Source organism: Bufo bufo, chromosome 9 (assembly GCF_905171765.1).
Source record: "Bufo bufo chromosome 9, aBufBuf1.1, whole genome shotgun sequence".
NCBI lineage: Eukaryota > Metazoa > Chordata > Amphibia > Anura > Bufonidae > Bufo > Bufo bufo.
The window spans coordinates 161,089,737-161,378,094 of NC_053397.1; the positions used below are offsets into that span (position 1 = coordinate 161,089,737).

At 43.5% G+C, this 288,358-nt stretch overlaps 2 protein-coding genes across 4 annotated transcripts; both read left to right on the plus strand.

The window, feature by feature from the left end:
* Window positions 1-25,528: 25,528 nt before the first annotated feature.
* On the plus strand, window positions 25,529-131,285 carry PLA2G6 (phospholipase A2 group VI). 2 transcript variants are annotated; one of them, XM_040406867.1, is made up of 19 exons: window positions 25,529-26,235; window positions 28,415-28,633; window positions 37,352-37,567; window positions 41,707-41,890; window positions 43,048-43,235; window positions 43,671-43,767; window positions 68,133-68,315; window positions 78,831-78,939; window positions 80,073-80,207; window positions 80,842-80,932; window positions 84,831-84,994; window positions 106,725-106,875; window positions 110,892-111,028; window positions 112,630-112,784; window positions 114,022-114,189; window positions 114,284-114,357; window positions 115,243-115,403; window positions 116,117-117,551; window positions 131,248-131,285. In XM_040406867.1, the coding sequence occupies exons 2-17, from the start codon at window positions 28,425-28,427 to the stop codon at window positions 115,385-115,387; spliced, it is 2,406 nt and encodes an 801-aa protein (XP_040262801.1). In that variant the 5' UTR covers window positions 25,529-26,235; window positions 28,415-28,424; the 3' UTR covers window positions 115,388-115,403; window positions 116,117-117,551; window positions 131,248-131,285. The 2 variants fall into 2 exon arrangements, with proteins under 2 accessions (XP_040262801.1, XP_040262802.1); XM_040406868.1 differs by lacking the exon at window positions 80,073-80,207.
* A 5,841-nt stretch (window positions 131,286-137,126) lies between these two features.
* Window positions 137,127-229,796, plus strand: BAIAP2L2 (BAR/IMD domain containing adaptor protein 2 like 2). 2 transcript variants are annotated; one of them, XM_040407411.1, is made up of 14 exons: window positions 137,127-137,378; window positions 138,441-138,516; window positions 148,295-148,381; window positions 162,607-162,668; window positions 169,131-169,202; window positions 175,415-175,531; window positions 179,980-180,126; window positions 194,809-194,943; window positions 197,718-197,829; window positions 197,916-198,141; window positions 224,806-224,856; window positions 224,997-225,153; window positions 226,959-226,996; window positions 229,386-229,796. In XM_040407411.1, the coding sequence occupies exons 1-14, from the start codon at window positions 137,328-137,330 to the stop codon at window positions 229,459-229,461; spliced, it is 1,407 nt and encodes a 468-aa protein (XP_040263345.1). In that variant the 5' UTR covers window positions 137,127-137,327; the 3' UTR covers window positions 229,462-229,796. The 2 variants fall into 2 exon arrangements, with proteins under 2 accessions (XP_040263345.1, XP_040263346.1); XM_040407412.1 differs by having other exon boundaries at window positions 226,962-226,996.
* Window positions 229,797-288,358: the final 58,562 nt, after the last annotated feature.

Sequence of the window (288,358 nt, forward strand, 5' to 3'; positions counted from 1 at the left end):
CCTATTTGTTTCAGCGTAGCGACCAGGAATGGCCATTCCATTGTATCGAATGCTTTCAATGCATCTATTGAAACAACCAGTCGCTGGCCACTATTTATTGGTTTCACCTGCATAATAAAAAAACATCTCCTAATATTATCCGATGTGGATTTCCCAGGCATAAGTCTGGTTTGATCCTCATGGATAAGTGTTGATATAACCCCTCTTAATCTAGTCGCCAACACCTTCGCTAATAATTTGTTATCTGTATTTATCAGGGATATAGGGCAATATGATTCTATTATTTTAGGATCTTTATCTGATTTTAATATTAATGTTATCAGAGCTTCACGTAAAGTATCAGGCAATATTTTGTTATTCTTAGAGGCATTCCACATTTCCAGCAGTTTAGGCGTTAATACCTTTCTAAAGATGTCATATACCTCAAAGGGGATACCATCCGACCAGGAGACCTATTCTTGGCAATAGAATTAAGTACCTTCTCTTTTTCTAATAGATTGATTGGAGCTTCCAACATTTCTTTCTGTTCTTTCGTTAGTTGTTGTATTTCTGTATGTTCCAGGAACCCATTTATTACATCTATTCCCTCCTTTGATCTACTTTTATATATATCTTCAAAATAACTCCTCAATAACTGTATCTTATCTGCTTGCTCTACTATTTCTTGCCCAGCTTCATTTTTCAACTGAAAGATATAATTAGTTTTCGTCTGTGCAGCTATTATAGATGCGAGCCTCTTTCCTGGTACATGTCCCAGAGTACGGTATATTGTTCTCTTGCGTAAGTTATCTTTTGTTGTTCAGCTATCACATATAATTCATCTTTATATTTCATTTGTCTCTCATACCATCTCTCATAATTATCTTCAGTAGGATTTTCAACGTATTCCATTTCTTTAATTTTCAAGTAAGTAATCACTTACTTAGTGTACTTTGCTGCCATCCAGTGGCCATTGCTATATTTGGTTTATATAAGTTATCTATACTGTAATTTCCATGGCATTCATCTTGTAACTCCTGCTTCCTTCAGTGTGTTCCTGTTTGTCAGAAAAGCATTGGTTGTATGTACGCAGTGCTTCCGTGGTGTTTCTTTCCGTTGTTCCACACCGCAAATAAATAGGACATGTCATATTTTTTTGCGGTGTGGACAGACCACGGACCCATTCAAGTTGAATGGGTCCGGCCTGCTGCGCGGATGTTGCCCGTGCATTGGGGACCGCAATTGCGATCCCCAATGCACGAAACGGCCGCGTGCATGAGGCCTTACTCTTTGTGTAGCACTGTGTCTAGGCACACACTACACTGTGACCTGACTTAGCACAGATAACCTATCCTCAGGATAAGTTATCATTATCACATCTGTAGGGGTTCAAGTCCCGGCATCCCCCCTAATCAGCCGGTTCATGGAGCCGCTGTGCTCACCGAAGCTCTGGTGAGCAATGCTAGCTCCTGGCAGCGCCGTATATCGTATAGTGGCAGAGCTTGGTATTGAAGCTCAGCTCCATTGACTTGAATAGGGCAGAGTTGCAACTAGGCCATGTTACCAATATACAGTGATGTCACTGGCCTAGGAAGAGGCATGCAAGGCCTCTTCTATCAGCTGATCAGCAGGGGTCCTGAGTGTTGCAGCCCCGCAGATCTGATACTGATGACCTATCCTGAGGATAAGTCATAAATATCTTTTCTTGGACAATCTCTTTAGGCTGTAGAAGACCAGGTAACGGTGCATAATTCCAGTGCTAGGACTAGGAACACCACACTCACCACTCCCTGGGTCCTGAATATAAAGCTATTTGTCCTCCTCCTGGGCTCCTTCCTGAGTTCAGGCCATGTAGCAGCCGCTTCCCCTGCTTCCATGGTAGCTACGCCGTGGTCATTATGATGCATGGAGTTTAGACACTACCGAAATGCATAACAGATCTGCAGAGAAGATTTTCCTTTGACATCTGTCATAATTTTTTAAGATACAATCCAATAAATCACCTAAACGCATATCCATTGCATCTCCCTCACTGGAATTTTACATGCATCTGGCGCTGCTAGGGAAATCATCATAGCAAGTTCACTATCTTCCATTGCTGGTACAAGAGAATGCACTGATACTAATCAAAGACTTCTCTCACATACATCGGTGGCAGAAAGAATAGACTTTGTGATCTTAGGGTGCATGTGTATATAAATCTCCACTGCGCCTGCTTTGTTACTTTGGCCATGCAATTGTAAAAGTGTACGATCACTGCAGAATTGTGTGTCATCAACAATTGGAAGTATTCTTTTATCAGATCATGCACCTGTTTTCCTCACTTACAAAATGACGATTCTTCCTGAAGGAGAGTTTAGGTGGAGATTGAATGAAACGCTGTTGAATAGCGCTAATATTCCCAAAATAGTGGAAAAGTTAGAAGAATACTTTCAATTGAATGATAGAGATAACATATCCCCAATACTTCTTTGGGATGCTCACGGTGATACGGGGACAGCTCGTAGCCCTGGGCTCTTATGTTAAAAAACAAAAGCAGGTTAAGATTGAAGAACTCACAGCAGAAATTGCCAAACTTGAAAAACAACATAAATCGCAATTAAAGGGGGACGTCTTGGCGCATCTGGACACCTTACGCTCAGAATTGAAAAATATATTAAATGCCAATACGGCTAAATTATTTATATCCACACAATGCAAATACTATGCCCATGGGAATAAAGCGTCAAAGTTATTACTGTCCCAGGTGAAAAAAAGGAAAATGATTTCTTTTATATCCCACATTAAATCTACGAATGCACAGACTGTTAGTAAAACAGACCTGATTGCTGAACAATTTTGCATGTTTTATAGCCAACTTTATAATTTAAGGGAGAAGCAATCCCCTGCACAGCATACAGAAAGAAGTCGTCTGATTGACGACTGGTTAAAAACCATAAATCTGCCGTCCCTCAGTAAGGAACAAGTTGCTGTCTTGAATTCTACTTTAACTCTTGACGAACTACAAAAGGCACTAAAAGACTCTCCTCTCCATAAAAACCCGGGACAAGATGGTTTACCAGTAGCCTACTATTTGAACTTTAGTGATACTCTGCTACCATATCTATTGAAAGTTTGCAACGCTGTAAGAAAAGGGGCAGAGTTTACAAGAGATATGCTATCGGCCCAGGTGACTATCATACCCAAGCCTGGGAAAGATCACTCGTTATGTGCCAGCTATAGGCCAATCTCATTACTCAATAATGATTTAAAATTATACGCTAAGTTACTAGCTAATAGGCTTAAAAAGTACTTATATCCCCTGAACAAGTAGGCTTCATACCCACTAGAGAAGGAAAGAATAACATTATTAGGATTATCCACCTTATGCAATGGGCGAAAACACAAAACATCCCCTTAGCGATTCTCAGTATGGACGCGGAGAAGGCGTTCGATAGGGTGGACTGGTTATTCATGACTAAAGCCTTGGCGAAATACGGCATCCCGGATTCCTTTATCGCCGCTGTCATGGCAATGTATAACTCGCCTACTGCTAGGATCCTGGTGAATAGTACGCTGTCTCCTATGTTCAGAATATCAAATGGCACAAGACAGGGTTGCCCTCTTTCTCCATTGTTGTTTGTACTAGTTATCGAAACCCTCTTGCAGTCCTTTCGACAGCATGAGGAGATAGCAGGACTATCAGTAGGATCCTCAGTTCATCAGACGGCAGCATTCGCTGACAACGTCCTGTTGTTGATATCCAACCCTATAATTGCCTTTCCAGCCATCATGTCGACGCTTGAAATATTTTCCGATTTGTCCAATTTTTCAGTGAATCTGACCAAATCTGTGGTGTTATATATGTCTGTGATGTCCAGTGATTTAGGAATTCTTAAGAAAACAACACCATTTCTATGGACGGCAAGCCACGTTACCTTTTTAGGGATAAAACTCACCCCGGATTTCTCCCGCTTATATTAAGAAAACTTTGTACCCCTCCCGAAACGCCTAGAAGATACTATTAGCTCATGGGACGTCCCGTATGTCTCATGGTTCGGGCGCAGGACTCTAATCAAAACTATTCTCCTGCCTATTATCCTGTACTACATCCAGACTCTCCCGATACCCATCCCCAAATCATTCTTTAAAAAAATACAGGATATTATGTTGAGATTCCTTTGGGGTGGGAGAAGGGCGCGTATACCTTTTAAACAAATTGCTCAGCATCCGACCAATGGTGGACTGGGCATCCCAGATGTATATCACTATCACAAGGCGGTGTTAAGCCTCAGGTGTCTAGAGTGGCTAAGACCACATTCCGATCGATTAGATTTAATAGTGGAACAAGACATGTCGATCATCCCATTACGCGCATTCCTATTCATGGATAACTCCCAAGCTTCCAAAAGTATCCGAACCCAGAGTTCAATTACTAAATACACACTAAGTATGTGGGCAAAGTCTAATTGGAGATCTACTTTGACACCTAATTACCCTGTGTTAATGCAAATTAGGGATGTCTTTTTTCAAGCATCCACTGATTTCCTGCAGACTCTTCCGGAGAAGGTGAAACAGTGTGTCTCTCCGCTATTAGCCATTTGCCCGGATAATGATATTCCGTCAGCAACGGACCTTTATAAACATCCATTGATGAAGGACTGTTCTCCATTCCATATTAACTATTGCATCCAGCATATAAGGAAGTATCTGACACGTTTACCCATCTTGGTAGTCCATTCCTCATTTGAAAAACTACCCATACAAATTAAAGACCCAAGAGGGAAAATCTCCAAATTGTATGAGATTTTAATGTCTCCATCTAAGGTAAGCAATCCAATCTTTCTACAACAATGGGAATCCGATCTGCGTATCGAGTTTTTCCCAGTGGAGAGGAGGCGCGCTTTGCTTTCCCCAACTAAGGTGTCCAGGTGCGTCAAGGTACAAGAAAACAGTTATAAAGTCCTAGCTAGGTGGTATTTTACACCTCAAAGGCTCCACCGTATGTTCCCTGCTACTACCAGCCCCTTGTGTTGGAGATGCAACAAGGAACTGGGCACTCATGCACACATTTGGTGGTACTGTGATAAAATAACACCTTTTTGGCAAGCAGTGTGTGGAGTTTTATCAAAAGTGAGCGGGGTACACATCCCTGTTACTCCGAAACTTTGCCTGTTTGGCTTGCATAATGATATAAGGGGTCCCAAGAACATAAAAATCTTGTGTGCGGCTTTGCTGGCCTCAGCTAGACTCCTCATTGCGACCATTGGAAACAACAAGTCATACCTCCAATCCTGAAATGGACTGTCAAATGTGACCAGATATGTAGGCTTGAGCAGATAGTGCATTGGGACTCTGGATCCCCGCTTAAATTTGGAACCCTTGGAGATCTTACCGACGATTTATTTTGGATTGATTGCATTATAATAAGCATATACTTAGTATACTTGAATAACAGCCTCCTACACAGTGTTGAGCGAGTCTGAGTGTATATGGATGAGACTTACAGACAGCAACTCCACGGCATCTGACTGTCCTTAACATGTTGATGTTATATGAATAAAGGGTGGGAACCTTATATACCACTTATTTACCCCCCCTCCCCTTTTTTCCTTATCTACCCCCCCCCCCTGCATTTTTGTATAATTTCAGTTTTTTCTGTGTTTAGTTATAAGTTCAATAACATGTGGAGATTGGCGCCACGTGACTGAATGTGTTCCGTAAAGATTGACTCTATCCGGAATGTTTGTTTACAAAAATATTTACAATGTCATAGAGATGTTCCTGATACACGTTATATCATCTTATGTCTGTATCTTATTTGATCTGAACGGATATGTAATTCTTGTATCAAACAGTCAGTATATTTGCTTTATTGGCTGAGAAAACAATAAAAAGAGTTTTAAAACAACAATTGTAAAAGTGGGTTATACTCCAAGTTATGTGGAGTACTGAGCTGGAACCAAAATGCAGACCATAAGGGTTGAGGGCACAGTGGTTTTGACATTTTATAAACAGGCAGCTGCTGGCCACCGTTGCCTGTGGTATTTCTGCCTCACAAGCTGGTTTTGTGCTTGTTACTCTGGACTGTTGATCTTTTCCCGTTTCTCGTCACTATATTCCGATTTTGTCTCTGACGTGACCTCCTAGTATTTTTTTTACCTTGCTTGATATTGTGATCTCACTTTTGCCTGCAGACTTTGTCCCTGACGTTATCTCCTGGTTTCACTCTGCTGTGTATTTGACTTAGGTTTAAGATTCTGATCTGGTCCTGGTGTTGACCTCTTTCTGTTTGACTACACTTTAGGTTTAGGCCTCTGTAGTTGGGCAAGTCAGAGACCGTCGCCAAGTTGTGGGCCGCCATATAGGGTGTATCATGCAAGTAGGTAGGGACAGTGGAGGGGATGGAGTACAGGACTGCACTGTTCTTTACCCCTCATGACACCTGTTTGAAATGGACTTCTGTATCACTATTTGTCGTAATATGAGATAACGACAGTGGTTGTCCTGGAGTGACACCACTAGGTGGAGCTCATTGCATACTGACTATTAAAGGGCTTCTGTCACCCCACTAAAGTCATATTTTTTTTTGGGCTAGTTAAATTACTTATATTGCGATATATGAAAATATAATGGTCTTACTTACTTTGATTCAGCAGTTTCTTCTAAAAACGAAGTTTTATAATATGTAAATTAGGTCTCTACCAGCAAGTAGGGCGGCTACTTGCTGGTAGCAGCTGCAGAAAACCGCCCCCTCGTCGTGTTGATTGACAGGGCCAGCCGGGATCTCCTCCTCCGGCCAGCCCTGTCGGCATTTCAAAAATCGCGCGCCTGTGTTCATTCGGCGCAGGCGCTCTGAGATGAGGAGGCTCTCCTTACTCAGAACTCCCTCAGTGCTCCTGCGCCGATGACATCACCGAAATAGAAGACGTCATCGGTGCAAAAAAAAATGACTTTAGTGGGGTGACAGAAGCCCTTTAAAGGGTTTCTGTCACCAGAATTAACCCTATTAAACTAGCTGACAATAGCGATGTGCTAATATCAGCTGAACCTAACTAGTCTATTCCTACTTTTATCTATGCCCCCGTTACTGCAGAAATATAACTTTTAGAATATGCTAATTAGCCTCTAGGTGCAGGGGGGCGTTGCCCCTGCTCCTAGAGGCTCCGTTCTCCCACCTCTGGCCACGCCCTGCTACACTAGATTGACAGGGCTAGGCAGCCTTCACCTCTAACTGCCGGCCCTGTGTGCTGGGGAAATCTCGCGCCGTTCAGTATTCGGCACAGGCGCAGTGAGGAAGCAGGCGAGCGCCCTTCACTCACTACGCCTGCGCCGAATACTGAAGGGGATGGCGCAGGCGCGAGATTTACACGACAGACAGGGCCGGCAGTAGGAGACCAACGCTGCCTGGCCCTGTCAATCTAGTGTAGCAGGATGTGGCCAGAGGTGGGAGAACGGAGCCTCTAGGAGCAGGGGCAACGCCCCCCCTACACCTAGTGGCTAATTAGCATATTATAAAGTTATATTTCTGGAGTAACGGGGGCATAGATAAAAGTAGGAATAGACTAGTTAGGTTCAGCTGACATTTAATAGGGTTCATTTTGGTGACAGAAATCCTTGAAGTTTAATATTTTTTTATTTATAGGGGTAATCCCATTTTATACATTTATAGCTTATCCACCTGCACCTATCTTCAGAACACATGTGAATGGAGAGACTCTCCTCCATACCTTCCAACCGTCCCGGACCTGGGGGGACAGTTCCTCAATTTTCCTGCTGTCCTGCAGTCACGAGATGTCAGTGGTAGGTCCCGATTTCATCTGTATCTGTGTTCTGAGGACGCAAGATGCAGTTGACTACAGTGCTGAAGCACGGGGTTATCAGCTCCCTGCTCCACCATTCACCAGCCTGTGAGCTCCTTGGAGGCATGATGCAGTGACGTCATCGGACCTACTGAGCTGAGCAGGTGTGGGCACAGGCCAGGGAATGATGTGCTGTCTTTGTTGGGGGAATGGGGCCAAGTGAGTATTAACTTGTTATTTTATTTAAACTACAGGGACTTCACTAATGTGAGGGGGCAGTAAAGGGTCAGCACTATTTTAAGGGGGGGGCATCAATAATGTGAGGCAACAGGACTACTGTAAGAAGGGCACCAAAGGGGTAGCTCTATTGTGAGGAGGCACTATGGGGCAGCACTATTGTGAGGGTAGCACCAAAGGGGCAGCAGTATTGTGAAGGAGCACTAAGGGGGCAGCAGTACTGTTAGATGCACTAAAACTGCAGCACTAAGGGGGCACCAAGGATCAGCAGTATTGTGAGGGGGTGTAATTACTTTGTGGGGGCACCTACAAGGCATTTTTACTATAAGGGGGCAGTAAGAGAGCATTCTGTGTGGGGCACAAAAAGGAGTTGTCCGGGTTCAGAGCTGAACTCGGACATACCCACAATTTCACCCAGGCAATCCCCTGTTATGAGCATCGGAGCATTTCATGCGCTAAAGCATCCACCTAGCAGTGTGTGGTTTAAACAAACAGCCCTTGCCCTGCGTGATCCAGTGCAGGTCAAGGGGGAGCATCAGGGCATGAAATGCTCTGATGCTAACATCAGGGGGGCTGCCTGGGTGAAAAAGTGGGTATGTCCGGGTTCAGCTCTGAACCCAGACAACCCCTTTAAGGAGCATTCGTTTGTGAAGGTGTACTGGGGCACATATTAATAGGCATTGAGTGGAGTTAGTGGAGTGGCTTCGTGCTGTGCTATCGTCACAGCTGAGCATGCATAACCAGGCAGGACGAGGAGCAGGGGACCCTAGCGTGGATATTTACGACGTACTGTATTGTGCCATAAATGATGGCACAATCTCTTTAACTGAATGGTTGTGTGAAGTGGAAGCTCTGGATTTGATAATACTTCTATTAAATACAATTATATATTATTGAGAGATCAGTTAAAGGGGTTGTCCCACAAATAATATTCTGCATTTTTCAGACCATCAGCTGGATCTAAGTACTTTTGTAAATGCATGTAATTAAAAATGTATTATAGCTACTGAGTTAGGCTACTTTCACACTAGCGGCACAGACCTCCGGCAGGCTGTTCTGTCGGGTGAACAGCCTGTCGGATCCATCCTGCCGCTAGTGACCATGTGCCCCCGGACTGCCGCTCCGTCCCCATTGACTATAATGGGGGCGGAGTTCCGGCGGAGGCACGGCAGCGCACGGCGAGAGGCTGCCGAAATAAATGTCGGACAAGTCGTAGTTTTATTTCGGCAGCCTCTCGATGTGCCTCCGCCCCCGCCATAGTCGATGGGGACGGAGCGGCTGTCCGGGGGCACACGGTCACTAGGACGGATCCGACAGGCTGTTCACGCGAGGTCCGTGCCGCTAGTGTGAAAGTAGCCTTATTTACTGAAATATATATATATGTATAGCAGCACCTGCTGTTTGCTCTTTTTCTCATTTCTCTGTCCTGCTCACTGAGATGGAAGCACATGCTCAATTCCATCCTTCAACTGACACCAGCTGCAGCAGACAGGACACGCCTTCTGAGAACGGACATGCCCCCTAATGCCTTATTTACAAGTCAGTGTTCGGTCAGTGATTTCCATCAGTGATTTTGAGCCAAAACCAGGTGCGGTTCTAAACACAGAACGGGTGAAGATCCCTCCCTTATACCTTATGTCTGTGCAGGCTCTAATCCTGGTTTTGGCTCACAATCACTGATGGAAATCACTGACCAAACACTGACGTGTGAATAAGGCCTCTTGTACACAAATGTGTGCTGTCCGTGGCCATGATGCGAACCGATGCGGGCCGCAATGCACGGGCACCGACCGTGGGACAGCCGCATGTGGATCACGACCCCATTCACTTGAATGAGGTCCGCCATCCGTCCGTTCCGCATAAAAATAGGACAAATTCTTTCTATGTTTTTTTCCATTTTTGTAAATTAATATTGAAGATATAAAAACTATTTAGGAATGTGTATGGAATTAAAATAAAAAATGAAAATTAAAATTTCTTAAAGGACACCTGTCAGCAAATTTGTACCTATGACACTGGCTGACCTGTTTCATGTGCGCTTGGCAGCTGAAGACATCTGTGTTGGTCCCAGGTTCATATGTGCCCGCATTGCTAAGGGAAATTATGTTTTAATATATGCAAATGATAATCTAGGAGCAATGGGGGCAGAGAGCGCTGGGCCCATTGCTCCTAGAGGCTCATTTGCATATATTAAAACATCATGGGACCAACACAGATGCCTCCATCTGCTAAGTGCACATGTGTAGTGTCCCACTAGGTAGGGGTGGGCACTACACAAGGGTCAATTGGGTCACGTGTTACTCCTACTCCTAAGGGACAGTAAATTTCTATTTGACCATATACTTTAATGTATTTTCTATGTGTTTTTACATGTATTGTTCCCCTGTGACATGCATAGCAGGCCTATTAGGGTGTAGTTAGGCATCCTAGACACTAGAGGGAGATAGGGAGCCCCTAGTATAAATGTTCAGGCCCAGACAGGGAGAGAGAAGTCTGTAGTCAGGAGTCTGTGGACACAGAAGTGAGAGGGCATCTTAGCCAGAGATATGCTGAGGGCCTCCTCCTGACATGTAGCTGGATAGTCCAGGCTTCTAGTTGCCACCAGGAGGCTAGTGAAGAATTATAGCCTGCGTGTTGATAAAGTGAGCCACAGTTAGCTCAGAAGATTACCCCAGAAGAAGAGATGTACCTCCTGGGAGAAACCTGCAGACACCCACCAACCAAGCAGTGCCAGTACAACCAGCTCAGATAAGTAAGCTGATGGGCAGAGGTACTATAAAGTGAGAGCAAGGGTCAATACGGGAGGAAGATTTATTTACCAAGGATTAAAGCCAGCATTTAGGCATCCGGGCCTTGGGATACAGCCAGCCAGAATAGCTGTGAGATAGTGCAGCCTGGTCTGTGAAGCATTAATTGTGTACCCTCCGAGTATCTTGCAAGATTATTACCTGCCATATTGTTGAGAATAAGCCTGCTTGTGGAACATTGAAATAAGGAACTGCATCATCAACTGTATGTACAAAGTTGGACTGTTTTAAGTAAAGCAACATTTGGTTCACTATACCACCTGTGTACCTCACTTATTGCTACTGGAAACCGATGTGCCACCGTTACAGGCACTGGCGTCACGATCCTTAAAGGGACCTTGCCCCAGGCACTCAAAACACCCGCAACATCCAGGGCACCTCATCCACCATCAGGCCTGGTCCCTACATACAGAGTGTGCCCCAGAGGAACTTTGTGTCAGCCTCTCCTTCACTGCCGCATTCCTGCCCAGGGTTCTCTTCACAACAGTGAGTAATCCTTGATTGCCCATAACCGTGACCTCACTTCGCAATACCCTGCAGGTCTGGCGTGCTGCACATGTAACAGGTCAGTCAGTGCCATAGGAACAGATCTGCTGACAGATGCTCTTTAAACAAACCAGATTGTGTTTTAGACCTCATGCACAGAACGTATGGTCATGTGCTCCCCGCACTTTTCTGTCCTGCACTATTGCAGAAATGCCTATACTCCGACAAGAATAGGATTTTTTTTTTTGCAGAGCTGCGGTACTTGTGCTGTCCGCATCTTTTGCCGCCCCATACAAATGAATAGGTCTACATCTGATCTGCAAAAAATGCACAAAATACAGTCGTGTGCATGAGAGCTTATATTTTATATTCTTCACAGTTGCTCCCTTTTTGCTTTAGATACTCTTGGCATTCTCCCAATCAGCTTCTTGAGGTAGTCACCTGAAATGGTTTTCATTTAAAGGGGTTGTCCCCTTCATACCCCCATCTTTCCCCACTCAGCCCCTCTGTCATGAGCATCGGAGCATTTCATGCTCCGTTGCTCTCCTTTGCGCTGTGCTGAATCGGAAGCTGCCGCCTAGTAGTGAGTCTGGTGACGTCACCGGCACTAATGTGCGGGCTTTAGCGCTGCCCTAGCCTGTAAAACGGCTAGGAAAGTACTAAAGTCCGCCCATCAGTGCCGGTGACGTCTTCGTATACACTGCGGGGCGGAAGCCTCCAAAAAGAAAATGCTCCGATGCTCATATCAGAGGGCCTGCCTAAGTGAAAACGGGATAGGTCCAGGTACAGCTCTAAACCCGGACAACCCCTTTAACAAGTATGCCTTGTCAAGAGTTAAAGGCAATATTCGGGAAATGGTATTGATGAGCTATCCTCGATCAGTTTTCTATGACACAATCTGGCACAATAGAAAACGGATCCGTCCTCCATTGACTTTCAATAGTGTTCCAGACGGATCTGTCTTGGCTATGTTAAAGATAATACAAACGGATCCGTTCTGAACGGATGCAGACAGTTGTATTATATGAACTGATCCGTCTGTGCAGATCCATGACGGATCCACACCAAACGCGAGTGTGAAAGTAGCCTATAAAAAAAACAACAGTGCATCATTAATTTAAAGATATGGAGGTCAGAAATTTCAACCATCAAACGCTATAATAAAAATTGGTCTCCTAAGGACTACCCCGGGAAAAAAGAACCAAGAGTTACCTCTGCTGCAGAGGATAAGTTCATTAGAGTTACCAGCCTCAGAAACCGCAAATTAACAGCACCTCAAATTAGGCCTGTATTAGGCCCCTTGCAGACGAGCGTGTCCGGATTAGGTCTGGATGAGTTGCGTTTGCGATCAGGAAAAATCGAGCGAGTAGGTACGCAATTGCAGTCAGTTTTGATATTCAGTTTTTAGCGCGCGGGTGCAATGCGTTTTGCATATGCGTGATAAAAAACTGACGGTGGTACCCAGACCCGAACCCGGACTTCTTCACAGAAGTTCAGGTTTGGGATCGGTGTTCTGTATATTTTATTATTTTCCCTTTATAGCATGGTTATAATGGAAAATAATAGCATTCTTTAATTCAGAATGCTAAGTAAAAGGTCCATTGTGGGGTTAAAAAAATTAATTAATTTAACTCACCGGGCTCGTCTTCTTTCTTCTTGCAGGACCTGGCTGGAAAAGGACCTTCGGTGACGTCATCGCGCTCACCACATGGTGAGCGCGGTGACGTTAACGCAGGTCCTGCTGAATGAAGATCCTTTTCCAGCCAGGTCCTGCAAGAACCATGCTATAATGGAAAATAATAAAGTAAATGGGGTCCCGGGTAACTCATCCCTCGTCTCCTTAGCAGCCATGCATAAAAATCTCAAATCGCATCCGCACTTGCTTGCGGATGCTTGCTATTTTCACGCATCCCCATTCATTTCTATGGGGCCTGCGTTGCGTGAAAAACGCAGAATATACACTCACCTAAAGAATTATTAGGAACACCATACTAATACGGTGTTGGACCCCCTTTTGCCTTCAGAACTGCCTTAATTCTACGTGGCATTGATTCCACAAGGTGCTGATAGCATTCTTTAGAAATGTTGGCCCATATTGATAGGATAGCATCTTGCAGTTGATGGAGATTTGAGGGATGCACATCCAGGGCACGAAGCTCCCGTTCCACCACATCCCAAAGATGCTCTATTGGGTTGAGATCTGGTGACTGTGGGGGCCATTTTAGTACAGTGAACTCATTGTCATGTTCAAGAAACCAATTTGAAAAGATTCAAGCTTTGTGACATGGTGCATTATCCCGCTGGAAGTAGCTATCAGAGGATGGATACATGTTCTCATTCTGTTTACGCCAAATTCGGACTCTACCATTTGAATGTCTCAACAGAAATCGAGACTCATCAGACCAGGCAACATTTTTCTAGTCTTCAACAGTCCAATGTTGGTGAGCTTGTGCAAATTGTAGCCTCTTTTTCCTATTTGTAGTGGAGATGAGTGGTACCCGGTGGGGTCTTCTGCTGTTGTACCCCATCCGCCTCAAGGTTGTGCGTGTTGTGGCTTCACAAATGCTTTGCTGCATACCTCGGTTGTAACGAGTGGTTATTTCAGTCAACGTTGCTCTTCTATCAGCTTGAATCAGTCGGCCCATTCTCCTCTGACCTCTAGCATCCACAAGGCATTTTTGCCCACAGGACTGTCACATACTGGATGTTTTTCCCTTTTCACACCATTCTTTGTAAACCCTAGAAATGGTTGTGCGTGAAAATCCCAGTAACTGAGCAGATTGTGAAATACTCAGACCGGCCCGTCTGGCACCAACAACCATGCCACGCTCAAAATTGGTTAAATCACCTTTCTTTCCCATTCTGACATTCAATTTGGAGTTCAGGAGATTGTCTTGACCAGGACCACCCCCCTAAATGCATTGAAGCAACTGCCATGTGATTGGTTGACTAGATAATTGCATTGAATGAGAAATAGAACAGGTGTTCCTAATAATTCTTTAGGTGAGTGTATATACCACAGGCAAATGGATGATGCAGAAAATATGAAATAAAACCATACTTGAATTGCAAAAACTTTCAACCTGAGTGCCTCAATATTGCATTACTTGGATAACGGCCTTACAGCCCTTGATTGGCACCGGTGACACCTTTTTGAACTGAGTGCGGTTCCTCAGTTTACTACAGACAACATTCAGTATGTTGTCCGCATCCGTGTTTCCGCATTTATTGTCTGTAAAAATATGAAGCTTGTACTAGCATTGTCCGCACAGATCGGTCCGCAGCCCCATTCAAGTCAATGGATCCGCAAATTGCGGGAACACATATTTCATATGTCATCTGTTTTTTGCGGATCTGTTTCCCTGTAATTGAAGTCCCTGCTCCCTGACCTTGGTGCAAAATATTCTGATATTACTATTGCAAAATGCGGACACACGGAACTGATGCGGAAAAACAACGGAAACAAATTATGGACACATGGTTCTGTTATTTGCAGACCGCAAAATGGAAAAGGATTACACACGGTCGTGTGAATGTACCCTAATGTGTACTTTATACATTTACATTCCTGCTCATTCTGGTCTTTGAAGTCCAGGAGCCGGTCCTATCAGTGACTGACAGCCTCCCCTCTATGACTGTGTATACAAAGAGAGCTGTCAGTCACTGATAGGACGTCTCCTTGTCTTCAAAGATGAGAATGAGCAGCAATGTAAATGAATGAAATACAAGTTATACTGAATCTTTTCCCATAAACCTATATAACAATCTGCTCAGCTCCTCCTGCTCTATAACATACTGCAGCTCAGACACCATGTTCACTATGACAGGTTCCCTTTAACCCCTTAAGGACCCAGGACGTACATGTACGTCATCTCTGGACGTGACTTAAGGACATGTACGTCATGGTGATCGGGCGGGTGCAGGAGATGCGCCCGCCCGATTAGCGGCAGGGGTCCGGCAGTCACTGATAGCCGGACCCCTGCTGTATGCGCCGGCATCAGTGAAATCACTGATGCTGGCGCATAAACCCCTACACGGCTGCGGTCAGCGCTGACCACGGCACGTGCGTGCTACAGACATGTGCGGGGTGGCTATCGGGTCCCCATCACATCAGCGCGGGAACCCGATGGCAGGGAAGGCAGCCCGATGCCTTCCTTAGGCATCGTGGCTGCCTTCCGGGAGAGCCTGTGAGATCCAGCCCCCTGGATCTCACAGGAAATCAGGCCGTAGGCGTATTACATTTAGTAATACACTTACAGCCAATGCATTACAATACAGAAGTATTGTAATGCATTGTAAAGGGGATCAGACCCCCAAAAGTTGAAGTCCCAGAGTGGGACAAAAAAAAAAGTTTGTCCTCCCTAGCATAGCACATGGCATACGCTGTCCTCCCTAGCATAGCACATGTCATACGCTGGCCTCCCTAGTATAGCACATGGCATACACTGTCCTCTCTAGTATAGCACATGTCATACGCTGTCCTCCCTAGTATAGCACATGGCATACACTGTCCTCTCTAGTATAGCACATGTCATACACTGTCCTCCCTAGTATAGCACATGTCATACGCTGTCCTCCCTAGTATAGCACATGTCATACGCTGTCCTCCCTAGTATAGCACATGGCATACGCTGTCCTCTCTAGTATAGCACATGTCATACGCTGTCCTCTGTAGTATTGTATTGTTTGGCAAATGTTCCTTTCTTGGATTTTTATTACAAAGTTGATGAAGTTAAGAACCGGTGGCGGAGCTTCCAATTCAGGAAGGAGATGATTCATCAAGGCCGCAGTGGGTCCACTGCGCTTCCAGGAAAAGGCCCTATATGTTTAGGGAACAGCTCATGTTCCTGCGTCCGATCATCGACCTGCGTCCGTAAGTTATTACTAAACAATGACGACTACATGTTTATCTATACACGCTGTATGTAGACTATGTGGGTAATGTAACGTTTAACAATGTGAAAATTAGAAATGTTATAATTGGCGAAAGCAACCAGGTCGAATTCTCCTTTAGTTTGCAAAAGTAGGTGAACAAACTTCCAAGGGGGTGGGTGGGGGACGGGTGGACCTCCACACATAAACATGGCAGCAGTGATTGTATCTAATGAGTCTGTGCAGGTACCCCCCCCCCCCCCAACCTGTTACCACCCCTCTCTACCCTTATTGAAGGCTAATAGCAAATCAATTATAACTTCTAGCAGGAATAATAAAGGAACGCCACTACATTGATTCATAAGAATAGATGCTCCTGAATTGTTATTAAATGGGGAATGCATGCAGCTATTCAGACAGGACTGTATTTGACCGATAATAGTAAGATGTGACGTGACTATTTTTTTTACTACATTGTGGTCATATATTAATGTTTTTATTTTTTTTAAAGAATGGAGGACAACCTTGAAGAGGAAGCTAATGAATCTCCACCACAGCACTTGACCACATGTGAGGAGGAGACTACCTCTGGCACACCTGCAGATTGCAGAGACCCACCACATCAGCAGCCGCACGTCCCGCGTCCTCGAGACAGGATTTCCCCCCCCCCCCACTTTGCCCATATCCAGCAGGCCAAGAAGACGGCCCTCGCCTCCTGCCGAGACTCTAGTTAATAGCCAGGTCCTGGAGTACTTCGCTAGAGTCCAGCAGGAGGACCACATTCTGACGCATCATTTGTCTGACGCATCATTTGAGGAGTGTGCCGCCAGAACGATTGCTGAGAATTCAAGCAGCTCTCGGCATCTTTCTGGAGGCAGCCACTCCACATGATCCGTCAGAAATATTTTTGGCCCTGGAAAATTGGTGCACCAATGGGCACATGTCTGGCCCCCTGCCAATTTCCCAGGTTCCACAGGGGCTGCCCCTAAACCCTACAATTAGGGAACATTATGGGCCACAAAGTAGGCCATACAGCCAACCGTATGGCGAGCCTTCATATGGCCAGCCTGGCCTCTTCTCCTCTTCCCAAGCTGCCCCATACCAGCACTGTCCCTCCTTCCCAAAGCACCTACCATGGGTCACATTTTCAGCCCCCGCCAGGCTCGAACAGCCGTTTTTTGAATCTTTAATTTTTTATTTCTATTTATTGTTTATGTTATTTTTTTTACAACTAAAATCCGTTGAGTACTCTGTGCCAAAATAAACGGTTTTGTTTTCATTGATTTGATTGTTTGCGGTCTTTATTTTACACAATAAATAATTATATTTATGTAGAACAAACACATAGAACACATTAATAATTGTACACGTTTCCTATAAATTAATAGAACCTAAATACACGTAACTATATAAACATTATTTATGATTCATTTACACACATACATATTAATTTAGTTAAAAACAATATTAACCAATTGAATGACTTTAGTCAAAATTTGGGAATTTTTTATACATATCTTCAAAACATATTAATGTACAGTACATTATGCACACGATAGTCTAGACCAGGGGTCAGCAACCTTCGGCACTCCAGCTGTTGTGAAACTACATCTCCCATCATGCACACTTGCTTGGCTGTTCTCTAAACTCCCACACAAGTGGAAAGAGCATGCTGAGAGTTGTAGTTTCACAACAGCTGGAGTGCCGAAGTCTGCTGATCCCTGGTCTAGACTATCGTGTGCATAATGTACTGTACATTAATATGTTTTGAAGATATGTATAAAAAATTCCCAAATTTTGACTAGTCATTCAATTGGTTTTTCCAGTAGCAAAGCAAGGGTTAACAGCCAAACAAAACTCAATATTTATTACCCTGATTCTGCGGTTTACAGAAACACCCCACATGTGATCGTAAACTGCTGTATGGGCACACGGCAGGGCGCAGAAGGAAAGGAACGCCATATGGTTTTTGGAAGGCAAATTTAGCTGAACTGGTTTTTAGATGCCATGTGCCATTTGAAGCCCCCCTAATGCACCCCTACAGTAGAAACTCCAAAAAGTGACCACATTTTGGAAACTACGGGATAAGGTGCCAGTTTTATTGGTACTATTTTGGGGTACATATGATTTTTTATTGCTCTATATTAAGTTTTTTGTGAGGCAAGGTAACAAAAAAAATTGATGTTTTGGCACCGTTTTTATTTTTTATTTTTACAGCGTTTAACCAAGGGATTAGGTCATGTGACTTTTTTATAGAGCAGATCGTTACGCACGTGGCAATGCCTAATATGTATACTTTTTTTTATTTTTTTCACTTTAGCACAATAATAGCAGTTTTGAAAAATAATCATATTTTAGTGTCTCATAGACTGAGAGCCATAGCTTTTTTATTTTTTACCGATTCTCTCAGATAGGGTCTCATTTTTTGCGGGATGAGGTGACGGTCTGATTGGTACTGTTTTGGGGGGCATACGCCTTTTTGATCACTTGCTGTTGCAATTTTTGTGATGTAATGTAACAAAAATGCCTTTTTTTACACAGTTTTTTTTATTTTTTACGGTGTTCACCTGAGTACCTGAGGGGTTAGGTCATGTGATATTTTTATAGAGCTGTTTGTTACGGATGTGGCGATACCTAATATGTATACTTTTTTTTTTTTTTTTTCACTTTAGCACAATAATAGCAGTTTTGACACAAAAAAAAATGATGTTTTAATGTCTCCATGTTCTGAGAGCTATAGTTTTTTTTATTTTTTGGGCGATTGTCTTAGGTAGGGGCTCATTTTTTGCGGGATGAGGTGACGGTTTTATTGATACCATTTTAGGTGGTATATGCCTTTTTGATCGCTGGGTGTTGCACTTTTTGGGATGTAAGGTGACAAAAAATGCTTTTTTTTTTTTACACTGTTCTCATTTTTATTTTTTTATGGTGTTTATCGGACAGGGTGGATCATGTGATATATTTATAGAGCCGGTCATTACGGACGCGTCAATACATAATATGTGTGGGTTTTGTTTTATTTTTCTGTTTTTTATTATAAAATAAGGGGAAAGGGGCGTTTTTTTTCTTTTTTACTTTATTAATTTTATTACTTTATTAATTTTATTAAAAACTTTTTTTTTTACTTTTTTACTTTACTTTATTTATGACATTCACTTTTGAGGGTCTGATCCCCTCTGCAATGCATTACCATACATCTGTATTGTAATGCATTGCCTGTTAGTCTATGACACTGAGTAATACACTAACAGGTTGCCTAGGAGACGGGCCTGAGGCTGGATCTCCTCGGCTCCCGTAGAAGGCAGTTCCCGATGCCGTACAAGGCATTGGGCAGCCTCTGCATGGCATCGGGCTGCCTTGTGTCGCATCGGGTCCCCGCCACAGCAGCGCGGGAACTCGATGCTCTCCCTCACCCGACACAAACCTCTTCTATGTCGCGGTACGCACGTACCGCAGCATAGAAGGGGTTAATCCGCCAGCATTGGCTTTTATAGCGATGCCGGCAGATACAGCAGGGGCCCGGCTACCACGGACCGCCGGGCCCCTGCAGTGATCGCGCGCGCACCGCTCCGGTGCCCGCAGGATCGCTATGACGTACTATCAAGTCAAATTGCGGGAACTCAGTGGTTCCCATGACGTAACAGTACGTCGGGAAGGGGTTAATCTATTTCATTTAATGTTTTTATGTGTCGTTAAAAGATATCAACACTATCCACTATAACAGTGACATCTACAGCACCCCGCCCCCAAAACAGTGACCTCCACAGCCCCCTACCCCTTAACACTGACCCCCCACAGTGCCCCGTCCCTTAAAATTGGACCTCTACAGCAGCCCACCCCCTTAACTTTGACCTTTACAGCAGCCTTCCCCTTTAACAGTGACTTTCACAGCATACCACCCCCTTGACAGTGACCTCCACAGGGGCCCGCCCCCTTAACAGTGGCCTTTACTGGATCGGGGGTGTGTCCTTTTGAACAGCTCACTCTAAGACAGCAGCACTGTGCTGTCTGAGTGTGATCTGCAGGGAGAAAGTCAACCTCCCTCCCACCTTTGCAGCTGACAGAAGTAGATTTTTACCTTCATTTTTAAAATCCCTGTCGGCTAAGGAGCGGAGGGGGCGTGGCTTAGCGGGACCTAGAAGTTGATTTTTAACTTCATTTTTTCAATCTCAGTCAGCTGAGGAGTGGGGGTGTGGCCTAACCGGATTGGGGGCGTGTCCTTTTGAAAAGCTCACTCTAAGGGTCCCTTCACATGTCCGTAGAATGGGTCCGCATCCATTACGCAATTATGCTGAACAGGTGCGGACCCATTCATTCTCTATGGGTCCGGAAGAGATGCGGAAAAGAATAGGCATTTCTATGGGGGTGCTGGATCAGGGGCGTGGCTTAGCGGGACCTGGGGGCGGGGTTTTAAGTCTTTTGAGGGTGGACACATTGTGGCAGGGGGCGTGTCTGGGCTCCTTCCTGGAAGAGTGACGCCCCTCTGGGCACCTTACTGGCTCATTTGCATACCAAATAAACTGGATTTTCAGAGGATAAAAACATCTATTGCTGGAACAAAGGCACTTCTTTAAATAAGGTACTAAGTGCTATTAGGCCATGGCTTTACTTCAATAGCCATTATACTGGTGACAGATTTCCTTTAAAACTCATCTATAGCAGTGAAGATAAATGGCTGGGTTGTTATGGAAACCTGAAGTAAAACTGTATGTGGAGGCTGGAGGAATATCTCGGAAACGGTACGTCCTAGAGAGCTGAGACCTTCTCTAAAACCTTCCCGGACACCTGATGTACCTGTGTGCCAAATTTCGTGATTGTAAATTCGACGGTGCGGATTCCTTTAGCGGATATACACATACACACACATACACTCAGCTTTATATATTAGATGCTAGGGGTTTTGATATATGTTGGCATTAAAGGTGAATCTAGAGAATTTAGATTTTTTTTTCACGCTTGTTAAAAAACGCATGCAATCGCATACAAAACGGACAGCAGTCGCAAGCAAAATCGCACGATTTTCCCTGAATGCATCCGGACTAGAGATGAGCGAACTTCTGTTTTAAGTTCGGCGTCTAAAGTTCGGCTTCCGGTTAGCGGAGGATCCCGATATGGATTCCGAATTCCATTGTGGTCCGTGGTAGCGGAATCAATAATGACCATTATTGATTCCGCTACCACGGACCACAACGGAATTCGGAATCCATATCGGGATCCTCCGCTAACCGGAAGCCGAACTTTAGACGCCGAACTTAAAACAGAAGTTCGCTCATCTCTAATCCGGACCTAATCCGTGACGCTTGTGTGAAAGAGGCCTTAGGGTACTTTCACACTAGCGTTATTCTTTTCCGGCATTTTGAGTTCCGTTCTAGGGGCTCAATACCGGTAAGGCTACTTTCACACTAGCGTTCGGAGCGGGTCCGTCTGATGTTTCATCAGACGGATCCGCTCCTATAATGCAGACGTTTGCATCCGTTCAGAACGGATCCGTCTGCATTATAACTTAGAAAAATTTCTAAGTGTGAAAGTTGTCTGAGCGGATCCGTTCAGACTTTACATTGTAAGTCAATGGGGGACGGATCCGTTTGAAGATTGAGCCATATTGTGTCATCTTCAAACGGATCCGTCCCCATTGACTTACATTGTAAGTCTGGACGGATCCGCTCCCCTCCGCACGGCCAGGCGGACACACGAACGCTGCAAGCAGCGTTCAGGTGTCCGCTCGCTGAGCGGAGGCTGAACGCTGGCAGACTGATGCATTCTCAGCGGATCCGCGTCCACTCAGAATGCATTAGGGCTGGACGGCTGCGTTCGGGGCCGCTTGTGAGCCCCTTCAAACGGAGCTCACGAGCGGACACCTGAACGCAGGTGTAAAAAGTAGCCTAAAGAACTGATCAGTTTTATCCTAATGCATTCTGAATGGAGAGCAATCCGTTCAGGATGCATCAGGATGTCTTCAGTTCAGTCTTTTTGACTTTTCAGGACGGAGATAATACCGCAGCATGCTGTGGTTTTATGTCCGGCCAAAATTCCGGAACACTTGGCGGAATGCCGGATTCAGCATTTTTTTTCCATTGAAATGCATTAATGCCGGGGCGGCCCCGAGTGTTCCGGCAAAACGGATCCGGCATTGCGGTCTGCGCATGCTCAGACCGCAAAAAATGTGAAAAAAAATAAATGCTGGATCCGTCTTTCCGGATGACACCGGAGAGACGGATCCGGCATTTCAATGCATTTGTCAGACGGATCCGGATCCTGATATAATAAAGTGAAAAAAAAAGTTGAAAAAATAAAGTTTCCACCCAATTTTTTTTTAAAGTTTTAAGTAAAAATAAACAAAAACTTCATTTTCCCCAAATAAAGTAAAAAATTGGTTAAAAAATAGGGCAAAAAAAAAAGTTAACAAATTAGGTATCGCCGCGTCCGTATCGACCGGCTCTATAAACATATCACATGAACTAACCCCTCAGGTTTCGCTAAATAAACCATTTTTTTGTCACCTTACATCACAAAAAGTACAACAGGAAGCGATCAAAAAGGCGTTTACCCACCAAAATAGTAACAATCTAACCGTCACCTCATCCCGCAAAAAATGAGCCCCTTACCTGAGACAATCGCCCAAAAAATAAAAAAACTATGGCTTCGAATATGGAGACACTAAAACATAATTTTTTTTGTTTTAGAAAAGCTGTTAGGCCCCTTTCACACGGGCGAGTATTCCGCGCGGATGCGATGCGTGAGGTGAACGCATTGCACCCGCACTGAATACCGACCCATTCATTTCTATGGGGCTGTTCACATGAGCGGTGATTTTCACGCATCACTTGTGCGTTGCGTGAAAATCGCAGCATGCTCTATATTCTGCGTTTTTCACGCAACGCAGGCCCCATAGAAGTGAATGGGGTTGCGTGAAAATCGCAAGCATCCGCAAGCAAGTGCGGATGCGGTGCGATTTTCACGCACGGTTGCTAGGAGATGATCGGGATGGAGACCCGATCATTATTATTTTCCCTTATAACATGGTTATAAGGGAAAATAATAGCATTCTGAATACAGAATGCATAGTAAAACAGCGCTGGAGGGGTTAAAAAAGAATAAAAAATAATTTAACTCACCTTAGTCCACTTGATCGCGTAGCCCGGCATCTCCTTCTGTCTCCTTTGTTGAGGACCTGTGGTGAGCATTCTTTACAGGTCAAGGACCTTTGATGACGTCACTCCGGTCATCACATGATCTTTTACCATGGTGATGGATCATGTGATGACCGGAGTGACGTCATCAAAGGTCCTTGACCTGTAATGGACGCTCACCACAGGTCCTGTTCAGCAAAGGAGACAGAAGGAGATGCCGGCATTGCGATCAAGTGGATTAAAGTGAGTTAAATTATTATTAGTTTTTTTTTAACCCCTCCAGCGCTGTTTTACTAAGCATTCTGTATTCAGAATGCTATTATTTTCCCTTATAACCATGTTATAAGGGAAAATAATACAATCTACAGAACACCGATCCCAAGCCCGAACTTCTGTGAAGAAGTTCGGGTTTGGGTACCAAACATGCGCTAATTTTCTCACGCGAGTGCAAAACGCATTACAATGTTTTGCACTCGCGCTGAAAAATCGCGGGTGTTCCCGCACATTTTCTCACAACGCCCGTGTGAAAGAGGCCTTATAGTTTCTTAGATGGGGTCACTTTTATGCAGTTTCTACTGCATAAAATTTGAAATTGTATCTCTATTTTCCATTAATTCTTGTGGAACACCTGAAGGGTTAACGACGTTTGTAAAATCAGTTTTAAATACCTTGAGGGGTGTAGTTTCTTAGATGGGGTCACTTTTATGGAGTTTCTACTCTAGGGGTGCAATAGGGGGGCTTCAAATGGGACATGGTGTAAAAAAAAAACAGTCCAGCAAAATCTGCCTTCCAAAAACCGTCTGGCATTCCTTTCCTTCTGTGCCCTACTGTGTGCCCGTACAGCAGTTTACGACCACATAATGGGGTGTTTCTGTAAACTACAGAATCAGGGCCATAAATAGTGAGTTTGGTTTGGCTGTTAGCCTTTGCTTTGTAACTGGAAAAAAAATATTAAAATGGAAAATCTGCCAAAAAAGTGAAATTTTTTAATTATATCTCTATTTTCCATTAATTCTTGTGGAACACCTAAAGGGTTAACGACGTTTGTAAAAATCAGTATTAAATACCTTGAGGGGTGTAGTTTCTATAATGGGGTCATTTTTGGGTGGTTTCTATTATGTAAGCCTCACAAAGTGACTTCAGACCTGAACAGTTTTCTGAAAAATTTCAAGATTTGCTTCTAAACTTCTAAGCCTTGTAACATCCCCAAAAAATAAAATGTCATTCCCAAAATGATCAAACATGAAGTAGACATATGGTGAATGTAAAGTAATAACTCTTTTTGGAGGTATTACTATGTATTATAGAAGTAGAGAAATTGAAACTTGGAAATTTGCAATTTTTTACAGATTTTTGGTAAATTTGGTATTTTTTTAATAAATAAAAATGATTTTTTTTTAACTTAATTTTACCAGTGTCATGAAGCTTAGCCCCGCTCACGCTAGTTGATACTAGTCGTGACGTCAGTGGGCCGGCGGTAAACAGTGAGAAGGCCGCGGCGCTCTGGTGCCTCTGCCCATAATGGGGAATGAAGTGCGCAGGCATGGCGCTGGATTTCTCACTAAGAGGAGGACGTAATCAGAAGATCCTAGGGCGGGCCAGAGGGGTGAAAGGGGAGGGTTTTGTATGAAAAGCAATGAGGGGCCCGGGCAATGGCCGCATAAACACCGCCCCAGGGCACCTTCAGAAGCTAATTAACATATTGAATAAAAGTGTTTTTCGGAGAAAATCGGCGATGGACAGCAATACTGAAGCATTCTAATATGGGGAATGTAATGGAGATCCTGATGTTAGTGCTCTATAATGGAGATTTTAGGTGAAAAACTCGGGATCCTTGGATCAATGCCCAAATGGTGATACCTTGAATGCATGGGTCTTTCCTTCCTGGTCCTGTGGAGCAGTGAGTGCATGGGGTGTGTGGGGGTTGGGTACATATTGTGTATTGTTAGTGTTATTTTACCAATTTCTTTCTGTTGTGGTATTTGCAGTGATAATGTCCTGCTGTCCCAATACGTTGTCTGTATAGTGTAACTAGTGTGATCTCCTGTGTAATTGTAACCATCGAGCCTTGTGTGCCACTGTTTTAACCAACATGTTATTTTTCTTGAAGGGGAACCCTCTTATCCACAGATCCATGTACTTTCTGGATCCATTTACAACAATGTCTCTTCTGGCAGTTGTGGTAAAATCACACCATACAGCACAACATACTAATAATTAGATTTCCATCCTGCAGACCTGGATGCGCTTCTACAGAACTCCTGCCGCTGGGGGCAGCTATTCCAGTAATGGGATTGTTACTTCAGCAACTCCCTCACATTCACACCTGCTTTTCATTCCTCCTCAGAGATGGACAATATAATGCTTCCATTCTGTATGTTTTTAATAACTGAGCGGTGTGGTGAAAACTAGCGACACCTTCCTTCATTCCCCTTGTAGGAAAAGCTTAGTTGTGCCCACAGTAAAGATGGCGTCCGTCGTTTTCCCTACGTCTTCCACAAGATGGCTGCTCTTACACTGCTTCCCACCCACCACCTGTCAATATGGCTTCTCTTCTTCCAATGTAATATTTCTAAACCGAACATCTAGAAAAAGTCCAACAGCTCCCAAACAACACCTACCTCAGACTCACATGACCTCGTCATGTGACCTAAACCTCTCAGGCGCCCGTACATTCTAGGCTTTACCCTAACATTACAACCAATTGTGTCTGAACTGAAGTGTGTTGTCGCAGCAAACCTGGCGGCTACTGTGATGTCTCCGTCCATTGGCCCGCGCCTTGAAAAGATCCGCCCTCTCAGACCGCTGATTGGTTAGCACTGCAGTTGCCTGAAGCAGATACAGGAGAGCCAGGATTGGCTAAGACTCTTCTAACTGTGAATCTGCGCGGAAGCGTGTGACAGCCGGTGGTTTGTGGCGGCTTGTCGGGAAGGACAGCATCACGTGAGTGACTGCAGGGAATGGCGCCTGTGCCCAGTGTACATAGATGCTGGCGCTGCTGCGGGGCTTTTCTAGCTTATTCTGTGGTCATTATATAATACAGTTCTTTATTATACTCCATTGATGCTGAAGGGGCCAGAACTCAAATAAATAGTAAAATAAATTGGGCTTCACTGCTAGAGCGCAGTATGTCCATAGCAGGGAGGTAATGTGACCGGTATAAAATGTCTATATTTATAGCCTGCCTCTTAAAATATTGTTTACCCCCAAGGTAACATGCCAAGCTCAGTGCCCCACAATACATGCCAGTGACAGGACCTTATCAGAGGTGACAGCGGGCACTGGCGGCAGTCCCTGCGGTGTGTACCTGCGCATGCACACAAGACCTGACACCATAGACACCTGTGCATTCGGCATTTCTGGGGCCCCCAGCAATTTTATGTCTGGGGGCCCCTATTGCACTGCACTCTAAGCTTCACATCCATCACATTGCTGGTCACTTTTGCTCCTTTGAAGGACCCCCACATTCCGCCTGTGCAGACGATTCAGCTGCACAGGCGGTATGTCAGCGCCAAGCATTTACTCGGTGGTAAAGTCCGCCTTTGTACATTGCAGGGACAGACGCAGGTCCCCACCGCCGGCATTGAACCTGGTAGGATAGCCAACTCCTCTAGGAGTCCTGGTGGACTACCCCTTTTTTTGGTAATTTAAAGTGACCCTGGAAAAAAACTAAATGTGGCCCTTATGTTGTAGGTGGGTCCAGATTGACAGAAAGGCAACACAAGTACTCAGGGCCAATGTAGGTAGGTGGTGTCAGCAGTACCACAGTGCAGTACAAAATACCTTCCCAGCAGAACCAAATACACAGTGCGGCACATAATACCCCTGTGGGGGCCGTCAATAGCTGCCACATTGTGTCCTCCTCACTTGTCACTAATCCAGACACGAAGCAGAGATGCGGGCCACAGCGTCAACCAACACTACGTTCAGCATGCTGCCTGGACTTCCCAAAGTAATGACTCCTATTCTCCTAACCCCCTGTCGCGGTCTCCAGTGCAGACCACAGGTCTTTGGCAGTCTGAGACGCCTGTGTCCCTGCGCCATTTCCGCACTGCCTGATATAGTGGCCTGTGCGGGTGAACAGCAGGTAACCATGGGGTGCCATGCCCCTCCACAGTAGGTCTCTTGCTCACCACCGTATTTTCAGTCCACATTTTTTGTGGATGAGATATGGCCCCATTCATTTCAGTGGAGCTGCAAAAGATGTGGACAGCACACCATGTGCTATCTGCATCCGTATGTCCATTCCGCGGTCCCGCAAAAAAAAAAATAGACCCACCCTTTTTTGAAAAAATAAGCCCCTTTGGCTACTTTTTAAAATAATATCTCTATAAAATTTACACTGCTTAAAATATCTCAAGACCATCAAGAGTAATGCTTCTTGTATGTTTTCATCTGTTTGACCTGCTTCTTTGGACTCTGCAGTGCTTAAAAAGGATCTGTCACTTCAAAATTGAACGCAATCTGAAAGCACCATGTTATAGAGCAGGAGAAGCCGAGCAGATTAATATATATTTTTTTGTGAGAAGCTTCGGTAAAACCTGTAATTTTTACATTTATATCTTTGCATTTTCCACCTCCTGTGAACAGCTATTGGTACAGGGAGGAGGGGTTATCAGTGACTGATCAATCACTGATAACTCCTCCCTCCTGTACCAATAGCTGTTCATAAGTGACTGATCAATCACTGATAACTCCTCCCTCCTGTACCAATAGCTGTTCATCAGTGACTGATCAATCACTGATAACTCCTCCCTCCTGTACCAATAGCTGTTCACAGGAGGTGGAAAAATGCAAAGATATAAATGTAAAAATTCCGGGTTTTAGTGAAGCTTTTCACAAAAAAAAAAAAAATAATTATCTGCTCGGCTTCTTCTGCTCTATAACGGGGTGCTTTCAGATTGCGTTCAATTTTGTGGTGACAGGTCCTTTTTATTGTTAGTATCTGAGGGATTTGTCCTCAAAGTGTTATTGGGTGATGAACGCCATTTCAAATAAAACCACATGCTATGTGGAGGAGGGGAATGTCCTTATGGATGGGTTGAAATTGCCTCCTCTGACTATTTGAGGTGTGCCTCTCTTTTAGTATTAGCCACTTACCTCTGATGATGTTTCTTTTCAGTGACTTTTTCATGGACCTCTTTGGAAGAATCTTCAATACTGTGAGTGCTGTGAGCAACCTCTTTACCAATCCTTATCGTGTGCGGGAGGTGCCACTTTTGGACTATGCTGGCTGCCAAAGACTTAAGGAAGATGGGCGAATCTTACTTTACAAGAGCAAGACATCGAAATTGTGGGACTGTCTCCTAGTAAACCCAATGACACCACAAAATGCCTTTCGGTTAGTATCTGCTTGACCTTCTTCAGAGCAGCCAAAGAATGTGTAGAATAAGCCACGGCACTCCAAAGGGATCCAATCGATTTCTTTATTACACCTAGTGCAGCAACGTTTCAACCTAATGGTCTTTATCAAGCTCCCAATACACAGATAACAAAGTGAACTTTAAATACAATCCCATAACCCCGCATTGGTTATTGCTAAGTCCTACCCATTAACCCCCTCATTACTGCCTAAAAACATTCACATATTGCCAACTCCATTATCAATCCCTGATGACATACTTTTATCAGCCTCATCGCCATGCTGTAGGAGACTCCGTCAAGCCCTCATCACTTCAGGTGCATGCCGATGTTCTCCCGCTGTTCCATGAGGCCTCGGCGTCCCTAGATCCAATCTGCGCAGGCGCGACATCACTTCCGCCCTTTCAAGCGCACTTCCGCCAGGCTATGCCCTGCTTTCCGACCACATGACCCTGTCGCTCCAGTGACGCGGTGTCACATGATCATGCATCGCTATCTTCATGTCACTAGGTGCTGGGGCTCAGTTACATTAAGTATTTAAGCAAACCTATAGGCAGAGGCTCCTGATTGGATGATGTGGGCTGCCTGGTGCACACCATAGAAAAGAACTGATATTTTTAACCATTTATCAAGTCATTATAATACATAAGTTACTTCAGTGAAGTAGCTGCAACCATGGGGTCCTTCATTACATCCTTATTTACGGGTGCTTTCATCACAACTCGAGGAGCTACAGAGTGAATAACATGGCGTTTATTCAAAGGCTGTTCATGCAGGTTTTCCATCATTCATCCAGTGGCTGGTATATAGAGCAAGTGTTCCAGGGGTGATAAGCCCTCAGTCCACTAGCCCATCCGGCCCCATACTGACATTCATTCTACAGGGAGGTTGAAATGGGAATATGTGGAGTTACCCTCCATAAAGGAAGGTCTCCATCAACCTCTCACATTCACACAATTTTTATGGTTAATCCCGCTATATCATTATTCAGCTTCAACACCATTTCACTCTATTGTCCTTACAGATCAATAGATTCTCAAGTTATACAGAGTTTTTCTATTTATGCTTCTTCAGAGCAGGTCACTAAACTGTTAAGTTAAGGGGGGTTGTCTGGGACACAGATATTGATGACCCGTCCTGAGGATTGTTCTTCAATATCAGATCGATGTGGGTCCAACACTCAACCGTTTCGGATAGCGGAAACTATGCAGTGTACGGGGCTGGGAGCAGACGGCACCACACAGTGTGTAGTGGCCGTGCGGTGATACTGCAGCTCAGCTCCTATTCGGTTCAAAGGGAGCGAGCTGCAGTATTCTAGCGTCAGAAACTACACATTGTACAGAGTCTTCTGCTTCTGCTCCGTAAACGCTATTGTTTCTGGTGTCACGGCTGCTTGAAGCAGCTGATCATGGGGGCGCTGGTGTCGGACCCTCATCAATCTGATCTAGCTTGATTACAGTTGTATCCAGTCTAGGTAATCCTCTATGAGCTGTATTAATCAGCTGGAGCATAAATCTCTCCTATCCTGCTAGTTCACTATACTAATAATAATCTATAATATATGAATTAATATTATTTTTATTGCCAGGATATTTTGCAGTGCAAATCTAGGGATCGGAACAAATGACCAACCGGTGAGACAAAAGCAGAGAAGTGCCTGACCATGAGAGCTTACAGTCTAAACGATAGCGACACAATTGGTTCATGGTGCATACTTTGTCCAAGCCCCCTTGTATTGGCAGGGGGAACATAAATAAAATTGCACAAACCCATTACCAGCCTGTATTTGGGCCAAGGATAAAGTGCTGACAACGGCAGCTAACTGAGCACATTGGAGATATCTGTGACCAAGTCACATTGTGCACCGGTTATGAACTATGGTCATGGATTTAAGTCTCCTTGAAGAAATAAGTTTGGTAATGAGTGCCAAAGAATGGGCGCAGCATGTGAGAAGTCCTGGAGATGGGAGCGAGAGCATATACTACGGGAAGGGTCATATATCATTGGCTAAGCAAAGGGCAGCAACGAACACACACAATGGAGCAGCACAGCAAGTGTAAAGCTCCATGCAAGCTGAAGTTTATTCACCCAGAATCACAGAAGTAATGTTTCAGGTCCTCTTTGGAGCTTTTTTCAAGCAAAGTGTGACAGTGTCTATGCAATAATTATTATTATTATTATTATTTATTTTAGGCATATGCATTGTTATACTTCCGTTTATACATTGGCCTGATGCGAGGTACCAGTGTAGATAAAAGATCAGCCTGGAGTTCATCACATAGGATTGCTTAAAGAGACCTCCTGGGAGTAAAATATTGATAGACTATCCGTATTTGTAATGCTGCCGGCAGGTTACACTGCATTTGAGGTGGCAGGTTCTCTTTACATATTACTTTACTCTATTAGATCTTGGAAACAAAATTATTTTTCTCGTGCATGGCATTGGGGGACACAGCACCATGGGTATATGTCCAACTACCACTAGGAGGCGACACTAGACATAAAAAGTGTTGGCTCCTCCCCGTTGGGCTATACCCTCTCCACAGACACTAGGCAGCTCAGTTTTGTTCTAGTGTCCATAGGAGGCAGACCTGACCTGCTTTTTTGTGCAGGTCATCCTGCTACTTTTTTATTTTATTTTTTCTTTAATCATTTTTTCTTTCTCTGCAGGTTTCGGCCTGCGGCAGGGGTGGCTCCATCGTGTTCCACTTTAGTTGCCCCCCTGCGGGCGCGTACTCAGGTACCTGGCAGCCACCCAGTCCCCAAATCTGCTTCCGCAGTGGAATTCCGGTAGTCCCACGGTTCCCGTGTTGAGTCCGCCGAGGGGGTGGTTACTGCTGCGCCTGAAGACGTCTGAGGGTGAGTATGTTAGTTTAGGGTCTCCCCTCCCGGGCCTGGGTGCGTTCCCTCCTCTCCCCCTTTCCCCCATATTTGATACAGCTCCATTGCTGTGTGGGAGCCTTGCCTCTGATAAGTGCCTTACCTCTAATACAGCAGGTTGTAGGTTCAGGCCCCAACAGTCACTTTTAACTCTCTGCTGTATCCTGGCCCCAGAAGCCCCCTGGCTTTCCGTTTTTCTCTCTCTGGGGGTCGCTTCTTCTGTTCTCCCCCCCACCTGGCCCCCGTTCGTCGCGGCTTCTCTGGGGCACTATCGCGATCGCGGCCGTTTTTCGGGCCGCGCTCCACTAATTTAGTCCCCGGCTTTTCGGGCCTACTAGGCCGCAACTTCCCGCCCACTTTCTGACCTTCCCGGGCTAACTCTATCACCTCCCCTCCGTGGGGGGAGCCTGGGAGGGGCCTCTCCTGCCTGCCAGTCCAGCCCCAGGTTCCTTCTCTCTCTCTGAGGGACGTTTCTTCCTCCGGCTGTCGGCTCCTGCACTCTCCGGTCGCCATCTTCTGGTCTCCAGCTTGGGGTGCGCTGCACAGTTACTGGGGTCTGGTAGGCAGCCTCTGGCTGAATTTCCCCACAGGCTCTTTTCCTTCCCTCCCCTCTCTTTTGCTGCATTCTCCTGCAGCCCTTCCACTGCTCTATAGCTGCTGCAGCACCTCTTGGGGGACGTGACATCCGGGGTCAGATAGGACAGCCCTGCTGCTCTATGGGGCCTCCTCTCCCAGCCTCCCTATCGGATCGCCACGTATTTACGTGCGTCCGTTGTCTTCAGAGGTTTCCACGTGGTCGCCTTGTCCCCCCTCCCACCCTTTTGTGTGTAGGTCCCCCCTGAGTGGGCTTCCTCCATGTCGTTCCATGGGAACCTTGCCTGACTCGCCCAATCCCTGGCGGAGTCACTGGAGCGCTACCTACAAATTGCGGTCTCCTTCCCCCCCCCCCCTGAGCCACGCTCACGCTCAGATACTGGGTCACACAAGGAGTAGCCCATGGACCAACCTCGGGTGGTCTCAACTAGCTTCCACCCCTCCTCGGCATCCTCGGGCCCCCCAGGACAGGCCGGAGGCTGGTGACGAAGCCTTCTCTGTCAGTTGCCTCTGGGGACACCTCTGCACCGATTCCCTCGGAACAGAGCATCAGGCGGTCTTCCACTGTGCAGAATCCCTCTGCGTGGTCAAGTCAAACGTGCATGGTGGTACCTACCCTACCAGGTTTGGTGCCCCTCTAGTGGACTTTCGGATGGCGCTCTCCTGCCTGCACAGGTAATTATCGCACAGGTAAGGCAGCCGTCACCGTGCTTAGCAACTGGGACACCTACGCGGTGTCTCTGGTATGTACGCCCTCGTAGGCTGTGCACGACAGACCTTCCTGGTTCCCCTATCCAGGGGCTATGTTCTAGGCAAGCTGATAATTCAGGCAAACGCCACTTGTAGGGTTGGCTCCCCTTCTCGGCCTCTATAGGTTCTTTTGTAGTGCCTGTACCAGAGAATACAGGCCGGCTTCTATGCTGTGGCGATTACATCTGTCTGTTTCCAGCTGCCTTGTTACTTTCGCAGGTAGAGTTCCTGCTGACTGGTTAGATGTTCCATGCGGCACTATTTCCCCCTACCGGGCGAAATACACAGGCTGCCTTCAATTGCCATAGCAATTGCACCTGTCTGTTTCCAGCCACCTTGCTCCCTTCATGGGTAGAGTCCCTACACCATCTCCTGATGCTGTATCCAATATCCCTGGCGGGCTCTATTGTGTTCCGTGCGGCACTATTTCTCCCTTCTCGGCGAGATTTAGAGGCCACTCTCAATTGCTGTGCAATTGCCTCTGTTTGGTTCTAGTGGGCACCAGGCTGCCCCCTTGTGCCCTTCATTTTTATTTAACTTCTCTATCTCCAGGAGCTGTTGCCGTTGCTCCTGTCGGGCCTTATGGTGTTCCTTGCGGCACTTTTTCTCCCTTACTGGACGAGATATTGAGGCCACTTTGTAGTGCCGTTGCCACTGCAACCTCATCTAGTGTGCACCAAACAGCCATCTTACTCCCTTCTTAGGTGAGTTCCTGCACCGTCTCTGATGCTGCAGCCGTTACACCTGTCGGGCTCTATGGTGTGACATGCGGCCCTGTTTCCCTCTTTCAGGTGAAATAGAGGGCATTCTTCATTTGCCATTGCACTTACCTAGTTGTGGTGTGCACCTGTCGTTCCTTGTGGTACCGTGCGGCCCTATTTTTCCCGAGCGAAATATAGGTGCCATAGCTAACGTGGCAGCCGTTGCACTTCTCTGGTCCTAGGGTGCTCCATGTGGCCACATCGCTCTAATCTTAGACCTAGTACCTCTGCCATCTCCAGATGCTGTACCCATTGCACCTCGCTGGTCGTATCTCTTCACTACACAGCCTTTTTTCTACCTTACAGGTTGAGGACCTGTACCCTCCAAATGCGGTCGCATTCCTGGATGCTGTGGCTATGTTTCCACCCTCCTTAGTGTGCAACATGCAGCCACTTTACCTCGGTTTTGGGTGTGTATTTTTAGTCCCCACGTGCTGGGCCCTATGGTGCAATCTGTGGCCCATACGGTTTCTGTATTACTGGGTGCTTCCTTCCCCGGGCTCTACTCTGTGCTGCGGATGTTGGTTACTTCCCTTTTCGGCCATCCTGGTTCAGCACGAACATGGTAGCCATATCTGGCAGGGGTGGGCCAGCCCAACCTCCTCCTTGTCGGTCTATTACTGCTTCTGGTGTACCCAGTATATGACTGATCTGTTCTGATCTGGTGGGTGGTCCACATACAACCACGCTCCCTACACTATGGCCTGGTGGTTGTTGGTTTTTGTGCTAGGGTTGCTATTGCCATCCCTATCAAATACTACTTTTGGCTGCACTCCGCGTTCCCCATATTATAAAGGAGCACCGCGTTGTTTTCTATTACAGGGCGGACCATTCCTGGTGGAGTACAGTGATCTCCACTGGATCTTCTCCTTTTTGGGATACGTAGCTTGCTGAGCACCGGCCGCTGCAGCAGTTTTCGGCCATCACTGGATGTCCTCCGCCACACGGAATCCTCCTGGGGTCAGCGACATATCCTCGCTGGACGTCCTCCCTGATGAGTCAGGGACAGAACCACTGAGCGTCACACACCTGCCTGGTAGGTGAATTTTCTGCTGATTGCTCTGACATAGGACAGGGTTCCGTAGTTCCTTCTGGGTCCGGGTGTTCCCTTATATCTATGCTTAGTTGTACTATCTATCAGAGGGCAGTCCATCGGGACCTTGCTATTGTCTGCGCCCATCCGGTACTCTCTCCCCCTGGGAGCCTTCTGTATGTCGGTCGCAGCTGGTTTCTACATTTCGTGTAGTCACTCCCGCTTCTTTTATAGCGACTTCACCATTCCTTATGCATATGGGCGTCTGTTGTTTTAGTGGTACAACCCAAGCCGCTGTATTTGCCCTCCCCGGGACAATGTATGCTGATTGCTAGCCACTATTCTTTGAATGGCTAGTTGTCCATGGCCAATTCCTTCCCATAGGGTGGTTCTTTTCATTTTTTCTTGGATATTCTGGTTTTTGTTGTCCTCTGGTGGTTCGGTTCCTTGTGAGCCCATTGCGGGTACTCCTTTCTGGAGTCCCTGTCCCCGTTCATTTGACCACACAGATTCTGTAGGATAATCGTTGTTTGGGAGGGGCCTGGGTTGATTGTTCCCCTTGCGGGTTCCAATAGCCTTTTGGACCTCATGGGGTTCATGTCTGTCTTTCCATCCTCCCACTTCAAGTACCTGGTATTGAGTGGTTTAGTGCTACGGTTTGCATTTCCACCTTATGGTCTCCTTCGGGAGGGACTTCCTCCTGTTTGAAGAGCCTTCCTCCTTAGACTGTTGGGAGTACTTTCCTTCTCCTTCCATGTGTCTCAGTCCAGTGTGTCCCTGCTGAGATTTCCTGGGCCTGCATCTCCCTGATACTTCATTTGGCCGGAGTTTCTCCGGTCTTGCGCTTCTCAGCGATATTTTGTTTTCAGAGGCTCGTTCCTCATCTCCTGATTTTGGGATGCAGGTCTTCTCTTATTTTTTTCTTTTTACCTGGCCCTTACTTCCTACCTCCTCCCTTTCCAAAGGTTGGCGGTTTCCCTTAGCGCCTTTGGGGGTTTTCACTTTCCAATAGGACGTTTAACTTCATCACCTGCTTTGCAGTGGGGGGAGTCCTGCTCCCTTCATATGTGAGCCTTACTATGGCTTCCCTCACTCCAGTGTGCCCCTGCTGAGATTCCTGGGCTTGCATCTGGTTCCCTTCTTCCCTGATAATTAGTTTCGCCAGAGTTTCTCCGGTCTTGCGCTTCTCAGCGATATTTTGTTTTCAGAGGCTCGTTCCTCGTCTCCTGGTTGGGGATGCAGGTCTTGTCTTTTCTCTTTTCCTGGTTTTTACTTTCAACCCCCTCCCCTTCCAGGGGTTGGCGGTTTCCCTTAGCGCCTTTTAGGATTTTTTCCTTTCAATAGGGCGATTTAATTTTTTCACCTGCTTTGAGGTGAGAGGAGACCCGCTCCACTCACATGTGAGCCTTGCTATAGCTTCACTCTCTCGTTTGGCCTTCAGTGATTCCAATTTCCCTTGCTCCCCTGGCCCTTCAGGGGTTCTCCTCAGGGTGTCTGTGCTTTCGCCTGAGGCAATTGGGATGTTGGGTAGATCCGATACGCGACGCTGTCCTACTTTCCCTCCAGCCTTCGGCTGAGCTGGGTGTTCCTTTGCCTTCTTCTTGCATTTGGGACCTTCTCCCAGGCATTTGTCCTGGGGTGCTGGCAGTCGTCACTGTGGCCTCCGAGTTTCTCCCTTGTTATGAGGCTTCCTGCTTATTCCGTGCTTTTCTCCTGTTGGGTCACATGGTTCTCCCGCACCTGTATGCCCACAGGTGGCATGGTTGTTCTTCCCACCCTCGGGGACTGCTTTGGGACGTCCCATGGTGCTGTGTCCCCCAATGCCATGCACGAGAAAATTGGATTTTTTGTACTCACCGTAAAATCCTTTTCTCGTAGTAGGCATTGGGGGACACAGATCCCTCCCTATGTTGTTTTACTTCAGCTTCTCCGGGCTGGTCTCTTGATCTTTCCCGGTACGGGAGTTGTTGGTTCCTTGCCTTTCTTCTCTCTCCTACTGCTTTTGGTACAAACTGAGCTGCCTAGTGTCTGTGGAGAGGGTATAGCCCAACAGGGAGGAGCCAACACTTTTTATGTCTAGTGTCGCCTCCTAGTGGTAGTTGGACATATACCCATGGTGCTGTGTCCCCCAATGCCTACTACGAGAAAAGGATTTTACGGTGAGTACAAAAAATCCAATTTTTTTAAATTGTCATTGAAAAGAATGCCTCTAGGTCTAGATATTACTGTTAGATAGTTGTTATGGTGCCCCTGGTGTTCTTTTGATCCCTCTCATAATATCCATCCTGGTGGTCACATATGCTCAGTATTTCAATCCCACTGGCCAGCTCTCTTCTGTAGTGTCGTTCATACGTTAAGAATCTGCGCGCTAGAAGCAGCGACCTCCCACCAGCACTGGGCGTAGAAGTGACAATGTATCATAGCAATCATGTGCCATCACTTGTAACAGTGAGAATACCCCTTTAGGAGTGGCTCCCTCTTACAGACCCAGTGCATCGATATGTTATATGGATAACTGTTAATTTGAATAGCCAATATGTAATAAATAGTCTCTGCATCAGCTTCCTCCACAGATAAGGCTTCATTTTAAAGGGCATCTGTCTGCAGATTTGTTGGTTGTCATTATTTTATATATATTATATTTTTTCTGATTTAAAAAAAGATCCAAATCTCCTTTCAGTCTATTTCAGTTGGATTCAGAGGCAGAAGCATTGCATCAGTTCCAAGAATATGCAACCAAAATGCGTCCATTCTATGAGAGCTCCAGACAGGGTCTCCAGCTAACCACTGTCCAGCTACTTACAGACTGTCTGCGTGGGCACCCCAACTGGTCTTTGGCACACGTGGCAGTAGAGATGGGTCTTCGGGACAGTTTTAAACACAACGGTATTCTGAGGTGGGCAGAAGACAATGCACAGTGTGCTCAGTGACTGTGTTCACAAGTCATTTTTAGTATCGCTTATTAGTGAGTGTGTACAGAGATGGCATGAGACCATAGAGCTTTCTACATTGTGTACCTATTTCTTTCTAATTTAAAGAGAATCTGCGAGCTCCGAAGCACCTCCCAAACTAGAGTAAGTGATGCATAGCCTAAGTGACGCAGGTCTGGGTATGTCATTTTTATCCTGATACATTTTGATGCTGTGTCCCTCAAACCAAGAGAAAAATGCATTAAAGGGGGGTTATCTGACCCCTAAAATTCCCCCCCATATGCGCGGGCCCCTCACACACAATGTACTTGCCTAACTCCCCTGCACCCACGTCGCTCCTGGTCCCTGCACGGCTGCAGCTGCTTCTACCCGTGCGCGGATAAAAACATCCAGTGTCGGCGGGGGCAGCCAATGGCAGGCAGTGACTGGGATGGACCCCCTGCCCCCCCCCCCCCCCCCCCCATAGCGTCACCCGTGATGCTAGGGAGGCTCGTCACCGCCTGCCATTGGCTGCCTTACTCCACCCGACACCGGATGATTTCATCGGCACACGTGGAGAAGTGGCTGTGCAGGGACCAGGAGCGACACGGGAGCTAGGTAAGTACATTGTGTGTGAGGGGCTCGGGCATTTCATGGGGTCTGATAACCGCTTTAAGAGGACTCCTGTGCTAATGCACATAATGTAGAGGACTCAAAGAGGAGTCTTTGCAATGCATTTTTCTGTTGGTTTGTTAGAGCACAGTGTCAGAATGCAAGTGAGTATGAAGATAAAAATTACATAATCGGACTCAGCACCACGTACACTATACACTGCTAGTTTTGGAGCTGACAGATTCCCTTTAAAGGGATATGTGAGTAGCATAATATATAACTATTAGACCGGTGGGGATTGAGAGACCACTAATGATCACGAGAACAAGGGCCTCGTACTCCACAGGTCCCAAGAAATGAATAGAATAGCAGGACCAGCATGTGCACTGCCTCTCAGTGCAACCACTCCACTGTTTCCACCATTTCCATAAAGGTGAATGGAGTGACAGTGCTCATGCTCGACCTGCTGCACACCATTCATTTCAGTGATCCCTACATGGCTCCCGGTTTCCTGATTGGTGGGGGTCCCAGAAGTCGTATCCCCACCAGTCTAATAGTTTTCCCCTATCCTGGCGGTGCTTCACATTAGAGGTATCCTCTAACATGGAGTATGGAATAAGCATTTGTCAAATCTTCATTACATTTATTTTATATACTATATAGGGTGGGGAAATTTTAACCCTTTTATGTTTTATGACAATTTTCGTTTTTTTTTTCCTTCTTGCCGTTCAAGAGCCATAACTTTTTTGTTTGTTTAATTTTTGGTCGAGATAGCCGTATTAGGGCTTGCTCCTTGCGAGACTAGTTGTATTTTTTTAATGTTTGTTTTAAAGACCTCCAGAGCCTTGAATGTGATGATACTCACCTGGTCCCTTGTGACCCCCGGACTGGCACTCTCACTATCTTCTGCGCCCATATGAACTTCCGATGATGGGTGGAAACATGACTGTGTCATCCACTCACGAGCTGCGGCCGTGACCTGTCCCCCTTGCATCTCGTGTGACATTACACGTGCCATTGTGTTTTTCGGTTTAGTTTTTGAAAGATTCAGTTTTAGATAGGAGACATGATGTTGGAGGCAGCAGGCAGACAACCACCGTGAGGTAGAGCAGCGGGGGCAGTGATGTCAGACTGGGGAAGGTCCTTGTGGCAGGTAAAGAAGTTGAAGTTAGCAGTAAAAGAAGGTGGACCAGGGTTAGGAGAAAGATCCTGTGCAGCCAATATCAGGAGAGTAGAGAGATTACAGATGGACAACCGGTTTATGAGCCTGACTTTTGTGTTGCACCGTGGGAGGTGATGGTAGTTGAGATCTAGACTTCATGTAATCATACCTGTCTGTTGCCTCATCTAAAAGTCCTTTTACACTGGACAATGATTGTGAACAATCATCCAGAGCAAACACCTTTTATACAGCTGTAAAACTCATTCATTCCCCACACAATTTGCATTAGCTAGGGTAAAATTAAAGGGGTTTTCCGGTAATTTTATATTGAAGACCTATCCTGGGGATAAGCCATCAATATCATATCAGTGGGGGTCCGCCGGTAGAGACAGGTGTTCCGTTAGATATCCCTACCTCGTGAGATTTCCCTACCCTCGTCACTTCCGGCCGCACCAGACATGACGTGAGGAGGTGTGCCGCGATGCGCAGGCGCACAACGACGCGGTGGGGAAATTTCACAGCAGAGTTAGCTGGACACTGGCTGACACTGCGCATGCGCCGGGAGCCTCACCAGCGGTTAGGGTAGGGAAAAAGCACAAGCCTGTAGTTTTTCCCTACCCTAACCGCTGGTGAGGCTCCCGGCGCATGCGCAGTGTCAGCCGGTGTCCAGCTAACTCTGCTGTGAAATTTCCCTACCCCGTCGTTGTGCGCCTGCGCGGCGCGGCACACCTCCTCACGCCATTTCCGGTGCTGCCGGAAATGACGAGGGTAGGGAAATCTAACGGAACAGCAGCGCTCCATGAGCACTGTGGCAACTTCCTAGGCCATGTGACATCACTGTACATCGGTCACATGGCCTATGTGCAGCTCAGCCCCATTCAAATCCATGGGGGTGAGATGTAATATCAAGGATAGCCCCTTCAAACAATCGACTTTTTATGTCATTGATTGAAACTCATTATTATCCTTCATCAGGCTGGGTAAAAGGACCCTGCCATGTGTAACTGCGGTTACACTTCTTCCATACGACACTTAAAGGGGTTGTTTGAAAATGTTATGCTGATGGCCTGTCCCCAGGATACGTCATCAATATCTGGTCAGTGGGGGTCTAACTCCCTGCACCCCCATTGATCAGCTGTTTGAAGAGTTTCACAGCTCACCAAGCACAGCGCCGTGCATTGTATAGCGGCCATGTTTGGTATCACAGTCCAGCCACATTCACTTAAATGGGACTGAGCTGCGCTTGGGTCATGTGACCAATGAAAGTGACATCACTGGCTCAGAAAGAGGCTGCAGTGCTTACAGGAGCTTCTGTTTCTAATCAGCTAATCGGTGGGGGTGCCAGGAGTCGGACCCCTACCGATCAGATATTGATGACCTTTCCTGAAGATAAGCCATCAATATCAAATTGTTTAAAAACCTCTTCAAACTAGTTGACTTCTGCCTTTGTGCCACCCATGACATGAGTCACTATACACTTAAAGGGGTATTCCCATCTCAGACAATGGGGTCATATCGCTAGGATATGCCCCCATTGTCTGATAGGTGCGGGTCCCACCTCTGGGACCAACGCCTACACAGAGAATCGAGTGGGGAAGGTGGTGGCCGGAGGACTCTGGGTTTTCCGGGGTCCGGCCACCGCCAAGCGCTCTTTCCATAGAAGTTAATGGGAGCGCACCGTGTTTGCATGGCCACTGCTCCCATTCATTTCTACGGGGCCGACAGAAATAGCCAAGCCAGCGCTTGGCTATTTTCGGCGACCCCATAGAAATGAATGGAGGGCGGCTGTGCGTGCGTAGTGCGCCCTCCACAACCTTCAGGGATCCGTCCCAGCGATATGCCCCCATTGTCTGAGATGGGAATACCCCTTCAGGGCTGAACTCGGATATAAGCTCCCCTTCGCTCCTTTACAATGTACAAGTGATACCTGCCTCTAAAACTGCCCAGAACACTGCCCATTTGTGCCAATGACGGCACTGGGCTCCCTGCTAGGTGGAAGTCTCCGCCTAGCATAGAGATGTGAAGCCCGGTACATCACTGGTTCACAACAAACAGACCTTGCGTGATGCAGCACATGGAAAGCGGAGCATCTGAGCAAGGAAATGGTCTGATGCTGCACTCGTACATGGTAAAGGAGTGAAGGGGAACTTGTATTCGCATTCAGCCCTGAACACTGACAAGTCAACCCCTTTAATGGGCTTTATTTGCTGAAGCCAAAGGACTCCTTTAATAATTTACATTATGAATGGACAGTAGGTACACAGAAAATGTTGCCTTTCCAAGATTTTAAGTCAAAGGGTTTTGTTGGGAGCTCACTTATATGTAATACAAATATTTCTATGTGTTTTCTAGAAGTGTGAATAGTACAGAATGTGACTTGGGCTGTACCCCACTGCACCTGGCCTGCAAGAAAGGGGACATCGAATGCATTCAGGAGTTGGTAGAAGAGTGCCAGGCTCGGGCGGAAATTTCTGACTTCAATGGAGAGACCGTGTACCACTATGCTGCCCGTCAAAACAACCCTCGTGTTATTGAGGTTATTACTTTTGCACTGTATTGTCTTTCCTTTAGCACACATCATGAGTATATAAATGTGGCTACAGCAAACCTTTTGTAGGGTTCCTCATCATTAAGTTTTGCTCACACAGTGCAGATTTGGTGTGTTATTATAAAGTTTAAAGAAAATTATCAAATTACCCAATAATGGCTTTGGCTGAATCTGCACTGTGTGAACAAGGTTTTACACCTGTAAATGTATTGTAATATCTAATAAACTAATGCCAACCAAGGCAGTGAAAACCTATCTTGGCCCAGGTGTTACTTAAAACTTCACTTTTAATTACTAAATGTACTAAAAAGTATAATGAGTGAATAATTAACTTGCTTATCTTTATTAGTTTTCTAAAACTCAAAAACCTAAAAGTTAAAATTACAGTCTCCACTTCACAGAGAAGAGCTTGATGAGTGACCCAAAAGAGAGACGGGAGAGTGCACTAATAATTCAGTGTCGCCGTCTGCAGGACTGATCGTAGCTCTATACTGCTGATGGTGGCAGTGTAAAGCAGAGGGGACTGTTGCTGCGTCAGCCCTCTATAGGGGAGAACAGTTAGCTCCCATACATACAGCTAGTTGGCTAATTAGTGAACAGCCAAAAAGCGACACAGTTTAGGCAGACACTAATAGGAGTGTATCAGGATTGAATGGTTGGTAACTGTGCTGTTTGCTAGTCCTTTTGGACAACCACAGTTAATACACTATGAAGGAGGAAACCGCTCATTAAAACAAGGTACTGCACGGGGGGCCAAGATAGGTTTTCACTGCCTTGGTTGGCATTAGTTTATTAGATATTACAATACCTTACCCAGGTTTTGTCCTAAATACGTTTATTACACCTGTAAATGTACTGCAATTTACAAAAGAACCCCAATTCCTTCTTCTTGCATGGCCGCAATGAGGGAAATGAAGCGTAATTGGGCATGTGCAGCGGTGCTTCTCTATATAAAAGCTATAGAACAGCCACTCTAGGCCTGTTTCTCCTCACTGCTCGATCGAGGGACTTGGGACTAGCGGTCGGGCCCTCAGCTCCAATGTCAGTTATTAGAAAACTATTTTTTGTATGTATCAGCCTCTGTGTACATCCATGTATCATCATGTCTTACTGATGTACTGGTTTATGTATTTTTACGTGTCCAGATCCTGTGTTCTGTACCTTCTATTGGTATTGACCACCTGAGCAACTCTGGAGAGACTCCATTGCATGTGGCTTGTCGCATGGGCAAAACCGAGGCAGTTCTAGCCTTTTTGCGCTGTCATGCGCGCTGTGATATCCTTGGAAGGGATGGATACCCCATTCACACATGTATGAAATACTCAATGAAAGGGTGAGGCAGTCACAATTTTCTTCATATCGGTATAGAGGGTTGATTGTCCACAGTGTCACAAGCCCCATTCTGTTACATTTAAACTATTCACTGTTTTCATTGGTAAACCGGTCACTGCAAATTGGCCATTTTGGTTGCAAGCTTCTCGCAATATATAGTTGTATAAACCCCAAATTGTCTGTTATTACTATTTTGAGTCCCTTTTCTGAGTTATCTTGGATGCTGGATTTCTAAAAGTGACAACCACTGTTGAAGCTTGTAGACCACATTAGTCTTCATCCAGATAATCATACAGTATGGTATATAAAATAGTTTTACAAATTTTGAAACTGTAAAAATATATTTATCATAGAGCTTTTAAGAGCAGTCATAGCTTTACTGACATCAGACTGGAAGTAAAAAAATAAATAAACAATTTACTTGTTTTTTGCCTAGATGTGCTGAAGCAATACTGGATGTTTCTGCAAACCAGGTACATGTTGAAGATCCTAAATATCAGGCAATCCCTTTGCATTGGGCAAAGACCGCTGAGGTATGACATTATTGAACATTAAGAAATTAAAAAGGTTTTATATTATTTATCACTTTAGACATATCAGGCTAAGCGAAGATTGCATAATTATAGGAAGGGTGTGGAAATAGCTGTCTGCTGACAGCTATGTTGTGTGTATGGCTAGCTTAAAGGAGTTGTCCACTCCTTTTAATATTAATGGCTTAGGGGGCGTGGCCTAAGCAAGGGACTGGGCCGGACGTATGGTGGCAGAGCTCCTGGAGCTCTAAACTTGTTTCAACCCCTATTATCACAAACTGACCCTCAGAATTTCCGTATAGATTGCATACATAGAGCGCTGACTACGTCAAGAAACCCCTCATTGCCTCATGGCGTCATTCTCGAACTGCACTACCCTGAGGCTAGGGACATGCTCCTTGCTGCAGCACGGAATATCTCGCCTTTACCGGGAATTTGTTCAATTGTTTGCCGACCTTGCACCCTCCACGCTAGAGTGCAGGCTACAACTACGACCAGTCACGTTAGGCTACTTTCACACTAGCGGCAGGACGGATCCGACAGGCTGTTCACCCTGTCGGATCCGTCCTGCTGCTATTTCGCCGGACTGCCGCTCCGTCCCCATTGACTATAATGGGGACGGGGGCGGATCTCCGGCACAGCACGGCGAGAGGCCGCCGGGCTAAAATGTCAGACATGCAGTACTTTTAGTCCGGCGACCTCTCGCCGTGCTGCGCCGGAGCTCTGCCCGGTCCCCATTATAGTCAATGGGGACGGAGCGGCGGCACGCAAAATAGCGGTAGGACGGATCCGTCCTGCCGCTAGTGTGAAAGTACCCTTAGCCTTTCAGAAGACACAGATCCAGTATCAATGGGGCTCCCTATTCAGCTGTCATTTCAAGTTGAAGGCAAAGACCACAGTATTCGCTCCCTGGAAGAGGGACAAGAAGCACTGCGGCTAGCAAACATACTGATGGACTCTCATCCACAGTCCAGCTGACGAGCTCCACTTCCTCAACACCCTGCAAGACTCTGGGAGAACAACCGACAACCCCAGAGCCCAGCTTTTGCCAGACCAATGTTGGGGCAATTATGCCTTCCTCTATGATTATCAGGGTCCAAATCCAGTGAGGTTTTTCATGCACATGAGAAAATCCAGATGTTTCTTGTTGCATCAACTGTATACAATCATGAGGATCATTTTCAGCTAAATCAGTTAAAAGGCTACCTGTGCTACCCTCCCCCATTTCTGAATCTGTGATTGGTAACAAAGTAGCAGGATTCAGAATGGTAATTATTTTTTTTAAGAAATATTGTCTGGCATGAGAAGTGCACATTGGAGTCTGAGTTGTCTAGCCATAGAAATATGTTTTGGTTGCACCTGTGTGAGAATGCCTTGTATGTCATGGGTGGGTTTGTACAATCACCGGGTAGTCCAACACTATCTCTGAGGCTATTTCAATCATAGCCTGCACTGCCGCGACTGCTCTAACGCTGGAGGGGGCGCCCCGAGCAACAGGATCCAGTCTGGCTGAAAAGTATACCACTGGGCGTTGATGATCTCCATGTTTCTGAGTAAGCACAGCAGTACTGTGACCCTGCATTTTAAAACAGAACAAGTTAAATTCCTCATCACCCTTTGGAATGCCTAATGCAGGGGCTGACAGGTTACAGAGTTTGAGTGTATGAAAATTGTTCTTCTGTAAGATGGAATGGTTCAGATAACAAGCAATCATACAAAGGTTGAACAGAGAGGGCAATCGGTCACAAAGACCGTTATCGCCGAACAGTGTGCTGTCTTCCTGGCGCTAGAGTTTGACACATCGCGGATCGGGTTGATAGATTACTGGAAGGCGCTGGAGAAGATCCAGCGATCATGGTCCATATTGCAACCAATGACAAAGTTAGAGGTAGGTGGAGAGTCCTTAAAAATGATTTCAGGGATTTAGGTCAAAAGCTTAGGACCTCAAAGGTAGTATTTTCTGAAATACTGCCTGTACCAAGGGCCACACAAGAAAGGCAGCAGGAGATTAGGGAGATTAACAAGTGGCTCAAGAACTGGTGTAGGAAGGAGGGGTTTGGGTTCCTGGAGAACTGGGCCGACTTCTCTATTGGCTACTGGCTCTATCGTGGGGAAGGGGCAGCTGTGTTGTGGAGAAAGATGGCTAGAAGGTTGGACTAGTGTTTAAACTAGGGACTGGGGAGGAGGGAAATTACGTTATAGGATGAGAAGATAGTGCAGATAGAGACCGGGGGCAAGGTAGTGGGACTGGGGGAGGAATGGAAGGAGGGACTAGAACAGTTCATAAGGAAAGGTGTAGGGTAAAAAATATACATAAACCTCTCAAATGTATGTATACTAATGCCAGAAGCCTGACTAATAAAACTGGGGAGCTGGAATTAGTGATGTGTGAGGAGGACTATGACATAGTGGGAATAACTGATACATGGCTGGATGATGGCTATGACTGGGCAGTTAATGTACAAGGTTACAGACTGTTTAGAAAGGATCGTCAAAACCGGAGAGGGGGAGGGGTCTGCCTTTATGTAAAGTCTTGTCTAAAGACCACACTCCGGGAAGATATGTGAGGGACATGAACATGTGGCGTCACTGTGGGTAGAAATACATGGAGGCAAAAACAATAATGAATTACTAATAGGAGTTTACTATAAACCACCTAATATACCAGAGTCCACAGAAAATCTACTACTTAACGAGATAGACTTCAACTACCCAGATATAGACTGGGAAACTGAAACTTGTATATCTCATAAAAGAAACAGGTTCTTGGCAATAACCAAAGACCATTACCTCTCCCAAGTGGTTCAGGACCCAACTAGAGGGACGGCCATAATGGACTTAATATTAACCAATAGGCCTGACAGAACAACAGACGTGCAGGTTGGGGGACACCTGGGAAATAGTGACCATAAAGTAATAACCTTCTAATTATCATTCAAAAGAGCGTTTCTACAGGGAGGAACAAAAATACCAAACTTCAAAAAAGCGAAATTTAGCCATAGGCCTAACTAACTGGGACAAAGTCCTCAAAAATAAAAATACAGCCACAAAATGGGATATCTTTAAAAGCATCCTAAAATCTCATTGTTAGAGGTACATACCGTATGGGAATAAAAGGTTAAGGAACAAAAAGAAACCAATGTGGATAAACAGAACTGTAAAGAAAGCAATAAATGACAAAAAGAAAGCATATAAAACACTAAAACAGGAGGGTAGCACGGAAGCCCTGAAAAACTATAAGGGAAAAAAATAGAACATGTTAAAAACAAATAAAAGCAGGCAAACTAGAGACCGAGAGATTAATTGCCAAAGAGAGTAAAACTAACCCTAAAATGTTCTTCAATTACGGTATATAAATGGTAAGTATAAATCTGAAGGTGTCGGCCCTTTAAAGAGTAATGAGGGGGGAGTCGCAGAGAGCGACGAGGAGAAAGCCAAGCTGTTAGTTTATTTTCCTCAGTGAATACACTGGAGAAAAAAATATTTGTCAGATGACATGCAGAATGTAAAAATAAATTCCCCATTTAAAAGTGTCCTGTCTGAACCCAGGAAGAAGTACAACAGCGACTTAAAAAGATTAAAATAGACAAATCGCCAGGACTGGATGGCATACACCCCCGTATGCTAAGGGAATTAAGTAATGTCATAGCCAGACCCTTATTTCTGATATTTGCAGACTCTATACTGACAGGGAATGTCCCACAGGATTGGCGCATGGGAAATGTGGTGCCAATATTCAAAAAGGATCCAAAAACAGAGCCTGGAAACTATAGGCCGGTAAGTTTAACATCTGTTGTGGGTAAACTGTTTGAAGGTTTTCTAAGAGATGCTATCTTAGAGCATCTTAACGGAAATAAGCAAATAACGCCATATCAGCATGGCTTCATGAGGGATCGGTCATGCAAAACTAATTTAATCAGTTTCTATGAGGAGGTAAGTTCTAGACTTGACAGCGGCGAATCAATGGATGTCGTATATCTGGACTTCTCCAAAGAATTTGACACTGTACCACATAAAAGGTTAGTATATAAAATGAGAATGCTCGGACTGGGAGAAAACGTCTAAGTGGGTAAGTAACTGGCTGAGTGATAGAAAACAGAGGGTGGTTATTAACGGTACACACTCAGATTGGGTCATTGTCACTAGTGGAGTACCTCAGCGGTCAGTATTGGGCCCTATTCTCCAATATATTAATGATCTCGTAGAAGGCTTGCATAGTAAAGTATCAATTTTTGCAGATGACACTAAACTGTGTAAAGTAATTAACACTGAAGAGGACAGTATACTACTACAGAGGGGAGGGCTGGCAGCCTTAGTCCTGGGGGCAAATCCAGTCAAGTGGCCCATTTTAGCCCCACCCATTATTAAAAGCCCCTCCTACATATAATAGGCCACTCCCAACAAACACTGTACAGCTGACATTCTTTAGTTGCGGCCTGTCTCTACACATCATACGGAGAGGGGAGGGTCTGTCCTGGCTGCACTACCTGCTTCACATTATACAATAAACAGCAGCAGGCTACAGCCAGGAAGCTCCTCTGCTCTCCTCCCTCCCCAGATCCTGCTCAAGGCCTGTGGTTCCCCCACCACCATCTGCCACCCGCCCGTGGCCTGCTCCCCCCTTTCGCCGTCCTCACCCAGCTCTGAATCCTCCTTCTGCAAATGGCAGGGGGAGGAGCCGGAGCATCTCCTTTTCTACATAGCACCACATACCTCTTACATCCAGTGATGTCACCTTTGTTGTAGACGTTCTCTTTCTTGATCTTCTCCATTCAGACCAGACCGCCATGATGATTTTTCTGCTATCTCCCGTCTCTGCAGAGATTGAGAAACAGATATTAGTTTCCCACATTTCCATCATCTTCACATCTTCTGAACACCCTTTCCTGCCACCCCCAATACTATACTGCAGAAACAGTCCCTCTGGAAATACTACTACCACACAGATAGTGCCCCCTTAAACAATTATTGGCACACAGTGCTCTAAAAAATAACTGCGCCCAGACACTAATAGTATAAAGATAATGTCCCCCAAAAATAATTGTGCTAAGCTGATACTATGCCAGGGTGCCCCCAAAGTAAGTGCTCCCCAAAATCCACCAATAGAAATAGTTCTCTGCCAGAGCACACTTAGTAGTAATAATGCCCCTATAGTGCCCTAGTAATCATGTTCCTCATAGCCCCCCAGTAGTAGTAAAGCTCCCCATAATACCCCCTAGTAGTAATGATTCTCCCTATAATATGACAGTACATGAAATACCCCTATATAGTGCCCCAGTAAATGCCCCCATAGTGTCCCCCATAATATGCCAGTAAAAAAATGCCCCTTCTTAGTGCCCCCAGCAGATGCCCCTATAGTGCTCCACTCCCCCACAATGTGCCAGAAAAAAATGCCCCTTCTTAGTGCCACCATATGCCCCAATAGTGCTCCACTCCCCCATAGTGCCCCCAAATAATGCCCCATAGTGCCACTCTCCCCTATAGTGCCTCCCATAGTGTGCCAGTAAAAAATGCCCCCATAGTGCCCCCCATAATGTGCCAATAAAAAAGGCCCCTTTAGAGCCCCCACTTCCCCATAGTGCCCCCAAATAATGCCCCTATAGTGACACCAGATGCCCTGCCCCATAGTGCCGCTCTCCCCTATAATCCCCATAATGTGCCAATAATTAAAAAAGCACCTTTAGAGCCCCCAGATACCCCCATAGCGCCAGCTCCCCCCCATAGTGCCAGCTCCCCCCCATAGTGCCAGCTCCCCCATAGCGCCAGATCCCCCATAGCCATAGTGCCAGCTCCCCCCGCAAAGAAAAAAAAAAAACACTACTTACCTCCATCAGCAGCGATGCAGGCCTCTTCCGGCCTGTGTCCCTGCTGTGTGCTGCCCGGCTCAGGTGGCGCGATGGTGCGCTGCCTGAGCCGGCCTCTGATAGGCTGCAGGCATTAGTGCGGCCTATCAGAAGAACAGGGGAGGGACACGCCTCCCCCTCCCCTGCCTCAGCACAGCCATCTGTATCGCTGTCCTGAGGATGGCGATACAGACAAATATGGAGATGAGCGCTTCCACAATGGAAGCGCTCATCTCCTACCGCCCGCTGCAATTACATACAGGGCCGCGCCGCCTGTGGTGATCGGCGGTGCGGCCCTGAGGAATTAAAAAAAATATATATCATTTTTTTTTATTAAAGACGGCCCAGCGGCCGTTTTTTTTAGAGTGGCCTGGGGGGCAATTTCCTCCCGGCCCAGCCCGCCCCTGCTACTACAGAGGGATCTGGATAGATTGGAGGCTTGGGCAGATAAGTGGCAGATGAGGTTTAACACTGACAAATGTAAGGTTATGCACATGGGAAGGAATAATGAAAGTCACCCGTACATTCTAAATGGTAAAACACTTGGTAACACTGACATGGAAAAGGACCTAGGAATTTTAATAAACAGCAAACTAAGCTGCAAAAACCAGTGTCAGGCAGCTGCTGCCAAGGCCAATAAGATAATGGGTTGCATCAAAAGGGGCATAGATGCCAGTGATAAGAACATAGTCCTACCACTTTACAAATCGCTAGTCAGACCACACATGGATACTGTGTACAGTTCTGGGCTCCTGTAAACAAGGCAGACATAGCAGAGCTGGAGAAGGTTTAGAGGAGGGCAACTAAAGTAATAACTGGAATGGGGGAAATACAGTACCCTGAAAGATTATCAAAATTAGGGTTATTCACTTTAGAAAAAAGACGACTGAGGGGAGATCTAATTACTATGGGGTCAGTACAGAGATCTATCCCATCATCTATTTATCCCCAGGACTGTGACTGTGACGAGGGGACATCCTCTGCATCTGGAGGAAAGAAGGTTTGTACACAAACATAGAAAAGGGTTCTTTACGGTAAGAGCAGTGAGACTATGGAACTCTCTGCCTGAGGAGGTGGTGATGGTGAGTACAATAAAAGAGATCATGAGATGCCTGGATGTATTTCTGGACTTGTAATAATATTACAGGCTAGAGCTACTAGAGAGGGGTCGTTGATCCAGGGAATTATTCTGATTGTCGGGAAGGAACTTTTTATTCCCCTAAAGTGGGGAAAATTGGCTTCAACCTCAGTTTTTTTTTTTTTGCCTTCCTCTGGATCAACTTGCAGGATGACAGGCCGAACTGGATGGACAAATGTATTTTTTCCAGCCTTATGTACGATGTTACTATGTTATTAACAGAGGCATGTCTGATCCATGGGCAGCAATATGACACGACCCGAAAAAAGACACGCAACGACTGCTCCCTTGGGTACCTATATCCTTTCTACTGCGTCCTTTCTGGTGTTAAACGCCAGGCACCATGTTAGAGGCAGTGCCCTAAAAAGACAACCTTGTCCTTGGAAAATTGTAGTTTGTCTTTTAAGGCTTTGCAACCATTCTGATAAAGGAAAATCAACAGTGACAGTGAAGCCACCTTACAGATATTTAGATTCTCCGCACATAAGCAGATCATCTACATACTGAAGGAGTACTACCGATCCAGGAGGTGTCCAGTTAGTGAGAACAGATTGCAAAGCCTGCGTATACATGGTAGGGGAATTCTGTGCACCTTGGGGTAAAGCAGTCCAGGTATATTGGTTGCCTTTGAATGCGAATGTGAACAAATACAGGCAGTCGGGATGTAAAGGGACCTGTGACAGCAAAGTGTGTGGATTTGGGACTACAAGTGTCTGCAAGACTGTTACCTTGTTCACCTCTCGGAGGTCATAAACCATTCTGTAGCTAACAGGTTGTCTCTTTACTGGCTTCTTCTTAACTGGGAATAGGGGACTGTTGGCTGGAGACGCGGTTTTACTTAACTCTCCTGCCTGAAGAAATGCATCTATCTGACTAGCCACTGCCATCTCTTGTGCATGACTAAGAGGATACTGTTTAACCCGGGGAGGCTGGCAACCAGGCTTAAGGTGAACTGATACAGGGTCACTGGCATCCTCCCTATATCTGTTTTAGAAGTTGCCCACAGCTCCTGAGGGACTGCTTTGAATGCCTCTAGGTCTGGGGCATCATGCTCTGGAATCTGAGAGTCCTGTAGGAACACAGAAGCTATCAATGGACTTAGGATCTCTTCAGGAGTGTCAAAATCTACCCGAGTAGTACTATCGGTGTAGAAAGGTATGTGGGCCCCCAAGGCTTGAAGGACATCAGTCCCCAGGAGAGGTTCAGGCAAATCCTCTTTCACAAGGAGTTGCATAACCACTGTATTATCTTTAATTTCTAGTTTTACAGGTTCAGATTAACAAATGTTTATGGTTTGCCCGGTGAATCCCACTGCAGGTACATGCCAGGGGGACAATTGGTGAGGTTGAAGGAAAGATTGGTCTACCACTGTCTTGGCTGCCCCCATGTTGACCAAAAAGGGTACTGCTTTCTTATTCCCTACAGACACAGGCACATGTAGTTGAATTCCTACCTCTTTGGTTTTGGTATGCAGTATCGGCACGGGGTTGCCTATCTCCTAGCACGGTCAGTATCTGATTAGGCTGACTATCAGTTTCTCCAGGATTGATATTTTGTTGCCTTCTGGGGGCACGGCAATTTCTTTTTACATGTCCAGATTTACCACAATAATAGCACTTAAATTCCTTTTTATTTGGTCTGTAACTGGACTCCCGGCCAACAAATTTTACAGGGATTTTCTTCATGTCCAGCTTCAGACCCTTTGCAGCAGCTATTAACTGAGGTAATGGTGTGACCCTCCATTAAGGCTTGCATGCTTTTAGCTTAGCCTGGAGGGTGGGTTGCAGGCCTTCCATGAAGGCAGATGTCAACAGTTTCTCCCCCATGGGACCCGCTTGGTCCCAGCCCATATCGGTCCAAATGGTTCTCAGGCCGGCAGCATATGTCTCTACTGTCTCCTGTGGAACCAGAACCACATCCTTCAAACATCTTGCACTCTCATTCTCTTTATTTTGAGCCCAGTCTGTGAACTGATGGCAATATTCAAATCCAGACTGATGGGTCTTCTCCCAGTCATCTACTGCTAGACCATCTACTGTCTGACCACACTGAAGGATATGGCGCTGGTACGTGAAGGCTTGGTGGAATGTCAGCTGTTCTGTGAGTCACGTCAGTTTCGTCAGTCCTTTGTTTCTGCATATACAACAATCTTCCCTTAACAACTTCTCCTCTCCATCCCTCAGTGCAACTTTAATCCAAATATCAACTACTTCTTCACATCCATGATCCTTAATCCAACCACTGTCTTAAATTTCTTCCAGATTCAAGTTACCATGTTTCATACCTGCCTTTTCCAACACCTTATCAACATTCTTCAATCAATCTTTCCCTCCCCTTTCTTCAACCAAAGTCTTTGCCGTCTTGTAACTTTCTGGGACACTAAGGTTGTTCCCCATTGTTACTTTGTCAAAATAATATCAACAACAATGCCAGAAAATTAGTTCAGACTTCTATTTTCCCTTCAGTTTCCCTAGAGTTTCCTTACTATATCTACCTAGTGTACTCTAGACTGAAATGAATTTTATAATCAAAATTCAACACCCTAACATGGGGTTCCAAGGTTCTTGATTACCCTTCCTGACATTAACAGTAATTCTCCATAAGACATAACGAACAAAACAGACATATATCAGTACTCCAAGAGTTAAACCAACAACATTCCAATCGTCATGGACGTCCATTATGTCCTTACCCAATAATAAATATATATATATATATATATATATATATATATATATATAGCTCAAAAAAATAAAGGGAACTCAAAAATAACACATCCTAGATCTGAATTAATTAAATATTCTGTTCTTTACATAGTTGAATGTGCTGACCACAAAATCACACAAAAATAAAAAAATGGAAATCAAATTTTTCAACCCATGGAGGTCTGGATTTGGAGTCACACTGAAAATTAAAGTGGAAAAACACACTACAGGCTGATCCAACTTTGATGTAATGTCCTTAAAACAAGTCAAAATGAGGCTCAGTAGTGTGTGTGGCCTCCACGTGCCTGTATGACCTCCCTACAACGCCTGTGCATGCTCCTGATGAGGTGGCGGACGGTCTCCTGAGGGATCTCCTCCCAGACCTGGACTAAAGCATCTGCCAACTCCTGGACAGTCTGTGGTGCAACGTGACGTTGGTGGATAGAGCGAGACATGATGTCCCAGATGTGCTCAATTGGATTCAGGTCTGGGGAACGGGCGGGCCAGTCCATAGCATCAATGCCTTCGTCTTGCAGGAACTGCTGACACACTCCAGCCACATGAGGTCTAGCATTGTCTTGCATTAGGAGGAACCCAGGGCCAACCGCACCAGCATATAGTCTCACAAAGGGGTCTGAGGATCTCATCTCGGTACCTAATGGCAGTCAGGCTACCTCTGGCGAGCACATGGAGGGCTGTGCGGCCCTCCAAAGAAATGCCACCCCACACCATTAATGACCCAATGCCAAACCGGTCATGCTGGAGGATGTTGCAGGCAGCAGAACATTCTCCACGGCGTCTCCAGACTCTGTCACGTCTGTCACATGTGCTCAGTGTGAACCTGCTTTCATCTGTGAAGAGCACAGGGCGCCAGTGGCGAATTTGCCAATCTTGGTGTTCTCTGGCAAATGCCAAACGTCCTGCACGGTGTTGGGCTGTAAGCACAACCCCCACCTGTGGACGTCAGGCCCTCATATCACCCTCATGGAGTCTGTTTCTGACCGTTTGAGCAGACACATGCACATTTGTGGCCTGCTGGAGGTCATTTTGCAAGGCTCTGGCAGTGCTCCTCCTGTTCCTCCTTGCACAAAGGCGGAGCTAGCGGTCCTGCTGCTGGGTTGTTGGCCTCCTCCACGTCTCCTGATGTACTGGCCTGTCTCCTGATAGCGCCTTCATGCTCTGGACACTACGCTGACAGACACAGCAAACCTTCTTGCCACAGCTCTTGATGTGCCATCCTGGATAAGCTGCACTACCTGAGCCACTTGTGTGAGTTGTAGACTCCGTCTCATGCTACCACTAGAGTGAAAGCACCGCCAACATTCAAAAGTGACCAAAACATCAGCCAGGAAGCATAGGAACTGAGAAGTGGTCTGTGATCACCACCTGCAGAACCATTCCTTTATTGGGGGTGTCTTGCTAATTGCCTATAATTTCCACCTGTTGTCTATCCCATTTGCACAACAGCATGTGAAATTGATTGTCACTCAGTGTTGCTTCCTAAGTGGACAGTTTGATTTCACAGAAGTGTGATTGACTTGGAGTTACATTGTGTTGTTTAAGTGTTCCCTTTATTTTTTTGAGCAGTGTGTGTATATATATATATATATATATATATACAGTACAGACCAAAAGTTTGGACACACCTTCTCATTCAAAGAGTTTTCTCTATTTTCATGACTATGAAAATTGTAGATTCACACTGAAGGCATCAAAACTATGAATTAACACGTGGAATTATATACATAACAAACAAGTGTGAAACAACTGAAAATATGTCATATTCTAGGTTCTTCAAAGTAGCCACCTTTTGCTTTGATTACTGCTTTGTACACTTGGCATTCTCTTGATGAGCTTCAAGAGGTAGTCCCCTGAAATGGTTTTCACTTCACAGGTGTGCCCTGTCAGGTTTAATAAGTGGGATTTCTTGCCTTATAAATGGGGTTGGGACCATCAGTGGCGTTGAGGAGAAGTCAGGTGGATACACAGCTGATATTCCTACTGAATAGACTGTTACAATTTTGTATTATGGCAAGAAAAAAAGCAGCTAAGTAAAGAAAAACGAGTGGCCATCATTACTTTAAGAAATTAAGGTCAGTCAGTCAGCCGAAAAATTGGGAAAACTTTGAAAGTAAGGGCTATTTGACCATGAAGGAGAGTGATGGGGTGCTGCGCCAGATGACCTGGCCTCCACAGTCACCGGACCTGAACCCAATCGAGATGGTTTTGGGTGAGCTGGACTGCAGAGTAAAGGCAAAAGGGCCAACAAGTGCTAAGCATCTCTGGGAACTCCTTCAAGACTGTTGGAAGACCATTTCAGGGGACTACCTCTTGAAGCTCATCAAGAGAATGCCAAGAGTGTGCAAAGCAGTAATCAAAGCAAAAGGTGGCTACTTTGAAGAACCTAGAATATGACCTATTTTCAGTTGTTTCACACTTGTTTGTTATGTAGATAATTCCACATGTGTTAATTCATAGTTTTGATGCCTTCATGGTCATGAAAATAAAGAAAACTCTTTGAATGAGAAGGTGTGTCCAAACTTTTGGTCTGTACTGTGTGTGTGTGTGTATATGTGTGTGTATGTGTGTGTATATATATATATATATATATATATATATATATATATATATATTATATACACACACACACACACTGTACACACCCCTGTTAAAATGTCAGATTTCTGTGATGTCAAAAAAATGAGACAAAGATAAATCATTTCAGAATGTTTTCCACCTTTAATGTGACCTATAAACTGTACCACTCAATTGAAAAACAAACGAAAATCTTGTAGGTGGAGGGAAGAAAACAAAAAAAACTTATAACTGGGGATGTAGCTGTGTTCAGAATTAAGCAATCACATTCAATATCATGTTAAATTGGAGAGAGCATACACCTGCCATCATTTAAAGTGCCTTTGATTAACCCCAAATAAAGTTCAGCTGCTCTAGTTGGTCTTTCCTGAAATTTTCTTAGTCGCATCCCACAGCAAAAGCCATGGTCCACAGAGAGCTTCCATAGCATCAGAGGGATCTCATTGTTAAAAGGTATCAGTCAGAAGAAGGGTACAAAAGAATTTACGAGGCATTAGATATACCATGGAACACAGTGAAGACAGTCATCATCAAGTGGAGAAAATATGACACAACAGTGACATTACCAAGAACTGGACGTCCCTCCAAAATTGATGAAAAGACGAGGAGAAAACTGGTTTGGGAGGCTACCAAGAGGCCTACAGCAACATTAAAGGAGCTGCAGGAATATCTGGCAAGTACTGGCTGTGTGGTACATGTGACAACAATCTCCCGTATTCTTCATATGTCTGGGCTATGGGGTAGAGTGGCAAGACGAAAGCCTTTTCTTACGAAGAAATGCATCCAAGCCAGGCTACATTTTGCAAAAACACATCTGAAGTCTCCCAAACGCATGTGGGAAAAGGTGTTCTGGTCTGATGAAACCAAGGTTGAACTTTTTGGCCATAATTCAAAAGATATGTTTGGCGCAAAAACAACACTGCACATCACTAAAAGAACACCATGCCCACAGTAAAGCATGGTGGTGGCAGCATCATGCTTTGGGGCTGTTTTTCTTCAACTGGAACTGGGGAAGAGGGCTGTGCACTGGCAATCTGGCAGATTTGGAGTGTTTTTGCAAAGAAGAGTGGGCAAATCTTGCCTAGTCAAAATGTGCCATGCTCATAGACTCGTAACCAAAAAGACTTGAGTGCTGTAATAAAATCAAAAGGTGCTTCAACAAAGTATTAGTTTAAGGGTGTGCACACTTATGCAACCATATTATTATTATTATTATTATATTATTATTTTTATTCTTCCCTCTACCTAAAAGATTTCAGTTTGTTTATCAATTGAGTGGTACAGTTTATAGGTCACATTAAAGGTGGAAGAAAAATTCTAAAATGATTTATCTTTGTCTTATTTTTTTACATCACAGAAACTGACATTTTAACAGGGGTGTGTAGACTTTTTATATCCACTGTGTGTGTGTGTGTGTGACACTGAGTAAGGCACAGAGTGGAAGTAAGATAAAAGCTCTTACTTTGCAGCGCTGTCTTTGAAAGTCTGTACGTCCTCTTAGTGTTTTCCGGGTTTATCGGGACATTGATGAAGGGTCCATTAGTTGAGCCCCACGTTGGGCGCCAAGTTTTGTTGGGGCAATTATCCCTTCCTCTATGATTATCAGGGTCCAAATCCAGTGAGGTTTTATGTGCGCACAGAGAAAACTGACAGTCAAAATGACTGAATCAAGTAGTCTGTTTTATTGTTTCAAAACACACACTTCTTAAAGCTTGTGTACGTTGTCAGCAAAACCAAACTCAAGAAAAGTTATTATACAACGTCGTGAAACTGAAACAAAATGTTATTTTCAGGGAACAGGACACAGATAGTGGGAGCATGTGAGTGTCATGTCAGCATTCTGTATTTTTCCACCAAGACCCTTTGTACTCAGAGACAAAATGGATTCCCATCTCTCACACCAACTATCTGAAATCACTGGTCTGATAAGTATAATTTGCACTAAATGTTCACTAGGGCTGTTTATTTTTCTTGTACTTACACCTATCAAGAAAGGCTGCCTAGTGTAGTCGACGTGGGCGTCTAATGTGTGATTTCCACTCTTCCTTTTCAGAATGTTCTTTCTGCTGACATTCGTCTACACTTACTGTTTTATAATGTTAGAAATTCTGCTAGTTTTATAGGTTGCAACGTAACATACATTATATTAAGTATAACCTGGATGCAACCCTTAAAGGGGTTCTGCAGTTTGTTTTAATTGATGATCTATCCTCTGGATAGATCATCAGCATCTGATCGGCAGGGGTCCGACACTTGGGACCCCGTCGATCAGCTGTTTGAGAAGGCAGTGGCGCTCCAGCACTGCTGCGGCCTACTCACGGTTTACCGCTGGCCCAGTGACGTCACGACTAGTATCAACTGGCCTGGGTGAGGCTAAGCTCCATTCTCTTGAATGGAGCTTAGCCTCGCCCATGCCAGTTGATACTAGTCTTGACGTCACTGGGCCAGCGGTAAACAGTGAGAAGGCCGCGGGACTGCTGGAGCGCCACTGCCTTCTCAAACAGCTGATCGGCGGGAGTCCCAGGTGTCGGACCCCCGCCGGTCAGATGCTGCTGATCTATCCAGATGATAGATCATCAGTTAAAACAAACTGCAGGACCCTGTTAAGGGAGCGCTGCGGAGATTCCAGTCTGATTCAATATCAGGTTTTTAAGCTACATATTGCAGTCACTGTTTACCATGTTGCCTTATCTGGTTATAGATACTAGTTTGGGTATCAGAGGTCTCACTACGTTTTTTGCAGAAGAGTAAAAATAATCCTGACCATTTTTGAGGAGTATATTTTTACCCAAGGAGGAGTACGAACGTTGCGGTAGTTCAAATACATAATGCGGCCTACACTTGTTCAAATCTGCATTGGAGGCTCCGTTTGGAGCCTCGGTTGCAGATTCTGTCGAAAGACCAGACAAAAAAGCCTTTATATGTAGCACTTCTTTGTCCTGTAAAAAGACAGATCCTGAACAGAAACTGAACGGATCCCATCATAGTCGGCGGACTCTGTTCAGCTTCTTTCCTGTGGGGTGACAGGAGGAGGGGGGAGCAGGATCACTAGTGGGTAGACAGGAGGAGGGAGCAGCAAGGTCACTAGTGGGGTGGGGGGGGGGGGGGATACTATTAGATTTTGTGTCTCCCCCTTGTATTTCTGTAAGTCATGTCCTCTTCATAAGGCCTCTTTCCCACGACCGTATGCTCTCCGAGATATTTACGGCCCGTGAGCGTGCCATATGTCCCAGAGAGGCATTGATCGTGCGCACAGGAGTCTGGGACAATAGTCCTGTGGGTGGCTCGATGTCCACAGCATCATTGTAATCTATAATGCTGTGTGCTCCCATGCGCACGATCAATGCCTGTCCGGGTAATATGGCCGCTCACAGACCGTATATCTCGGAGGGCATACGGTCGTGGGCAAGAGGGCCTAACTATTCTGCACACCTAGCACCTAGAGACTACACTCCTCATTATCATGCAGCCGGAGGGGGGTGGTAGTTATTGGGTGATAGCAAGGTGGACAGAACAACAACTCTCCCACCCCCCAGCCCGCTCTACCTGGTGGCTGGAGGAAACACATGCCTGGGGCAGCTGTTCTCTCAGACCGGGGACCAGTCACATGAGTCCGCAGCTTCTTGCCTCTCCAGCGACCCTGTCATGTTTCCCGGGGTCCTCGGGAAGCGAGCCCCGCTCTCCTTACAACAGCCACCCCCGGAGCCGGCCCCTCCTCCTTCCAGCTCCCACCGGCTTCCCCTGCTGCAGGACCTGTATAGCTCCAGCGCACGCCTATACCAACCAATAACAAAGCTCCTTGCTCTAAGGAGCTTTGCTATTGGTTATTTCAAGCACAGGCAACATCGCTGCGCTGCCCGCGGCGTTCACAGTGCTCACTGCATTGATGAAAGTGGGGGAAAAGTCTAAGGCATATTGGTACGCCTTAGACTTTTTTCAGGGAGTAAAATGGCCTGAACAGACGTCTATGACGCTAGTACAGGCCGTTATTGCGACCTCTGTTAGCATATATGTATGTTTGTTTTTTACAATGGAACTCTATGGTGATGGATGCCACAGTATGGCATCTGTCTGAGGCATCCGTTAACATACAGGTTTTTTTTTTTTTTTGCATACATTGAACATTTGACAAAAATCCAACACTTCAATTATTTTCATTGTTCTGCTCATCTAACGGAGCAGAACATCAGCAATAAATAAATAGTGGGCCTGGGGGTGTGAATGGGGCCTAAGAGGTGGGTATGCAGGGAACTATTACTGGTCTAAATAACATGAAGCAATTATGGTGAAGTGAAAGTCCAGTCCAATATGGCGGATCTTCCCTGTACATTATCACTTGGCTATAATAGCCTGCTGTGCATTTACCACACATTGCAACACATACATCACACACCCTGCACTACATACATCAGTGTGATGTATCGCACACTGCACTACATACATTACACATATCGATACATTGCTGCACTTTCACCTTGTGGTGCAGGTCAGACTGGATGTCCGGACTCCCCTGCAGTTGTCCATTCCTCTTCAGCTCCACCCCATGTTTGCCGGCGCAGCGCTACCACTGCTCTCCTCATACATCGAGACTCGCCCCTCCTCCTTTCGACCCCTGTCGGCTTCCCCTGCTGCAGGGCGCTGTATCGCTTCGGCGACTGCCCAAACTAACCAATAGCAAACCTCCTTCTTGTATGGAACTTTGCTATTGGTTATTTCAGGCACAGGCATCATCGCTGCGATGCCTGTGCCGTTCACAGCGCTGCTGAATGTAGGGGAAAAGTCTAAGGCGTATTGGTGAGAGAGTAAAACAGCCTGAACATGTGTCTGACACTTCTACAGGCATTATTGCGACCTCTATTGGTCATAATTCTTGACTATCTATTATCTACAGGTCAGTTATGTTCTATTACTATCAGTTATATTGTTACCTTTTTTTATCATCTCCTTGGGAAAAATAAACCGACTCTTATTATTCCACATATTATGTAGACACTAACACCTATGCTAAATGCTCCTGTTTCTCAACCCTAGCATTTACCATCCTGACATTATTTGTAAGATTATAAGCCACAAATTTAGGGGGTTTAATTCGCCATCTAAAAGGAGGAAAGCCTTCATGGACTACAAGAAACATAAACTAGACATTATTTGTCTCCAAGAAGCTCATTTTACTGACGCTTCTCTCCCAAAATTCTTTAACCCAAGATATAGGGGGAATTACCACTCAGTGTTCCAAACTAAAAGCAGGGGAGTCTCCATATTTATCCGAAATTCCCTCGCATTTCAGGTTACTAAAACTATTACCGACACTCAGGGCCGCTATCTAATCCTACTGGGCAAACTATACAATGATAAGCTCTGTCTTGTCAATATGTATGCTCCCAATGTCAACCCAATAGAGTTTTTCCTAACCGTATGCGATAAATTACTCTCATTGGAATACACAAGACTAATCTAATGTGGTGATTTCAATTTTACATGTAACCCTTATATTGATTCGACATCCGCCCCTTCCCAGACCAGATCTGAAAGGCAGAAGAAAGACCTCTTGGAGGCATTTCAAACCCTCGCACCCTCCGATACATGGAGAGAATTTAACCCTTTAGCGAAGGGTTATACCGATGATTTTTTTTTTTTTTTTTGTGATCGCTATATGGTTTTATCCGAGCTTACCATGGGTCCCAACACTAAAATTCCTTATACATAGAGACTTAAAGGGGTTTTCACATCTCGGACAATGGGGGAATATCGCTAGGATATGCCCTCATTGTCTGATAGGTGCAGGTCCCACCGCTGGGATGCCCACCTACAATGAGAACGGAGCGGGGAAATGAACGGAGGGCGCACTGCCCATGCGCAGCCGCCCTCCATTCATTTCTATCTGCCTAAAATAGCCGAGCGCTGGCTAAGCTATTTCCGTCTGCCCCATAGAAATGAATGGGAGCAGGGGCCGTGCGTGTGCAGTGCGCTCCCATTCACTTCTATGGGAGCAGCGCTTGGTGGTGGACAGACCCCAGGAAATCCACGGTCCTCCAGCCATCCGTTCTCGTTGTAGGTGCGGGTCCCCCCGCTGGAACCCACACCTATCAGACAATGGGGGCATATCCTAGCGATATGCCCCCATTGTCTGAGATAGGAATACCCCTTTAATGAAGCATTACTGACGAATCCTGGGATAACTGCTAAAGCTCAAGAAACCCCAGAGGAATATTTCCAGCTAAACGTCTCCTCTCCCGTTACCCAGGATAACTATTGGCTCGCTCATAAATCGGTCATTAGGGGGGGGTTCTCATCTCGTAGGCCTCCAGGCTGAAGAAAGAGAGGTCCAAAGCACAAGATAATTTAGAATACAAGATATCGAAACTCGAATTGGCATACTACAGATACTTACCCCTCCAGATACTTACAAAAAACTATTAGAAACACCAGGCTTGAACTTGATGTTTTATTGACGCACAAACCGAACGAGCCATGGCGTGGACGCAAGCCACATATTTTTAACTAGCCAACAAACCTGACAAACTATTAGCACGTAAATTAAGGGAATGACAAACATTAAATACAGTCCACAAAATTCTGATCCGACCAGGACTCCCCTCCTCCAATCCTGATAAAATATATTCCTCCTTCCTCAAATATTGTCAAAATTTGTATAAAACCCAAGCAATGCACCTCGACTCCATCTCCCAGTCTTTCTTGGAAAACCTTCACCTACCAACCATATCAAGAGACGCGTACAATCAATTAAATGCTGAAATTACACGGTATGAGAGAGAATGGGCGATTAAACAGCTCAAACAGGGCAAAGCTTCAGGACCAGACGGGTTAAATGCCAAGTATTACAAGAAATTTGCGCACACTCTTCCCCCGCCCTCTCCATCTTCTCAAACTATACAAATACATTATGCAGGGGCATAGGGTCAACCCTGACTTCCTTACAGCCTTAATCACTACCATTCCAAAACCTGGTATGGATGCTACCCTGGTTACAAATTGCCATCCCATATCTCTTTTAAATATAGACTTGAAACGTCTCACCTTTATTCTAGCCTGTAGACTCAACTCCTTCCTTCCCTTGTTTACAGAGACCAAGTTGGTTTTATCCCAGGATGACAGGCCCCTGACAATGTACGTAAAATATTAAACGCTATTCACACAGTGAACAGATCCCATACTCCCCTATAAGTGCTGGTGTTGGACATAGAGAAAGCATTTGATAGCGTATCTTGGACATACCTGCAAGTGATACTCCAATAGATGGGGTTTGGAGGTTCCTTCCTTAAAACAATAGGCATCATATATTCTAACCCCACTGCTTACCTGAAAATCCCTTCTACTACGTTTTTACCTATACACATCAACAGGGGTACGAGACAGGGCTGTCCGCTGTCCCCCACCTTATTTGCTCTTGCTGTGGAACCCTTGGCATTAGCCATCCGGATATCAAAGGCCTTTCCATAGGTCACTCTCCTACCAAACTGAGCCTTTTCGCAGATGACCTGCTATTGACACTAACAAATCCCCTTACTTCTCTCTCTAACCTTATGAAAGTTTTGACTCAATTTGCTAGGATGTCAGGCCTCAGAATTAATGCGTCAATCTGATGTTCTCTTCTGTAACACCCCAGAAAATACCCAGAAACTCATCGCCACTGTATACCTTATCTTGGTATTAACCCCTTCCCGACCAGCGCTGTACTATTATTAATAGTACGGTAACAGAAAAACAAGAGAAATGGAGCTCAGAGTACCAAAGAATAAAAATGTATATTTTATTTGTTACAAAGACATGATTAAAAGTACATGGATATGATGCCATAAACAAAGTAAGAGCAGAGGAAAGAAAAGGGCACCACCCTGGGAAGAACACACAGGTCAATAATGCATCATTACATATAGATCATAGAGAAATACTCGGTACAATGACCAGCCTATGAACAAAGCACAAGCTGAAGTACATGGGTGAATGAATGGTCAGCAAGGGACCTATCACGGCAATGAAACATGGTATGTTAGAACAAATGTAAAGAATGAAAAATAAACAACAAACCACAATTAAATAAGGACCAGGTGTGTAACACCAAAGTCCAGGAACCGTGGAGGTAGTGACAGAGACCAAGGCTCACCTAAAACAGACCATGTGTAGAACAACCCAGGATGGCGCTACCCCAATGCGCGGATCGGCGTGCCTTCGTAATAGTACGGTGCAGCGGGACGTGACTTGCAGCCCAACGCCGTACTATTACGGCCTGGTGATCGAGCGGGTGCAGGTGCTGCGTCCGCCCGATCAGCTGCAGGGGAACGGCTGTTTCCGTTAGCCGGACACCTGCTGTATGTGCTGGCATCAGTGAAAACACAGATGGCGGCTCATTAACACCTTCTATGCCGCGGTCAGCACTGATTGCGACAGAAGGGGTTCAGCCACGCTGCTGTGGCAGGGACCCGATGGGTAAAAAGGCAGCCCGATGCCGTGCAGAGGCTGCCCAATGCCTTGCACGGCATTGGGACCTGCCTTCTACGGGTGCCCAGGAGATCCAGCCTCAGACTTGGTCTCCTAGGCAACCTGTTAGTGTATTACTCGGTGTAATAGACTAACAGGCAATGCATTACAATACAGATGTATTGTAATGCATTGCAGAGGGGATCAGACCCCCAAAAGTTAAAGTCAGAAATAAATAAATAAAAAAAAACTGTTTTTAATAAAAACAAAATAGTTTCAAGTGAAAAAAGAAAAACATTCCTTTTCCCCTGATTTTATAATAAAAAATAGAAAAAAAAAAAAAACATATTGGGTATCGCCGCGTCCGTAACGACCGGCTCTATAAATATATCACATGATCCACCCCTCCCGATAAACACCATAAAAAATAAAAACTGTGTAAAAAAAAAAAGCCATTTTTGTCACCTTGCATCACAAAAAGTGCGACACCAAGCGATCAAAAAGGCGTATGTCCCACAAAATTATACCAATAAAAATGTCACCTCATCCTGCAAAAAAATGAGACCAAAAAGTATACATATTAGGTATTGCCATGTCCGTAGCGATCTGCTCTATAAACATATCACATGACCTAACCCCTCAGGTGAACGCCGTAAAAATAAATAAATAAAAACTGCCAAAATTACACATTTTTTGGGTTACTTTTCCCCATAAAGTGTGATAATGAATGATAAAAAAATTCATATGTACCCAAAAATGGTAGCAATAAAAACGTCAACTCTTGCAAAAAACGAGCCCCTGCACAAGATGATCGGCAGAAAAATAAAGCAAATCTGACGTTCAGAAAATGGAGACACAAAAACATACTTTTTTTTTTTTTTTTTTTTAAATGCTTTATTATGTAAAACTGAAACAAAGAAAGTAGACATATTTGATATCTTGCGTCCGTAACAACTATAAAAATAGCACATGATCTACCCTGTCAGATGAATGTTGTAAAAAATAAAAACGGTGCCAAAACAGCAATTTTTTGATTACCTTGCCTCACAAAAAAATTTATATAGAGCAATTAGAAATCATATGTAACCCATAATATCTCAACCCAAAACTCAATAATGCTTCTTTTAAACTTCTACAACACATCCTCATGGCGATGGCATCCTGTATCTATATAGCACAGCAGTGGAGAAAATCAACCCTCTGCTTCGAAGCAGTCATTAGGCAGATTAATGAAATAATGCTCTATGAAAAACTTACAGCCATTCGTATGGATAGGGTAATGCACTTTGAAAAAATATGGTCTCCCTGGATATCGTACTGTGCCGTTCCAGATTTACACTATTGTTCAGCTGTGGTAAGGGTTGAAATCATACAAAGTCATTGGAATATGTCTTCTTTGTCTGACTATAATGCGATCTGTATATTTGACTAGATATTAGATCATCAGTACTAATCTTTATTGTTTGTTTTATCCTGTTTTTATCTTTTGTGTATATCCCCCCCCACCCTGTGTGGGGTGCATTGGCAGTATGTTGCCGACATTCATTGCTTTAAAATCCAATAAATACATTTTGAAACCTAATATTGATGGCCTAACCTCAGGATAGACCATCAATATGGTGGGAGTCCGACACCCCACACCCGCTTCTGATCAGTTGTTTTGGGGTAGCTCCTGCTCTGGAACTATACAGCTCGGTCCATTGTGTAGTAAACGGAGCTTGTAACTCTAGTGCTGCAGTAATCTGCTCCATCCACTACACAATGGACAGAGCTTTCTAGTTCTGGGGCCAACTTCAGGCACCAGAGCAACTGCAGTACAGCTGATCAACAGTGCGGGGTGAGACCCATGCTGATTAGACATTGATGGCCTATGCTGGTGATAGCCCATCAGTAGTAAAGGAGAGGGCAACCTCTAAGTCTCTAGGTGGGTAAATATACCATTAAAGGGTTATCCAGGTAAAGATAATGATGACCTATCCTCAAGATAGATCATCATTATTACATCGGTGGGGGTCCAAGTCCCGGCATCCCCGACAATCAGCTGTTTTAGGGAGTTGTTGCGCTCACCAGAGCTCTGGTGTGTGCAGCCGTCTCCCAGCAGCTTTCCAAAGACAGCGCCATACATTGTGCAGCAGCTGTGCTTGGTTTTTGCAGCTCATCCACATTCACTTCAATAAGGCTGAGGCTGCAACTTGGCCATATGACCGATTTACAGTGACACATGGCCTAGGAAGAGGCAGTGGCGCTCACGGAGCACCTGGCCTCTTCCAACAGCTGTTTGGCGGGGGTCCCGGGTATCAGACCCCTGCCAATCTGATATTGATGGCCTATTTAGAGGATGACACCCTGGACGTGTAACAAATGACCCCTGGTTTAGTGTGTACATGAGCTTACAAAGCTGCCTTAGGCCCCTTTCACACGGGCAAGTTTTCCGTGAGGTGAACACATTGCACCCGCACTGAATCCGGACCCATTTTTATTTTATTTTTTATGGGGCTGTGCACATGAGCGATGATTTTCACGCATCACTTGTACGTTGCGTGAAAATCGCAGCAAGCTCTATTTTGTGCGTTTTTCACGCAACGCAGGCCCCATAGAAGTTTTTCACGCACGGTTGCTAGGAGACGATCGGGATGGAGACCCGATCATTATTCTTTTCCCTTATAACATGGTTATAAGGGAAAAAATTAGCATTCTTAATACAGAATGCATAGTACAATAGGGCTGAAGGGGTTAAAAAAAAAAACTTAATCCGCTTGATCGCGCAGCCCGGCTTCTCTTCTGTCTTCATCTTTGCTGTGCACAGGAATAGGACCTGTGATGACGTCACTGTGCTCATCACATGGTCCGTCACATGATCTTTTACCATGGTGATGGATCATGTGATGAGTGTAGTGATGTCATCAAAGGTCCTATTTCTGTGCACAGCAAAGATGAAGACAGAAGAGAAGCCGGGCTGCGCGATTAAGGTGAGTTAAATTATTATTATTTTTTTAACCACTCCAACCCTATTGTACTATGCATTCTGTATTCAGAATGCTATTATTTTCCCTTTATAACTATGTTATAAGGGAAAATAATACAATCTACAGAACACCTAACCCAAACCCGAACTTCTGTGAAGTTCGGGTTTGGGTACCAAACATGCCGATTTTTCTCACGCGCATGCAAAACGCATTACAATGTTTTGCACTCACGCAAACTCACCTTCATCTTATCCGGGCAAAAAACATGCCGCCCGTGTGAAAGAGGCCTTATAAACATTGATGTACTGCATCTTTTGTGGGCCCCATTGAAATGAATGGGTCCGCACCCATTCTGCAAAATTGCAGTACGGATGCGGACTGAGAAATACGGTTGTGTGAATGAGCCCTAAGGGTGCCTGTACCACTTACAATAGTGTGCAGCAAAGAAAAAATACAGTAAAACTGCACATGGTTTTGTGGTGACTTTGCATAATTGTACAGGGGTAGTTCTGATAATGCAGCTCACCGCCACCAGGTGTACGGGGAGAAAGAAGTATGACAATAATACATAATCCTTAGGTCCTCCGTTGTATGTACAGTGATTGGTACAGGCTTATAGATTTCTATACTGTTATTAGCAAGCCCAATGATTTATTTTGGATCTCTGTTTTTTTGTCTGTAGATGTCTGTACTTTTGCTGGAGCGCGGTAGTAAAGTGAATGCTTTAAGTAGAACAGCAGAAACTCCTTTACACATTATGGTTAAGAAGGACAGATTTGACTGTGTCATGGTGCTCTTGACCCATGGAGCAAACCCAAACACAAAGGGTGAACATGGAAATTCGGCTTTGCACCTGGCTATGAAGGTAAAAATATTCTGGACACTGTTTTTCAACAAACTTTGCTTAAAGGGCATCTGTCGGCAGATCTGACCTATGAAACTGGCTGACCTGTTAAATGTGCGCTTGGCAGCTGAAGGCATCTGTGTTGGTCCCATGTTCATATGTGCCCGCATTGCTGAGAAAAATTATGTTTTAATACATGCAAATGAGCTTCTACGAGCAAAGAGGGTGTTGCCATTACACCTAGAGGCTCAGCTCTCTCTGCAACTGGCCTGATTGGCTGGGCAGTGAAAACATGATCACGCCTGGCCCTGTCAATCAAAGTGCAGAGGGCGCAGCAGTTGCAGAAAGAGCAGAGCCTCTAGGTGTAATGACAACGCCATTGTTGCTCCTAGAGGCTCATTTGCATATATTCATTTTTCTCAGCAATGCGAACACATATGAACATGGGACCAACACAGATGCCTTCAGTTGCCAAGCGCACATCCAACAGGTCAGCCAGTGTCATAGGTACAAATCTGCTGACAGATGCCCTTTGAATCAATACTACAAGCAAAGAAAAATGTCTTTCCACGCTTTTCAGCCATTTCTTCTGCTCTGCTCTCCCCTCCATCCAACGCTAATTAATCTCTCTCCATTCATTGGTGAAATCTGTCTTGAGAAAGGCAGAGAGTATTTCTTTTCTGCTTCTCCGAGTGATTAGGTTACAGCTGCTGCCCATGCAAGTCTATGGGGAGGAGGAAGTTGTTGAAGTGACTTCTTCCTTTCTTTCTTTCTTTCTTTCTTTTTCATTCGTTCAATTTCTTCTTCTTTTTTTTTTTTTTTTGTGTCATCATATTATGGGTTGATAGCTACTCTGCTTACTTTCTGTATAACACCCTCCATGCTACTTCTGTGTATGTGAAAGATAGAGATGGGCAAGCAGGATCTTCACTCCTCTGTGTGTGCTGTGCATTGGAGACATCATAACAGCCACCTTCCTGGCCCTGAGCTCAGAAAAAACTGACAATTTGAGATGGAGCCTGCAAAGTGGAAAACTGGTGATAAATCCAGGTTACAAGTCCTATAATGGTCAGATAAATTGTTATTCTTCATGTACATGACAGCTTATTCTGAAAAGGTATTATGAGACATTTATTAAGACTGGCATTCCCATACACCAGTCTTGATCCCTCTGCACCGGATTGAGATATTCCTAATTTATTAAGAGGCAGAGTCCTCTTAATAAATTATAGTCACATCTCTGGCAGTCTGTGCGCCAGACTTCAGCTATAAGTTACTCCAGGTTCTGGCGTATGTTAAAGTAAATCCAGCAGGCCATGCTAAGCAGCGCCCCCAGGTTAGCCCCTTCCTCTTTACCGCTACTTCAAAAAAGTGTTGAAAAGCTTGAAAAGTTGCATAATATGTGCAAATATGCTCTAATGATTCACTTTAGGCTAAAGTTAAATATGTCATTTTGTGCATTCGTTACGTAACTTGGAGGACAACTCCCTGAAACTGAAACTGCCTGTCTTGTCATTGTTTCTTGAGTTGTTTCTCAAGTCTATGAGATAGTATTTGGTCCCAGTGAGGCATCATTAGATGTATCCTCAGTGTTCCCCTAAGTGTTTTAGGGAATGTGATTGTAATGTAATGAATATTTTTGGTGGGAGCACGAGAAGGAGATGAGCAGGTTCTGCATTACAATGTGTAACGTTATTAATTCTTTAAAGGGGTTATCCAGGATTTTAAAGGGAACCTGTCACCTCCTAAAAACATCCCAAGCCGGCAGCAGTACCTTTTAGGGTAGCCAGCAGCATGTTTGTAACGATCCTTTTCTTCCTGCAGGTAGTTAAGCAGAAGCTGTAAAAACGATCTTTAACCTCTTAAGGACCGGGCCATTTTTTACCTTAACCCCTTAGGGACATACCGGTACGCCACGTTTGCAGAGTCCTTAAGGACTCAGGACGTACCGGTACGTCCTAAGTTTAAAAGTAGATTGCGGCGCGGCGGGGGTTAATTGTGACAGGATGCCCGCTGAAATCATTCAGCAGGCATCCTGTCACAACGCCGGGGTGGGGTCATGCGACCCCCCCCCCCCCCCCCCCCGTATCGGCAATCGCCGCAAACCGCAGGTCAGTTCAGAACTGCGGTTTGCGGCTTTTACCTGGTGCGGTGGCGGTGGTCGGCGGTGCCATCGGGTCCCCATGCGACTGTGGGGGGGACCCGATGGCATGGAAGGCAGCGCGCTGCCTTCCGGTGACGAGCCTGTGAGATCCAGCCCCCTCGATCTCACAGGCCGGAAGCTGTATAAGTAATACACACAATATTACTCATACAGCCAATGCATTCCAATACAGAAGTATTGGAATGCATTGTAAAGGATTAGATCCCCAAAAGTTCAAGTCCCAAAGTGGGACAAAAAATAAAGTGAAAAAAAAAAGTTGAAAAAAGAAAGTTTCCCCCCCAAAAAAATATGTTTCAAGTAAAAATAAACAAAAATATCATTTTCCCCAAATAAAGTTAAAAAAAATTTGGTAAAAAGTATACATATTAGGTATCGCCGCGTCCGTATCGACCAGCTCTATAAACATATCACATGACCTAACCCCTCAGATGAACACCATAAAAAATAAAAACTGTGCTAAATAAACCATTTTTTTCACCTTACATCACAAAAAGTACAACAGCAAGCGATCAAAAAGGTGTTTGCCCACCAAAATAGTACCAATCTAACCGTCACCTCATCCTGCAAAAAATGAGCCCCTACCTGAGACAATCGCCCAAAAAATAAAAAAAACTATGGCTCAGAATATGGAGACACTATAACATCTTTTTTTTTTGTTTTAAAAAAGCTGTTATTGTGTAAAACTTACATAAATAAAAAAAAAAGTATACATATTAGGTATCGCCGCATCCGTGACAACCTGGTCTATAAAAATATCACATGATCTAACCTGTCAGATGAATGTTGTAAATAACAAAAAAAAAACGGTGCCCAAACAGCTATTTCTTGTTATCTTGCCTCACAAAAAGTGTAATATAGAGCAAACAAAAATCATATGTACCCTAAACTAGTACCAACAATACTGCCACCCTATCCCGTAGTTTCTAAAATGGGGCCACTTTTTTGGAGTTTCTACTCTAGGGGTGCATCAGGGGGGCTTCAAATTGGGACATGGTGTCAAAAAAAAAACAGTCCAGCAAAATCTGCCTTCCAAAAACCGTATGGTATTCCTTTCCTTCTGCGCCCTGCCGTGTGCCTGTACAGTAGTTTACGACCACATATGGGCCATAAATATTGAGTTTGGTTTGGCTGTTAACCCTTGCTTTGTAACTGGAAAAAAATTATTAAAATGCAAAATCTGCCAAAAAAGTGAAATTTTTAAATTGTATCTCTATTTTCCATTAATTCTTGTGGAACACCTATAGGGTTAACAAAGTTTGTCAAATCAGTTTTGAGTACCTTGAGGGGTGTAGTTTCTAGAATGGGGTAATTTTTGGGAGGTTTCTATTATGTAAGCCTCGCAAAGTGACTTCAGACCTGAACTGGTCCCTAAAAATTGGGTTTTTGAAAATTTCAGAAAAAGTTCAAGATTTGCTTCTAAACTTCTAAGCCTTGTAACATCCCCAAAAAATAAAAAATATCATTCCCAAAATGATCCAAACATGAAGTAGACATATGGGGAATGTAAAGTAATAACTATTTTTGGAGGTATTACTATGTATTATAGAAGTAGAGAAATTAAAACTTGGAAATTTTAATTTTTTTACATATTCTTGGTGAATTTGGTATTTTTTTATAAATAAAAATACATTTTTTTGACTTCATTTTACTAGTGTCATGAAGTACAATATGTGATGAAAAAACAATCTCAGAATGGCCTGGATGAGTCAAAGCGTTTTAAAGTTATCAGCACTTAAAGTGACACTGGTCAGATTTGCAAAAAAGTCCTTAAGGTGAAATAGGGCCGAGGGGTTAAGTACCAGACAGATTTTTGCTAATCTGATGTGTCACTTTATGTGGTGATAACTTTAAAACGCTTTTACTTATCCAAGCCATTCTGAGATTGTCACATATTTTACGTCATGACAGTGATAAAATTGAGTAAAAAAATTTAATTTTTATTTATAAAAAATAACCAAATTTACCCAAAATTTTGAAAGATTTGCAACTTTCCAAATTTCAATTTCTCTGCTTTTAAAACAGATAGTGATACCTCATAAAATAGTTATTACTTTACATTCCCCATAGGTCTACTTCATGTTTGGATCATTTTGTGAATGCCATTATATTTTTTTGGGGCTGTTAGAAGGCTTCGAAGTTTAGAAGCAAATCTGGAAATTTTTCAGAAAATTTCCAAAACCCACTTTTTAAGAACTAGTTCAGGTCGGAAGTCACTTTGTGAGGCTTACATAATATAAACCACCCAAAAATGACCCCATTTTAGACACCACACCCCTCAAGGTATTCAAAACTGATTTTACAAACTTTGTTAACCCCTTTAGGTGTTCCACAAGAATTAATGGGAAATGGAGATGAAATTTCAGAATTTCACTTTTTTGGCAGATTTTCCATTTAAATCCATTTTTTCCAGTTACAAAGCAAGGGTTAACAGCCAAACAAAACTCAATATTTATTGCCCTGACTCTGTAGTTTACAGAAACACCCCATATGTGGTCAAAAACTGCTGTACGGGCACACGGCAGGGCGCAGAAGGAAAGGAACGCCAAATGGTTTTTGGAGGGCAGATTTCACTGGAATAATTTTAACTTGCCATGTCACATTTGAAGAACCCCTGATGCACCCCTAGAGTAGAAACTCCAAAAAAGTGACCCCATTTTGGAAACTACATGATAAGGTGGCAGTTTTGTTGGTACTATTTTAGGGTACAGATGATTTTGGTTGCTCTAAATTACACTTTTTGTGAGGCAAGGTAACAAAAAAATTGCTGTTTTGCCACTGTTTTTATTTTTTGTTATTTACAATGTTCATGTAAAAGGTTAGATCATGAGCAATTTTTATAGAGCAGCTTGTTACGGACGCGACAATACTAAATATGACTACTTTTTTTGGTTGGTTGTTTCAGTTTTACATAATAAAGCATTTTTGAAAAAAAAGGATTTTTTAGTGTCTCCATATTCTGAAAGCCATAGTTTTATTTTTTGGGCGAATGTCTTATGTAGGCGCTCATTTTTTTTCAGTATTGGATGACGGTTTCATTGGTACAATTTTGGGGTGCATATGACTTTGATGTAAGGTGACAAAATGGCTTTTTTACACAGTTTTTTTATATAGTTTTTTTTTATGGTGTTCATCTGAGGGGTTAAATCATGTGATATTTTTATAGAGAAGGTTGAGAAGTTTTATACACTAATATCATTTTTGAAACAAACAAAAAAAATCATGTTTTAATGTCACCATAGTCTGAGAGCCAGTGTTTTTTTGGGCGATTCTCTTAGGTAGGGTATAATTTTTTTTTTTTTGCAGGATGAGATGACTGATTGGTACAATTTTGGGGTGCGGATGACTTTTTGATCGCTTGCTATTACTTTTTTTTATTTTTTATTTATTTATTTTTTACGGTGTTCACCTGTGGGGTTAGGTCATGTGGTATTTTTATAGAGCAGGCTTTTATGGATGCGGCGATATCTAATATTTTTTTTAATTTTTTTTTTTACATTGTTTTAAAATTATTTTTATTAGTTTTTAACATAGAATATGAACATAAAGGTCGACAATGTTTCAACCTTTTGGAAGTAAACATATATCCTGAGCGTACATTACTCGAGAAAAATCATGTTTTAGTGTCTCCCCAGGTCCCTAGGGAAGGGGGCGTGGTTACCGTGACTTGAAGCAAGGAGGCCGCTGCCTTCATAACTTCAAGCCTGACTAGAGAAGCGTGACGGGCAGGGGATTAAAGAACGGTTTTACAGCTTCTGCTTAACTACCTGCAGGAAGAAAAGGATCGTTACAAACACGCTGCTGGCTACTCTAAGGTACTGCTGCCGGCTTGGGATGGTTTTTAGGAGGTGACAGGTTCCCTTTTTAACATTGATGACCTATCCTCAGGTCATCAATATCAGATCGACGGGGTCCGACATCCAGCACCCCCACCAATCAGCTGGTTGAAGAACAGGCCATGCTCCGTGCGAGCTCAGCCTTCTCTTCATTGTTTACCTGCTTGCCATCGACCTCACAGTGACGAGCAGGTGTAATTACAAGCTGTCCCATTCACGTCAATGGGACGGCTTTTTCCTAATCACTTGAATAGGAAGTAGCACTCCCATAGAAGTGAATGGGACGGCTTGTAATTACACCTGCTCGTCACTGTGATGTCGATGGCAAGCTTGCAAGCACATGTTTTTGACTTTAAGGCCCCTTTCACACGAGCAAGTTTTCCGCGCGGGTGCAATGAGTGACGTGAACGCATAGCACCCGCACCGAATCCTGACCCATTCATTTCAATGTGTCTGTGTACATGAGCGGTGTTTTTCACGCATCAGTTTTGAGTTGCGTGAAAAACGCAGCATGTTCTATACTCTGCGTTTTTCACGCAGCCCTGGCCCCATAGAAGTGATTGGGGCTTCAGTGAAAAACGCATTGTATACGCAAACAAGTGCGGGTGCGATGCGTTTTTCATTGATGGTTGCTAAGAGATGTTGTTTTTAAACCTTCAGTTTTTTATCATGCGCATGAAAAACGCGTCAAAACGCATTGCACCCGCGCAGTAAAAACTGAACGCAATCGCAGACAAAACTGACTGAACTTGCTTGCAAAATGGTGCGAGTTTCACTGAACGCACCCTGAACGCATCTGGAGCCAATCCGTCACGCTCGTGTGAAAGAGGCCTAAGGCTGGGTTCACACGGGCGAGATTTCCGCACAGGTGCAATGCGTGAGGTGAACGCATTGCACCCGCACTGAATCCAGACCCATTTATTTCTATGGGGCTGTGCACATGAGCGGTAATTTTCACGCAATGCAGGCCCCATAGAAGTGAATAGGGGTGCGTAAAAAATCACAAGCATCCGCAAGCAAGTGCGGATGCGATGCGATTTTCACGCATGGTTGCTGAGATGAAAGTATTCACTGTATTATTTTATAACCATGTTATAAGGGAAAATAATAGCATTCTTTAATACAGAATGCTTAGTAGAAGGTCAATTGAGGGTTAAAAAAAAAGAAACGAAAAAAATGAACTTGCCTCCTCCAATTGATCGCGTAGCTGCTGGTCTCCTGTTCTTTCTTCAGGACCTGTCAAAGGACCTGTGGTGACGTCACTGTGCTCATCACATGATCCATCACCATGGTAATGGACCATGTGATGAGCTCAGTGACGTCACCACAGGTCCTGAAGAAAGAATAGGAAACCGGCAGCTACGCGATCAATTGGAGGAGGTGAGTTCATTTATTTGACCAATTCTCAATTGAGCTCAATTGACCTTCTACTAAGCATTCTGTATTAAAGAATGCTATTATTTTCCCTTATAACCATGTTATAATGGAAAACAATAAAATTTACAGAATACTGAACCCAAACCCGAACTTCTGTGAAGAAGTCCGGGTTTGGGTCTGGGTACCAAACATGCCGATTTTTCTCACAAGCGTGCAAAATGCATTAAAACGCTTTGCACTCGCGGGGAAAAATCGCGCGTGTTCCCACAACGCCTGTGTGAACCCAGGCTAAGGCTTCCATGGGTGTTAAGTAGGGATCAGTGAACTTGTGTTTTCAAGTTCGGCGTACAATGTTTGGGTTATCTAAGAATTCCGTTATGGATTCCGCTACCACAGACCATAAGTTATTGTCCGTGGTAACGGAATCCATAACTGAATTCTTAGATAACCCAAACCTTGTACGCCGAACTTAAAAACACAAGTTCACGCAACACTAGTAATAAGCAATTTATGTTTTAGCAGCAAAAAATATGATTGCTAGATCCTGAAAGAGTCCTACTCTAAGTTTTGATTTATCAAAGGTGAAACTGTCTTGGATTATGATTAACGATATAAGATTTCCAGTATTCTTGGTTACAAACAAATTATATATTCTTGGCAGTTTAGGATCCTTTGATTAAATTTTCTCAATGTCCATGATACATTTGTGATTTTATAAGGCCCCTTTCACACGGGCGAGTTTTCCGCGCGGGTGCAATGCGTGAGGTGAACGCATTGCACCTGCACTGAATCCGGACCCATTCACATGAGCGGTGATTTTCACGAATCACTTGTGAGTTGCGTGAAAATCGCAGCATGCTCTATATTGTGCGTTTTCCACGCAACGCAGGCCCCATAGAAGTGAATGGGGCTGCGTGAAAATCGCAAGCATCCGCAAGCAAGTGCGGATGTGGTGCGATTTTCACGCATGGTTGCTAAGATGACAGTCTATTCACTGTATTATTTTCCCTTATAACATGGTTATAAGGGAAAATGATAGCATTCTTAATACAGAATGCTTAGTAGAAGGTTAATTGAGGGTTAAAAAAAAATAAAAAATTAACTCACCTCCTCCTCTCGATCGCATAGCAGCCGGTCTCTTCTTACTTCTTTAATCATGAGCTGCTGGCTAAAGGACCTGTGGTGATGTCACATCACATGGTCCAATCACCTGGTCCATCACCATCATCAAAATATTTTTAACCCTCAATTGACCTTGTACTAAGCATTCTGTATTAAAGAATGCTATTATTTTCCCTTATAACCATGTTATAATGGAAAATAATTAGATCTACACAACACCGATCCCAAACCCGAACTACAGTGAAGAAGTTCGAGTCTGGGTACCACATTCAGTTTTTTATCACGCGCGTGCAAAACGCATTGCACCGCGTGATAAAAATTGAACAACGGAACACAATCGCAGTCAAAACTGACTGCAATTGCGTACCTACTCGCGCGGGTTTGCCGCAATGCACCGGGATGCATCCGGACCTAATCCGGACACGCTCCTCTGCAAGGGGCCTAAGTGGTTGGTGGCAGCTGATATTCATTTCTTTTTATTTCCTCATTTTTATGTTTGCTCCTATCTACCACTCTATATTTTTGTGTAATATGGCTTTTTGGAATAGATTAGTTGCTGGGATCTGTTGATGGTAAATCATCATATTAGACAACATATATGATACAGGGGGTTTTGTTGTATTGGATTTCCAGGAGAGACATCGTGCTATATGCCAGCAATAACTGAGCAATCCTTGTATTTGTTTGTTTGATATATAACTCTGTATGTATTATTTTTTTATTTCATTGAAAAGCTTCTACAATTAAAATCTATTGAAAATAACCAGGTATACAAAGGATGTTATTAGGAAGGAAGGGATTTAACACAGACACATACAGCCTGGGATCTGATGTACATTTCCACACAAATAACTTTACAAAGAAAGCTGATAATGAAGGCGACATGTTGTGAATATTGCTCATGAACTATAGTTGTGATCGCACTTCTGCCTCTGGTCAGATACTTAAACAGCACCTGCCAACAAAACCTTTAAAATCAAACTAATATCCGCAGAACTTGTATTTCAAATCCACAATAGAAAAATCTCCAACTTGTGAATCTCCCCTATAGCTGACTGCACTGAATAGGAACACAGTTACCACAGAGAAAAGGATTCAGATTTTCTATGACGTATCAGGAAAATGAGTCTTTAAATGGTTGTCCGACTCCAAAACCAATTCTAGTTATGACCAGGAAAGTGTTTAGCATAAAGGATAAAAAGGCAGTTGTCTATTCAGCGACACTCTATTCCAGTGCGGAGTCTCCCATCCCCGCTGGTGTCTGGTGTCCTGGAAAAGAGACCTTCTGTCTATGCTCTTGTGCACTGCTGCAGTCATTCACTTGCCTTAGAGAAGACGTCCCTGGTGGCACATTTATTACACTAGTCTTAGTTATTTTGGTGCATGGTATGCCATCGTATTATTATTATTTTTTTTAAGAGAATTGGCTTCTTAATAATTTTGGCACATTTTTGGGAGGTTTGTGCACCTAAGACTGAAATGCATACCAGCAAGCAGCTGGTGTACATTTCTGGTGTCCGGTGTGCCAGTTATTAGGCTCACAGTAAATATGTCAGGCCCTGGAGATCCCACCTGCGACCTGCCCACTTTTTGTTAAAAAAAAATAAAAAAATTGAATTTTGGTGCAAAACGGGTCCAAAGCTCCTCCTGCTACCTCTGTCAGCTCCACTTTCTCTTTGATTGACAGGTCCAAGTGAGATACCATGCAGAAACCTTTAACATTCAGCTGAGATAGTCCTACAAGGCATTACCCCTGGTTTAACATGACATTTTCTGGTGACAGGTTAACCTTCTGTAGTAGTTACCACACGTTGTCCACTAGGTGGCATTGCTCTTTTACTTTTCTCCTTTAGTTGCTCTTATAACGGTAGTAGATCATTGCTAGGATGATGACCACAGATCTGAGATGAGCAAATGATGGCCATGGCCGGCATCCTAGCTAATAGTCTGACTTTTGAATGTAATTTTTGCTTTTGATTAACTCAACATTCAAGGTCAAACACTGTGCAAAGAATGATCATCCATTTGGTTTTTCAACAGAAAGATCACCTGGAGCTTATTAAAGCCCTTATGGTTTTTGGGGCTGATGTGGAGCAGGCTAATGATTTTGGTGAAACGCCAGGACTCCTTGCAGCCAGATCAAGCAAAGGTAATACATTTTATAACTTTAGCTGTAAGGTAAAAGTGAAAGGTATACAGTATTTGACCTCTAATACATGTTGTCTTCTGACCTAGTGGGCCCTATCTCTTCTCATATTAAAGGCTAGGAGCTGCATATTTAAAGGGCTTTTCCAAGATCTTTTTACTGGTGACCTATCCTCTGGATAAGTCATCAGTATTTGATCGGTGGGGGTCCGACTGCTGTTTGAGAAGGCACCGGTGTTCGCAGTAGTGCCACAGGCTTCTTTCTGTATTTCCTAGGCCATGTGACATCACGTTTGTTCATCGTTCACGTGGCCTAGGCGCAGCTCAGCCCTATAGAAGTGAATGGGGCTGAGCTGCAATACAAAGCACAGGCGGTGCTGTGCTTGGTGAGCAGAGAGAAGGCTGCGGTGCTACTGTGAGCACGGGTGCCTTCTCAAACAGCTGATCACCAGGTCGTCCCAGTTGTCGGACCCCCACCGATCAGATACTGGTGACCTATTCTGGGGATAGGTTATCAATAAAAAGTTTTCGGAAATCCCTTTTTAACGTAATTTTTCAATGATTAAAATAGATTCTTCAGTTATCTGCTCCTGGCAAAGCTGAGTAGCAGTCAATATGGCTGACATTACATCTTCTGTAGGGTTTGTAATACAGATTTTCCAGACCCCTGGATGCCGAAGCTGCCGAGCTATATAGTGATACACAGAAAAATGGCAGTGGAATGTATATGTAAGTACATTTGCCATTGAAAGCTCACTGACATCTGCACAGATAACATTCTCTCTTACGGTTTGTTACCTAGCTTTTGCTAATAAACTGAATAGAAATGTAATGTGACAGCAGAGGATAACTCGGATACCTCAAACTGGAAGCTTCCTCCGTGCATTTTCTTTTAGTACATTTCATACATGCTCATATACACTTTATTACTGAGCTTTAGTGCTAATATCCTTCTCTTTCTTTAGACCGGCTGTTCAGTTTCATTCAGTGCATTACTGTATTATTCATGTTTTATAACATATTTCTTTCCTTTCCACAATCCGCTCCGTTTCGTCTGTGACAGATTGTGTTTTCCGTTACCATTTCAAAAGTTGGATCCATCCATATGATGTTTTTCTTCCCCTCCCCCTTTTAAAGGGTCCAATCGCAAGGTGCTACTCGACATGCTTTGTAACATAGGAGCAGAGCGCTGTTTTCCCCCTGACACCCAGTTTCCACCAGCTGCATCCTCCCCCACCACAGCAGCCCCCGTGGACAGAACTAGCAGCATAGGTAACCTGCCTGTCTCCTGCACAGATCTTCCTATCCTCAACCACACCAGTACTGGCAACTCAGAACTTGCTTCTTCTATTCTTAATTTATGGTATTAACGTGAATCAAAATGTTGAATCGTTCCTGTGCTTCTGAGTTCCCAGTAATGGTGGTTCCGTGACCCTGTCCGGGTGTATCTTCGCCTATTCTGTTTCCTTCCTTTTATAAACCTCTGCTGCTCTTTCCATTTTCCAGGTGCTCTTTCTGTGTTTTTCACCCAGTGATGTTGGAATCCCTTCTCCTTTTTTTGCGTTATTATTGTTTCTTCTTTGCAAGCTTCCTTTTCAAGATCTGTAAATAACAAGTACAATCTCAGTATATATGTTATACACAAAAACCTTATTCTTTCCAATATATAATGTTCCCTGCTGTCTTGTGCACTCCGCTAAATAATTATTTCTGAAGCCATCATAGAATAGATGATTTTCAGTTTGTTTGTTTTTTACCACTTTTCTATCTGCTCTTTCTAATGTTTTCTTATTTATTTGCTTATTTGGTTTCATTTCTGTGGGGTATCCTTCCAGTGTCTAGATTTTTTTTATTTTATTTTTTTATTATTATTTGAATTATATCCCTAATTGTACTTGTTACCTAGGTTTCCAGGACTTGGTGTATGTCTCCACTGCTTTAGGCAGTATGCTGGCCTCACATGACTGTGTGGATTTTACAAGAGATGACCTAAGAACGTGAGTGACATTCCAGATGACGCACAGAACTCTCTTCCATTGCTTGGAGGAGCACCGCATGCCTCTGTTTCCCTTCTGTCATTTTTTTATTTTTTTATTCCTGTGGATAAATTCATAAACTACAGAGGGGTAACCTTAAAACCTAACCTTTAATAAATACTTATTAAGATAGGCCCGTTATATAATCATCACATAATAAAAACATGCATGCGTAAAGTGACCACGCATAGACAGAATGGTGCAAAGTACAGAAAAATATCCAGATATAATAAGAGGGGAAATTTGAGAGAAGTTGGGAGTACAGTTTCAGAGGGAGACAGATACTGGGTCTCTTCCCCTAAGTATCCTTGTATCTAACTCCAAATTCCAACCCTCTCTGAGTAACCCTAGTTGTCCCTCTTATAGTGGCGATGACTGCCCAGCTTCGTCAGGGGACACACAATACAAGGGTACACTCATATCATTTAAAATGCTTGTCCTGACGTGTTTCAATGGTGATTAGCCAAATCATCAGGGGACAGATGTATCCAAAAACAATAGTAGCCAAATACTTAATTACCCTGGTCACCTTTGGGCTTAGAAATCAATAAATAGGAGGTAATGAATTAGCGGTGATCAGACGCTGGGTACATAATACTTAGTATTATGTACCAAGCATCTGATCACCGCTAATTCATTACCTCCTATTTATTGATTTCTAAGCCCAAAGGTGACCAGGGTTATTGAGTATTCATTAATAACTTAGAGCAAATCTAGTTTTTTGTTTTCTATTGAACTAGACACCCTTTCATTTAATTTGTCTAAAAATAAGAACAGGTCATCTCAGAATGTAAACTGAATGAGGCCATGTCATTTCCAGATGTAAGCAAAAAAGCAGCTCAGTCATCGGGATCAACTCTATTAAACCAGACATACTGCCGGATAGGGCTCATCATGCTGATTAAAACAATACCTTTCTTTTGTCTGTATGCTAAACAGCTGCAGAGATATCTGCGTTTTTATTCATATACAAATGAGCAAATAGAGCACCAGGAGGCGGGGCTGAATATTCTGAGCGCTGCTATGCAACACCCCCTGTCCTCTACACACTCCCCCTTCCCCTCAATTGACAGGGCTAGACATGCTGTGTCCTAGCATCTACATATCATACACTCATGTACTATAGCATCACCACATTAAGATCTGCTCAGAAAGCTAATATACATATTACGTCTTTTTTTACAGGCACAATGTATGATTATAACGACACCAGTAATATATGTAAGCTTATAAGCATAGAAAAGGCATGCTTCTCTATGTGGTAATCCTATACCTTAGTGATACGTGGTCTGTCTTGTATGTAGAAATCTTAAAATCAAGTCCCAGGAGAGACTAACATTTCTTTTACTTTTACTTTTTTTCTCTTATTTTATTTTTTTCTCTCTCATTTAACTAATAGAATAGGCTATACTATAATATATAATCATATAACAATAAAAGGCCTTACTATATTGAGAATAGTGTTTTCTTGTTTTAGTTTTTTTGCTTAGAAATGTGAAACTTTTATTACTGGTTTATTCACAGGCACAATAAATGATTATAAACCAACCAGCATTATTTATTAGCTTTTATTAAGCCTAAAAACATTATTCTCAATATAATAAGCATATAGGGAGTCATTTACTAATCTGAAATACTCCTAAATTAGGCGTATTTCAGGAGCAGAAGGTGACGCAATGGGTAGTTGTTCCGCTATCTGTGACTTTTCCCCGCTAATGCCAGAGTCTAAAAAAGTGGGTGTGGAAGGGGACAGTCCGGCAGTCCCGTCTCATTTACCATTTTCTACTTCTGTTTTAGGTGTAGAAAATGGTCTAAATGGAAGACGGCAAGGGAGCTGCCTTACATTTAGAACTGCAACTGGATGCACCAAATTTATGTAGAGTCCGGCTCCTCTTCATAACTTCGGCGGAACCACCACCAGTTTAGGGGTTTATTAAGACTGGCGTCTAAAATGCCCCATAGACTTCTAAATGTGGAAGAAAAAAAATATCTGAAGAAAAAAACCTGGAAGCCTCTCCCAGGATTCAAACCTGGGATCTCCACATGCACTTACCACCAAGCTATAGCACTACCACATAGAGATGCATGTTTTTCTATGCTTATAAGCTAACATGTATTACTGGTGTCTTTATAATCCTATGTTGTTCTTGTAAATAAAGCAGTAATGTGTATATTAGCTTTCTGAGCAGATCTTAGTGGGGTGATGCTATAGTACACATAGTATATGATATGTAGATGCTAGCAGACAGCTCTGCCCTCAGTATGTCTAGCTCTGTCAGTTAGGCCTCTTTCACACGGGCGTCATATTTCTGGCCCGGATAAGAGGCGGGTGCGTTGCGGGAAAATGCGCGATTTTTCCGCGCGAGTGCAAAACATTGAAAAATCGCGCATGTTTGGTACCCAAACCCGAACTTCTTCACAGAAGTTCGGGCTTGGGATCGGTGTTCTGTAGATTGTATTATTTTCTCTTATAACATGGTTATACGGGAAAATAATAGCATTCTGAATACAGAATGCATAGTAAAATAGTGCTGGAGGGGTTAAACTAATAATAATAATAATAATAATTTAACTCGCCTTAATCCACTTGATCGCAGAGCCAGCATCTCCTTCTGTCTTCATCTTAGCTGTGTGGAGCAACAGGACCTGTGGTGACGTCACTCCGGTCATCACATGATCCATCACATGATCTTTTACCATGGTGATGGATCATGTGATGGACCATGTGATGAACGCAGTGATGTCATCAAAGGTCCTATTGCTCACAGCACAGATGAAGACAGAAGAGATGCCGGCTGCGGGAACAAGTGGATTAAGGTGAGTTAAATTTTTATTTTATTTTTTTAACCCCTCCAGCCCTATTTTACTTAGCATTCTGTATTCAGAATGCTATTATTTTCCCTTATAACCATGTTATAAGGGGAAATAATAATGATCGGGTCCCCATCCCGATCGTCACCTAGCAACCGTGCGTGAAAATCGCACCGCATCCGCACTTGCTTGCGGATGCTTGCGATTTTCACGCAACCCCATTCATTTCTATGGGGCCTGCGTTACGTGAAAAACACACAAAGAGGAGCATGCTGCGATTTTCACGCAACGCACAAGTGATGCGTGAAAATCACCGCTCATGTGCACAACCCCATAGAAATGAATGGGTCCGGATTCAGTGCGGGTGCAATGCGTTCACCTCACGCATTGCATCCGCGCAGAATACTCGCCCGTGTGAAAGGGGCCTTAAGGGGGGTATGCAGAGCACAGGGGTATTACAAAGCAGTGCTCAAAGGATTCAGCCCCGCCTCCTGCTGCTCCAATTGATTATTTGTATATGAATAAAAATGCAGATATCTGCAGTTGTTTAGGTATTGTTTTAATCAGCATGATGAGCCCTACCAGTCAGTATGTCTGGTTTAATAGGGTTGAAACTGGTGACAGAGCCACTTTATGCCAGCCATACACATTAGATAATTGTTGCCTGAACCCACCAAATTTTGTAGGACTAGTTGACAGTCTAGTGTGGATGGGATCCTCCCTGCTCTTCCCCAACAGCAGATGTTGGGTGACATGAAAATTGGGGCGTTTGATTTCAACTGCCCGATCCTTTTATTTCTAGGGAAGGAAGACCAGTGCCAGGGGTGCCTGGCAGCAGCTTTCTCACTGTTTAGGACACATGCATGCTTGGCAGAGCTGAACATGCATGTATATGGGGGAGTTGGGACCTCCAAAGCCTCAGCCTAGCTCTTCCCATAGCCACAGACAGGCGATTAAAGGTCAGTGATACCCCCAGGTATGTGTGTCTGTGATGAAAACATTAGATATTTTACACAGATAGGAGGTTAAAATGCATTTGTGCCTGCAGGCAGGATCGCCTTCTGTGCTTGGATGGTGGTGGAATTCGTGGACTGGTTCTTATTCAGCTGCTTATTGCCATAGAGAAAATTGCGGGCCGTCCAATAAAAGAGCTCTTTGACTGGGTTTCTGGCACCAGTACTGGTGGTATTTTAGCATTAGCCGTAGTACACGGTAAGTTGATCCTCATTTTGCCTTTCGTTTTGCAATAAAATAGTATTTTGTATTTGCTAGATTTGAAATTTTAGACTTGTTCTATGTCAATAAACTAGATTACTGTGGAGAGATAGATTGTCAGCCTCCTTGTGCAGTAATGTTCTGTGATATTTCTTTAAAGAGGTATTCCCATTTCAGACAATGGGGGCATATTGCTAGGATATGCCCCCATAGTCTGATAGGTGCAGGTCCCACATAGGATTGATTAGGAGCACGCTGCGCTTGTGCGGCCACCACTCAGCTATTTTCGGTGGCCCCATAGAAATAAATAGAGTGCTGCTCATGCCTCTGGGACCAGCACCTATTAGACAATGGGGGCATATCCTAGCGATATATCCCCATGGTCTGAGATGGGAATACCGCTTTAAGGGTATATTCACACTTGCGGCAGAGGATTCCGGCAGGCAGTTCCGTTCCGGACGCAAACTGATGGCATTTGTCAGACAGATCTGGATGCGGATCTGTCTGACAAATGCATTGCAATATCGGATCCGTCTCTCCGGTGTCGTCTGGAAAAACGGATCCGGTATCAATTTTTTTCGCATTTTTAAAGGTCTGAGCATGCGCAGACCAAAAAGCTGGATCCGTTTTGCTGAAACACCTAATGCCGGATCTGGCAGTCCGGCAAGTGTTCAGTATTTTTGGCCGGAGATAAAACTGCAGCATGCTGCGGTATTTTCTCCGTCCAAAAAACGTATAAGGGACTGAACTGATGCATCCTGAATGGATTGCTCTCCATTCAAAATGCATTATTATAAAACGGATCAGTTTTTTTCCTGTATTGAGCTCCTGTGACTTCAATACCTGAAAACAAAAACGCTAGTGTGAAAGTACCCTTAGTCAAAATGCAGACAAAAATGACTCCTAGGTTCCCTGATGTTCTAATGTCCTCTAGGGGGCAGCGCAAACCTATCAAATTGAGCTATGAAGCCATTCCAGATGCTGATCCTGCTTCTTACTTTGCATTTACATGTACATTTTTTTTAAACTCTGAAGTCGTATGATAAGTCCGAATTTGGAATTATTTTAAAGATATGTCAAACTGTTAGGAACCCTGGTCCAGTTTTTGTGATTTTACTGTTTCTCATTTATTTCTTCATAGAAATATCAATCCTTGTGTTCATTTTCTTCTGTATACTCCTCAGAAAGTACAGATTTGAGAAGTTGTATCTTTATCCATTTTACTTGGCTCTATCATTTTGTGGAATTTGTATTTAACTTTTTAAAAGCAGGATTTTCCCAGCATAGTAAATTATGGCATATTGCTACAATATGGCAGCATAGTCTGGTGAGATTCTGGGACCTTTCCTATGCTTAGAACAAAGAGGCCACAGCCGCATAGGATTTTTCTCCATGCATTGTCACTCCCAGCCATGTGCTGGGCAGAGAACAGAAACCCGGTTGTAAGTAGCGCCTTTGATATAAAAAAAAATCCAAAAAGGCAGCTGCTCTTTACCTCGCTGTGTGACCCCTTCATTTTAGGAATTGGGCTAAAAAAGTTATCTGAACGCCCGTTCATGCATCCAGGATTTGAGGAAGATCTTTGCACAGATTCACGCTGAAATCGACATGGAATCCAATATTCGACATCCAGTTCATAGAAATGAGTTTTTTGTAACTGGAAAACTTCCTGGCATATTTTTGTTCGTATAAGCTAAAATAGTGTATTGGGGGGGCTCTCACCGAGATGTACTGGGTAATGGAGGGTGCACTATCTACTGGGTCACCCAATTCCAGTAAATAAGGAAGTAAACGATAGTGGATATATGATGGGCACTCCTCTTTCTGGATTGTATGTTTAGCCCAATTAGTCCAAATATATACAAATTATCTAAAAAAAAAATTATGGTTATTTTTTGTTTTATTTTCTGATTTAATTATATGTAGCATGATTCAATTAAAAACATTACATAGTATTGGGGCCCCAAATCTATATTGCAGTATAATTTGATATTTTGCCACTGCAGTAATATGATACCTCAATCTAGCATAAATTGGTAGGACGGAACTCTATGCCGGAAAAGAAAAACACTAGTGTGAAAGTAGCCTAAATTGGGCTAAACATACAATTCAAAGCACGCTGTAGACAGGGTATACTATTAAAACATAACTTTTACTGAGACTATTAAAATATTATCAATAAAAAAGCGCTCTCCCAGTTCATTATAACTTGCGGTGGATAGGGGACCCTTCCCCACCCCCGGCACGGACCATTGTCACTAATCGTGCCCACATCCTCTACGCTACAAGGAATCGTCCTTGACTTTATAATCATATTTCCCTTCACTTCATAAAAGTCCCCTGATGAGTCCCATTGCTGGGACGAAATGTGGCATGTAGAGAATCCAAGTGAGGTGATCTGTAGGGAATAGGCCCCAAGTAGGGAAAGGTTCCGTATGGGGTCGCCCCTATCTGGGTGGCTTATTAGGTGCTAATTAGTTCCTTGGCCCTCCGGTAGTCAGGGCTTTACATTCAGAGCTAATTAGGAGACGGATTGCTCACTGCCATTGACACTTTGAGCCCCGGTCACCCGTGTCCTTTTGCCACCGAACACTAGGATATTTGCGTTCACTCACTGCAAATGTTAGTTTTTTATTAATGTTCTAAAAAGGGGATAAGCGAGCACTCACACTATGGCGTCAAAATAGAATTAATTTATTTATAAAAGCAATCGTGAATGTAGATATAAGATGTGGAATTGTATTAAAATAGTAGCAGCGTAGATAATAACAATAGCAGCATTAAATAATAGCAGCAATCTAGTGTCACAATAGTAGCAGCAATGGGAGGTCACATTAATACTCCTGGTAGGTTATAGCAAAATAGAGATTAAATAGGTTAATAGATATAACAAATATAACCAATAAAATAAAACCAGTGATAAAAGAGTAAAAATGGTGGAAAATTGTGAAAAAATTGAATAAAAATAGAAATAAAAGATAAAAAAATCCCACGAAATTCCAAAAATAAGTCTACAGTTTCCTTGGTGATAAATGTCGGCAATAATCCTGGTCACACATGATTAATATAAACAAAACTCAAGAGATATAGTAGGTGTCAGTCCACTTGCAAATATTTAGTGTCCAGTGCATTGATTATTCGTGTTGAGGTATATGGTCTCAAAGATGGTGGTTGCGTCTTAATGTTCCAAATCGCTATATTTAGGTTGCAATATTTAGTCTTTTTTTATAAAAAATTAATCATGTAATTCATTTGAATTCTGAACCAGTAGGTATAGTATGTCTTACCTCCTTCTGTATATTTCAGAATGGGCTGCAATCGAGTTGACCCGGGGGCGAGTGGTGCGGGAGGCGCTGTGGCGTCTTGCTTCGCGTGTCTCCAGCTGGCAACACCCGAGTCTCGCGATGGTTCAGGTGAGACTTTCGCTTTCTCTTTGCTGACGTAATCCCAGTGTTAGTAGGTAGCAAAGGTCTGATCGATTGAATTGGATATTCGTATCCTGCAAACTTAAAATCACTTGGCCGTGCTTTTTCGTTGTTTTAACGGAGGTATTACAAAGATATCCGATATGAATCTACCAGACGCGTTTTGGATGGTTCCACATCCCTTCCTCAGTGGTCATATCTGGATCTTTGAACCTCCTTCTTTTATATCCTCCTGGATCCTCCGTATGATATGGTAACTGGATTGAACTCCAGCTCTAACCTGCATCAGGTGGATGATGCGATTCTCATGCGGTAATGTTGCGGTTTTTCGTCGGTATATGCGTTTTTTGTAACATAGGTATATTTTGTTGCGGTAAGTAACTGTATGTAATAAAAATTCAATATGATATACAGAACTATATTAATTTAGTAACTATTCCCTAAAACAGATATAAAAAACCTTTTATTATATATAAAATATCACAAAAATTGCACTAAAGATTTATTAGATCCTAAAAATTATGTGTGATAATGACAATTGGGATTTATAGGCAGAGATAGATAGTGATATTGATAAATGGGATGTCTGCTAGAGGATATGTTCTTCTCATCCTATTATGAGGTATTCAATGATAGAATAGACAATGCATTTGTAATACGGTATTGTTACAATTGTTGTAAATATATAAGTTTTTTTGTCAAATAGGTATAGTTTGTTGCAATAAGTATCTGAGTCTGATAGAATTCGATATAATGTATAGAATTATCCTATTCTATATCTTTTTCCTATATCTTCTCTTAAAACAAATGCAATCTATTTATATATGTAGAATATCGCTAAAATATTATTCCATACTGAGGGGATAATGGCATTTTGGAATGTGTAGGGAGCAGATGCTACATAGATGGTATGTTCTTCTCATCGTGTGTCGAGGTAGATGAATACTTCTACGATTCATCTACCTCGACACACGATGAGGAAGGGATGTGGAACCATCCCGAAACGCGTCTGGTAGATTCATATCGGATATCTTTGTAATACCTCAGTTAAAACAACGAAAAAGCATGGCCGTGCGATTTTAAGTTTACAGGATCCGAATATCCAATTCAATCGATCAGACCTTTGCTACCTACTAACACTGGGATTACGTCAGCAAAGAGAAAGCGAAAGTCTCACCTGAACCATCGCGAGACTCGGGTGTTGCCAGCTGGAGACACGCGAAGCAAGACGCCACAGCGCCTCCCGCACCACTCGCCCCCGGGTCAACTCGATTGCAGCCCATTCTGAAATATACAGAAGGAGGTAAGACATACTATACCTACTGGTTCAGAATTCAAATGAATTACATGATTAACTTTTTATAAAAAAGACAAAATATTGCAACCTAAATATAGCAATTTGGAACATTAAGACGCAACCACCATCTTTGAGACCATATACCTCAACACGAATAATCAACGCACTGGACACTAAATATTTGCAAGTGGACTGACACCTACTATATCTCTTGAGATTTCTTTATATTAATCACGTGTGACCAGGATTATTGCCGACATTTATCACCAAGAAAACTGTAGACGTATTTTTGGAATTTTGGGGGATTTTTATCTTTTTATTTCTATTTTTATTCCATTTTTTTCACCATTTTCCACCATTTTTACTCTTTTATCACTTGTTTCATTTTATTTGTTATATCTATTAACCAATTTAATCTCTATTTTGCTATAACCTACCAGGAGTATTAATGTGACCTCCCATTGCTGCTACTATTGTGATACTAGATTGCTGCTATTATTTAAATCTGCCATTGTTATTATCTACGCTGCTACTATTTTAATACAATTCCACATCTTATATCTACATTCACGATTGCTTTTATAAATAAATAAATTCTATTTTGACGCCATAGTGTGAGTGCTCGCTTATCCCCTTTTTAGAAATATATACTTGCACTATTGAGGTAGGGTGTCCTCAAGTCTAGCTAGTAGCACCTCACCATAATCTGCTGGAAGTGAGCTACTCCTACAACTATTATTTATTTAGTTTTTTATTAAGAATATTTTAATATACTCAGTAAAAGCTATGTTTTAATAGTATACCCTGTCCACAGCGTGCTTTGATATATATTGGGGTGAGACAATATACCTCAATATACCTCTAGAATATACCTGAAAACAATGAGCATGTTCATTTTTCTTGCGGATGCTGCATGTAAAAAAGCTGAATGGGCATAATCCTTTTTCGGATCCACAGCACATCAACTGCACATCCGTATCGGAGTGTGAGCCTCGGTTTTTTACCATGGATCCTGTTGTACATACATGTCACATTTACCATAGGCAAATCAGGCATGTGTGAAGAAAGCCTTTGTCTATGGCCAGCTTTAGACTCACATGAGAGAATGATCACAACCTTATGTATTTTGCGATCAGCATAATACAGATACCGTCCGTGTTGCATCTGCATTTTTTTTGCAGACTCACAGATAGACTTCAATGGGTCAGTGGTCCACATTATGCGGCCAAGTATAGGTTGTGTCCTACCTTTTTGTGGAACAGACATACGGACGCTGAAAGCACATTCATCAGGGGGGCTCCATTGACATACTGTACAGTGGGGTCTGTTTGGGTTCTGTAGAGTTTTTCTTGGCAAATATAGTACTGTATTCTTGCCACCAAAAGTGTATAGAGCTACACAGAACAGCTCATCCACAGAGGTACGGGGTGTTGGACCCCTGCCGATCGGCTAGTGATGTCCTATCATCAGGATAGACAACAAAAAATGGTGCTAGTGTACAGGGCAACAGCCCTAGGAGTATGAGTGCCAAACTTTTCGGCTCCATTCACACGTCCGCAACGTATTTTGCGGATACACGGAGCCGCAAAACACGGAAAGCGGCAATGTGCGTTTCCGCATTTTGCGGACCGCACATTGCCGGCACTAATAGAATATGCCTGTTCTTGTCCGCAATTGCAGACAAGAATAGGACATGTTCTATTTTTTGGCGGAACGGAAGTGCGGACCCGCAATTCCGTGTCCGGGCTGCACATCATGCTGCCCCATAGGAATGAATGGGTCCCCAATTCGAGGAGTCTGATTTTGGCTTGAAGCCAATCTCCTGCACCACACTTTAAAGGCATAGTGCCATCGAACTTTCCTTTTATTCTATACAGAGGATAGACCATCACTTAAAAAACGCAGACAAGCCCTTTTAAGGCTCTTGGTGCATATATGAAGAGAGCCTTAGAAGATGCACTTTACAAACTGTACATGTGTTCATCTGGGGGATGAACTTCTTTATGGAGTATATGGAAAAAGAGCAACATGTATATGAATTGTATATATTCTGCTCCAAAACACATTTGCATTATATTATGCTTTGGTTAGTTTACAGTCAGTATTTTACATCTGTATGTGTACGCCAACCCATGAATGGCTCCAGAACATGGAGGATGGAAGAAGTATTTCCATTATATTTTTTCTCTATTTATCTTCAGTTTTTTCCCTCACAAACACTTATGTAAAATGCTGATCAAAAAAGTGGCTGTACTGTCTGAGTTCAGTACTGGCCTAGCCTAAGGCGGCATTTGTGAGAGATAAATGAAGACTTGAGGACTTTGTTCAAGGAGCCCAAGGGCTGAAGAAATTGATTATTAACTACAGTATATATGACTTTACATTGAATGTAGTTACAGTTTAAGCATGTCCTCTGAGAAATGATGCTCATCATTACATGGTAGCCATTATGAACGTCATGCAAGTGATCTCTCAAGATACAATGGCCTCAGGATACAATATAGTGGTCTTTGCTGACCCATCGTAACTTGAAAACAGACCTGACATACAATGTCTCAGCCTCAGATCCAACCAATCACTTCTTCAGATCCAACAGATCACTTCTTCAGATCCAACAGGTCACTTCTTATACCTGTATAAGTTGTTAGTTATCCGCTATTCCTGACTGTTATATGTAAAGACGTGTTTTGTCTTTCTTAGTTATCTGCTTATTTTTCTTACATTTTCATTTTCTCTTGTCTTGGATGACATTTTTGGGCGTTTTGAACCAATTACTCAACTAAACAATGGTTTCAACATACAATGGTCGTCCTGTAACCAATTAACATTGTTATTTGAGGGAGCACTGTACTGTGTTCTGATATGTCAGTTCTTGTCTTCTAGAGGGAAATAGGTTACTGCCAGAGGAGCCTGGCAGTGGTTTATTCCCCTCCACAACATACATGCTTTTCTGAGCCTGCATGTATATGGGGGAGTCAGGAGAAATAACTGTCAGTTAGCCGACATCTGTCTAAAGTGCATGCACACCTTTTGTGTTCTTGCTTTCCTTCAGATTCAGAAGCTGACTAATGATACTTTAATAAGGGGGTCGTTTATCTAGAAACACTGACTATTTTTAGTGGATTCACAGGTTGAGACTAATTGTAAACCTGTTAGGAGAAGATCATGTGTGCAAACTTCCCCTCACCCAACAGGACCTGTCGAGGAAAGCATACTTACCTGCTTCCTTCATGTTAGGTTCTAGCTCCATGGTCCACTGCTGTCTTCACTGCGCGTCAATCCTGCTTGCAAACGTCTGGCATGAACGGTGTCACGTGCTGCACTGCAGCAGTGACATGTCCCCAAGCAGCATGTGACGTGCCACTTGGGGACACACTGCTACGGTCAGTCATTTGCTGCAATGCAGCACGTGACACCGTCCATGCAGGAAGTTTGCCTGCAGGACTGAAGCGTGGTGAAGATAGCGGTGGACCTACAGAGTTGGAACCGAGCATCAACTAGCAGGTAAGAATGCTTCCCTCGACAGGTCCTGTTGAGTGAGGGGCTGTTTGAAAAATATATGAAGTATGAAGACCCTTTTTTTTTTTTTCAATCAAATCGTTTTTTATTGTTCAAATAAAATTGGTATATCACAATACATTTTGTATCACAATTTTCTTGGAGTTTTCTCCCCTCCGAATCACAAATATACACAATTATAAAAACATTATCATCTGTCCATATATTTGTTACATCTTCTACAATCATTGTACATAATGAATATACCAAGATATAGACAAATCATTTACAAAGTCATTTGACTGTTATAACCCCAACAGAAATTTGTCTAAAAGCAGAGTATACACCTGTGATATCAAACCTCTCTTTCCTCCAGCTGGGAGAACCAGTTTATGGACCACATCCACTTTTGCAATAGTGCATCCCTTCCTTATCGTGACCTCATATGCGTGTCTCAGTTGCAGATATTGATAGAACCACACTTTGGGAATGTTGAATTCCTGCTGTAGACCTTGAAATGATTTAAATACATTAGTCTCAATCAATTGACCTATCCTCATTACTCCATGGGATTCCCAATTTCGGACTCCTGATAGAGAAATGAATTCTGGCAACAGGTTATTGTTCCACAATGGGGAAAGCTCTCCTACCCCACCAACTCCCCTGATCAATTTCACCTTTGCCCACACTTTTTTCATAAGCTCAATAAGCGTCACTTTCTCTCTTCCCCCATGCATCCCTGCGCCCTCCAGAATACCCATAAGATCCCTACTACCCAACCAGTGTTGCAGTATCTTCCCCGTCACATCTGGTAGCTGAAATTCCATCCAACCCTTAAAGTGTTGACACTGAGAGGCTAAGAAATAAATCCAGGCGTTAGGGACAGCCAAGCCACCTTCAGACTTGGGATATTGCAGCGTCTCCAGCTTAATCCTAGCTTGACCATATTTCCAGATGAGATCTCCAAATATCGAATGTATTTTCCTAAATCTCTCCACTGGGATCCATACAGGTGCATTATTCAATATGTATAGTAACTGAGGCATCATTACCATTTTTAGGAGATTTACTCTACCCACTACTGACAAAAATAGTCTACCCCATGTCCTAGCCTTAAGCCTGAAGGTATTTAGCAAAGGGGTTAAATTAAGCTCTTCAAAATCTAGCAGTCTAGGTGTTATATATAGCCCCAAATATTTAAACTTGCCCACCCAAGGAATCAAACTATCGGCCTGCACACCAGAGAGTGCCTGTCCGTCAACCGGCATCAAGGCGGACTTCTGCCAATTTATCCGGAGCCCAGAGAAGCCACCAAATCTATCTATTAAAGCCATGGCCGCATCCAGAGAGCCCCCAGTGTCACCCAAAAATAACATAGTGTCATCAGCATACATCGCCACTTTGTTTTGCGTCTCACCATATCTAAACCCCACAATATGAGGTGACAGGCGAATAAGGGCCGCAAGTGGTTCAATTGCTAACGCAAACAACAAGGGTGACAATGGGCACCCCTGTCTGGTGCCCCTGGACAAAGAAAAGCTATCTGACAGCCCCCCATTAGCTCTGATCCGTGCTTTTGGGCTTGAATACAACACTTTCACCCACTGAATAAATCGAGTACCAAAGCCCATGACTCTCAATGTTTCCCATAGGTAGTTCCATTCAACACTGTCGAACGCCTTGGCGGCGTCTAACGCAAGTAAGGCCCTATCTCCTCCATTATCTGCTGGAATATTCAGACTAGCATATACTCTACGGATATTTATAGCAGTCGATTTCCCAGGCATAAAGCCAGTTTGATCCGGGTGCACTATAGTAAGTATTACTCTGGACAACCTGTTTGCCAACACCTTTGCCAGGAGCTTCACATCTGCTGTTAATAGCGAAATTGGTCTATAAGAATCAGGAACTTTGGGATCCTTCCCAGGCTTAGGAATAACTACTATGATAGCCTCCTGCATAGAATGTGGTAGCGAACCCGTCTCCAGAGAATATTCAAGAACCTTTAGTAATTCAGGGAGAAGTATCCCTTGCAATTTTTTATATACCTCCACTGGTATACCGTCTGCCCCCGGCGCCTTACCATTCGCCATCCCCCCAAGAGCTGCCTCCAACTCCTCCAGCGTGATCGGCTCTTCCAGTCTCTCTCTATCCTCCTCTGATAACACTGATAGCTGAGCCTCAGCCAGAAAGGCGGACAAGGCCTCCTCCGAGCTAGACGCCTTAGAAGCATAGAGAGAGACATAAAACCCTTTTAGAATATCTAATATCCCTTTTGTATCCTGGCTACTATTTCCGTTACCATCCATTAGCTCTTGTATACAAGAAGAACCCCTCTGTGCCTGAGAAACCACTGAGAGCAAATGCCCAACTTTCTCTCCCTCCTCAAAGGATCTTTGGCGGTAGAAACTACGCTTCCTATCCGCAGCCTGTAGTAGGTGACACCTCAGTTGTTCCTGAGCTACCTCCAGCGCCTCACTATTAAGTTTGGTGGGGATTCTACCAAACTCCCTTTCAGCCTCAGTCACTTGTACATGCGCTTTAACATCCGCCTCTCTGGATTTAGATTTATGCTTACTTATTTCTTTGATCAATACCCCTCTCAGAAACGCTTTCATGGCATCCCATACTCCGTGAATTGAAGCCGTCCCTCCATTAATAGAAAAGTACTCCCTGACCTCCCGAGTAATCTCAGACAGATCCCCCAGTACATTCAGCCAATGCGGGTTACATTTCCACAACCTCGGTCCCTGCCTAAGCACGCCCAGGCACAAATCAACCTGCACCAGGGAATGGTCAGACAACGACCGAGGGTGACAAATAACATCTCTTATCAATGGCAGCATAACATCATTAACCAAAGCCAGATCTATGCGTGATAGTGAATGATGCGTAGCAGATCTACATGAAAACACCCGCTTATCCGGGTTACGCAGCCTCCAAACATCAAGTAAGCCAGTTTCCCTCATAATATTCTTTAGAGCCACACTCCCCGGTGATCCACTGGCACCTTCTACCCGACATCTATCTATGGAGTCATTCAATGTACAATTGTAGTCCCCCACTAGCAGCCACGGCAGTCCAGGGAAGTCCGCCACAAAGGTCATAATATCCCTTATTAAAGGGGAAGCAAAAGGTGGAGGCACATACACTGACACCAACACCACCTGGATCCCATCAATCTTGCACACTACACACACATACCTGCCCTCAGCATCCACACATTGCTTCAGATGTTCATACCTTATACTTTTATGCACAATCATACTTACGCCCCTGGAGTGAGAGGAATGGATTGCATGTACCACATGTCCTACCCAGTTCTTGTTCAGCCACTGCACATTATCATTTGACAAATGCGTTTCCTGTAAGCAGCAGATAGCCGGCTGAAATCGACTCAAATATTGAAATATACATTGTCGTTTTCGTGCATCAGCCATTCCCCTCACATTCCAGCTCAACACTTTAATCACCTGTGTCATGATGAAAGATTACATCATGTTTGAATCTCACACTCCATACTAAAGTCACTCTCGCATAGTTCACGCCCCTCACCCATCTCTGACCCGTCCCCCTCCCCCACCCGTCCCTCCCCCTCCCCAGTGATCAGACTACTTTGAACAGTAACCCCAACCCCTCCCTCCCAAACATCCAACTCTAACTCAGGGCAATCTGCAAGCACCATGCCCAATGCTGAACAAAAATCATTTCTGATTCCAACACTCTCCCTCAGGTAGAGAATCCTCTCCACAACTGGGAAATACATTTCTTATCCCAACCTCCTACTCCTGCATCAGGATCTACCATGTGGTAGCAACACTCAATACACTTTATAACAGGTATAACGTTCAAGTGACATTAGGGTGCAATCCTATGCATATATAAAGTGAACACAAACTGCAAACTGTTTCCTTCAAGTGTCCAGGGCCCCACTTCTCAATTGCCTCTCGTGGACGTCCAGCCACTGTGTCGCTTCATCAGGGTCCTCAAAAAATCTGGTGGATCCCAATGCCACCACTCGCAATCTGGCCGGAAACAACATGGCGTATGGAACTTGTAGCACTCTGAGCCTTTTCTTTATATCTATAAATCTGCTCCTCCTCCGCTGTACCTCATTGGAATAATCCGGATAAATGGACACTCTGACCCCATTCATGACCATCTCATCATTATCCCTTGACTGGCGTAGGATAGTGTCCCGATCTTTAAAGTGTAAAATCTTCGCCAGTATGGGGCGAGGAGGCCTGCCTGGCCGGAGCGGCCGCGACGGGACTCTGTGCGCCCGCTCAACCGCGTACAGGGAGGATAGGCCCTTCTCATGGAATAACTGGTGCAGCCATTTCTCCACAAACTCTGTAGCATTGGCCCCTTCTGTTTTTTCTGGCATTCCAACAATTCTCAAATTATTCCTCCGCGATCTGTTCTCTAAATCATCCGCTTTGGCGTATAAGGCAGCTATATCTTTCCCATTCATTTTTAACGCCATTTGCAGGGGCTGAATAACATCTTCCAGTGAGGACACCCTCTTTTCCAGATCTGAAGTACGCTCAGAAATCTTATGCAGGTCATGCCTGATTATGGACACATCTGATCTCAGGCTGCCAACTTGTACTGCAAGCACTTTGAGGGTACTGTTGCAGCTTGCCACTGCCACCATTATATCTTTCAGTGTGGGCTCCCTTGTAGAATCAGCCCGCAGGCCTGCTGGAACTGTTTCAGGGACCGCAGAATTGGGCACCGGCTGACCGGAGAAAACCGGGTCATCGCCGTCCATGGATCCGTCCTCCTGGTCAGAGGAGGTAGGAATATCAGTCCCTTTATCACTGGCCGAATCGCCCACTCCACCATCCAATCTGGCATATCTACTAAGTTTAGCAGCCGCACTCTGGCTCACCAACTCCTGCCGCGCCGACCCCTCTCCACTTCCGGTGCCATCTTGGATTTTCTCCATGCGGTTTTGTTGCGCCAGTTTGGACGATTTCCTCGGCATTTTCAGGCTCCGATTTTGTCACTGCAGTCACCGGACACCTTCCTCTCCTTAGGTAAGTAGTTTCAGGCAGTTTTGAGTGCGCTTTCACTGTAAATGAGCAGGATCTTGGCAGGAGCAGTGAAACGTGCGTCTTACTCCATGCACTCACAAGCCACGCCCCATGAAGACCCTTTTAAAGGGATTCTGTCATGAGATTTGAGGCCTATAACCTAAACATATGGCCAGGTCCCTACTAATACCCTGAATCCGAAACTGACCTTATTAAATGTGCCTGTGGCTCTATTAGCATATAAAACAGGTTTTTATAACCTGTCACTCACGTACCAAATGTGTCCAAGGGGACGTCTCATCATATAGTAAGAGGTTACAGCCAGCTCACCTTCCGATCCTGTGTGATGGTGCACGGGGCGGACACAAGCCAGTCCAATAGTAGATGCACGATAAAAGAAATGCTCCAGCACCAGAAGGACGTAATGAAAAAATTCCCGGTCTTTATTCAAATCACCAGCATATCGGTGCATACAGCGACAGTGACACAATGACCCACTTGTCCCCACGATCTACGCGTTTCGGACGATGTTGTCCTTAGTCATGATCTATGGCGTCTGGCGTGTGCCGGGCTGAAATAGGTCTCACCTCTGGAGTGTCCGCCCACAGGGAGGGACATTGAAATCCAGGGCAGGTAAAATAATCAGTCCGGATCACGCAAGACACCTGTGCAAACATATTCACCTGTGACATATAAAGAGTTTTGACACCCCACAATACTTTAGAAAAACTCATCATGCAGGGTGCCCAGCTGCAGCCGGCTCTATTGAAAGGGAGGGCAGCGATTTCTAGTCGGAAGGCGGCTGCAGCCGGGCACCCTGCATGATGAGACGTCCCCTTGGACATATTTGGTACGTGAGTGACAGGTTATAAAAACCTGTTTTATATGCTAATAGAGCCACAGGCACATTTAATAAGGTCCGTTTCGGATTCAGGGTATTAGTAGGGACCTGGCCATATGTTTAGGTTATAGGTCTCAAATCTCATGACAGAATCCCTTTAAGATGTTCATAAACTTCAGACACCAGGGGGGCGTGGCGAGCCGTTATGGCTGGACGCATCTAAGAGCAGCTCCGGCTCCCATCATCAATCCTGAGCCATCCTGACCTTTATACTTGCCTAATTTCGACCTGAAAGGTGTCCCTGGGTCTACAAAAGTGCCAGATGAGAATCATGAGCCCCAGCAAAGCTCAGATGGCGGCAGAACGCCTTAAAGAATTCACCAGACAAGACTCCCAACATGGCGCTGCAGCTCCCTCACCAACACGTGCGAACAGCACCAGGAGCCAGGCGGCACAGCAGTCACACTCCGATGCAGAGCCTGAGCCGGAGTTTACCCTGCAAACCTCACACCAACAACTAATGGCGGCCATAACAGGGTGCCAGGTCTCCCTGACAGGGAAGATAGAAGAGGTTAGGGTGGACTTGGGTCTCTTGCGTCAGGATGTGCAACAACTGCGCGAGAGAGTTAAGCTTACCGAGACGCGAGTATCACACCTGGAGGACTTGACCTGGAGCCCCTTACCGGCAAGGCTTGCTGCCGTGGAGGCGTCTGTGGAAATGTACCGCCAAAAATGCGATGAAATCGCGCACGGCGCAACAATATGCGCATCATCGGCATGCCAGAGCGGGCGGAGGGCACAGACCCAGCAGCTTTCCTGGAAGGATGGTTTAAATCGTTGTTCCCTAATGCTGCTTTTTCATCCGCATATACAGTTGAAAGAGCGCACCGTGTTCCAGACAGACCACTTCCTCCTGGCGCCCCTTCTGGCCCGCATGCTAAACTGGCCCGACAGATCTTATTTTGGCGCAAGCTAGGGTCACACAAACCATCTCACTGAGTTCGGCGAACATATCTTTGTATCCAGATTTTTCAGCTGACCTGCAGAAGAAACGAGCCACATTCGTCTCCATTAAACGACGCCTCAGAGAGCTGAATTTCAAGTATTCAATGGCGTATCCGGCTTTTTTACGTGTCGTGGACGGCGACAAGTCACTCTTCTTCTCCAACCCTGCTGAGGCGGAGGACTGGCTATCTGGGAGACCCCGCTGTTCCCCTCCCAAGTGATCGAGCTTGAAGATAAGGCCTCCATGGGCATACAGTACATAAGGGAGATGAAAAGGTTCCTGCAAGGACTGCACTATAACCACTGATTTACGGCTACCTTGGTTCGTGGTTTGGTAACGTATTGCACTATATCTCTGTGTGGACTTGGGGACACCGAGGTTTACTTATTTGCCGTTCAATTTTGAATGTACCCATGAAAATGGCAAGTATCACTGTTATTGGGGGGAGCCAGCTTCTCCACCTGCACTGGAATTCCACCTCTCTACACCGTGCAGGTCCCCCATGCACATGGCCATTTTCTATTTTAGCAGTGTTGATGTTTTAACAGTTAACCCAATGTTTGAGAGTATATCTTATGTTACACGCTATTATTGAAATGTCTTGTAATCAAGTAATGAGTGTTCAAGATAACATGTACCTTCCTTGCCATGGTGAACCCCAGTGGCTGTGTGCCTATCCTTATTACTTTGCCTGGACTCCACTATGGCGGATCTTAGAGTGATGTCCTGGAATGTGAGGGGTTTGAGAGGGCCCAGAAAGCGAATGGCTGTGTTTACACATGTCCGTAGTTAGGCTGGTTTCACATGGGCGTTGCGGATTGGGGCCGGATGTGTTCAGAGTGCGTTCAGTTTTGTTTGCGGTTGCGTTTAGTTCAGTTTTTTCCGCGTGGGTGCAATGCGTTTTGATGCGTTTTTCACGCGCGTGATAAAAAACAGAATGTTTACAAACAACATCTCTTAGCAACCATCAGTGAAAAACGCATCGCACCCGCACTTGCTTGCGGATGCAATGCGTTTTTCACGCAGCTGCATTCACTTCTATGAGGCCAGGGCTGCGTGAAAAACACAGAATATAGAACATGCTGCGATTTTCGCGCAACGCAGAACTGATGCGTGAAAAACAACGCTCATGTACACAGACCCATTGAAATTAATGGGTCAGGATTCAGTGCGGGTGCTATGCGTTCACGTGACGCGCGGAAAACTCGCTCGTGTGAAAGGGACCTTATGCTCCACATATTCTAGTATCCCTGCGCTGATAAAGTCCGGTCACTGCGCGGGCCGCATGACACTGCTTCGCAGGCCGTAGGTTGGGCATCACTGCTCTAATTGATCGGGTACCTGACCAGCTTCATACCTTTCTTGCAATTAACTTAGCTGACAATGACCCGGCCTTACTGTGGGAGACATTGAATGCCTTCCTGCGAGGGTGCCTTAAATCTTCCATTTCTTATATCAAGAAATTCTCCCGTCGTTGGGAGGAGGATTTGGGCACACAGTGCAGGAATGCAGAACTTGCGTACATCACTAATCCTACAGAGGAGAACAGGTTAGACTGGATGCTGAAGGGCAGACATTACATGAACCACTTAAAGGGAACCTGTCACCGGGATTTTGTGTATAGAGCTGAGGACATGGGTTGCTAGATGGCCACTAGCACATCCGCAATACCCAGTCCCTATAGCTCGGTGTGCTTTCATTGTGTCAAAAAAACTATTTTATACATATGCAAATTAACCTGAGATGAGTCCTGTCCCTGACTCATCTCATGTACAGGACTCACTCAGGTTAATTTGCATATGTATCAAATCGTTTTTTTGACACAATAAAAGCACACAGAGCTATGGGGACTGGGTATTGCGGATGTGTTAGATGCTATTCTTGAGGAGATAAGGGAAGAACAGCGTCTGTTCGAAACGCGTTGGAGAAGAGATACCTGGTACCAGTGGTCATTGATGACCGCTGCAAGTGACGTCACTCACAGCTCCGAGCGAGCGCTAATCACTCTTTTGTATACACCTCTACCTGCGGCAGCAGCGCGCCACCGGCCGGGGCGCGAGGCAGCACGCCAAACTACATCATACCTGGACTGATCCTGATTTCCAGCATTAAGAAGGACCAAGTGCAGAAAAAGAAAAAACCTTCATACCAAGTATGGGAACGCGAGCAGAAGCGCACAAATAGAAGTCTTCATTGCAGGTACACTGGTTAAAGCCATCTAAACACCTGTACACTGACATACTTCCGTGTGCCAGATAGAGTATATCTGTAATACCTGTACACTAATATTAACTGTATTATGTCCTAAAGCGCAGTATCATAGTATTTATATAGATGCTATTCTTGCAGCAGCAGACCTTTGAGCAGGGTAGTAGAGTGGGTAGAGTATTGGTGCAGGTAGTATGTAGGAACAATATGGCTCCACCGATATTACGCATTGCGGACAATAGTGGGGTGGTGATATCTGAGCCTGAAGGCATATTAGACCGTTTTGGGGAATTTTATCAGGATTTATATAGCTCTCTGGTTCAGTACTCTACTCATACATTGGAGGAATACCTCCAGGAGGTTTCCTATCCGCAATTGTCTGCACCAGATAGAGAGCTGTTGGATGGAGAGATTACATTGGAGGAGGTAAACGAGGCGATAACGGGATTCAATTTGGGAAAGGCCCCGGGACCGGATGGGATCCCGTTGGAGGTGTATTCCAGATATGTGGACATTCTGGGACCGCAGCTCCTGCACATGTATAAGGCGTCTTTAGCTGGTGGTGCGCTCCCGGAATCACTGTATGAGGCTTCCATTGTAGTTCTGCTAAAGCCCGATAAGGACCCCTTGGAGTGCGGGTCATATCGCCCTATATCACTGTTAAACTTAGACTACAAAATTCTCACCAAATTATTAGCGAACAGAGCTTTGGCGGCGCTAGACACTGCCAAGGCGTTTGACTGGCCTTACTTGATACAGATCCTCAGGCACTTTGGCTTCGGTCCCACGTTCATCAGATGGGTTAATATCCTTTACAGTTCCACATCCGCGAATATTATGATTAATGGATCCCTGTCATCAACATTTAAACTATACAGAGGAACCAGGCAGGGTTGCCCTCTGTCTCCCCTTTTATTCGCTGTAGCTATTGAGCATCTGGCACTAAGGATCCATCAGGATGTTATTTTCAAAGGTATAGCTCTGGTAACTAGGGAGGATCGGTTAGGATTATATGCTGATGACCTCATTTTATACATGGATTCAGTGGAATCTACATTGCCTAGAGCAATAACCCTTATTGAGCAGTTTGGCTCTTTCTCTGGATTATGTATAAATTGGGCAAAATCGGCCATCATGCCTTTGTGGGTCTCGGACTGGCCGTCCGTATATTATATTTGATGGTAGTAGACAGATTTAAGTATTTAGGTGTTATTATTGCGAAAGACCCAGCTATCTCACATAAACTAAACACGATCCCCTCGGTGTCATATTTCGTGGATAAATTTGAATCTTGGAACACCTTACCGTTGTCCACCATGGGTCTGATAAACCTAATCAAAATGATTCTCCAACCTAAAGCTCTGTATCTGCTGGAACATACCTGTGTACCAATCCCACGTACACTTTTTTAAGATTACACTCAATCATGGCGACCTTCATATGGGGCAGGAACAGGCGGAAACTGGCCATTAAATCCCTACAGAGGAGCTAGGATAAAGGGGGGGCGGCCTTGCCAGACTTATTTTTGTATTTCCTCGCTGGTCAACTGCGATATTTGGTGCCATGGGTGACCCGGGATGTGCTTCCCAATTCTGAATATTATTTGCAGGAGTACTTGCGGCTCTCCACTCTATGGCCCGTTCTTGAAGGCCTTGCATCTGTATCAGGTTCGCTTTTACAGATCCATAGACTTGCACACCAGGTGTGGAGAGCTGCAAAGATGCAGCAATACAATGACCTACCGGATGATATTTTGAGACCACATTTCTTTAGATATTTGCAGTTGAGACATGCCCTCCAGGCCCAATTACGAGCTCTCAAGGGGCCGGTCTCGGCATATCCACTCATTGGGGTTTTTAGAACTCAGGGGCCAAGGGTATTGATATCTGCCCTTTATACACACCTGCTCAATCTCAAATTCTCAGCTTCTCCCTTAGGGGCGGAGTGCAAATGGAGGGGCAACATACCTACTTTGTCAGCTGAAGAATGGAGTGAGGCCTTAGAGGCTCCAGTAGTTGTATCACCGTCCCTCACTAATAGACTGACACAACTTTTTATACTACATAGATGTTACCTTACCCCGACTAGACTTCCTAAAATGAGTAGGAGGCCCCATAGGGGATGCCACAGGTGTGCGCAGTTAAATGCAGATTTCTGGCACCTTATATGGGACTGTAGTCACATTCGCCCATACTGGAGGGCTGTAATTGATGTCATATCCACCTTGATCCCAGATACTCTAGAGGTATGCCCCAATTCTTGAAGATGATTTGCGATCTCGCTATACACTCACTTTCATTAGGGAGGCTCTTTTCCTCGCCAGAAAGGCTATTGCTCTCAGATGGATGGCAGACAGACCCCCCACGGTTGGCCAATGGAAAGCCCTAGTCAATAACATAATTCCCTTTGAGAGGATTATCTATTCCCGCAGAGGATGTCCTCAAAAATTCCAAAAGATATGGGGACCGTGGTGTGCCTCTCCGTTGACTGTCACGACGGCCCACTTACACGCTATGGTGTAATAACCTTGTATATCTTCCCACTCAGTATTCCGGAATCTAGGAAGGTACTCATTTAAAGGAACCACAACACAATTTGGGACTGTTAACAAGGATGTTTAATTAAAGTACTGTACTATCGATGTATTTTTGCTCTTACTTGTCACGATGTTGTAGAATTCTGATCTGTATTATGAGATGTGTAACTCACCGCATACTTTTCTGAATGCTCTATAATGTACCTTGCTTGTTATTCTTCAATAAAGCGAGTTTAAAAAAAATAAACTTCAGACACTAAGCGGCCTAATGCTAGTTTGGCTGACAGCTATTCTTTCTGATTCCCCCCCCCCATACACATGCAAATTCAGCTTGGAGTATGTTTTTTTCAATGGGGAGAGGGGAATAGGTTACTGACATAGGGGAATAAACCTCTGACAACAGCTTATCTTCTCCTGGAAAAATGGGTTGGCATGTTGAAATCAAACACTACACCAAAACATCTGCCATTGAGGGAGAGGCGAAATACCCCAATGCACATGAAGTAGTAAACCGGTTCGGCCAACGTTCATCAGATGTGTATATTCACTTTTAGTCCACCTTCATACATTGCGGAATACTTGCGTTTATTCTCCAAGTATTCTCATGCAGAAAAAAACACAGCGTAGTACACTACCAGTAAAGTGTATGAAATTACACAAATCTCATGTACAGTTTGCAGATTGTTTCTGCACAGAAATTGCCCTACAGTGCGGATTTTCAAATCTGCCACATGTCAATTATATTTCTGGTTTTAGGGCTCTTTCACACTTGCGTTGTTTTGTTCCGGCATAGAGTTCCGTCGTCGAGGCTCTATGCTGGAAGAATCCTGATCAGGATTATCCCCATGCATTCTGAATGGAGATAAATCCGTTCAGGATGCATCAGGATGCCTTCAGTTCCGGAACGGAACGTTTTTTGGCCGGAGAAAATACCGCAGCATGCTGCGCTTTTTGCTCCGGCCAAAAATCCTGAACACTTGCCGCAAGGCCGGATCCCGAATTTTTGCCCATTGAAAGGCATTAATCCGGATCCGGCCTTAAGCTAAACGTTGTTTCGGCGCATTACCGGATCCGACGTTTAGCTTTTTCTGAATGGTTACCATGGCTTTCAGGACGCTAAAGTCCTGGTTGCCATGGCAAAGTGTACTGGGGAGCGGGGGAGCAGTATACTTACAGTCCGTGCAGCTTCCGGGGCGCTTCAGAGTGACGTCAGGGCGCCCCACGCTCATGGATGACGTGTCGCATGGATCACGTCATCCATGCGCATGGGGCGCCCTGACGTCATTCTGGAGCGCCCCGGGAGCCGCACGGACTGTAAGTATACTGCTCCCCCGCTCCCCACTACTACTATGGCAGCCAGGACTTTAATAGCGTCCTGGGTGCCATAGTAACACTGAACGCATTTTGAAGACGGATCCGTCTTCAAATGCTTTCAGTTCACTTGCGTTGTTACGGATCCGGCGGGCACCTCCGGCAGATGGAGTGCTCGACGGATCCGGACAACGCAAGTGTGAAAGAGCCCTTAGCTGCATTTTTCACCTTTTTCCAGTGAGAGTGAGATCTGCAGCAAAACCCTATCTAATCCACACCAAAACAAAAAAGATTGTGCGGATATGTTGCAGAAACGCACATAAATCTGCATTGAAATTCGTGTGGATCTTATGTGCGATCACCTGCATCGTGGGCTTCCACAGGACAGGGGTTTTATACTTTTAACCTTTTTAGATGTAATTTTATCTACTGACAAATAATAAACTGTTAAAAATACTGTCTGGAGTTTTGTTTATTAAGATCAGTTTTTTGGGGTTGGTGGAGCGGATTACTTTTGTAAAGCTCTGTGTATGATGTATACATGTTTACGGAATTTATTATGGCAGGAAAGTCCATGGAATACCTCCGCTGTTTGTACTTCCGCATGAAGAATGAGGTTTTTCGCGGCTCACGGCCATATGAGTCTGGGCCATTGGAGGATTTTTTAAAAAGGGAATTTGGGGAACAAACAAAGATGACAGATGTAAAGCACCCCAAGTGAGTTGAAGCCAAATGAAATGTCATAGTTTTATTTTTACTTCTCTTCTTGCTTTCTCACTCTGCCGTCGGTTATGCCAGTTTGTTTCTAATCAGCCTTGTGTGTTGTAGTGTTTTTTTTCTCATCCAGTTCTTAGTTTTACTTAAATTTTTTTATTGTAGTTTTTTTTGTTCCTTTTTCCCTATCTTTTTTTTTTTTAAACCGATTTCTCAGTTTTTCACCCATTGACACCAAATTTATGTTAATGAAAAACAAAGTCAAGTAATAACTTTTTTGAAATTAAAGGGAATCTGTCACCAGTTTAATGCTGGCTTATCTGAGCAGAACCCTGGGTCACTTACTTGAATTGGTGAAATCTGTATTGAGGAGCTCCAGTTCAAGCCAAGCACTCAGGTGTGCACACAACAAAGCGCACACTTGGGAGTCCTCATATACATGATCTCCCGGTTTTTCTCGCCCTCACTGATTGACAGTTGTATTCCTATTGCAGTCATCAATGGAGGTGGGAGAAGGTGAGATCTGGGAGCTTATGTATATGGGTACTACCAAGCTCACTCAGTGTATTGAGCAGACTTCAAGACAATGTATAATACGTTTCCCGCCGCTTAAAGTAAGAGTTCGGCCTCATGCACACGACAATTGTGTGCATCCGTGTCCGTTGTTCCGTTTACCATGATTTTCTGCGGACCCATTGACTTTCAATGGGTCCGTTGAAAACTCTCAAAAATGCACCGTTGTTCATCCGCGGCCGTGATCCGTGTTTCCTGTCCGTCCAAAAAATATGACCTGTCCTATTTTTTGGGCGGACAAACGACTCATTCATGTCAATGGGTCCGTGAAAAAACACGGATGCACACAAGATTGTCATCCGCGTCCGTGATCCGTGTCCGTATGCTACTTTCACACAGTCTGCATAAAAGCTTTTTCAGATCTGAGTTTTCACTTCGTGAAAACTCAGATCCGACAGTATATTCTAACACAGAGGCGTTCCCATAGTGATGGGGATGCTTCAAGTTGGAATATACTAAGAACTGTGTACATGACTCCCCTCTGCTGCCTGGCAGCACCCGATCTCTTACAGGGGGCTGTGATCCGCACAATTAACCCCTTAGGTGCTGCACCTGAGGGGTTAATTGTGCGTATCATAGCCCCTTGTAAGAGATCAGGTGCTGCCAGGCAGGAGGGGGCAGACCCCCCTCCCTCCCCAGTTTTAAATTCATTGGTGGCCAGTGCGGCCCCCCCTTCCTCCCCTGTATTACATTCATTGGTGGCCAGTGCGGCCCCCTTCCTCCCCTGTATTACATTAATTGGTGGCCAGTGCGGCCCCCCTCCCTCCCCTGTATTACATTAATTGGTGGCCAGTGCGGCCCCCCCTCCCTCCCCTGTATTACATTCATTGGTGGCCAGTGCGGCCTCCCTCCCCTGTATTAAATTCATTGGTGGCCACTGCGTCCTCCCTCCCTCCCCTGTATTAAATTCATTGGTGGCCAGTGCGGCCCCCCCTCCCTCCCTCCTAATTAAAATCTCTCCCCCCCCCCCCCCCCCCCCCCCATCATTGGTGGCAGCGGAGAGTTCCAATCGGAGTCCCAGTTTAATTGCTGGGACTCCGATCGGTAACCATGGCAACCAGGATGCTACTGCAGTCCTGGCTGCCATGGTTACTTAGCAATTTTAGAAGCATTATACTTACCTGCGCTGTCTGTGACCGGCCGGGCGCTCCTCCTACTGGTAAGCGACAGGTCTGTGCTATAAGGAATGCGCCGCACAGACCTTTCACTTACCAGTAGGAGGAGCAACCGGCCGGCCACAGACAGCGAAGGTAAGTATAATGCTTCTAAAATTGCTAAGTAACCATGGCAGCCAGGACTGCAGTAGCGTCCTGGTCGCTATGGTTATCGATCGGAGTCCCAGCTATTAAACTGGGACTCCGATCGGAACTCTCCGCTGCCATGGGGGGGGGGGGCCGCACTGGCCACCAATGAATGTAATACAGGGGAGGGAGGGGGGCCGCACTGGCCACCAATGAATTTTAAAACAGGGGAGGGAGGGAGGGGGGCCGCACTGGCCACCAATGAATTTAAAACTGAGGAGGGAGGGGGGTCTGCCTGGCAGCACCTGATCTCTTACAGGGGGTTATGATACGCACAATTAACCCCTCAGGTGCGGCACCTGAGGGGTTAATTGTGCGGATCACAGCCCCCTGTAAGAGATCGGGTGCTGCCAGGCAGCAGGGGGCAGTCATGTACACAGTTCTTAGTATATTCTAACTTGAAGCGTCCCCATCACTATGGGAACGCCTCTGTGTTAGAATATACTGTCTGATCTGAGTTTTCACGATCTAACTCAAATCCGATGGTATATTTTAACATAGAGGCGTTCCCATGGTGATGGGGACGCTTCAAGTTAAAATATACCATCGGATTGGAGAAAAATCCGATCCGATGGTATAATAGGGACTCCTGACTTTACATTGAAAGTCAATGGGGGACGGATCCGTTTGCAATTGCACCTTATTGTGTCAACGTCAAACGGATCCATCCCCATTGACTTGCAGGCCAGGCGGACACCAAAACGACAGTTTTTTTTACTTTCCTTCATGTCCGTGGATCCTCCAAAAATAAAGGAAGACCCACGGAAGAAAAAACGGACACGGAACTACGGAACCCGTTTTTGCGGACCGCAAAAAAAAAAACTGTCGTGTGCATGAGGCCTTACACAGTGATCAGGAGGAATTTTGGATCAGTCATCTAGGCAAATGTGTTTCAGTTCATCAAATTCCTTGCATGCACAGCCTTTCTCAGGTCATGCCAAAGCATCTAGAAGAGAAGGACTGTGACTTGGCCACTCAAAAACTATATTTTAACCATTCTTTTGATTTACTTGTGTGCTTTGGTCATTGTCTTCTTGAATCACTTAGCATCTCTTCAGATCATGACTGCTGCACTTATATTCTTCTGTAAAATATTATGAAACATTGCTCCCTCAACGATCAGAAGGCATCCAGATCCTGAGGCAGCAATGCCGCCCCAAACCACGATACTCCCTCCACCATGCTTCACAGTTTGGATGAGTTTTTTGTGTTTGTGTGCAGGGTACTTTTTCTACAAACATAGCGTTGGGGATTTGTGCATCAAAATTCCAATTTTGTCTTGATTGGCCATAGAAAAATTCTCCAGAAGCATTGTAGTCCCTCAGGCAAACTTTTTAAACTCATTTTATTGTAGGCTAATTGAAAGCAAACCGTATAACGTCCATACATTATGAAACAGCATGTCAGAATGTTAAATTTAGGGAGAGTGAACCAAAAAGCTGCATCCTTCTACATCCACGTTTCAGTAAGAATATTGTAACAGGGCAGCACTAGAGAACGGAGTGAGGGAGGAATCCCACCTTTTTCCCAGGACCCATAGAAATTTTTGAGGGCAACCTCTATTCTTATATACTAATTTCTCCTACGGAACTACATTGTTAAAGTATAACAATTATTTCATTTTTTTAATGTGTAGGGACAGTTGGTGTAAGCGTTTTTGTATTCGGGAAATATTTTTATGTAAAGTCTCCCTTTAGCAGCCCTCTGAGCATTGCTAAGGACAATCCATCTTCAGCCTTCTACTGAATGCTGAAGACGGTGGGTAACATAACTGTAAGACCAGAGACAGGCTCGGGTCCCTGAATGTGTAACAAGGCTTACCAAGACTCTGTCACTCTGCAGTTTATCTGCTTCCAGTGCTAATCACTAGCAGGAGGGATCCCCTCTATCTTCCCATACGTCTCTGGTTAGTGCTGGGAAGATGGGGAAAAGAGCGGGGCTGCAACATTCATAAGGATAGGTCACCAATATCAGATCTGGGATGGGGTCCGACACCACCACAGGTCAACTGTCCAACACTGCACCTGGTCGACATCAAACAGCTGATCGGCAGGGCTGCGATCTAGCCTTATGATAGGCCATCAATATCAAATATCAGCTGAGATTATATTTCTATATCTATTCTTGTGTCCCAATTATTTCTAGAGTAATGGTGACTAGTGCAATGTCAGATAGGCACCCGGCAGAACTTCATCTCTTCCGAAACTATGAACCCCCAAATGCAGGCCGAGAACCAACATTCAAGAGGCTTGCTTCATTCCGGCCAGTAACAAAACCAGAAGGTAAATTAAGAATGCAAATGTGTTTGGGGGGGTAAATATTATGCATTTTAGGTCTGTTTATATACCGTTGTTGAATGACAATAGTATTTACTGGCGTAGTAGGATAGTGACATTGTTTGTAAGTCTTTGGGGAGGTCGAAATTTATCACGCCCTTACCTCCCAGAATTGTGGCTTATGAAAGTTGCAAAATAAGACTTTTGCAACTTTTTGGGCTTATTTGCACAAAAATTGTTACTACTGCAAGTAGCTAGGAAAGTGTTTGTGGTTAGCTATGTTAATTAGTTTCACTCCAGATTTATCACTGGGAATTTTTTTTAAAGTTGCAAACTAACACTAATGGGGGGGTTGGGTTGTATGAAAAAACTGGAGTAGAATTTCTAGACAAAGGGTTGGTTAAATGTTATACATTCATCTAACATTAATTCTGCAATGTCCTGTATCCTTATAATAACATGTATCTGTCTTTCTATTCTGTACTACAATGCTTTCATGTTATTATGACGACAGCCTCATTATGCTGGAAAGACTCTAATGTATGGACTGACGAGATATTTGTTGTTGTATACAAAAATTTTATTGTGTTAATACCTTTATTAAAAATCAATAAAAACGATTTTGATAAAAAAAAAGAATTTCTAGACAAAAGTGTTAGGTTTACAGATTCATAAAATTTAACAAACGACTTGTGACATTTGATAAATTTAGCGCAAAAACACCACCCTAAACTGAAGTAAAACTGATTTCAAATATTGCCCTTTATGATAAATTTCCACCTATCTCACTTTCATTAAAGGGGATGAGCTCCGCGCCCTCTTCCTATGCTATGTGACTTTCACTGTATCAGTCACATAGTCTACTTGCAGCTCAGCCCCATTCAAGTCAATGGGGCTGTGCTGCAATACCAAGCACTGCCACTATAAGATGCACTGTAAAAGCGCCGCAGCTACCCGAAACAGCTGATCGGTGAGGGTGCCGGGACTCGAATCCTTTCTGATGTGATATTGATGACCTATCCTGAGGAATGCTCATCAATGTTATATCTCGGATAACTTCTTAAAAGAAGAGATGAATTGCTGAATGTAAAGAAAGTATCTTGGTTGTCTAGCCGTGGTCCCATCTCTTGGGGACCAAAATATTACACAGTCCATAAACTGGTAGTCCATACGGTACCCTGTTCAGTCTGCTTTACTTGTGTGTGACCCTAATAACTCTGTTAATAAGATGGATTGTTACTTTAGCCATATGTTCCATATCTCTGCTTGCTTACCACTTGTAGGTGAAGAGGAAGAAAGTTTAGAGCTGTCGTGGGAAGGTATGAGCAGTGTCTGCCAGCTACTATCAGCTATTTGCCCCACTCAGACACGCTCTAGCTGCTGATAGTCTGTGAGCAGTAGTATCACGATAGATCTAGGTCATTAAGATGCTTCATTAGCTGTAATTTAATACCCACATTTTAGTTCCTAAAATGTCCTTACAGTATGCTGAAGATCTTATTGGATTTCTGTCTGGTTTTGTTTATTTCTCCTATTCAGTACATTCTTAATCCTTTCTTTGCCTTCTTCTTTTGTGCTTTTGCTGTTTTCTGCTCTCCTGAACACAGATCAGTTGGTGTGGCGTGCCGCCCGCTCCAGTGGTGCTGCTCCCACCTACTTTCGCCCCATGGGCCGTTTCCTGGATGGCGGGCTGCTATCAAATAATCCCACCCTAGATGCCATGACTGAAATACATGATTATAACACCTGTATGAAACGTGAGGTGAGGAAAATTTTCTCCTAGAAAGGTATTAGTCAGACATGTACTATATTTAAAACATGCAGAAGATTAGGCTGCGGCATTGCAGGAGATTGCACTGGTATCAGATGAACCCGATGACTTGGGGCCTCACCTTAAATCAAATACACTACATAGAAAATGATGATTCATTGAGTTGGATTTTTTAACACCTTTTGAAGTTTTCACACTACGGATTTTGACAACAAATCTGCCTACAAAATTCAGCATGGAATCCGTCCATTTTTTTTTTTTTTGCACATCCTTTTGTGGTTTTTCTATGAATTTTTTCTTCTTAACCAGTGGGTGTTTTATTTTTATTTTCAGGTTGTGGTTTTTGCTACAGATTCTCACCAAAAACTGCACAGAAAACGTGCAAAAAGGCATATTTGTTTCACTCTTCCCATTTATTTCAATGGGAAATTCAGCACAGATTCTGTGCCAAGATAGGGCATGCTGTTGCTTTTTTGCATGTGAAAAAGGGCAGGGGCGGACACAGACAACAAGAAGTACAAAGAATGTGCCTGGCGTCCCCCTCCCCCTTTTCCTCAGTGCTTTGTGGCGAAAGGCAGGGGTGTCTCCCACCAGAAGAAAGCGTCAGGCATGTCCAACATGCCTGATCCTTCTTTCGGCTGACATCTGCAGTTGAGGAGAGCTGGGACACCCCCATACACAGTATATGGTACATTATCTACTGTGTGGGAGCACCTTATGTGTTAGTTCCTCACAATTCTACCTGTTGGTATGGAATTGGAAAACTGACTTTATTTTTATTTTTTGGGGGAAGTTTTATAGAAAGTTGCATAACTTTAAGGCCACCTGCACATGGGTGCACGGTTTCAACCAGAATTTAAAGTCTGATTTCTCTACGTTTCAGACCAAATCCACACCAAAATCTACATGGGTTACTTGCGGATTTTGATCGGGATTTGGCCCAATCTCACCCTTTGCATTGCATCCACAATTTTTTTTTGAAATGCTGAATCTTTATAGCAGGTGAATCTCCACATGGAAAAAATATGTAGTCTGTACATGTGATTTGTCATAACTCATTCACTTTGCTGTCATGCCACGACTTTTCCACACGAAAGCCCACTCTGAAAACCACACGTAAGCCGAAATGTCTGCAAGTAGCCTAAATCATACAATGAATATGCTTATTGGCATAAAACTGAAAAACCCCTTGAGTAATATTTTTTATGTCTCTATCTTTTCTATTCAGGGTAAAGGTGGGCAGGTAAAGAAATTAGGTGTGGTAGTATCACTTGGCACCGGGAAGCCTCCACAAATTCAAGTGAGCTCCGTTGATGTGTTTAGGCCATCTAACCCATGGGAGATGATGAAGACTGTGGTTGGAGCAAGAGAACTGGGCAAGATGGTTATAGACTGTGTATGTGTAGATCATCCGGAGCGTAGTACTGTCCAGTTTTTGTATTATTTTCAGTTTGTGTACACAGGTTTACTCTTGTAAGTTGTCTTTTCAGTGCACAGATTCAGATGGTCCAGCTGTAAATAGGGCCCAGGCATGGTGTGAAATGATAGATGTTCCATATTTCAGGTGAGCTATGTCACGTTCGGTATGTAGTCTGACCGGGGCCAGGGACTTGGTGGTATTCATAACTTCCATTTATCTTGCACAGCACTTGCAATTCTCCATTGATGATCACTACTGGCACTGGTGTATTCTCTGATGGACATGTCATGGAAGATAATTTTGAGACAACTCTATTAAACGGGTTCTCCATCTGTACATAGAATAGATAGTCATTATCAGATCGGCAGGGGTCCGGCACCTGCCACCCCCTCAGCTCAGCTGGTCAGAACCAATAATGGCCAGTTCGCAGTGTTCGCCGATGAACACATGCGATCTGCCATCTTCACTCCCAAGTCTGGCGGTGCAGAGGTAAGTCTTCATCGGGCTGTTCTTGGAACTGCCTGCTCCCGGTGACCGCATGTGTTTCAGAGCGGCTCGCGGCGCAGGCACAGGTAAGGACTTACCTCTGCATCGCCGGACTTGGGAGTGAAGATGGCATGTGTTCGTCGGCGGACACTGCGAACTGGCCATCACTGGTCAGGACTAGTTCTGGAAGTGAATAGTAGCAGTGCTGCAGTAAGGAGCTCTGTCCACTGCACATGTATAGTTTTGGCGCCTATTTCCACCACAAGGGCTACTTGTGCACAGCTGATTGGCGGGCTAGCACCTCCGATTTGATATTGATGATCTATCCTTGGGATAGTTTAGTAGTTGTTAAATCCTTTTAAGGAATGGGGGTCCAAAAACTATTCAACTATTCTTGTGTCTATATATGCTTTCCTTTAATCTTTCTGAAATATCACTTGGTTCTGATTGACATGTGGTCTAAAAATTGGCTCGTGTTGTCACTTTATTTCTGGTGATGTTTGGCTTTGCCGTTATTTCCCTTCTTTGATATCTTAACTGTAGGTTAAGCCCACAGCTGCAAACAGATGTCATGCTGGATGAAGTTAGTGACGCAGTGTTGATTAATATGCTTTGGGACACCCAGATCTACATCTACCAGCAGAGGGAGGAACTGCAAAGGTTGGCAAGGCTTCTCTTGACACTATGAAGACTGAATTCTAACAGTAAGTTCTGCGTCCTGTTCTCTACGCCCTGACACCACACTGTATTATGTGACTGGATTCAGGCTTTTATCATATTAGCTGGAAAATGGCCAGCTGCCCATATCCTTCTTTAGAGCTTTAAGCTGTATCCTAGCTGTGCATGTGCATTAAAGGGGTTACCCAACCCCCAAAATGCCTGGGCACCTCATACAGGTTATATTCACCCTGCTCCCTGGCACCCGCGTCGCTCCTGATGCCCACATGGCCGCCGCTGCATCTCCCTATTGCGTGGATTAAAACATCTGGCAACGAGGGGGGTGGTCAGTCAATACCAGGCCGCGACTGGGATGAGCCTCCCTAGCATCACGTCGCCATGTTGGGGAGGCTCATCCCTATCGCAGCCTGCTTTTGGCTAACATCCCCATGGCTGGATGTTTTGATCTGCACGACGGGGAGATGCAGCGGCGGCCTTGCGGGCATCAGGATTGACGTGGGTGTCGGGGAGCAGGTTAAGTATAACCTGTACGAGGTGTCCGGGCATTATATGGGTTGGATAACCCCTTTTATATTCTTCTGTCGTCATAGACGTATAAACCTTATTCTGTGGAGAACTATATCTATCTGCATTGAATTCTTCTCTAATTAATCTGTCAACTCTGTTTTAATAATCTATCCTAATAATACATACATTTAAGTTGAATGCCCTATAAAATGTTTTTGTTTTTTCTTGTCAGGTACAAAAGGTCTGCAGTGAAACGATTGAGGACTTGTATGGAAGCACAAGACATTGAAGAAACATCTCAACTCTAACAGCTTTCATCTAGCATTACTGCCTGTGGTTAATATTCTGTGTGGTTATTCACTATATGTTTACCTACAACGTAATGAACATTGTCTTCCCGATATATCATTTTGCTAAATAGAACTATACAGTGTGGACACTTCAGAGGCCTCTGTCCTGGAGGTTAGGATTGCCGGTGCACCTCCTAGCTGCTAACATAAGGCCTTTATCTTTACAACCTTTATTGACCATTTCTTGTTTGGTGTTTGAAAAGTTGCAGATATCTATAATATCTGGTTATCCTCATTAAATAACACAATTAAAGAGGCTTTCCTATGACCGATATTGATTACCTAGTAATAGGATATGCATCAGTATTAGTATCAGTAGAAATCTGACTGCTGGGACCTCTGCCAGTACCCAGATCAGCAACCTTTGGCACTCCGGCTGCTGTGAACCTACAACTCCCAGCATACACACTTTCTTGGATGTTCTTGTAACTGCCATAGAAGTAAAAGAAAGATTCTGGGAGTTTTAGTTTCAGAGTATCGGAGGTTGCTGATCCGTGACCTAGAATTTAGAGGTTGCAGCACTAGGTAATGTGTCCTCTCCATTAGCTTCCACCTTTGTTGGCACCATGATGGATATGGTAAATTCATTATGATCCATGATCTTTGATTAATGAATCGCATTGAATTGACCTTAAAATAAATTGGAATCTGATGATTCCTGGTTGTGCCTTAATGTAGTGTAAATAGCAGTTTGGATATGTCGTTTAGTAACAAACATGAATATATCAGGGATGCCTAAACAGCAATTAGCTAGCATTAGTATTGGAAATGCAGATAAGGCTTTATTCACATGTCAGGGATTTTCATCAGTTTTTTATATAAGGTCAGAGGGAAAGATCTGTATCTGTTCTGAGTTTAGACCCGCACCTGGTTTTGGCTCCTAATCACTGATGGAAATCACTGACCGAAAACTGTGTGAATAAGGCCTTATTCAGATGTCTGTAATGTGTAATGCTTGGCATCTGTATTACCGGCATAACCTTAGATTGGGAGCCCCATTGGGGACAGCGTGATGTTAATGTCTGTAAAGCGCTGCAGAATATAACAGCGCTACATAAGTAAGTATAATAAATAAAAAAAATGGACATTGCTCTAATGACCTGAATAAACTGTATTTTGGGGCTATGATGCGGTTAGTTCAGACCCGGGGCTTAGAACTGGATTTGCAGCCATCTGTTTGAGGCCTAAGGCCCCTTTCACACGAGCTAGTTTTCCGCGCAGGAGCAATGCGTGACGTTAAAGCATAGCACCTGCACTGAATCCTGACCCATTCATTTCAATAGGTCTGTGTACATGAGCGTTGTTTTTCACGCATCAGTGTTCTATATTCTGCATTTTTCACGCAGCCCTGGCCCCATAGAAGTGAATGGGGCTTCAGTGAAAAAAGCATTGCATATGGAAGCAAGTCCGGATGCAATGCGTTTTTTGCTGATAGTTGCTAAGAGATGTTTGTAAACCTTCCGTTTTTTTATCACATACGTGAAAAACGCCTCAAAACACATTGCACTCGCGCGGAAAAAACAACGCAATCACAAAAAAAACCGACTGAACTTGCTTGCAAAATGGTTTCACTGAATGCACCTGAACGCATCCAAAGCCAACCCGTATCGTTGGTGTGAAAGAGGCCTCATACACACACTCTCCGTAACATTGCAGTGTGCATTTGGCAACAGACTGCAAGCTACTAATCACAGTAGCCAATAGTCTGTCTTTGGACCACAAGCCATGTAAACACTTTGTAGAGGTGTCACTTTGGAGTTTGACACTTACCGCAGTTCTGAGTGTATATTATTGCAGTAAATCAGTTCCTGCCAAGGGCCTGCAATTCTGATACTGATATGATGCCGGAGAAGTGCGATTTTAGGTTATATGTTCATTTGGATTCGTGTACAGGTGAGGCTACTTTCACACTACTGTTCAGAGCAGGTCCGTCTGATGTCTGCCCAGACGGATCCACTCATATAATGCAGACTTGGGATCCGTTCAGAACGGATCCGTCTGCATTATATTGTAGAAAAAATTCTAAGTGTAAAAGTAGCTTCAGACGGATCCGTCCAGACTTTACATTAAAAGTCACAGGGGGACGGATCCGTTTGAAAATTGAGCCATACTGTGTCAACTTCAAATGGATCCGTCCCCATTGACTTACATTGTAAGTCTGGACGGATCCGCTTGCTGAGCGGAGCGGAGGCTGAACGCTGCCAGACTGATGCATTCTGAGCGGATCCGCGTCCACTCAGAATGCATTATGGCTGGACAGATGCGTTCGGGGCCGCTTGTGAGACCCTTCAAACGGAGCTCACAAGCGGACACCCGAATGCTAGTGTGAAAGTAGCCTGACTTTGCACTTGAAAATGATCATGAAGAAATACTGCATTTTTGTCTATAGAAAATTCATAGATAATACATTATAATCTTCACGGATCCGGCAGGCTGTTCCCCCGCCGGAGAAGGCTGCCGCTAGTGTGAAAGTACTGTATTCTAATACAGGATTATTGCTGCTCTTTTTTTCAACATGCACTGAAACATATTCAATGGTTTTGTTTTTTGTCTTATTCAATTGTGTACCAGAGTAAAAATGTATATCAAAAATACACGGACTGCTGTCTTCTGTTCCCATTTTTCATCCCCGAGTGGGAAAGTGATTATTTCCAACTTATATAGGAGTATATTGAAAAAAACTTTCTTTTGCTAAAGTTAAAGGGGTTTTCCAAGATTTTCAAGAGGCTCTGTCAGCATCGCACTCTGTGAAATGCGGATTTAATTTATTTTTATTCCAGGTGGTAAGTCCCTTTACCTTTTCTTAGGAAAGGATCGCTACCTCACTACTTTAGAATATGTTTTATGGGGGAGATTTATCTAACTGGTGTAAAGTAGAACTGGCTTAGTTGCCCATAGCAACCAATCAGATTCCACCTTTCATTTTTCACATCTCCTTTGGAAAATGAAAGATAGAATCTGATTGGTTGCTATGGGTAACTAAGCCAGTTCTACTTTACACCAGTTTCAGAAATCTCCCTCTACGTTCCTATGTATTCCCACACAGACTGTAGCTATTGTTATGGCTTCATTTTCAGTAATAATTTTCGAAAAATCTTCACTTTAACTTAGCAGGAATAATAGCGGAATGACACGACTTAGGCCGAATGCACACGGCCATGTTCCGCGGCCGAGAGCGGTCCATGGTATGCCGGGCTGGATTCCTGTTCAGAGCAGGAGTGCACGCCGTCATTGGTTGCTATGACGCTGCTGCACTACAGTAATACACTCTCAGCCGCGGAACACGGCCGTGTGCATTCGGCCTTAGTCATAAAAGTAAATTTTTCAGAATTGTTAATTCATATGGAATAGACTTATTTAAGTCTCTGCATACTTAATTGGCCTCCCTGTACTTTTAACAACCTATGGAATAAATGTATTTCATCAAGGTCAACATCGTAAAAAATAATGGTGAAATTGCTAAATGCATTTTAAAAAGGCATACATATTAGATGTTTACTCATCCATACCCTTAAGTGATACACAAAAAATTGTGCCAATAATCCCTCAAATTTTTATGTTCTTGCGGATTTTCCTGTCTCAATGATGTTAGCTAGGGATGAGCGAATTGACTTCGGATAAAACATCCCAAGTTGATTTGCATAAAACTAGCTAGCTAGCGCTCCGTACAGTATTAGAATGTATTGGCTCCGATGAGCCAATACACTTGGAACCGAACCCGAGTTCAGGAAATGTTTTTTTTACTGTATAAATAAATTTCTGAAGTTATTATGCGAAGTCTCGCGAGACTTGGCTAAGTAATAACTTTGGCTCATCGGAGCCAATGCATTCTAATACTGTATGGAGTGCTCGCTCCGTACAGTATTGATGCGAATCGACTTCAGGTGTTTCATCCGAAGTCGATTTGCTCATCCCTAATGTTAGCCAGTTTGTGGGGATAACATAAGTGTCCCTGTCTCACCTGTAAGCATAATTTATTTTTGTGTAGTTCCTGGGGAGTGCAGCTTAGCTTCCATTCACGGGAATGGGAACAGAGCTTGCAGTATGCCCCTGCTGGATACTACACCTTGGACAGAGCCTTCCACCCACTGAACTGTTTCTGGCACCAGTGGCTGCCCAAAAAACAGCTGATTGGTGTTGGTGCAGAGTGTCAGACCCTCGCCAATCGGATATTGAAGATCTTCAATATTGTTAACTCAGCAAACCCCTTTAACTGTGTTTTTTATAACTTTATCACCTATTACCCAGCTCCCTAGGTAGAAATATCAGAGCATATGAAGGACTGCCCTTGTCACAGTGATCACTCAACCATGTATTCGGGCAAAAATAAGGCCTGTTGGGGTGGATTCAGGGAAGCAGTACAGCCTTATCAATTCTTATCCATTTTTGACATGAGTCTGCCATATTACGGAATGTTTTTATCGTGTTATGCTCGTCATGTTGTGAATCAACAGATCAACAAATGATTACATTTTAGATCTACCAATAAAGGTTCATTGATAGTTGTCACCGTGGATACACTAGTTCAGTGTCTAAACCAGTGATACTAGCATAATATAAAGATAGATTACATCTATGTGAACAAAATAATATTAATACATTGATGTTGCAATAAGTTATTAAACAACAAAATGACAGATATGCAATTAAATTATATAGAAACCGTAAGCTTTCCTTAGAGGGGTCGTCCCACAAAACAATATTCTACAGTCTTAAAACCAGCTCCTGGATCTGAATACTTTTGTAATTGCATGTAATTAAACATTTAGCATAGCACTGAGTTATTAAATAAAATGTATCTGTATAGCGTCACCTGCTGTTTGTTCTTTTCCTTATTTCTTTGTCCTGCTCACTGAGATGGCCGCACATGCTCAGTTTCATCCTTCATCTGCCTCGTGAGTTGTGATAGGGAGACCATGGACACGCCCCCTGAGCTGCAGCAGAAAGGACACTCCTTTTGAGCTGTCAGTTTGATATAAATCTAGTAGAGCAATGAATGGGGAGATCTCTGGAACCATGTGAGGTACAGGGCTGGATCTAGCTTTGTAAGAAACAGATTGTCATGTCCTAGTATCTGATACTGCCTGACCCTGATCGAAGTGCAGAGAGCAAAGTCTCTAGGTCTAGGCTATATCTATAGGGTTTTTTTCATGTGTTTGTGCTTTATGGGTACCAGCTTGTTTTTTGCAGGATGAGTTGTAGTTTATATTGGTACATATCATTTAATGAATAATTTTTATATGCTTTATAAATAGTACATTACCTTCACTCTGTAGTTTTCTGCAGTGTCTATGTGTATTTTTCTTTTTACTCATTTTAAATTGTATTTATTCATGAAAAATGAAATTCGAAACTTTATTTTCCTTTTGTTTTTTAGTAAGTCCTACTAGGGTATTTGATATAGAAAATCAAATTGCAGCGCTCACCTGCGTATCATATCAGAGGCACGGATGTGGCCAGGACAAAGCCAATATAAACTGTGTAAAAAGTAGAAGAGTCCAGCCTCTGATAAAACGATATCCTTTATTCCATGCGGTAAAATCCATACAAAACAAGACAGATGCAAAATCGACGCGTTTCAGGTCTCAAGTTAACGATCCTTACTCATGATATAAAATGCCACCTGTGACTCTCCCATATAAATACACTTTCTCCAATCAATCACATGATAATCAGGTGTGGGCAAATCACAAAACATGGAATGACAAGTCCAACATGTGCAGGAAAAAAAAAACAACGTTCCAAATTCATTGATACTGTAAAATCAAGTCATGTTTTTTGTTCATACCTGTGGGGAAGCAGCTACCAAGTTTGAACATCCAATATGCCTCTCTACTAAGTAGTTTGCTTCTATGGTCACCCCCCCCCTAACTGGGAGCGTGACCCTCTCCACACCCTGAACTCTAAAACTTTTTGTGTTACCCCTATGTACAATGGCAAAGTGGCAGAAGAAACATTGTGTGTTTGATAGTGAGGTATGTCAGATAAATGTCTCCGTATTCTGGTTTTATTCTGTTTGGTGGTACATCCTATATATTGCATAGAGCATTCAACACATGTAATTAAGTAAACCGCAAACTCAGTTTTGCAGTTAATATATTGTTTTATGTTGTGACTTCTGCAATTCACTGTGGACGTGACTGTCTGACTAACAGACATATGTTCACAGTATGTGCATTTTCGGTGGCCGCATTTATAGCTACCCTGATACGAAAGCCACACTGGTTGACCCAAAGTAGGGGCCCTGCGCGCAGCACATCTGATGCCTGCTGAAATCACTTTACTCCACTCGGCATCATAGTTTACAAGTGTCAGTGTATTTCTCGCTATAACTGGTGGTAAAAGTAACTGATTCAATTTTTTCTTGGGTATTTCTTTTGGTGATAGACTAGTATTTTCTGGAGAACCTATTTCTATCTAATGTGAACACCCATTGTCTGGCTTCCCCAATAGATTGTGCAGTGTATAGCCTGGAGTGTAACCTAGAGCTGATAGCAGCAGCCTCTTCAGCAAATGATTCGTTGGTGGAGCAATTGCGTTGTGCTCTCACCATTTCTCCTTTTGGTATATTTTTCGTTACATGTGTAGGATGACATGAAGTTGCTAGCAATGTGGTGTTCCCCGCGGTTTCTTTTCTGTAAGTAACAGAGGAAACCTTTTGTTTTTGTACCATCTACATATAAACGCAGATCCAAAAATGCAATAGAAAATGGATCATGGTGTTCAATGAAACCAAGTTGCAATTAAGATAATCTCTACAAAGTGGTATGTCCGCCATATCACCTCACCATACAAAGAGCAGGTCATCGATATAACATCCATACCACCTTATGTTATGAAAGAAAGGAATATTAATATCAAACAAAAATTTGCTCTCCCACCATGCCATAAAGATGTTTGCTATGGAGGGCGAATATTTTGCCCCCATAGAAGCACTGGAGAAAATAACTGCAATCAAACATAAAAAAAATTGTGTTTCATTAAAAAATCTACTGAAATACAGATGAAATCTTGCAACTTCACAAAAAACATTTAAGGGCAGTATTTGTCAAATTATGAGGAATGTTCGTATATATATGATGAAGCCACATCAGATGTAATCCATGTAAAAGCATCACATCATGCAAAATTATGAAAGGATTGCAAAACTGTATGAATATCCTTAACCCCTTCCCGACTGCCATACGGCTATATACACTCACCTAAAGAATTATTAGGAACACCATACTAATACGGTGTTGGACCCCCTTTTGCCTTCAGAACTGCCTTAATTCTACGTGGCATTGATTCAACAAGGTGCTGATAGCATTCTTTAGAAATGTTGGCCCATATTGATAGGATAGCATCTTGCAGTTGATAGAGATTTGAGAGATGCACATCCAGGGCACGAAGCTCCCGTTCCACCACATCCCAAAGATGCTCTATTGGGTTGAGATCTGGTGACTGTTGGGGCCATTTTAGTACAGTGAACTCATTGTCATGTTCAAGAAACCAATTTGAAATGATTCGAGCTTTGTGACATGGTGCATTATCCTGCTGGAAGTAGCCATCAAAGGATGGATACATGTTCTCATTCTGTTTACGCCAAATTCGGACTCTACCATTTGAATGTCTCAACAGAAATCGAGACTCATCAGACCAGGCAACATTTTTCCAGTCTTCAACAGTCCAATTTTGGTGAGCTCGTGCAAATTGTAGCCTCTTTTTCCTATTTGTAGTGGAGATGAGTGGTACCCGGTGGGGTCTTCTGCTGTTGTAGCCCATCCGCCTCAAGGTTGTGCGTGTTGTGGCTTCACAAATGCTTTGCTGCATACCTCGGTTGTAACGAGTGGTTATTTCAGTCAACGTTACTCTTCTATCAGCTTAAATCAGTCGGCCCATTCTCCTCTGACCTCTAGCATCCACAAGGCATTTTTGCCCACAGGACTGCCGCATACTGGATGTTTTTCCCTTTTCACACCATTCTTTGTAAATCCTAGAAATGGTTGTGCGTGGAAATCCCAGTAACTGAGCAGATTGTGAAATACTCAGACCGGCCCGTATGGCACCAACAACCATGCCACACTCAAAATTGCTTAAATCACCTTTCTTTCCCATTCTGACATTCAGTTTGGAGTTCAGGAGATTGTCTTGACCAGGAGCACCCCCCTAAATGCATTGAAGCAACTGCCATGTGATTGGTTGACTAGATAATTGCATTAATGAGAAATAGAACAGGTGTTCCTAATAATTCTTTAGAAACATAGAATGTGTCGGCAGATAAGAACCATCTAGTCTGCCCAATATATCTGAATCCTATGAATAGTCCCTGGCCCTATCTTATATGAAGGATAGCCTTATGCCTATCCCATGCATGCTTAAACTCCTTCACTGTATTTGCAGCTACCACTTCTGCAGGAAGGCTATTCCATGCATCCACTACTCTCTCAGTAAAGTAATACTTCCTTATATTACTTTTAAACCTTTGCCCCTCTAATTTAAAACTGTGTCCTCTTGTGGTAGTTTTTCTTTTTTTAAATATGCTCTCCTCCTTTACCGAGTTGATTCCCTTTATGTATTTAAAAGTTTCTATCATATCCCCTCTGTCTCTTCTTTCTTCCAAGCTATACATATTAAGGTCCTTTAACCTTTCCTGGTAAGTTTTATCCTGCAATCCATGTACTAGTTTAGTAGCTCTTCTCTGAACTCTCTCTAGAGTATCTATATCCTTCTGGAGATATGGCCTCCAGTACTGCGCACAATACTCCAAGTGAGGTCTCACCAGTGTTCTGTACAGCGGCATAAGCACTTCACTCTTTCTACTGCTTATACCTCTCCCTATACATCCAAGCATTCTGCTGGCATTTTAGGTGAGTGTATGTGCTATCTGCACATGTCCCGTGCAGCTAGCTGGGATTAAAGCTCCTGTTCCTGCAATCTAGCAGGAGCAGGTCGGGTCCCGGCTGACAGACAAAGCAGGGACCCAAAGGAGAAGAGAGGAGAGGATCATTACCGCTTCTTTCTTCTCCTGTGCCTGCAGGAGAGCGATACCTGAGCACATCGTGGAGGGAGCAGGAAGCAGCAGTGCGGCTTCCTCTGTTAGTCCCGGCAGCTACATGACTGCCGGGGGGGGGGGGTCTGGAGCAGGAGCAGAGTTGCAGGATCAGCTCTGCCTGTGTGTAATGCCCCCTGTGGATGCCCCAGTTACAGTGGAAACAGTGGGAAAAAAAAGTTTGTGTTCTCCAGAGGTCTTTTAATGACCTCCTGGGGACATATTATGTGCCAAAAAGAATTTAAAATATAAGTAAAAATAAATAAATAAAAAAAGTAAAAAAATTTTAAAATGCAGTCGCTAAGGGCTCTTTCACACTTGTGTTGTTGGGTTCCGGCATAGAGTTCCGTCGTCAGGGCTCTATGCCAGAAGAATCCTGATCAGGATTATCCCCATGCATTCTGAATGGAGATAAATCCGTTCAGGATGCATCAGGATGCCTTCAGTTCCGGAACGGAACGTTTTTTGGCCGGAGAAAATACCGCAGCATGCTGCGCTTTTTGCTCCGGCCAAAAATCCTGAACACTTGCCGCAAGGCCGGATCAGGAATTAATGCCCATTGAAAGGCATTAATCCGGATCCGGCCTTAAGCTAAACGTCGTTTCGGCGCATTACCGGATCCGACGTTTAGCTTTTTCTGAATGGTTACCATGGCTTCCAGGACGCTAAAGTCCTGGTTGCCATGGTAAAGTGTAGTGGGGTCCGGGGGAGCAGTATACTTACCGTCCGTGCGGCTCCCGGGGCGCTTCAGAGTGACGTCAGGGCGCCCCACGCGCATGGATGACGTGTCGCATGGATCACGTCATCCATGCGCATGGGGCACTCTGACGTCATTCTGGAGCACCCCGGGAGCCACACAGACTGTAAGTATACTGCTCCCCCGCTCCCCACTACTACTATGGCAGCCAGGACTTTAATAGCGTCCTGGCTGCCATAGTAACACTGAACGCATTTTGATGACGGATCCGTCTTCAAATGCTTTCAGTTCACTTGCGTTGTTACGGATCCGGCGGGCACCTCCGGCAAATGGAGTGCACGCCGGATCCGGACAACGCAAGTGTGAAAGAGTCCTTAGAAACAGTCATTATAGTCGCCCCATTCTCTCCAACCTATACATGTTATATATGAAAACGATCGTCCCAAAATAGGGAACCCATTGCAATAATTAATTTTTGTCAGTTTTATGGACACAGCCATATTTCACCTTAAGGACCAGGCCATTTTTTGCAAATCTGACCAGTGTCACTTTAAGTGGTGATAGCTTTAAAACACTTTGACTTATCCAGGCCATTCTGAGATTGTTTTTTCGTCACATATTGACACTGGTAAAATGAAGTTAAAAAAAATACCAAATTTACCCAAAATTTGTAAAAAATTGCAAATTTCCAAGTTTCAATTTCTCTACTTCTATAATACATAGTAATACCTACAAAAATAGTTATTACTTTACATTCCCCATATGTCTACTTCATGTTTGGATCAATTTGGGAATGATATTTTATTTTTGGGGGATGTTACAAGGCTTAGAAGTTTAGAAGCAAATCTTGAAATTTTTCAGACATTTTTTAAAAAATCCACTTTTTAGGGACCAGTTCAGGTCTGAAGTCACTTTGTGAGGCTTACATAATAGAAACTACCCAAAAATGACCCCATTCTAGAAACTACACCCCTCAAGGTATTCAAAACTGATTTTACAAACGTTGTTAACCCTTTAGGTGTTCCACAAGAGTTAATGGCAAATGGTGATAAAATTTGAGAATTTCAATTTTTGGGCAAATTTTCCATTTTTTAATCCATTTTTTCCAGTAACAAAGCAAGGGTTAACAGCCAAACAAAATGCTATATTTATTGCCCCGATTCAGTCGTTTGCAGAAACACCCCATATGTGGTCGTAAACTACTGTACGGGCACACAGTAGGGCGTAGAGCGAAAGGTGCGCCGTATGTTTTTTGGAAGGCAGATTTTAATGAACAGTTTTTTTTTTACACCATGTCCCATTTGAAGCCCCCTGATGCACCCCTAGAGTAGAAACTCCATAAAAGTGACCCCATCTAAGAAACTACACCCCTCAAGGTATTCAAAACAGATTTTACTAACTTTGTTAACCCTTTAGGTGTTGCACAAGAGTTATTGGCAAATGGAGATGAAATTTGAGAATTTCTATTTTTTGTCAAATTTTCCATTTTAATCCATTTTTTCTAGTAACAAAGCAAGGGTTAACAGCCAAACAAAATGCTATATTTATTGCCCCGAATCTGTAGTTTGCAGAAACACCCCATATGTTGCCGTAAACTACTGTACGGGCACACAGTAGGGCGTAGAGCGAAAGGTGCGCCGTATGTTTTTTTGGAAGGCAGATTTTGCTGGACTGTTTTTTTTTTTCACACCATGTCCCATTTGAAGCCCCCCTGATGCACCCCTAGAGTAGAAACTCCATAAAAGTAACCCCATCTAAGAAACTACACCCCTCAAGGTATTCAAAACTGATTTTACAAACTTTGTTAACCCTTTAGGTGTTCCACAAGATTTAATGGAAACTAGAGATACAATTTCAAAATTTCACTTTTTTGGCAGATTTTCCATTTTAACTATTTTTTCCCAGTTGCAAAGCAAGGGTTAACAGCCAAACAGAACTCAATATTTATGGCTCTGATTCTGTCGTTTACAGAAACACCCCATATGTGGTCGTAAACTACTGTACGGGCACACAGTAGGGCGTAGAGCGAAAGGTGCGCCGTATGTTTTTTGGAAGGCAGATTTTAATGAACAGTTTTTTTTTTTACACCATGTCCCATTTGAAGCCCCCTGATGCACCCCTAGAGTAGAAACTCCATAAAAGTGACCCCATCTAAGAAACTACACCCCTCAAGGTATTCAAAACAGATTTTACTAACTTTGTTAACCCTTTAGGTGTTGCACAAGAGTTATTGGCAAATGGAGATGAAATTTGAGAATTTCTATTTTTTGTCAAATTTTCCATTTTAATCAATTTTTTCTAGTAACAAAGCAAGGGTTAACAGCCAAACAAAATGCTATATTTATTGCCCCGAATCTGTAGTTTGCAGAAACACCCCATATGTTGCCGTAAACTACTGTACGGGCACACAGTAGGGCGTAGAGCGAAAGGTGCGCCATATGTTTTTTTGGAAGGCAGATTTTGCTGGACTGTTTTTTTTTTCACACCATGTCCCATTTGAAGCCCCCCTGATGCACCCCTAGAGTAGAAACTCCATAAAAGTAACCCCATCTAAGAAACTACACCCCTCAAGGTATTCAAAACTGATTTTACAAACTTTGTTAACCCTTTAGGTGTTCCACAAGATTTAATGGAAACTAGAGATACAATTTCAAAATTTCACTTTTTTGGCAGATTTTCCATTTTAACTATTTTTTCCCAGTTGCAAAGCAAGGGTTAACAGCCAAACAGAACTCAATATTTATGGCTCTGATTCTGTCGTTTACAGAAACACCCCATATGTGGTCATAAACCGCTGTACAGGCACATGGTAGGGTGCAGAAGGAAAGGAATGCCATACGGTTTTGGAAGGCAGATTTTGCTGGACCGTTTTTTTTGACACCATGTCCCATTTGAACCCCCCCTGATGCACCCCTAGAGTAGAAACTCCAAAAAAGTGACCCCATTTTAGAAACTACGGGATAGGGTGGCAGTATTGTTGGTGCTAGTTTAGGGTACATATGATTTTTGGTTGCTCTATATTACACTTTTTGTGAGGCAAGGTAACAAGAAATAGCTGTTTTGGCAAAGTTTTTATATTTTGTTCTTTTCAATATTCATCTGACAGGTTAGATCATGTAATATTTTTATAGAGCAAGTTGTCACGGACGCGGAGATACCTAATATGTATACATTTTTTTTATTTATGTAAGTTTTACACAATGATTTCATTTATGAAACAAATAAATTCATGTTTTAGTGTCTCCATAGTCTGAGAGCCATAGTTTTTTCAGTTTTTGGGTGAATATCTTGGGTAGGGTATGATTTTTGCGGGATGAGATGACGGTTTGATTGGCACTATTTTGGGGTGCGTATGACTTTTTGATCGCTTGCTATTACACCGTTTTTTTTACAGTATTCACCTGAGGTATTAGGTCATGTGATATTTTTATAGAGCAGGTTATTATGGACGCGGCGATACTTAATATGTATACTTTTTTTTATTTATGGAAGTTTTACACAATTATTTTATTTTTGAAACAAAAACAAAAAAATCATGTTTTAGTGTCTCCATATTCTGAGAGCCATAGTTTTTTCAGTTTTTGGGCGATTATATTTAGGTAGGGCCCCTTTTTTTCGGGATGAGGTGACTGTTTGATTGGTACTATTTTGGCGTACATACGACTTTTTTGATCACTTTTATTACCTTTTTTGGGAAGTAAGGTGGGCAAAATTTCAATTTCATCATAGTTTTTTATTTTTATGGCGTTCACCGTTTGGGTAAAGTAACATGACCGTTTTATAGATCAGGTCGTTACGGACACGGTGATATCAAACATGTGTAGGGAATTTTTTTTTTTTTTTTTTTTTCCATTTTTAATCCGTGCTAAATGTGTTTTTTGATTTTTACTTTTTTTTTTCACTTTTTTTAGACCCAGACCCACTTGATTCTTGAAGATCCAGTGGGTCTGATGTCTGTATAATACAGTACAGTACACTATATAGTGTACTGTACTGTATTTTCACTTTACAAAGTCTGATTAGACTTCTGCCTTTAGCAGAAGTCTAATCAGCACCATGGACAGCCTCTGATCAGTACCATGGACAGCCGGACGCCTGTGAAGGCGTCCGGTTGCCATGGCAACTATAACTCACTGCCACAGCAGAGCAGTGGGTGATGGGGAGATAGGGGGGCACCCTCCCTCTCCCATCGGGGGCTGAAAAGGCACAGCAGCCTCCAATGGGAGAGGGAGGGAGCTCCCTCCCTTTTAACCTTTTACATACAGCGGTCCCTACGGACCGTGGCATAGAAGGGGTTAAACGCATGTCAGGCGTTTCTAGCAGAGTATCAGCAATGTGCTGACACTCTGCAAACTGCTCGGCTATCCTGAGAGAGGGGGCGGGCGGATGATCGCATGAAAGAGTTAAGGAAGCCTGGTATAAGCTGCACCAAGGGTTGAAGGAGAGTGTCCACCCATTCTGAGAGCCTTTCTGAATATGAGCCTATTCCTGCCACTATTGGTATCATAGGGAGCGGAAACTCTCCTTTATGTACCTTTGGCAGTGAATGGAATATCGATATTATGGGATGTTCCACATAAATATATTCCAATTCTTTCTTAGGCCTCATGCACACGACTGCTGTGTGTTATGCGGTCCGCAAATTGCAGATCTGCAAAACACAGATGGCTTCCATGTGCGTTCGGCACGGACAGCCATTAATATACCGGCCTATTCTTGTCCGCAAAACAGACAAGAATAGGACAGGTTATATTTTTTTGCGGACCAAGGAACGGAGCAACGGATGCGGACAGCACACGGAATGCTGTCCGCATCTTTTGCAGCCCCATTGAAGTGAATGGGTCCGCATCCAAGCTGCAAAAACTGCAGCTCGGATGCGGACCAAAACAACGTTCATGTGCATGAGGCCTTACTCAAAATACCACTTGGGAGGCCCTGTTGCAAGATCTTCATAACTTTCTGCTGAAAAAGGGGGAGGGGGTTACTTCTCAGAGGAGTATAGACTGTTATATCCTCCAACATTTTAAAAACCTGTGATTTATAAGATATACCTATCCAAAATAGCCACTGCTCCTCCTTTGTCAGCTTCTTTAATTATTATATCAGTTTTCCTCTCCAAGTCTCTCAATGCATTGCATTCTTCTGACGTGAGATTGCCTCTTTCACACGAGCAAGTTTTCCGCGCGGGTGCAATGCATGACGTGAATGCATAGCACCCACACTGAATCCTGACCCATTCATTTCAATAGGTCTTTGTACATGAGCATTTTTTTTTCACGCATCAGTTCTGCGTTGCGTGAAAAACGCAGCATGTTCTATATTCTGCGTTTTTCACGCAGCCCTGGCCCCATAGAAGTGAATGGGGCTTCAGTGAAAAACGCATTGTATCCACAAGCAAGTGCGGATGCAGTGCGTTTTTCACTGATGGTTGCTAAGAGATGTTGTTTGTAAACCTTCAATTTTTTATCAGGCACATGAAAAACGCATTGCACCAGCGCGGAAAAAAACTGAACAACTGAACACAATCGCAGACTGAACTTGCTTGCAAAATAGTGCGAGTTTATCACTGCTCGATGTAAATTGTTTCTGCTGATTGAATGGTGAATTAATTTTTATTTTTGTTTTTTCATGGAGTGCACACAGATCCCTTTCAACAAGATCCTGAAAGCGGTCAAGTGCAGGCGACCTAGTGTCATGGTCTCTCCCATGACAGGGGTCAGAAGATCTAAGAGACTGGCTGCACGTGATGTGATCTGGCAGCCTCTTTGGTTTTACTTGTTTCTGTGTTGTTGCTGGTTTTCACCACACCTCTTGTCTCAGGTGTAGCTTAAGTGGTCATTCCAACTCCTCTATTTAGTCTGGTCTCACCCATCATGCTATGCGGTTGATAGCTCCTTTCTGGTTGTGGAAGTGCTGGTGTTTGGTTCTCCTCTGAGTTCCTGCTCGTCCGCGTACTTCGGAGTTAAGTGTCTTTTCCCTATTTCTTGTTTGTTGTATTCCCCTATCTTTTTGTATTAGGCCTGAGGAAGTCTCCTCTTCCATCAGCTGGGAAGGAACAGGTCATCTTTAGTCCTGACACTATTTCCAGGGCCCTTTAGGGTCAGATAGGGCTCTAGGTTTCTGCGTATGAACATTCCTACCATCGAGGTCTGTTCATATTGATAGTAGTCAGGGCTCAATTTAGGGATTCACTAGGTGGTGACCTTTCCCTAGTTTCCAGGCCTAGTACCTTTTACCTTCCCTTTTGTGTTCGGTGTGGAGTTTACTAACCACACCACGCCGTGACACCTAGATTGTATGGAGTAAAAGTCTTTATTATGTGTTTTAAATGTGGCAGAAGAATTACATAATTCTACCACTTCCCGTTCTGATCGCATGTCCTGTAGAAGGAAAATGTGTGCTAACTCCTGAAAATCAAAATGACACAATGGGGCATTCAGGACCTTCATATCATCACCATGTGCTGTAATATGCGGGGAGCCCCCCCTCAAAAATGTCTTTTTAAAAAAGGCTTGCGAGCTAACCTATTCACATCTATAATCGTGTGATATAAATCAAAATGGCATGAAGGTGGGAAAGAGTCCCTTTTTCAATAAGTCCATCAGTGCCTGTGATAGAATAATAGAGGACAGATTGGTGACTGCCACTGCGTCGATTTTGCATCTGTCTTGTTTTGTATGTATTTTACCGCATTGAATAAAGGATATCGTTTTATCAGAAGCTGGACCATCCTGCTTTTTACTAGGGAACTTGCAGCTGTAATAATTTGCTACTATACTTAATGATTTGGCATACTTAACCCTTTCATGACCAAGGGTCATTGATGCCCCAGTGTCCAGGTCAAAATTTACAAATCTGACATGCCTCACTTTATGTGGTAATTGCTTTGGAACACTTTTATTTATCCAAGCCATTCTGAGATTGTTTTCTCGTGACATATTGTACTTCATGATAGTCATAAATTTGAGTCAATATATTTCACCTTTATTTATGAAAAAATCCAAAATTTACCAAAAATGTTGAAAAATTCACAATTTCTAAATTCCACTTTTTTGGCAGATTTTCCATTTTATAAAAAAAATTTCTTTAACACATTGAGGGTTAACAGCCAAACAAAACTCAATATTTATTACCCTGATTCTTCGGTTTACAGAAACACCCCACATGTGGTCGTAAACTGATGTAAGGGCGCACGGCAGGGCGCAGAAGGAAAGGAACGCCGTATGGTTTTTGGAAGGCAGATTTTGCTGGACTGGTTTTAAATGCCATGTCCCATTTAAAGCCCCCCTGATGCACCCATACAGTAGAAACTCCCAAAAAGTGACCCTATTTTGGAAACTAGGGGATTAGGTGCCAGTTTTATTGGTACTATTTTGGGGTATATATGATTTTTAATTGCTCTATATTAAGTTTTTTGTGAGGCAAGGGATTTTTTTTTATTTTTTTTTTACAAGATTCATCTGACAGGGTAGATCATGTGCTGTTTTTATAGAGCAGGTTGTTACGGACGCAATGATATCAAATATGTCTACTTTCTTTGTTTGTTTGTTTGTTTCAGTTTTACATAATAAAGCATTTTTGAAAAAGAAATTATGTTTTTGTGTGTCCATTTTCTGAACGCCATATGTTTTTTATTTTTCTGCCGATCGTCTTGTGCAGGGGCTCGTTTTTTGCAGAAAGAGTTGAGGTTTTTATTGGTACCATTTTTGGGTACATAGGATTTTTTAATCATTCATTATTACACTTTATGGGGCATGGTGACCAAAAAATTGGCTGTTTTGGAACAGTTTTTATTTATTTATTTTTACAGCGTTTATCTGAGGGGTTAGGTCATGTGACAGTTTTATAGAGCAGATAGTTACGGACGTGGCAATACCTAATATGTATACTTTTTCTTATTTTTTTAAGTTTTACACAATAGTAGCATTTCTGAAACCAAAAAAATGATGTTTTAGTGTCTCCATAGTCTGAGAGCCATAGCTTTTTTATTTTTTGGGCGATTGTCTTAATCAGGGTATCATTTTTTGCGCGATGAGGTGACGGTTTGATTGTTACTATTTTGGGGGTCATAGGCCTTTTTGATCGCTTGCTGTTGCACTTTTTGTGATGTAAGGTGACAAAACAATTTGGCTTTTTTGGCACTGTTTTTTTTTTTTTTTTTACTGTGTTCACCTGAGGGGTTAGGTCATGTGATATTTTTATAGAGCAGGTTATTACGGATGCGGCGATACCTAATATGTACACTTTTTTTTATTTATTTCACTTTAACACAATAATAGCATATTTGAAATAAAAAAAATATGTTTTAGTGTCTCAATGTTCTAAGAACTATATATTTTTTTTATTTTTTGAGCGATTTTCTTATGCACTGTCTCATTTTTTGCGGGATGAGGTGACGATTTTATTGGTACCATTTTGTTTGATATACACCTTTTTGATCGCTTGGTGTTGCACTTTTTGTGATGTAAGGTGACAAAAATGGCTTTTTTTACAGTTTTTATTTAATTTTTTTATGGTGTTTATCGGACGGGGTCTATCATGTGATATATTTATAGAGACGGTCGTTACGGACGCGGTGATACCTAATATGTGTATTTTTTTTCATTTTTTATAGGAAAAGGCAATTTAGTTTTTTAATTTTTATTTATTTATTTATTTATTTTTACTTTATAATTTTCATTTTTTTTTTATAAAGTCCCTCTTGGATCTTGAAGATCCAGTGGGGCTGATGGCTGTACTATACTTTTTGCTCTTGCATTGCAAAGTATAATACTATCAGATGCCCTGTAGGTGGCAACACTGGACACTTTTGCAAAGGCAGGGGGCAGCGCCGGGAAGGCGGGGGGGGGGGGGGGTACGGCCAGCATTGAGGGAGGCAGCACAAATGGGGGCAGGAGGAATGTATGGGGCGGGGAGGGGGCGGACCGCATCAGGGCAGGCTGCATGAATATGGAGTTGAGCGGGGGAAACTGCATCAGAGGCAGGCGGAGACAAGGGGGGGCTTGGAGGCGCACAGGAAGGGGGCACAGATCGGGGGGCATGAGGACACTACCTGATTTCCGGCTCTGATCTGCATTGCGCAGATCAGAGCCTGAAACCGGCATTTTTTCACTGCCGCGATCCGATTGCTTAGTCTGCATAGACTAACCAATCGGATCGATTGCCGGCAAGGGGCCACTCTGATTGGTCCCTTGCCGGCATTACTGAACTGTATGCTGTCCGTGACAGCAGCAGGACAGGGGCAGAAGCTTTAATCCAAGCGCTTTGTAGCGCTTGGATTAAAGAGTTGGCTTGACGTTTATACACGTGGTAGCTGCACGGGGCATGTGCAAATTTCACGTATATAAACGGATTGCAGTCGGGAAGGGGTTAACATTAAAAATGATTATAATATGTCAGTGTAAGGCCTCTTTCACACGAACGTATTTTATTTCCGTTCCGTTTTTGCGGTTTCCGTTTGCGGTCCATATGCGGAACCATTCATTTCAATGGTTCCGCAAAAAAAACGGAATGTACTCCGTGTGCATTCCGGTTGCCTATTTCCGTATATCCGTTCCGCTAAAAGATAGAACTTGTCCTATTATTGTCCGCATAACAGACAAGGAAAGGACTGTTCTATTAGGGGCCATCCGTAATTTTTGTTCTATTAGGGGCCATCCGTAATACATACGGTCGTGTGCAAGAGGTCTAAGGCCTCGTCCACATTTCTGTTTTTCACGTATGTGTGCTGTCCGCATTTTCAGCACATGTACCTGTTGATTTGAATGTGTCTATTCACACATCAGTAATTTTTTTTTACTGAGCATGGGTCAGTAAAAAAAAATCACAGAGACATGCACGTTTTTGTTCAGTGATGCAGACCAAACATGACCATTGAAGTCTATGGGTCTGTGATAATCATGGACATAACACAGATGGTATCCGTGTTGCGTCTGTTTTTCACTGAAGACTGATCCAGGATACGTGAATTATGGATGACACATGGAGAGTAAAAATGGACACATGGACCACTCACAGATCCTTCAAGAACATCTTCACAGATTAAACACAGACACTTTTTTTCACAGACTCCAAAATGACATGGAAATGTGGATGAGGCCTAATACTAACAGGCAACCAATTCTGCCACACCTCTGGCATGGCCTCATAGGCTGATGCCTATGGCAGATCTGGAGGCCGTTGTGAGGCCTTCGTTTGCCATGGTAATGCATCATCATTGGGGACTCCTTGCTCTATCAAGCTTCATACTGTAGATGCTGTGATTGCAGTTGACAGTGGCTTCAAAGGGGTTAAAAGGTCAGGATGGGAGATTTCTTGGATCATGGCCATTACAACACGTGTCTTGAAGGGGTTATTCGCTTTATTTATATTGATAAACTATCCTCAGAATAAGTCATCAATATCAGATTGGTGGGGGTCCAGCACCCGACACCCTCAACGATCAGCTGTTTGAAGAAAAGGCTGCGCTCGTACGAGTGCTGCCTTCTCTTCACTGTTTACCTGCTCGACATCGCAGGGGTGAGCAGGTGTAATTACAGATAAGCCATCCCATTTACTTCAGTGGGACAGTTCTGTAGTATTCAAGTGTATAGGAACGAGCTGTACCATAGAAGTCAATGGGACGGCTTGTAATTACACCTGCTCGTCACTGTGATGTCGACAGTGAGCAGGTAAACAATGAAGAGAAGGCCGTGCTCGTGCGAGTGCGGCCTTCTCCTTCAAACAGTGGATCAGTGGTAGTGCTGGGTGTCCTGAGGATAGGTAATCAATATAAATAAAGCGGACAACCCCTTTAATGTATGGAAATCCATGGCATACTATCAAAAAATTAGTGACAGAAGTCAACAAAATAAAAAAAAATATGCTTTATTAATTCATACAAAAAATAAAAAAAGATAAAAATAAGTCACACATGCAAAAGTGGAAACACCAAGGCATACGGTATATTAAAAGTGCTGAATCTCTACCCATACAGTTGTGTCTGGGATCCCGGGTGACATCATGGTCATTATGGAGTGTTAAGGGGTTAAAATTATGTATATGTCTATGAAAGTGGTTTAGTGACTCCTATGTTTCCCCCTCTGCTGTCAGTAGAGGTGCTGGGACCGGAGCTGGTTTCACGTCACCTACAGAGGGAGGAACAGACTCTGTGTCTCTGCCGGCTGCTCCTAGATTATCAAGTAGTGCACTCCTTACCAGAGCGCTTATTAAACTCTCAGGTGTTCTGTTACCTGCATGATCAGGTGTCATTGTACCTGGTGAATTATTAAACCATCCTCTATTCCCCTCTACCTATGGTCAACGTCCAAACTCCGCTGGCAAAAGTACCCTTCTTCTTCTATTTGCTGGCTCCAGGAGAGCAGCCATGACTCAAGAAATGGATTCGATTTATACCTCCACAATTGCATCATATAAGGTGAGATCACGGACCTCCTTTGATACTTTATAGACACACTCTTCTGCTTTATATCTTCATTCAAAATGATCATATTTAAGTGGGGGAAAAGAATTCTATGAACTTTTCCCGTTCTGTAATCAGAAGATGGATTCATAGGCGTTTTGCTAAACTAAAAAGCGGTGCAATTCACACCAATATCTATTTGTTATCGGTCCCACTCCCATCACAAGTGGGGACGATCTGATAATTGATCAGGAAAGTTACTGAGAAATCCCTGTCATCCTGACACATCATGTTTAATGAAAGCTGGAATCTACAGCTTCATAGACTTCATATTAGTCATAAATTATCCAGAACCAACAGGGAATTTGAACTCTCGGCATCCTGGACTTTATATGATGAGGGATATCAGTGGGATATCAGTAGGGAGAGAAAGCCGGAGTACCCAGAGGAAGCCCATACAAACACAGGGAGAACATACAAACTCCATGCTGACTTTGTCCTTGGTCAGGTTGTAATCCGGAACCCCTGCAAGGCAACAGTGAGCCCCCGTGGAGATGCACTGCTGCTCATGCAATTTCCTGATATAAGAGCATTGTCAATGACTAAATAGGCGCTACTTGTAAAGTTTTAAAACAACTTTCTGTTTTATGATGAGAAAGGACGTTACAGGATGAAGTCAATTACTTTTAGACCAAGGTGTGATGTATATGTTTTATTTGTAGCACAGTTTTATTGTTAGTTGCAATATATGAGATAGTTGTCATCCCGTTCAGCTATCTCTGCAAATCCTCCCATGCATATGCATGCTCATCTCAGCTAAGCATTCATAGGTAGATGGGAAGAGGAGAGAAAGCTCCTGAAAACAAAAGGATTGGGCAGTTAAAATCCAATGTGCCCAATCCTTATTTCAACCATGGGAGGGGAGTTGGGAGGCCACCATGCACATTGTCTGGCTGCACAGTTCTAATATGTATGGCTGCTGTAGTCTAGTATTCACTGGCAAGTAAAGAAACTACATGCTACAAGAATCACAGAATCTAGAGAAATTATATCAGTGTCATCTTTTTTTTTTTGCAGAAAATTTTAGGTCAATTCAACCCAGCTCTGGAAAACCTTGTATACCTAGGTAATAACTACCTCCGAGCATTGAATGGTGAGTATCTCTATTACTGTCTAATTGATGGAAAGATGTCCAGGCATAAGCTGCATATTTGATATTCTTGGATTGTAACCGGAGTAAACATTCATCTAGCATTCTTCTGGTTGCCTGTAGACTTGGTATTATAGTCTAGGGGTCCTGCTAGCCATGTATTGGATAGGTTGGTAGACAATGCCAGTGTCTGGCACTGTTATGGGGAAATCTTATGGCTGGCAGTGTTGTGTGGAGGCACTGTAGCTGTGACTGTTATGGGAGATCCATTAAAGCTGAGCATATCAACTGTATGAACCATGTCTGACAGGTCCTGTGTGTGTTACAGAAGACGATGTAGATCCACTGTGTCTACTAAACTGATTTGGCTTAGTGCAGCCCCTCATCTTCACCATTTAACCCCACTACAAGGATCTAGACTCTGCTGCAGCGGAACAAGCAGGCTGCTACCTCCTTAAGTAGTCTCTGTTCAGGGGCTGCTGAGCTGACCCATGAAGGTCAAGAGAACCCGGTGCCAAGCACCAAGGGGTCAGGCAAAATTATAGTCAGGGGCAAGTTAAGATCATGGCAGGCAGAGTTTGTGCATTCCAAAATCAGTCCAAGGGTCAGTGCACGAAACAGGCAGAGGTCAGGTCAGCCAACAACAGGTAAAATCCAAAGACAGGCAAGTCTCCAAATCTGCTGCAAAGCCATGTAATCGCATGATAAAATTCTATAGCTACCACTGAAACTTGCATACAATTTATACATTGAACACAATAAACCCTGTTCATTGTAGCATCAGGATAAGGGCTCTTTCACACTTGCGTTCTTTTCTTCCGGCATAGAGTTCCGTCGTCGGGGCTCTATGCCGGAAGAATCCTGATCAGTTTTATCCTAATGCATTCTGAATGGAGAGAAATCCGTTCAGGATGCATCAGGATGTCTTCAGTTCCGGACCGGAACGTTTTTTGGCCGGAGAAAATACCGCAGCATGCTGCGCTTTTTGCTCCAGCCAAAAATCCTGAACACTTGCCGCAAGGCCGGAATTAATGCCCATTTCGGTGACATCATCGGCGCAGGCGCACTGAGGGAGGGCTGAGGAGGCGAGCGTCCTTCTCTCAGAGCGCCTGCGCCGAATGAAGACAGGCACGGGATTTGAAATGCTGACAGGGCCAGCCAGAGGAGGAGAGCACTTGCTGGCCCTGTCAATAAAACAGGAGAAGGGGGCGTTTTTTTGCGGCAGCTACCAGCAAGTAGACGCCCTACTTGCTGGTAGTGAAGTCATTTGCATATTTTAAAAAATCGATTTTTAATGAAACGAAGCCACAGAACAAGGTAAGAGCCCTATATAGGGAATAGTCGTTCAATAAGGATTTTAACAAGCCCAAAAATGAAAAATGTGTTTTGGGGGTGACAGAAGCCCTTTAAATCTCATCTTTTTCTGGGCTTAGAAGTCCAATGGACAGTCCTGTCAGTGATTGACAGTAGGCTTGAGCGAATCGAGCTTCGGATCATAGATCTTCATTGGTAATGCTGTTGCCATACAGTATTAAAATGTGTGGGCTCTGTGTAGCCAAACTTTGTTTCGGCCGAAGTTGTGTGAGTCTTTGGAATTACTATGGTATTCCTATCTGCGTATTTAAACACATTTTAAAATAGCAATCCAAAGTGGGCTTTGGTAGTGGCTGGTACCATGGTACCAAACCTGACTTCGGATTGCTATTTTAGAATGTTTTTAAATCCGCAGATAGGAATACAGTGGTAATTCACTGAAGTCTCGCGCAACTTTGGCCGAGACGAAGTTTGGATACACAGAGCCAATACATTTTAATGCTGTACGGAAACAGCATTAACAACAACGTTTTTGAAAAATTAGACTCTGGATCTATGATCCGAAACGCGATTTGAAGAAGCATAATTGACAGCTATCTCTATATGCATGCTCATCTAGGAAGCCTGTTAATCTTTGAGTGAGACCACTGAATAAATGACAAATGGTCAATCAGCTCAGCTCCTCCTGCTCTATAATGTGATACCAGTACATTGCATTTTCATAATGGCAGGTTGTCTTGATGCAGAGATTAGGCAAGGCCAATAAGTTACAGTAGTTATCACTCGAAAGAATGAGTGATGAACTTTATTGGCCCACAAAGCTGAATGACTCAGTTCTGTGGACCATGTTTCAGCGTTTAGTCAAGTCGCTAAATGCTACATCAGTGAATAACTAGAGTTGTGCTGCTGTGCATATATATACATTATAAAATAAGGCAGCGATCACACAGCAGGACAGTATTTGCTGTATGTATCACTTAATGGGAATGTCCACTGGCCTAAAAAAATCCAAGTTCTGTATAGCCTTTCCAGAAATAATAGTAATGAGGGTAAAACTGAAGTCATGAAAGGGATCAGAGATATAGTGATTGCTGCCACGGGCCACATGTTGTGTTTTATGTGAGGAGACGTCACTTTCTATTCCTCTATAGAAATAAACCACAGTAACTTCAAACATAGCCAAATGCAAACATGAACAGTGATCATCATATGACATAGAACCTGGAACTATGCTGGGCTATAAACACCTCCTGTAATACACAGAAACAGTTGTAACTGGCAGACATCGACATGCAATGTCAAGCACTGGGAGAGGGAAATTTAAAGGATTATTCCTGTCTCAGCCTTTCATGGCTGAGATTGGAAAAACCCTCATAAGCAGTGGCCAGGGGTGGCTGGAGTTCTGGAAAGCCAAGCTGTGCTACGCTGGCCCCGTAGCCCCCATAGATGTGAAAAGGAGTGCGCCAATGCAGTGGTGATCCATTGCACTCCAATATGCAAATTCACTGTGTAGTTTTTATGTAACCATAAAATGGCGGATTTAGACGAGCAAATAATCGCTACAATTTGAGCACTAACATTGGACGATAATTGTGTATGAATGTATGTAGCGACTGAACGACTGTACTGAAAACGCTTGTAAAATCATTTATGATTTGTCGATATTGAATTGTAATGTAAAAGTACATTGTGTGATCTTTCAATGATGTGAGCGATGTAAGATGAGGCGTGTAAATAATTTCTGTCTAAATACAGTGAATGATCCGTGATTAAGAGAGTAAACGATCACATGCAAATTAATTTTCACACGATAATCTTTGCATGAAACTGCTGATCTTTCTTTGGCTTTAAATCTCTAAATGTGATCATCTTGTTAATCGCCTAAACGAATATCCACTTATCTAAATTCGCCATCAATACAAAAATGAGGAAAAATAGAAGTCTTCCCTTTAGGATCCACTCCTGGCTTTGGTAAAGAAAAGCAGATCGAAAATCTTCACCAAACTGTTCTGTGGGGTCAATTTTCATTAATTTATCATTTCTATCAATCCGGGAACAATCAACAAGCAGGATTAGCTGTGGCTGACAGATATACAATGGCAATGTCGGACTGACCCACCAGACTACCAGAGGATCCTCCGGGGGGCCCAGGCTCTGATACCATAGTGGACCCCAAAGGTCCAGGGGAAAAAAACATTTGAGCTGCCTTTGGAGCTAATAGCTTGCTACTATGGCCTATTTCTTTGAATTATACTAGTAAACAAACACAGTCAGCAGCCCTACATACCCTCCCATGGGGCAAACTTCCAATTCTTTCGGTACCAAAATCAATGGTCCAAATGTAGTGCTCGCAGATTGGGGTCCAGGCCAAGGGTCCCTTGATGCAATAGTAGTTTACAGAGATCCACAGCACTCTTTATGTGTCAAGCAGCATACAATTAAAGCAACGTTTCGACTTAAACAAGTCTTTATCAAGCAATGAAAAGGTGAAAAACATCATCCTTAAATAACCATAAGTGTAGTGTAATAGGTGCCTCCCCCAATCGGGGGGGGGGGGGGGGGGGTGCTTCCATAATTAATCCAAAATTAAAGACACCCTTGCTCTACATAAATCGTAATCATAGTAAACTCACATCAGGTGGCCATCCGTGTGCCCCCCAGGCATCCCCATCCTAGGCCAGAGATCCGCCATGTACGGTAGGCATCTGGTATGGCTGCGCCGACATCCTCACCTGGCGTCCCTCTGGTCTAGGATGGTGATCCCTGGGGAGCACACGGATGGCCACCTGGTGTAAGTTTACTATGATTACGATTTATGTGGAGCATGGGTGTTTTTAATTTTGGATTAATTATGGAAGCACACCCCCGATTGGGGGAGGCACCTATTACACTACACTTATGGTTATTTAAGGATGATGATGTTCACCTTTTCATTGCTTGATAAAGACTTTAATAGTATGCTGCTTGACACATAAAGAGTGCTGTGGATCTCTCTAAACTACTTTTGAATTATACTAGACATTATTGATGATGAGAGAGTTGGGTCTGAGAATAATTTCCTCTGGTGGTCCCAAGAAACCCCAGTCCGACACTGTAGAATGGTTATTTATATAGTTTGATTAACAAATTAACACTTAAAGGGGTTGTCCAGAAAGTCACATTGATGGCATATCCTTGTTTTTTCAAACTTAGTTTATTGGGTCCGTGCACTCAGCGCCTTTGTCTGGTACTGCAGCCCATCTCAATTTACTTGAATGGAGCTGAGCGGCAGATATAAAGGTGTTAATGAAACCCGCAGCCCTTTCACAGCAGTGCACTATTGTGTATTGCTAGAGATACATAGTAAGAATGTGCCCCTGAATAACAGCTTGCTGATGCTCTAAGGGCCCTTTCACATGGTGGAATTTGCCAACAGAATTTTGGCGCAACCAATTTCCAGCAGCAGCCACGTGGTGTCTGCCGCCCATTGTTTTCAGCGAGAGGCAGCTCTGCAGTTCACAGGCTAACAGTTTAAAGACCCGACCACTGAAAGAAGGGACATCTCTGCTTTATTATATTGACTTCCAGCACCCCTGCTAATCAGCTGTTTGAAGCAGGGGTGGACACAGACAGCAGAGGGCCCCATGTGCGAAGAATGTGCCTGGGCCCCCTCCGCTCCAAGCCAAGTTCTCAACATAACCAATTCCGTCCTAACATTACTTATAGCAATACAAAACATACAGGTTTAGGCCTCTTTCACACTACCGTATGGCTATTTCAGTGTTTTGTGGTCCGTTTTTCACGGATCCGTTGTTTCGTATTTTTGTTTCCGTTGTTTTTCCGTTCCGTTTTTCCGTATGGCATATACAGTATACAGTAATTACATAGAAAAAATTGGGCTGGGCATAACATTTTCAATAGATGGTTCAGAAAAAAACGGAACGGATACGGAAGACATACGGATGCATTTCCGTATGTGTTCAGTTTTTTTTGCGGACCCATTGACTTGAATGAAGCCACGGAACGTGATTTGCGGGCAATAATAGGACATGTTCTATCTTTCAACGGAATGAAAAAACGGAAATACGGAAACGGAATGCATACGGAGTACATTCCGTTTTTTTTGCGGACCCATTGAAATGAATGGTTCCGTATACGGACTGTATACGGAACGCAAAAAACGGCCAGTAAACGGGGAAAAAAAACGGTAGTGTGAAAGAGGCCTAAGGCTACTTTCACACCTGCAGCACTACGCTCCGGACACCTGATCCGGCAAAGAATGTAAGGAATTGGCCGGACACAAACTCAGGCATGCAGCGGTTTGTGTCCCGCTGATTCTCTGCATTTTTGCCAGATTGTGGCAGGATCTCTGCCAGACACCATTATAGTTAATGGGGCCGGCGGACATTCTGTCTGCATTCAGCATGTCTGCAGCATACCGGCAGGCTGTTCTCTGCTGGGAGAGCCTGCCAGAATCACTAACTTAGATGTGAAAGTAGCCTAATACAGGTCCACATACCTCTTACATCCAGTGACGTCTTCTTTGATGTAGATGTTCTCTGTCCTCTTCTTCTCCTTTCAGCCCACACCGCCATGATGATTTCTTTCAGTCATCTCTTCTCTCTGCAGGGTTTGACAGACAGACATCTTAGTTTCCTTGTTTTCCGTCATCCTCCCACCTAATCAACACCCCTCTAATATTGTGCCTGCTGTGCTCCCTATACTAGTTACACACAGATAGTTCCCCTTCGATAATTATTGGCACACAGTGTCCTAAAAAATAACTGCGCCCAGAAAACAGTGTCCCTGACACTAATAGTGTAAACAAAATGTTCCCCAAAAATAATTGTGCTAAGCTGATTCCGTGCCAGGGTACCCACCAAAGTAACAGTGCTCCCCAAAATCCCACTAATAAAAATAATTATCTACCAGACAACATGTAGTAGTAATAGTGCCCCTACAGTAATAATGTCCCCACTTTTCCCCAGAAGTAATAATGCTCCTATAGTGCTAATACTAGTATTTAAGTTCCTCATAGTCCCTCAACTGTAATAGAGCACACCATAATGACCCGGTAGTAATAATTCTCTTTATAACTCTTTGTGTAACAGTAGAAAAATGCCCCTTATAATGTGCGCCAGTACATAAAAGTGCCCTGTTGTGTGGCAGTATAAAAAATACCTCCTGTTAGTTTCCCTGTAGAGCCAATGTCCCCATAGTACCCTCATAATGTGTGCCAATGCCCCCTACTGTGTCCCCAAAACTCTTAGTGCCCCCAGTTGAGCCAAAGTATAAAATACTACTACCAAAAGTGCACCTCCCTTGTCCCTATGGTGACTGACAATGTGCCAGTATAAAATGCCAGTATAATGCCCCTATATAATGACCCCAATAGTGCTCCTTTTCCCCCATTCTCCATAGTGGTCCCCATGTGTGCCAGTACATGAAAGATAGGGTCCCCATAGTGTTCCTTCCCCTCCATAGTGAGCCCCATGTCTGCCAGTATATAAGATAGGGCTCCCCATAGTGTTCTTTCCACTATGTAGTGCCCCCATGTGTGCCAGTATATAAGATAGAGCACCCATATTGCTCCTCCCCCTCCATAGTGCCCCCCATAGTGCCCCCCATGTGTGCCAGTAAATAAGATAGGGCCCCCCCATAGTGCTCCTCCCCCTTCATAGTGCTCCCCATGTGTGCCAGTATATAAAATAGAGCCACAATAGTACTACCCCCTCCATGATGCCCCCCATGTGTGTCAATATTTAAAATAGGGCCCCCATAGTGCTCCTCCTCCTCCATAGTACCCCCCATGTGTGCCAGTACATAAGATAAGGCCCCAGTAGATGCCCCCATGAGTGCCAGATAGGGCCCCTAGAAAAGTGTAAATAAAATAAAAATAAACACATATACTTATTACTTACCTCCTTCCTGCTTTCAGCGATGCAGGCCTCTTCCAGCATGTGTCCCGCGCTGTACGGCTCAGACAGCACGATGATGTCATTGCTCCGCCTGTGCCGGCCTCTAATAGGCTATAGGCACTAGGCCTGCAACCTATGAGAGGACTGGGGAAGGGAGACACCTCTCTCTCCCCTGCCCCGCCACAGTATCCATCTTACCGCCGGTAAGAAGGGGCCCCCTCCTGCTCTGGGCCCCTGTGCAACGAACCAGCTGCACATGCGGTATGTCCGCCCCTGGTTTGAAGAGAACACAGCGCTCGTAGGAGTGCTGCCTTCTCTTCACTGTATAACTGATCGCTGTTGCAATGGCAGCGGTGAGCAGTGTAATTACATATCAGCCATCCCATTCACTTATGTGGGACGGCTCCTTCCTATTCAAGTGAACAGAGAAGGCAGCACTCGTACAAGCGCTGCATTCTCTTTAAACAGCTTATCGGTGGGGATGCCGGGTGCCATCTGATATTGATGGCCTATCCTGAGAAATGGTCATCAATATAAAAAATCCCAATTTATATTTTAGCTAAAATCACAGAGAGACACTTGGAAAACGAAAATGAGCACTATAGCTCTGAATGACTAATGAGCGCATTATTAGTATTCTGACAAAAGAAAAAAGCATAGCATGTGGCTGTAGGAGCCATACTTTTTTCCTTTTTGTCAGAATATTGCATTGCTACTTTATTTTTATTTTTTTCATTGTGTCCGCACTCCTTTCATTCGGCCCAGTTGTCGTTGACTAGCAGGAGACTGCATAAGGGCTAATTCTGAGGCCACATGGAGAGATCAGTTTTTGAAATCTGTTCACATGGGGCACCGCTGCATGGTGGCTATTGTTTCTGTGGTGCTGTGCCTGTGGGTTGGTGTGGCCCAGTGCCATGGGAGGCTATGACTGAGAGCAGTGGTGTTGTTAGGCTGCTGGCTTGTGGCGGCAGTGGTCGCCATGTGGCACGGTTTTAATTTAGAATATGGACCTGCTCATAAGAGGTCAACCTGATGTGATGAGTAGGCTTATGCATTTTGATCCAGAAATATAAAAAGTATCTGATGTACAGATTATAATTTATGCTGAGAAGCAATAGATGCATGTCATGTGGATGTACAAGCCATACTTTTTTCTTTTACGTTAGATCTAGGGATGAGCAACGCAAGCTTTGGATCCTAGATCCGAAGTTGCTTCACTCAAATCTTCGGTTTAATGCTGTACGGAGATCCGACGAGACAAAGTGAGTTATAACCGAAGTCTCGCTAGACTTTGGTAAATAACTTCGGTATTTGATTTTAAAGTGACAAACCATTTTGGATCTGAACTTTGCTTCGGTTCCAACTGGTACCCCGGAACCAAAGCCGAGTTTGGATCTAAGTTTAAAAATCAAATATCGAAGATATTCACCAAAGTCTTGCGAGACCTTGGGAATAACTCATTTCGCCTCGTCAGAGGCCATACATTCTAATGCTGTGCGGCGACGGATCTCTGTACAGCATTAAACCGAAGTTTTGAGTGAAGCGACTTCGGATCTGGGATCTGGAGCTCATTAGTGGTGTTCGTTCTGAACTATAGAATGATGATTATTACAATCACAATACGCGGTGCAAGCTCCAAATCCAAGAAGACATAAGTCTGTGGGGCCCATTACATCGGTTTTCTGGCAGCAGAGGAGTCACTGTTTATGGTGCAAACACCACATTCACAATTTTCTGGGGGTTGCACTGTGCTCATGAGGTGAGTCCTAGGCAGCCCCGAATATGTATTACATTTTAAGCCAGAAAACTGATGTAAATTATAGCTGAGAATAGATTTCAGTTCTTGCACACTGACGGCTTGTTAAGAAACATGCTAGGAGACCCCAGGTATATCTTTATGGACTGCACATGAATGTACAAATGGGTAGCAGTGTTGAAAACAGGAGAAAAAGGAAATATTGTGGAGATTTACTAATATTCAACAACCAATATTTAACAAAGGTGAAGCCTCATGTTAAGGGTCCATTCACACGTCCGTTGTTTCTTTCCTGATCTGTTCCGTTTTTTGCGGAACAGATCTGGACCAGTTCTGGACCCATTCATTTTCAATGGGTCCTGAAAAAAATCGGACAGCTCAATGTCAGATTTTTTTTCAGGACCCATTGAAAATGAATGGGTACAGAACTGGTCCAGATCTGTTCCGCAAAAAACGGAACAGATCAGGAAAGAAACAACGGACGTGTGAATGGACCCTAAGGTGACATCAAGTTTATTGTACATGAAACAAGCAATGTATATGTTCCTGCTATGTAATATACCCTGTGTGCTGGGGCTTCATGGGCTGGGCTGCTTATGGACACTTTACTGTACACGGACTGAATTTTTGGAGGCGTATATAAGCAGAACTGCCCATTTATCCACAGCCCATCATATTTCCATACATTGACCAAATCAATGCATGGCTTATTATTTACAATTGTTATATGGAGGTGCAGTAAATAACATGGATTTATTGTGAACATTAAATATACATATGGTAGGTGCTTTATATGGTTTTTTTCTATCCACAGCTCTTTCTGAAGTTGCTGAGTCTTATTATAATGCGATTAAGAAGATAGGTGAACAAGCGTTCCAGAACTCTGCATGTTATGGACTGGGTAAGCATGAAGCAATATAGCAGTAGAGGAGGCCTCTCCTGCACTTAGTTCTGTGCTACTCTGCAGGCAGGGGCGTAACTACCATACCGCTGCTATGGGGCCCAGGGCAAGAGGGGGCCCAGTCTTTGTTGGGAGTATCTCCTCTTCTATTGGAGGTGAAAACTTGGTCAGGACTCTAGAGTGGAAAAATGGCTCATGTGTCATTGAAAAGGGTTTAGGCAGAAACCCTTCTGTCCTGTGTGGGGGCCTGTTTGATCCTTGCTATGGGGCCCATACTTCTGTATGTACTCCACTGTCTGCAGGTACTATGGGGGGGCACTCTCCTGTGCTACTCCAACTGCCCACTTTTAATTGAGTCACTCTGATGGTGTTCTTAATGGAAGTGCTTTGGCTGTCATGGAAGTTTGAGGTATTTTAGATGAGTTTACTACATCATCCCGAGAAATTATTCCTAAAAGTAGGCAAGCATGGTTGACCAGCATTTCTAGGACCCCAGATTTTAAAAAGACATACAATAAAACATGAGCTGAACTGTTAAATGTAGAGGATTTACTAAAAAATAATCATAAAATGATCTAAATAATACTGTCTGTAGGGCTACGTGCACACGGCAGTGTTTTTTTGCGGCCTCCTTTCCGTTTTCTTTGCGGATCAGATGGTTTCCTATTCATTTCTATGGATCCGTTAAAAATGCGGTGGACTCATCCATTTCTTGTCCTCGTCTACTATCCATGTTTCCCATCCGCAAAAAAAGTATTGCATGTCCTATTCTTGTCCGCAATAAACGTTTTGCGGACCCATTGAAGTCAATGGGTCCGCAAAAAAAATGCGGATGACCAACGGAAGCCATCCGTATGTCATCCGCATCCGTTTTTTTTGCAGATGGTTGCTGGGAAACCTGTATATATAAAATTTCAAGAATTACAGCCTTCAAGTTTTTTTTGCGGACCGCAAAAAAAACCTGAAGACACACGGAAACACAACCTACAAAATTTGCGGACAAATGGAACGGATGTGGATGTAAAAAAAACAGGAACACGGATCCGCTATTTGCGGACCGCAAAAAACAACTGTTGTGTGCATGTAGCCTAAAAGGGATGATGTCACCATATATGACGGCATTTGACATCATTGGTCGGCACAATCCTAACTTTTGCATTTCAATTGTTTGAATTGAATTATGAAGTATAAGTGATGCTTGGGGGATACTGCAACAATAAATGAGAAAAAGTCCCTTTTTCTCATTTATACGAGGCCGTGAGCTGAACGTTTTCTGGGTGTGCTTCACAGGGACGGGCGTTTCTAGACTAGAGAATTCAACATACCAGGTATAGACCACCTAGCCTGAAATATGATGTTTAATACAGGCTGATAGATCTCAGGTTTATACATCTACAGTATATGTTCTAATTATGAAGAAAGAGACAAGGATAATTTGAGAAAAGAGAATGTGTCTAAGTATCAAAGCAGCAGTGAATATCGGCGCTCTAACACTAACACAATTACATAACTGAAATTAATCATGTCAGCATGATCAACCCTATTAAACCAGGCATATTGTCTGGTATGGTTGTTCATGATAAGTAAAATGGTACCTGTCTTTTGTCTCTAGAGCAAACTGCTGCCAAGATGTCTTCTTTTTACATTTCTATGCAAATTAGGGTCTTGCTGTAGCTCTTGGAGCACCGCTAAGGCTACGACACCGTGTTTTGCACACTCCCCCCTTCCCCTTTCATTGACATGGCTGAATCTGCGCTTCAGATTCAGAGTGCGCATGCGCCAACAATGTGGAGGATCATGAGGTGAGTATGCTCCCTTGTACAGAGCCTCTGCTGCTGCCAATAAGTCCTGCGACCCAGATCTTCACCACAGCACATTAGCAGAATCATGCACTCCCAGTGAAATGCATCCTTGTGCATTGACACCAATGACTGGGTATGCAATAGTAATAATTACACAATGCTGGACCACCAATGACTATTACATTAGTGAGCCACAGTGCAGGCACGAGAACACAGAGCTAGATGAGAGGTGTAGCCCTGACAGTCACAGGTGAAGGGAGAGTGTGCAGAGCCATAGTGGTGCTCCAAGTTCTACAGCCAGCTCCTTGGTGCTCGAAATTGCTAATTAGCATAAAAATAAAAAAACGTTATGTAGGCATAAGTTTACTTTAAGACAAAAGACAGGTATCATTTTTCTCAGCACGATTAATCTGATCAGGCAATGTGCCTGATTTAATAGGGCTAATCATGCCGAAAGATTTTCTTTAAATGACTTCCAATTGCTCAGATTTCAATCATTTGAGATTTCAGCGATAACCTTACAATAAATTGCAGTACATTGCTAACTTCTTTCCTCCATTACATATCCTCTTTATCTCATGAACATTGTACAGATTGGGATATGGGCTAAAAGGCAACTGCCACAAACAGCCAACCAACAAAGATAGTGTAAAAATGTATATACATCACACCCTCGGTAGTCCTATAGCTGCTGTATAGAATAGTGTAGTTGACTGCCAGGCGGTATACATTTTTGAACACTGCAGCCTATGCACAACATACGTCACAGTTTGTCTATATGTTAGAGCCTTCCATCAAAGGTATACAAAAGGATCAAATGCAATTTCAGCAGATTATTTATAATTAGGTAGTAGTGAATAAATAAACCACTGCAATGGGGTTAATACAATTTCGGTCAGAACCACTTGTCAAATCCCATGCAGATGAAGGAAGGATATAACTCCACTTTTTGGCTTTTTGATGAGACGATGGCCACATACACATCCTCTCTGTGTCTGCATCCATTGCCATACCACATTACCCAATAAAATATTTTCAGGTAAGTAAAAAATCTTTATTAGAAATAAAATATGGCTCATCATAAAAAGAGAAACAATTACACACAGATTTTATAGAATTGCCCAGGGAAAAGAATATTATGTAACTCAGTCCATAAGTAGGCAAATACAAAAATGAGTTAACATTGATAAGGACAGGTTGCCCAAGAGTAAGCCCAAATATTAGTCTCAAAATCAGTACGCCATAAAAAAGTTATTAATAACAACATCATCAACATCATATGCAGTTTTCATAATTCCTAAACAAATAATCAAATCAACACAAGATAAAAAGTTTAACTGCATAACAAATGCCTAAGACAATAAATTATACAAATGTTTACCTATTAACATTACCTTTATTCAATTTGAATGTGACTGTACTTGAATCACACAAGTAACAATTTGTAGTTTGTTTTCCTTAAACACAGATTTAAAAACAGACACAGACATATACAGGGAGTGCAGAATTATTAGGCAAATGAGTATTTTGATCACATCATCCTCTTTATGCATGTTGTCTTACTCCAAGCTGTATAGGCTCGAAAGCCTACTACCAATTAAGCATATTAGGTGATGTGCATCTCTGTAATGAGAAGGGGTGTGGTCTAATGACATCAACACCCTATATTAGGTGTGCATAATTATTAGGCAACTTCCTTTCCTTTGGCAAAATGGGTCAAAAGAAGGACTTGACAGGCTCAGAAAAGTCAAAAATAGTGAGATATCTTACAGAGGGATGCAGCACTCTTAAAATTGCAAAGCTTCTGAAGCGTGATCATCGAACAATCAAGCGTTTCATTCAAAATAGTCAACAGGGTCGCAAGAAGCATGTGGAAAAACCAAGGCGCAAAATAACTGCCCATGAACTGAGAAAAGTCAAGCGTGCAGCTGCCAAGATGCCACTTGCCACCAGTTTGGCCATATTTCAGAGCTGCAACATCACTGGAGTGCCCAAAAGCACAAGGTGTGCAATACTCAGAGACATGGCCAAGGTAAGAAAGGCTGAAAGACGACCACCACTGAACAAGACACACAAGCTGAAACGTCAAGACTGGGCCAAGAAATATCTCAAGACTGATTTTTCTAAGGTTTTATGGACTGATGAAATGAGAGTGAGTCTTGATGGGCCAGATGGATGGGCCCGTGGCTGGATTGGTAAAGGGCAGAGAGCTCCAGTCCGACTCAGACGCCAGCAAGGTGGAGGTGGAGTACTGGTTTGGGCTGGTATCATCAAAGATGAGCTTGTGGGGCCTTTTCGGGTTGAGGATGGAGTCAAGCTCAACTCCCAGTCCTACTGCCAGTTTCTGGAAGACACCTTCTTCAAGCAGTGGTACAGGAAGAAGTCTGCATTCTTCAAGAAAAACATGATTTTCATGCAGGACAATGCTCCATCACATGCGTCCAAGTACTCCACAGCGTGGCTGGCAAGAAAGGGTATAAAAGAAGAAAATCTAATGACATGGCCTCCTTGTTCACCTGATCTGAACCCCATTGAGAACCCCATTGAGGTCCATCATCAAATGTGAGATTTACAAGGAGGGAAAACAGTACACCTCTCTGAACAGTGTCTGGGAGGCTGTGGTTGCTGCTGCACGCAATGTTGATGGTGAACAGATCAAAACACTGACAGAATCCATGGATGGCAGGCTTTTGAGTGTCCTTGCAAAGAAAGGTGGCTATATTGGTCACTGATTTGTTTTTGTTTTGTTTTTGAATGTCAGAAATGTATATTTGTGAATGTTGAGATGTTATATTGGTTTCACTGGTAAAAATAAATAATTGAAATGGGCATATATTTGTTTTTTGTTAAGTTGCCTAATAATTATGCACAGTAATAGTCACCTGCACACACAGATATCCCCCTAAAATAGCTAAAACTAAAAACAAACTAAAAACTACTTCCAAAAATATTCAGCTTTGATATTAATAAGTTTTTTGGGTTCATTGAGAACATGGTTGTTGTTCAATAATAAAATTAATCCTCAAAAATACAACTTGCCTAATAATTCTGCACTCCCTGTATATACATATACAGTCAAGTCACATTATTATGACCACCATCTAATATCCAGAGTAACCACCATGTGCAGCACGGACAGCAGTCACTATACTTCCATGTAGGATGTCACAGGTATCTGGAGCCATGCTGACTGCAGAGCATCCTACAGCTGCTGGAGAGTCCGTGGTGCAGGATCTATAGAGCAAACACGATATTGAGGTGGTCCCACAAATGCTTAATTGGGTTCAAGTCTGTGGAATTAAGGGGCCAAGGTAGTCTTGGTCATGCTCTTCCAACAAATATTAGACATTTCTAGCCATGTGACATGTCGTATTGTCTTGCTGGAAGATCACATCCACCTCAGGGAAGACAATCAGCAGGTATGGGTGTACGTGATCGGTAAGGATGGATTTATATCCAAATTGGTTGACAGTGCCCTCCTCATGGATGAGTGGGCCACCACCAGCTTGTGTTCTTCCAGCAATGGTTGCAGGATGTTTGTTCTCTGATGTTTCTCGCCTGACACGCCAATGTCCGTCCATTCGATGAAACAGAAAACGTAATTCATCGGAGAAGGCAACCATTTGCCAATCAGCGGATGTCCAATTCTGATACTGCTGTGAAAATTGAAGCCTTTTATGCCGATGCAACTAAGTTAGCAGAGGAGCAGTGATCATCTGTCAGACCCCCATATACAGTAGAGTTCCTTGAACTGTTGTTTTTGACACACGTCTGGTAGTCCACTGGTTCACTGTAGAGTGTTGGTCTGCCCTTGCACATATTTGTAGCTGACGTTCACCTCTCACATCAATGGCACGTGGGGCTCCGCAGTTTCCAAATTGCTTATTCGCAATGCTTCTATTTGTCCACTCACGATACATTTTCGCCACAGCAGCACGAGAACAGTTCACGCATTACACAGTTTCATCAGAAATACTTTCACCCTTTGCCTTAAAGCTAATATTCATCCGGTTTTTACAACTGTAAAAAATTACCTTTTTAACCATGGCAGCAACAAGGCATACAGTTGCAAGAAAAAGTATGTGAACCCTTTGGAATGATATGGATTTCTGCACAAATTGGTCATAAAATGTGATCTGATCTTCATCTAAGTTACAACAATAGACAATCACAGTCTGCTTAAACTAATAACACACAAAGAATTAAATGTTACCATGTTTTTATTGAACACACCATGTAAACATTCACAGTGCAGGTGGAAAAAGTATGTGAACCCTTGGATTTAATAACTAGTTGAACCTCCTTTGGCAGAAATAACTTCAACCAAACGTTTCCTGTAGTTGCAGATCAGACGTGCACAACGGTCAGGAGTAATTCTTGACCATTCCTCTTTAAAGAACTGTTTCAGTTCAGCAATATTCTTGGGATGTCTGGTGTGAATCGCTTTCTTGAGGTCATGCCACAGCATCGCAATCCATGTCAGGACTCTGACTGGGCCACTCCAGAAGTCGTATTTTCTTCTGTTTAAGCCATTCTATTGTTGATTTACTTCTATGCTTTGGGTCGTTGTCCTGTTGCAACACCCATCTTCTGTTGAGCTTCAGCTGGTGGACAGATGGCCTTAAGTTCTCCTGCAAAATGTCTTGATAAACTTGGGAATTCATTTTTCCTTCGATGATAGCAATCCGTCCAGGCCCTGACACAGCAAAGCAGCCCCAAACCATGATGCCCCACACCTCACTCCAATTAGCTCTTGGAGATGTCATTAGTCTAGGGGTTCACATACTTTTTCCACCTGCACTGTGAATGTTTACATGGTGTGGTCAATAAAAACATGGTAACATTTAATTCTTTGTGTGTTATTAGTTTAAGCAGACTGTGATTGTCTATTATTGTGACTTAGATGAAGATCAGATCAAATCCATATCATTCCAAAGGGTTCACATACTTTTTCTTGCAACTGTATGTGTGCAGACAGCCTTTCACACACCTTATATACCAACCATGCCAGCTCACCACACGTGTTGTCCTTCATGAGCTATGTCCTGCCAATGTGAAAAGAAGGAAATGGTCATAATAATGTCACTTGACCGTGTATGCTATATATATTAGAAAATTTCTTGTGGCTGGACTATCAAATAACAATCAAGGGCATAGCTACCTTTGAGGCAACCCTGGCATCTATAAAGGAACTGGTCAAAGAGAGCTCCATCTCAGCCCACCTTCCCATTTTGATCGTGAACCTCTGGAGCCTGCCCTTTCTGAGTAGACACATTTGCAAATTAAGGAGAGTGACCTGAAGGTAATGCTGTCCTCCCCTCTCCAAAAATGTAGGGTAGGATCTCAACAGACATCAAGAAGGAGTTGTTTTTTTTCTCACCGCACTTGTCTTCTATAGACAAATTATAATTTGGCACAGTTGTAATGGTGATATGTTATCTGTGGTTTTGCCCCATATTTAAGATACCCAGTAACCTTTTTATATTCAGGTAGAACTAAGAATTGCTGGTGTGGATGTGGTATCCAAATAAATGTCCAGCAATCACATTATGGAGCATGGCATTCGGGAGGGATGGCTGAAAGGTGTCAGTGACGACTCAAAATGCGTGTCTCGTGGGAGTGTTTGTACTTTGAGCTCATTAACTAAATGATCAGTCGTATCCAGCATTCTTTATGTTACACAGTGTTAAAGGGGTTGTCTCACTTCAGCAAATGAAATTTATTATTTACACAAAGTTAATACAAGGCACTTACTAATGTATTGTGATTGTTCATATTGCCTCCTTTGCAGGCTGGATTCATTTTTCCATCACATTATACACTGCTCGTTTCTATGGTTACGACCAACTTTCAATCCACCAGCAGTGGTCATGCTTGCATAATATAGGAAAAGAAGCTGGCCTATGCTCACTCCTGCGGTCCCAGCCACCAGAGAGGCGAAACACATGTAATGCATGCAGTTTTGTTCCGTATTTTTGTTGCGATTTTTCTGCTGAATTTTCCAACCCTTATGACCCCAGCCTAAACCTCCTCCATAGTAGACATACTAGACTGAATGTGAAAGGGTGTGAAGGACTGAAGCTAATGTCAGGGTGAGCAGTTTGACATCTGTTTCAAGCGTATTCAAATTAATGGGTTCACTGCCGAACCCGAACTAGCAGTTGCTGCTTCGTTTTATGTGATGAACCTTATTTCCACCCACATTATATGTTACGCTGATGAGCCTTTCAAGAGCTAATGTTTTAAAGGGTTAAACTGAACTAGAGACACGTAGTGGAAAAATTCACAGAGGATTTCACAGCCGGCATCAAATTTTGAAATCTATGGTATATCTTCGGCAAAATTGACACTGTGGATTTGCTGTGAATTTTTCTGCAGATTTTACTGTTAACTATGTCCTTATTGCATGCACCACTGTTTAATGACGGTGACTTTAAAGAGAACCTGTCACCTGCATTTTGGGTACAGAGCTGAGGACATGGGTTGCTAGATGGCCGCTAGCGCATCCGCAATACTTAGTCCCCATAGCTCTGTGTGCTTTTATTGTGTAAAACAACTGATTTGATACATATGCAAATTAACATGAAAGAGTCATATCTTACTTGTGTGACCAGAGAAGAGTCATATTTTCAAGCTCTGACTCATCTCAGGTTAATTTGCATATGTATCAAATCGTTTTTTATACACAATAAAAGCACACAGAGCTATGGGGACTGGATATTGCGGATGTGCTAGCGGCCATCCAGCAACCCACGTCCTCAGCTCTATACACAAAATCCCGGTGACAGGTTCCCTTTAAGGCAGGCATGCTCAACCTGCGGCCCTCCAGCTGTTGTAAAACTAAAACTCCCATCATGCCCTGCTGTAGGCTGATAGCTGTAAGCTGTTCGGGCATGCTGGGAGATGTAGTTCTGCAACAGCTGGAGGGCCGCAGGTTGAGCATGCCTGCCTTAAAGGAGTGGAGATTGAAGATAGCCAGATGAGTTCTACATTGAACCTGACTGATTCAGAGCTATTTATCAGTGGACGACAAAGTGTTGGACACTCTGACTACGATAACCATGACTGTACAGATATCAGCTCTGTGAGTGATTGAACTGGGTGTGTATATGTAAGTAATTGATCTTTGCCAGTACAAGGTTCAACCATTTTATATGGTCCTGATGAAGTCGCAGAATGTAAAATGTCAACTTCACAATATTAGCAGAATATATATATATATATATATATATATATTTACGTTTTGGCAGCACTTGTTAAATATCTTACTCTATCTTGTGACTGGATAGTGCGAGTGTCCACGGTTGCACCAATGGATCCACTGATGTGCACCAATGGATCCACTGATGAGCTCAAGCTCTGACACAATAATAGGCCTCTAATGCAACATGGCTTCAAATCTCCAGAAGACAACCTTTTTGGAGCCAATCATCTTCTACTAGGGTCTACAGATAGAGCAATTGTAAACCTAAGCATGATATTACATCACAGTGCATTATCATGTCACAAAAGACATTCGGTGCCATTGGAGAACTCAATTAAAAGTCTCCATTGTTTACTTGTTGAAGGCCCCAGAATGCTGCTCAATTGAACAGACTATTGTCGGGAAGGAAGCGTTCCTTCCCGACAATCGCCCACTCATCAGTGGAGCGATCTCCTCCACAGTATGGGGAGCAGCGATCTCCAATGCCATTATTCGTCCCCATACAGAATCATTGTTTGACGGCAGCAGAGGCTCTTTAGACTGCACGATCTGCTGCCGGCAAAGAATGATTTAGATGACCGCACAAACGATCCTATTACCCGATGAACAAGCGTTTTGCTCGTTTATCAGGTAATCAGCAGCACCTTTACACTGGCAGATTATCAGTAATGAGGGTTCCTAGGAATGCTTGCTAGCAATGATCTGCCCGATGTTCGGACAGTGTAAAGGCCCCTTAAGAATCAAGATGACTATTTCTACATGTGTATTTCGTATGGGTTGATTGGCGAATTCCCAGTTAGACCTGCAGTGATAAAGTTTAGAGTACAATTACAAAAAGGCCATGTTCTTGTTCTATATGGATTCATTTTCATTCAGTGGTTAGACCAGCTCCGTCTTAGTGGAGCCAGCTCAAGATGTTGGGTTCTGCCAGTAGGAATCTAATGTTTTACGAATAATTCAAATGTACCAGTTTCCCATTTTGTGGTAAATATGAATGGCAAATATGTTGTAGCTATATAGGCAATAGGAAATAAATGATAAACTCATCCAACCAAATTGTATCTTCTTATTTATCACCTCTTACCTACAACCCAAATTTTAACATATCTGACTATTTTTGACTACTGGAGGTGACAGAGAATAAAAAAATAGAAAAATCAAGCGGCCTTGACAGTATTTTACATTAATAGAGAGTTCTGCCTCACTGGTGTAAAACAAATCTGTTCCAGGAAGAAACTATTGTAATCTTGTAAGTGCTTATCTTTTCTCTCTGAAGTGATTCACTCAAATGACAAAGGACTTTGATACTGGGAAAAAAAATAAAAAATGTCATAGTGGCCTTTTTCACACCCTATGACATCTTAAAGGCAGCCCCTGTCACCCGGAAATTCACGGATAAACCAGGCACAGTGTCTTGTAGGGCTGGCTCAGCTGAACCTTTCAAAGTGATCCATTGCTTCATTCTGGACAAAAAGTACTTTTAATCCATGTGCAAATGAGCAGTTAAGTGCACTGAAGGCAGGTTTGGCCATCCAGTCACCGCCTTGCTTCACCCGAGTCCTGGCCGGGGCCCTCAACATTGCCGCCATGTACACAATTGCATCTGCACTTCGATCCCCCACCCCACCCCCCGCCAGGACACAGATGCAATCTTTTTTTGTGATAGAGGGTGACAACAGTGACAACATTCTACAGGTGCAGGCCAGGCCAGAGAAGAGGCCAGGGCTGCATTGCTGGATGACAGCATGGGATCGGGGAGAGCATTTTTACATTATGGAGCACACAGCATGTTGGACTTAAAGCGTGTTGCACTATTTATAGGGGGCACAGAAAGTGGCACAATATGCAGGCAGCACAGAATGTGACACTATACAGGGGGCACAGAGCATGTGGCACTATATGCAGGGGGCACAGAGCATGTGACAGTATACAGTATTGCCCACACATTCACATTAGAAACCATTCCAGGAACAAATTCTAGAACAAGAATATTAGCTAGGAAATAAAAACCAGAATATGGGGAGCTGCCAGACCATCAAGAGGACAACATTTATTGCATACAAAAAGTAAAAAAAAAAAACATAAAATGTGTAACGTGTTTCCCCAATGGGCTGTTGGCTTCTTCAGACATGATAGTACAAAACTGGTAGTGGCCAGATATTTATACCCGACACAACCGGAAATTCAATGTGAATTTGGCACCAAAAATGTCAAATACATTATATTGATGTTTATTTTATGCACTTATATATTCCGCAGAGCTTTACAGACATTAACAGTTTATTAGAAAGTTGCAGAACTTGTAATCATACATTAAATAAGCTTGAATTGCATAAACTGGAAAGCCACATTAATTTGCATATAATACCGGTAACTCATTTGAAGTAGCAACATTTTTACTTATCTAGTATTTCTAGAACAAAGGGGGTGAACTTATGATCAGGGTAATATCTGAAGTCAGTTTCATTTATCAAATGGCGTACTTTGTTAAATTTGGTGCATCTTTACACCTGGCTCACGAGAAGGGATGCTTTAAAATGAAAACAAAAAATCTTTATTGAATTTCACAATTAAAAGTGGGGGAAAATACCTCAAAATGAACAGTGTAAAGAAAACAAAAGACAAAAAAAACACATTGACTGGATCCGCCTATGTGTCTCCACTAAATAGTGTAACCCCCGTAGAGAAGGAGCGGGGAACTCAGAGCCTGCGGTAGCTGAACAGTCAATTCTTGGAGACACCTCTATTTCTGTAACGTTCGAAACAGAGGATAAAACGTTTCGTTTGTCTCAAGTTGTAACTGGTAGATGGTAGGGAACTAGAGTTTGTTACATTGTGTGCTACCAACACTATGTGGCAAGCTACTTTCTCTCTTGCCTATATTGTTAAGATAGCAGTAAGGGTCCATTCACACATCCGCAATTTTGTTCTGCATTTTGTGGAACGGAATTGCGGACCCATTGATTTCTATGGGGCAGCACTATGTGCTGCCCGGACACGGAATTGCGGACCCGCACTTCCGGGTCTGCAATTCTGTTCCCGGAAAAAATAGAACATGTCCTATTGTCCGCAATTGCGGACAAGAATAGGCATATTCTATTAGTGCCGGCAATGTGCGGTCCACAAAATGCGGAACGCACATTGCCGCTGTCCGTGTTTTGCAGATCAGTAAAACACGTTGCGGACGTGTGAATGGACCCTAAAACTCTCGCTACGACCCTTCTACCTAGGATGAGTAATCTCAGCAACCAAAATGTGCCCCCTGAGAATAAATAATTCATATCATCATCATGTGGCCATATTTCCCACATGGACTCAATTGGCTAACAGTTGTGGCGCAACATGTTTCAGAACAAATTTAGTGCTTCATCAGGAGCGCTAAATTAGTATTTTAAGTCCTCAGCAGACAAGCAACATAGAGCGTGCCTGCGACCTCACAACATGTAGCAGCGCTCCGGCACTGTTGCGGCCGCCAATTCAAAGAATTTAAGCACTGAGGCTCCACCCACCTGACGGGCAGCAACCAATCATGCAGCGGAGGGACCGGAGGCAGGAGAAGCGAGAACACGCGAACTCCCTGGCTTCAATGCTGCAAGCTCCTTACAGGTACTACCCGTGACGGGGGGGGGGGGGCGATAGATGCGCTAGCCCCCCCCAAAAAGTTTATTAGGGACTACTAAGGCGGATTAAAATTATCATGGTGATTAAGTGGCTTGTAAGAAAATTAGCTCAAAAGTCCAGGCAGACACAGTGCAAGCAAATGATAAAGCTAAATTGATTGCAGGAACGTGGCACACATCTTTGGCCACACAATGACCTCGTATTACAATTGTTGAGGTTCATTCTGGACCACAACACGTTCCTGTTTAACCATAAGATTTACCACCAGATAAAGGGTGTTGCTATGGGAAGCCCCTGTGCCCCGACATATGCAAACATTTACCTGGGAGGCTGGGAACATGTTATTGTTTTTGGGGATCACATGGCTTAGGTTTATCGACGATGTCCTGATTCTATGGAAAGGGGACCCGGAATTGTTTACCGCATTTGTGCAATGTTTGAACATTAACAATTGGGGACTGTTCTTCTCTTCAGAGATTCACTCTTCATCAATCACATTTTTGGACCTGACCATCTACAAAGGAGCCAACAACATGATAGGTACTCACCTATTTAGGAAGAAGACTGCCACCAATAGTCTGCTAGAATGGGACAGTTACCATCCGGCAGTACTAAAACGGGGCATTCCTAAGGGCCAGTACCTTAGAGTGCGCCGCAATTGCTCCACCATGTGTGATTTTCACCATGCCTCTGATGATCTATGACAACGGTTTTGACAGAGGGGATATCCCACTGTTGTTCTTAATCAGGCATATCAGCATGCTTTGGAACAGCTGATCAGTGGGGGTGCCGGGATGTCAGACCCTCAACGTTTGCATATTAATCAATATCAGGAGCCTGAAAATCCCCTTTAAGTGGGGTGATGCAAGATGCACCAAAATTATTCTGAGGCACATACCACTTAATAATTCTGGCACAACTTGGCTGGTCCATGTGCCAGATATGAGAGCTATGCCAACTAGGAGCGAGGCCGCACCCTCTTTTAACAAACATGCCGAACATGGAGGAGAAGGAGCAAAAGTCACAAAAATTTCAGGTGCTGGGGGGGATAAATCTCCCTCCATAGTTTCTTATCTTGTAGGGTCCATTTACACGACCATGTCTATTTTGCTAATCCACAAAACATGGACACCAACTATGTGCAAACCACATTGTGTTGTGGACCCATTGACTTCAATGGGTCCGCAATCCGAAAGAAACTGCAAAAAATAGGACATGTCATTTGCGGTGCTGCAGCATGGACCCGGATGCACTTGGAAGGGCTTCAGTGTGTATATGGGCCCATGTAGCCATGCTGCAAAAGATAAGATATGTCCTATTCTATGCCAGAACTTGTGGATCCCGGATCCATTGCAGTTTATGGATCCACACCGCGATGCGGCGTGCACATGGCCGGTGTCCATGACAGGGTTGTGTGAATACACACTTAGTAAGTTGCTGTGCATCTGAAAAGTACCTATATTTAGCTAGGTACAACAAGAAGTGTGTATGGGGAGAGAAGTCAGGAGGATATGTCTGTAAATGGCTACCAGAAAAAAGGCATAACAGACACCGGCATAGTCCATTACATAACTGTGTTCTCCCTTTTAACATCACAGGTCAACTACTTATCCAGATGGCTGACAGCTGTAAGAATGCAAGCGCTGGGCTCAATTCATTGGTAAGGAAATGTTGATATATATGTATATACTTTTAGAGAAATATTGTTTTCTACTTCTCTATTACCAGTTGTACTATTTAAAGTGAATTTCCAGCTAAAACATAAAGCTTGCTATATATTAATAAAATAAAACTTAGAACTTTAGTCAAAGTTTGGTAACTATTTTTGTTTTACTTACAGATATTTCTATCTATCTAGCCATTTTTAGATACATGGCAATATAAAGTGCAGTTATATTGCTCTGTAAGGGGATGGTAGCTCCCACCTTACAGCTTAATATTGCTGTCAGTACTGCGTGTGCCATGTTTTAATGTTTGGCTGTATTTTATATTTTTCTTCCCTTTTTAGGATGGACAGTCTGATTTGGAAAGGGTTAATTTGATCAGCAAATCATTTATTTTATGATGGCAGTCCTGTCGGCGGCTGAAGCATATTAGCTTACTAATATATTATCTTTTTCACAATTTTTCTAAATGTCTACTTAAAGGGGTTGTCCGGGTTCAGAGCTGAACCCGGACATACCTCCATTTTCCCCCCCGGCAGCCCCCCTGACTTGAGCATCGGAGCAGTTCATGCTCCGATGCTCTCCTTTGCCCTGCGCTAAATCGCGCAGGGCAAAGACATTTTTTGGAAATCTGGTGATTTACCGGGTATCTCCATGGGGCTGCCAGGAAGCCCGGTGACGTCACCGGCGCTGATGGGCAGGATTTAGTGCTGCCCTAGCCAGTAAAACGGCTAGGACAGCGCTAAAGCCCGCCCATCAGAGCCGGTGACGTCACCGAAACTTCCGCCCAGCAGTGTGTTATTGAAAACAAAAGAGACCTAGCCTTGTGCGATTTAGCGCAGGGCAAGGGAGCGCATCAGAGCATGAGATGCTCCGATGCTAGCCTCAGGGCGGCTGCCTGGGTGAAAATAAGGATATGTCCGGGTTCAGCTCTGAACCCGGACAACCCCTTTGAAGTCTTCATCTTTTATAATTATAAGTCCAACTTGTGGCTAAAAATGTGCTGAACTTAGAAGAAGCCTTAAAGGGGTTGTCCAAGTTATATTTATTGATGACCTATCCTCAGGATAGGTCATCAATATCAGATCGGCTGGGGTTCGGCACCCGGCACCCTCGCCGATCAGCTGTTTGAAGAGAAGGCAGGCGCCGTGCCAGCGCTGTCTCCTCCTCACTGTTTACCTTCTAGCATCTGCAGCGGTGAGCAGGTGTAATTACACCCAAGCCGTCCCATTCATTTCTATGGGACGGCTCGTTCCTATACACTTGTATAGGAGCGATCCGTACCATTGAAATGAATGGGACGGTTAGGTGTAATTACACCTGCACACCGCTGCAGATGCAACGGCTAGAAGGTAAACAATAAAGAGGAGGCAGCGCTGGCACGGCGCCTGCCTTCTCTTCAAACAGTTGATCGGCGGGGGTGCCGGGTCCCGGACCCCAACCGATCTGATATTGATGACCTATCCTGAGGATAGGTAATCAATAAATATAACTTGGACAACCCCTTTAATGAAATCTACCTTTCATCTAGACTGGCAGGACACTGAGATACAATATCTAAAAGGGTTTTCTGAAATTCTTACACTGGTAATCCATCCTCCGGCTAGGTCATCAGTATCTGATCAGTGGGGGTCTGACACACGGGACCCTGGCCAAGATTCTGTGAGGCCTTCTCACAGCTTACCAAGCACATCTCTGTACATTGTATAGCGGCTGTGCTTGGTAATACCAGCCCAGCTACATTCACTTCTGTGGGGCTGAGATGCGCCTAGGCCATGTGATAGAGAAACGTGTCGTCACTGACCTGATTGGCGGGGATCCTGGATGTTGGACCCCCACCGATCAGATACTGATGACCTATCCTGACTTATCCATTTCTGAAGTGTAATAATATTACAGCTATATAGATATTAGATTTCTGGTGAAGGGTCGTTGATCCAGGGCATTATTCAGATCCAGGAGTTTTTTCCCCTAAAATTAGGAAAATTGGCTTCTACCTCACATTTTTTTTTTACCCTCCTCTGGATCAACTTGCAGGATAACAGGCTGAACTTGATGGACAGTTGTATTTTTTCAGCCTTACAAACTATGTTTACTATGTTACTATATACTAGTATCTACAGATGCACCTCGCTTTATACATACCATATACCACTATATTTTATTGGTGTTTTTTAATAGCATAAATGCAGAAGTATAGTTTTATAGGGTTTTTTGTAATTGTGAAAAAATGGTAATGGAAAAAAAAAATTCTGTATAGAAGGAGAACAATTAAAATAATGGAACACCAATTCATAGACCGCGCTGACTATAAAATGAACACCACCTGGCGGACAACACTGACTATAAAATAAATGCCTCCTGACAGACCACACTGACTATAAAATGAATGCCTCCTGACGGACCACACTGATTAGATTATACAGAGATCAGCGGTGCTGCATGTGTACCACTTATCCCTCTGGACATCTCGGCTGCTTTGGCTATGTTGTAGTTATATATGAGATCAATGTAGGGTAAGCAGCACTACAGGCCCAATTTGGGAGAAATATACCAATATTAAGAATAGTGATGATGGTGCTCGCAGATGGAGACCCTGGCTAGGGGTCCCTTCAAAGAGCAAATATGTAGAAATCCACAGCACTCACCAGTTGAATGAACAAAATCTGGTTACTTTATTTGTACCAGCTCTCTGTATGCTGCTGGTACAAATAAAGTAACCAGATTTTGTTCATTCAACTGGTGAGTGCTGTGGATTTCTACATATTTGTTATATATGAGGTGCATGATTTGCTTGAATGTGACTGCACCATGAATCTTGTAGTCTGCAGCCATGTGACAGCCTTTTATTATTTGGGGAATTTTTTTTAAATACTTGTACAAGCATCCTGTGTGCACCTATGTCAATGTCTGTTCAGCTTTACTGTTACTGTATAATCAACACGTTTGGAGATATAGAAATGCTGACAAATCGGCCTAGCTATGGCACTATTTAGGTGTGAAAACTAGGATTTATCTTGCTAGGTTTTTATATTCTGTAGTCTATTGCTGTTCCACATGGTTGTAACTTAGCTTTCCCAGGATCCTGAAAAGCCAGTCTGTCTAAGGTATGACAATATTTAGAATTGGGGAGTAGAATTTATTATGGTAGATTTAGCAGTCTGTATTAGAGCTCCACATGCTTTCCCAGGGCCCTGAAAGGCAAATCTGACTACCTATGGCACTGTTTAGGAACGGGCAGGGGGATTTATCTTGGTAGATTTAGTATTCTGCAATCTATTACAATACCACACTGTGGCATTCCAGCTTTCCCAGTACCCTGCCTAGCTATGGCACTATTTTGGAGTGAGGAGGGGGATCTGTCATGGTAGATTTAGCTTTCTGCAGTATATTACAGCTCAACATAATGTGTTACCCAGCTTTCCCAGGGCCCTGAATGACAAATCTGTTTAACTATGCTACAGTATGGAAGATTTGCCGCAAGGATTCTTACTCTAAAATCTAGCCAGGTATTCTGCAAAACCTAAATCCAGATGCCTCCTCCTAAATTTCCTGGCTAACATACACTGCAGAGGGATAGAGGAAGGAGGAGAAGAAATGGCTGCAGCCTGATAGGACATTGCACTGATTGTCTATTTTATTTTCTATGGTGTGCCACTGTGATATCTCATGAAACAAGAGCAAATAACAAAGACACATAAGGATTTGTTGGTTGTTATTTTTTTTGTATTTTAGTGGCCCTTTTCAGCGAACCTTTCATGTTATTTATGCAGCCCTATCTGCTGCTGCTCTCCTGATTACCCCACCCTCATATAGTGATAAACAGCTCTTCCTGTACCAGTATGTAGACAGAAGGTTTTCTATCAGTGTGTGTGGGCGGAGTAATCAGGACTCACCTAGGAGTCCTGTCAGGATTTACTCTGCTTTTTACTCAGAAAACCTGCTCCAAATTATATAAACCTATACATTACAGAGCAGAGCTTCTCTCCCTCTGTAATATTCTGCTCTCAGATAGGGCAGCAGAAGTTACTTGACAAGTTCTCTTTAAGAACCTCTACAGTGTTAGGGCTCATTCACTCTACCGTATCCGTTTTTGCAGACCACAAATTGTGGATCTCCCAAACACGGATATAGGCCGTGTGCGTTCCGCATTTTGTGGGTCGGAATGTCATTCTACATAATAAAAATGCCTATTCTTGTCTGCAAATATGGACAAGAATAGGACATGTTCTATCTTTTTTATCGGGGCCACGGTAATGAAGTGTGCTGACCGTAGACAGTGTGCTGTCCACATCTTTTGTGGCCCCATTGAAATTAAGGTCCGCATCCTATCCGCAAATTTGCAGAATGGATGTGGACAGAAAAATGCAGTCGTGTGGAGTATTATTTGCAGCTGGCAGGAGTCTCTGTGGGGGCGAACATCACGGTAGGTAAGATAAGGGAAGGAAACAGAACACGACAAGGCAAACAAAACAACTGACTAGGCCCCAAATGCTAGGGTCACCTCCTAGCAATTCCTAAAACACTTTCCCTAAGCTGCTATGCCCATGTGCATATCTCCATGGTAGATATGCACATGCCCACGTACCTAAGACTGTAACATACTGAACCAAACTCTCAGCTGTAGGGAAAAGGGAAAGAGACACCCAGTTCCTTCAACAACCGAAGGAGCTAGCGTCACCCTAGAGGCCTAGTAAAAACAGACACAGAAGAAAAAAGGGAAAAGGACTTATATAGAGATGTGTTGGAGCAGACGATCTACCAAACTTCCAGAGCTCACACAAGGCAGAACTATAACCCGCAAAGGCTATAGGGAGAGGGAGGAATAAATACCCTCACTAATTACCTAAAGAACAACACCTGGAAGGAGGTGGTATTCAGTTCAAACCCACAACAAAACAAGCTGTCAGATCGAGTCACGTGCAGCAACTCTGACAGATCTCCTCAGAACACCCACAGGGCAGGGCGAGACAGCGACATTTTCGTCTTCCCTAGCTAATATTTTAATGGCTTGGTGGGAAACACAGTTTTTATTTATGGAAGCTAATGCTTTTTTAGACAATATCAAGTGTATGGATGCTACATAGACGATCTGTTGATTATATGGGTCGGCGATGTGGCGGACATTCCAGCTTTAGCTGAATGCTTCAATGAGGAGAAAGATACAATCAAATTTAGCATTGAGGTATATTGGATGTTTGAATTAGGAAGTTGCTTTCCCACAGGTCTGAACAGAAAACACGTTCTGATTTTACAATATCGTTAAACAACTATTTTAATAGTTTTTCAGTATATACATGCTGTCTTTTCTTTTTGATGCATTGAGTGTTGGTTTTTGGTGCATTTGAGCATGTGATGCCGAAGTCTTGATTACCTGGTGCACCACATGTTAAAAGAGAGGTGAACATTCACTTTTGTGTATGTCATGAGTAAGGACCGAGATTGTGGAGTCTGAAACCCGTAGACATGGTGGATCTTGTATGTGATTCATGTTTGGATAACAGTTTTTTATTGTTATTGATAAAGCTGCAAGTTTTTATGGGAAGCTGGACCACAAAAGTTTTTTCTTTCCATTTTGTAGAACAGAACGCCCGGCCCATAATAGAACAGTCCTATCCTTGTTCGTAATGCGGACTAGAATAAGACATGTTTTATTTTGCACATACCACAGAACAGACATATGGATGCGGACAGCACACAGTGTATTTTTTGTGGCCCCATTGAGGTGAATGGGTCCGCATTCGACCCGCAAAAAATGCAGAACTGATTCTGACAAAAATTACGTTCGTGTGCATGAGCCCTTAGGCTGTTTTCACATGGCTGTGTCTGGTCTGAGAAACATGTGTGTGTGATGGCCATATTTTCCAGAATGACTGTGACTCATGCTAGATGAACTCACTATATCGTAGTGATCTATGATGCTTTGAGTTCCAGCCTCCCAACGGGTATACTGTCCTATACTCACAGTATCATTTCAGTACTGGACATTGGACCATCAGATTAGCTGGAACTCAGAGCATCATAGATCATTGTACTGTGGGTTTAGCTGACTTGAGCCACAGAAGATATGGCCATGACACGGAATGCATTTCACAGACCACACGGCCAAGTGAAAGCCTCCTAAGGAGCCAGGAGACAAAACTGGGTTAAATTTATCAAACTGGTGTAAAGTAGAACTGGCTTAGTTGCCCATAGAAACCAATCAGATTCCACCTTTCATTTTCCAAAGGAGCTGTGAAAAATGAAAGGTGGAATTTGATTGGTTGCTATGGGCAACTAAGCGAGTTCTACTTTACACCAGTTTGATAAATCAAATATTTTTTGCTCTGCAAGTTCACTCAACTGACTGAAAAACTGTAGACAAGTTAGTCATTTGTTTTTTAAACCATCATCCATTAATATCAATGATACAAGATTCCTTGTTGATATGAGCCAGAATAACAATGTCTGTTTTCTAGTTTCAGACATTACATGTTGAGATTATACAACAAATGGACAAGAACACAAAGCTGGACATGCAGTTTATACGAGTGAGTCTCATTTACAATACATATCCTGTTCTACACATCTGGTACATGTTCCCCTCTGATTCATCTTCTAATGTTGCTAAAGGTACAGTCGTGGCCAAAAGCTTTGAGAATGACACAAATATTAGTTTTCACAAAGTTTGCTGCTAAACTGCTTTTAGATCTTTGTTTCAGTTGTTTCTGTGATGTAGTGAAATATAATTACATGCACTTCATACGTTTCAAAGGCTTTTATCGACAATTACATGACATTTATGCAAAGAGTCAGTATTTGCAGTGTTGGCCCTTCTTTTTCAGGACTTCTGCAATTCGACTGGGCATGCTCTCAATCAACTTCTGGGCCAATTCCCGACAGATAGCAACCCATTCTTTCATAATCACTTCTTGGAGTTTGTCAAAATTAGTGGGTTTTTGTTTGTCCATCCGCCTCTTGAGGATTGACCACAATTTCTCAATGGGATTAAGATCTGGGGAGTTTCCAGGCCATGGACCCAAAATGTCAACGTTTTGGTCCCCGAGCCACTTTTGCCTTATGGTACGGTGCTCCATCGTGCTGGAAAATGCATTGTTCTTCACCAAACTGTTGTTGGATTGTTGGAAGAAGTTGCTGTTGGAGGGTGTTTTGGTACCATTCTTTATTCATGGCTGTGTTTTTGGGCAAAATTGTGAGTGAGCCCACTCCCTTGGATGAGAAGCAACCCCACACATGAATGGTCTCAGGATGCTTTACTGTTGGCATGGCACAGGACTGATGGTAGCGCTGACCTTTTCTTCTCTGGACAAGCCTTTTTCCAGATGCCCCAAACAATCGGAAAGAGGCTTCATCGGAGAATATGACTTTGCCCCAGTCCTCAGCAGTCCATTCACCATACTTTCTGCAGAAGACCAATCTGTCCCTGATGTTTTTTTTGGAGAGAAGTGGCTTCTTTGCTGCCCTTCTTGACACCAGGCCATCTTCCAAAAGTCTTTGCCTCACTGTGCGTGCAGATGCGCTCACACCTGCCTGCTGCCATTCCTGAGCAAGCTCTGCACTGGTGGCACTCTGATCCCGCAGCTGAATCCTCTTTAGGAGACGATCCTGGCGCTTGCTGGACTTTCTTGGACGCCCTGAAGCCTTCTTAACAAGAATTGAACCTCTTTCCTTGAAGTTCTTGATGATCCTATAAATTGTTGATTGAGGTGCAATCTTAGTAGCCGCAATATCCTTGCCTGTGAAGCCATTTTTATGCAACGCATTGATGGCTGCACGCGTTTCTTTGCAGGTCACCATGGTTAACAATGGAAGAACAATGATTTCAAGCATCACCCTCCTTTTAACATGTCAAGTCTGCCATTTTAACCCAATCAGACTGACATAATGATCTCCAGCCTTGTGCTCGTCAACATTCTCACCTGAGTTAACAAGACGATTACTGAAATGATCTCAGCAGGTCCTTTAATGACAGCAATGAAATGCAGTGGAAAGGTTTTTTGGGGATTAAGTTAATTTTCATGGCAAAGAAGGACTATGCAATTCATCTGATCACTCTTCATAACATTCTGGAGTATATGCAAATTGCTATTATAAAAACTTAAGCAGCAACTTTTCCAATTTCCAATATTTATGTCATTCTCAAAACTTTTGGCCATGACTGTACACTCTAGAAAGTAACAGGCAATTAACTAAATGAATAAAAAAATGCCTAAGATGGCGAACTATTTGGGCAGATGTGTGGTATAAAGACACTGGGGTAGATTTATAAAACTGTATTTGTTGCCCATAGCAACCAATCACAGCTCGGCTTTCATTTTTCAAAAGAAGAATACAAAATGAAAGTTGTGCTGTGATTGGTAGAGTTTTTATTTTAGTCAGTTTTATGACTCTTGTTCAAAGTGTTCTTAAGACTGCCACATTGCTACATTTTAAGGTGTTCTCCACTTGCTATAAAGGTCCCTTGACAAGACGCAGTTCACTATATCTTCTTGGTAGATCCCCAGAGATCCTCTGTAATCTGTGGGCAAACCTGGCAGTAAGAGTTAAACCCCTTAACAGTAATCACGTTGATGTAGGTCATAAGCGTTAAGGGGTTGTATGGAGGGGGCTTACACATGAGTTTGTTCCAAACATGGCGGATGCCGGCTGTATAATACAGATAACACTGGCCGGTTGTGAACGGGATAGGCAATGGTGCCGATCACGGTCATTTGACCACACAGATGCCGCTGTCCCTAGCGACTGCAGCATCTGTGGAGGTTAGAGAAGGGGAGGGGGTCTATCCTAGCAGACTGCCTGAAAAGTTTAAAACAAGTAAGGCTACTTTCACACTACCGTTCAGAGCGGGTCTGTCTGATGTCTGCACAGACGGATCCGCTCCTATAATGCAGACGTTTGGATCCGTTCAGAATGGATCCGTCTGCATTATAGTTTAAAAAAAATTCTAAGTGTGAAAGTAGCCTGAACGGATCCGTCCAGACTTTACATTGAAAGTTAATGGGGGACGGATCCGTTTGAAGATTGAGCCATATTGTGTCAACTTCAAACGGATCCGTCCCCATTGACGTACATTGTAAGTCTGGACGGATCCGCTTGCCTCCGCACGGCCAGGCGGATACCCGAACGCTGCAAGCAGCGTTCAGGTGTCCGCTTGCAGAGCGGAGCGGAGGCTGAACGCTGCCAGACTGACGCATTCTGAGCGGATCCGCATCCACTCAGAATGCATTAGGGCAGTACGGATGCATTCGGGGCCGCTTGTGAGCCCCTTCAAACGGAGCTCACAAGCGGACACCCGAACGCTAGTGTAAAAGTAGCCTAAAAAAACAAAAAAGTATAAAAAATTCAAATCACACTCTTTCCCAATTTTACATATGAAAATGAATAAACAATTAAAACATAAACATAACAGGTATTGCCACTGTAAAAATTAAGAAATGTTTTTCCTGCATGGTGAATGCCATTTTTCGGTCACATTGCATCCCCCACCCCATAAAAAGTTGAATAAAAACTGGTCAAAATGTTTATGTACCCCAATATGGTACCAATAAAAACTACAGTTTGCCCCACAAAAAACAAGCCCTCACACAGCTCTGTAGATGGAAATATAAGAGTTCTAGGTATCAGAAAATGGCAATGCTAAGAAAACACATTTTTTCAAAAGTTTGTATTTTTAAAAAATAGAAAAACTTGTCTCACTTCAGCAACTGGCATTTATCATGTAGAGAAAGTTAATACACTGCTCAAAAAAATAAAGGGAACACTTAAACAACACAATGTAACTCCAAGTCAATCACACTTCTGTGAAATCAAACTGTCCACTTAGGAAGCAACACTGAGTGACAATCAATTTCACATGCTGATGTGCAAATGGGATAGACAACAGGTGGAAATTATAGGCAATTAGCAAGACACCCCCAATAAAGGAGTGGTTCTGCAGGTGGTGAACACAGACCACTTCTCAGTTCCTATGCTTCCTGGCTGATGTTTTGGTCACTTTTGAATGCTGGCGGTGCTTTCACTCTAGTGGTAGCATGAGACGGAGTCTACAACTCACACAAGTGGCTCCGGTAGTGCTGCTTATCCAGGATGGCTCATCAATGCGAGCTGTGGCAAGAAGGTTTGCTGTGTCTGTCAGCGTAGTGTCCAGAGCATGGAGGCGCTACCAGGAGACAGGCCAGTACATCAGGAGACGTGGAGGAGGCCATAGGAGGGCAACAACCCACCAACAGGACCGCCATCTCCTCCTTTGTGCAAGGAGGAACAGGAGGAGCACTGCCAGAGCCCTGCAAAATGACCTCCAGCAGGCCACAAATGTGCATGTGTATGCTTAAACGGTCAGAAACAGACTCTATGAGGGTGATATGAGGGCCCGACGTCCACAGGTGGGGGTTGTGCTTACAGCCCAACACCGTGCAGGACGTTTGGCATTTGCCAGAGAACACCAAGATTGGCAAATTCGCCACTGGCGCCCTGTGCTCTTCACAGATGAAAGCAGGTTCACACTGACCACATGTGACAGACGTGACAGTCTTGAGACGCCGTGGAGAACGTTCTGCTACCTGCAACATCCTCCAGCATGACCGGTTTGGCATTGGGTCAGTAATGGTGTGGGGTGGCATTTCTTTGGAGGGCCGCACAGCCCTCCATGTGCTCGCCAGAGGTAGCCTGACTGCCATTAGGTACCGAGATGAGATCCTCAGACCCCTTGTGAGACCATATGCTGATGTGGTTGGCCCTGGGTTCCTCCTAATGCAAGACAATGCTAGACCTCATGTGGCTGGAGTGTGTCAGCAGTTCCTGCAATACGAAGGCATTGATGCTATGGACTGGCCCGCCCGTTCCCCAGGCCTGAATCCAATTGAGCACATCTGGGACATCATGTCTCGCTCTATCCACCAACGTCACGTTGCACCACAGACTGTCCAGGAGTTGGCAGATGCTTTAGTCCAGGTCTGGGAGGAGATCCCTCAGGAGTCCGTCCGCCACCTCATCAGGAGCATGCACAGGCGTTGTAGGGAGGTCATACAGGCACGTGGAGGCCACACACACTACTGAGCCTCATTTTGACTTGTTTTAAGGACATTACATCAAAGTTGGATCAGCCTGTAGTGTGTTTTTCCACTTTAATTTTGAGTGTGACTCCAAATCCAGACCTCCATGGGTTGAAAAATTTGATTTCCATTATTTTTTTGGTGTGATTTTGTTGTCAGCACATTCAACTATGTAAAGAACAAAGTATTTTAGAAGAATATTTAATTAATTCTGATCTAGGATGTGTTATTTTTGTGTTCCCTTTATTTTTTTGAGCAGTGTATAAGGCACTTACTAATGGATTGATATTGTCCTTGTTGCTTCCTTTGCTGGCCCGATTCATTTTTCGATTGCATTATACAATCCAGCAGTGGTTGCTGTGCTTGCATATTATAGCAAAAAGCGACAACCTCTCTGGTGGCTGGGGCACAAATACGAGGTGGCCGTAATCCCTGGATATGAGCCGTGTATAATGCAGTGGAAAAATAAATCAAGCCAGCAAAGGAGGCAATATGGACAATCACAATACATTAGTAAGTGTCTTGTATTAACTTTCTCTACCTGATCAATGCCACTTTCTGAAGTGAGACAACCCCTTTATTAAAAACTATACAAATTTGGTAACGCTGTAATTGTACTGACCCACTGATGAATGAGTGAATGCAGTAATAATAAAAAAAAATTAAAACATTGTGGAATTTCAGTTTTTCCCGTTTTCCAGTACAGGATATGGTAAATGGTGCCATTTAAAAATACAACTTGTCCCACAAAAAAAAGGCCCTCATATTGCTATGTGAATGAAAATGTGAAGAAAGGAAAAAATGAAAAGGCAAAAACTACAATTGTCCAGGTCCATTAAAATCAATGGGATGTCTGTGTAATGTAGGACAGGACAGGTCCTCCTGAACGAGAGGCACTCTTACATCGGCTCTCATTATGGCCAAGAGAAGAGGATTCTAAACATGGGATAGCCCTTTATTAAAGGGATTCTCTGGGCTTTACAGAAAAACCTGAAGTGTTCTGACCAGGTGGAGGAAAGATAGATTTGTCAGTACTTACCCCTCCATCGAGCTGCCACTGCTGCCATCTCCATAGGCTCAGACCAGCTAAGGGCTCTTGACCAGATGTGTTCCCGAGTCTTCCTGTTCGGCTACATATCCAGTATATATTGGGACCGGAGCAGTCTGAGTGCAGTTGAGACTACGTCATCTGCTGCCAGACGGAGGGGTAAGTAGAGCTTAAATTATCTTTCTTCCACAAGAAACAGAACACTCCAGGTTTTTCCCCAAAGTCTGGAGAATGACCTTAGCCCAGAAATCCTTAATGGGGTATATGAAAATGGGTTTTAAAAACTGGACAACCACTTTAAAGGGAAACATATACCGGTACTTGCATTATTTGCATTTTTTAAATATACTCCACTTACTCATTTTTCTTGATTTCTAACAATTGCGATATAGGAAAACATCTAATCCCTTGTACTTCCCCGGGTAGTTTCAGGTGTTTATGGGACTTATATGCTGTGTAAGTAGATAAAGAGATGGCAGAGGGACAATAACAATATTCTAATAGAGATCAACATCCATGATGTGCTAACAGTTTGGCAGTTTTGCTCCTACGTGTAAAGGGATAACCTTGTACAACATATTTATATAGCTTTATTGCTCACGTTGAACTTGGTTTTATTATTTTATCTTCTGCTATGACATAGGACAGCCAAAACCGTTATGAAATGGAATATCGCCAGAGAACAACTACCCTTGATAAGTGCAAGGCAGACGCCTGGAAAATGGAGAGACAAAGGGACCGTAACCTGCAAAGTATGAAAGTAAGAATGACATGCAAGCATTTATTCAAACACGGCCGTCACTGCAGAATGGGCACTGCTGTCTGTTCACTAATACTTGTCTGACTATGTCGAATGTTATGGAACTATCATGTAGAAGAAACCTGTTAGCACATTGATGTGGTCATTAATCTGTAGTATCAGCTCTGTGTGGTTATTGCATAGTCACCATTGCTCAGTGGGTACATTGACGTTATGTTTTGTCTGGAGCTAAACTCTTGATAGGTGGTATGTGAGAGTATAAAGAGATTTTTTTGTATTTATGTTGTATGTGCATGCAGGTATACTTGGTGCTATTTCACCCCCACTTTTTCTGGAAAGTCAGTCCACTAGATTTTGGACTATGGCTGAGGGGATTCCCATTCAATCAGCCACAGTCAGGTTTGGGAGCCGTATGTCAAGAGATAAAGCCTAATTTACAATCACCTGTCCTATTCATACCACATTTCATGACATAGAAGTCACGTAGATGGCCAGTCAACCCTCTACCATAGGGCCCTTTTCACAGGCCGATAAATGGCAACAGAATTCCATAGGAGCATACACCAAAAAAATCCTTAGTTACTATTAATACGACATAATGTTGTTTAAAATATTTTATTATTAAATATATAGATTACAGATAACAATATGATTTAATTACACAATGATCCAATAATTGAAAATGTATTAAAAATATATAGGTCCGTCAGTATTATTAAAATATCATGATTATGGTATCCTCATATTAATCTCTGCAAAATACCAAGATCTATAACTGTCCTATAGCTATTATATATGCAAATCAACTCTAAAGATTATATCAATATAAGCAAATGTGTAACAGTATAAAGTGCAAAAAAGTGAAAAAATGAAAGTGTCATTGCAGTCATCAACTAAGTACATACAGTGACTTGCAAAAAGTATTCACCCCCCTTGACTTTTTTCGTATTTTGTTACATTAAAGCATTAAGTTCAATGTTTTGTTAATCTGAATTTTATGTGATGAATCAGAACACAATAGTCTCAGTTGGTGAAGTGAAATGAGAAAAATATATAAATAAAACTATTGTTTAGAAATAGAAAACAGAAAATTGGCATGTGCGTATGTATTCACCCCCTTTGTTAGGAAGCCCATAAAAAGCTCTGGTGCAACCAATTACCCTGATGATGTCCACCTGTGTGTAATCTAAGTGTCACATGATCTGTCATTACATATACAAACCTTTTTTGAAAGGCCCCAGAGGCTGTAACACCTAAGCAAGAGGCATCACTAACCAAACACTGCCATGAAGACCAAGGAACTCTCCAAACAAGTAAGGGGAAATGTTGTTAAGAAGTAAAAGTCAGGGTTAGGTTATAAACTTTGATGATCCCCAGGAGCACCATCAAATCTATCATAACCAAATTGAAAGAACATGGCGCAACAGCAAACCTGCCAAGACACGGCTGCCCACCAAAACTCACAGACCGGGCAAGTAGGGCATTAATTAGAGAGGCAGCCCAGAGACTTAAGGTAACCCTGGAGGAGCTGCAGAGTTCCACAGCAGAGACTGGAGTATCTGTACATAGGACAACAATAAGCCGTACGCTTCATAGAGTTGGGCTTTATGGCAGAGTTGCCAGAAGAAAGACATTACTTTCAGCTAAAAACAAAAAGGCACGTTGTGAGTTTGGAAAAAGGCCTGTGGGAGACTCCCAAAATGTACTTTTCGGCCATCAAAGAAAACGCTATGCCTGGCGCTAACCCATCACATCACCCAAAGAACGCCATCCCCACAGTGAAACATGGTGGTGGCAGCATCATGCTGGGGGGATGTTTTTCAGCAGCCGGGACTGGGAAACTGGTCAGAGTTGAGGGAAAGATGGATGGTGCTAAATACAGGGATATTCTTGAGCAAAACCTGTACCACTCTGTGCGTGATTTGAGGATAGGACGGAGGTTCACCTTCCAGCAGGACAATGACCCCAAACACACTGCTAACGCAACACTTGAGTGATTTAAGGGGAAACATGTAAATGTGATGGAATGGCCTAGTCAAAGCCCAGATCTCAATCCAAAAGAAAATCTATGGTCAGACTTAAAGATTGCTGTTCACAAGCGCAAACCATCCAACCTGAAGGAGCTGGAGCAGTTTTGCAAGCAGGAATGGGCAAAAATCCCAGTAGTAAGATGTGGCAACTGCTCATAGAGACTTATCCAAAGCGACTTGGAGCTGTGATTGCCGCAAAAGGTGGCTCTACAAAGTATTGACTTTAGGGGGGTGAATAGTTATGCACATTGACTTTTTCTGTTATTTTATCCCATTTGTTGTTTGCTTCACAATAAAAAAAAAACATCTTCAGAGTTGTGGGCATGTTCTGTAAATTAAATTATGCAAATTCTCAAACAATCCATGTTAATTCTAGGGTGTGAGGCACCAAAACACGAAAAAAGTCAAGGGGGGTGAATACTTTTGCAAGGCACTGTAGGTGCAAATTAACAACTGGTGAGCAAAAGCTATACTGTTTCAGCTCTATGTAAAGTATGCTATAAGGCAGTTAATAATACCAACCAGGTTGAAACATATTCAGTATAATATGGAACTTTGGCCATAGGAACATTGTTTCAGCTGAAAATCAACCTGTCTTAAACCCCCCCCTTGATCAGCCGACTTGCTTGTTGACTGATTGGATTTTTATTGCAGCTTCAAAAATCATTGTTTTTCAGCAGCATGTCTCTCTGTGTCAACAGGATATCCTACAAACAAAATGCAAACTACTCTAAAGGCGCATTTATAGTCACTGATTGAGTAGGCAATTATCAGAAGAAATGTTATTTCCCAGTAATTGACTGCTTGTCGGTAGAGATGATGATCACCTCTACTGTATGGGGATGAGTGATGGTTATTGCTATTGCTCATCCTCATACAGATTCATTGTTTCTGGACAGCAGATCTCTGTTTATACAGCACGATCTGCTTCCCAGACACAATGACTTAACATGCTGCATAAACGATGAAAATGACCCGACGAACAGGCTGATCTGCGGCACATGGACCAATAATCAGCCCGATAATATTACAGTGTAAATGTGCCTTATTTCTACAAAACCATTTTATTTGTCCTGCTAAAATGCCTGGGGACAAAAACAAGAGACGCCACAGAGATGAGATCCGAAAAATCTTTTGTCCGTGCTTTGTATGCTGTAAAGCAGGGGTGCACAACCTTTTCTGGTCCGATGGCCTCACTGTCAGCTTAAACCAATCCCATGGGCAGCAGTAAAACATAAAGGGTTATAACCATCTGAGACATTTATGGCATATGGAAAGAAAATATGTCATAAGTGTCAAACACATGTAGTTAATGGTTCCACTTCCAAAACTTTAACCTAGCTAGAGAATATGGGGTACCCTTTCCCCTGTTTGCACTTTAGAAAGGAAGAGAACATGCATGCTCTTCTACAAAAGAGTAGACGAGGTGGAGAGGTGACTATGCATGTGTGCGGCTATCTACATTGTAGTTTGAGTTTCTAGAACAGCCGAGTGTTTCACTATTCCCATAAACTGACCTGAAGAAGACCACATGTATGCATGGCCTGGCCACCTCAATATGTCATCTAATTTAAGAGATGATCACACAGTGAACTATTAATACTTGCATACCCCTCTTATCTCTGACATGTGAGCAGCCACCAGACACAGACAAGTATGCAAGCATATGTATTACCAGATGGTTATGGGCTGCACATAATGGCATTACGGGCAGCAGGTTGTGCACCTCCATGAAAAATAGCTTCATACATTTCCCTCTCTCCTCCTCCATACTCTACAGGACTGTACATTCACTTATGAAGCATTTTTCCTAAGACCTCTTAAACCCAGGTTTGTCCTTCAGACTTTCAGATGATGAATCACAATGAATCAATCCAGGGGGGTAAGATCTCACTGACGCAGAGTCCAATGGCATTGTGCATGGCCTTGTGAAACTGTTCATCCAAGGAAACCCAAACTATGAAGTTTCTGATGAACAGTTGTAGAGCTGACCTTGCTCCCAGAAGCAGTTTACAACTGACTATTATAGCTGCAACCATAGACGCTCTACTTGTATTCCTTATATGCTCCTGGCCTAGCACATGAGTAGAAAATAGTTTTAAAGTCACTAGTGGATGTATCACTCTTGCTAATATAAATCTGCATTTCTGAGTTAACATTGTTGTGTATCTGTGTGACAGGATAGAGGCACAATACTTTCCAAATTCAAACACACACTACATGTGTACACTAGTAATCCTGGATTAGGCTTTGCTCCATCACAACCACCTTGAGGAGCAAGAGAGTTCAGGCCATGGAAGCATATGATTCATTTGGTGTCTGCTGACTCCACCTTACTTCTGTGGACTCCATAGTAGCTGCTGTGCCTGCTTCCCTAATAGTTACCCCCATGGTTATTTGTTCTTCCGTCTTCTGCAGGAAAAAGTGAACATGTTGCATTCAGACATGCTTTCATTTGTCAGAGATAGTCAGCGAGCAGCAGAGCTGGAGGAGAGGCGCAGATACCGATTTCTGGCAGAACGGCATTGGCTACTGTGCAGCTCCTTAGTGCAATACCACAACCGGGTAAGACGCTTCTCCATCCTCATAGCGCTGCCACAAAAATCCAAGATTGCTGAGTGTCAAGTTTAGAGAACTGCAGTGGGACAGGAATGTGATCTATCAGGCCACCTGCACTCGGATGCCCGTGATCCACACGAATTTCCATGCGGATTTATGTGCTTTTCTGCAGCATATCTGCACCAAAATCTGAAATTTCCAACAGCGTTTTTTGGTGCGGATTTGATGCCGTCTTACCGCAGACCTCATCCTTCCATTAAAAAGGGTGAAATCCGCAGCTGATACCACAAACATAATAGACGTGCTGCAGATTTTGAAATCAGCATGGCAGGTCAATTTGTGCACAGAAAAAATCTGCAAAGTGTACATGAGATTTGTGTAATCTCGTACACTTTGCTGGTACTGTAATACTCTGCGGTTTTTCTGCAAGGGAAATTTGCACAGAAAAAAATGCACAGATTCCGCAATGTGTGCAGGTGGCTTTATACTTTGAATGCATAAGTGTCAGAAAGCATAGGCTGAGGATTTGGTCAAACAGGCCAGGACAAACTGGCTTAGGGCTCATGCACATGAACGTTTGCCTCCCATTCCGTGCATTGGGGACATCAAATTGTGGTCCCCAATGTACGGGCACCTTCCTACTTGAATAGGTCCGTGATCCATCCGCACTGCAACAAAATAGAACAAGCGAATGGGTCCGCATCCGTGATATGGGCACCGACCAACAACTGTCATGTGCATGAGCCCTTAGCGTGAGTTCACATCACCCCATGTTATCTTTATTGTTCTGTTCCATACTTCAGTTATTTGATCAGTTATTTCCATCAGTTATTGTGAGCCAAAACCAGTAGTGAAGCATCCACAGAGACAGGGTATAATGGAAAGATCTGCACCTGTTCTGTGTTTTTATGTTTCAATTATTTGTATTGGATTTTTTAACATATTAATGGACAATGAAATGAACAGTGTGCCGTCCTGAAGCCACAGGTTATGCAGTTGAGTATTACAGTGTTTTCATGAAGGGTGTGTTATCCAAAGTTGCCATATTTTATCCACCTTGGTGTTATGAAATACACTATAAAAGAGTAGTTTTCATAAGTGTATGTGGTATTAAGTGTCTCCACCACCTCCCGTTAGTCCAGGGATTTAGGCTCTTTCCACTGCGAACCACCACCAATTTCGCAATCACTAAAACATGGTCCACTATAGTTCAGGCTGATACAGGAAAAGAGTCTATATCCCAATAAAAGGAGAGCTAATCCCAGAGAAGGTTCCACTCTGTAATGCATCAGATAGTAAAGAGAATACCACATTCAAGTAGGGAAGGAGGACGGGGCATGACCACAGGGTGTGGTATAGCGTTTCACTCTGACCACAGAGTCTCCAGCAATAAGGTAAGGAGTTTAGAAAGATAGTGTTTAGCCTTTTGGGCGTATAGTATCAGACCAAAAGAGTTTTCATAGCTGTCTCATAGTGGGTTGTACACCTAAATGTTCTGGAGGAAAAGAGAGTGGCTTTACTCCAGGTTTCAGCTGTAAACTCCTGACCCATCTCCTTTTCCCTAGTCATGATAGGAGCAGTTTTTACAAATGTTGTGGCCTGCATTAGAATATCATATATCGGTCTCAATATTTTAGCCCTAGTAGAGGTGATTTAAAAAAAAGCTATGATATCGGTATTGAAATGGGGGAGGAGTTTTATTTAAAGATGTGAGCAGATGTCTCATCCCCAAATACAGTTGCAAGAAAAAGTATGTGAACTGTCTGGAATGATATGGATTTCTGCATAAATTGGTCATAAAATGTGATCTGATCTTCTTCTAAGTCACAACAATAGACAATCACAGTCTGCTTATACTAATAACATACAAAGAATTAAATGTTACCATGTTTTTATTGAACACACCATGTAAACATTCACAGTGCAGGTGGAAAAAGTATGTGAACCCCTAGACTAATGACATTTCCAAGAGCTAATTGGAGTGAGGTGTCAGCCAACTGGAGTCCAATCAATGAGATGAGATTGGAGGTATTGGTTACAGCTGCCCTGCCCTATAAAAAACACACCAGTTCTGGGTTTGCTTTTCACAAGAAGCATTGCCTGATGTGAATGATGCATCGCACAAAAGAGATCAGAAGACCTACGATTAATAATTGTTGACCTGCATAAAGCTGGAAAGGGTTATAAAAGTATCTCCAAAAGCCTTGCTGTTCATCAGTCAACGGTAAGACAAATTGTCTATAAATGGAGAAAGTAAAGCACTGCTGCTACTCTCCCTAGGAGTGGCCATCCTGTAAAGATGACTGCAAGAGCACAGCGCAGACTGCTCAATGAGGTGAAGAAGAATCCTAGAGCGTCAGCTAAAGACTTACAAAAGTCTGTGACATATGCTAACATCCCTGTTAGTGAATCTACGATATGTAAAACACTAAACAAGAATGGATTTCATGGGAGGATACCAAAGAGGAAGCCACTGCTGTAAAAAAATAAATAATAATATTGCTGCACGTCTACAGTTTGCAAGAGAACACCTGGATGTTCCACAGCAGTACTGGCAAAATATTCTGTGGACAGATGAAACCAAAGTTGAGTTGTTTGGAAGAAACACACAACACTATGTGTGGAGAAAAAGAGGCACAGCACACCAACATCAAAACCTCATCCCAACTGTGAAGTATGGTGGTTGGGGCATCATGGTTTGGGGCTGCTTTGCTGCGTCAGGGCCTGGACGGATTTCTATCATCAAAGAAAAGAGGAATTCCCAAGTTTATCAAGCCATTTTGTAGGAGAACTTAAGGCCATCTGTCCACCAGCTGAAGCTCCACAGAAGATGGGTGTTGCAACAGGACAACGACCCAAAGCATAGAAGTAAATCAACAACAGATTGGCTTAAACAGAAGAAAATACGCCTTCTGGAGTGGCCTGACCTCAACCCAATTGAGATGCTGTGGCATGACCTCAAGAAAGTGATTCACACCAGATATCCCAAGAATATTGCTTAACTGAAACAGTTCTGTAAAGAGAAATGGTCAAGAATTACTCCTGACGGTTGTGCACATCTGATCTGCAACTACAGGAAACGTTTGGTTGAAGTTATTGCTGCCAAAGGAGGTTCAACCAGTTATTAAATCCAAGGGTTCACATACTTTTTCCACCTGCACTGTGAATGTTTACATGGTGTGTTCAATAAAAACATGGTAACATTTAATTATGTGTGTGTTATTAGTTTAAGCAGACTGTGATTGTCTATTGTTGTGACTTAGATGAAAATCAGATCACATTTTATGACCAATTTGTGCAGAAATCCATATCATTCCAAAGGATTCACATACTTTTTCTTGCAACTGTATTTGTAAAAGTCCCTGTGTGGAATTCCATAAGTCTCGTGCATATCCATAAAGGACCGCAGTGTACATTGAGAGTACAATTGCTGGACCAGACGTCTACCCCTCTGAGTGTCCAGTAGGATAAAGATTTGTTGTCCATTAATAGTTCCAAGGATTCCAAAGGGGCTACGGATATGCATTCCCAAGATGGTTTACTCACAGAAGAGTGGAATTTATGCCATAGGTCTATAGAAAGCTGTACTATGTGTGACCTACCATGGTTCATGTTTGGATCCAAGACAGAGCTAATCAGTAAGACTCTAAGATCTTGGGCTGGAGTTACGCTTTGTTCTATGTGAACCCAATGTTTATCTGTAGTTCTTGCCCACCAATCCCTCAAAATGGAGAGGTTGGTAGCTATATAGTAATGGCGGAGGGACAGTAGTCCCAGCCCTCCCCTTCCTCTCTTCCGGGTCATCAGGGTGTATGAGATTCTAGGTTTCTTGTTCCCCCAAATAAATTTATTGATAAGCTGTCTAGCTTTCTAAAAAAAAAAATGGTGGGTAGGAGCAAGGGAAGGGTACGGAAAATGTACAGCACTTTAGGCAAGGTAAACATTTGGAAGGTAGCTATTATGCCTGCCCAGGATATTTCATGTTTTGCAAAGGTGGATAAGTCTTGTTCAATTGTTTTCAGGAGTGGTTCGTAATTGTGGGAATATAGCATTGATCGGGTTTTAGTGAGTGCCTAGATATTGTATCTCAGTGTCCTGCCAGTCTAGATGAAAGGTAGATTTCATTAAAGGGGTTTTCCAAGTTATTTTTATTGATGACCTATCCTCAGGATAGGTCATCAATATCAGATCGGCGGGGGTCCAACACACAGCACCCCCGCCGATCAGCTGTTTGAAGAGAAGGCACACGCCGTGTCAGTGCTGCCTCCTCTTCATTGTTTACTTTCTCGCTGTCGCATCCACTGTAGTGAGCAGGTGTAATTACACCCAAGCCATCCCATTCATTTCAATGGGATGGATCTCTCCTATAGAAGTGTATAGGAACGAGCCATCCCATTGTAATGAATGGGACGGCTTGGGTGTAATTACACATGCTCACCACTGCGGATGCGACGGCGAGCAGGTAAACAATGAAGAGGAGGCAGTGCTGGCACAGCACGCGCCTTCTCTTTAATCAGCTGATCTTGAGGATAGGTCATCAATATGAATAGGCTGGACAACCCCTTTAAGTGAAAGGTCTCTTGAGGGATATTTAGGGGTAGTATCTGAGATTTGGATACATTGATCTTAGAATTTGATAGAGAACCATATTGAGAAATAACTTCTAAGGCACACTGTAGCGAGGTAGTTGGTTCAGTTAAAGTAAGGATGATATTGTCCGCGTACAATGAAATAAGGTGTTGTCTGCCCCCTATGTTGATGCCCTTGATGGTATCATCTAGACGCAGGTGTTGGGCCAGAGGTTCTATGATCAAAACAAAAATCAACGGGGATAAGGGGCACCCTTGCGCGTCCCATTACGAATCGGAAAAGGCTCCATTGGAGAAAACTCTGGCTGATAGACTGCTATATACATTTTGAATGGCAGAGAGTATTGTTCCCTTAAATCCCATGTGTTGTAATACCGGGAAGGTGAAGGACCAATTAATACGGTCAAACGCCTTCTCAGCGTCAAACATAACTGCCACCATCGGGACCCCAGCTTTCTCTGCATAATCCAGGACTTCCAGAACATGTCTGATGTTGTCAAAGGCCTGCCGTCCTGTGACAAATCCGATTTGATCAGGCTTTACCAAGAAAGGTATGATAGATGACAATATGAGGGCCAATAACTTAGCATATAGCTTGATATCGACGTTTAGAAGGAATATGGGCCTAAAGTTTTGGGGAGCATCCACCGGTTTCCCCAGCTTAGGCAGCGTGACTATTAGTGCAGATAGTATTTCGGGTGGGACGGTAGCACCTTGCATAGCCTGCTGGAACACTGATTCTAAACAAGGGGATATCAATGTAAAGAATTTTTTATAAAACTCACTTGAGATACCATCTGGGCCTGGGGATTTCCCAGAGGGCAGCAGTTTTATAGTGTTAAGAATCTCGGCTGTAGTGATAGGGGCACAAAGAGAAGCCAAATGGTCATCAGTCAGAACTGGTAGCTGTGCAGTAGCTAAAAAGTCTTGTATGGAGGCAGCAAGATTATCCAATGGGGGTTGTTGGTCCCCAATATTGTAAAGTGCATAGTAATATTCTTTAAACTGGGTTGCTATGTCTCTGGGGTCTGTTAGCTTAGCCCCAGTAGCAGAATTCTAGAGCGGGTATGCTTTGACTTTAGTTTGGAGGCTAAAAGTTTGCCGGCTTTATTACTCTGGGCATAGTATTTGGCTTTTGTTTTAAACTGATAGCTCTCACAATCATGTAAAAGAAAGGTTTGAAGTTGATTACGAATATTCAGTATGGATTGAGAGGTAGTAGGAGTGGTGTTTTGCTTATTCGTTCTCTCCATTTTGTTTAATTCGGACAACAGTGTACTTTGTTTTTGTTCCCTGGCTTTCCTGTCTCTATGACTAATCTTCATCAATGGGCCCCATATAAATGCTTGCCATTCAGAATATACGCTAGAAGCTGTTCCAGTGTTAAATCTGAAGAATTCTGTAGTGGCGTTTTCTATCTCTTTCCCATATATGGAGTGACCCAAGAGAAAGGTATTTTTCCTTCATATTGTCACGGCTGTATGTGAGCAACAAGAGCATGCACAGAAAATAGAGCTACTGACCGGACCCAAACTAGGGAGGATAAAGGGTGACCCCTGTCAGACCCTCAAAAGCTCTCCCTATGCTGCTAAGCCCCTGCCCGGATCCAAATGGTGGAAGGAGGCATGCCCGCGTACCTAAGACTGATGACCACTGTAACCCCTACAATAGTGGAAGGGGCACGGCCACCGGTGCCCTGCTCAGTATATGGAGGGAACCGTGGTCGCCTCGGATCCAGTCAGAAAACACACAGATACACAGCAATGTCTGCACACTTAGCTGAAGGGCTGCAGCCGCAGTGAAGACGGATCCAAAGACAGGCTGGCAATATCCGGAGTACTTGCTGCAGCAGAACACAGGTCCAGTGAAAGGATAGCATACAAGGGAAGATACTCAAGCAAGAGCTACAACCCAAATGAGAAATATAATCCACAACTACAATAGGAGGAGGGGGAATATAAAGGCAGGGAAATCAAACGGAGGAGGAACAGCTGGGAGGAAGGAAACAGAAAACTCCTCCCAGCTCTAGTAGTGACATCATCACAGGGGTGGAGAAACAGAGCTGTGAGAACGTCCCAAAGCTCTGGTAGTGACAGTACCCCCCCCTCTACGGGTGGACTCCGGACACCCAGGACCCACCTTCTCAGGATGAGCCCTATGAAATGCCCTGATGAGGCGAGTGGCTTTAATGTCCGACACCGGAACCCACATCCTCTCCTCAGGACCATAACCCTTCCAATGAACGAGGTACTGGAGAGAACTGCGGACAATGCGAGAGTCCACAATTCTGGAAACCTCAAACTCCAGATTGCCATCAACCAAAATCGGAGGAGGAGGCAAAGAGGAGGGTACCGTGGGCTGGACATATGGTTTTAAGAGAGATCTGTGAAATACATTATGTATCTTCCAAACCCGTGGAAGATCAAGACGGAAGGCAACAGGATTGATGACTGACAAGATTTTTTAAGGCCCAATAAACTTGGGACCCAATTTCCAGGAGGGAACCTTCAGTTTAATATTTCTTGTAGACAACCACACCAGATCACCCACACTCAGGTCCGGACCAGGCACACGTCTCTTATCAGCCACACGCTTATACTTCTCACTCATCTTTCTAAGATTACTCTGAATCTTTTGCCAAATGGTAGACAAAGACGAGGAAAATCTCTCCTCCTCAGGCAAACCAGAAAGAGCCCCTCCCGAGAATGTCCCAAACTGCGGATGGAACCCATATGCACCAAAGAATGGCGACTTATCAGAAGATTCCTGACGGCGGTTGTTCAGAGCAAACTCAGCAAGAGAAATGAACACCAATCCTCCTGGTTCTCTGCCACGAAACAGCGCAAATATGTCTCCAGATTCTGATTGAGGCGCTCAGTCTGACCATTCGACTGCGGGTGAAAAGCAGAAGAGAAGGACAGCCGAACCCCCAGGCGAGAACAGAAAGCCTTCCAGAACCTGGACACAAACTACGTGCCTCTATCGGAAACAATATCAGAGGGAATGCCATGCAATTTAACAATATGGTCGACAAAAGCTTGCGCCAACGTTTTAGCATTGGGTAAACCAGGGAAAGGTACGAAATGAGCCATCTTGCTAAAACGGTCCACCACCACCAGGATCACCGACTTCCCTGAGTAACGAGGAAGATCCGTGATAAAGTCCATGGACAGGTGTGTCCAAGGACGGGAAGGTATGGGTAACGGGAGAAGGGAACCTGAAGGCCGTGAACGAGGGACCTTAGCGCGAGCGCACGTCTCACAAGCAGCCACAAAACCCTCCACCGACTTACGAAGAGCCAGCCACCAAAATCTCCGAGCAATGAGATCTACCGTGGCTCTATTCCCGGGGTGACCAGCAAGAACAGTATCATGATGCTCCTTGAAGAGTTTGTGACGTAGTTCAGGAGGCACAAACAACTTCCCAGAAGGACAACGGGCAGGTGCCTCAGTCTGGGCAGCCTGGACCTCGGCCTCCAAATCCGAATATAGAGCAGAAACAACTACCCCCTCCGCCAAAATGGGACCCGGGTCCTCGGAGTTTCCTCCTCCCGGAAAACAGCGAGAGAGAGCATCAGCCTTCACATTTTTGATCCCAGGGCGGAATGTGACGACAAAATTGAATCTGGAGAAGAACAGAGACCATCTGGCCTGTCTCGAATTCATACGCCTGGCCGACTCCAAGTATGCCAGATTCTTATGGTCGGTAAAAACGGTGATAGGGTGCCTGGCCACCTCCAACCAATGGCGCCATTCCTCGAAAGCCAACTTGATGGCCAACAACTCCCTATCTCCCACATCATAGTTTTTCTCTGCCGGGGAGAGTTTTTTAGAGAAAAAGGCACAGGGTCGCCATTTGGCAGGAGAAGGGCCCTGGGACAAAACCGCACCCACACCCACCTCGGAAGCATCCACCTCAACAATAAAAGGTAAGGAAACATCGGGATGCACCAAGACGGGAGCAGATGCAAAACTCTCTTTAATCTTAGAAAAAGCTGCAAGCGCCTCCTCCGACCAAGAGAAAAAATACGCCCCCTTTTTTGTCATGTCAGTGAGGGGTTTGACCACAGAGGAATAATTCAAAATGAACTTTCTGTAATAGTTCGCAAAACCCAAAAAGCGCATCAATGCCTTCTGATTCTCAGGAAGCTCCCACTCAAGTACAGCACGGACCTTCTCCGGATCCATGCGAAAACCAGAAGCAGAGAGGAGAAAACCCAGAAATTGAATCTCCGATACCATAAAAACACATTTCTCCAGCTTGGCGTACAATTTATTTTCCCGCAGAATCTGCAGAACCTGAAAAAGATGATCCTGATGGGTCTGAACATCAGGGGAAAAAATCAAAATATCATCAAGATACACCAATACAAATTTCCCCATTAAATGGTAGAAAATACTGTTAACAAAATGCTGAAAGGCGGCCGGAGCATTCATCAGGCCGAAAGGCATAACGAGATTCTCGAAATGCCCGTTAGGGATCGCGAATCGTGATACGGTTCAGCTCCCTAAAATCTAGGCAAGGTCTCAGAGAGCCATCTTTTTTTTTAACAAAAAAAAACCCAGCGGCAACAGGTGATTTTGAGGGACGAATATGCCCCTTATCGAGACTCTCGGAGATATAGGTTTGCATTGCGATTCTTTCCTGTTGTGAGAGATTGCAGAGGCGAGCTTTTGGCAGCTTGGCGCCGGGAATGAGGTTAATGGGACAGTCAAACTCCCGGTGAGGAGGTAGCTCCTGAACACCGCTCTCGGAAAACACGTCCGAGAAATCACAGAGAAATGATGGCACAGTTTTTGTAGACACCTCTGCAAAAGTCGCTGTAAGACAATTCTCTCTACAAAAGTCACTCCACTCATTTATTTGCCTTCCTTGCCAATCAATAGTGGGGTTATGTCTAGTGAGCCAGGGTAACCCCAAAACTAGAGGAGAAGGCAATCCGTTAAGGACAAAACAAGATATATCCTCCACATGAGTGTCACCTACAGCTAACCGGATATTGTGAACAATGCCCTTCAGAGATCTCTGTGAGAGTGGAGCAGAGTCAATAGCAAAAACAGGTATATCCTTTTCTAATGTGCAAACCTGAAAACCATGCATGGCTACAAATTGAGTGTCAATAAGATTGACGGCCGCTCCACTATCAACAAAAATCTCACAAGAAATGACTTTGCTCTCTAGCGCCACCCTGGCAGACAGGAGAAAACGGGAACTGCAGGTCAGAGGAAAAGCATCAATTCCTACATCAACTTTGCCCAAAGTAGCAGATGAAGCAGAGTTTGATGATTTACCTTTTGAGGTTTTTCTCTTATTATCGCTCTTAGTACAGTTCAAGAATCTCCTAGACGGACAAACATTTGCCAAATGACCTATGCCCCCACAACAAAAACACACCATACTCTGAGGACTAAATCCTCTTTTATCAGGGGCAAGTCGACCTAGCTGCATGGGCTCCTCCTCAGAGGGGAGCGAGACAGGATGAGGCCCCTGCACACTGAATGAGTCCGCACCACTGCCCCTAGACTGACAATGGCTGGACAGAGAGGTCTCGTTTCTTTCTCTTAGATGCCTGTCAAGGCGTACCGCCAATGACATGGCAGACTCTAAGGACGTTGGTCTCTCATGGAAAGCAAACGCATCTTTCAATCTCTCTGAGAGACCATGACAGAACTGACTCCGGAGTGCAGCATCATTCCAACCTGAATCAGCTGCCCATCTCCGAAATTCAGAACAATAAAGCTCCGCAGACAGTTTGCTCTGGCATAAAAAACGTAAGTTAGATTCGGCCAGAGCAACACGATCCGGGTCATCATATATCTGCCCCAGGGCCACAAAAAATCCTTCCACGGATCGAAGGGAAGGATCCCCTGATGGCAGCGAAAAAGCCCAAGTCTGAGCATTACCCCTGAGCAGGGAGATGACAATCCTCACCCTCTGCTCCTGATTACCAGAGGAATGTGGACACAAGCAAAAATGGAGTTTGCATGCCTCTCTGAAGCGAACAAAACTCTCACTGCCCCCGGAGAACGATTCCGGAAGTGAGACCTTTGGCTCGCAACAGACTCCATGGGCCGGAGCAGAGCCCAATGCTTGAAGCTGAGTCATAGATTGACGGAGATCCGCTACCTCCAAAGAAAGACCCTGCATGCGGTCAACCAGGCCAGAAAGCGGATCCATGTCAAAAAAGACGGTTTTGGTGGATTATAATGTCACGGCTGTATGTGAGCAACAAGAGCATGCACAGAAAATAGAGCTACTGACCGGACCCAAACTAGGGAGGATAAAGGGTGACCCCTCTCAGACCCTCAAAAGCTCTCCCTATGCTGCTAAGCCCATGCCCGGATCCAAATGGTGGAAGGAGGCATGCCCGCGTACCTAAGACTGATGACCACTGTAACCCCTACAATAGTGGAAGGGGCACGGCCACCGGTGCCCTGCTCAGTATATGGAGGGAACCGTGGTCGCCTCGGATCCAGTCAGAAAACACACAGATACACAGCAATGTCTGCACACTTAGCTGAAGGGCTGCAGCCGCAGTGAAGACGGATCCAAAGACAGGCTGGCAATATCCGGAGTACTTGCTGCAGCAGAACACAGGTCCAGTGAAAGGATAGCATACAAGGGAAGATACTCAAGCAAGAGCTACAACCCAAATGAGAAATATAATCCACACCTACAATAGGAGGAGGGGGAATATAAAGGCAGTGAAATCAAACGGAGGAGGAACAGCTGGGAGGAAGGAAACAGAAAACTCCTCCCAGCTCTAGTAGTGACATCATCACAGGGGTGGAGAAACAGAGCTGTGAGAACGTCCCAAAGCTCTGGTAGTGACACATATTCTGTCTGGGTTATTATCAACACCCTCTTGAATAGCAAGCGTTATTGCTGCATGGTATAACCATTTAATTAAGTCAATACCAGATGCACAACTTCTGTACAGTAGTGCGCGATCTACTAGGAATAAGTCAATGCGGGAGTATGTCCCATGACGTTCTGAAAAGGTAAAATCCTTCTCTGTGCTGTGCCCTCCATACATATCGAACAGCTCCTCTGAATGTACAAGAGATGATAAGCCATTGTTGACTTGCCTAGTAGGATTGCTGGTGTCCATCGAGGAGTCTAGACTGCTATTAAAGTCGCTGCACAGTAGAAAGTGACCCTGCTTGACTTTGTTGACCTTTTTCAGTAGCTTATACAGAAATGAAATTTGTCTACGATTGGGTGCATACAAATTAACAATAGTATAAATTATATTATTCAGGGAACACACTGAAGTCACATAGCGACCTCGGATGTCAGTTATCTGCAAAACCTGTGTAAAAGCAACCGTGTTTCTAATGGCAATCAAAACACCCCTTGTCTTCCTTTCTGAGTATGATTGGAGAATGATCAGGAATAAATGGTGCTTCAATCTATGCGCATCTTTCTCAATAATGTGCGATTCTTGTGCATACAAGACATCAGCTTGATGTGATATCGCCTCCCTCCATAAATATGCTCTTTTCTGTGGACAATTAAGACCCTTCACATTAAGTGAAAATAAAGTGAAGCACCATTAGACTGGTGTGTAAATGCAGAACACCTCTGCTCAGGACGGCAAATGTAAAAGCAAATAAACATAAGGAACAGTATAAACAGTATAGTAAAAGGAATTATCATGTTAGAGAGTCCCAAAATGTAAAAAGAAAAAGGATACGAAGCACAGCTGTAGGCTGTTATTAGCAGTGTGGGGGTAGAGTCCTGGTGTAGTGCCAAAAGGAGGGTATACAACTTTCCTCTGCACTCGATGGTCCAAGTAGTGTAGTAGTGAAAAATCAGCCCAATGGATAGGGTGTAGCTGAGTTCCTCCGCTGTTCCACATCACTCCGAGGCAATTTCCGAGGCGGGGCCGACTCTATTGATGCTAGAGTCAAGTTCCATGAGAACAATAACTCTCTGCCCTCTTCCAGTGTTTTAATCGTATATGCAATGCCATCTTTGGTTATCAAGATCTTCACTGGGTACCCCCAGCGATACGGAATGTTGTTTTGTCTCAATGTGGTAGTAACAGGAGCCAACATTTTCCTTTGGCGGAGAGTTGTAGCAAAGAGATCAGTATAAAGCTTGACGGTTTGGAAAGGGTCTGGCAGGACTGGCATCTTCCGGGCAGCCGACAGTATGGCTTTTTCAACATGAAAGAAGTGCACTATAGCTAGCGTGTCTCTAGGCACTGTTTCCGCCAGATGCGTGGGTCTGGGAACCCGATGAGCTTGATCTATAATCACATCTTGAGCTCACAAATCAGGAAGCAGAGACCGAAACAGTTTTTGTATGTAGGAGGTGAAGCCAGATGGGGGGACTGTTTCTGGGATTCCCCATAGCTTAATATTGTTGCGCCGCGAGCGGTCCTCCAAGTCAGCAAGTTGAGATTTAATCCGCTCCAGCTCATCCGCCATATCATTATAGGAATCAATTATGGTATTTGGGACTCTGCATACTCACCCATTTTCGGTTCAATATGTATCACCCTAGCATCCAGAGCTTGTACAGATGCAGATATGGGCGTCAATAGTGTAGTAATGTCCTCATGGAGGGAGGATTTAAAAGCTAGTAGCATACGCTTGAGTGCTTGTTCAGACACTGGAGAGTGGGAGGCAGTAGTGCTGTTAAGGCATCTAGTATATCGCCAGTTGCCCCTTCGTCTGGAGAGAAGGTGTCCTCTGTGCTGATTGAGCCCTGAGGGCTCCCAGAGTGTCCCATGCCCTGTCCCGAGCTGTGGAGGTCAAGCTTAGATGATAGTGGCACGCCAGGCCCAGTATCATGGTGTGCCTCCTGCTCCAGTTCATTAGCTGTGGGGTCTGCACCTACTGATGATATGGAGGGAGTTGGTGTGACCCGGTGTACAAAAACATCGGTGGCTGCTCTCACCGGCGATGGCTGTGTGGGAGGCAAGGGGAAGTGCACCGGGTCCAGTGGAGTTGGAAAGGAGCGGAGTGAGGAGCATGCGGCGCCGCCATCTTTGCTGCGCTTTGGTTCAAAGAACTGCTTCAGGTCAGAGTCCGGCTTGTGCAGTGTCCTGTGAGTTTTCCCCATCTCAGCGGGATGCAGGTAGGCAGAGGGCTAAAGTGCTGCGTCTGTGTGCCCTAATCAAGGGTGTAAGCGCTGGGCTGGTGGCTTAAATCGTTGCTGGGTACAGTAGCGCTGAAATCATGCAGCCATCTTCCTCCCGTGCCTGGCCGTGCCCCCCCCCCGTTCTGTGTTTTTGACCCGCACCTTGTTTTGGCTCACAATAACTGATGGAAATAACTGATCAAATAACTGAAGTGTGAACTCAACCTAAGAGGAGCAGAACAACAGAAATAATCGCATGCCTGCAGGACTTTTTTGCCTGGTCCTTTTTTTTATATTTTATAGTTTTTATTAAAGTTTTTCAATTGTCCAGTCTTTTTGATGGAATCTGCATCAGAGGCCTTTAATGCAGATGTGAACACCAGTTCATTCAAGTTGCACTTATGTGTAAATAAGGATAGGTACAATGGTATTAAAGGAATATTCCAGTTGCAGCAAATAAAGGGTATTTTTTGTTTAGCAAAAGTTCTAAACTCTTCCACTATACTTTCTGCATCTGGTTTCAAGATCTCTGCCGTCATTCAGTAGGAGCCTTTCTTGTTTTCTTCCAGTGGATAAAATTCTGTCCTGGTCATATGATGGGCACACAAGTGTATGGCTCATAACACGATTAGTTCTGTTCATCTGAATGGGGTTGTTTTGACGTCAAGCACATGGATTCAGGTGAATAGAACTGATTTTCAGTCGTAGAAATTTTCTGCAACAAAATCTGCCAAGTGTGAAGGCTCTGTACTGTATCTGTAATGTACCAAGCACTTGTGTGTCCATAACAATCAGGACAGATTGTTAGCCAGGGGGTGTAAATGAGGAAATTGGCAGCAAGCAGAGATCTTGACAAATGTGAAAAACGACCCTTGATGCTCAGCTATGTTCTATTGGAAGCAGCATGCTCCTCCTAGAACAATCCGTCACATGCTTCGGTCCATCATGGAGACAATGCTATCGGTTGACACCCAATCCAATAATAAGTTTACCTTCTGTTTTGTGTTAGGCTCATGGTGTGCTCAATGTACGACTGTCCAGTTGGAAAGAACAGATTGATGCAAGCAGAGCTCAGACAACTCCATCTTCTCAAAATTATACATCTGGACGGCCGACAACTAGCCCAAGAGACTCAATGAATATGGTAATTGCTATTTTAACAATGGGCATTTATAATGTCCTATACTTGGTTATCTCTGAGAATCTAAATATCTGGTCTTCTGGTCTACTGCTCTTACTATCCATCTATGGTTGTAAAGCGTTGAGTAGGTGACTTCAGGGTCTCTGACCTTTCTTACTCCACTTTAAAGGGAACCTGTCACCGGGATTTGATGTATATAGCTGAGGACATGGGTTGCTAGATGGCCGCTAGCACATCTGCAATACCCAGTCCCCATAGCTCTGTGTGCTTTTATTGTGTAAAAAAAACTATTTGATCCATATGCAGATTAACCTGAGATGTGTCCTGTACGTGAGATGAGTCCAGCGTGAAGGAGCCCAGCACCGCCCCGCATCCTCAGAATCTCCTCCTTGCTCCCTGATGTCAGAAAGCCAGAGCGCCGTAATCTCTCGATGCGCGAGCTAGCGGATGCGCAGTGTCATCATAGTGTTCCTTCCCTGTGCTGGCATCAGTCTCAGGGAAGGAACTGCGCATGCGCTAGCTCGCGCATCGCGAGATTACGGCGCTCTGGCTTTCTGATGTCGGGGAGCAAGGAGGAGATTCTGAGAATTCGGGGCGATGCTGAGGTCCTTCACGCTGGACTCATCTCACGTACAGGACACATCTCAGGTTAATTTGCATATGGATCAAAACTTTTTTTTACACAATAAAAGCACACAGAGCTATGGGGACTGGGTATTGCAGATGTGCTAGCGACCATCTAGCAACCCATGTCCTCAGCTCTATACATCAAATCCCGGTGACAGGTTCCCTTTAAACAAAGATAAAACACTGTAGCATGCACAATGACATACATCATTAGTCAAATGGGTTCTTCAGGTGCCTTTTTTTGTTTTTCTGCTCCTATGACAGAACAAACATATAGGAATCTTCATGGAACTGTGAACAGAGCCTAAACTGGTATCCATCCCAAATAACATTAAGTGACAATTTCATGAATTAATAATTGACAGGACGGAGTAGAAATGTATTAAAGTACAGTATACACAGAACGAGCACTTTATTGGAGACACCTGCCCTTTCATGATTGGAGCTTGCCTGTGCGGAAATGTGACCCCTGACTGCAGCATAACATCAAGTGAGGGAGTTTTCCATGGATCAGTTCAGTGTCAATCTACATTAGAAAATGGAGAGATTTGGAACAAGGCATGGTAATGCTAGGCTAGCAAGGACCAGTATTTCAAAAACTGACAATCTTAAGAGATTTTCTCAAACATTGGTATCAAGAATATACCGAGAATGGTGTGATCGAGGAAAAGCATCTAGCTAAAGGGGGTATTGTGGACGTAAACAGCTCATCGATGTAAGGGGTTAGTGGAGGATTTCAAGAGTCGCACCACAGGCAATATACAGTCAAGCATATTGCAGCCGAATACAATGCATGTGCTCCAACTAACATGTCTGAGTGCACAGCTCATAGTTCCCTAGCACAGATCGGCTATAACATCAGATAACCAATTCCAGTACTACTGCTGTCTAAGGGAAACAGATAGGCGATACTTCAGTGGGCAAAATAGCACATACATTGGATTACTGAGCAGTGAAAAAACATTGCCTGGTCAGATGAATCCAAATTTTACTTGAACCATGCTGATGGGGCAGGGGTCAGAATTTAGCACAAGCATTTGAATCGTTAAGCCCTTCCTATCAGAAATTAACAGTTCTGGTTGGTGGAGGTGGAGTAATGGTGTGGAAAATGTTTTCTTGGCCCACCACGAGTCCTTTGATACATGTGGATGGACATTTGAGCAATAGGACTAATCTATGCATTGTGTCTGACCAAGTTGTTTACCCTGACCGTTGTTTACCCTGTAGCAGAAGGACACCTTCAGCTGGATAGTGCACCATGCTACAAGGGGTGCAGGCATGAATCGGATTCAGGAACATGCCAGTGAGCTTTCTTTGCTTGCCCGGCCTTCACAGTACCCTGATGTTAATCCTCTAGTGCTGTGATGGCTAACCTCCGGCACTCCAGCTGTGGTTAAACTACAACCCCCAAGATGCACACTTGCTTGGCTGTTCTCAGAACTCCACAAAAATGAATGGAGCATGCTGGGAGTCGTAGTTTCACCACAGCTGGAGTTCCAGAGGTTAGCCATCACTGTTCTAGAGCATCTGTGGAACAAGTTAGAATGGACTGTTCAGAGCTTGTCAGTGCTTCCATCTGCTTTGCGGCAACTTTGAGATGCTATCCTGTCTGCATGAGACAGTATTCCTGCAGAACGATTTCAACACCTAATGGAATCTGTGCAACGATAAATCACTGTGGTTCTTGAGGCCAAAAGAGGTTGTCTGGAATAAAATGGCCACTCAGTTGTATGTTTACTTGTGTGCACTTTATAAATATTAAAGGAAAATTGCTCGCATTTACTAATGCGATTCCACCTAGAATGTGGTGCAAATGCATCAAACTTTGGCACAAAATGTTGCATCAACGTTGCATCAAGACATACTTATGATGCAAATGCAGCAAAAGACTTACCCATTGCACCTTGTTCGACGAGTGGGCATGGCTTACCAAAAATTAACATGGCCTAAGAAACAAAATGTTGGCACAACAAATTTTGGCAAAGTAAGCCAGCCACTAAGTGGCACAAAGTTAGACAGGTTTTTTAAAAATACACCAAATTTATCATCCATCATGAGCCATTTAGACCTTTTTGGACTGCATTTTAGATAGGATTAGTAAATCTTCCCCAATATTCCTGAAGCAATGCCTATCTTCATGTATCATTTAGACACCAAGATCTGTGGCAGATGTTTTATCCATGGTAAATCGTCAAGAACAGAATAATGTGAGGGCTCCAATTCAAAATACGACAAGAGTTTTGCAAAAGACACCATCTAATGGTGAGTCAAACACTGTGATTTCTGACAGCATTGTTCTTGGCCTCATTTGAATATATTTAAGCAGATTTTTATTACCTCTCTTACAGCAACCTTAGCCAATGTTCGCTCTCGTTCTAATTCCTTTGGTGAAGTTGCAGTGGCTGCAGTCGCAGCAGCAGTAAATGTTGGAAACAGGAAGGTCCAGGCCATTGTAGACCACAAACCAGGAGGAAACCCTACCATGCTGCAATTTTCAAAAGGCAGTGTGATCACTGTTCTGGTGCCAGAAGCACGGAATGGTTGGCTATATGGAAGACTCGATGCTCTTAACATGTAAGTTAGGTTCAGACAACAATATGCATTAGTCAGTTTAATACCTCAGTATAATGAGTATTTTTATTATAACAGATAGTGGTATTTTATACTTACCTTATACTTTGTACTGCTTGGTAAAGTGGTAACTGTAGGTAGTTTTCGACACTGATTTTTTGAAGATGTGAATTGGTGGTCATGGAATTGGATGTTCAAAGCAGTTGTCAGGTTTTCTAAGCAACCATGCAGTTGAGGAGATACTGCTGTTGGTGGACAAGCTAGCACTTAATGCCTCTGGAAGCATTCGCATGAAGCGGACACTCTGCAGGTTTTCTTCCAAATGTTGCAGACAGAAAAAACCTAACATATTACAGTAGCAAGCAAATCTCATCCTCATTTGGTGGAAAAAAGAATCTGCCTGGAGATTTTAAATCCGCAGCATGTGAATTCATTCTGTGGATTTCAGCCTTTGCAAAGCATAGTGTCAAATCTACAGTATAGTTAGCAAAAACGCCGCATTTGACTCAAGCAGAATTTTCGGTGGAATTCTTACGAATTTTGCCATGCCTCATGTGGACGTACTAGCTCTTTTTCCAAGTGAAATCAATCATTTGGGGTCTTCTAGAGTGAGAGCTGTTTGGGTCCTAAGCCCCCTCAATTTCTTGAGAATTCCCTAATAAAGGGTTATGTCTGATGCCAAAACTAGTGTCTGGTTTATCCATTAGACATTTTTTTGAGATGCTGCTTCTCCCAGTGATTAAAACAATAGGCCTAATGGCTAACATAACATTAAAGCTGGCCATACACAACTAGCAGCTCTCGAGTCAGTTGTCCCCTTTACACGGGACAATTGACCAGACGATTCTCAGGAAGGAAGCGTTCCCAAACTCCACCAGGCATAAAAAAATATTACAATGGGAAGAGAGGAATAAGCTGCTGGCAAAATCCCTCTGGCAGTGACTTAATGCATCTCCTAAGAGAACAAAAAAACAGGTATGTTAACATCTAATATGCCAAATTCTCTCCCCAGACATCTGCAGTAAGGTGTTTGGTGACTCCCCCGTATAGATTAGATTGTTGTTCAATTGTGCAGAATTTGGCAATTTAGACAATGTTTATCTACGGTGTATAGCCAGCTTAAAGGGAATTATTTTTTAATTCCCCCTTCCACCCTACAGTACCAGTAAAGAAAGCTTTACCTATCTGCTCCCCACCACTCAGTTCATGCTTCTTAGCTTCCCGGCTGTCTTCACTTGACTTCCGGTTCCAGTCTATCAATTTCTGTACGGACAAGGTTATGTGCACCACTGCAGCCAATGACTGGCCTCAGAGGTGACATAACCTCAAGTGGCATGTGACCCAGCAGTGATGTGTCGTATAGGGGCATGCTGAGGCCAGTCATTGGCTGCAGAGGTGCACATGACCATGCAGACATTGACAGATAGAGACTGGAAGTCCAGTGAAGGGAGCCCGGGAGGTACTTAGCTAGAAGACAGTGGTGGAGAGCAGGGAAGTTTAGCTTTTTTCACAGGTACCGCTGGGGAAGGTGTGTGTACGGCTACCACACCTAAGCAAGGCAGCATGCGCACAAATTACCTATTAGGTATAATTAGGTGAGGGCCTGCAGGTGAGCTGACCCTGTGAAAGATTTTAGGTGCGGGCCTGCAGGTGAGTTGACCCTATAAAAGATTTTAGGTGCGGGCCTGCTGGTGAGCTAACCTTCTAAAAAATTATATGCGAGGGCCTGCTGGTGAGCTGAGCCTGTAAAACATTGTAGGTGAGTGCCTGCTGGTGAGCTGACCCTCTAAAAAAATTATATGCGTGGGCCTTCAGGTGAACTGACCCTGTAAAAGATTGTAGGTGAAGGCCTGCTGGTGAGCTGACCCTGTAAAACATTATATGCGAGGGCCAGCTGGTGAGCTGACCCTGTAGAAGATTTGAGGTGCAGGCCTGCTGGTGAGCTGACCCTGTAAAAAATTATATGCGAGGGCCTGCTGGTGAGTTGATGCTCTAAAAGATTGTAGGTGACGGCCTGCAGTTGAGCTGACCCTCTAAAACATTATATGCGAGGGCCTTCAAGTGAGCTGACCCTGTAAAAGATTGTAGGTGAAGGCCTGCTGGTGAGCTGACCCTGTAAAACATTATATGCGAGGGCCAGCTGGTGAGCTGACCCTGTAGAAGATTTGAGGTGCAGGCCTGCTTGTGAGCTGACCCTCTAAAAAATTATATGCGAGGGCCTGCTGGTGAGCTGACCCTGTATAACATTGCAGGTGAGGGCATGCAGGTGAGCTGACCCTCAAAAAAATTATATACGAGGGCCTGCAGCTGATCTGACCCTGTAAAACATTATATGCGAAGAGCATACTGTATATGCAAGGGCATTATATGCGACGAATAAGCATGTTGATATGATGGAAGAGGAGAAGGAGGATGAGAAAAGGATGTTTCAACCATATACCCTTGTTTGTGGTGGAAGGGGTGCATGGGATTACAGTGTATTCAGTACATTATAAACAACACATTTAAAGTGCCTTTATGTTCATCAGCTTTCCTCTGGTGGAGTCGAGAAGTCATGGTCAATCTAGTCCTTGTTCATTTTTATAAGGGCTAATTCAGACGGCCGTATGCTGTCCGCAAAAATGCGGATCCATTTTTTGCGGACAGTTCAGCATGTCTGCAAAAAACGATTGCATTCAGTTTTTTTGCTGATCCATAGACTTCAATAGGGCCATGTCCTGATTTTCACACAAGTATAGGACATGTTTAATTTTTTTGCTGAGCAATGGAAGAAAAGGCCCCATAGAAGTGAATGGGACAGCATCTAATCCGCAAAAAAACGGATCCGCATTTTGGCGGACAGCATACGGCCTTCCGAATGAGCCCTAAGAATTAACCTGTCAGCATTTTCAGTTGACAGGCGGATACGCTTATCTGTTATAATGCCACCAGCAGCACTAAATACCCACTCAGACAAAACGCTGGTGGCAGGTCAGGCCAGCACCTCCAAGGCGTAGAGCGCCAGTTCGTGCCACGTGTCCAGCTTGGACACCAGTAGTTGTAAGGCACTGAGGGATCATTGAGGACGCTGACACGGTCTGCTATGTACTCCTTCACCATCTTCCAAAAATGTTCCCTCCTTGTGACACTAGGTCGCGCATCAGGGTGAGGGTGCTGGCGGAGTGTCATTAAACTGTCCCAGGCTTTGGAGAGTGTTGCCCTGCCTTTGTTGGAACTGCTGTGTGTTCCCCTTGTCTCCCCTCCTCGGTTGGCCAAGAAACTACGGACTCTGCCGCCAGCGTTGTCAGATGAAAATTTTTTGAGCAATTTTTCAACAAGTATCTTCTGGTATTGCACCGTTTTGCTCGTCCTCTCCACCACAGGAATGAGAGATAAGTTCTCTTTGTAGCGGGGGTCGAGAAGGGTCAACAACCAGTAATCCGTGTTGTCTAAAATGCGTATAACGTGCGGGAAAGGCAGTCCAACATGAAGTCAGCCATGTGTGCCAGACTACCAACAGGCAAGACTTCGCTGTCGTCATCAGGAGGATCACTCTTAATCTCCTCATCCTCTTCTGCCCACCCACGCTGAACAGATGGAATTAAACTTCCATGGGTACTACCCTCTGTAGCGGAGGCAACCGTCTCCTTCTCCTCCTCCTCCTCATCATCATCCAATTTGCGCTGAGAGAACGAACTGAGGGTGGTCTGGCCATCACCCTGTGTAATGTCTTCCCCCATTTCCACCTCTTCCACATGCAAAGCGTCATCCTTAATTGTGAGCAGCGAGCGTTTGAGTAGACAGAGAAGTGGGATGGTTACGCTGATAATAGCGTTATCGCCGCTCACCATCTGTGTTTATGGTGTTGACAGACCGGATGAAGCTGTCGATGACTTGCGGAAATGTGCACACACGCGGCGCACCTTCACCAGTAGCTCAGGCAAATTGGGGAAGGTTTTGAGAAACCGCTGAACCACTAAGTTTAAGACGTGGGCTAGGCATGGGATGTGTCTGAGCTTGCCGAGCTCCAAAGCCGCCACCAAGTTGCGGCCATTATCAGACACAACTATGCCTGGTTCTAGGTTGAGTGGCGAGAGTCTGGTCTCTTATCCCCTGCCATAGCTCTGCGGTGGTGTGCTGTTTGTCCCCAAACATATCAGCTTCAGCACAGCCTGTTGCCGCTTCCCCACTGCAGTGCTACATTGCTATCAGCTACCGACTGATGATTGACTGGTGCTGCAAGGGGATAATACGGAGGTGGAAGTTGAGGAGGAGGCGGAGGAGAATTTGGGATTGAAGCCAATAACGTAGGTCTTGGCGGAAACCCCGATCGACGCAGGGTCTGCAATCTTGGCATCGGTAGCACCTGTGCCATCCCAGGGTACGACTCGCTCCCGGCCTCCACAACATGCACACAGTGTGCCGTCAGGGAAATGTAGTTTCCCTGGCCGAATGCACTTGTCCATGTGTCCATGGTTAAGTGGAACTTCCCAGTAACTTTCCAACGGGTCAGGGCACGTGTGATGTTACGGGACACATGTTTGTGTAGAGCGGGCACGGCACACCTTCAAAAATAGTGGCGGCTGGGGACTGCGTAAAGTGGGACGGCCGCTGGCATGAGGCTGCGGAAGGCCTCAGTGTCTACAAGCCTAAATGGCAACATTTCCAGGGCGGTAATTTGGAAAGCTGCGCATTTAGTGCTATGGCCTGTGGTTGGGTGGCTGTGTATTTGCGCTTGCGCTCAAATGCCTGGGGTAAGGACATTTGTACGCTGCACTGGGACACGGAAGTGGATGTGGTCACTGATGGTGCTTGCGAAGGTCCAGGTGCAGGGTGGGAGGCATCCGGGCCTGCGCCTTTGACAGGGGATTGGCCAGCACGTAACACAGGGGAAGAGGAGGCAGTGGTGTGACCCGCAGACACAGATTGTGGACCCAGGCGTTCGGCCCACCTATTACGGTGCTTTGATGTCATGTGGCGGATCATGCTGGTGGTGGTGAGGTTGCTAGTGTTCACGCCCCTGCTCATTTTTGTATGGCACAGTTTGCAAATTACCATTCTTTTGTCGTCTGCACTTTCCTCAAAAAAGCGCCAGACTGCGGAACACCTACCCCTTGGCAAGGGAGATTTCCGCAAGGGGGTGCTCCAGGGAACTGCCTTGTTTGGTGTGGCCTGCCTTCTCCCTTTTGCCACCCCACTGCCTCTTCCAGCCTGTTGCATTGCAGCAAATCTCTTCCCCTCTGTACTGCTGTCCTCGCTCGGCTTTCCACCTTCCCAGGTTGGGTCAGTGACTTCATCGTTCACCACTTCCTTACTCTGCTCATCCTCCTGACTTATTGACCTAACCACTACCTCAGTGATTGACAACTGTGTCTCATCCTCTTCATCAACCTCTTGAGACAGTAATTGCCGTTAAGTTATGGGCAACTGTGTCTCATCATCATCCACCTCATTAAACAGTAATTGCCATTCCCCACCGTCATCTTCTTGTGATTGTGGATGCTCAGGGCACAAGATCACTCTTCAAGCGTGCTTGGCGAGAGGAACAAATAAAAGAATGGTGTTGCCCACTTGTTTGCCCAGACTCTCCCTGGTGGGAGGAAGGAAGATCAGGGTGAGGATTGGGTTGAGCAGACTCTTGGCTACTGAGACTGGACTTGGTGGAAAACAGGGTGGTGCTTAAGTGACTGGAAGCATTATCTGTTGCAATCCAACCGACCACCTGGTCGCACTTGTCCGACTTCAAGAGTGGTGTCCTGCGCCGCCCTGCAAACTGGTACATGAAGCTAGGTATCGTGGATGATTGTTTTTCTTGTGCTTTGGTACAGGCACAGTTTCACCATGCCCAGGGCCACGGTCTCTGTGTGCACCATCAGCATCACGGCCACTGCCCTATCCCTTACTGCTCCCCTTCTTCATATTAAATGTTAGAAAACAAAAATAAAAATATTCCACGGCACTCCAAAGAAGTAAAATAATTGTGACTTTAATTCACCAACGCAACGTTTCGGTCCACACACTGGAACCTTCCTCAAGCAGTGACAAACATAGTGGGTATAGCAGCATATATATAAGATGATAAATTTACAACATAGTGACAGTGACAAACATTAGTGTAATTAAGTAAAAGCATAAAGAATAAAACTTTTAATTTAACATAATATCCATAAGTGTATCAAAGATTACAGTCATTTGTACAAATCAATCCAATTTCAACAAAGAAATGTGAATAAATACATAAAATACATAAAAATTCAATTCATACTTAGGTGAAAATATCCAATACATAATTAGTGCACAGGTGAATAATAACGTGATAATTAAAAACACATAGTTTATCGGGACCAGTAGTGATTACCTTAGTCAACATGAGGATCTCGGCATGGGCTCTGTGTATCTGCGCATGCGCGATGTGTGTTTCCAACTCAACTTGGAACGCACCGCTGGAACGCACACATCACTTCCTCCTCGGGACGTCATCTGACTCCCACGAAGTCAAGTCGCGTATGTGAATCGGCATATTCAGAGTCACATGCATGACATACAGTACAGACCAAAAGTTTGGACACACCTTCTCATTCAAAAGAGTTTTCTTTATTTTCATGACTATGAAGGCATCAAAACTATGAATTAACACATGTGGAATTATATACATAACAAACAAGTGCGAAACAACTGAAAATATGTCATATTCTAGGTTCTTCAAAGTAGCCACCTTTTGCTTTGATTACTGCTTTGCACACTCTTGGCATTCTCTTGATGAGCTTCAAGAGGTAGTCATCTGAAATGGTCTTCCAACAGTCTTGAAGGAGTTCCCAGAGATGCTTAGCACTTGTTGGCCCTTTTGCCTTCACTCTGCGGTCCAGCTCACCCCAAACCATCTCGATTGGGTTCAGGTCCGGTGACTGTGGAGGCCAGGTCATCTGGCGCAGCACCCCATCACTCTCCTTCATGGTCAAATAGCCCTTACTTTCAAAGTTTTCCCAATTTTTCGGCTGACTGACCTTAATTTCTTAAAGTAATGATGGCCACTCGTTTTTCTTTACTTAGCTGCTTTTTTCTTGCCATAATACAAATTCTAACAGTCGATTCAGTAGGACTATCAGCTGTGTATCCACCTGACTTCTCCTCAACGCAACTGATGGTCCCAACCCCATTTATAAGGCAAGAAATCCCACTTATTAAACCTGACAGGGCACACCTGTGAAGTGAAAACCATTTCAGGGGACTACCTGTTGAAGCTCATCAAGAGAATGCCAAGAGTGTGCAAAGCAATAATCAAAGCAAAAGGTGGCTACTTTGAAGAACCTAGAATATGACATATTTTCAGTTGTTTAACACTTGTTTGTTATGTATATAATTCCACATGTGTTAATTCATAGTTTTGATGCCTTCAGAGTGAATCTACAATTTTCATAGTCATGAAAATAAAGAAAACTCTTTGAATGAGAAGGTGTGTCCAAACTTTTGGTCTGTACTGTAAGTCATGTGACTGGAACCCATGTGATCCAACTCCTGGTGATCACCTGACTGCTTTCAGGCGATACAACTCAGGAACTAAAAACAAGGTCCAGCCACATGATCAGGTCAATGTAATCATATAAATGAATAACGGGTCCCAAGAACTTTTGTCTCTAATAGATACCCAATCTAACTGGACTATTATGATAATAAAAAACAGTGTCTAAATTATATATACAGTATAGTGAACGTGTAGAACGTTAAATCACAAACCAAAAATGTTCGGTACAATTTAGATTCTTATATATGAGAGTAGAGCCACCAGCGTTCAATCATATAATCAATGTGAGAGAACAGCCGGTGATGACAGTAATGGTTGCCCGACATCTGGTCTAGGAACAGGATCCACCACCATCCGTCAAACCACTGTCAAATATATATATATATCTCAGGACAATAAGGTGAGTATATAAAAAAATCCACTCATGTCAACAGAGTTATTGATATCAGGTCCCACTGCCAATGAGACCCAGATATCTCTGGGGGTGGCTCTGGTTGTCCAATATCTATGAATAGACAATGAACTCACCAATTGCCACCACACTCCATATCTGTATGGATGTATTAGATACAAGTAAATCGCCATTTATTACTAGATCTCCAAAAAAGGATCAAGAATAAGATTCCACAAAATCCCACATAGTTACCAGAAACAAAGCACAATAATGCATAATATGACTAAATACAGTCCTTATGGTAGAGGAGGCTAAATAGAAACAAAAAGGATATATAGGACTCAAAATATCTCATTTATTCAAAATAGTTCAATATTCAATGTATATCCTCATGTTTATCAAAGGTCACCACTTGTCTTCATTATTCTTCTGTTATTACAACAATATAAAATCTGCAGGAGATAATAAAAAACATGTTACAAAAGTTGCACCCACATACATCCACAAGATGATGATATATGACAGTTTCAAATGTCCCCAGAGAAGAATCCATACCTCCAATTACATACAGTCCTGATCAAAAGTTTAAGACCACTTGAAAAATGGCAAAAAATCTTATTTTACATTGTTGGATCTTACAAGGTTCCAAGTAGAGCTTCAACATGCAACAAGAAGAAATGAAAGTGAGACCAAAAAAATGTTGAGCATTCAATTAATTGAAAATAACGATTAAACTGAAACAGGCTGTTTTTCAGCTGATCCAAATTTTAGGACCACATGCCTTTAAAAGGCCAAATCTGTGCAAAGATGTGGATTCATTGTCATCTTCTGTCAGGTAGTCACACGTTGTGATGGCAAAGGCAAAAAAACTCTCCCTCTTTGAACGTGGTCGGGTTCTAGAACTGCATAAGAAGGGTCTCTCACAGCGCGCCATCGCTGCTGAGGTGGGACGCAGTAAGACAGTCATTTGGAATTTCTTAAATGATCCTGAGGGTTATGGAACAAAAAAGTCAAGTGGAAGACCCAAAAAAATTTCGTCAGCAGGATCCAATTGGCAGTGATGGCCAGTTCGCAGTGTTCGCCAACGAACACATGCGATCTGCCATCTTTATCCCCAAGCCCAGCGATGCAGAGGTAAGTCCTTATCTGTGCCTGCACCGCGAGCCGCTCTGAAACACATTCGGTCACCAGGAGCAGGCAGTTCCGAGAACAGCCCGTTGCTATCCTCCGAATCTCCTCCTTTCATCAACGATAGATTGCCGGAATTCTCGCGATGCGCGAGCTCTCGCGCATGCGCAGTTCTTTCCCTGAGGCTGATGCCAGCACAGTGAAGGAACACTATACCGGCACTGCGCATGCGCGAGCTCGCGCATCGCGAGATTACGGCAATCTATCGTTGATGAAAGGAGGAGATTCGGAGGACATAGGCGGTGCTGGGCTCCTTCACAGGCTGGCGTGGCTGGGCTCCAGGAAGGTTAGTACAGCCCCTTGGACACATACAAGACTAATTTACATATCTCTAAAATCCTTTTTTAAAGAAAATAAAAGCACACAGCCCTATAGGACAGGTGTATTGCGGACATGCTAGCGGCGATCTAGCCGTGCATGTCCACAGCTCTATAGCCCAAAACTTGGTGACAGAATCCCTTTAACCACCTCAGCCCCCAGTGCTTAAACACCCTGAAAGACCAGGCCACTTTTTACACTTCTGACCTACACTACTTTCACCATTTATTGCTCGGTCATGCAACTTACCACCCAAATGAATTTTACCTCCTTTTCTTCTCACTAATAGAGCTTTCATTTGGTGGTATTTCATTGCTGCTGACATTTTTACTTTTTTTGTTATTAATCGAAATTTAACGATTTTTTTTGCAAAAAAATGACATTTTTCACTTTCAGTTGTAAAATTTTGCAAAAAAAATGACATCCATATATAAATTTTGCTCTAAATTTATTGTTCTACATGTCTTTGATAAAAAAAAAAATGTTTGGGTAAAAAAAAAAATGGTTTGGGTAAAAGTTATAGCGTTTACAAACTATGGTACAAAAATGTGAATTTCCGCTTTTTGAAGCAGCTCTGACTTTCTGAGCACCTGTCATGTTTCCTGAGGTTCTACAATGCCCAGACAGTACAAACACCCCACAAATGACCCCATTTCGGAAAGTACGCACCCTAAGGTATTCGCTGATGGGGATAGTGAGTTCATAGAACTTTTTATTTTTTGTCACAAGTTAGCGGAAAATGATGATTTTTTTTTTTTTTTTTTTTTTCTTACAAAGTCTCATATTCCACTAACTTGTGACAAAAAATAAAAACTTCCATGAACTCACTATGCCCATCACGAAATACCTTGGGGTCTCTTCTTTCCAAAATGGGGTCACTTGTGGGGTAGTTATACTGCCCTGGCATTCTAGGGGCCCAAATGTGTGGTAAGGAGTTTGAAATCAAATTCTGTAAAAACTGACCAGTGAAATCCGAAAGGTGCTCTTTGGAATATGGGCCCCTTTGCCCACCTAGGCTGCAAAAAAGTGTCACACATCTGGTATCTCCGTATTCAGTAGAAGTTGGGGAATGTGTTTTGGGGTGTCATTTTACATATACCCATGCTGGGTGAGATAAATATCTTGGTCAAATGCCAACTTTGTATAAAAAAATGGGAAAAGTTGTCTTTTGCCAAGATATTTCTCTCACCCAGCATGGGTATATGTAAAAAGACACCCCAAAACACATTCCCCAACTTCTCCTGAATACGGAGATACCAGATGTGTGACACTTTTTTGCAGCCTAGGTGGGCAAAGGGGCCCATATTCCAAAGAGCACCTTTCGGATTTCACTCGTCATTTTTTACAGAATTTGATTTCAAACTCCTTACCACACATTTGGGCCCCTAGAATGCCAGGGCAGTATAACTACCCCACAAGTGACCCCATTTTGGAAAGAAGAGACCCCAAGGTATTCGCTGATGGGCATAGTGAGTTCATGGAAGTTTTTATTTTTTTGTCACAAGTTAGTGGAATATGAGACTTTGTATGAAAAAAAAAATATATAAAAAAAATCATCATTTTCCACTAACTTGTGACAAAAAATAAAAAATTCTAGGAACTCGCCATGCCCCTCACGGAATACCTTGGGGTGTCTTCTTTCCAAAATGGGGTCACTTGTGGGGTAGTTATACTGCCCTGGCATTTTCCAGGGGCCCTAATGTGTGGTAAGTAGGTAAATGACCAGTGAAATCCAAAAGGTGCTCTTTGGAATATGGGCCCCTTTGCCCACCTAGGCTGCAAAAAAGTGCCACACATGTGGTATCTCCGTACTCAGGAGAAGTTGGGGAATGTGTTTTGGGGTGTCTTTTTACATATACCCATGCTGGGTGAGAGAAATATCTTGGCAAAAGACAACTTTTCCCATTTTTTTATACAAAGTTGGCATTTGACCAAGATATTTATCTCACCCAGCATGGGTATATGTAAAATGACACCCCAAAACACATTCCCCACCTTCTCCTGAGTACGGAGATACCAGATGTGTGACACTTTTTTGCAGCCTAGGTGGGCAAAGGGGCCCATATTCCAAAGAGCACCTTTCGGATTTCACTGGTCATTTTTTACAGAATTTGATTTCAAACTCCTTACCACACATTTGGGCCCCTAAAATACCAGGGCATTATACCTACCCCACAAGTGACCCCATTTTGGAAAGAATAGACCCCAAGGTATTCGCTGATGGGCATAGTAAGTTCATGGAAGTTTTTATTTTTTGTCACAAGTTAGTGGAATATGAGACTTTGTATGAAAAAAAAAAAAAAAAAAAATCATCATTTTCCACTAACTTGTGACAAAAAATAAAAAATTCTAGGAACTCGCCATGCCCCTCACGGAATACCTTGGGGTGTCTTCTTTCCAAAATGGGGTCACTTGTGGGGTAGTTATACTGCCCTGGCATTTTCCAGGGGCCCTAATGTGTGGTAAGTAGGTAAATGACCAGTGAAATCCGAAAGGTGCTCTTTGGAATATGGGCCCCTTTGCCCACCTAGGCTGCAAAAAAGTGTCACACATCTGGTATCTCCGTACTCGGGAGAAGTTGGGGAATGTGTTTTGGGGTGTCTTTTTACATATACCCATGCTGGGTGAGAGAAATATCTTGGCAAAAGACAACTTTTCCCATTTTTTTATACAAAGTTGGCATTTGACCAAGATATTTATCTCACCCAGCATGGGTATATGTAAAAAGACACCCCAAAACACATTCCCCAACTTCTCCTGAGTACGGCGATACCAGATGTGTGACACTTTTTTGCAGCCTAGATGCGCAAAGGGGCCCAAATTCCTTTTAGGAGGGCATTTTTAGACATTTGGATACCAGACTTCTTCTCACGCTTTGGGGCCCCTAGAATGCCAGGGCAGTATAAATACCCCACATGTGACCCCATTTTGGAAAGAAGACACCCCAAGGTATTCAATGAGGGGCATGGCGAGTTCATAGAAATTTTTTTTTTTTGGCACAAGTTAGCGGAAATTTATATTTTTTATTTTTTTCTCACAAAGTCTCCCGTTCCGCTAACTTGGGACAAAAATTTCAATCTTTCATGGACTCAATATGCCCCTCACGGAATACCTGGGGGTGTCTTCTTTCCGAAATGGGGTCACATGTGGGGTATTTATACTGCCCTGGCATTCTAGGGGCCCTAAAGCGTGAGAAGAAGTCTGGAATATAAATGTCTAAAAAATTTTACGCATTTGGATTCCGTGAGGGGTATGGTGAGTTCATGTGAGATTTTATTTTTTGTCACAAGTTAGTGGAATATGAGACTTTGTAAGAAAAAAAAATAATAATTCCGCTAACTTGGGCCAAAAAAATGTCTGAATGGAGCCTTACAGGGGGGTGATCAATGACAGGGGGGTGATCAATGACAGGGGGGTTGATCAATGACAGGGGGTTGATCAATAACAGGGGGGTGATCAATGACAGGGGGGTGATCAATGACAGGGGGGTGATCAATGACAGGGGGGGTGATCAATGACAGGGGGGTGATCAATGACAGGGGGGTGATCAATGACAGGGGGGTGATCAATGACAGGGGGGTGATCAATGACAGGGGGGTGATCAATGACAGGGGTGGTGATCAATGACAGGGGTGGTGATCAATGACAGGGGTGGTGATCAATGACAGGGGGGTGATCAGGGAGTCTATATGGGGTGATCACCACAGTCATTGATCATGCCCCTGTAAGGCTTCATTCAGACGTCCGGATGCGTTTTGCGGATCCGATCCATCCATCAGTGGATCCGTAAAAATCATGCGGACGTCTGAATGGAGCTTTACAGGGGAGTGATCAATGACAGGGGGGTAATCAATGACAGGGGGGTGATCAGGGAGTCTATATGGGGTGATCACCACAGTCATTGATCATGCCCCTGTAAGGCTTCATTCAGACGTCCGGATGCGTTTTGCGGATCCGATCCATCTATCAGTGGATCCGTAAAAATCATGCGGACGTCTGAATGGAGCTTTACAGGGGGGTAATCAATGACAGGGGGGTGATCAGGGAGTCTATATGGGGTGATAACCACAGTCATTGATCATGCCCCTGTAAGGCTTCATTCAGACGTCCGGATGCGTTTTGCGGATCCGATCCATCTATCAGTGGATCCGTAAAAATCATGCGGACATCTGAATGGAGCTTTACAGGGGGGTGATCAGGGAGTCTATATGGGGTGATCACCACAGTCATTGATCATGCCCCTGTAAGGCTTCATTCAGACGTCCGGATGCGTTTTGCGGATCCGATCCATCTATCAGTGGATCCGTAAAAATCATGCGGACGTCTGAATGGAGCTTTACAGGGGGGTAATCAATGACAGGGGGGTGATCAATGACAGGGGGGTGATCAGGGAGTCTATATGGGGTGATAACCACAGTCATTGATCATGCCCCTGTAAGGCTTCATTCAGACGTCCGGATGCGTTTTGCGGATCCGATCCATCTATCAGTGGATCCGTAAAAATCATGCGGACATCTGAATGGAGCTTTACAGGGGGTTGATCAATGACAGGGGGGTAATCAATGACAGGGGGGTAATCAGGGAGTCTATATGGGGTGATCAGGGGTGATTAGGGGTGATCAGGGGCTAATAAGGGGTTAATAAGTGACGGGGGGGGGTGTAGTGTAGTGTAGTGGTGCTTGGTGGGACTTTACTGAGCTACCTGTGTCCTCTGGTGGTCGATCCAAACAAATGGGACCACCAGAGGACCAGGTAGCAGGTATATTAGACGCTGTTATCAAAACAGCGTCTAATATACCTGTTAGGGGTTAAAAAAAACACATCTCCAGCCTGCCAGCGAACGATCGCCGCTGGCAGGCTGGAGATCAACTCTCTTACCTTCCGTTCCTGTGAGCGCGCGCGACTGTGTGCGCGCGTTCACAGGAAATCTCGCGTCTCGCGAGAGGACGCGCCGGCGCGTCCAGGAGGAATGAATCAACCACCTCCAGGACGCGTCTGTGCGTACAGCGGTCCGGAGGTGGTTAAGATCCAGCCATGCTAAATATGATTTTTTGCCATTTTTCAAGTGATCTTAAACTTTTGATCAGGACTGTATCAGGACTGTAAATATCTGTATTTAAGCACAAATCCATGGTTTGAATTCTACGTTCAATCTATTTGGTTTTAATGTATTTAGTCTTACAATCCACTCTATTTCTCGTTTTTTAAGCGCCAAGATCCTATTTCCTCCTCTACGGGAGGTTGGAATATGATCAATAATCATACACTTGATATCTTTCTCACAGTGACCCGCTTCTGTGAAGTGTTGAGAGACTGGTAGGTCCATTTGTTTCTTACGGATTGTGTATCTATGTTGATTAAAGCATGTTTTTAGATCTAATGTGGTTTCCTCTACGCATAATAATTGGCATGGGCACCATAAAACATAGATAATGTATGTAGTATCACAGGTCAAGAACGAGTTGATTTTATATTCTCTTCTGGTCATCGGATGTGTAAAAGTAGTTCCTTTACATACATATTTGCAATTTATACAGTTCAAACATGGGCAACAGCCCATTTTTGGGGTTCTCAGAAAAGTCTGTCCTGTTTTCTTTTGAGGCCCTATATCTGCACGTACCAATTTATCGTTTAGGTTTGTAGGACATCTATAGGACATAAGAGGTACGTTTTTAAATCCTTCTACTTTATCTAAACCTTATTTTAAAATAGACCAATGTTTGTGCATAATATTATGGCTGTTATGTGTATAAGTAGTGATCAGTGAGATTCTGTTTATTATTTTTTTTATTATTTTGAAGTGTTATTCTGTATGAGTAGATCTTCCCTATTGTATTTATCTATCCTCTTCCTATGTATTTTCAAAATGGGTTTTGGGTACCCTCTCTCTTCAAAAGAATCCTGCATCCTATTTAGGGCATATTCAAGTTGTTCATGGCAGCAAACAATTAGTTTTGCTCTTACAAAATTGACTGAAGGGCAGAGATTTGATCATTAGTCTGGGATGAGCGCTCCCAAAATGTAATAATGTGTTTATATCTGTTGGCTTGACGTAAATATTTGTTTCCACCTTTCTCTCGCTCACTATCACTTTTGCATCCAAAAATTGGATTTCCTGTTTAGAGGATTGTATGGTAAACTTGATGTTCTCCTCTATATTGTTCAGAAAGGAGAAAAACAGCTCCAAGTCAATGTCAGTACCCGTCCATATGAAGAAGATGTCATCTATGTACACTGCGTGCAGAATTATTAGGCAAATGAGTATTTTGACCACATCATCCTCTTTATGCATGTTGTCTTACTCCAAGCTGTATAGGCTCGAAAGCCTACTACCAATTAAGCATATTAGGTGATGTGCATCTCTGTAATGAGAAGGGGTGTGGTCTAATGACATCAACACCCTGTATTAGGTGTGCATAATTATTAGGCAACTTCCTTTCCTTTGGCAAAATGGGTCAAAAGAAGGACTTGACAGGCTCAGAAAAGTCAAAAATAGTGAGATATCTTGCAGAGGGATGCAGCACTCTTAAAATTGCAAAGCTTCTGAAGCGTGATCATCGAACAATCAAGCGTTTCATTCAAAATAGTCAACAGGGTCGCAAGAAGCGTGTGGAAAAACCAAGGCGCAAAATAACTGCCCATGAACTGAGAAAAGTCAAGCGTGCAGCTGCCAAGATGCCACTTGCCACCAGTTTGGCCATATTTCAGAGCTGCAACATCACTGGAGTGCCCAAAAGCACAAGGTGTGCAATACTCAGAGACATGGCCAAGGTAAGAAAGGCTGAAAGACGACCACCACTGAACAAGACACACAAGCTGAAATGTCAAGACTGGGCCAAGAAATATCTCAAGACTGATTTTTCTAAGGTTTTATGGACTGATGAAATGAGAGTGAGTCTTGATGGGCCAGATGGATGGGCCCGTGGCTGGATTGGTAAAGGGCAGAGAGCTCCAGTCCGACTCAGACGCCAGCAAGGTGGAGGTGGAGTACTGGTTTGGGCTGGTATCATCAAAGATGAGCTTGTGGGGCCTTTTCGGGTTGAGGATGGAGTCAAGCTCAACTCCCAGTCCTACTGCCAGTTTCTGGAAGACACCTTCTTCAAGCAGTGGTACAGGAAGAAGTCTGCATCCTTCAAGAAAAACATGATTTTCATGCAGGACAATGCTCCATCACACGCGTCCAAGTACTCCACAGCGTGGCTGGCAAGAAAGGGTATAAAAGAAGAAAATCTAATGACATGGCCTCCTTGTTCACCTGATCTGAACCCCATTGAGAACCTGTGGTCCATCATCAAATGTGAGATTTACAAGGAGGGAAAACAGTACACCTCTCTGAACAGTGTCTGGGAGGCTGTGGTTGCTGCTGCACGCAATGTTGATGGGGAACAGATCAAAACACTGACAGAATCCATGGATGGCAGGCTTTTGAGTGTCCTTGCAAAGAAAGGTGGCTATATTGGTCACTGATTTGTTTTTGTTTTGTTTTTGAATGTCAGAAATGTATATTTGTGAATGTTGAGATGTTATATTGGTTTCACTGGTAAAAATAAATAATTGAAATCGATATTTGTTTTTTGTTAAGTTGCCTAATAATTATGCACAGTAATAGTCACCTGCACACACAGATATCCCCCTAAAATAGCTAAAACTAAAAACAAACTAAAAACTACTTCCAAAAATATTCAGCTTTGATATTAATGAGTTTTTTGGGTTCATTGAGAACATGGTTGTTGTTCAATAATAAAATTAATCCTCAAAAATACAACTTGCCTAATAATTCTGCACTCCCTGTATCTCCACCACTTCAGTACATGACCAAAGTGGTGGGACACATAGATGCACATCTCCTCCAGGAAGGCAACCGTCAAATTGACATATGTTGGTGCCACATTCAACCCCATTGCTGTTCCTCTCATTTGCATAAACAAATTGTCACCAAACAAAAAGTAATTGTTTGTAAGAACTGCATGTAGCAAACTAAGTAAAAAATCCTGACATTCTGGAGTGTATTCTGACTTCTGAAGAAAATATCCAACTGATTTAAGGCCAAGTTCATGTCTAATCAAGGTGTACAAACTCGTTATATCCAAAGACACTAAAGCCGCACCCTTAGGTATTTCGGTATCCCTAACCTTCAACAGAAAGTCAGAGGTATCTTTAATATATGATTTAGCTTTAACATATTAAATGTTATATATGATTGAAAGTCTGTCACACATACAGTAGTGTAGGATTTGGAAGAGTATGCGTTTAAAAAGGTATTTGGGATGTGGAAACGTCACACAGGAGATATCCCGCAGATAATGTCAATGCTGTCACCAGCGGCTAATGAAAAATTACAGGGAATGTCACAGGTATTTGGGATAGGGAAACGTTATACAGGAGAGGTACCACCGGTAATGTCACTGCCCGCAGCCTCTGCGCAAAAAAGTACACTGTATATCATAGATACATTTTTGAATGTGGCCCTGGTAATGTCACTGTCAGAAGCGGACACCGTCTATTGAAAAAGTACACTGTATGTCACAGATATTTTTGGGATGTGCACACTTTACACAGGAGATGTGGTGCAGCTAATTTAACTGTCCACAGCGGACACCGTCTACGGAAAAAGTACACTGGATGTCAGATATTTTTGGGATGCGCACACTTTACACTGGAGATGTGGCACAGCTAATGTCACTGTCCACAGCGGACATCGTCTATGGAAAAAGGACACTGTATGTCACAGATACATTTTTTTCAGCGCACACTTTACACGGGAGATGTGGACCTGGTATTGTCACTGTCAGAAGCGGACACCGTCTATTGAAAAAGTACACTGTATGTCACAGATACATTTTTTAAAGACACACTTTACACTGCAGATGTGGCACTGGTAATGTCACTGTCCGCAGCAGACACCGTTTACTGGAAAAAGTACACTGTATGTCACAGATACATTTTTTCAGCGCACATGTTATACTGCAGATGTGGCACTGGTTATGTCAGAAGCAGACACCGTCTATTGAAAAAGTACACTGTATGTCCCAGATATTTTTGGGATGCGCACACTTTACACAGGAGATGTGGCGCAGCTAATGTCACTGCCCCCAGTGGACACCGTCTATTGAAAAATTACACTGTATGTCACAGATATTTTTGGGATGCGCACACTTTACACAGGAGATGTGGCGCAGCTAATTTCACTGTGTGCAGCGGACACCGTCTATTGAAAAAGTACACTGGATGTCACAGATATTTTTTGGATGCGCAAACTTTACACTGGAGATGTGGTGCAGCTAATGTCGCTATCTGCAGAGGCCTAACTATTGTACGATTTTTAGCGCAGGATGCACTAAAAATAGATATTGCTGCCACACACAATAGTCCTTAGAAGGGCTTTTGGGTCTCGGAAAAGTTTTAGTGGTAATAATATTGTTAAATCACTCCGTACACTGTCTGTCCCTTCCTCAGCACAGCTCTGCCTGACTAAGAATGAGCCGAACATGCGTCATCGGGTGCTTTATAGCACCCGATGACGCGCTCCGGCCAGCCAATCACTGTAATGCCAGCAGCCAACATGGCTACGGCATTACAGTGAGGGCAGTACTTGCCTGCACTTTTATTGGCTGCGTAGAAATGTGCGGGGCGGAGACTAATACTGCTATGAGCATCGAGATACTCAAGCCGAACCACATGATATTATAGACATGCTGTGTAGAGATGTCCCGAATAGTTCGCCGGCGAATAGTTCCCGGCGAACATAGCTTGTTCGCGTTCGCCACGGCGGGCGATCATATGCGATGTTCGGTCCACCCCCTATACATCATCATTGAGTAAACTTTGACCCTGTACCTCACAGTCAGCAGACACATTCCAGCATTCTTTTTTTTTTATTTTTCTATTTATATATATATTGCAGTTGCCTGCCCATGTTATGTGAGAGGCTGCAGGCTCAGTCACAGACAGTACTGTGTGCACACCATTCATACAGGGTGTGACAGAAAATACCTTGCAGATAAAAAAAAATCAATTTATTATTTCTCTGTGATATAATAGCAGTTGCAAGCCAGTGAGTGACTGTCTGGCCTACAGACAGTACTGTGTGCACACCATTCATACAGGGTGTCACTCACACATACCTTTTAGATAAAAAAAAATCTATTTAATATTTTTCTGTGATATAATCCCAGTTGCAAGCCAGTGTGTGTCTAGCCCATAGACTGTACTGTGGCCACTGGCTAGCCCACCACTCATACCGTTACAGGGTGTCACTCACACACAAATACCTTTTAGATAAAAAATAATTCAATTTTATATTTTTCTGTGATATAATCCCAGTTGCAAGCCAGTGTGTGTCTGGCCCACAGACTGTACTGTGGCCACTGGCTACCCCACCACTCATACCGTTACAGGGTGTCACTCACAAATACCTTGCAGATAAAAAAAATTAAATTTAATATTTTTCTGTGATATAATCTCAGTTGCAAGCCAGTGTGTGTCTGGCCCACACAGACTGTACTGTGGCCACTGGCTAGGCCTCCACTCATACCGTTCCAGGGTGTCACTCATTCAAATACCTTTCAGATAAAAAAAATTATATTTAATATTTTTCTGTGATATAATCCTAGTTGCAAGCCAGTGTGTGTCTGGCCCACAGACTGTACTGTGGCCACTGGCTAGCCCACCACTCATACCATTACAGGGTGTCACTCACTCACAAATACCTTGCAGATAAAAAAGTCTATTTAATAATTTTCTGTGATATAATCCCAGTTGCAAGCCAGTGTGTGTCTGGCCCACAGACTGTACTGTGGCCACTGGCTAGCCCACCACTCATACCGTTACACGGTGTCACTCACTCACAAATATCTTGCAGATAAAAAAAAATCAATTTAATATTTTTCTGTGATATAATCCCAGTTGCAAGCCAGTGTGTGTCTGGCCCACAGACTGTACTGTGGCCACTGGCTAGCCCACCACTCATACCGTTACAGGGTGCCACTCACTCACAAATACCTTGCAGATAAAAAAATAATATTAATATTTTTCTGTGATATAATCCCAGTTGCAAGCCAGTGTGTGTCTGGCCCACACAGACTGTACTGTGCCCACTGCCCACCACTTATATAGGGTGGCACAGTACCTTGCACGCATAGTACCACTTATCTAAAAAAAAAATGACAGGCAGAGGCAGACCACCCCGCAGGGGCCGTCGTAGTCGTGGTGCTGTGATTTCCACTAGCCCTGGAATAATGCCCAGTGTTCAGAGGCCACGTACCCTGAACCCAAAAAATTCGGAGAAAATAGTTGACTGGCTTACACAGGACACCCAATCTTCAACAGCTTCCGCTAAGAACCTTGACGCACCATCCTCCTCCAGCTCAGCTTTGGTCACCTGCTTTTAAGTTACCACTCTCCCGGCCGCCGCCACCACCACCACCACCACCACCACTACCACCACAGCCACCACAGCCGCTTCAATGGATCCCTCAGAGGAGTTATTTACACATCAGTTGGATGAAATTAGTGATGCGCAACCATTATTGCCAGAGGATGTAGATAACAGGGATATGTCTCAGTCAGGCAGCATTACACACATGGACGTACAGTGTGATGATGATGATGTTGTACCCGCTGCTGCTTCCTTTGCTTAGGTGTCAGATACAAGTGAAGTGGTTGATGATGACGATGTGTCCGTGGATGCCACGTGGGTGCCTGCTCGAAGAGAAGAAGAAGAGGGGGAAAGTTCAGAAGGGGAGACAGAGAGAAGGAGGAGACTAGTTGGAAGCAGGTGGAGGTCGTCGCAAGGAGCTAGTGGCACAGTCAGACAGCATGTATCGGCACCCGGGGTCAGCCAGACAGCACGCCAATCAACGCATGCTTTGCTGTTGCCACCACCAGAATGCCGTCATTGCAAAGCTCAGCAGTGTGGCATTTTTTTTGTGTGTCTGCCTCTGATAACAGCAATGCCATTTGCAACCTGTGCCAAAAGAAACTGAGTCGTGGGAAGTCCAACACCCACCTCGGTACAACTGCTTTGCGAAGGCACATGATCGCACATCACAAACGCCTATGGGATCAACACATGAGTACAAGCAGCACACAAACTCAAAGCCACCATCCTCCTCCTGGTCCAGCATCTTCAGCCACGTCAACCACTGCTGTCCTCCTTACCCCCTCTCAACCACCCGCCACTTTTCAAAAAAGGCAATCCCAAACCTCTACTCAGTGATTGAAAAGGAAGTCATGGCATCTCTGGCATACAGTGTTGGGGCAAGGGTCCATCTGACCACTGATACCTGGTCTGCAAAGCACGGTCAGGGCAGGTATATCACGTACACTGCGCATTGGGTCAACCTGCTGATGGCTGCCAAGCATGGAATGCGTGGCTCTGCAGCGGAGTTGGTGACACCGCCACGACTTGCAGGCAGGCCTACTGCCACCTCCTCTACTCCTCCTACTCCATCCTCTTTGATAACCTCCTCGGCTGAGTCCTCTTCTGCTGCGGCGTCTGGCTGCACATCAACTGAATCCCCCCAGCTCCCCAGGGGCTATTCCACATCCCGGATACGACAGTGTCACGCTGTCTTGGGGTTGACTTGCCTGAAAGCAGAGAGCCACACCGGACCAGCACTCCTGTCCGCCCTGAACGCACAGGTGGATCAGTGGCTGACCCCGCACCAACTAGAGATCGGCAAAGTGGTGTGTGACAATGGAAGCAATTTGTTGGCGGCATTGAATTTGGGCAAGTTGTCACATGTGTCGTGCATGGCACATGTGTTGAATCTCATCGTACAACGCTTTGTGTCTAAGTACCCAGGCTTACAGGACGTCCTCAAGCAGGACAGGAAGGTGTGTAGCCATTTCAGGCGTTCCTACATGGCCATGGCGCACTTTTCAGACATTCAGCGCCGAAACAACATGCCAGTGAGGCGCTTGATTTGCGACAGCCCGACACGTTGGAATTCAACACTCCTAATGTTCGACCGCCTGCTCCAACAAGAAAAATCCGTCAACGAGTATTTGTATGACCGGGGTGCTAGGACAGCCTCTGCGGAGCTGGGAATTTTTTTGGCACGTTACTGGACGCTCATGCGCAATGCCTGTAGGCTCATGCGTCCTTTTGAGGAGGTGACAAACCTAGTCAGTCGCACCGAAGGCACCATCAGCGACCTCATCCCATTTGTTTTCTTCCTGGAGCGTGCCCTGCGAAGAGTGCTGGATCAGGCTGTAGATGAGCGTGAAGAGGAAGAGTTCTGGTCACCATCACCACCAGAAACAGCCTTGTCATCATTGCTTGCCGGACCTGCGGCAATGCTGCAAGAGGAGTATGAGGAAGAGGAGTCAGAGGAGGAATGTGGCTTTGAGGAGGAGGAAGACCAACTACAGCAAGCCTCCCAGGATGCTCGTTGTTGTCACCTATCTGGGACCCGTGGTGTTGTATGTGGCTGGGGGGAAGAACAGACCGTCAATGACATCAGTGAGGACGAGGAACGGGAAATAAGTAGCTCGGCATCCAACATTGTGCAAATGGGGTCTTTCATGCTGTCATGTCTGTTGAGGGACCCTCGTATAAAAAGGATGAAGGAGAACGACCTGTACTGGGTGGCCACGCTACTAGACCCCCGGTATAAGCAGAAAGTGGCGGAAATGTTACCAAATTACCGAGAATCAGAAAGGATGCAGCAGTTCAAAACCAAACTAAAAAATATGCTTTACACAGATTATAAGGGGGATGTCACAGCACAACGGGAATCTAACTGGGGAAGAGGTGAAAGTAATCCTCCTCCTACCACGACCATGGCGGCAAGGACAGGACGCTTTACAGATGTGTTGTTGATGGAGGACATGCAGAGCTTTTTCAGTCCTACACATTGCCACAGCCCTTCGGGATCCAGCCTTAGAGAACGACTCGACCGACAGGTAGCAGACTACCTCGCCTTAACTGCAGATATCGACACTCTGAGGAGCGATGAACCCCTTGATTACTGGCTGTGCAGACTTGACCTGTGGCCTGAGCTATCCCAGTTTGCGATAGAACTTCTGGCCTGCCCCGCTTCAAGTGTCCTGTCAGAAAGGACCTTCAGTGCAGCAGGAGGCATTGTCACTGACAAAAGAAGTCGCCTCGGTCAAAAAAGTGTTGATTACCTCACCTTCATTAAGATGAATGAGGCATGGATCCCGAAGGGACTGACAGTGGGGGATACGTTTGACTAACAAAAGGCCTGATGACATGCCTTGGCCTCAAAATGGTCCCCACGCTGCTGTATTTAATGTCTGCATACCGGATGACTTTAGTGAATTCTCCGCCACCAACTACGGTTCAAGCCACAATGTTTTAGTCACCTTTCTGCCTTGAAAACATAAATTTTTCTGGCCGCTGCTACAACAGCGGCTGCAACAATACCATTATTTTTCAGGCATGTGTACATGCCTAATTTTTCTGACCTCTGGTGCTGCACTGTGGCTGCAAAAAAAAAAGGCACATACAAGTTTCAATTCCCCTTCGTGATCGTTACCTTGTTGTGGTGAAGGGGCTTGCGTATCACAATGAAGTGATCATCACCTCTATGAGTGTGTTGGCAATGTTGCCACACCCCAGATGATAAGGCCGTTGCTTCATTAAAAACATAAAAAAAATTTTTTTTTAAGTTGTATGGGTTTTTAATACATAAAATAAAAAAATCATAATAAAGTCTCTTAATAGTTTATTAGAAATAATTCAGACAATTAAAAAAATCCCCATCAATTCCAATACAAAGCAAGTACAAAGCTCAGAACTAAATTATTGCAGGATGTCTTAATGGTTCGTTAATTCGACAATGGTTAATCAATTCTACACACGTCCCCGGATAGGGGACGTAACAGGGATTAAACTGATAGGAATAGTACTAGTTAAGACACCACTCATATAGGGTGTCACAGCACATTGCTCCGTGCACGCGCAGCGCCCCCAACTTGGGAGTAAGAGGACCGACCAAGCTGCTTTTTCCATCTCCCGGTTCCTAAAATCTATTCATTTTGGTGTATCAGAGTTTGGTCTGTCACTGTGAAGGCAGTCGAATGTACCTGGCCTAAATTTTTTTTCACAAAAGGCAATCCCTGATATGGGACGTAACAGGGATTAAACTGATGAGAATAGTACTACAGAAAATACCACTCATATCGGATGTGAGAGTAAATTGCACATCGCAGACGCAGTGACCGTGGCATGGATTCAAACAAAGGGGAGGGAGCCAGCGTTTTTTTAACCATCTCCCCGTTCAAAAAAATCTATTTAATAAATGGACCCCAGATTGGGGACGTAACAGGGATTAAACTGATGAGAAGAGAGAACTACAGAAAATACCACTCATATCGGGTGTGAGAGTAAATTGCACGGTGCAGACGCAGTGACCGTGGCGTGGATTCAAACAAAGGGGAGGGAGCCAGCGTTTTTTTAACCATCTCCCCGTTCAAAAAAATCTATTTAATAAATGGACCCCAGATTGGGGACGTAACAGGGATTAAACTGATGAGAAGAGAGAACTACAGAAAATACCACTCATATCGTGTGTGAGAGTAAATTGCACGGCGCAGACGCAGTGACCGTGGCGTGGATTCAAACAAAGGGGAGGGAGCCAGCGTTTTTTTAACCATCTCCCCGTTCGAAAAATCAATTTAATAAATGGACCCCTGATTGGGGATGTAACAGGGATTAAACTGATGAGAAGAGAGAACTACAGAAAATACCACTCATATCGGGTGTGAGAGTAAATTGCACGGCGCAGACGCAGTGACCGTGGATTCAAACAAAGGGGAGGGAGCCAGCGTTTTTTTAACCATCTCTCCGTTCGAAAAATCTTCACCTTTCAGGGACCCTTGGTGTTGTACGTGGCTGGGTGGAGGAAGAAACCTTCAATGACATCAACGGGACATGGCTAGCTTGGTATCCAACCTTGTGCAAATGGGGAGTTTGTGGTTGGGCAAATGGACTGTTTGCAGTTGTTTGCGGTGCATTAAAAGGGGAGTTTGGTCTGTCAATGTCTGTGAAGCGGGCGTAACCCTTACACTACCTGATCGATACAGCATCATACCTGATCGTATACACACAATGGATGTTTTAAACCACGTTGTTCAAAAAAAAATTGGATTGTTAGGTGATTTATGCCTTTTATGGATTAAAACCCAACTCTGGATCAACTATGTAATTTTCCATGGGAGTTTTGCCATGGATCCCCCTCCGGCATGCCACAGTCCAGGTGTTAGTCCCCTTGAAACAACTTTTCCATCACTACTGTGGCTAGAAAGAGTCCCTGTGGGTTTTAAAATTTGCCTGCCTATTGAAGTCTATGGCGGTTCGCCCGTTCGCGAACATTTGCAGAAAATCGCGTTCGCCGTTCGCGAACGGAAAATTTTATGTTTGCGACATCTCTAATGCTGTGTATGAACATATTATATAGAGGAATATCTGCTTTTATATACCGCAACATATGAATGTGGTTCCAAAAATTGTGTGAGCTCCACAATTGGAATTAAAAGAGGGATCGTGACTATAATTAGTTACAAATACTAATATACCACTACAGATATATGTTTTTATTCTTGTTTTATATGAAATTAATTTTTTTTATATTATATAATTGGTGTCTGGATTTCCATATAATTTGTTCTTTAAAATAAATGTTATATGAATTACTTAAAGCCGGCCATTGGTTGAACGGAATAAAATCTTTTAGTTCCCGTCATAGTTGGGCCCCTTCTGAATTTGGACCCCAAAGCAGCCGCTACCCCTGCTTCCCCAATAGCTACGGCCCTGAAAGTGAAGATTATGCCGCAGTGTGATATAACTAGAGATAGTAAAGAGGTTTTCTTTACCGCCACTCTGACATAGTCCTGAAAAGAGTACTAGAAGCAATAGATAATAGATGTAATAGGAAATATGATGCCTAATTGTCCTCCCCTTTGTCTGGTTTATTGCTTTCATTCAGAGAAACAAAATAAGATCTTACAGACATAATACCTTTTAATGGCTAAATAAAATAGAAGCAATGATGTTACATAGCAAGCTTTCGGGACAAGTCAGGTCTCTTCTTCATAATACCTGCTACCATGGCTAAGGAAGAGGCCTGAGTTGTCTCGAAAGCTTGCTATTTAACATCATTGCTTAAATTTTTTTTGCCATTAAAAGGTATTATACCTGTAAGATCTTATTTAGTTTCTCTTAATGAAAGCAATAAACCAGTTATATACTGGATAACACGGTACCAGACTTTTTTCTTTTTCCCTTTTGTCTTCACAGGACTGGCTGGTTTCCTGAGGCATATGTAAAATCTATGGATACAGATCCCAGGCAAGACATTATTCATAGTTTTTATGGATGGGTGGAATTTTTATTTATAGAGTGATCTGGATCCTATCACACTGCAGGAAGTATGGTTTTGTATACATGCTATGCACTTCTAGAATTACAGTATTGATCTGTCCATGCAGGTCCTCTGGGATGCGTAGTGCGCACAGTGCCAGTGATCTCCTGGATGTTTTAGACATGCCACAGCCGGACTACAAGCAGAGTACCGCAGATCAGAGGCCTATCACCAAAGCTTCCAATCCAGCTCCTCCACCACCTCCTATGAACAACAGCTTTAAAGTAAGAGCACCAGTCTGCACCTGCTTCACAACATGAACTCAAAGCATGTTTGTTATAAACGATGATTAGAGTGCGTCCACTAGCCATACTTTGCAATGAAGTGGGACACATACTCTACAGTACTATATGGATCATGGACCCAAAACTGCATCAAGTAGGAGAGAATGGCCATCTTCCCTGACAATAATTCTCTCAATGTAGAGACTGAGGAATATAGTCTAAGGAAAGAAAGTCAACTTAAAATCACCACTATTGGGCTATATGACGTATTCATAAATTGGAACATAGCACACAATAATCTCAGCAATCTACTTAAAAATGTCTGGAACTTGTAAGGCCACAGGGTATAGGGGCCCCCATTCTTGTTATTAGTGGGGGTCCTATTGCTGGGCCCCGTACTCTGTGGAGCCCCCCTGAAATGGACGGAATGGCTGGTTGCAAATGTGCGCTGCCACTCCATTCATTTCTATGGGAGCGCTGGAGGTAGCCAAGTGCTGTACTCTGGCGCTCCCATAGACACTAATGTAGTAGCATGGCGCTTTTCCAACCAGCCGCTCTATGCATTTCAGGGGCGCTGCACAGGGTACAGGGCTCCTTTTATCGTGACCGTGGGGGTCCCAAGGCTAGGACCCCCACTGATCTGATAGTTATCCCCTATCCTGTGGTCTTTTACGAAGGAACATGTATGATTTTGCTCCCTGTTAGAAGGCTTTGGTCAGTAGTAGTACTGTACATTATACACTGCACAGTATAGAACTGCATGTTTCTACAAATTAAATAGTAATAAATGGTCGATATGCACATATACTGTCAGTAAGTTTCCCCTCCTCTGGTATGTGACCAATAATTTTTTTTCTCCCCACACTTTAAAACCTCAGAGGGCGCATAGACTGAACCTCGTCTCTCTTCCCAGCAGGGTCCCTTTAGCTCCATCCTCACATCCATGACCCCTGAGCCACACTTCTGGTGGATACAGGATGACAGCTCTGACTGTTAAACGTATGATCGTTGTTGGCACTGCCAACCTTGCATGGTAGATTCCCACACTGTGCTAGAAGGGGGGAGTAGATGTATGCATATATAGGGGGCTACAGTGTGGGAGAAAGTCACTATAGGGTGTGGGGTGAGGTTGTGTGCTTGGCAGCTCTTTAGCTCAGTGATGTGAAGTAACTTGTCCTACTGTATGATTAGGACAGGTTTTGTGTGCACTAACAGGATGGCAGCCATCTTGTTTCCCCTGATGTTTGCTCCCTAGGCAAAACGAGACATTGTAACTAATGAAAAGTATTTGGGAATATATTTATAATAAAGTAATATTTAAGTATTTTCATTTTCTTAATTCCCGGAGAACGCCTTTAATTCCAAATATGTTTCATAGAGCTTCCCCAATCACAAGACACATAGTTATGTGATAAATATACCGTATTTCGTTGTCCCATCAATGCATGCAACCATCCCTCTTGTAAAGTCCATGCCATAGAGCCTGACTAGACAATGTTTTGCAGTGGCTATATTTTTGCACTTAGTTTTCACCATACGTATGTTCATCTGCATGTGCTTGTTATTAGTGTTGAGCGAACTTGTGTTTTAAGTTCGGCGTCTAAAGTTCGGGTTCGGGTTATCGAAGAATCGCATTATGGATTCCGCTACCACGAACCATAAGTTATGGTCCGTGGTAGCGGAATCCATAACGCGATTCTTCGATAACCCGAACTTTAGACGCCGAACTTAAAACACAAGTTCGCTCAACACTACTTGTTATGTATATGTCTATCTGTCTTTAACTGTGCTGTTTTTGATCACAGAAGTCTGGAGGAGGAGGTCGTGGAGATCTGTTTCCTAGGTAAGTCCACATAAACTGATGGGTCACAATAGTAATGGGAGGTCATAAGTTAATGCATGTTTGTCTTCACCCTATTTCTTTTGAGAACATTAACACAATCCGGTAATAAGAGATTTTAAAGCCATATACTTGTATCAAGTGTCTGGTTTGTGATATCAGAAGTGGAACATCTTCTCAGGAACAGATTTAGCTGAACTTCATTCAGCATTGACGTATTTCATATGGTTTGCTGGACTCTTTTTTTCCCCTCACATGTCCCCCGGTGTTCATTGTACTTTCTAGTGTGTTCATTTTAGAAATATTTTAATGGTGTCACATAACGATGCCATGAGGGTTAAGCTAGGGCTACTTAGTGATGTGACGCTTTCAGCTACCGCAGGGTCTCAAGCAGCCAGAGTGGGGAAGTCTCCTGAAAAAAGTTAGCGGATCTGCGCAATCTAGACAAGTGGTAAAGGTGAAACTGTGATATTTTATGTGATTTGATTAAGACAACGTTGTAAGTACAATAAAGTGCGACTATTTTTATCTATACGCAGTGAGCACTATGTATGCATCTTTTCTTAAGGCTGCAGCACTGGAATAATGGGCAGAAACGAGCATTGCGGTACCTGCATTCAGCACTGAAGTATATCGCCATAACAAGAGAAGTGTGAACACCCATGGTCTAAGAGACAGCACACAGACTTTGTTAGTTGTGTTGAGCATATACTGACAGACTGCACTTTTGATTTTCACCTTTACCGCTTGTCTAGTTTGCGCAGATCCGCTACCTTTTTTCTTTTGCTTTCTATATGGAGGACTGGGATAACTCTATATAGGATCTTGCAGCATACAATACACATGTGTATTAAGAAATCACCAATAATAATCTTTGTTTGGTCTTGTCTTTACCTGTCCGGCCACTATAAATCATGGGAAGTAAAGCAAGGCTACAGGGTCCTCATGTCTTGCAGTCTTCTTTCTAATCCCCTGTTTACAGGTGGATGTGATGTAGTAAATTGGCTGTGACTGTATCTCATGATGCGTAGTGATGGCATCTGTGTGGTCATCTAACACTAACTTCTGTCAAGGAGTTTTATGAATAAAGTATATATAACTAAGGGGTAAATGCTAGCCTGAGTTATTGAATTCTTTGCATTGTCTGGATACGGATAAATGACAAGTGGCAAACATTTCAGTTGTCAATGTGAATGCCTTACATTCCAAGTTATGGTTCCCCCATAACAAGGCCAATGCTACCTCCAATTTTCCCCCAGAGGAGGTCTAGCCTCTGTGTCCCTATAACAGAGCTGACCACTGTACCCTCACAACAGAGCCAGCCACAGTGGCCTTAAAGGGGTTGTCCAGGCTTTTACTATGGATGACCTATCCTTAGGATAGGTCCTCAATATCAGATCGGTGGGGGTCTGACACCTGGCACCCCTGACGATCAGCTGAATGAGGAGACGTCGCGCGCAGTGCGCATGTGCTGTCTCTCTCCCTGTCTGCTGCTGCTGTCTATGACAAAGACCAACAGGATAGAAAGAGAGAAGGGAGACAGCACCTGCGCACGCCATCAACTCATACAGCTGATCGGAGGGGGTGCCGGGTGTCAGACCCCCATCAATCTGATATTGATGACCTATCCTGAGAATAGGTCATTAATAGTAAAAGCCTAGACAACCCCTTTAAGGGTTGACCAGCGCGGAAGCAGTCTAGGATTGGCAGTCAGGCACGCTTGACACAAATGAAGGGGTGGTATGCTGGAAAGAGTAACTTTATTCTACTTGAAAAGCACAATTTACTTCAGCATTGCGCAAAGGGGTATAAGCTGCTGAGGAGCACCTTGTATATAATAAATTCGCTTGCCAATATATACATTTATCTAACGTGTATGACCATCTTTAGGGTCCATTCACATGACCATATTTTTCTGTCTGTGCGGATAGGATGCAGACCCATTCATTTCAATGGGGCAACAAAAGATGCAGACAGCACACCGTATGTCCGTTCTGTGACCCTGCAAAAAAGATAGAGCATGTCCTAATCTTGTCCGTATTTGTGGACAAGAATAGGCATTTCTGTCATGAAGAAGGATGTTCCGTTCCACAAAATACGGAAGGCACATGGCCGGTATCCGTGTTTTGCAGATCTGCAATTTTCGGTCCACCAAAACAGATATGGTCATGTGAATGAGCCCTAAGTCTGGTAGTCTGAGGTAGAACATCCCAAAGTACAGATGCAGCACAGGAGATGTCCTAAAGAAGTAGCTCATAAGGCTTATGTAGCAAAGTACATACAGGTGCTTTTGTAATATTCTCTACTTTCCAAAACGGAACGAAAATAATGCAGACTGAACATCCCAAACTTGTCCTCTGGAAATATTTGAACTCTTTTTCATTTCTACCAGGGGAACAAATCCATTTGCAACGGTGAAGCTTCGCCCTACTGTAACCAATGATCGATCTGCTCCTCTTATTCGGTGAGACAAGATCAAGAGACAGTGAATCATGCCACCCTTTATCGGACTCCAGGGGGTACAGCAATGAACGAAGCTCCTTGTAATCAGTCGTGGGCATCGGGATTCTGCTGTCACTGAAATATAGGCCGACTATAGTATTATATTGGTTGGAAACAGATCTTGCACATTCTGGACATTTTGCTCCAGTGATTGTATACAGAGTTTAACATGAATTTTTCTTGTGAATGATGTCATCTTTTTACCTCTGTAAAAATATCCATTTTGTGGTGTTTGCAGAAATTACATAGATTTGGTGACTTATAAACTTTGTAAATATATATTGGGAAGTGATCATGTCAAACAGTGTAAATAAACTAGATTAGAACATGAAAAACCTTTGTGCGACTTCTGAATTCTGTCCCTAATACCCAGAATTTTATTGCTGCTGTTTTCATACTTGAAATAAACCCATAATTGCGTTCAATAATGTGAGCACATAGGGGGTCACATTTTCCAAAGCATACTATATGTTAAAATATTTTATTACTGCTGCCAGTGGCTGTGGTAGAAGACCAGGAGAGAGACGAAGGTGAGACTGTAAAGATTTTGTTATACTGCCATCTAGTGAGCAATTAAGTTACTGTAGTTTAGTCAACACAGAAAGATATTCCTAAACATTTTTCCCAATTTACACATATATCACTAGGAGGTCTAGTCACCCTTTTCAGTGTTCTCAGTAATCCACTTCTTTAGATGCCATTATAGTCCATTTCTTCCATATGTTGGGCCTTATAGTCCATCATACAGTCGCTTTCACTGAAAACTGGAAATGTTTTTTTTTTGTTCATCTCGCGTGACCAAAAAGTTATATATATATATATATATATATATATATATCCATATCCATATCCATATCCATATCCATATGGAAAATCTGGCAGCACTCCCTGCAGCAGTATCACAGGGTGCAAGCGGTGGTCCCTCGATTCAGGACGGAAGATAAGAAAGAAGATCCGCAGCACTCCTTAAAAGATAAAATGTGCTCTTTATTCACACATATCAAATATTGACAACGTTTCGGTTCTCTCACAGAACCTTTCTCAAGTCAGGTGAAACATAAAGTGCAGTAGTGCCTGTATAAATACATCATCAGGTTGTTACCAATTAACTCATCAACCAATACAAATAAAGTGCACTCCCCTTTAATAGACATGTTACAATTCATTACTTGACGACATTTGTTCACATAAACATCAATGTGTCCACTGTTGTATCTATATACTGTGTATTTATAACCTCAATATCGCTTATAGTTTTCAGCAGTGATACATTAAAGTGCATATAACAAAGTGCATAGCGCTCTAAAAACATCTGATACCTTGCTGGAGGTTTTATGGAGTAGAAGGAGATGGCGTGTTGGCTTCTGTGAAAGCACGCCGTTCCTCCGCGTCTACTCTTGGTCAGTGCGCATGTGTCAGTCTCTTGCCCCTCCTGTTAGGTGGTACATAACCATTTTACGTCACTAGCTGGCGGAGACCATGCGTCATGACGTCCGGTTTACTGCGATCCGGCACGCAACACGCACATCACATGCCTGCACGCCCGAGATCCTAGTCACTGGCCCTTATATTATTTTATGGTATCTTCACCTCTCAAATGAAATTGGATAAAAGGTGATCAAAATGTCATACCTACCCCAAAATGGTATAAAGAAAACTATTGCTCTCTTCACAAAAATAGAGCCTCCGGCTGCGTAGACGGAAATTAAAAAGTTATCGTGTCAGAATATGGTGATGCAAAGTTTTTTTTTAAATTATTAAAACATAACAACAATTATAAATTTGGTATTGCTATAATTGTCCCGACCCACAGAATAAAAATGTGTCATGTTTACCGCACAGTGAATGGTGTAAAAAAGGAAACTGATAAAACAATTATACCCCAATAATTTTATAAATTCCACCTTCCCAATGCATCATATAGAATATTAAATAGTGGCATTACAAAGTCCAGCTTTGACCTACATGATAAATACTTTTATGTAGTTCTGACATTTTTGGAAGCAGTGATTATTTTTTGGCTCACTTGTATAGCACTGACATATTCCACAGCGCTTTACAGATATTAGCATCACAATGTCTCCAATGGGGCTCACACTCTAAGAGCAAAACAAGTCCTCGTATATCTATGTGAACAGGAAAAATAAAAAAAGTAACGGCTTTTGGAAGGCAGGAAAACTAAAATGCAAAAATTTAAAATGGCAGCGGCATGAAGCAGTTAAAAACTTGCAAGCACAGTGCAATTTCAATCCATAAAAACTGGAGTAATTGTTACACAAATGCGTTTTTCATAAAGATGCTACAAATGTATCAATTTTCCTGCAAATGGCTGCCTTTAAACAGTGAGAAGACCATGGGCCAGATTTATCAGTAGCTCAGGTCAGAATAATGGAGTGAAAAAGTCCCAAAAAAGTCCCAAACGCTAAAACTGCGCACAAATTTGCGACTTTTTTCTGCTCTGCACTATGCTCGCCAGTTTTCTGAAAGTGGGCGTGTTTTCTTATGTAAATGAATCTCTAGACAGATTTACTATTGGGACTATTTAAAAAGTCGCAAAAAAGTCGCAATTTCACTCCAGTGAGGACCATGCTTATCTTATGAGACTTTTTAATAGAACATGCGACTTTTTCATAAAAACGTGCGACTTTTTCATAAAAACGTGCGACTTTTTCATAAAAACGTGCGACTTTTGTAAAGCTGCTTACTGACGGATAAACTGCTACCGTCAAACCACATTTATTACAGTCTTAAAGGGCCGATCATAAATCTGACTTGGCTAAAACTGACTTTAGCCATATGTTAAAGTGGAGTGAGCTGTCAGAGTAATGATAAATCTGGCCCCTAGAGTCTGGAGAGAAATAGACTGCACAGGCAGTGTAGTGAGAAAGAACCTGAGACAGAGTCTACAGGAGGAGGGGGAGAGAGATCACGCAGGCAGGCCGTGTAGAGAGATATAACATAATTGTATAGGAGCCCAGGCTGCCGTCATTCTACTCCAGCCTCGATGCATTACTTTACATTTATCAATATTACGTTTCATCTTCTGTTTATTAGTCACTAAAACTGACGGATTATTTTTTAATTGTATTAAGATTATAAATAAAGATGAAAAATAATTGGCCCTTATAAAGAACCTTTTGTTACTAAGTGTATAATAGTTCCAATTACTCTTCATCAATATTGTACCCATGTGTATATGTTGTCCCCTGGGATCTGTAGCTTCAGTACAAGGTTCTTGTGTAGCATTGTATAATGTGAAGCATACTGTGCAGAGTTTACAGCATCATTTAGAAGAGCTGTCACATAGCTCAGACCACTGGATAGTATACAGTAGATCTTGGCTATGCATGGGTTCCTCTGGGATCAGGCTTTAACCCCTTAAGGACCCTCGCCGTACATGTACAGCACTGGTGGACGTGACGCCCAATCTGTGGCACGAACCCTGCAGTCACTGACAGCCGGGCCCCTGCTGCATACGCGGCATCGGTGAAAACACAGATGCCGGCGTGTTAACCCCTTGTATGCCACGGTCAAAGCTGACCACGACATGCAGAGGGTTTGCGGAGGGTACGGGTGCCCTCCGCTTCCCCATCGGGTCCCTGCGTTGCAGTGGTGGGGACCCGGTGGCAGAGAAGACAAGCCTGATGCCCTCCATAGGCATCCATTGGCAGGCTGTCAGCATACAAGCATACAGGTTGTATTGTAATGCATTGCAGAGGGGATCAGACCCCAGAAGTTGAAGTCCCAGAGTGGGACAAAATTAAAAAGTAAACAAAAATTGTTTTTCATAATAAAAAAAAAGTTTCAAGTAAAAATAATAATAACATAAATATAAATACATAAAAAATTCCCAAAATAAAACACATAAAATTGTAAAAAAAAAAAAAGGAAAAGAAAACCGGACATATTGGGTATTGCTGCATCTGTAACGACTGGCTCTACAAAAATATCACCTGATCCAAACCCTGACCTGAGTTCCATAGAAAAAATAAAATAAAAACTGTGCTTAAACAATCTTTTTTTTGTCATCTTACATCACAAAAAGTGCAACACCAAGCGATCAAAAAGGCGTATGCCCCCCAAAATAGTACCAATCAAACCGTCACCTCCTCCCGATAAAAATTAGCCCCTACATAAAACAATCGGGCGAAAAATAAAAAATAAATATGGCTCTCAGAATATGGAGACACTAAAACATGATTTTTTTGTGTTTCAAAAATGCTGTTATTGTGTAAAACTTAAATAAATAAAAAAAAGTATACATATTAGGTATCGCCGCGTCTGTAAGAACCTTCTGTATAAAAATATCACATGAACTAACCCCTCAGAGGAACATCGTAAAAAAAAAAAACGGTTTAAAAAAAAATACATTTTTTGTCACTTTACATCACAAAAAGTGTAATACCAAGCGATCAAAAAGCCATACACACCCCATGTATTGTGTAAATTTTAAATAAATAAAAAAAGTATACATACTAGGTATTGCCGCATCCGTAACAACCTGCTGTATAAAAATATCACATGACCTAACCCCTCAGGTGAACATCATAAGAAAAAAAAAAAAAAACTGTGTCAAAAAAGCCATTTTTTGTCACCTTACATCACAAAATGTGTAATACCAAGCGATCAAAAAGTCATATGCACCCTAAAATAGTACCAATCAAACAGTCATCTCATACTGAAAAAAATGAGCACCTACATGAGACAGTCACCCCAAAAAAAAAAACTATGGCTTTCAGAATATGGAGACACTATTTGGTATTGTCGTGTCCGTAACAACCTGCTCTATAAAAATATCTCATGATCTAACCTGTCAGATAAACATTGTAAAAAACAAAAATAAAAACAGTGCCAAAACAGCAATTTTTTGTTACCTTGCCTGACAAAAAGTGTAATATAGAGCAACCAAAAATCATATGTACCCTAAAATAGTACCAACCAAACTGCCACTTTATCCTGTAGTTTCCAAAATGGGGTCACTTTTTTGGAGTTTCTACTCTAGGGGTGCATCAGGGGGTCTTCAAATGTGACATGGCAATTTAAAATTATCCCAGTGAAATTTGCCTTCCAAAAACCATATGGCATTCCTTTCCTTCTGTGCCCTGCAGTGTGCCCGTACAGCAGTTTACGACCACATATGGGGTTTTTCTGTAAACTAGAGAATCAGGGTAATAAATATTGAGTCTTGTTTGGCTGTTATGCCCCTTTCACACGGGTGAAAGAGGCCTTAACCCTTGCTTTGTTACTGGGAAAAAATTATTAAAATGGGAAATCTGCCGAAAACTGAAATTCTGAGATTTCATTTACATGTAAAATCAATTTTGAATACCTTGAGGGGTGTAGTTTCTAAAATAGGGCCATTTATGGGTGGTTTGTATTATTTAAGTGCCACAAAGTGACTTTAGACCTGAACTGGTCCTTATGTCATTGATTACACCCCTGTCATTGATCACCCCCCTGTAAAGCTCCATTCAGATGTCCGCATGATTTTTACGGATGCACTGATAGATGGATCGGATCCGCAAAACGCATCCGGACGTCTGAATGAAGCCTTACAGGGGCATGATCAATGACTGTGGTGATCACCCCATATAGACTCCCTGATCACCCCCCTGTCATTGATTACACCCCTGTCATTGATCACCCCCCTGTAAAGCTCCATTCAGATGTTCGCATGATTTTTACGGATGCACTGATAGATGGATCGGATCCGCAAAACGCATCCGGACGTCTGAATGAAGCCTTACAGGGGCATGATCAATGACTGTGGTGATCACCCCATATAGACTCCCTGATCACCCCCCTGTAAAGCTCCATTCAGATGTCCGCATGATTTTTACGGATGCACTGATAGATGGATCGGATCCGCAAAACGCATCCGGACGTCTGAATGAAGCCTTACAGGGGCGTGATCAATGACTGTGGTGATCACCCCATATAGACTCCCTGATCACCCCCCTGTCATTGATTACCCCCCTGTCATTGATTACCCCCCTGTAAAGCTCCATTCAGCCGTCCGCATGATTTTTACGGATCCACTGATAGATGGATCGGATCCGCAAAACGCATCCGGACGTCTGAATGAAGCCTTACAGGGGCATGATCAATGACTGTGGTTATCACCCCATATAGACTCCCTGATCACCCCCCTGTCATTGATTACCCCCCTGTAAAGCTCCATTCAGATGTCCGCATGATTTTTACGGATGCACTGATAGATGGATCGGATCCGCAAAACGCATCCGGACGTCTGAATGAAGCCTTACAGGGGCATGATCAATGACTGTGGTTATCACCCCATATAGACTCCCTGATCACCCCCCTGTCATTGATTACCCCCCTGTAAAGCTCCATTCAGATGTCCGCATGATTTTTACGGATGCACTGATAGATGGATCGGATCCGCAAAACGCATACGGACGTCTGAATGAAGCCTTACAGGGGCATGATCAATGACTGTGGTGATCACCCCATATAGACTCCCTGATCACCCCCCTGTAAAGCTCCATTCAGATGTCCGCATGATTTTTACGGATGCACTGATAGATGGATCGGATCCGCAAAACGCATATGGACGTCTGAATGAAGCCTTACACGGGCGTGATCAATGACTGTGGTTATCACCCCATATAGACTCCCTGATCATCCCCCTGTCATTGATTACCCCCCTGTAAAGCTCCATTCAGATGTCCGCATGATTTTTACGGATGCACTGATAGATGGATCGGATCCGCAAAACGCATACGGACGTCTGAATGAAGCCTTACACGGGCGTGATCAATGACTGTGGTTATCACCCCATATAGACTCCCTGATCACCCCCCTGTCATTGATTACCCCCCTGTCATTGATCACCCCCCTGTCATTGATCACCCCCCTGTCATTGATCACCACCCCTGTCATTGATCACCCCCCTGTCATTGATCACCCCTCTGTAAGGCTCCATTCAGACATTTTTTTGGCCCAAGTTAGCGGAATTATTTTTTTTTTCCTTACAAAGTCTCATATTCCACTAACTTGTGTCAAAAAATAAAATCTCACATGAACTCACCATACCCCTCACGGAATCCAAATGCGTAAAATTTTTTAGACATTTATATTCCAGATTCTTCTCACGCTTTAGGGCCCCTAGAATGCCAGGGCAGTATAAATACCCCACATGTGACCCCATTTCGGAAAGAAGACACCCCCAGGTATTCCGTGAGGGGCATATTGAGTCCATGAAAGATTGAAATTTTTGTCCCAAGTTAGCGGAACGGGAGACTTTGTGAGAAAAAAATTAAAAATATCAATTTCCGCTAACTTGTGCCAAAAAAAAAAAATTTCTATGAACTCGCCATGCCCCTCATTGAATACCTTGGGGTGTCTTCTTTCCAAAATGGGGTCACATGTGGGGTATTTATACTGCCCTGGCATTCTAGGGGCCCCAAAGCGTGAGAAGAAGTCTGGTATCCAAATGTCTAAAAATGCCCTCCTAAAAGGAATTTGGGCACCTTTGCGCATCTAGGCTGCAAAAAAGTGTCACACATCTGGTATCGCCGTACTCAGGAGAAGTTGGGGAATGTGTTTTGGGGTGTCATTTTACATATACCCATGCTGGGTGAGAGAAATATCTTGGTCAAATGCCAACTTTGTATAAAAAAATGGGAAAAGTTGTCTTTTGCCAAGATATTTCTCTCACCCAGCAAGGGTATATGTAAAATGACACCCCAAAACACATTCCCCAACTTCTCCTGAATACGGCGATACCACATGTGTGACACTTTTTTGCAGCCTAGGTGGGCAAAGGGGCCCATATTCCAAAGAGCACCTTTAGGATTTCACAGGTCATTTACCTACTTACCACACATTAGGGCCCCTGGAAAATGCCAGGGCAGTATAACTACCCCACAAGTGACCCCATTTTGGAAAGAAGACACCCCAAGGTATTCCGTGAGGGGCATGGCGAGTTCCTAGAATTTTTTATTTTTTGTCACAAGTTAGTGGAAAATGCTGATTTTTATTATTTTTTTTCCATACAAAGTCTCATATTCCACTAACTTGTGACAAAAAATAAAAACTTCCATGAACTCACTATGCCCATCAGCGAATACCTTGGGGTCTCTTCTTTCCAAAATGGGGTCACTTGTGGGGTAGTTATACTGCCGTGGCATTCTAGGGGCCCAAATGTGTGGTAAGGAGTTTGAAATCAAATTCTGTAAAAAATGACCTGTGAAATCCGAAAGGTGCTCTTTGGAATATGGGCCCCTTTGCCCACCTAGGCTGCAAAAAAGTGTCACACATCTGGTATCTCCGTACTCAGGAGAAGTTGGGGAATGTGTTTTGGGGTGTCATTTTACATATACCCATGCTGGGTGAGAGAAATATCTTGGCAAAAGACAACTTTTCCCATTTTTTTTATACAAAGTTGGCATTTGACCAAGATATTTATCTCACCCAGCATGGGTATATGTAAAAAGACACCCCAAAACACATTCCTCAACTTCTCCTGAATACAGAGATACCAGATGTGTGACACTTTTTTGCAGCCTAGGTGGGCAAAGGGGCCCATATTCCAAAGAGCACCTTTCGGATTTCACAGGTCATTTTTTACAGAATTTGATTTCAAACTCCTTACCACACATTTGGGCCCCTAGAATGCCAGGGCAGTATAACTACCCCACAAGTGACCCCATTTTGGAAAGAAGAGACCCCAAGGTATTCGCTGATGGGCATAGTGAGTTCATGGAAGTTTTTATTTTTTGTCACAAGTTAGTGGAATATGAGACTTTGTATGAAAAAAATAAAAATAAAAAAAATCATCATTTTCCACTAACTTGTGACAAAAAATAAAAAATTCTAGGAACTTGCCATGCCCTCACGGAATACCTTGGGGTGTCTTCTTTCCAAAATGGGGTCACTTGTGGGGTAGTTATACTGCCCTGGCATTCTAGGGGCCCAAATGTGTGGTAAGGAGTTTGAAATCAAATTCTGTAAAAAATGACCAGTGAAATCCGAAAGGTGCTCTTTGGAATATGGGCCCCTTTGCCCACCTAGGTTGCAAAAGTGTCACACATCTGGTATCTCCGTACTCAGGAGAAGTTGGGGAATGTGTTTTGGGGTGTCATTTTACATTTTCCCATGCTGGGTGAGAGAAATATCTTGGCAAAAGACAACTTTTCCCATTTTTTTTATACAAAGTTGGCATTTGACCAAGATATTTATCTCACCCAGCATGGGTATATGTAAAAAGACACCCCAAAACACATTCCTCAACTTCTCCTGAATACAGAGATACCAGATGTGTGACACTTTTTTGCAGCCTAGGTGGGCAAAGGGGCCCATATTCCAAAGAGCACCTTTCGGATTTCACAGGTCATTTTTTACAGAATTTGATTTCAAACTCCTTACCACACATTTGGGCCCCTAGAATGCCAGGGCAGTATAACCACCCCACAAGTGACCCCATTTTGGAAAGAAGAGACCCCAAGGTATTTCGTGATGGGCATAGTGAGTTCATAGAAGAAGTTTTTATTTTTTGTCACAAGTTAGTGGAATATGAGACTTTGTAAGAAAAGAAAAAAAAAAAAAAAATCATCATTTTCCGCTAACTTGTGACAAAAAATAAAAAGTTCTATGAACTCACTATGCCCATCAGCGAATACCTTAGGGTGTGTACTTTCCGAAATGGGGTCATTTGTGGGGTGTTTGTACTGTCTGGGCATTGTAGAACCTCAGGAAACATGACAGGTGCTCAGAAAGTCAGAGCTGCTTCAAAAAGCGGAAATTCACATTTTTGTACCATAGTTTGTAAACGCTATAACTTTTACCCAAACCATTTTTTTTTTACCCAAACATTTTTTTTTATCAAAGACATGTAGAACAATAAATTTAGAGCAAAATTTCTATATGGATGTCGTTTTTTTTGCAAAATTTTACAACTGAAAGTGAAAAATGTCATTTTTTTGCAAAAAAATCGTTAAATTTTGATTAATAACAAAAAAAGTAAAAATGTCAGCAGCAATGAAATACCACCAAATGAAAGCTCTATTAGTGAGAAGAAAAGGAGGTAAAATTCATTTGGGTGGTAAGTTGCATGACCGAGCAATAAACGGTGAAAGTAGTGTAGGTCAGAAGTGTAAAAAGTGGCCTGGTCTTTCAGGGTGTTTAAGCACTGGGGGCTGAGGTGGTTAAAAATGTAGGGTTTTTGAAATTTTCTTAAAGATTTGCTTCTAAACTTCTAAGCCTTCTAACGTCCCAAAACAAAAAAATGTAATTTACAAAATGATCCAAACATGAAGTAGATGTCACGGTGGGGAGTAAGGGGAAACTCCGCACCGTACAATGTAGGTTGGCAGGATATGCCACTAGGCCTGGAAACAGGAATAAATGGAGCAGGTCACCCTCTAAAACATCCCTAAATAATAGCCCTGACCTCCTAACTGTATGAGCGAACCTTAAGGGTTCATTCACACTGTCCATACACCCGGCCGGCAATTGCAGCCAAGAATAGGACATGTTTTATTTTTTGCGGAGCCGAGGCCCAGAAGTTCGGGGCCGCAGCACGGAAATGCAGATGTGGACAGCACACGGTCCCCATAGAGAATGAATGGGTCTGCACCTGTTCCGCAAAATTGCGGAACGGATGCGGACCCATTTGCGGACGTGCGAATGGAGCCTAATGGTGGAAGGGCTCATACCCTGAACCTCGGGCCCTACCAACCCTAGAGATCCCTGGTAATAATGTCAGGGCTAGGAGACAACCTGTTCATCTATGACACGGATGAACCGGAGTCTCCAGCAGGCCTAGCAATAAGGAAAGGGACAGACAGTAGCATACACCACACCCTGAACATAAACCCTCACCAAACATCAACACAGGTATAGTAGGGAAAATGGACGATACATAAGGGATGACAATCTATGTCCAACAAGGTGACCCTCAAACTGGACAGATGGTAAAGTCCAGATGGCAGCATAACTCTAGGTCCACAAGAATCTGAAGTTCCACCAATCTCAGGCTCCAAGCCCAAGTACTATAAGAGCCCACACCCAGCTCCACCTTGCTCACACTTTAACCCCATACCCACCAGAATGGGAAAGGACAACAACCTTAAAGGGGAAGTGTGTAAACATGCTAAAGACGACACGTTGCCACCGGCAACAAGCATGCACGTCTAAAGTGTCACGGTCCACTACCACCAGACCATAACACAGCCGTGACAGTAGACATATGGGAAATGTAAAGTAATAAGTATTTTAGGAGGTATCACTATCTGTTTTAAAGGCAGATAAATAGAAATTTAGAAAATTGCGAATTTTTCAAAATATTTGGTAAATTTGGTATTTTTTTTATAAATAAAAATGAAATATTTTGACTCAAATTTACCATTGTCATGAAGTACAATATGTGACAAGAAAACAATGTCAGAATGGGCTGGATAAGTAAAAGCGTTTTGAAGTTATCACCACATAAAGTGACACATGTCAGATTTGCAAAAAATAGCCTGGTCCTTAAGGTGAAAATGGCAGGGTCCTGAAGGGGTTAAACCTGCAAGTGTCTGTGGGCAGGGGACATTTGACCACAAGGTCCTTAGTTTATGAAGAAGAAGGAGTTTGCAAAGCATGCAAGATTGGTTCTGCCGATTAAAGGAAGCAATGCTTTGTAAATGATTGCTATCACTGTGCACCTTTGCCCTCTGTTATGTATTGGCATTTTATGAGAGACGTCATACTTCTTCATGCGTCATTGGTACAGAGAGGTTAGGGGTAGGATTTTCAACATGCTGAGATGACCCTGCGACCTTATTGCACTGCCTGAGGGTTTTGGGTGATAAAAAGGCAGGGGATGAAAGGGAGCACAGGCCCCCTACATCCCCCGGTTACTGCCTGTGTGCTCCTATTGTTCATGTCCTACAGATGCCCAATTGTTCTAGCCAAGCAGTGCCAGCCAATCAGTGGTATGCAAACCCGTCCCTTCACTTCACTTATACCAGATAAAATCTAGTCCCTGCTCTAATTAGACTTCTTTATTCCTTTATGCTGTCTTAATGTCTTACCATTCTAACTGGTCATTAGTATTAATTTATACATTGCACTGTGTCCCATATCCATCCTAGTGTTTATAATTGCATTGTAATGACAGTTTAGTTTCTTATCTCTGTGAGACTGGGTGCATATCTCCGACTGCTTCCTTATACTTTTTTCCATAAAGCACAAGGTTTTATTCTTTATTTTCCCTTTTATGTATCATTTAGTTTATGTTTTATATTTATAGGAAAGATTGCTATTATCCCTATAGCAGATACATTGATGCCACAATACTCCAAATGTTACTTTTAGGGGCTGTTCACATGGCAGGTTTTACTGAAGAATTTTGGTGCTGACAGCTGTGGCGAAATTCCCCCCAAAACCCGCCAGCGACCGTGTCCTTTCTGCCTCCCATACATCTCAATGGGAGGTAGCACTGAGAATTATGCAAAGCTGTGGCTTATAGCCACGGCTGATTCAAGAAGGGACATGTGCGTTCTTGGCATGGCCGCTTCTTTAACCCACCACTCTGCAATCCTCAGCGCTGCTTCCCACTGGAATAAATGGGAGGCAGAAGGGACACGGGCAGGTTTTTGGCAAAATTTTGACGTGCCAAGGTGATGCTGTAAAACCCGCTGTGTGAACAGGCCCTCAGAGTGGCAGATTACACACGTTTATTTCTGCTTGGATTTCATGTGAGAAAAAACGCAGCATAAGGCCACCTGCGCACGTTACAGAATATGTGTAGTTTTTCTGTGCAGATTCCAGTGCAGGCAGATTGGCCTCAAAAAACCTTGTCCAAAAGACTCTGTGTGGCCATACTCTAATACAGTACCAGCAAAGTGAATGGGATTTGACAAATCTCATGTACACTTTGCTTTTTTCATAGGTGCAGAAATTGACCTGCTGTGTGGATTTTAAAATCTGCAGCATGTCAACTGTGTGATTCCATGCCTTCTGTAGAGTGGTTTTCCCCATAAATGTCAATGGAGGTGTTACAGAAAATCACTGAAAATAGTGCACTACAATGGTAAATGCAATTGACAATATATGGCTTAACCATCACGCTGATATTAAAATGAGACTTTCGCCAATATATTCTTATATCGAGAACATACTGGAGCCCGCGCACCCCGTCAAGGTCTCTCAAAATGGCACGGGACCTAACGCTAACCTATCTATGCCGTATGGACAATTTATGATAGGTGCATAAAGTCTGACACACGGCCAGCAAATTCCAGTTACCATCAGCATGAAATCACACATACAATGGGAGGAGGGAGGAGGCTGTGAGTCCCACTTATAACTAGGGTTTTGAGCATTTTCTGCTTTTAAGAACTGTGTAGGATGTTTTTTGTGGTACATGTGGTCCGCTGCCGGCATCCTCCATTGTACGTATTTTTGCAGGGGATTGCTGTTAGCAACGGATCATATGGGCAGGATTTGCTCCCCCGGGTAGAAATGTTCAACAGCATTTGGGGTCTTGAGCATCTTTTGCCTTTTAGACCACTTTATTGTGTAAATTTCAATGGAGGTGTTAACATAAACAGAAAATCCACAATAAAAAACGCACAAAAAATGTACCAAAATCGTGATAAATAGTACGGATTTATGTGTGTTTTTTTGTGCGGTTTTGGTGCAGATTTCAGGCAGAATTTCTGCAAATAAATCTGCACAGTGTGAAGGTACCCTAAAAGGGGGGTTCACCCTCACAAACATGGAATGTTGGCTTCCCCATTGATCCTGAGTATGTTGGTACCTGGTACTGCTTTTACATTAGTAATGGGCCCCTTATACCTTGGTTATTTTCCTTTGTTGTCTATTGACAATGCTGAGAGACCCTCAGTGATCAGATATTGACAGCATATCCAACTTATATTAGATTATGGTCTATAGTGGATAAAACTCTTAAAGGGCTTTTGCCATAACATACAATGGGGACATATCGCTAGGATATGCCCCCATTGTTTGATAGGTGCGGGTCCCACCTACAACGAGAACGGAGCGGGGAAATTAATGGAGTGTGCACTGCGCATGCACAGCCATGCTCTATTCATTTCAATGGGGCCGCCGAAAATAGCTGAGCGCTGGCTCGGCTATTTCCGTCTGCCCCATAGAAATTAATGGGAGCAGGGGCCGCGCATGCGGTGTGCTCCCATTCACTGGTATGGGAGCAGCGCTTGGTGGTGGACAGACCCCGGGAAACCCGGGGTCCTCCAGCCACAGTTCTCCCAGCTCCGTTCTCCTTGTAGGTGCGGGTCCCAGAGGTGGGACCCGCACCTATCAGACGATGGATCATATCCTAGCGATATGCCCCCATTGTATGTGATGGGAATACCCCTTTAAAGAGAATTGTCCAGCAGGAAAAACTATATTTTCAGCAAAGGGATATAATTAGCTACAGATTATGCAGCTTGCATGGTCAGATATTCTATACAGTGATTCCATAGAAATGACATTTGTACAAAGGCACAGGGACAAGGTCCATGATGCAAAATAACCCCCTCCCTACTTTCAACTATGATTATAATGTTCTCCTCTTGGTGCCCTCAGACACCAGTATAACTGCAGCCTCTGCACACACCCCTCCACCATAACTATACCTCTGTGTATGTACACATCTTATTTATAGGATCAATATGTGGATGGACTTGTTTAACTAAGTCTCCTCCAATTCAGGAATCACATTGGCATGATCATTTCAAAGTTTATGCCATTTTTGTTCTGAAGTTAAAGGGGCATTCCCATCTCAGACATTGCTGCCATTTCACTAGAATATGCGCTCAATGTCAGATAGGTGTGAGTCCCACCTCTGGTATCCACTCCTATCTCCAGAACAGAGTGAAGGAGATTGCACCACGCAAGCACAACCACCCTCCATTCACCACTATGGGAGTTCCAAAAATAGCCAAGCTTATTTCCGGCAGTACCATAGCGGTGAATGGAAAGGTGACTGTGCATGCGCAGTGCACTCTCCATGCACTGCTATGGGACTTCCGAAAATATCCCAGCATGCTCGCTCTGCTATTTCCGGCGTTCCCATTAGCAGTGATTGGAGAGGTGGCCATGTATGCATGGTTTTCTCTTTTTTACTTCAGGGAGTCCATTCTTGAGATAGTAGCAGGTCCTAAGAATATGCCATCAATGTCTGAGATGGGTGTTACCCTTTAAATATGTTTTACTCCTTTAAAAACCCCTTTAGGAAAATAAGTTGTGGTTTTTATACCCACATATCACAGGTTCTTTATAGTTAGTCAAGCTATGGAAGGCCAAATCTCAAGAAAGTGTAGTAACAGATACCAAAAGGGGTTTACAAGGCAATATATTGACACATGGCATTGAGGGATATAATTAAAGAGGTTCTCTGGGATTTAAATATTGATGACCTACGTTAAGGACAGTGACTTGAATGAGGTTGAGCTATGACTAGGCCATGTGACCAATGAACATGACATCACATGGCCTAGGAAGAGGTCTAAGTGCTCACAGAGTGCTACAGCCTCTTCGTGCAGCTGATTGTGGGGGTTCAACTTTAGGTACTCCCATCAGTACAGAATATTTACATGTCCCTTATAATTACACAGTAACATCAGGTAACCCAAATCAAGTACCAAACCTTGTACAGAGGAGACCCCTCTACTGTCAATTTCAGAAAAGGGTTGTCCAAATTGGATCTTCTGGGCCAGTTATTATGTAAGGTCTTGGACCCACAGGAAGATCATCAAAGTTCTCTGCGGGGCCTTCTAACTTTTTTTCAGTGTACTTGTCCTCTGTCTCAGGTAACTTTTGGTATTATGTTATTATATTCAGTTTGCATTTTTTGTATATAGGTATTTTTCTATTTTTGTTTTTTATTAACATATGAGCCATCAAGGAACATGTATTCAAAGCCTGTGTAGAAATTGCTGTAACATTCATTGCCAGTCCTGCTTTAGTCCCTAATTATAGCACAGCAGTAATTAGTTAATTAGTTCTGTCTAGTGTAGAACAATGGTGAGCCTACACCACTGACACTGTAGGGATTACATCAAAAATGGTAATTAGCCATAAAACCTCTAAAGGTCAGAGGCCACAAGAGACCTAACAGATCTGAGAGAGTATGATGGACCATGAACCATTATCCATCTTGCTACAAATACACTACACTGGCAAATTTCATGACATGATGCTTTCCACTGAGCTTTGCATCCTATCATGGAATGCATCGCTTACAATGGACTAAGAAATACATGGTTGTAACTAAGCTGAAACTGCAAATTCCTCATCCGTCAAAATGTAGTTGCCAAAAAAGAGATCTGTAAAGAAATAACATTTCAAATCTCAGTCCCCACCATAGGTTTGGACCACACAAAGGTTCTGAGTGCCTTACCTTCTTTACCAGGACCTTTATTCTATACTAGTTGATATACGAGCATTTAAAATGTATTAATATTAAAAAGTATGCACCCTTTATAGTTCTTTGAAAGGTTAGCGACTCTTTGAGTGTCAAGGATTACAGTCTCTAGAAGAGACAGCTTGGTGGCATCTTTGACACATGGTGGGCACAGTCTCTTTAACAGCTGCAGATGACTTCTAAATATCTTAACCCCTTAAGGACTCAGCCCTATTTCACCTTAAGGGCTGATAACTTTAAAACGCTTTGACTTATCCAGGCTATTCTGAGATTGTTTTTTCGTCGCATATTGTACTTCATGACACTGGTAAAATGAAGTAAAAAAATAATAATTTTTATTTATAAAAAAATACCAAATTTACCAAAAATTTGTAAAAAATAGCAAATTTCCAAGTTTCAATTTCTCTACTTCTATAATACATAGTAATACCTCCAAAAATAGTTATTACTTTACATTCCCCATATGTATACTTCATGTTTGGATCATTTTGGGAATGATAATTTCTTTTTTGGGGATGTTACAAGGCTTAGAAGTTTAGAAGCAAATCTTTAAATTTTTCAGAAATTTTCAAAAACCCAATTTTTAGGGACCAGTTCAGGTCTGAAGTCACTTTGCGAGGCTTACATAATAGAAACCACCCAAAAATGACCCCATTCTATAAACTACACCCCTCAAGGTATTCAAAACTGATTTTACAAACGTCATTAACCCTTTAGGTGTTCCACAAGAATTAATAGAAAATAGAGATACAATTTCAAAATTTCACTTTTTTGGCAGATTTTCCATTTTAATAACTTTTTTCCAGTTAAAAAGCAAGGGTTAACAGCCAAACCATACTCAATATTTATGGCCCTGATTCTGTAGTTTACAGAAACACCCCATATGTGGTTGTAAACCGCTGTACTGGCACACGGCAGGGCGCAGAAGGAAAGGAATGCCATACGGTTTTTGGAAGGCAGGTTATGCTGGACTGGTTTTTTTGACACCATGACCCATTTGAAGCCCCCCTGATGCACCCCTAGAGTAGAAACTCCATAAAAGTGACCCCATCTAAGAAACTACACCCCTCAAGGTATTCAAAACTGATTTTACAAACGTCGTTAACCCTTTAGGTGTTCCAAAAGAATTAATGGAAAATAGAGATACAATTTCAAAATCTCCCTTTTTTGGCAGATTTTTCATTTTAATAATTTTTTTCCAGTTACAAAGCAAGGGTTAACAGCCAAACCAAACTCAATAGTTATGGCCCTGATTCTGTAGTTTACAGAAACACCCCATATGTGGTCGTAAACCGCTGTACGGGCACACGGCAGGGCGCAGAAGGAAAGGAATGCCATACGGTTTTTGGAAGGCAGGTTTTGCTGGACTGTTTTTTTTTACACCATGTCCCATTTGAAGCCCCCCTTATGCACCCCTAGAGTAGAAACTCCAAAAAAGTGACCCCATTTTAAAAACTACGGGATAGGGTGGCAGTATTGTTGGTACTAGTGTAGTGTACGGGAACTGTAATACCCGTCACTACCAAAGTGTCACTTGGTGTGCTGTCGTCCCTCCTTATTATGGAGAAGTTGGTATATGTCAGTTTTATAAAATGTCATGTAATGCAATGCTGTGTGTTTCCCTGTTGCTATGACACTTGCATGTACAGGCCTGCTAGGGGTGTCATTCCAGCTTCTAGTCAATAGAGGGAGCTAGGGAGCCCTAGTTTATATAAGGCCCAGTCAAGGAAGTAAAAGTCAGTCTAGACCACAGCTCAGAAGTTTCTAGAGCCTGAGGAAGCTGAGAGAGACAGAGGCAAAGATCAGGAAAGCAAGAGGTACTCAGAAAGACAGAGGAGGTACTTATTAAAGCTATAGCCAAGGATATAAAGCCAGAACTAGGTTAATGGGCCTTGGTGAAGATATGCTATGTTCCAGGATCAGACAGAATTAGAGTGCAAGCTCCTGTGCTGCAAGTCCTGTGTTCAACACTCTGTAATCACCTTGCTGTAACTGAATTGCCTGCATCGACCGAATTGCAAAATCGACTGTATGCCAAGGAACTGCGTTTCCAATATTGTCTCTGCTTGAAAACTACTAAAGTTGGAGTTCTGTTTTAAGACTACGTTTCCTCAATTTATTCCTGCATCCGCAAACGGCGTGCCACCGTTTACTTGGCACTGGCGTCACGAACTATTTCTACCTATACCTGCCCTTGCAGAGAGTCAGCTGTACCAGGTTAGTGTATATTGCACTACATCACCCAGAAACACCTACTGCACACAACTTGAGTACGCTGCACCTCTCTTTTGGCGTCACAAACTATTTCTACCTATACCTGCCCTTGCAGAGAGTCAGCTGTACCAGGTTAGTGTATATTGCACTACATCACCCAGAAACACCTACTGCACACAACTTGAGTACGCTGCACCTCTCTTTTGGCGTCACAAACAGGATGACGCACGCTTTCTAGTGCAAGAAGCGTGAACTTTGTGCCTTATACCGTTGCCCTGTGACCAAAGTGACAAATAACCTGTTTTATTCAAGTGGACTTTGTGGACTGAAAATCATACCCAAAGTGTGTCAAAAACTTCTAAAAAGCGCTGTGCAGTATTGCGCTACCAAGAAGAAGAAAATCACCGCATTGGAGTGTGGTTTTGTAGACTTTTTACAATCCTGCTTGCTGTCAGTGAATGGACAGCGTTTTGCTAAAGATGGCCACCGGCTGCCTGGAGTAAAGTTTCCCGCGCCGCTGAGGACTTTCGTGGGCGGATCCCTGCAAAGACACAGAGAGTCCCGCCCCTCTTGATCATCGCACCGCCGCGGCCCTGCTCCTCCTGCGTCATCGGGTGCTCAGGACGTCCGGAACCTCGCGAGACTTGACCTGCGCAAGCCCGGCGATACCGGTAAGCACTTGTAACCGGAGGGAAGGGGAGTGTACCGGCCACTTTAGTCGCCAGCGGCCACCTCTCCATAGACTACCATGTCAGAGCCAGGAGTGCCTGAGCAGCTGGCCCCAGGAGAGCTTGCGGCTCCTGATCACCCTACAGCCCCTAGCATGATGCCCTTTACCATGCCCTACTATTTCGGGGCCCCATGGTTCCCCCGCTACAGGGGAGAGACCCATACCCTACGGGACTTTGAAGAAAAGTTGCTGGCACTATTCCGATTATACCCTATAAATGCCGACCAGCAAATGGAAATCATGCTGGCGCAACTGGAGGGGGCTGCCCGCAGGGAAGTGTTATCATGGCCTGCTACTGAGCGGAGTACTCTAGAACAGATCTTCACCCGCCTCAGAGCCACTTTTGAAACTAGGACTGCCTCAGAGATAAAGATGCACTTCTTTGGCAAGAGACAGAAGCCCGGTGAGTCCCTCCGTGACTATGCCCTATCACTTCAGGAGGCTTTAGGGGCTGTAATCCAGATAGATCCCAAAGAGGCTGATAACCGGGACCAGACCCTGAGGGAACAATTTATCAACGGGGTGTCTAGTGAACAAATAAGGACCCAGTTAAAGATGCTGTCTGCCCAGCACCCTAACAGTGCCTTTCTGGACTTTAAAGAACTGGCTATAAAAATTCTGGGGTCCACAGTATCTCCTGAGTTGAGCGCCCTATCTGAGTCATCAGCCTGCAAGCCAAAACCGCTTGTCACTAACCGAGCTGAGGCCGGCCAAGCTGTTCAAGTGTCAGCTACTGATACTATTGCCATGCTGACAGAGCAAGTAAATCACCTCACTAAAAGTCTAGAGAAAGTGTGCAGAAAAATAGAGGAATGGGAAAAACCCATAATGCTAGAAGAAGAATTCCTGTCACCTCCTGGGCCGTTCCCACCTCCTTACCAAGAGACTCACCCCAGGGATCCTGGGAGGCGTAATAGAGGTCCCAAGAAGCCCGTGTGTACATACTGCAAAAAGCTGGGACACACAGAATCCACGTGCTGGCAGTTAAACGGGCAACCCCTGAGGCTGAGGACCACCCCTCGGGAGGTAGAACACTAGGTCCAGAGGATCCAAATTGGATGCCACGGTATGTAGGATCCCATCCTAAAATCAATATAGAGATCAACGGGGTCCCCTTTGAAGCCCTATTAGATACTGGGTCTCAGGTCACTACTATTCAGCTGCCTGCATTTGAAAAGTTCTGGGACACCAACCAGTTGACCCAACCGCCTGAATCCTGGGTGGAAATTATCGCCAGCAATGGCAAACCAGTAAAGATTCACGGATACTGGGAACCCACCCTGCAGGTGGGAGAAGTAACCCTGCCTCAACAGGGAGTGATCGTAGTACAGGCCGGTGACAGAGGAGGACATCCTGTCATTCTAGGCACCAATGTCTTCAAGAACTGTTATTCAGAAATACTTGCTGTATTACATCAGACTTTGCCCACAGCTTCCTCTGCATCCAGGAGGGTGATTCAAAAGACTATTACTGTGTTAAGTGCCCAGCAGAGGTTTGCTAATGGGAAAGGAGAAATTTGTACTGCCAGGATCCGTGATATTAAGCCTGTGACTTTGCCTCCTAATTCTCAAACTCTTTTGTGGTGTCGTGCTGTCCTGGGAGTCGAAGGCCGAGATTATCCAGCCCTGGTAGAACCAATCCAGATGGAGGATTATCCTTATGTGAGAGCTGCCAAGTGCCTGGTGAACGTCTCCCAAGGTAAAGTACCTGTCCGTCTGATTAACCTGAGTAATCATCCTGTTGCGCTTACTAAGCATTGCCCTGTTACTATGACACTTGCATGTACAGGCCTGCTAGGGGTGTCATTCCCGCTTCTAGTCAATAGAGGGAGCTAGAGAGCCCTAGTTTATATAAGGCCCAGACAGGGAAGTAGAAGGCAGACGGAGTCTAGTGTCTGTAATCTACAGTTGGAGATTAGACAATGTCTGAGACAAGTCCAGGCCTGAAGCCTGCTGTCCAGGAGAAGATTCCCTCCTGAATTCCCATATGCAGAAACAGGAATATGTTAGCTCAAGAGCCTGAGGAAGTTTCCAGAAGCTGAGAGAGACAGAGGCAAAGATCAGGAAAGCAAGAGGTACTCAGAAAGACAGAGGAGGTACTTATTAAAGCTATAGCCAAGGATATAAAGCCAGAACTAGGTTAATGGGCCTTGGTGAAGATATGCTATGTTCCAGGATCAGACAGAATTAGAGTGCAAGCTCTTGTGCTGCAAGTCCTGTGTTCAACACTCTGTAATCACCTTGCTAAAACTGAATTGCCTGCATCGACCGAATTGCAAAATCGACTGTATGCCAAGGAACTGCGTTTCCAATATTGTCTCTGCTTGAAAACTACTAAAGTTGGAGTTCTGTTTTAAGACTACGTTTCCTCAATTTATTCCTGCATTCGCAAACGGCGTGCCACCGTTTACTTGGCACTGGCGTCACGAACTATTTCTACCTATACCTGCCCTTGCAGAGAGTCAGCTGTACCAGGTTAGTGTATATTGCACTACATCACCCAGAAACACCTACTGCACACAACTTGAGTACGCTGCACTAGTTTAGGGTACATATGATTTTTGGTTGCTCTATATTACACTTTTTGTGAGGTAAGGTAACAAGAAATAGCTGTTTTGGCACAGTTTTTATTTTTTCTTATTTACAACACTAGTCTGACAGGTTAGATCATGTGATATTTTTATAGACCAGGTTGCCACGGACGCTGCGATACCTAATATGTATAAAAATTTTTATTTATGTAAGTTTTACACAATAATTTCATTTTTGAAGCAAAAAAAATCATGTTTTAGTGTTTCCATAGTCTGAGAGCCATAATTTTTTCAGTTTTTGGGCGATTACCTTGGGTAGGGTATGATTTTTGTGGGATGAGATGACGGTTTTATTGGCACTATTTTGGGGTGCGTGTGACTTTTTGATCGCTTGCTATTACACTTTTTGTGATGTAAGGTGACAAAAAAAGGCTTTTTTTACACTGTTTTTATTTTTATTTTTTTACGGTATTCACCTAAGGGGTTAGGTCATGTGATATTTTTATAGAGCAAGTTATTACGGACGCTGTGATACCTGGTTTATTTAGCACAGTTTTTTTTTTGTTTTTTTTACGGTGTTAATCTGAGAGGTTAGGTCATGTGATATTTTTATAGAGCCGGTCGATACGGACGTGGCGATACCTAATATGCATACTTTTTCTTTATTTATGTAAGTTTTACACAATAATATCATTTTTGAAACAAAAAAAAAAATCATGTTTTAGTGTCTCCATATTCTGAGAGCCATAGTTTTTTCAGTTTTTGGGCGATTATCTCAGGTAGAGTCTCATTTTTTGCAGGATGAGGTGACGGTTTGATTGGAACTATTTTGGGGTGCATATGACTTTTTGATCGCTTGCTATTACACCTTTTGTGATGTAAGGTGACAAAAAATTGTTTATTTAGCACAGTTTTTATTTTTTACGGTGTTCCTCTTAGGGGTTAGGCACTATTCCGATTATACCCTATAAATGCCGACCAGCAAATGGAAATCATGCTGGCGCAACTGGAGGGGGCTGCCCGCAGGGAAGTGTTATCATGGCCTGCTACTGAGCGGAGTACTCTAGAACAGATCTTCACCCGCCTCAGAGCCACTTTTGAAACTAGGACTGCCTCAGAGATAAAGATGCACTTCTTTGGCAAGAGACAGAAGCCGATACGTCGATACGGACGCGGCGATACCTAATATGTAGACTTTTTATTTATTTATGTAAGTTTTACACAATAACAGCTTTTTTAAAACAAAACAAAAGATTTTTTAGTGTCTCCATATTCTGAGCCATAGTTTTTTTAATTTTTGGGCAATTGTCTCAGGTAGGGGTTAGATTGGTACTATTTTGGTGGGCAAACGCCTTTTTGATCGCTTGCTATTGTACTTTTTGTGATGTAAGGTGACAAAAAAATTGTTTATTTAGCAAGGTTTTTATTTTTTACGGTGTTCATCTGAGGGGTTAGGTCATGTGATATGTTTTTAGAGCTGGTCGATACGGACACGGCGATACCTAATATGTATACTTCCCCCCCCCTATTTTTTACCAATTTTTTTTAACTTTATTTGGGGAAAATGACGTTTTTGTTTATTTTTACTTTATTTTTGGAGGAAAACTTTTTTTTTTCAACTTTTTTTTCACTTTATTTTTTGTCCCACTTTGGGGGTCTAATCCCCTTCACAATGCATTCCAATACTTCTGTATTGGAATGCATTGGCTGTATGAGTAATACTGTGTATATTACTCATACAGCTTCAGGCCTGTGAGATCCAGGGGGCTGGATCTCACAGGCTCATCACCGGAAGGCAGCGCTGATGCCTAAGGAAGGCATCGCGCTGCCTTCCATGCCATCGGGTCCCAACTTTTTTGGGGCGCAGGCAGTTTTTATTTTTTTTGTGTGCGTACGCTGACTGTGGCCGGCACTCTTAGCGTCAGTGCAGCCGTGATGAGGACATTTTGGGGCCTCGTACTGCATATGGGCCTAGTCAAGAAACCTAGTGTCAGGCATTACTGGAGTGGGGAAGTCCTCTACCAGACCTCACTTTACAGTACGGCCATGACACACTCCTGGTTTGAGCCCATCCGGAAATGCCTGCAATATTCAGATAATGCAGCATGTCCCCTCCGAGGTGATCCTGCCTTTGACCGTCTGTATAAGATACGGCCGGTCATCGATCACTTTGGGGCCAAATTTGTACAGGCCTATGTACCTGGAAGGGAGGTCGCGGTTGATGAGTCTCTCATTGCGATCAAGGGGAGACTCATTTTCCGCCAGTATGTTCCCTCAAAGCTGGCGAGGTATGGCGTGAAGCTGTACAAACTTTGTGAGAGTACCTCAGGGTATACTTACAAGTTTTGTGTGTACGAGGGGCGAGATTCCCGTATTCAACCCCCAGAATGTCCCCCCACTCTGGGTGTTAGCGGGAAACTTGTGTGGGACTTTTTGCACCCACTGCTAGATAAGGGTTACCACCTTTACCTGGATAACTTTTATACTAGTATCCCCTTGTTCCAGTCCCTCGCCGCCAGATCCACGTCTGCTTGTGGGACCGTGCGGAAAAATCAACGCGGCCTCCCTGCCCACCCCCTCCAGGTACCTATCCCCAAGGGTGAGACCCGTGCCCTTACCACTGGAAACCTGTTGCTGGTCAGATATAAGGACAAGAGGGATGTCCTTGTACTGTCCACAATTCATGGTAACGGCATCACCCCTGTCCTTGTGCGAGGTACCGCGGCAACGGTCCTCATGCCCGATTGTATCGTCGACTACAATCGGTATATGGGAGGAGTTGATCTCTCTGATCAAGTCCTCAAGCTATATAATGCCATGCGCAAAACCCAGGCATGGTACAAAAAAGTTGCGGTCTACTTGGTGCAGGTTGCCATGTACAACTCTTTTGTGCTGTCCCGGAGCGCTGGCAACACAGGGACATTCCTTCAGTTCTATGAGGCAGTCCTCAAGGCCCTGATCTTTTCGGACCGGGAAAGAGCAGGCCGGAGTACCTCGGGAACTGGACGTGCCCGGATCGTCCCTGGCCAACACTTTCCAGGTGTGGTCCCCCATACTGGAAAGAAGGGACGAACCCAAAAAAGGTGCAGAGTGTGTCACAGGAGGGGGATACGGAAGGACACCACTACTCAATGTGACACGTGCCCCTATCATCCGGGCCTCTGCATTATTGGTTGCTTCAGGGAGTACCACACTGTCATGGAGTACTAAATTTATATCCCAATTTAGCCACTGACTATTGGATAAAAAACTGGTTCTCAGACTTGAGACACCCAAACAAATTGTAAAAACGAAAATAATTTAAAAAAGTATACAAATTAGGTATCTCCGCATCGGTAATAATCTCCTCTATAAAAATACCCCGTGACCTAACCCCCCAGAATAACACGGTCCAAAAAAATATAAAAATGGTGCAAAAAAAGATTTTTTTTTGTCACCTTACATAACAAAAAATTTAATAGCAAGCGATCAAAAAGTCATATAGCCCCCAAAATAGTGCCAATAAAACCGTCCTCTCATCCCGCAAAAAATGAGCCCCCACATAAGATAATCGGCTAAAAAACAACAAAAAAATGACTCTTAGACTTTAGAGATACAAAAAAAATGTTGTTGTATTAAAAAGGATAATATAATCTAAAACCTAAATAATTGTAAAAAAAAAGTAGACTTATTAGGTATCGCAGCATCCATAAGAATCTCCTCTATAAAAATACCCCATGACCTAACCCCCCAGATTAACACGGTCAAAAAAATAAATGAAAAACGGTGCCAAAACAGCTATTTTTGGCACTTTTCCATTTCAATCCGTTTTTTCCGGTAACAATGCAAGGGTTAACAACCAAACAAAATTTTATATTTATTACCCTGATACTGCAGTTTACAGAAACGCCACATTTGTGGTCGTAAACTGCTGTATCAGTAAAAGGGAGGCGCAAAAGGAAAGGACCGACATGGTTTCTGGAAGGCCGATTTTGATGGCCTTTTTTATTGACACCATGTCCCTTTTGAAGCCCCCCTGATGCCCCCCTAGAGTAAACACTCCCTAAAAGTGACCCCATCTAAGAAACTACACCCCTTGAGGTATTCAAAACTGATTTTACTAACTTTATTAACCCTTTAGGTGTTCCTCAAATGGAGATGAAATTTCAGAATTTCAATTTTTGGTAACCTTGCCTCACAAAAATGTAATATAGAGCAACAAAAAATCATATGTACCCTAAAAATAGTCCCAACAAAACCGCCACCTTATCCCGTAGTTTCCAAAATGGGGTCACTTTTAGGGAGATTCTACTCCAGGGGTGCATCAGGGGGGTTTAAACAGGACACAGTGTAAATAAACCGGTCCATAAAAATCAGCCCCCAAAAACCACACGGCGCTCATTTCCCTCTATGCCCCGCCGTGTGGCCGTACAGTAGTGTACGACCACATATGGGGTGTTTCTGTAAACGGCAGAGTCAGGGCAATAAAGATACAGTCTTGTTTGGCTATTAACCCCTTGCTTTGTTAGTGAAAAAAATGGGTTAATATGGAAAATGTGGCAAAAAAATGAAATTATCAAATTTCATCCCCATTTGCCAATAACTCTTGTGCAACACCTAAAGGGTTAACTACGTTTGTAAAATCAGTTTTGAATACCTTGAGGGGTGTAGTTTCTTAGATGGGGTCACTTTTAGGGAGTTTCTACTCTAGGGGTGCATCAGGGGGGCTTCAAATGGGACATGGTGTAAATAATCCAGTCCAGCAAAATCTGCCTTCCAAAAACCATATGGCGCACCTTTCCCTCTACGCCCTACTGTGTGGCCGTACAGTAGTGTACGACCACATATGGGGTGTTTCTGTAAACGGAAGAGTCAGGGCAATAAAGATACAGTCTTGTTTGGCTATTAACCCTTGCTTTGTTAGTGGAAAAAATGGGTTAAAATTGAAAATTTGGCAAAAATATTAAATTCTCAAATTTATCCCCATTTGCCAATAACTCTTGTGCAACACCTAAAGGGTTAATGATGTTTGTTAAATCAGTTTTGAATACCTTGAGGGGTATAGTTTCTAGAATGGGGTAATTTTTGGGTGGTTTCTATTATGTAAGCCTTGCAAAGTGACTTCAGACCTGAACTGGTCCCTAAAAATTGGGTTTTGAAATATTTCTGAAAAATTTCAAGATTTGCTTGTAAACTTCTAAGCCTTGTAACATCCCCAAAAAATAAAATATCATTCCCAAAATGATCCAAACATGAAGTAGACATATGGGGAATGTAAAGTAATAACTATTTTTGGAGGTATTACTATGTATTATAGAAGTAGAGAAATTGAAACTTGGAAATTTGAAATTTTTTTACAAATTTTTGGTAAATTTGGTATTTTTTTATAAATAAAAATTAATTTTTTTGACTTCATTTTACCAGTGTCATGAAGTACAATATGTGACGAAAAAACTATCTCAGAATGGCTTGGATAAGTCAAAGCGTTTTAAAGTTATCACCACTTAAAGTGACACTGGTCAGATTTGCAAAAAATGGCTTGGTCCTTAAGGTGAAATAAGGCTGTGTCCCAAAGGGGTTAAGGACTCGGTACATACCGGTACGTCCTAAGTCCTTAAGGGGTTAAAGGGAACCTGTCACCGGGATTTTGGGTATAGAGCTGAGGACATGGGTTATTAGATGGCCACTAGCACATCCGCAATATCCAGTCCCCATAGCTCTGTGTGCTTTTATTGTGTAAAAAAACAGATTTGATACATATGCAAATTAACATAAAAGAGTCATATCTTACTTGTGTGACCAGAGAAGAGTCATATTTTCAAGCTCTGACTCATCTCAGGTTAATTTGTATATGTATCAAATAGTTTTTTTTACACAATAAAAGCACACAGAGCTTCTTTTTTATTTTATTTTTTTGACACCATAGTCCCAATTCCTATTTGCTGTTGCAAGGATCAGACCAGGTCACTATGGGCATAGTTATTTCGGTTCACAGAGTTCCAAGTGATCGGGAGTTGAGGGGGGGCAATAGCCATTTACTTACTGTCCCTTGATATTCCTGCTATTTTCTCATAAATGTTAATAGTCTCTATCAGAGCTAGCCATTCAGGGAAACTTGGGCTATTTTTGGTGCCCCAGTATTTAACTATCAGGGCCTTTGCGACCATAAAGCCCTCTAGACATATCTGTATCTGATAAGGGGCCAAGTTAACAGGGGAAAAAACTCCTAGTATTGCCTGAGAAAAGCTGGGGTCTAATTTAATCTTATGTCGTCTGGATAGTTCCTCATAGATCCGAATCCAGTAATTACGTATATTTGAACAGTGCCATAATATATGGCTCAAATCAGCGTTTTCTGCCTGGCATTTCCAGCACTCACTCTTTTTCTCTTTATATATTTTAGCGAGGAAGGCGGGAGAGTAGTATAGGCGATGCACAATTTTAAATTGGATTAATCTATATTTCTGAGAGATTGATACCTTCTTAATGTTCTTATATACTTTACCCCAATCCAATATATTTCCATCGCCCAGTTCGTCTACCCAGCTTCCTTCGCTTTTATATTTTATTATTTCAGCAAGGGAGTCCCGAAACCTGTGATATACTTGAGAAAGTGTGAGTTTAGTTCCCTTAAATTTATAGCAAAAATCCAAGAAAGAATTTTCCTTAATATTCAGAAGGTGTTTATCCTGGGTACTCATATATGCATGTCGAATTTGTACATACCTGAATCTATCTATAAATGTGAGTTTAGTGTTCTTAATTACATTTTCTAAAGAGATAATGTTGCTGTTTAGTGAAATGTGAGTTAAACGATTGATACCACGTGAATTCCAGTATTCATAATCAGAAATAAGCCTAAATTCTTTTAAGTTAGTGTTGTGCCAGAGAGGAGTAAAGTGAGTAGAGTGCGTTATACCTAATATCTTTTTTATTTTATTCCAAACTTTATTTAACGTGGTACTAATTAGGCACTGCCCCCCCCCCCCCCCCAGATATCCAGTCTCTAAAATAGAAAGGATGTCCCCACATGGCCCCCGAAAATACCTTACGAAGTAGGCCAGATAGTGGTCCTCCCCCCCGCCCACACACCACTGCATCTGAGCCGCAATATAGTATCCCTGGAGAAAGGGGAGAGAGAGCCCACCATCTCGTTAAGAAGGCCAAAGATATTTTTGTTTAATTCTTACTCTACCCCTCCCCCAGATTAGCTCATTCAACTGTCTCTCCATGAGGCCAAAGAAGGAGTCATCAATCCATATCGGGCAGGCGGTCACTGGGTATAATGCGATATTCAAAATCACCATCCTGACCAATGCAATCCTTTAAACTTGCGACAGAGGCAGTGCGGATCTTATCTTTCACCTTGTTAATTATGGGAGTAATATTTAAATGATTGTATCTAGCAAGATCCGCGCTGATTCTAATTCCCAGATATCGTATAGAGTCAATGGGAACAAGCGTCCTTACGCCGAGGGGGCCGTCAGGTGGGAAGCGGACCAAGGGGAGAAATTCAGATTTGTCACAATTTACTCTATATCCGGATAGGGACCCGTATTCTTCCAAGATATTCATCACTAAGGGTAATGCCTTCCACCCCTGTTTCAGAAAGACTAGAATGTTGTCCGCGTAAAGGCTGATTTTATCTTCCCCCTCCCTCCCTCCAAAGCCTATAATCTTATTGGACTGTCGAATCCTACATGCGAGGGGTTCTAGGATTAAAGCGAAGATTAAGGGTGAAAGGGGGCAGCCCTGCCTTGTACCCCATTGTAGGGTAAACTGTTCGGAGTCGACCCCATTTATTTTAACTCTAGCGATAGGATTACAATAGAGAAGCTGAGTCCATCTGATGAAGTTTCCACCCAAATTCATTCTCTCCATAGTTCTCCACAGGAAGGGCCACTCCACCCTGTCAAAGGCCTTCTTGGCGTCTAGGGACAGGATGGAGCGGTCCTCCCCATCCCCAATATAAATATTAAGGAGAGCTCTGCGAATATTAGATTGTATATTTAGTTTTGGGATAAAACCTGTCTGATCTTGATGGACCAATTTATGGATGACCTTCCTCAACCTATTAGCAAGAAGTTTCGCTAGTATCTTGTAGTCGGTGTTAAGTAATGAGATTGGGCGATATGACCCAATTTCCGTTTTATCTTTGTCCTTTTTCAAAATCAAGGATATAGAAGCCTCCCTCAAAGAGGGAGGGAATGAGCCATCCTCCCAAGAGCCATTAAGCATTTGGAGTAAGAGGGGTAGTATGATTTTTCCATGGAATCTGTAGATTTCAAAGGGTAGACCATCTCTACCAGGGGCTGTGTTGCCTTTTATGCTATTAACAGTGGTCTCCAACTCGCTAAGAGTAATTGGGGAGTTTAAAAGGGAGTGGTCTTGGTCGGAGAGGCGAGGGAGCACAGTACTGTCTAAATAGGCAGTTAAGGTGTAATGACTGGCGTCACGCAAAGGGAGGGAAATGGGAAGGCCCTGTCCAAGGGAGAGGGAAAGGTGGTGACCCCTGACTCACCTTGCGGCTGGCACCTGACTGCCCTGACGTCCCTAGACGGGTTCCTCACCCGTACGCCGATCACGTGCCTAAACCCTGGCTTTCCCTAAGATGAGCCCTATGTAGTGAACGGGGTGGTGGGATCACTAGTCCGCACCACTGACACTAAGAGGAAAACACCAAGTAGAGGATAGACCATACAGACAAACATATAATCCCAGGTGGGCGACAACAGCAGACCACCAAGGCCCAACAGGGATCCGGAGGGTAACGTTCTGGAACAACAACCAGGGAACACAGTTACACAGCTCCAGTGGGTCAGTATAGAAGTCCAGGCAGGAAGCTCTATATCTGGCAACCAGAGAAGTGAGAGATGGGAATATAAGGAGGTTGGGATTGCTGGACAAGAAACAGCTGAGGAGGAGAAGCTACGGATCCCTGAGTGAGCCAAAAAGGATTGCAAGGCAAACCCAGAAAGCTACCATTAATAAACAGCACTGTCTTTAGACATAGAGCGCGCAGCCACCCGCTGCGACTTCCTGACCCCGGGTATAACGGAGTCAGGCGTGGCTCTTGACACCCTCGTGACATAAGGCTTCATCGCCCTCCCCGAGTTCCGTTTGGTACAGCGTAGTAAAATATTTTATGAATGCTAACTTGATGTTTGTAGAGTCATGGGTAAGGGGACCGGATGGTAATCTAATGCATTTTATAGAGGATTGGGTCTTTTGACTGGCAATAACAGATGCAAGCATTCTGCCTGATTTACCTTTTTCAAAAAAATCCTTCTGCCCCGCAAAGAAGGACTTATGTTGCGCCTTTTCATATAAAAAAAATTTGATATTTCTTTTTAGCCTCCATCATTAACTGTTGAGTGTTTTCCCTATTCTGTCTGCCCAGTTCCAATTCCAATCCCCTAACCCTTTCTGCCAGCCCCTTCTCAATACTAGCAAATTCCACCCTTTCTCTACTTATTTTCATACAGTATGTCCCTCGTATCATAGCTTTGAGGGAATCCTACACAAAATGCACATGAGTAGATCCATAATTCTGTGTCCAAAACTCTAAGATAGTAGTCCCAATCTTTTCTTGTTCCCCAACCACATGAATCCAGTGTGGATTTAACTTAAAAGGTTTCTTACCACCATATACCTCTGGATCCGCTATAGTCAATAGCACTGGAGTATGATCAGAAATGCCGTGCAGCTCGTATTTCATTTTTAATTTTTTTTTCTAAAAAATCAGAATTCGCCAGAGCAAGATCTATTCTGGACATAGCTCTGCAGGATCTGCTAAAACAGGAGAAAAGTAGTTTTTCTGCCATATAAAGAACGCCAAACGTCCGTTAATCCCATCTCCTGGCAGATCCTGCCGAGCGTCGTTCACTTGACCCTTGGCGCTCCCCCCAATAAAGGAGGCTGAAACCCTATCTCCATCTTCCATCACTGAGTTGAAGTCTCCCATCACTAACACAGGGCACCTATCCCTCTTATATACATATTCAGCCAACTTCCTAATAACTTCCGAGGAGAAAGGTGGTGGGATATTTACAAACGCAAGAATGCATACCAGTCCCATCCATTGGCCATATAGAAATATAAATCTTCCTTCTTTGTCTATCCATTGATCATACGGGTCATAATTGACTTTTTTATGTATATAGACGCTTACACCGCGAGATTGGGCCGAGAAATGGGAGTGGTACTCGTATTGCGTCCATGTTTTCCTCATATATTGTATTTTTTCAATGGTAAAGTGTGTCTCAAGTAGGCCAACGATCGCAGGTAGCTGTCTAAGAATAATATCAGAAACCACCCTCCTCTTAAGTTTGTCCGCCAATCCGCGTACATTCCATGTCAATGTACGAGACATTGATCTATTGCAGAGGGGTGATCCTAGGCTATGCCCCCCCTCCCCGAATCCTCATCTGATCCAGCAACAGCGAATACCCATGCTCATGCTCCTCTTACACACCACCCAGGCCTTCTCCCCCCCCCCCCCCCCCCCGAGTCCCCCTCCCGCTTCTCCACTTCACACATTATTAAACATATAAAAAAAAGAAAAAAAAAGAATAAAGACAAAAACTAGGCATCTCACAATCCCCTGGAGTCTAACCAGGCGGAGGCCTCCACAGTACTAGAAAGGACAGTAACTGTGTCATTATATACTATTCTTAATTGAGCAGGGTACATCATCGAGTATTTAACATTAGCCTGAATGAGACGTTTTTTTATGTCCCGAAATTCTCTTCTTTTAAAGGGTTTCTACCACCAGAAATACTGTTATGTAGCTGACTGACATTAGCGATTCGCTAATGTCAGCACTACATAACAGTGTGTTTCTAACATTAGTCCCTGCAGCCGTTTTTGTTAAAAAAGCACTTTTATAGATATGTTAATGAGCCTCTAGGTGCTATGTGGGCGTCATTAGCACCTAGAGGGCTCCGTCCACTAACCATTTCAGCCGCCCATCGCGTCCCTCCAGCCCGCCCCGCTCCTGTTGATTGACGTGAAACTTCTCAGTATCTCGTACCAATTCCCGCGCCTGCGCCGTGCGCTTCTGTATTCTCCCGGCGCCGGCTTCCTCCCTGCGCCTGCGCCAACTACGTTACAATGAGGAACCCGGCACCAGGAGCGCGGCATTCACTCACTGCACCTGCGCCGAATACAGAAGCGCACGGCGCGGGAATTGGTACGAGATACTGAGAAGTTTCACGTCAATCAACAGGAGCGGGGCGGGCTGGAGGGACGCGATGGGCGGCTGAAATGGTTAGTGGACGGAGCCCTCTAGGTGCTAATGACGCCCACATAGCACCTACAGGCTCATTAGCATATCTATAAAAGTGCTTTTTTTAACAAAAACAGCTGCAGGGACTAATGTTAGAAACATACTGTTATGTAGTGCTGACATTAGCGAATCGCTAATGTCAGTCAGCTACATAACAGTATTTCTGGTGGTAGAAACCCTTTAAGTTGGGTCGTGATGAAATAATCTGGGTAAATCTCGATTTTATTCCCATTATAGTCCAGGTCATGGAGTTCTCTCTTTCGCCTCAGGATTTTATTTCGATCGCTGGTACATAGGATTTTAGCTAGAATACTACGTGGAGGGCCGCCTACAGGCGGTCTTTTATTGGGGATTCTGTGCGCCCGTTCCACCATAAACAATGATGAAAAGGTTTCTGGACCCATAGATTCCAGCAACCATTTCTGGATGAATCCCCCTTGGTCATCTTTTTCTGTCCCTTCAGGGAAACCTATTAACGGATATTCCCGCTACGTGATCTGTCCTCTAAGTCAGTTAATTTATCCTTGAGGGCCTTGTGATCTGATTCGATCATCTCAATTTTCTTTCCTAGCATCGTGACTCCATTTTTAGTCTCAGATAGAGATATTTCAGTTTTGTGGGCCCTAGAGCGAACTTTATCCATATCATCTCTAAAAGGGAAATATCAGATTGCAACGAGAATACAATGGTTGTTAAAGTCCCCAAGGCCTGGTTAGTTATTTTCAACGTCTCCAGAATGTCTCCTAGTTTTTGTTCAATCGTTTCAATGCGCGAATGTATGTGGGTATTCATATCCTCTTTTCCACTGTAGTCACTCGGCTCTAGAATCGTTCTAGGCCCTTCCTTTTCCTCTGGTCGAACAGATGATTTAAGTATGGCTCTAGTTTTGGTGGGGGAAGCTTTAAGATATCTCTCAATGTTGGTTTTAGGACACAGAGCTATGGGGACTGGGTATTGCGGATGTGCTAGTGGCCATCTAGCAACCCATGTCCTCAGCTCTATACCCAAAATCCAGGTGACAGGTTCCCTTTAAGAGCTTACAGATTGCACCCCAAAATGGCTGACAACATTTGATAGAACCTTCGCTGTTGGTCTAAAGGAGGCCCTTACCTAGGTGTCATTTGTAGTGTGCAACAACCTCTTGTATATGCCCTGATGCATCCAGGGTTGTCCAGAGTTTACACAGCCCATACACTGGGTTACCACCTCTTACAGAGTATGACTTTAACGTTAAACGGACCTTGTATCCTGCTACAGCGCTTGTACCTAACACTCTAAAAATTCCCCCCTGTTGACTGTTTTCGGAAGTCCCAAGGCACTTAATAGAGAGACTGCCGCACATGCACTGTGTGCTCTTTATTCAATGTATGGCCCTACTCTTGAGATATGAGCTGGTCCTAGAGGTGGGACCCACATTTATCAGACATTTATGACGTACCCTATCCATACGCCATAAATGTCCCAAATTGGACAACCCATTTAAATCCTCCATTTGACTATGAAGGAGCACAAGAACCAAGGCAGAATGGACATGTTCACTGTGAGCACACTGTGACTAGTCACAACTGCTGTTGTGAGGGCAAAGTGTGTCAGATGCAATTCACCCCCTTACATGCAAATTTTCCACCTGATTTGTTGGCCATTTGGATGCACTGGTAAATTAATTTACCAGGTTTGGTGAATTTATGAGAATAATAGGCAAATCGATTCTCCCACTGTAGTCTATGGATCAGCATAACAATCAAATAGGCAAATTGATTTGTTGACCCCTAAAAATTTATTTTTATGGGTTTACAAGGTTTCTGAAAGACTCATTCATTCATTGTATAAAGGAAGTTTCTGCACGTGTTTTTAATGTTTCGAGGTATATTTGAATGGTCCGATTAACTTACAACAAGGAAAGATCTAGAAAATGGTAATGAACTGGAACACAAAGTACTTTCAAAAGTTGCAGATTTTTTTTCATTATGCAGTGTGTGGAGGGGTTTCCTATCCTGAAATGTATTTTTTAGATCAAAAGGGTTGTCCGAGCTACAGGTCATTACATCATCAAGGGTCCAACTCCCAGCACCACTGCCAATCGGCTGTTTGAAGGAACCTAGGTGCTTGAGCGCTTCCTCCTCTTCAATGTTTACCTGCCTGCCGTCTACTTTGTTATGGTGGAGCAGGGCGATTAAAGCATTTGGTGCCTGAGGATAGGTCATCAATATTTGTAGCCTGGACAACCCCTTTGAGTGCTACTTTTTGTAAGCATCCCTTTACTTCGACTACTGTAGAGGTGTACTGTCAAGCAGAAAGAGGTTGAATTGAACTTCTGTCTACTGTTTACTCTACTCTAGAATAAATGTGCAATTACAGACTGCAAATTTTAGTTTGGAAACATGTACAGTGCTGATCAAAGCTCACAGGAAGTTGAAATGTCCATAATAATGAAAGTTGCTGTGTATATTACAGTTAAAGGGTTTACCACTTTCTGGCTACTTGTGACCAATGTGTGGGTAAGATGACTATGTGGCAATTTCTAATATAGCCTTTGTTGATATTCTGTGCCATTTTCTATATTTCATAAGCCATTCACCTTTTTTAGGCAAATCTTCTGTGCTGTTCACACAGAGGTCCTGTCCATAAAATGGCTATTGATGGAGGGTCATGTGACCAGGCAAATCACCATCACATGTGATGTCTGCTCCATTCAAATACACTACACCTGCACTAAACTCTCAACAGTGCAAGTACAGATGGCAGGTGCCGTGTATGCGAACAGAGGAGACATCACATGGAGGTGATTTTTCTGGTCACACGACCCTCCATCAGCGGCCATATTAGAGACAGGACCTTTGTGTGGACAGCACACAATCCTTGATAAACATCTTAAGAAATATAGAAAATGGCACAGAATTTTAACAAAGACTATATTAGTAAGTGCCATATAATTCTCTTACAAGCACAATGGTCACAAGTAGCCAGAAAGTGACCAACCCCTTTGAAGTCAATTTGTATTATATACATGTATTACACATTTAAGCCAACAATCACATATTACTAGAAAAATACTTTGGTCCTATTTTTTGTAAGGAAAACTGCGTGTGCTTAAAAGTTTGGGTTCTTGGATTTGTACACTGAATATAAACAAGTGGAAATGTTATAATATCTATGCCTAGGTATTAATATTAAAGCTTTGTAACTAATCCTGACATCCAATGCTGATATTGCTGATCTGTTATTATGAAATTGGGGTTTTGCCCATGCAAGCTAGAATGAGAGAAAATTTAAAGCCCCCATAGACAATAAACTATTGTTAGCCAAATATGCAATTTTCATTGAGGCCAGCCAACAATATAACATGCATGGGGGGCTAATGACTCTCCCAAGACACATGATGTTAGGGGAAAACACATACATGCTCAACCAAACTGGATGGCTATGTGTGGGGGATATTTGGGAGGGATAGCTGTCAGCCCAACAAGCATTCACCTGACAGCTATTGAAGGTGTATGTGTAACTTCAGGCTCTCCATTGAAAATTCTCACAATGTATACATCTACCTAGACATTCATTAGGCAAACATATGCAAAAAGAGGGCCCAAACAGAAAACAGTACATTCAATGGTTTTATGGTCCTTAAAATGTTCCCCAACAAAAATTATAACCATACATCCTTTGATGAGCAATCAACAGTGATGTATGACTGTAACATGGGTGAGATGATGTCCACTGACTTGTAGTGTTTCCCTTTAAGAAAGAAGACAACTGAAATGACCACATCAGATTCTAAACCTCAACCACCCTCAACTATCATAATGTATTTTTATGTTTAAACAAATTTTATTGTTCTTTTTTATCTCAGAAGTACATTCATATAAAAGATCAGTTTACAATTGTCAGTAAAGGCATATGTGACAGCTTATACAATGTACATATTGTCTCCAAAGTGCAAGAGTATGATATATCAGTTTACAATTGTCAATAAAGGCACGAATGACTTCTTATCCATTATATGACGTCTTATTACACTTGTAGACAAAAGTGATGAATGTAATAATATAACACAATAATAGAAATAAAAAGAGAAGGGAAAGGGGGGGGGGAGGGGAAAAGATAGGGATGGAAGGGGGGAAATGGATATTTGCAGCAGACGTTTCAACGCCTCCTTATAAATACATATTTATTTATTTATTCTCCCAGACCATAAAAAGGAAGGTAACCGAGCCTCCCTATGTGGATTGGAAGCCTCTATATGATGCCCAAAGGCCCCACACTTTTTGGAACAAATGAGTGGATCTACTCTCCCAACCCGCAATTTGTTCCATTCTATAAATATCGTCGCACCTTAGTTCCCAGTTTCCCAATGGAGGAGGGGATGTTTTCCGCCAATTAACTGCAATTAGCACTCTAGCCGCTGCAAATAATTGCGTGATGAGACGTTTAGTAGTGGCTGGGCATTTTATTTGGTCTAATAAATTTAACAGACAAAACTGTGGTGAAGGTAGTATATTAATCTTACAGACCTTTGTGATTACTAGGCAGACCTGTTCCCAAAATTTTTTGATTATCTCACATTTCCACCAGATATGAAAAAAGGTGCCTTTTTCCCTTTCACATCTCCAGCATCTCTCACTGACCTCGGGGTACATCCTATGTAAAACCTCTGGTGTATAATACCATCTAGTTAATATTTTAAAATAGTTTTCTTGCAGCCGCACACAAGTTGAAATCTTCGGGGTCAACGAAAGACACTTATGTAGAGACTTTTGATTTTTATCCAAGCCTAAGTCCAATTCCCATTTCGCTAAAAATGAGTTAACATCTGGGCTTGTAACTGCAATTATCATGGAGTATAATATAGATATTTTTTTAACAGGTTCCTGTTTCTGGAGGACTAGTTTCTCAAACCTTGTTGGGTCTATCTTATTTATTGGTGTAGTTGACTTTAAATAATCCCTCACATATGATTTTTGTAGAAAAGATAAAGAGGAAATATTTTCCCCCCTATCCCACTCTTTTCTCAGTGTGCCCCACTCGTCTAATAAATCCACTACTGGCGTAGTGATTGCTTTCGCCCCTTCCGAGAGCGTTTGTATAAATTGTGGGGATGCATCTTGTAGAATATCCCTCAGCTGTGTCAAAGGGGAGATTATGGCAGTGAGAAAGTTATTTTCCAGTTTTTGTCTCCATAGTCGTGTCGTATTCTTGGTAATGGGATTTCCAATATATGTTTCATTAATACACTTTCCGTGTAAAAGTAGGGGTCGTATTGCAGATCGACTAATGGCGAACTCGGACTGAATATCAAGTCTGTCCCCCTGATAGCGTAGCCATTCTAGATACCTCATCCCATGAACTGCCAAGTAATATCCATAAAAGTCTGGCACTCCCATACCACCTTGTTTGACGGGTAAAGTAGTGTATTGTTTAGTAAGTCTGGGTTTCTTCTTGTTCCATAAAAACTTAGAGAGAGTTGACTCTATTCTAATAAAAAAGGAGCGAGGTATAAAAATAGGGAGGGTTTGGAGGAGGTACAAAACTTTGGGTAATATGATAGTTTTGATTAGTGAACGTCTCCCAAACCATGATGTGAATGGTATTTCCCAAGAATCCAATGTACGTCTAATGTCATCGGGTAAGCCTAGATAGTTTTCCTCAAATAACCTGGTAGGATCGGATGTAAGCTTAATGCCCAAAAACTTAAGACTCGAGGCTGACCATTGATACGGGTATTAAGCTCCAGTCTTTTCTGCCTCTGTGTGTCTAATGTCACATTTAAAACTTGGGACTTTGTGGGGTTAATTAAGAAGTTAGATAACTCCCCAAAAAGATCAAATAAAGATTGTATAGCCCTAAAGGCTACCTCCGGATTCGTAATCAATACCAACAAGTCATCAGCAAATGCTGCCAACTGGTGATGAACCCCCTGTAACTCAATACCCCGTATTCTGTCATCCTGTCTTATAGCCTGAAATAGACACTCAACTGTCAGAACAAATAGCAAGGGTGACAGAGGGCAACCCTGTCTTGTCCCATTAGAAATTTGTAGAGGGGGAGAGAGCGCACCATTGACCACCACCTTAGCAGATGGCTTGGAATACATGGCCATGACAGCGTTGACAAATTTTTCAGGAATTCTGAATTTCGTCAAAGCTTTCTGCATAAACAACCAATCTATTCGGTCAAACGCTTTTTCGGCGTCTGTCCCCAGCAAGACTAGAGGCACAGATCGGCTACGTACATGATGTATAATGTTGATAAGACGCGTAGTGTTCATTCTACCCTCTCTCCCCGCCACAAATACCACTTGTTCGCTATGTATGAGATTTGGCAATAATGGTTTTAGCCTAAGCGCTAAGAGTTTGGCGAACATTTTTAGATCATTGTTTAAGAGAGATATAGGCCTATAACTAGCACACATCGTCTCGTCTTTCCCTTCTTTAGGGATAATAGTAATGTGAGCCATTAACATCTGTTCTGGTAAAGATTTCCCTTTGAATGTGTCATTACATAATGCTAAGAATTGAGGAAGAAGGATTTTTTGGAACTTACGGTAATAAACCATTGGGAGACCATCAGGGCCCGGACTTTTATGCATCGGGATTGACTTAACCACTTCTGTCAATTCCTGTATTGTGAAAGGTTTTAATAGAGAGGCAACCTGTTGGTCTCCAAGTGTGGGAAGATTCAAAGATGCTAGCCAATCATCAATCCTTTTGGATCTCTTTTCTCTATCTTGTAATGTATCATTGGAACGGATATTATATAGTGACTCATAGAATTCCTTGAACCGTATCGCTATCTCTTCTGTATTTCTAGCTAGTGAGGATGTTATCGTACGTATCTTTTATATGTATGATTTAGCTTTCCCCTTTTCATCTGTGCGAGTAAGAATTTCGAAGCTTTATCTCCATGCGCATAATATTTAAAGCGCGCAGAGAGAAAAAGCTTAGCCGTTCTTTGGTTCAGGATATTTTTGAGGGAGGAACGTGTTTGATTCAAAAGAATCAGATCTTCCTCAGATCGGGTTTTTTTGTGGGAAGTTTCTAAAACTTGTATTTTCTTTGTTAGGGATAATACCTGTTCTTCCCTTTTCTTTTTAAGGAAGGAACCCAAACTTATAAAATGTCCTCTTATCACAGCTTTATGGGCCTCCCAAATTATGCCTTGTGCCACATCTGGGGTTGCATTAAGCTGAAAATATTCCTCTAATTTTTCTGCAACTCTCTGAGCACGATCCGGTGAGTCTAGCAACGTTTCATTGAGCCTCCAATTTGACATGGGCTTAGGCACAGACTCGAAACCCATTTCTATAAATACCGGAGCATGGTCCGAAAGCAGCAAACTACCAATAGAGGCCCCAATACACGAGGTCAGTTTATGAGTAGGTACGAATAAATAATCAAGTCTTTGATAAGACCTGTGGGCTACCGAGTAGTGAGAGTAATCTTTAACAGTGGGATTTAGTGTCCTCCAGACATCTACCAAACCTAGGGAGCTAATAGCTGATTGAACTTTTTTCAATGCCATTCGCGTGGTAGATGAGGTACCTGTCGAAGAGTCTAGTAGTGGGAATAATGCGATATTTAGGTCTCCACCTAAGATTAAAGTACCTTCTGTAAAATCTCTCAGGAGGTTTAAGGTAGCACCTATACATTTTGTTTGCCCAGTGTTTGGTGTGTACAGATTGCCAATTGTATAGGTGCTGTTTCCTATTATGCCTTTGATAAAGATGAATCTACCTTCAGGATCTGCCAATGTGGAGCTCACATCTAAAGGGAAGTTTTTGTGTAAAGCAATTGAAGCCCCTTTTGAAGCCGAGGAGGGCCATGTACTGTGGTACCACCTATTATAAGTAAGATGGCTTAACCGCGGCACGTGGTCCTTCTTGAAATGTGTTTCTTGTAGCATTAGTACGCTCACCTTTTGTTTACGCATAAGCTGAATTATTTGACTTCTTTTGGCAGGTGAGTTTAACCCTCTGACATTGAAGGAACATATCTTTATAGTAGCCATTTCATCTCTTCTTGTAGTTTCAGTGAATAACCGTTGTGGCCTAAGAGGGAGGAACACCGAAACGTCCGCTGCAAGGGAAAGGGTAGGAAGGGAAGAAGGGGAATATGGAAAATGCAATAACAAAAAATAAAAAGAATAACATTAGTAAGTAAATCCAATGATATATCTGAACATGTAGCACATATGGTGGGTACTAGTAAGTTAACCATACTAATAAAATAGTCTCCTCATAAAAGGAGGTAGTTTGAGGGGAGAGAATTGGTCCGAGAACACTGCTAATCCGTGCACACGAGCAGGTAGAGCTTCTGTATGTCACAACAAGAGAAAGCAATTTAGATAGATACAGGCAAACAGGTCTGTAGATAGTAGACACGCCTAATAAACCCAACATAACTATAAAAGGATCTGAGCGTGGTAGCTCATTAAAAAGGAGCATTTAAGTATAAGGGAAGAAGGAGAGATGTATAATTCCTATGATTCCTACCCTTCGATAAAACATCTATAGAATCATCATTAGTTTTAACTAGCTTGGAAAATAGATGAAAAACATAATAACAGCATCATAACTTGTCTCCTAGCTACTCTCAAGATCTGTATAGTGCTCCTCTGCGCCCCTTTACATAGATGTAAAACATAGCATCAGAAATAACCATACAGTCTCAATCTGGATGCAGTGGTAGCCTCTTTGGAGTCATCTTAGGAGGATTCTTCTTATGCCTTTGAAGTCTGGAGGACGAGGCAGGGGTCCAAGCAGCTAACACTGGAACAGCCGGAAGGTCTGTAAGATTCCTTACAGTGGTCCAGTCCTGGATCTCTAGTGGCTCTATTTCCAGGGTATTGTAGATCTGGATAAGGTCTGCAGGAGATCTGATTACCACTTTATGTCCTGGGGTATTCACCAGCAGTCCAAATGGATGGAGCCAACGGTAAATAATTTTCTTACTTTGCAAGATTTCCAGGAGCGGTTTCAAAGCTCGCCGTTTTTGCAATGTCATAGGTGACAAATCTTGAAATAAGGTAATTGTAGAGCCAAAACAGGCTATTGGATGTTTATCCCTTGCCGCTTTGAGCAACTTCTCTTTAGTACTGAAGCTGGTGATTCGGCATATTATGTCCCTTGGAGCTTCTTGAGGCTTAGGGGGAGGACGTAATGCTCTATGGGCCCTGTCCATTGTGAAATCATCAGTGGCGTCCGGGCCTAGTATCTTGTGAAAGAGTTCCATCATTGAGGCCATGATGGCGTCTGAAGGCAGGGTCTCCGGTACACCTTTAATACGTAAGTTATTCATACGCCCACGATTGTCTTGATCTTCAATAAGATTGTACAATTGGTTAATATAGGCTTGGGCATGGTCAAAGCTGTTAGTAACCGCCGAGTTGAAGGCAATAGTCCCTTCCCAGCCTGCCTCAAGGGATTCAACCCTGTCTCCCACCTGCTTCAGGTCAGATTTAATATCCTGTAGGTCTTGTCTCACCGGAGCTAGTGCGGCCCCTAATGCTTTTGTGAAAAAGTCCCTGGATACTGGGAGGTTATCTCTGGGACAACTGGCACCGATTTCACTGTCCCTACCTCCATCAGAGTCGACCGAGGCGTCTGTTTGCTCTCCTTGTTCAGAGGCTTCTCTTTCCGGCGCCATCTTGGATTCGGCTCTAGTCGGCCCGGCTCCTCTTCTCAGGAATTTCTCCATTTCTCCGTGGGAATGATGAGACCCACGCGTGCCTGGGGTTTCTTTAGCCTTATCCCTACCGATTTTCCCCATTTCTGACCGCTCTTTGTGGCTTAAAAAGCTTGTGTGCACGCAGCCGATAGCAGAGCTCACACAGACATGTGCGTCTCGCTCTGCAGCCAAGCTCCGCCCCCCCAACTATCATAATGTATTTTTAGAGACAGGATGGGAGTAGGGCATCTCACCTCCTTCACACCCACTCCCTCCCCCATCCCACAAGTCTTCCCTATTAGTTACATTCTATATGCCTGATTGTTTTAGTTCAGGAATTAAGAAGTTTATTTGAGGAACCATCTTTGTGAGACACTCATCTCATAAAAAAAAAAACAACAACTCAAAACTATATTACGACAATTATATGGTACGTGCACAATATTGTTTGAACAGAGACACAAAGTAAGTCTCCTGAGAGCTATAGAATAGGGATGAGCGAACTTGTGTTTTCAAGTTCGGCGTACAAGGTTCGGTTTATCTAAGAAGTCTGTTATGGATTTAGCTACCATGGACCATAACTTATAGTCCGTGGTAGCAGAATGCATAACGGAATTCTTAGATAACCCTGAACCTTGTACGCCGAACTTGAAAACACAAGTTCGCTCAACACTACTACTTATGTAACCTGTGCTTTGTGCTTTGATTGATGCTTATTACCTATGTATGTACCATGGATTTAACTCTTGGATGCAATATTTAATAAAAAGAGATTGAAAAAGAAAAGTAAGAAAAAAACTGCAGACCAAGTAAAATTGCAACAAATAAATTCAATTAAATACTGCATAACTGTATCAGTTACTATCTCTTTATTAAGCAGGGGTGGGATTCAAATTTTTAACAACAGGTTCTCTACTCAACGCAGACATGCAGCATCACGACATATGTTTACATATACATACATCATATATATGCAACACACATAAATACACCATATATACACTACACACACACATACCACCCAACTAAGGAGCTAAACTATCAGCGGCGCACGAAGCAATGGAAACGAACATCTCCAGCTGCCCTGCCACCGCCAGAGCACCGGATCAGGACTCAGCCGGTAACACGGTTCTCCGATCCAGTTGTAATTTTAACAACCGGATATGGAAAACTGGAGGGAACCGGCCGAATCCCATGCCTGTCTTTAAGGCTTTGTGAGTACAATCATATTCTTCATCTGGTGCTATCCGCATTTTTTACAGGCTCTGCTCACTGGTCATAGTTCCCTGAATCTCTTAGGGGTTCTGTGCAGCTTGTCACAGTCCGATACTCACTCTTTCACCAGGTATCCATTAGAAAGTCTCACCTTAGAACAACCCAGACCACGTCTCAAGTCTGCATCGTATTCTCACTTGAGACCTTTGTTCACCAGCAATCATAGTTTACCAGATCTTGGCCTAAACATCCACACACTCCAGTCCACCACACCATGAGGACTGCCGTGGAATTTAGTCAACATCGTCAAACCACTACTATTTATGTGTTCCCTTAAAGGGGAATTACACTTTTATGATCCCTGCCGCTGGGTTCCAGCTCCTTTGCTCCCCTACCACCGAAGCAGATTTGGTGTCTCCTCACATCTGGTTTGACATGGGCCTTGTGGCTGCTGCAGCCAATGACTGGCTGCAACATTGATGCATAGTTCTTTTGTCATGTCACCGGGTGATGTGATGCCTAGGTACAAGTCACCACTGCAGCCAGTCATTGGCTGCAGTAGCTACGTGACCTGCGTCAAACTGGATGTTGATGTGAGGAGACTTGAGAACAGCAACTTGTCCACCAACCTGTAAACAGAAGAACATACAGTATATACAGTGTAATGCAATACACAGTATACAGTCGTGGCCAAAAGTTTTGAGAATTACATAAATATTGGAAATTGGAAAAGTTGCTGCTTGTTTTTATAATAGCAGTTGCATATACTCCAGAATGTTATGAAGAGTGATCAGATGAATTGCATAGTCCTTCTTTGCCATGAAAATTAACTTAATCCCAAAAAAAAACTTTCCACTGCATTTCATTACTGTCATTAAAGGACCTGCTGAGATCATTTCAGTAATCGTCTTGTTAACTCAGGTGAGAATGTTGACGAGCACAAGGCTGGAGATCATTATGTCAGGCTGATTGGGTTAAAATGGCAGACTTGACATGTTAAAAGGAGGGTGATGCTTGAAATCATTGTTCTTCCATTGTTAACCATGGTGACCTGCAAAAAAAATGCGTGCAGCCATCATTGCGTTGCATAAAAATGGCTTCACAGGCAAGGATATTGTGGCTACTAAGATTGCACCTCAATCAACAATTTATAGGATCATCAAGAACTTCAAGGAAAGAGGTTCAATTCTTGTTAAGAAGGCTTCAGGGCGTCCAAGAAAGTCCAGCAAGCGCCAGGATCGTCTCCTAAAGAGGATTCAGCTGCGGGATCGGAGTACCACCAGTGCAGAGCTTGCTCAGGAATGGCAGCAGGCAGGTGTGAGCGCATCTGCACGCACAGTGAGGCGAAGACTTTTGGAAGATGGCCTGGTGTCAAGAAGGGCAGCAAAGAAGCCACTTCTCTCCAAAAAAAACATCAGGGACAGATTGATCTTCTGCAGAAAGTATGGTGAATGGACTGCTGAGGACTGGGGCAAAGTCATATTCTCAGATGACGCCTATTTCCGATTGTTTGGGGCATCTGGAAAAAGGCTTGTCCGGAGAAGAAAAGGTGAGCGCTACCATCAGTCCTGTGTCATGCCAACAGTAAAGCATCCTGAGACCATTCATGTGTGGGGCTGCTTCTCACAATTTTGCCCCAAAACACAGCCATGAATAAAGAATGGTACCAAAACACCCTCCAACAGCAACTTCTTCCAACAATCCAACAACAGTTTGGTGAAGAACAATGCATTTTCACGCACGATGGAGCGCCGTGCCATAAGGCAAAAGTGATAACTAAGTGGCTCGGGGACCAAAATGTTGACATTTTGGGTCCATGGCCTGGAAACTCCCCAGATCTTAATCCCATTGAGAACTTGTGGTCAATCCTCAAGAGGCGGGTGGACAAACAAAAACCCACTAATTCTGACAAACTCCAAGAAGTGATTATGAAAGAATGGGTTGCTATCAGTTAGGAATTGGCCCAGAAGTTGATTGAGAGCATGCCCAGTCGAATTGCGCAGGTCCTGAAAAAGAAGGGCCAACACTGCAAATACTGACTCTTTGCATAAATGTCATGTAATTGTCGATAAAAGCCTTTTAAACATATGAAGTGCGTGTAATTATATTTCACTACATCACAGAAACAACTGAAACAAAGATCTAAAAGCAGTTTAGCAGCAAACTTTGTGAAAACTAATATTTGTCATTGAAAAAAAATAAGGGGTTGGGTCAGCACAACCTGCCTGTAGGTGCAGATCGCTATGGCGAAATACATATACAAACGGAAAATGCAAATGTGATCGCACACTACATCCAGCACTCTGCCCTCCATGCTGGATGAGACATTGGTTTATATTTTGGCCAAAGCATAGTAAGCCACTCACCGCGTCAAGGCTGTCTCATGAGTGGTCCCTAACTCTTGTTCCTACCTGTTCATGGGCCAAGACAGCCACATAAAATCCAGGGAATGCAGGTCAGCATGCAAGCCAAGTACACTTTGCTTGTAACCCCGTCCGGTGCCATTACAGCTTTCATCGGATCCAGGGATGCAAGTACCAACATGCATGCTGAACCCACCATATACTTCTCCTGGAGCCAAATGGCTAATGGTAGGTTCTATACAAGCAGACTCAGTTTTATACTGACTTTAAAACCAGCCTCAAGGACAGATTAACTGGTCAGGTGTGCAATGACTCCAAGGAGATCGCCACGCCTCCAATATATACTACAAAGAAAAAAAATAAGGGGTTGGGTCAGCACAACCTGCCTGTAGGTGCAGATCGCTATGGCGAAATACATATACAAACGGAAAATGCAAATGTGATCGCACACTACATCCAGCACTCTGCCCTCCATGCTGGATGAGACATTGGTTTATATTTTGGCCAAAGCATAGTAAGCCACTCACCGCGTCAAGGCTGTCTCATGAGTGGTCCCTAACTCTTGTTCCTACCTGTTCATGGGCCAAGACAGCCACATAAAATCCAGGGAATGCAGGTCAGCATGCAAGCCAAGTACACTTTGCTTGTAACCCCGTCCGGTGCCATTACAGCTTTCATCGGATCCAGGGATGCAAGTACCAACATGCATGCTGAACCCACCATATACTTCTCCTGGAGCCAAATGGCTAATGGTAGGTTCTATACAAGCAGACTCAGTTTTATACTGACTTTAAAACCAGCCTCAAGGACAGATTAACTGGTCAGGTGTGCAATGACTCCAAGGAGATCGCCACGCCTCCAATATATACTACAAAGAAAAAAAATAAGGGGTTGGGTCAGCACAACCTGCCTGTAGGTGCAGATCGCTATGGCGAAATACATATACAAACGGAAAATGCAAATGTGATCGCACACTACATCCAGCACTCTGCCCTCCATGCTGGAGGAGACATTGGTTTATATTTTGGCCAAAGCATAGTAAGCCACTCACTCCAGGAGAAGTATATGGTGGGTTCAGCATGCATGTTGGTACTTGCATCCCTGGATCCGATGAAAGCTGTAATGGCACCGGACGGGGTTACAAGCAAAGTGTACTTGGCTTGCATGCTGACCTGCATTCCCTGGATTTTATGTGGCTGTCTTGGCCCATGAACAGGTAGGAACAAGAGTTAGGGACCACTCATGAGACAGCCTTGACGCGGTGAGTGGCTTACTATGCTTTGGCCAAAATATAAACCAATGTCTCATCCAGCATGGAGGGCAGAGTGCTGGATGTAGTGTGCGATCACATTTGCATTTTCCGTTTGTATATGTATTTCGCCATAGCGATCTGCACCTACAGGCAGGTTGTGCTGACCCAACCCCTTATTTTTTTTCTTTGTAGTATATATTGGAGGCGTGGCGATCTCCTTGGAGTCATTGCACACCTGACCAGTTAATCTGTCCTTGAGGCTGGTTTTAAAGTCAGTATAAAACTGAGTCTGCTTGTATAGAACCTACCATTAGCCATTTGGCTCCAGGAGAAGTATATGGTGGGTTCAGCATGCATGTTGGTACTTGCATCCCTGGATCCGATGAAAGCTGTAATGGCACCGGACGGGGTTACAAGCAAAGTGTACTTGGCTTGCATGCTGACCTGCATTCCCTGGATTTTATGTGGCTGTCTTGGCCCATGAACAGGTAGGAACAAGAGTTAGGGACCACTCATGAGACAGCCTTGACGCGGTGAGTGGCTTACTATGCTTTGGCCAAAATATAAACCAATGTCTCATCCAGCATGGAGGGCAGAGTGCTGGATGTAGTGTGCGATCACATTTGCATTTTCCGTTTGTATATGTATTTCGCCATAGCGATCTGCACCTACAGGCAGGTTGTGCTGACCCAACCCCTTATTTTTTTTCTTTGTAGTATATATTGGAGGCGTGGCGATCTCCTTGGAGTCATTGCACACCTGACCAGTTAATCTGTCCTTGAGGCTGGTTTTAAAGTCAGTATAAAACTGAGTCTGCTTGTATAGAACCTACCATTAGCCATTTGGCTCCAGGAGAAGTATATGGTGGGTTCAGCATGCATGTTGGTACTTGCATCCCTGGATCCGATGAAAGCTGTAATGGCACCGGACGGGGTTACAAGCAAAGTGTACTTGGCTTGCATGCTGACCTGCATTCCCTGGATTTTATGTGGCTGTCTTGGCCCATGAACAGGTAGGAACAAGAGTTAGGGACCACTCATGAGACAGCCTTGACGCGGTGAGTGGCTTACTATGCTTTGGCCAAAATATAAACCAATGTCTCATCCAGCATGGAGGGCAGAGTGCTGGATGTAGTGTGCGATCACATTTGCATTTTCCGTTTGTATATGTATTTCGCCATAGCGATCTGCACCTACAGGCAGGTTGTGCTGACCCAACCCCTTATTTTTTTTCTTTGTAGTATATATTGGAGGCGTGGCGATCTCCTTGGAGTCATTGCACACCTGACCAGTTAATCTGTCCTTGAGGCTGGTTTTAAAGTCAGTATAAAACTGAGTCTGCTTGTATAGAACCTACCATTAGCCATTTGGCTCCAGGAGAAGTATATGGTGGGTTCAGCATGCATGTTGGTACTTGCATCCCTGGATCCGATGAAAGCTGTAATGGCACCGGACGGGGTTACAAGCAAAGTGTACTTGGCTTGCATGCTGACCTGCATTCCCTGGATTTTATGTGGCTGTCTTGGCCCATGAACAGGTAGGAACAAGAGTTAGGGACCACTCATGAGACAGCCTTGACGCGGTGAGTGGCTTACTATGCTTTGGCCAAAATATAAACCAATGTCTCATCCAGCATGGAGGGCAGAGTGCTGGATGTAGTGTGCGATCACATTTGCATTTTCCGTTTGTATATGTATTTCGCCATAGCGATCTGCACCTACAGGCAGGTTGTGCTGACCCAACCCCTTATTTTTTTTCTTTGTAGTATATATTGGAGGCGTGGCGATCTCCTTGGAGTCATTGCACACCTGACCAGTTAATCTGTCCTTGAGGCTGGTTTTAAAGTCAGTATAAAACTGAGTCTGCTTGTATAGAACCTACCATTAGCCATTTGGCTCCAGGAGAAGTATATGGTGGGTTCAGCATGCATGTTGGTACTTGCATCCCTGGATCCGATGAAAGCTGTAATGGCACCGGACGGGGTTACAAGCAAAGTGTACTTGGCTTGCATGCTGACCTGCATTCCCTGGATTTTATGTGGCTGTCTTGGCCCATGAACAGGTAGGAACAAGAGTTAGGGACCACTCATGAGACAGCCTTGACGCGGTGAGTGGCTTACTATGCTTTGGCCAAAATATAAACCAATGTCTCATCCAGCATGGAGGGCAGAGTGCTGGATGTAGTGTGCGATCACATTTGCATTTTCCGTTTGTATATGTATTTCGCCATAGCGATCTGCACCTACAGGCAGGTTGTGCTGACCCAACCCCTTATTTTTTTTCTTTGTAGTATATATTGGAGGCGTGGCGATCTCCTTGGAGTCATTGCACACCTGACCAGTTAATCTGTCCTTGAGGCTGGTTTTAAAGTCAGTATAAAACTGAGTCTGCTTGTATAGAACCTACCATTAGCCATTTGGCTCCAGGAGAAGTATATGGTGGGTTCAGCATGCATGTTGGTACTTGCATCCCTGGATCCGATGAAAGCTGTAATGGCACCGGACGGGGGTTACAAGCAAAGTGTACTTGGCTTGCATGCTGACCTGCATTCCCTGGATTTTATGTGGCTGTCTTGGCCCATGAACAGGTAGGAACAAGAGTTAGGGACCACTCATGAGACAGCCTTGACGCGGTGAGTGGCTTACTATGCTTTGGCCAAAATATAAACCAATGTCTCATCCAGCATGGAGGGCAGAGTGCTGGATGTAGTGTGCGATCACATTTGCATTTTCCGTTAATATTTGTCATTCTCAAAACTTTTGGCCACGACTGTATACTACATTTTACCAATAAAATGTATTAATGCTTCCGTCCCAATCTTTCCATTTAAAGAAACATGCAACTATAAAAAGGAAACAAATACAACCCATTATCTTCAGAGAAGGGCATTTGGTTCACCCCTCTTACATGACTGCCCGGTGATAGTGTCATACATGCAGGTGGTGAACTGAGGTTCACAGGTCAATGCATAGCTATTTCATTACTGCACCACAGCTCTGACCTCTGTAAGGATGAACAATTATTCCTGGCTCCCCTCCATTTGTCCTCCCCCTGCAGGGCTATGTATGAATCACCCATGGAATCATGCGCTACATATTTCTTTTTTTTTTTCCATATTTATTTCCCTCTCGGCCCTGACAATGAGAACATCGCCGTTATAAAGCAAGGGGAAGGAGCCGGGGGCCTTGTGTCCCGCCAACTCAGATGCCGGACCATGAATGCTTTTCCTTGTTCTTTAAAAAGGGGGAACCGAAAAACAGATGAAAGCAGGCTGAGCATGTGACCTCACTGAATTTAATTTAGCCTCACAAGCACCCCTGCCCTCCCTCTCCCCCATACAATGCCCCTTCTTGCATTCCTTCCATCTCACTGTCCCCCTTTTTATTTTCCAAGTCCCAACATGGCCAAGATCTGCTGTTCTGTTTACTCATAATCGCAGTCAGTTCAAGTTCTTCTGGACAGTTAACCATTTAAACAATCTGTTTCCCTGTTTTCCTCAGGCTTCTATTCAGTATGACTGAGATTTCCTGTTATGCCTCTTCTTCTTCTTACAAGACATCTTGGCACTCGGCAGTGAAATGTTTTTATGGTAGACCTGTACAGTTGCATGTTTGGGACATTGTAATAACCAACCTAGCCTTTCCCAGTAGCAAATAAATGCAGCTGAAATCCTTCTACTTGATGTAGAACAGAAGAATGTGGTTTTCATGTTGTTCTTTTTATTTCTTTTTTTTCAAACGGCAAAATGTGGGCTCACCTCTACGTGCAAATCTGAGAGAGACATGTATATCGTATAGCTTTAATATGCCCACAGTGAGTTTGTTTGGTCCTGTGATCCAATCAGAAAGCTGGCCACAAATGACCATTCACTGCCATATTTAATGGGAAATTCGGTCTGGACAATGCTCTATGAGCTAACTCTTTTTGTTACTTTCCAAAAATGTATCAGTCAGGAGTCCACGCTGTTTCGGGCATGTTCACATCTGCATTGGAGGCTATGTTTGGAGCCTCCATCACAGACTTCATTAAAAATATCAAGGTGAAAAGTCCTGCATGCAGGATTTTTTTCTTTGCTAAAATTTTTTCTCCAGAGCAGAAACCAAATGGATCCCGTTACAGTCAATGGAATCTGTTAGTTTATGTTTGTGCCGAATCTTTCACTTCCATTATTTCCATTCTTCTGCTCCTATAACTGACCATAGGAACGGCAAATAATAGCGGTGATGTGAATGAGCCCTAAGGCTACTTTCACATCTGTGCTTTTGCTGTCCTGTTTTGAGATCCGGCATGGGATCTTAAAACCACAGCAAAACACTTCTGTTATTATAATACAACCTGCTGCATCCATTCTGGATCCGGTTGTATTAAATCGAAAATGAAGAAACCGTGTCCAAAAAAACCCAGATACAGCACCATTGACTTACATGGTTTTTGGTGCTGGATCCTGCATGATCAGTTTCCCATGTTGCACACAAAATCTCTGCTTGCAACAGTTTTGTGTCTGGCACGGGAATGCAACACACCGGAATGGAATGCATTCTGATGCACTCCGTTCCAGTTTGTTCAGTTTTGTCCCCATTGACAATAAATGGGGACAAAACTGAAGCGTTGTGCAGCGGTTTTCTGAGCCTCTGCCGGATCTCAAAACCGGACAGCGCAACACAGATGTGAAAGTAGCCTAAGGCTATTATTACATGGCCTTGTGTTGTCTGGGAAAAATGATCTGTGATATGATGTCTGCATTTCCCAGACTGACTGTAGCTCGTCTGAGCCAAACTCACTGCATTATAATGATCCATGATGCTGTGAGTTCCATCCCAACACTGTACTCAAATGATGCTGTGAGTGCAGTACAGTAGTCCCGAGGTCGGGCCACAACTCAAAACATGACATATCACTGTGATGCAGTAAGTTTGGCTCAAAACACCAGTTTTCCTGGACCTTAGGGCTCATACACACTGCTGTATTACAGATCCATATTTATTCCACTTTATTTCCATTAAAAAGAAACACTGGCAGTACATTTAGATGGTTTTATTCACTTAATTTCTGTTTTTTATATTTTTCAATACATAGCACATTCCACTGGATCCGTATTGGTACCATAACCACATCTTTATTTCGGCAACATTACAAAAATACGGAACAAATACGGATACAAAACACAAACAGATACAATGTGGAACCAAGCACTAATTTTGAAAAAAGATCTTGTGTACCTGTATTTGATTCATATTTTTAGGTGCAAATCTGAAGAAGCCCTTAACCTGGTCATTTCAAGACTGGGAACTGGAGTGAAAAACATAGGTTCTAAGGGCACTAAGGTCAACAGCAGTAATTATCAAAAGTATAGGGTATAAACCAGGGACGGACTGGGAATTTAAAGTGGCCCTGGAAAAAATACTAAGAGTGGCCCCGTTTTGTAGCTGAGTTCAAATGAATGGAAGTTAGGGCCAGTACAAGTATGCGGGGCCAGCAATACTATATTCCATTCCACAGTCCATCACAAAATACTGCCGCCAGCAGCACAAAATACATCCCCAAAAACTTCCACTGACAGGCTGTAAGGACGGCTCAAGCGGCCCCCTGGGCATCGGGCCACTGGGAAATTTCCCTGTAAAGTCTTTGGCCAATCTGCCCCTGGTAAAAACACTTAAAAATGTGCAATGAGGACCTCCCTCGAAACACGTTGAAAGTTTTTTGTGTTTCTACCCTATACTTTTGATAAATACTTCTGTTGACGTTAACACCTCTGGAATCTGTGTTTTTCACTCCAGTTCATGATAATTCCACAGGATTCCCCTTGGGTTTTTCCCTCTTCAGAGTGCTGCTCTGGCGATAAGCTGTTACCAGTGTTGTGCCTGCTGCATAATCTGGCAGGCAGCCTTGTAACTTTGGTGCTGTGGTTTTAATTAGGATCGACACCATGAACCCCGGCTTCTCTGCTTTTATCTTTCAGTTCAAGACCGTGCCATTTAGTTCCCTTCTTGACCAGATGTATTTTCCGTTTTATTTTTTGGTATATGTGTCTTTAAAAGCCATAACTGTTTTTCATTAACTTATGTAAATACTTTTTGCTCCCTTTTTTGGTTATACATTGGGCTTTTTTCATGTAATTTAAATTTTAATACTTTTGGTTTTTATTTCCAGGAAAATGTTAAAAAGAGATAAAATAGTCTGATTTGATATTTTTTTCTCAATTAATCCACCTCCCGACCGCCTAACGCAGGGATGCGTCCTGCTGGGGGCGGTCGGTTTGTTCCTCGTAGACGCATTGGCGCGTCATCTCGCATTTTGCGGATCCGCACATTGCCAGAACTATGTAGAAAATGCCTTTTCTTGTCCGCAATTGCGGACAAGAATAGGACATGTTCTATAGGCTCTACAAAAAACGCAGTGTTAGCCCGATCAGGCCTGTTCTTGTGCGCACACTTGCGTTCAGTCCGCCCCACCGCAGAATTTTTTTCTGATCACTGCAAAAACACCGTAAAATCGCTGCAGCGCTATAAAGATCACTTTTGAGGGGCATGGCGAGTTCATAGAAGATTATTTTTTTTGGGCACAAGTTGTATTTTAGTTTTTTCGTTTTTTCTTACAAAGTCTCATATTCCACTAACTTATGACAAAAAATAAAATCTCACATGAACTCACCATACCCCTCACGGAATCCAAATGCGTAAACATTTTTAGACATTTATATTCCAGACTTCTTCTCACACTTTAGGTCCCCTAAAATGCCAGGGCAGTATAAATACCCCACAAGTGACCCCATTTTGGAAAGAAGACACCCCAAAGTATTTTGTGAGGGGAATGGCGAATTCATGTAAAAATGTATTCTTTGTCACAAGTTAGTGGAATATGAGACTTTGTAAGAAAAAAATTAAAAATTTTTGAAAAAATCATTTTCCGCTAACTTGTGCCAAAAAAAAAAATATTCTAGGAACTCGCCATGCCCCTCACGGAATACCTTGGGGTGTCTTCTTTCCAAAATGGGTTCACTTGTGGGGTATTTATACTGCCCTGGCATTTTAGGGGCCCTAAAGCGTGAGAAGTAGTTTGGAATCCAAATGCGTAAAAAATGCCCTGTGAAATTCTAAAGATACTCATTGGAATTTGGGCCCCTTTGTGCACCTAGGCTGCAAAAAAGTGTCACACATGTGGTATCGCCGTACTCAGGAGAAGTAGGGCAATGTGTTTTGGGGTGTATTTTTACATATACCCATACTGTGTGTGAGAAATATCTGTGTAAAATGACAACTTTGTATAGAAAAATGGGAAAAGTTGTCTTTTACAGAGATATTTATCTCACCCAGAATGGGTATATGTAAAAATACACGCCAAAACACATTGCCCTACTTCTCCTGAGTACGGCGATACCACATGTGTGACACTTTTTTGCAGCCTAGGTGCGCAAAGGGGCCCAAATTCCAATGAGTTTTTTTAGGATTTCACAGGGCATTTTTACACATTTGGATTCCAAACTACTTCTCACACTTTAGGGCCCCTAAAATGCAAGGGCAGTATAAATACCCCACAAGTGACCCCATTTTAGAAAGAAGACACCCCAAGGTATTCCGTGAGGGGTATGGTGAGTTCATGTAAAATTTTATTTTTTGTCACAAGTTAGTGGAATATGAGACTTTGTAAGAAAAAAAAAAAAAAAGAACATTTTCCGCTAACTTGTGACAAAAAATAAAAACTTCCATGAACTCACTATGCCCATCAGCGAATACCTTAGGGTGTCTACTTTCCGAAATGGGGTCATTTGTGGGGTGTTTCTACTGTCTGGGCATTGTAGAACCTCAGGAAACATGACAGGTGCTCAGAAAGTCAAAGGGCCAGATTTATCATTAGCTCAGGTCAGAATAATGGAGTGAAAAAGTCCCAAAAAAAGTCCAAAACGCTAAAACTGCGAACAAATTTGCGACTTTTTTCTGCTCTGCACTATGCTCGCCAGTTTTCTGAAAGTGGGCGTGTTTTCTTATGTAAACGAATCTCTAGACAGATTTACTATTGGGATTATTTAAAAAGTCGCAAAAAAGTCGCAATTTCACTCCAGTGAGGACCATGCTTATCTTATGAGACTTTTTAATAGAACATGCGACTATTAAAAAGTCTCATAAGATAAGCATGGTCCTCACTGGAGTGAAATTGCGGTTTCTTTGATATAGAGCAGGGCTGGCCAACCTGTGGCTCTCTAGCTGTTGTAAAACTACAATTCCCACCATCCCCTGCTGTAGGCTGATAGCTATAGGCTGTCTGGGCATGCTGGGAGTTGTAGTTTTGCAACAGCTGGAGAGCCGCAGGTTGGCCATCCCTGATATAGAGCATACATGGGTTATGGTGTGCCATGTGGTGGCATTTTTTTAATTATTATTTTTTATATATTTATTTTGTCTATTCTTTTTTTTTTATTGTTTCTATAACAGGGGTGACATATTAGCCATAGCTTTAGTGGTAATATAGTACCAGAGGCTTTACAATGCTGTACAGTCTCAATGCAGAGCTAATCTGGGTCTGCTAAGACCCAGCAGCTAGTGCAGATACCAGACTTCCAGCGATCACACAACTGCTAGGACTGAAGCAGGAAGTAGCAGTATTGCCATTTACTGATCTATATATATACAGCATTCATTGAGCGCTGTGTATACAGTGATGGGTATCGGGGAGCGAGATAAGTACAAAATCTGTGAGGGGCCCGGGTATATGGGGGGCATTATGGATCTTGGATACCCCCTTTAAGGGTGGGTTCACGGATAGCGTTTAAAAAAAGGAAACACCACTGCAGTTTTTTATAGAATTTCATGAGCGAAGGCCAGATGTGGATCCAACAAGAAAGAGAAGTTTAAGTCCTTTCTTTATAGTTCTCATTCTTTTTGAACACACATCAATGTTTTGCTCCAAAACTGCATGGAAATCTGCCACAAACTGCAGCATTTTTCCAAAACACTCAATTACCCTGATCATTAGAATAGTTATATGGATGCCTAAAAACATTCTATCTAGTTATCTCCACTCTGTTACCAAATTTATTTATGTGCTGGCTAAGAAGACTTCAGTAGTGTATGGCCCAGGTGTAAGCACATCAAATATGAAATCATGTAAATTTCACATATTATTCATTTATGGGGTATGCAGCAGTCTTTTTTAGAGAGAAACTTTATATAACAACTTTTTGGGGACATTAGTGTCAATGACTTTGTTTCTTTAAAAAAGCAGTAATAAAGCATAGACGCCATGAATAGAGTTGAGCGGACACCTGGATGTTTGGGTTCGGCAGGTTCGGCCAAACTTGAAAAAAAAGTTCGGGTTCGGGACCCGAACTTGACCCCGAACCCGAACCCCATTGAAGTCAATAGGGACCCGAACTTTTGGCCACTAAAATGGCTCTAAAATAGTCCTGGAAAGGGCTAGAGGGCTGCAAAAAGCATAAAAATGTGCTTAAGAGCATGGCAACTGTTCTGCAAACAAATGTGGATAGGGAAATGACTTAAAATCACATAAAATACAGAAAAATTTAAAATAACAATCTGGATCTAGGAGTAGGAGGTTGAGGAGGCGGTGGATGCGTGGATGTGGCGGTGTAGGCTGACGTGGCGGTGTAGGTGGAAGCGGCGGTGAAGGAGGAATAGGTAGCCAACACTGATTTGTGTTATTTTTTATTTTTAAATTGGGGTATCCCCCAAAATATTGGGACATATAATAAAATAAAACTAAGAATAAGTGCACTTGAGTACAAGAATTTATGGTTGAGGCTGCTATAAATGTCTATTCTGCACAAGGCACGGACAAGTCCTGTGGGATCCATGCCTGGTTCATTTTAATAAATGTAAGCCCTTGATAATGCTCTCTGCTGTGCTAAACACACGTTCACACTATACACTGGCTGCAGGGCAGGTCAGCACCTCCAAGGCTGACAAAGCTTTTCCACATTTGGGCCATGCTAACCCTGCCTTCTCAGGTGCTGGCGGTGCCCCAGCTGCGTAGGCGACCTCTTCCTCCTCCTTTGCCTTCGCCTTGTGCTTCCACTGTGCCCCCGCTGTCAGGTGGGAATTCTATCATCAGCGTGCGCTTGTAGTCGCGCATCTTCCGATCAGTAACAGATGTTTTCACTAAATTTAGTTCCCTGTCAGCAATGCAGAGCAGGGGTTCATTCACGGCAAAAGGGGGTGCATGTCACCCAGCAATAGAACAGAGGATTTTGAGAGATTTAGGCCCCTGTCACCCAGGCACAGCAGGGGTTCATTCACGGCAAAAGGGGGTTCATGTCACCCAGCAATAGAACAGAGGATTTTGAGAGATTTAGGCCCCTGTCACCCAGGCACAGCAGGGGTTCATTCACGGCAAAAGGGGGTTCATGTCACCCAGCAATACAACAGAGGATTTTGTGAGATTTAGGCCCCTGTCAGCAATCCAGAGCAGGGGTTCATTCATGGCAAAAGGAGGTACATGTCACCCAGCAATAGAACAGAGGATTTTGAGAGATTTAGGCCCCTGTCACCCAGGCACAGCAGGGGTTCATTCAAAGCAAAAGGGGGTACATGTCACCCAGCAATAGAACAGAGGATTTTGAGAGATTTAGGCCCCTGTCACCCAGGCACAGCAGGGGTTCATTCACAGCAAAAGGGGGTACATGTCACCCAGCAATAGAACAGAGGATTTTGAGAGATTTAGGCCCCTGTTAGCAATGCAGAGCAGGGGTTCATTCACGGCAAAAGGGGGTACATGTTACCCAGCAATAGAACAGAGGATTTTGAGAGATTTAGGCCCCTATCACCCAGGCACAGCAGGGGTTTGTATATGCCAAAAATGGTAAAATGTCACCCGACAATTGAAAATAAGAATTTTTTCAATTTAGGGCACTAAAATAGTCCTTGAAAAGGCTAGAGGGATGTAAAAGGCAGTAAAATGTGCTTAAGAGCATGGCAACTGCTCTGCAAACAAATGTGGATAGGGAAATAACTTAAAATGAAATAAAATAACTAAAAATTACAAATTATTAACCTGCAACTCAGAGAAGGAGGTGGATATGGAGTCGGAGGTTGAGGAGGCGGTGAATGTGGTGTTGCAGGTGGAGGCAGCAATGGAGGAGGAACAGGTAGCCAACAATGTTTTGTTTTATTTTTTATTGGGTAGGTAGCCCCCAAAATATTGGGACAAATAAAAAATAAAATAAAAAAAAGAATCATTGCACTTGACTTGAGTACAAGAATGTATGTTTGATGGTGGTATAA

Coding starts and splice junctions, on each gene's coding strand:
- BAIAP2L2 (XM_040407411.1), top strand. CDS start 137,328: ATGACTCAAGAAATGGATTCGATTTATACCTCCACAATTGCATCATAT. Junction 137,379..138,440: donor CCACAATTGCATCATATAAG/GTGAGATCACGG, acceptor TTTTTTTTGCAG/AAAATTTTAGGTCAATTCAA. Junction 194,944..197,717: donor CAAGAGACTCAATGAATATG/GTAATTGCTATT, acceptor TGTATCATTTAG/ACACCAAGATCTGTGGCAGA.
- PLA2G6 (XM_040406867.1), top strand. CDS start 28,425: ATGGACCTCTTTGGAAGAATCTTCAATACTGTGAGTGCTGTGAGCAAC. Junction 80,933..84,830: donor ACAAGAGATGACCTAAGAAC/GTGAGTGACATT, acceptor TTGTGCCTGCAG/GCAGGATCGCCTTCTGTGCT. Junction 106,876..110,891: donor ACAGATGTAAAGCACCCCAA/GTGAGTTGAAGC, acceptor AATTATTTCTAG/AGTAATGGTGACTAGTGCAA.